This window comes from Hippopotamus amphibius, chromosome 7, assembly GCF_030028045.1.
Source record: "Hippopotamus amphibius kiboko isolate mHipAmp2 chromosome 7, mHipAmp2.hap2, whole genome shotgun sequence".
NCBI lineage: Eukaryota > Metazoa > Chordata > Mammalia > Artiodactyla > Hippopotamidae > Hippopotamus > Hippopotamus amphibius.
Window position 1 is genome coordinate 94,900,706 of NC_080192.1, and position 264,267 is coordinate 95,164,972.

The 264,267-nt window shown below is 42.4% G+C and overlaps 3 protein-coding genes across 4 annotated transcripts; 1 reads left to right on the forward strand and 2 right to left on the reverse strand.

The window, feature by feature from the left end:
- Positions 1–12,811: 12,811 nt before the first annotated feature.
- Positions 12,812–18,261, reverse strand: LGALSL (galectin like). Its single transcript, XM_057740838.1, has 5 exons — positions 17,800–18,261; positions 16,922–16,993; positions 16,686–16,774; positions 15,834–16,011; positions 12,812–13,914 (listed from the first exon to the last, which is right to left on the reverse strand). The coding sequence occupies exons 1-5, from the start codon at positions 17,833–17,835 to the stop codon at positions 13,771–13,773; spliced, it is 519 nt and encodes a 172-aa protein (XP_057596821.1). The 5' UTR covers positions 17,836–18,261; the 3' UTR covers positions 12,812–13,770.
- LOC130856475 (basic salivary proline-rich protein 3-like) lies at positions 17,011–140,084 on the forward strand. 2 transcript variants are annotated; one of them, XM_057740837.1, is made up of 6 exons: positions 17,011–17,680; positions 39,183–39,299; positions 68,991–69,132; positions 99,721–99,799; positions 109,948–109,999; positions 139,986–140,084. In XM_057740837.1, exons 3-6 carry the CDS (start codon positions 68,994–68,996, stop codon positions 140,007–140,009), a joined length of 294 nt encoding a protein of 97 aa, XP_057596820.1. In that variant the 5' UTR covers positions 17,011–17,680; positions 39,183–39,299; positions 68,991–68,993; the 3' UTR covers positions 140,010–140,084. The 2 variants fall into 2 exon arrangements, with proteins under 2 accessions (XP_057596820.1, XP_057596819.1); XM_057740836.1 differs by lacking the exons at positions 39,183–39,299; positions 68,991–69,132; positions 109,948–109,999; positions 139,986–140,084 and adding an exon at positions 100,316–100,593.
- LOC130856474 (GTP-binding nuclear protein Ran-like) lies at positions 130,016–130,719 on the reverse strand. The gene has a single exon (XM_057740835.1). It carries the CDS (start codon positions 130,682–130,684, stop codon positions 130,031–130,033), a length of 654 nt encoding a protein of 217 aa, XP_057596818.1. The 5' UTR covers positions 130,685–130,719; the 3' UTR covers positions 130,016–130,030.
- Positions 140,085–264,267: the final 124,183 nt, after the last annotated feature.

The following is a 264,267-nucleotide window of genomic DNA, read 5'->3' on the forward strand; positions in this document are numbered from 1 at the left end:
TTGGCTTTCCTGCTACCCTGTGCTGAATACGCTCATCCTCTCCATCCCTGGTTACACCTCTCCAACAGAACCAACTCCAGAATGAAAACACCAGCTCCATTTCCTGAGTGCTTACTGCCAGGGTGACTGGTGCCTTCCTACACAATGGAGTCTCCAGTAGCCTGGATCTTTGAGTGAAGGTGATGCAGAGCCCAGCACTCTCCATCGACTCAAGGTAGACTCGCAGTGATGAGCACGATGTAAACTGTTGTCTGTTCAGTCACTAAAACTCAAGGGCTGTTTATGGCTGCAGGGAAGTCACTAGTCCTCTAGTGAAGAGGACTGGGGCGTTTGGAGGGGTGCAATGGAGAGAAAGTTCCCTAGCAGCAGAGCCAAGCCAGGTTATACTTGGCCTCGGTGTCTACTGCTACTCACATTAAATTATTGGTCTGTTATTGGAAGGAAAATTGAAAAGCTCATCCTCTTGGGCGTGTGGTGGTGAAGAGAAGTCCAGAAACGGGAGGCACTGGCTGTGAGGACAAGCCTCTACCTTGCAGAACCATGCAAGCCCCAATAGCAGGTGTGTGGCACTGCAGAACCCAGTGCCCTTTTTCTGTCCTCCTTGGCCTTAGAGATGCTCGCAGATGCCGCAGGCTTGACTCTGCAGCATAGCCTCAGTTCAGCCTCCTGCCCACCGGGGAGACCAATACATGCACTGTCCCCCCCCGCCACATGGACTGTTCAGGGGCCTGCTTCAGGGTATGAGTGAGACCCCAATACATGTAGGCGATTTGGGGTCCAGCATTCTCCTCCTCCTCATTGTCCCCATCCCATTCCTCTCAGGGTCCATATTCCCATTTGCCAATCTAACATAGAGGCCCCTTAGGGACCCTTGCCCTTCCCCATTTCATAGGAATGAGCAGTCCTCTGCAAGGTAGAGAATCCCAGGACCCATGGGTGAGCCATCCCTGCAAGCTGATTGCTGTTGGGAGTATGAGTGGTGGGCATGCCTGGCAAAGTTGGCCTTTGGCACCCATCTTTGGACAACTATGTCATTCTTATGTACCACAGATGATCAATTTATCTGTATTCTCTTTCAACAGACTTTCTGCTAGAAGCATCTCTATAGATCTGAACTGCCTAAGTGATCAAGACAGTATGGTACTGGCACAAAAACAGAAAGGAAGATCAATGGAACAGAATAGAAAACCCAGAGGTAAACTCAAGCACATATGGGCACCTTATCTTTGACAAAGGAGGCGAGAATATACAATGGAAAAAAGCCTCTTCAATAAGTGAACTGCCTTCAATGCTTCCGGCAGGCTACTGTATTTGCATACAGCCTCTCAAGGTCACCCAAGAGGGCTTCATCTCAGCCCTTCTCTTTTTGGGCATCTAACTAAATTGAATAGGCCCTTCTCTATTTCTGCATCTTTTTGCCTTACCCTTGAAGCAAAATTCAATTTCTTGGAGGGTCTCCTTCATTACTCTCTAAGCTGGGACAATCCCTGGAAAACACGTGGAGTGTCTGGAGTACCCAGCTCCCTGCCTTTCAGTGCCTCTCCAGCAGCCTTGGAAACTCCCATCTCACCTCTGCTTCTTAAACTGCCTCCTCCTGCTCCTGGCTTTTCTCCTGCAAAGAGTCCTGTTCTAGGAAGCAGGATTATGGCAAACTGTGATTTTAAGCAGTTGACTGTATAGCCCTGGGAGTTAGTTTTCTAAAATGGCAATATCAGATCACTTTAAGAATGATCTATGCCTCCTGTCAGTTCCCTCTGTCACCTTAGAACTAGCCTTCCAAGTCCCAGTCCTGCAGGGCCAGACAGTTTCTTTGAATTCTTCCCAGGTGCCCTCTAGAGGCAGGGCTGCACCTCCAGAGTGTGACTCCCCTGCTGGGAAAAGCACGCCCTGCGTCAGGTGGGTGAGTGGTGTTCTGGAGCCTGATTTTGTGGTGGCCACCACTCATGGCAAACAAGCGGCCGCTCAGAACTTGCTAGTCTCGGTGGTGCTCTCCTGGTATAGACACTCGTACAACTTCTTACGTAAGTAGGAGTTTTCCCTCTTTTAGGTCATGGGTGGGGTGGGGCAGGGTGTACTTTGAGCCTATTGCAGTGTGAACACAGATCAACTTTCCCTTTAACTTTCATGGTGGTATCTTATATACAGAGTTGTTCATAAAGCCGGTGCCAGGGCATGCCATCCTACCCTCCTGACCTAAAAAAGGGGTCTAGTGCTTTGTTCCTTGCTTAACTAGGGAGTTACTTTTTTTGGAAAAGAGAAAATCTCGCCTCTTTCTCCTCTACAGCCCTGGGTGGGTTATCATAGGTTCTAGAATGGATTCAAAAAAATTTGTGTGCTCTTTGGGTTAAAGATGGAAGCCGTTCAGGTGAATTGAAGGCAGTTTGAAACCTGGCAAATGCAAGCACAATCTCATAATTTCGCATTTGCAAATGGCTGAAAATCTACCCAGAAAGTAGGATATGACAGCCTGAATGACTAATCAAAGCAGGAGCCTACCTGGGGAGGAAAACCTTGAAAAAATACAAATAAACAAACAACCCCTCTGCCCCCAAAATCCTATAACAAACAAAACAAAACCTAGAAAACCCAAACAGCAACAACAAGATGGGATGATTAGTAAGGCTCTCAGGACTCCCCAGAATTATAGCCGAGTAAGCTCATTAAGGCCCAAGTGGTTGTTTTCCATCTGGCTGTAGCTGCTGGAGGCACTCGGGTGGCTCAGTGGGATAAGGATGCCCTGTCATTGCTGTTTTACCAGCTGCTTATTAATCCCTTTGACCCATTGCTGGGAGGTGGGTCAGGAACGTGAGCCTCCCCTGAAGACTCACCAAGACAATAACCAGAGTCCCGGCTCCCCCCGCCCCCGCCAGAATGGCCTGGGGGAGCCCAGACAGGACAGCGCTGTCTCTGGCCACTCATCACCCTTCCTGAGCTGGTTCCCACTGGGTCTCCTCAGAGAGCTCTGCCCAGGATCCCAACAAGCAGTGAAGAGCAAAGCCGCATCATAGACAAGCCACCTAAGCACTCTGGACTTGTTTTTCTCACTGGCAACAAGAGAACCTTGCCAGCTCTACTCCTCAGGTAGCCTCAAAACTTCTCAGTTGAGGTCTAGAATATAAACTGCCAGGTGAAGGACTCGTCACTCTGATGTAGTTCTAACAGCAACCATTTATTGAGCTCATTACATACCGGGCACTATGCTCGGTGCCTTATGAAGTTTCTTTTGCTTAATCCTTGCAATTGTCTTGCAAAGAAGATTTGTGCAACCCATGTTACAGAAGAGAAAAATGCGGCTCAGACTTGTCAAAACTTATACAAAGAGGTCATGGAGCTGGTAAGTGGTGGGACTTGAATGCCAGTCTGTCTGTCCTAATGCTCTTTTCCTTTGCACAGTACCTCTGAGTAAAGAGAACTTGATTCCCCTCAAAACTGTTTCCAGATATAAAGAAGGCACTCATTATAGAGCCCCACCCAAGCCTTCAGATGACTGCAGTGCTGGCAGGTAGTTTAACTGTCACATTGTGAGAGAACCTGAGTTAGAAACACCCAGTAAAGCTGCTCCTAGATTCCTGACCAGCAGAAACTGTATGAGATAATAATTGTTCATTGTTGATTTAAGCCTGTAAATTTTGGGATAATTTGTTGCCCAGCAGTAGATAACTAATACCGTGTTTGTCTACCATTCATTCATCTGACAGACATCCATTCATTATTTCTTGTGATAAGCCCCAAGCTACCTGCTTGGGATGCAGTAGTGAACACCAACAGTATGGTACCTGCCCAGACACAAATGATCATTTGCCAGGAGAGATGAACATTAAGCAAGCAGACAAACAGGTAAAAGAACACTGAGCGGGAGGAGGCACCATCATTAAAATTAAGTTGTTGGGGAAGTTGAAGAGGAGACATTAAACCTGAGTCTTGAAGATAGGAAGAATCAGAAGGTTCTGGCATTTTCCTCCCCACCCATCTTGATGTCCTCACGTTTGGCTGCCCTGAGTTCTTCTGGAAAATGACACAGGGTGTTAAAGAAACTAGAAAATGAAATGATAGAGAATTCTTTTTTTTTTTTTTTAGGGGCAGAATCTCCCCTATGGAGAAAATGACCTTTGCCAGATGAATGTTTTAAAAAGCCTGCCTGGGAGAGCTGGTACAGGTCAAATAGCTCTACATAAGGAAGGGAACTAGGGAGATTTAAAAAGTAGTCAAGGATAGGGTTGGAGAGGGCTAGAAGCTAAAGAGGGACTTGGAGAGGAAAAATATCTAATAGGAATTTTAATTCCTTTGTTTCTTGCGTAATGTGTGGTCAAATGCTCTTCCTCCCAGTAAAATCTCTTCCTCCCTAATGCAGTCCGGAGTAGGTTGGCTTTTTGAAGATATGAGAAAGGAGAGTATACCTTCCTTCAAGACTGGCTTCAGAAGGTGAACCCAATGCTGTTCACAGGAGACCAGCCACTTACGGGTTAAACAAACACAGAAACACAGTGGTGTTAATCACAAAAAAATAAATGCTTCTCATCATCACTGCAGTTCCAAAATGGACAGCTGTGCGCCCGAGGCTCATCAGTGGCATCAGTGTCACTGCTGACAACTGCATAGAGGTAGCTGAAGGCCGAGGCCCAGGCAGGTGCTGCAGCAGCTGTCAACGCTGCCGGCATCTGACACCAGCCTGGCACTTAGGAGACGCTCGGGAGGCGCTGGCCGGATGCACGACTGACTGTGCCTGTGCTGCCACTACCTTGTCCTTAATGCTCCAGGGAGAGGGGTTCACGGGGGAGCGCGGTGTTTACTGAAGCCCCTTGTTCTGAGACTCAGGAATGGCTCTATCGAGCTGGGCCTGGGACAACGTGAGTGACAACACAGAACTGACCGCAGAGTTGCCACTTTCTTTCGAAGCTTGCCTGTCTTCCTGAAACAAACCACCTCGTGGATTCTTTTTTCCCCTGGGGTTAGTTCTTTCCCAGGGGCATCTTGGTCTCTTCTATGAATAGGCCTCCACTACTCCACTAGCCTTCAGAACGTGCCTAGACTTTCCTGAATTTGAGGGTGAACGTGGCTTAGGTTCAAACAGGAACTTCTGCTGCCTACAATATTCTCCGAGGATCTAGACCAAACATAAGCCCAGCAGGGTCTGATGTTCTAGACCTGCACTGTCCCATATGGTACCCACGAGCTACATGTGGCTATTTAACGCTAATGAAAATGAAATAAAATGTAAAATTCAGCTCCTCAGTGGCACTAGCCCCATGTGCAGTGCTCAATAGCCCATATTGGACAGTGCAGATTTATAGACAGAACCTCTCCAACACCACAGTTTTATTCAACAGCCCTGTGTCTAGAGCCAGAGTTCATAAAATGGATTCTGCTGTCAAAGGACTGGCCATTATGTATAAACAAGAAAACTATTCACTCAGGATAAACAGAAGTCTGTCTCACACATGGGTTAGGCGCAAAAGTCAGCTTATAAGGGAAAAATAGCTTCATGTCAATTTTTCCCTTAAAATATCCCTTAGGAAAGTGTCACTTTGGAGACAAGCTCTCAGTAAATTCAAGACTGCAGTATTTCATCCAGCATTGGAGCAGATCTTTGTTTCTTTGGCTGAGCACCAAAAGAAGGCTCTGATTTGCAGTTAGGACCAATGCACAAGAAAGATCAACGCTGTCTCTGAACACTGGTGTGACACTGCAGTGAGCCAGAGTTCAGCTGTGAGAGACCCAGGAGGCAGAGGCATCTGAAGGTGCATCTGAATCAAGTCCTCTTTCTCAGGCTCTCTGCTCCTTCGATGGGATGACAGGTGAACTTGCCCACAGTATTTCAAGGTTCTTTATATATATATATATATATATATATATACGTACATATATATATGTGTGTGTGTGTGTGTGTATGGTGTTTTTTGTTTTGTTTTGTGCTTTGGTGCCAAATGTGTGGAGGTGAAGTTGAGTACCTTAAAAGCATGTACAGTACGATTTCCCCACACACATTCCATGAGGCCCTCCTTTCTTTGCTGGGGGCTTCTTTAAAGGAAGGGTCTCCTCTCCACCAGAGACCCATGTGTGTTGTCATTAAAGAACACCAGGTTTCTCCTTGAACTCTTTCTTTGGGCGGCCAGAATTTCAACCCCATCACTGACCTTTGGAAAACGCAACACTGGCCCTTCAGATCAAACCTGAGGTTGGTCTATATACTGGGGTGTTTGGGTGCAACACAGAGGGCAAGGGGCATTCAGGAAGCCCAGCTAAAGTCCTTTAGACCCAGATGTCCTCCTGGGTCACCTCAGTGGGCGGCAAGCTGTGTCCCTGGGAACTCTTGTAACGTGCAATGTTCTGGCTACTCAGTCTGGCCGTATATATTGACAGTCATCTTTATGTATATTTTATATGTACATGACCTGTCTCTCCAGTTAGATCATGAATTCTTCAAGGGCAGATGGCATAGGTCTTTTATCTCTTTTTATAACCCACAGTGTCTAACACGGTGCCTTCGTATAAAAATGCCCCATTCCTATGCAGCTTCACTAGCATCGGTTATGAGTGATTCTCTCAGGACATGAACTAACTCTACAGACATGCTTTAAGAGCACCAGCTACATGAAAAGGTCAGTATTCGCCCTTTCAACTTAGCAAGCTGAATTTTAAAAATCATTTACTTAATTTTGAAGTTGAGGATTGCAAGGAGTTTCCCAAGTCAGGAATTTACATCATTTGCAAAAGTGAAGAGAGTGTTAGTTGCCTTAAGAACCCCAAACGGTGAGGTGACCACAATGCTTGACATTAATCAAAGCCTTACCAAAAAAGAGCAGATCTATTTCTAACCTCCTCAAACAAAGAGACTGTGGTCTTGTGCTCCATATGTATATAGGTTGTTTGTTTTTAATTTGAGGATTTAAAATATGCGGGATAAATGAATGGTTAATTTGAATCTTAGAGTAACAGACCACACAACTCCAGGAAGATTCTCATTTTAAAAAATTATTTCTTTTCAGTAGTTTCTCGTCATATTATGCATGTCTTCCGTGTTCACCTTTTAACAACATTAAAAATCATTTTATGCTGAACTAAAGATCATTTTATTGTATTAGGAGAAACCCATGCTTTCCAATGTTGGAACAGCTGTAATAATTCAGAGTAAAAAAATCCCTGATTACATTTTACAAACATCATTCTAAATATTGCCTAATACACTGCTAATTTTGGCTGGATTTTAAATAAAATAGGCTTCAATGAGATGATATGAAAAGCATGCTCTAATGGATTAGACACAGTCTTGAGGATTAGCACTTTTACTACTGTTTCTTTACAAAATCATGGGGGATTATTGTAGAAATTGGTACCATGATTATTTTAACTCTGGCCTTGTCAGCTGTAAGAAATGTTTTACTCCTGTACAACCTGTTGTCACCTCTGGCTTTCCAAACAGAATGTCACAAGTGTCATTATTTCCATTTCTCAAGGGAGGCAAATTAAGGCTGGAGATTTAAAGTGCCCGCCTGAACACACACAACAAATCCCTGAGGCCCAGGTGCCTCTTCCTTCTCACCCTCATCACAGCCTCACTGCTTCTCTTGTTGCCATTCCCAGACCAACTGTTCAGGTAAGCTTTGATTACTTGCATCAGCTTTTTTTTTTAGAATTAATGACAGAATACTGACAGAAAGGGAGGTGCTGAGGTTATTGGCAAATGTTTGCTATTGTTCTTACTCAGGAAAGCTTGGAAGGCCCCCAAAACCTCACATAACCCTCAAGGCCTGTGGCTGGCTTGCCACTTCCCAGGGCCTATTATTTTGGAACTGTCTGCCTTGTCCTATCAAACAATGATGCCTCCTTACCTTCTGTGTTTGCTCACCTAGTCACCATCTTTCCCTGAGAAGTGGAAGGGTGTATCAAAGCAAGAGAAAGCGTCAGTGGCTGTTTCTTCCCCTTTTCTCTCTCGGTTGAGTATTGCTTCAGCACCTTGTATATATCCATTTAAATTTATTATGAAATATATGCCTTACAAGGCAGTTCTTTGCCTTTTGCAGGAGACTTTTTTTTTCTTAAGCTCTTTATTGGAAAATAATTGCTTTACACTCTTGTACCAGTTTTTGAGGTACACCAAAGTGAATCAGCTGTATTTAAACATATATCCCCATATCCCCTCCCTCCCGCAACTCCCTCCCACCCTCCCTGTCCTGGCCCCCTAAGGCATCACCCATCATCGAGTTGAACTTCCTTTGTTATACAGCAACTTCCCACTAGCTATCTATTTTACAGTTGGTAGTGTATCTATGTCTATGCTACTCTCTCACTTTGTCCCAGCTTCCCCTTTGCCCCTTCCCCCAACTCTGTGTCCTCAAGTCCATTCTCTGCATCTGCATCCTTATTCTTGCCCTGTCACTGGGTTCATCAGTACCATTTTTTTAGATTCCATGTATATGAGTTGGCATACAGTATTTGTTTTTCTCTTTCTGGCTTACTTCGCTCTGTATGACAGACTCTAGGTCTATCCACCTCATTACATTTAGCTCAGTTTCATTCCTTTTTATGGCTGAGTAATATTCCATTGTATATATGTGCAACATCTTCTTTATGCATTCATCTGTTGATAGGCATTTAGGTTGCTTCCATGTCCTGGCTATTGTAAATAGTGCTGCAATGAACATTATGGTACATGTTTCTTTTTGGATTATGGTTTTCTCAGGGTATATGCCCAGTAGTGGGATTACTGGATCATATGGTAGTTCTATTTTTAGTTTTTTAAGCAACCTCCAAAGTGTTTTCCATAGTGGCTGTACCAACTTACATTCCCAAGACTTTTTTTTTTTTTAAGGAAAAAATCATTGTGAAATTAACATGGTGATTAGAAAGCAAGTTAGGCATGCGGCGCCTTGTCCAAACTCAGCTGCATTTTGTAAAAGGAAGACTTGAAATTCATTTCCAAAATGCTGTGAACAGCTCATTTGGGCCATTACAACTTGCCCTTTGCACTCTTCACAAATTATGAGCCACCTTATATATTTGCCTTATAGAACAATTGGGCCCCACCCTGGTGATTCTGCAAATGAATAACTAATTGAAATGCTTACCAAGAAGTAAGGTAGGCTTCCTCCAGAAACGTTATCTTTCTCAGAGCATCCACTGCTTAAAATAGGTGTCAGGGTTCTACTGAGGTCCTAAACCAACCCCAATAAAGAGGATTTTTACAACACTGGACTGAAAGGCACTTCCTTTTACTACAGTCTTTATATTGAGGTAGGGGTGGGAATGAGGGGAGGTTAAATTAGGGATGGAGACACTTAGTTGTAACATTATAATCAAAGTTGCATGATTGTTTTTTGGCAGAGCAGAGTGCCCCAGTGTTGAATGAAGTTTCCACAGAAAGATATCCACAGATCAGAATCCCACAGCCTGGCACAATTCAACAGTTTGATTCAGTCAATGTTTATGGAATTTCCAAAGGCAGAGCTGCTTAATTTGGGATTTGGGACCACCAACACCATACAGGGTGTTTCTTAAAAATACAAACTCCTGAGACCTTCTCTGTACCTACTGAAACATAATTTCCCAGAGTGAGGCTGGACTTCTACTCCTGAGTGATTCTAAGCGCTCTAAAGTTTAAAAGCACCAGAGTCTGTTTTTGATGTATCCAAGTACCTAGAACTTGACAGAGCTCAATAAATACTGCTGAATGAATGAAGGTCCTAAAAGTTTGTGGCACGTGGAGGCTCCAGTTATAAATATCTTCCAGAGCATCTAATTCAAAATGCTGTCATAGAACAAGTATGTTATATCCCACAGGGGCCGGGGAAGCTCTGCTATCTCTGCCCAACAGTCTCAGGAAATTGTCCCCACTTTGACAGGACTTTCCCTGCCTACACTTCACTGCAAAAGCTGTGACAAAGACCAGATTCACAGCTTTGTATCCTTAAAAAATAAAAATGAAAAAAAAAAAATACAAGAAAGGATGAATAAAACCAACTAAGGTATAAGTAGGTACCCTAAATCCAGCACATTGAGTAAATTATCCCTGCTAAACCACCCATAACTGAAGTTAGGCAAACTTCTATAAGCCAGTTTTATTTGTAGTCAGAACAGCAAGGGATTAGGTTTCCTTCCTAATCATTCAAACCACAGGAAAGAGAAAGCAAGAGAAATACAATCTTGCTTTTGTATATACACTGTGCTAATAAGACTACATTAATGATTTATTAAGAACCCACTGCATCCTTAACAGGTGAATGAATAAAGAAGCTAGTACGTCCATGCAATGGAATACTACTCAGCAATAAAAAGGAAAAACTTGATCCACACAATATGAATCTCAAATGCCTTATGCAAGAAGCCAATCTCAAAGGATTACATAATGCATGATTCTCTTTATATGACATTCGGGAAAAGGCAAAGCTATAGGCAGGTGGAATGGGCGAGTTGTTGCCTGATTAGGGCTAGGAGATGGGGGGCAAGTTTAAGTACAAAGGAGTAGCACAAGGGAATTTTGGGGGGTGATGGAAGGTTTCTATATCCTGATTGAGGTGATTGCTCTGTGAATCTATGCATGTGTCCTCATAAAACTGCATTTATGAAGAAAAACATGAATTTACTGTATGCAAATTATATTTTAAAAGAACCCATTGCACACCCAACATGAACTCATTAGGTCTCCGAGGGCCCTCAGACACTTTCCTTCCCTTGATCAGTTTATTACTGTGGACAACACACAAACAAGTGGTCTTGGAGTGTGTGTGTGAAAGTGAGGGAGGACTGCTCCACCACATGGTCCATGATAAGTACATCACACCTGGTGCCAAATTTAGCACCTTATAAACTGGAAATCATTTTGTAGAAAATTCCTTTATTATAGTGCAAATAACTTTCAGCAGTGACATCATAATGTAAGAACACATTTAGCAACATTTTACATCACGCAGTAAATAAGAAAGTGTTTCTTTGAAAATATGTCATCATAGAAACATTATTTCTACGTTAATAATGTAGTTGGAAAATGCAAAGCCTGTTTCTCTCAAGGCAACAGGGCTCCCTCCCTCTTTTCGGATATTTGCTTTTTAATACAAATGAAAGGATGTGCCATTTTAACAAGTCACCAATTCTAAGAGTCATCTCTTAGAAGGTTTTCAATTGAGGTTGGCAAGATTTGAAATGGGGTTTCAAATTAAAAAAAAAAATTTAAGACAGTTCTGGGGTAGCCCAGAAAGTAGGATTCACTTCTATTAACTTTTATGTAGATATATACATTCACTTCAGTTTTGATGCAGAAATGAACAGATTGTCTAAAGCCTGCCTGTTATTCCACCAGAGCCTGATTGTTATTTATGTTCCTTGGTTTTGGTAATATTGCAAAATTAGGGCTCTGGTTAGAAATAACACCTTACATACCCAAATGCTTTCCTGTGAAGATTAAAATTGCACTTTCTATCCTGAATTCCTACCTTAGACCTCACATGCCTATGAGAGGATGTGAACATTCTTTCCAGTTTATAGCCAATGATTAGTACAGCTGGATTAGCCCCCTTCTAATTTAACTATACCTGAATCAAACCATCACATCATTTAGATTAACTCCAACAGGCTTAACCAAGAGGTTTCCACTGACCTCACAGAGAAACGAAGGGTTAACAGTGTATCTTTACACTAAGCTGCCTAAGGGCTTGGCTGCTAACCAGTTAGCTGATAGGTAGAGAGAACAGTGTCAGTTCCAAACAGTTACACTCCCAGCTCCTCTAGTTTCTGCTGAATTATGCAGTGGGTGGGAATGGATGGCCACTCAAAGGAAACCTCCTGTGTGGGTCTTCCACCATAAGAAGAATCAAAACCCTTAAGTCTCTCTACAAACACTTGTCAAAATCTAGTGGCTCTACAAGTTAATCACAGGCTCAAAAATACCTGGAGCCACAGAACAGCCCTCCTGGCTGAACATGGCTGGTTAAGTCAGCTGGTACACAAAGCTTTTCAACGCTCAGCCAGTATTGTTGGATAAAGCATCTTCTTACATAACACAATGGAACTGTGTTAAACAGTTTCAAAGCTGAGAAGAATCCAAATATATCACCTATAAAAAATTCACGATTTTAGTTTGCTTTTTCTTAGACTTTGGTACTGAAACACTGTCTACATTCTCGACACATGAAGATGACGTGGCCACTTCAGTGCCTCTGCATGTTGTGTAAAAAAACTCAAAAGCAAAGCAGGACAAGGACGTGTCATAACAAGAAAGACGCAGTATGCTGTACAAACAAAACCTAAATTATATATAAATACACCCCCATCCCAGCACCCCATCTTTCCCCCACTAGCTGACCAAAGCAATGCAAAGGGTCCTTCTCTCCAGGGCCAATGCAGTTTGTGAAATCCAGCACCCAGGACTCCAACCATCCCTTGCCTTGCAGTGACATCTGTATCACTGCAGGCTTCTCCTGGAGACTCCCTGCTGTCTAATGAGTTCCACAAGTACAGGGAAATGCCTAAAGCTTAATTGGAAGCATTCACACTATTGGCTGGACTCAAAGATCTAGAGTCCTGGGAGTTAACTTTTCAGATAAACTAACTGGATCATCTCCTAATTTGGATTCTGTCTTATCCTAATATCTCAGTAGAGCCAACACAGTAGGAAGCATCCTCTACTCTGAAGCTCCAAAGGCAGTGCTTAGGGATATCGGTGAGGGTCACATAATAAGTGATACAATGAGCTAACAGCTTAAGTTGATATAAATTATTTCCAAGTAAGTTATTTGGGGCCTATTTGCTTCTGCTTTCCGTTGCATTCCAGAATCATTTTCATACTATACTTTAAAAGTTTATATAATAGTCATTTAAAAATTGTCTATGCAATCACCTCTTACGTGTTTTCAGGTAGCTTAATAACAACTAAATGAGCTATTACGTAGATCTAGGGAAAAATAGTTAATTAGTCTTAAGGAAGCCAATACTGTGCTAATTCACAGTAAGAAGAAAAAGCAATGTAAATCACCATCAATAACTTGAAAAGCAGTCTTATCGAAATGTTGCAAAATTTTCCCAAAAGCACTTACAGCAATTTATATCGAGATCCTACGTTTAGGGGTATGGAGGATAAGACTCAACTCTTTCAGGTACAAATTCACCTTCTTCATGATTGTAATAGGTAATTGCCCCCCTTAGACTTAAGATAATTATACATTCAAAAGTTCATAACTTGCTGTTCTTGAGACATTAATCATTCTCTAACACATACACTGAGTAGAAATAAATAACTACAAGAAAGCTTTAAAAATCTGAATTAACATTATGCTGTGCAAAAAAGAAAAAAAAACAAAAACAAAAACAAAACCTCGAACAACCTACATTCTATGTTAAATACCCTGACTAAAATGTCGGTTGTGCTACACGATTCCACTTCAGTGCAGAAATGAGTGGATTTCTGTGTACCGTCTTTGTTGTTGTTGTTTTAAGTCTTTAGCACTTTTGTTCTAAACATCACTTTGCTTTGAAAAGATGAATAACTTACTACCAAATCACAAATCCATTTCAGTTTAGTCTGAATAAAATCCAGCTAAGTGTATTACTTTGTTCTGGGAAAAATGGCTCGGTGTCTTTGTTCCGACAGCTTCCTAAGGGCAAACCACCGTTGAAGACATTTTGGATTTAAACTGCACAGAAGGAAGATACGGTGAAGTCTGCCTTTTCGTTTTTGTTTTCTTTTTAAGTCTCAGATCTTGCTAGGACACTTCTTCCAGACCAATAGTCAGATAGTTGTGGCACCTGATGCTATGTGAAACAGACGTGGTTTAAACAACATCAGCCAAGCTTGGTGATCTGGAGGTCCCCGTTTATCTTTATGGTGTCGATTGCAGATAACGTTTGAATGCGGTGATAAAAATCAAAAAGTTGGTGTCCATCCACAAACACTCTGAAACGTGGGTGCTCACAAAGGATTTCCACCTGGAAGAAACAAAATAATAACCTCAGTTCATAATTTCAGTGAACCCTGCTGGGGAAAATGAACAAACAACACTTCATTTTAGAGAAAGGCAACATCTTCAGTGGTTCTCAAACATTAGAGGGCACTGAGATCATATATAAGGTGTGTCAGAACACAGACTGCTGGGCTCCATCCCCCAGTTTTTCCACTGAGTAGGTCTAGGAAGGTCTAAGAATGTGCTTTTCCACCAAGTTCCAAGATGATGCTGGTTGCTGGAATAAGGCACACACTTTGTGAAGCACTGCTCTACACTATTCAATATCCTTAAAAGATTTAAAATTGCTTTCCTATTTCTCCCTTCTCCTTGCATGCCAGAAAGTGTAAAATGGCAGCGATTTATTTATATGGCACTTAATGCCTCCATCCTCATCCCCTGAACAATTCTATCCCCCCTTCAGAGAAGCCTCTCACAAGGCAGAACTGGTACCCATTAGTAACATGTAATAATAGTCTAGATACCCAAACAGGGTAAACACTAAGCAGAGAGAAGGTTACACAGTAATTACCATTGGACCAAGGATGTGTAATTAACAAGGCTTTGTAAAGCCAAACAGAAATACTGATTCTATATGGTAAAAGCCTTTTCTTCCTCTTTTTTTTAACATAAGTAATTCACCATAGAGTTTAATCACTGGTTCTGTGCTATGTATTTATTAAAAGCATTGGTATTCATCATGCAAGGAGAGACTCCATATGTGATATTAGTCACATTTAATTCATATTATTACTAAAATTATATCACCAAGAAGGGCTGATTTCATTTCAGTTTTGTTGTTGGGGAGCATGATTCCTCTTGGCAGAAGCTTTGGTTACTCACACTCCTGAGCTCTGCATTAACATTCACCATCAGGAAACTGTCACAGTTCAGGGGAGTCTCAGGGTCATTACCATTCTAGAGAAGGGTAGGGATGCCTTCCTAGGCTCTATTCTATCAATGATGTGAGAATCATGGATTCTTGTTTTCCCCTCAGACTGTAAGATGGGAAGAAAAATTATGACTTATTCACATGGCCCTTGTAAATTTCTAGATGAGGAGCAACAGGTTAAGAGTAGTTCTGCTTTGTTAGGTGTATATGCAACAGGGAGCTTTTCACTGGGTTGTCACTGTTGTGATGTATGTTAACAAGGTGTAATGCAGACACTTCATCACTAGGTCTGACATGTCGGTAAATTCTTTCCTAACACATTACTGACTTGCATCTCTTACTTGACATTGCCCTTCATAGAGGAAGGTGCTGCTAATGCTGTTTGATTGGAATGGAAGTTTGGGCTATACTTCCTGCCCAATAGATAGTGGGGAGCAAACCTATACTCATCCAGGCCCAAGGGAAGGAATCTGTCAGCCACACAGCCTGTGCAATGAAACAGACTGAGGCTACTTAATCCAGAGAGGGAAACAAGGACATGACTAGCCCTTATTAGCAAAGGGAACAAGAGAAAATAAAATGATAATCACTATACTCTTAAAAAACGACATACTGATATGGTTTGGTGCTACTTAAAGGTTGAGAAAAAAATGAGGAAAGCTCTAGATACTTATTATTATTTATTAAACAAACAGATACTTTGGGACAGGTGTCTATTATATGCCTGGTACTATGTTAAATATTACGTAGAGAAGTATTTATTTTTAACAAGCTAGATATGTAAATATGGGTTTACTTACATGTACTGGCTAAATAGAGCCAAGAGCTACTAATAATTATTAATTCATATTGGCAAACAGAGCTCTTTTGATTGTTTCTCTTTTTTTCACCATCAGGTGACAAATTTCCTGGACATGCAAAAATTCTGGCTAGTTGAAGTGTTCTTGGCACATCCTAGATGAGAACATCACCATCCTGCCAGCGGTTGGAGCTGAAGCACTCGAGGTACTCACCCTGAATGGCTGGTCTGGGATGAATGGGAAGTAAGGGATCGCTGACTGTTCTTCACCTCTTTCCCCAGATATACAAGAATTTCTGAGTAGCTGCCGATCTGTGAACACAGCTTTGAGTTCAATTGCCACATCGGCAGGAGGATCTTCCGAATCACCACAGGTCAAGCTGATGGCAAAGCTGAAAAGAAAATCATCTTTTATTCACAGTTGAGCAAAACAAGCTTTAACAACGACCCAGACTCCCATTTCCTCCTTCTCTGGATTTGATAGCTTTTAACCTGCCACTATTCTTCAATGGGGGGAGGGGGGCAGTTAGACTATGGAGAAGCAGGATTACAATCAAACCAGTTTATTTTGTTACCCAGAGGAGGCCCTGGTGAAAACTTCAGTGAAGATGAAAATAACTAACTGTAGACATTTCAGATACCCCAAACTACCCACACATCTGTGTCTTAATCGACACATGTCAGAAGACTCAAAAACAGCCCCATAAATTGATCAGGGGAAACAATATCTTGTCAAGTTTGGTTCTCATTGATATTGATAGTTTTTATTCCAAACACCATGTTTGAAAAACATAAAAAAAAAAAAAAAAATCCTTCAGCCTCCCTAAGGGTCAAAGAGAAAATGATGTGGGTCTATATTTATAATCTCTGATATAAATAGCTGTCTAGAGAAATGATGGCTGGGATTCATACACATTCCTTTCATGGGAACCTAGTACTTTCTTGGCACTTCAAACTAGCAACACTGGCCACAAGGGTCGGAAGCGGAGAAGCAGTAAACCACAACAGGAGTGGGCAGGACCTGGTAACTGCCTGACAGGTCTCGGTGGCAAGGGCTCTGCCTTACCTCTCGGGGTTGAGGTCTACGATGCCCATGACTAACACCTTCTTGCCTGGTCTCATGCCACCTTTAATGTGCCCACAAAATGGCACGATCTGCAAAGGATGAGAGGAGAAACAGAAAGTTCACAGCCTGTTAGGGAAGAGCCAAGCCCTCAGATCCTTAAGACCTGACCCATTAGAAAATGCAGTTAGAAAGAAGAGGGTAAAGGCAGACACAGAGCATGGAACAAAATCATTTACCAGTCGTGGGAAGTACACGTCGGCTTGAACTGGAGAGCCCAAGGAGTTGTTTAAATGCCCATCATCTAGTTTCTAAAAGTAGAAGCACACAGATTGGCTTTCCAGAAGCTTTTGGAGGGGGTGTTAGGGGGAGCGGGGAAGAACCTACACAAATTTGGAGGCATCCAGCAGCCCTCCATAGAGCACAGGCAGCCTCTGCAAAGGCTGCCACCTCCCAGTCCACTGAATAGTCGCATAACCCCCGGGAACAAAAACCGTCCTTTCTACCAGGTAGCTAAGCCTCTGATGATCCCCAGATCCTTCAGATCTAGATCAAAATGAAGGTCAAGCCACAATGGGGATCCAGACCCCGCGCCGGTGGAGGGCGGGCCCCTCTACAACCGCAAACGCCCACGGAACCGCGGTCGCCCAGGCCTGTCCTCGGGGACGTGGCTGGAGCGCAGCGGCCGCGCTCAACTACTCTCTGGAGCCCCCAGCGCGGACCCATTTCCAAGGGGGAATCCCCGGGACATCTTGGGGAGGCTGGGGGGGGAGGGCGGCAGACGCGGGCGCGCGCGCCGGACACACACGCGCGCACACTCACACGTGCAACGTGCACACACCTGGCCAGCGGCTGCACGGCGCGGAGGGGGCTGCCGGTCACCGCCGCCCCCCTGCCAAGGGCCGCCCCCAACACCCCCCCTCAGCCAGCGGCCCTCCCGCCAGGGCACCCCTCCGGGCCCCCCACGCCGGCCGCGCACCGCGGGCTCCCGCTACCAGGTACCGGGGCGCCTTCTCACGCCGGGGGCGCGCGGCTGGGCCTCGGCCGAGCCGGAGCCGGCGGAGGACCCGCGCGGGCCGCGGGAAGGGGGCGCCCCGCGTGCGCCCGCCGCACTCACCACCGCTGCGTCGCTGTCGGCCACCGACCCCGCCATCTTCTCGCGCGGCGCGGTGGGGCGCGCGGCTGGCGGTCGGGCGGCGGGGGACGAGGGACACGGCGCGCGGGCGGGGATCCCGGGGCGGTCCTGCGCCGGGCGGGGGCGCGGGTCCGAGGCTAGTGCGGGCGCGCGCACACACGCGGGCGCGCGCGCGCGCACTCCCGGGAGCCCGGCGCCGACCCGGCCGGCGGGGCAGGGGGGAGGGGGAGGCGGCGCGCGCCCCGAGGTCGGAGGTGGCCGCCGCGGCCCGGACCGCGCTGCCGAGCGGAGGCTGCTTCCTTCCTCGGGGTGCCGCTGCAGCAGCCCGGGGAAAAAGGTGGCGAGGGCCGCGCCGTGCTGGCCCTGGGCGGCATTTAAAGGCCGCCGGAGCCCGGCTCGGGAACCGGGAGCAGGGCGGGGGCCCGGCGGGACTGCCGCGGCTTGCTCAGCTTGCCCTGCCCCTCGGCCATTGGACGGCGGCAGGAGGCCGGGGCAGGAGAGGCTGGCCTGCCAGGGTCGGGGCGTGCGCGAGGGCGGGCGCCCGGTCGCCTCTGGCGGCAGGGGGTGGGGCTGGGGGGCCTGCCAGGTGACAGGTGCTTGTGACATCCCCGCCCTTCCCCTCCAGCCACCCCACTCCTCTGCTTGCGTCTTAAGGCAGGTGGGGCAGTGGAGGCCGAGGTCAAGGGAAGATTGGAGGTGGAGGTAGTATTCCAGAGCTCGAGATTTCTTGCAGAGGATTCCAACAAAGTGCGAGGAGAGATTCATTCGGCTTTCTAGGGTAGAAAAATAACGAAAGGTCTCTAGGCTTGCATAAATGAATATTTAACCTGAAAGCAAGAGGCAGAGAGGACTCACAGTAGGGACTTTTATATTCCAAGAGATTAGGTACAGGACAGACCTCCCTCTCCTGTGGAAAGATGGGCAAGTCTGGGGGTCCCTGGAGGCTCTCTCAGGCAGGGATTTGGTTAAGTCTTACCAAATTGAATTGGGCACAGTGACTGCTCTCAGAAAGCCTTCACTGGGCCGTTTTTTTTACAAGTCACCTGTCTAGGTTAGTGAATTTCTCACTGAAAATCTCCTGATATCCATTGCGGAGTAATTCCAAGGGGGTACACCTCTCTTTATTCCAAGGCACAAATTCCTTTATGGCGTTTCCCCATTAGGACGATTATGTAACTTCTCAGATAAAGCTGTATCAACATACCCTTTATTAGGTGACATCTTGGCTTAAACATTCCATTGTGTGAATCACCCCGGTGTTTTATACTAATAAGCAGGGAGCATGTGTGACCTGCTGCAGTCCCAGAGGGCCTTCAGAGGCTCCCTTCCTGCCACTGTTGCTGGCTCCGTGGCCTGGAACATCACTGAGGCTTTTGTGTCTTAGCTTTCCTTTTATGGACCAGAGCTAATCATGATAATCTCAGTCGAGTAGGGAGAATTACCTGCACACGCCTGTAAGCCAAAGTCATATCCTTTGTGTGCTCTGAACTTGAGGCTGATGTGCAGCACAATTGTGGCTCACATTTTTGCTCTTGTTTACCAGTCTTAGCTCAAAATCATACCTTGTTGATTATTTTAAAATGTTAGGCAGTCATAGGAAACAACTGAGAGTTCGAAAGCACACTTTGATATATCTCAATTTCTGAGAGTTTGGTATAGGGAAAACTCATTGAAGTATTTTTTTTGTCATTAGCTAAGCTAAGAGTGACACAATACATCATGGTGGTTAAAGAGCTTGTGCCATAGGTTCAAATCCTGGCTCTACAATTGACTTGCTGGGCGATCTTGGACAAGTTACTAAACTTCTCTGTGCCTCAGTTTCTTCATCTGTGAACCAGAGGTGACAGTGAGGATGATGATAGCACCTAACTTGTGTTACTGGGAAGATTAGGTACATTGGTTCCTGTACCTTCCTTAGAATAGTACCTGGCACATAGTAAGCACTTAACTCTTCAAATCTACGAACATCCCGAGGGCCTGCCGTGTGCCAGGCACTGGGGAATCCAGTGGGGGCTTTGTTTTGTGGTTCTACTTTATTATTAGTTTAAAATTGTTTTTTTAAATTGAAATATAGTTGACTTACAATGTTGTGTTAGTATCAGGTGTACGGCAAAGTGATTCAGCCATTCTTTTTCAGATTCTTTTCCATTTTAGGTTATTACAAGTTATTGAATATCGTTCCCTCTGCCAGGAACTATTCTAAGGAAGGTACAGGAACCAATGTACCTAATCTTCCCAGTAACACAAGTTAGGCGCTATTGTCATCCTCTGGTTCACAGATGAAGAAACTGAGGCACAGAGAAGTTTAGTAACTTGTCCAAGATCACCCAGCAAGTCAGTTGTAGAGCCAGGATTTGAACCTATGGCACAAGCTCTTTAACCACCATGATGTATTGTGTCACTCTTAGCTTAGCTAATGACAAAAAATACTTCAATGAGTTTTCCCTATACCAAACTCTCAGAAGGACCTTGTTGTTCTCTATTTTATATATAGTATTGTGTATCTGTTAATCCAAAACTCCTAATTTACCCCTCCCCACCCCTTTCCCCTTTGGTAACCATAAATTTGTTTTCTATTTCTGTATTGTAAATAAGTTCATTTGTATCTTTTTCTTAGATTCTGCAGATAAGTGATATTGTGATATTTGTCTTTGTCTGACTTACTTCACTTAGTATGATCATCTCTAGGTCCATCCATGTTACTGCAAGTGGCTTATTTCATTCCTTTTTTATGGTTGAGTAATATTCCATTGTATGTACATAACACATCTTCTTTATTCATTTATCGGTTGATAGACATTTAGGTTGCTTCTGTGTATTGGCTATTGTAAATAGTGCTACTATGAACATTGGGGTGCACATATCTTTTCAAATTAGAGTTTTCATCTTTTCCAGGTATGTGCTCAGGAGTGGGATTGCTGGATCATATGGAAACTCTATTTTTAGTTTTTTAAGGAACCTCAGTGGGGATTTTTTTGTTGATCTTACACTCTAATGTTGAAAGGCAGTTAATAAACAAGTAAATATATAACATGTCAGGTGGTAAAAGTATTAGAAAAAAATAGTAAAGCAAGTAAGGTGAAAGAGAGAGGTAGGAGGTGGGACGATGCTGTTTACAGTGTAATCAGTGAAGCCACCTATGGCAGAGTAAGTTCGAGGACTCCTAAAGGGAGAGAAGGAGGCGGGAGGCATTTGAAAGTCTGGAAGAAGAGGTTGCTGGCAGAGGGAACTGCAAGGGCAAAGTCCCCAGGGTGGAGTAAAGGAAGAAAGCGTTGGGTGCAGCTGGGGTGCATCGGTGGAGTAGATAAGTACTTAGAAATGGAATAGGTCATGTAGACCGTGTGAAGATTGGTTTTTCCTTGGGAGAGGGGGGAGGTTCCTGAGCAAAGGAATGACATAGCTTGCCTACTGTTGTGGATACATCCCTCTGGCTGCTGTGTGGAGTGGTCTCTGTGAGGAGGGCAGTGTGTAAGAGGGTAGAAGCAAGACTTAGGAGGCTCCTGCGGCAATCCAAGCAAGATATAATGGTGGCTTAGACAACGGTGAGAAAGATGAAGCTATGAGAAGCTGTGGGCCCTTGATAAGTCCTAGCCGTTGTCATTATTTATCTCTGAGAGTTCAAATCAACTTCTAAGCCTCAGTTTCCTCACCACAAAATTAAGAGGTTGGGCTCATTCATCATTTCTTCTTAGCTCTTAGTTCTTCTGGTTCCTGAAAAGCTGTGAAAATACCATCTAAATTTAAATGGTTTGAGAGTGGGTGCTGCTAAATGAAAATAATCTTGGTTTGAATCTTTCAATAAGTGGTTTTGTAGGGTGAAGAATAACCCTTTGACTTACATTGTAAGTGGAGTTGAAGATATTTGGATTGCTTGAGATGAGGTCTTACATTTCTTACATTTTAGGAATATAAAGAACAGGAAGGTACTGAGCCTGCCCAGAACATTTTAACCTGGAAAATTGCCTTTTATTCCAAAAATGCTTGGTGCTTTCTCAGTCATTCTATAGAATAGTTCATTTTGAATGTGGAGAGCAGGGAGAAAGCCTAAACGAATTTTTTGTTATAATTAAAGCTGAGCAGAGTCAAACTACCCCTTACAGGGAAACTCATTAGCAAATAAATTAATTATAGAGCTTGAATTTTTTTTAAAATAAATTTATTTATTTTACTGGCTGTGTTGGGTCTTTTTTGCTGTGCGCGGGCTTTCTTTTTTTTCAGTTGCGGTGAGTGGGGGCTACTCTTCGTTGTGGTGTGCGGGCTCCTCACTGCCATGGCTTCTCTTGTTGTGGAGCACGGGCTCTAGGCGCATGGACTTCAGTAGTTGCAGCACATGGGCTCAATAGTTGTGGCTCATGGGCTCTAAAGCACAGGCCCAATAGCTGTGGCGTACGGGCTTAGTTGCTCCGCGGCATGTGGGATCTTCCTGGAGCAGGGATCGAACCCCTGTCCCCTGCATTGGCAGGCGGATTCTCAACCACTGTGCCACCTGGGAAGCCCTAGAGCTTGAATTTTTAAAAAAGTTGTATAGAGAAGGACAGGCAAACTTTGCTCTGGGCTCTGATTATGGGCATTTTTGTCTAAAAAACATTAATCAAGATTGTGACCCTTTTATGAACTGCAACGGTGAAATGCATTATTGCTAGAAACTACTAAAAAGGCTAAAGAAGGTGGGGGAGGTAGTCAAACAGATGATTAGCATTGAAAAAATATATGCAGGTCTTTGAAGACAGACTTTGTTAAATGATCTTCCCAAATGAAAATGGTAGATCACGTCCTTCTTTCTTTCCCATTTAATGTGTTTTATTCAAATGTAGGCATGCAGAATTTCTAATACTGGGGGGAGAACATAGCATTGACGTCAATTCAGCAACCATTTTATGAGCATTGCTAGGCGCTGTGATACTGTGGACCAAGAAGAGATATTTGAAAATGCACAGGCCTTGTCCTACAGGGGCTCACAGCTCACTCTGGGGACCAGTGTAGAATGTAGCTGGTAAGATAATAAAGGCCTCAGAGCTACAGCCTGAGTACTGAGTGGGGAGAGTCACTCCCATTGGGGGGATTAAGGCAGCTTTCTGGAGGACCTGGTATATCTCTGACCTTATGCATGGCAGCTCCTTCTACAGTCCCACCAAAGCAAGTCTGCAAAGACTGCACAGCAGCTCTGTTCATGGCCCAAATTCTAAACGCACTCCTCTACCTGGTCTGGTCACCAGCTGAATCTCTGATCCCAAAGGCTGGTTTTGTCTCCTGCCCTGGTCTGAGTACATATGTACCTTCTTCCTTTACACTGTGACTGGGGACCCTGATCCCCTAGGCCTGACTTTGACCTTCAGACCACTTGTTTTCTGTGTATATATACACATTGGCGGCAGCAGGGTTTCTCACCCTCAGCGCTATTGACAGTTTAGGCTGAGGAATTCTTTGTAGTGGGGGGGGCTGTCCTGTGCATTACAGAATGTTGAGCACTACATGCCGGTGGCACCCCCCCCCCCAACCAAGTGGTGACAACCAAAAATTCCTCAGACATTGACAAATGTCAAATGTCCCTGAGTGGGGTGGGGCAAACTTGCCCCTGGTTGAGAACCAGTTATCTAAAAGGCGCTTTAAGATTCCTATTATATATAGGATATGAAATTTAACCTGGAGTAGACGCTTGCACATCAGAAACATTTCCCTTTTTATTTGGCAAGTCATTGCTTCCTGCTATTGTGGGAGCACTTTACAAATGGTTCCGCAAAGAACCCCTACAATGAAGGAGGACCCGTGAGGACCCCTGTGGATGTAACTGCCATCTCAAAATGTCTGTAATATTGAGAAATTTGTGTGACTTCTATACTCTGTTCCACAATATCACCATGTTTATTTTTGATATAAACATAATGTTCTCCCCACACCCATAAATACAGCAAAACTGAAGCATCTAAATGTTCACCCTGTTCATCGTATGGCTTGATTCCCTCCCTGCCCCAGATCCCTAAGGGTGGCTGCAGCCCACTCTGAGGAATTTTGCAGGCTGGTCAGGCTTTCAACCCTCCATAATTGTTTTAGTCAGGCCAGTCTCTGCTCAGGATAAATATTCACGTAGGCAGAAAATACACAAACTCAGCATTCTTTTGTTTACCTAGTAAGATAGGAGCAAACATTTATCAAGCTATTTTTCTGTATTTCAATACATGATTAAAGTTCTTAATTATTCTAGGAACTGTGGTCACAGTTAACAAATAATTATTTTAGACACACACAAAAATTTGTATTGTACCCATGTAATTAGGGGACAGCCATAAAACTTGGCAGTCAATGCCACTGGCTAACATTTCATTATTTTCAGTTTATTTATGAGGAAACTAGAACCAGCCTCCTGCTTGTGTTTTAATTACTTAGCGCAGGAAGGATTGATTTCAGAAAACCTCCAGACTGAAAAGGGTAATAATGAGCCCATTTCCCAGGAGGGGTTCAGGGCTGCAAAAGTATGCACTGCTTCCTACCCTGGGGATGTCACTGTGGGCCCTTTATCATGTCTGGGATGTCGCAGGAATGCACCTTGAGCAGGCTTACTCCTGTGAAAAGTAACAAGAGCCCTCACCCAGAAAGAAACAGAGAACGCTGCTTCCAACCTTTGGAACTGGCAGCATGAATGAAAGATATTTTAAGATACAGAGCTTTGCGCCGGGACTGAGAGCCAAGGATGTGCTTCTGTGCCTCCTCTCCAGCCTTACCTTTCAGCAACTCCAAGAGGCTGATCTGTGCTCAGTCAGCCTTGTACCAGTAAGGAATGTGACAGGCCTGCGGGGCGGAGCCCAGGGCCTCATTTCACTCCTCTCATCATGCTGGATGTTTCTGTTTTCATCTGCTGGTTTATAGTCCTCCTTTTTATTGCCTCTGTGATTTTATTTTCTTGTTGTCAAGCGGCATGAAGGGTTTCTTAGTTTGGTAGTTTCACGGAAACTTGTGTGGCTTGGCTGCGTGGAAGGAGACGAAGATTCAGATTTAACAGTCGGCTGGAAATCTTGACTAATGGGCAGGAAAACTCAGGAGGCAGGCTGCCAGGTGGTCATTTGATTTTTAGAGGAAATGTGTTTGGGTGACACAGATGTCTAGATTTCTTACAAGGTGAACCACACAGAGGAGGGATTAACACAGACAGCTTCTGAACGAACCGCCAGCCAGAAGGGACCTGGGAATTTAAACTTGGCATCCAAATTGGACTAACCAAAGAGATTCAGAGAAAACAGACTTCGTTTATTTATTTAACAATTCTCTATTGAGCTGGGCTCTGTTTTAGTTGTCATCATGGTCATTTTTTACCTTCTTAAAAAAGCCCCAAACAGCCATACACGTACTTGTACTTAAAATACTTGCCCTCCTTTTCCATATGAGTTTCTTCAGGGAGTCTCTACTTCCTCATATTGTAGATTCCTCCCTGCACACTGCCTGTTCCATCCGACAATATTCAGAATGGGTCTAAGAGCTCCCCTGCCAACATGGCAACATAGCCCAGAAAATAAAGTGTTTTGAATTCAGAAGCTGGTTTCATTCTACCTCCAATCAGATAGCACATTTTCTATCTAAATTTAGTTATTGGTACATGTTGATTTTTAGGCCTGAATTGTTCAAATGATTAATTAATCCCTTAGAGAAAGATTAATTGAAGAGTTGAAGAAAATGTTTTAAATTGCAGAAGTTCAAATTGGTGATATACACTGATTAAACTTATCACATTTTATTCATTCACAACCTTGGCCTTGGTTGGCTCAGTGTTGCTCTGAAACTTAAGAAGTAATTGGAACTCTGTAAATTCTGGGGGGGGTTGGTAGTAGGCATGACTTTTCAGGATTTCCTGGTGTATGTGCATGCATGTGTGTGCATGTGTGTGTGTGTGTGTGTGTGTGTGTGTGTGTAAGGCCAGGTGGAGTGGAGAAGGAGGGAGAATTTCAGTTTTTCTTAAAAGCCAATCCTCATTTTAATACCAGGAATAGATAAAAGTAACTTCAGGAGAGGAAGCAAAGGAGCTGTCTGTGCTTATTTTTTATTCCATTTATTTTAATGCCAATGAAAACTCCATCAAGAGAATAGAAGAACCTCATACTTTTTTTTAGATAACTAAGGCAGAGATACAAGTATTAAATGTCTATCCTTTGACACTTTCTCTGCTAACAGATGTTCTCCTTGACACTGGTCTGGAACCTTCCCTCACACAAACTGATTCCCAGCCAGTTACGCCCACTTCACACGTCAGCATCATGGGCACTTTCCCGAGTAATCTCAGCTCTTCCCCTGGACAGGCTCCCCCACTTCATTGCTGGCCCCAGACACCTCCCCACTCCTTCCATTGGCTCTGGGCTCTCCTCCTGGGTACACTTCTCCTCCGCAGCCTGTCTTCAGTGAGTAGACTCTCACTTAGCCTGCAAAAGAAGGTTAAAAACGGACAAACACATTGCATTTACATGTGGTCCTTCTCTGGAAGGCAGGAGTTGCTGTCTTCCAGGAGGCCAGTATGCATCCTTTTCTCTTTTAGTCACTGTTAACAGACTAATGCCATAGCCAGGACAGGCTAGAAAGTGTGTCATCCCATTTCAATCCAAAGTGATACAGCTAACAGTTATTCTAGAGAAGCTACAACTAAAGGTTGGCTTTAGATGATTTATATAGATTATCCAATGTCAGGTGATACTCTATAATTAGAAATAAGAAGGAATGAGCTTAGTGAGAAGACAGGATGGGTGGAATTTCTAAGTATGGGCAGGATGAGTGTTTCTTCAGGTCTAGTGATGGTTTTTAATCTACAATGTGGTTTATTCTCAATGCCCTGATAGCAGGTCATAAAACAGCCACAGTTCACCCAAAAGCCCTTAGAAATTACTAGAGTACTAAAATAGGACATCAGCCAGGAATCTGAAAGTAACCACATCTTTTGTAAACTGTAATTCAACTCCCTTCTTCCATGTTGAGTTTATGTTACGTCAGCATGGTTTTCTAAAAACATAAATGGTATACCATCAACCCTTCTTAAAATCACCTGGGGGGTTCTCATGGTATTTAGGATGAAACCCCAATTCCTTTCCTTGGCTTTTAAGGCCCTGTGGCGTTTGGCCCTCTCTCTCCACCTTCACTTGAGGACTGTACTCCTCTCCCTTGCTCACTACTGTTCAGCCAAAACTGGCCTCCCTGGGGTTCTCCCAACAGCTGAGTGTACTTATTGCTCAGGGTCTTTTCACTTGCTGTTCCTCCTGCCTGGAGCGCGCTTCTCCAGGCACTTTTTTGGTTTCTCATTCTTAAATTCTTTACTCAAAAGCCACCTTTTGTGAGAGACCTTCCCTAATATAGGCCCCTGCCAGGGTTCTTTTACTGCATCCTCATCTTCTCCACATCTTACCTCCATCTTTAATTGTCTTGTTTATTACTTGGTGTGGTCTTTCCACATTAGAGGGTAAGAGCCTCGAGAGCAGACTCTTGTCTTTCTTTTTCATGAAGTGAGGTGAAACTGGGAGCAAAGATTCTTGATTGATTGAATGAATGAGCAAATGAATGAATTAATGAATAATGCACAGATATGCAGGTGAAATAAAACCTCAGAGCCGCTGAGGCCTCCAGGGTCCCCAGGCCAGAGTCCACTCATTTCCCTCTGTTACACAGCCTGAGAACAATCCTCTTTGGGTTGACAGATAAAGACTGTGCCTTGAGATGTCCTTCCCACCGCTGAGAAGTCTTGATTCTAGATGCCATATATGGGTTACATATACATCTATCCTAGACATTAGGCGAGGTTATTGAACCTAAATTTTAAATGTCACTTATAAGCAGTTGAATTGGTAAGGTCTAGTACAGGCAAGATAATAGTGAAAAAAAAAAATCCCAAAGCACAAGCATAGCAGTGTCAGTAGCTTTGTTAGCAGTGTTGTTGCTTCCTCATCCTGATTAGACTCTTAGGCTCCTTAAAATAACCTGACATTGAACATTAACATCTTCTCCAAGAGGGGTGAGCAACGAAGGTGCTGCCTTTCCCGATTACTTATTTAATTTTATTTAACCAGCACTTACAGAATGTTCACCAAGCTCCAGGTACCTCTCAGATACTTGACAAATGCTGTTTCAGATTGAGTTCTTTGGAAGCAATGATGGAGACAGAGTTTGGGGTGTAAGATGCTTATTAGGGATTAACACCTTGGAAGAGGAGGCAGAGAAAGTAGCAAGAAGTCAAACTGCACTACAGGCTCAGGGAGCCTGGGAACCAGGTGGGGCTTGAGGTGTGTGTTGCCTGTCAGTGTCCTGCATGGGACTGAAATGGCCTGCCTTTCTACGCTCAGGGACCAAATGTGGGCTCCCCCAGGAAGGGCATGGCCTTAGGCAAGGCTGCTGTGTAGCTGAGGCACACTGGGGTTGCTGAGAGCTGGAGTTTGCCTGCTTCCCATCCTCTCTGCTTCTGGGCAGCAAGTTCTCTGTTGAAGTGCACCTCTGGGTCTGCTCAAATATTAACTCTTAATCCTTGTGACAACCTTAGGAGGTAGCCCCTTTTGTTAGCCCCATTTTACAGATGACAAAACTGAGGCATGGAGAAATTAGTTCACTTGCCAGACTAGGTCAGGTAGCAGAGCTGAGCTTTGACCCAGGCAGTGTGGCTTCAGCATCAGAGTTCTTAACTGCTCAGCTATGCTGTCTTAGCTATTACTTCCTAGAAACTGTTGACAATAGCCTAATAATAATAACAATGACAGTACTGGTTGTTATTTAGTTCTTTCTAATATGTTGTGTACGTGTGTGTGTATGTGTGTGTGTGTGTGTGTTTGCCTGGTATTGGTGCATTTCTAAAAAACAACATCAAAAGAATGATAATTTTGGGTTGCCTACTGCATTTGAATATTAAATCCTGCCTGTAAAAATTTAAGAATCTGGACTAGATGCTGAGGGTTAATGACTGGGTTTGAATTTCAGTACAAGGTAGCCTGTGCTGAAATTCTCATGTTGGCCTGAAAAAGGAAGGGCCTCTTTGGAGTTTAGGGCAAGAGAGTTGAGTAGGTGGAAGAAAGGCTATAAAATACAGGGCAGGGCCAACCAGTTCTGCACTCTGCAGTCATAGGAGTGAGGTGTTAGATAAGGGCCTGAAGGAAAAGCAGGTGACATCTTGGGAAGAAGGTAAAGAAGGAGAGGAGAGTTTAACAGGTGTGAGCAGGGCGGGCCCCGAGCACTCTTCAGAGGGTCTGGAAGACAGTCCAACACTAAAGAATGTGAGGGCAGAGGAGGGGGTAAAAGGGGTCCAGGCAGCTCCTAGAGGGGAAATGTGTGGACTTGGACAGAAGAAAGGAGGAAAGAGAAAACCCAGTGGCAGCAGAGCATTTTTTCCATCACTGTTTTTGGAATTATACATACACATAATCATTTTTTTAAAATAAATTCATTCTTTTTTTTAAAAAAAATGTATTTATATTTTTGGCTGTGTTGGGTCTTATCTGCAGCACGTGTGCTCTTAGCTGCGGCACATGGGCTTCTCTAGTTGTGGTGTGTGGACTTCTCTCTAGTGGTGTGCGGTTTTTCTCTTCTCTAGTTATGGAGTGGGCTATGTAGTTGTGATGGGTGAGAGCACATGGGCTCTGTAGTTTGTGACATGCGGGCTCTCTAGTTGAGGCACGCAAGCTTTAGTAGTTGTGGTGAGCCAGGCTTAGTGGTCCCGCGGCATGTGGGATCTTAGTTCCCTGACCAGGAATCGAACCTGTGTCCCCTGCATTTCAGGAAGGATTCTTTACCACTGGACCACCAGGGAAGTCCCACATAATCTTTTAAAGATATTTAAAATCATTTCCCACATTACGTAATTAAATTTCTTAATGCTAAAGACCAGGCTTAGGTGAGGAAGGAATCCTAGGATGACAAGTTTTATTTTGGATGATGTAGAATACATATTTCTCCCTATCTGCAATTCTCTTTTTGCCTGCAACAATTCAGGCAATAGAAGCCATTATCCTTAAGACTTTTCACTCCAGTGGGATTAACTGGTTTCACATTCTTTTTCTGAAGTTTGATGAAATCCCCTCTTTAAACACAATAAATTCTGTTTTAACCTCTCACCATCTTTATTTGTGTATAAAAACATGTTCCAAAAGGCTGGAACAACATCTGGGTAGTAAGGGCTCTTTGCAAAAATAGTCAGCAGGGATAAAATTCAGCAACAGGACATGTAAACTTCCCAGCAGACCAAATGCGTCCTCTGAGCCAGAAGGATTAAAGGATTCTGCTTGGGATCTGAGTAAAGGTCATTCTTGCTGCTGAACTGATTACGTCGCTATTGTTGACCCTTAATGTTAACAAGTTCTTCCCCATATCACATACTCTATTGCATTCTGTTGTGGATATTTCAACACAATTTGCCCATTTTCATAATACATACAGCCGTCTTAGAAACTTACTCTACAGCCCACAGAATAACAATGCTTTAAATAATTCACAAAGCAAAGCAAATTCACAATTCATTACTTTTTAACATCTACAAAAACATCTTATTGTAGATGTTAAAAAGTAATTTACAACTGCAAGAGAATTCCCTGGCGGTCCAGTAGGTAGGACTCTGTGCTTTCACTGTCATGGGCCCAGGTTCAATCCCTGGTCAGGGAACTAAGATCCCGCAAGCTGTGGGTCAACCAAAGGGGAAAAAAAAAGTGATTTACAACTGCGGGGGAACTCATGATGCCAAGTACAGTTCTTGCTTAGAGTAGATAGTCAAACTCATCTATTACACTGAGTCACATTGGGAGGATGTGTATCTGGAGCACAGTGTATTTCTTTTCTTTTTTTAAGATTTATTTTATTATTTATTTATTTATTTATTTATTTATTTATTTATTTAGGTATGTATGTATGTATGTTACTTTTGGCTGCATTGGGTCTTCATTGCTGCACGTGGGCTTTCTCTAGTTGTGGCAAGTGGGGGCTACTTACTGTTTGTTGCAGTGCATGGGTTTCTCATTGCGGTGGCTTCTCTTGTTGTGGAGCACGGGCTGTAGGTAAGCTCGCTTTAGTAGCAGAGATTTAGTTGCTCTGAGGCGTGTGGGATCTTCCCGGACCAGGGATTGAACCCATATCTCCTGCGTTAGCAGGTGGATTCTTAACGACTGTGCCACCAGGGAACACAAGCATAGTATATTTCTAATGCCATCCTCTTGAAAATGAGCATGGTTTCAGAGAAACTCAGTTGTTTTCTGGAGTAAATGGTTTGTATTTGGGCCAGGGGGACAAATAAATTCTTTCTGAACTTCAGGATTTTAATTGAAGAATGTTTTCCCCAAAAGTGATAGGCTTTATGAATGCAGAAGCAGAAATAAGTGTGGAATGTCACTGTTGAGTGGTAGGCATTGGAGTGATGGAAGGGAGAAGAGATATTTTGGAATTCTTCATGCTCCCTACTGACCCTTTGACAATTCTGACTTGCCTTTCTGCGGTCACTTCTCAGCTGGGCATCGTGCATGGGACCCCATGAAAATAAACCCTATTTTAGGGAACACTCAAAAGGTGGGTTGTTTTAGGACATCGAGGTGCCTATATTCAATCTTTGGACACTGCATTCAGAATCCACTTCTAGGACATTTGTCTCTTCCAAGAGCTGAATTCAGTATCAAAAAGTGATCTGTTTCATAGAATGCTATGCTCACCAGAAAAATCAGGACGCGGTCTTGTGAAAGATCAAAGTATTTAACTACTTAGAGGTAAAATTGCTTGATTACAGTGTACATGCATCTGATAGTTTTATAGATGCTACTGGACCAACTAAATACATTTTCTGCTCTCGTTTGTGATGTGTCTCCACTCAGCTGAACCAACCTAGGATAAATTTATTTTCTTCTTCTAAAAAACAAAGACGAAATGCAACATCCAGGTCACCAAAATTCAATCTCTGAAAGATATTTGGTCACAGATAGATCTAAAATAAATTGATGGTCATCTGATATTGACCCTTGGCCCCGTGCCTCTCCCCTGTGATGCAAGCCACACACACACACTCTTCAGCCTTGTGTTCTAGAATTAACTGTGCACCTCTTTCATGAGATGACATTCAAGCCACACAAAGCAAGGTCAGTGAGGGCTGGAAGGGAAAGTGAGCATGGTTCATAAAACCAAGAGGCACTTACGATTTAACAAGATTAACAAGTGCTGCTGAAAAGAGCTACCTGGCCTGAATCACAGAGGGAGAAGGATGCCAGCTCAATTCTCTTGGCTTGGCTGTCACACCACACAAGTGCAAAGCTCCTGAAAGCCTTGCATGAAACTGCAATAAAGCAATTTGGAAAATGATTGTATCTTTAATGGTTATTTCTTTTGGATCTTTACAGAAAGAATGAGTTGTTCCTTTTCACTAGGCCAGTTATTTGCTGTTAACATTTCTTTTGTCTGCCTTGTTGGGAAGTTATGTCTGAAGCTTGCCCAAATTCTTAAATCCAAGTCATTTTATACATGATCAGCTCATACTGGACTCTTTTAAAACATTTTCTACTAAAAACCTATAGTGAATTCAGTAGCAGCAAGATAAGGAAGACAGTGCTTCCCCTCTTCATGCTGTGTGTAAATGCATGGTTTAGTGGAATTCACTAAAAAACTTGTCACTCAAATGTCTATCAATCTTTTTGTCCCTGGGCAAAAGTTCTTCCAGATCAACTTTTATAACAACTTCAATTTTCAGAACATACTATGCTTTATGTTTCATTTGCTGAAAGTTTATTTTAAGTGCTTAGTGGCTAGAAGATCTCAGGAATGTTCAGTAATTCCCGTGTAAGCAATTTGCTAAACGTTGCGTAGAGAGACAGAACTCCCGAAGATAAACTGGGTGTGTATGCACATTGCAATACAAGCAGGTAAACAGAGCCAGGCATTTATTTAGATGCTTTTGAGATGCCTGATTTTTGGGGTTACATCCATATAGAAATTACAAGGACTCTGCTAGTGGTGCAGGTAGCTTGGTGCTTCCTTTACATCAGATACTTCCTGCTGATTACCTAATATCTAATCCCCCCTTTTCCTTTCCTTACAAAAAGAACCTAATTGAGGTGAGCGGCTAACTTGCCAGCTAGAAAGATCTATTACCCAGAATTCCTTGCTGTCACGGTAGTCATGTAATATCAGTGTGATTTCAATGGAAGCCTAATTGATGGGGCTTTCAAAAAAGCCACTGTTTTCCCCATAAAGAGCAGGCCTGTGCCTTTAATTCTCTGTTCTTCCTCCTTCTTTCTTACTGGAGCATGGACCTAATGAGGGCAGAAGCTACACGCTAATCATGGTAGACCAAAAAGTTAGGAGGAATCTGGTCCTTGATGATATCAGGGACCCTTTGATGGCTAACCTGGAGTGCCATCTCCGCAATTCTTATGCAAGGGAAATAAGCTGCTTGTTTTAGGCACTTTAATTTGCTTTCTGTTTCACACAATGGAAGCACTGATACATGTTGCCTAATTTTCTTATCATGGAGACTTGTGTAAGGGGCCTGCTTCTAAGTAAGAGGGGCTCAGTTGTCCCAAGAAGTCACTGCACTTAGGGTTTGAGGAAGATCAAATTTCAAATATCCTGAGGATTTGATTAAACACAAGAAAGAAAGAAAATTCTGAAATTCCTCTTTTAATCCTTGAGTTGCTTTCAGTGATCACTGTAACCCAAAAGTCAAAGAGCTATGTGTCTGATGGTCTCAACTTTGCAGAGATTGAGTAGAAGAAGAAAACTTTATGGAGTCTGTCTGGGTAGTGCCTGGTCATATTTATGTCATTATTTCCCAATAATCCAATAAGTTTCTCTAGTAAACAAATAAGAATATCAAGGACAACAATCAGTTTCATACCCTGCAGCACCAAATAATCAAGACTTCCTTAGTGTGTACACATCTGTAAACATGCATGTGAGTGTGTGTACACGTGCATTGTGGATACCATTCTTTGATGTCAAAGGGAAACCTGGACTTTTTTTTCTAGCTGAAGGTCAGTTTAAATTGTGCAAGTGTATATTTAGTTTGGTATATAGAAATGGGCCTGTGGACTGAGAGGACAAGAATTCGGAGTGGTGGACTCCTGTTTGACTGTCTTGATAAAATCCTTTCTACCTCAAGAGAGAAAGAACAAGATGTGTTGATAGAAGAGTGGATGGTTCAGTCTGGGTGGGGTATTTGGAAGCTGTGCGTGGCAAGGCTGGAAAGGCAGGCTAGGGTTTGACCACAGACTGACTTGGGCCAGGTTCAGGAGTTTGGAATTCATCCCGTGCTAGCCTTTCCCAAAAGCTGTCTTAGAACCCTAGAGCAATGAGATGTTTCACAAAAGAAAGGTTCCATGGTGAGATAAATTTGGAAACTATACATATATCCTTTCTTCTTGAAAGTTCACACTGTATAATTGCTTATTAAAGGCTGAGAAATTCTGCTTTAAAGGAACTGGTTAAACTTAATCCAGAATTCCTCCCACCCTCCTTCAGTCATAACACCTGATAGCAGGAAAGTGCTGCAGGGCCAGTGGGGAGCCATTGGAGCTCTTTGAAAAGAATGATGTTAGCGGACGCTTTGGGAACATTTCTGAAAGCAACGTATGACCTGGATCAATATTTGGGGAAGAGGGTGCTTCAAGAAAAAACTAGAGGCCAGGAATCAATAAGTCAGGGTCTCTTCAACCTGTCTACATATCAGAATCATTTGGAGATTAAAAAGAAATTCCCAACTCTATTGCACTTCTAAAGGTTCTGATCCAGTAGGTGTGCCTTGGGCCTGGCAATGTATGTGTGTGTGTTTGTACTTCTGATGCAAAAACTAGTGGTAAGAATTTATGAGTCCAAAAGAATTGTAAGTATTATGACAGTCCAGTTGAAAGTTTATGAGACCAGTACTTGGGGAGAGGCAGCAGGAGTGGAAAAGGTGGAGAAGGATGCAATAAACAAAGTGAGGCAAGAATCTACATGCCTTGGCAAGTGATGGAATGTGAAGGTGGTATAGAATGGAGGAATTCAAAGAGTTTTTATGCCTGGATCACTAGGGAGAAGGATGGTATCATAATGAAGGTTGAAGATTAGGGGGCAAGAAAGTACTTTGAAGGAAGAGGGTGCTCTGGTCTTGGGTGTGTTTAAGTTGAGATGCCAACATATGTGCAGGCCAACCAGGCAGTTGGAAATGCAGGTTTCAAATGCAAGAGAATGAAGGGGTCTGGATCTATGGAGAGATGGAGTTACAGCTCTGGGGATAGCTCAGTGTTCTAAGGGATGAAATCTGAAGAGGAGGAAAGCCAAGATTAGAGCTGTGGAAATGCCTTCATTCCAGGCTCATGCTCTTGGGATTCAGCAGGGATGATCAGAGGAGCAGAACAGTCAAGAACTGTGTTATGAAAGTAGGGGAGGAAAGCCTGTAGCAGGGTGCATTGGGTCAGGGGCCAGATCTTATAGCATTCAGTGCTACTGCAGGCTTTATGCCTGACTCTCTGCTCCACTTTTGATTTACATGGTGTTCTTGAGCCAGTTTACTTAACCTCTCAGAGCCTCAGTTTCCTTGTGTATGAAATGATGATTACATTGCCTCCATGCTATAGGTAAGTGCGAAATGTAATACCATGTAGTATGGTATATAATGGTGTATAATAGAGTATATTATATTACTGTAATACATACTATAGTGTACATATATTATTATCTTAGTGAGGTATCCTTTGACCCCTTAAAAAATTAGTTATGTAGACAAAATTAATGAAACAGAGAAATACTCAACCATAATTCTCTCATCTTAAAAATAAATTCCTGAAAAACTGAAAGAATTCCCTCTAAGAACAGGAACAAGACAAGGGTGTCCACTCTCACCATTATTATTCAACATAGTTTTGGAAGTTTTAGCCACAGCAATCAGAGAAGAAAAAGAAATAAAAGGAATACAAATTGGAAAAGAAGAAGTCAAATTGTCACTCTTTGCAGATGACATGATATTATATATAAAAAACCCTAAAGACTCTACCAGAAAACTGCTAGCACTAATTGATGAGTTTAGTAAAGTAACAGGATACAAAATTAATGCACAGAAATCTCTTGCATTCCTATACACTAACAATGGAAGAGCAGAAAGAGAAATTAAGGAAACTCTCCCATTCACCACTGCAACCAAAAGAATAAAATACCTAGGAATAAACCTGCCTAAGGAGGCAAAAGATCTGTATGCAGAAAACTTTAAGACATTGATGAAAGAAATCAAAGACGACACAAACAGATGGAGGGACATACCATGTTCCTGGATTGGAAGAATCAACATCGTGAAAATGACTGTACTACCCAAAGCAATTTACAGATTCAATGCAATCCCTATCAAATTACCAATGGCATTTTTCACAGAACTAGAGCAAGAAATCTTACGATTTGTATGGAAACGCAAAAGACCCCGAATAGCCAAAGCAATCTTGAGAAGGAAAAATGGAGTTGGTGGAATCAGGCTTCCTGACTTCAAACTCTACTACAAGGCCATAGTGATCAAGACAGTATGGTACTGGCACAAAAATAGAAAGAAAGATCAATGGAAGAGAATAGAGAACTCAGAAGTAAGCCCAAACACATATGGGCACCTTATCTTTGACAAAGGAGGCACGAATATACAATGGAAAAAAGACAGCCTCTTCAATAAGTGGTGCTGGGAAAATTGGACAGCAACATGTAAAAGAATGAAATTAGAACACTTCCTAACACCATACACAAAAATAAACTCCAAATGGATTAAAGACCTACATGGAAGGCCAGACACTATCAAACTCCTAGAGGAAAACATAGGCAGAACACTCTATGACATACATCAAAGCAAGATCGTTTTTGACCCACCTCCTAGAATCATGGAAATAAAATCAAGAATAAACAAATGGGACCTCATGAAACTTAAAAGCTTTTGCACAGCGAAAGAAACCATAAACAAGACTAGAAGGCAGCCCTCAGAATGGGAAAAAATAGTTGCCTATGAAACAACGGACAAAGGATTAACCTCCCAAATATACAAGCAGCTCATGCAGCTTAATACCAAAAAAGCAAATAACCTAATCCACAAATGAGCGGAAGATCTAAATAGACATTTCTCCAAAGAAGACATACAGATAGCCAACAAACACATGAAAAGATGCTCAGCATCACTAATCATCAGAGAAATGCAAGTCAAAGCCACAATGAGGTATCACCTCACACCAGTCAGAATGGCCATCATCAAAACATCTAGAAACAACAAATGTTGGAGAGGGTGTGGAGAAAAGGGAACTCTCCTGCGCTGTTGGTGGGAATGTAAGTTGGTACAGCCACTATGGAAAACAATTTGGAGGTTCCTTAAAAAACTAAAAATAGAACTACCATATGATCCAGTAATCCCACTACTGGGCATATACCCAGAGAAAACCATAATCCCAAAAGAAACATGTACCATAATGTTTATTGCAGCACTATTTACAATAGCCAGGACATGGAAGCAACCTAAATGCCCATCAACAAACGAATGGATAAAGAAGATGTGGCATATATATACAATGGAATATTACTCAGCTATAAAAAGGGATGAGATGGAGCTATATGTAATGAGGTGGATAGACCTACAGTCTGTCATACAGAGTGAAGTAAGTCAGAAAGAGAAGGACAAATATTGTATGCTAACTCACATATACGGAATCTAAAAATGGTACTGATGAACTCAATGACAAGAACAAGGACGCAGGTGCAGAGAATGGACTGGAGAACTCGAGGTATGGGAGGGGGCGGGGGGTGAAGGGGAAGCTGGGACGAAGCGAGAGAGTAGCACAGACATATATATACTACTAACTGTAAAATAGATAGCCAGTGGGAAGTTGTATAACAAAGGGAGTTCAACTCGAGGATGGAAGATGCCTTAGAGGACTGGGACGGGGAGGGTGGGGGGGGAGTCAAGGGAGGGAGGGAATACGGGAATATGTGTATAAAAACAGATGATTGAACTTGGTGTACCCCCCTAAAAAGAATAAATAAATAAATAAAATTAAAAAAAATAAATTAAAAAAATAAAAAAATAAGTTCCTTTTATTTTAGTGGTTCCATTTTAGTCCTTGACACATGCATTTATCATTACAATTTCGAAGTGTGGTTTTGAACTTAGCATTATACCCTAAGAATTTCCGCTCGTTGTTAATTTTCTTAATTTTCATTTTCTTTACTCAACAGTTTTCCAATCAGTGGACATCTAAGCATTTCCAATCTTTTTTTCTGCTTTACTTTAAATAATTATCTAATTAACTTAAACATTAATGTAGCCCTTTAATTTTTATAAATTATCTCCTCTTAGATGAACTATCAGTGGCAGAATTATTGTGTCAAAGGGTATGAACAGTGAATGATTTTCAAAATATGCTGCTGAGTGGCTTTTGAAGAGTTGTGTCAATTAACATCGTTTCCAGGGGTTATACCTGCTAACAAAGTATGAGTGTAGCGGTCACTGTATCCTCACCAGAGCTAGTGATCTCATTATTTCTTATATTTTTGCCAGCAAAATGGGAACTGACTGGCAGAAAAGAAAGTTCATTGTTGCTTAATTTGTGTTTTGATAACAATTGAGGCTAAATATTGACTTTTTTTTTTTTTTTTTACTAATTGTTCCTTCTCTCGTAGCGAAGTCCTGTTGATACTTGTATAAATGTAAACTTGTTGATCACACATTTTTTCACTTTTTAAAATGAAAGGCTTATGGAAGTTGCCCTTGGAATGTTGAAAGAAAACACAGAATTAGGTAGGATATTCTGTCAGTCAAGGTCTTAATCTTCAGCATGGTGAGGAGTGCTTAATAAAGGGGCTATTTACAAAGGTGTGATGTGTCAAGGTTAGTTAACAGGGCATGGTGTAGTACCAAGGGCTAGCAACAATGGTACCATTTTGGGGGGGGGGGGGCAGATCATGGAACCCAGAGGGACAGTTATAGGAAATTGCTGCCTGACATTTGTAGGGCTATGACCTTTGAAAGGGAGACACAGTCAATCCATGGTGACCCAGCAGAAAGGGAACAGGAAATGAATGTCCTGACAGTGACCTTGACGATTTCTCCTCACCCTCTGATTTCCTGGGGTGCTTCCCTCTGACCCAGCCCAACTGCCAGAGGGTAGTTAATGCAGTCTATAAAGGTCAGTCTCCTGAAGCCCTCAGCAGGATGAAAAAGACAGGTAAGTGGATATGGAAGGACACATGGAAAATATTCAGCATAGATATTCTGGCATTAAGATATTTTAGAGTGGCCAGTAATATGAGCCCTCACGAATAGATGCAAGATGATAGATCTGAGGTCTCTCTGAATTCAACTTTTGAATGTTATGAAAAACTATGTAATTTACATAATTTAGCTTTCAAATGGAAACAAAACAGAATATTAATGCCATTACTTGATTTGTTTTTAGGGAATCTGGATAGGAGAACGTATTCTTTACTCGGAGGAAATTTTATTAAACTGGAATTTCAGAGAGAAGTAAGAAAGAAGCATTCCAAATCACAGAAGTCAGCAAGAAAGCAAAAGGGTAAGCAAAGGGGAAACAGTCCAGGAATGTTAAGAATGAAAGGGATTGTATTGAGTCTACCAGGAATTTTGTGATTCAGTAGGTTGGTGGGTCCTGGAAGTTTGTGTTTGTAACGAGGGCTCCAGATCATTCTGGTGGAGCCAGTGGACTGTCATTTAGAGCAGCTGAACACCATAAGCTTTAGAAAAAAGCTGCAAAATCTACTGCCTCACAGATGTTAGTGGAATCAACCCAAATGGAAATGGCAAACTTGAAAATGATAAAGCAGCTCACGGGGAACAGGGATTTCCTTGCATTAAAAGTGCTTGGCCCATAACTGTATATGACAGCTAATAGCAGTGGTGGTTCTAACGTGAAGCACTTCCTACAGGCCAACCCCTGTGACAAGTATTTAACATTAGTTTTCTCCCTGAATCCTCTTAACCTCGTGAGGTACTATTCGTATCTCCATTTCATGTGTGAGGAATACAGGCTTATGAAGGTTAAGCATAAACCAGAGAACACACTGCTGTCACTCCTCAGGCCCTGAGGTGCCCAGCCTGCCTGCCTTCTTCTCTCTACCTTTCAGAGTTTTCTTACGTTTGGTTTATATATAATATCCAGAGTTTTCAGAAGTACCTAGTGGGAGGAATAGAAAACAGTATGTCTGCTCCATTTCCCTGGAGGCAAAAGTACTTTAAAATATTTTTTAAATCAAGAGGGTCATTTATTATATTTCTCTCCAGCAGAATTACTGTTTTCATGCATCCATAACTCCCCAGTCTTTGGCCATATATAAAATAATTTGTATGAAGTTATAATCACAGTTTCTAGCATTATAATGGAGCAGTTAAGATGTTGGACTTTGCAGACTAAGATACTTGGACTTGAGTCTCATCTCAACAACTTACAAACTATGGGTTCTTGGGTAAAGACCACATAGGTAGCCTGGACTTCTACTTCCATCTAGTAGTAACTAGGTACCTATCTCCTTCCTTGCTGGGGAAGGTGTCAGAGGAGGCCTAGAGAAGAGTCAGGACTTTCATCACACAGCTGTGATGAGGCCATCCCCACCACAATGTCAGTGACGACCATGTGAGGACCTGGAACTCCTACCCCTGCCCAGCAGTCACAAAGAACATCCCCCTCCCTTTTCACTGGCTGAGTGGGGGAACCTGGACTTCTCCCTCCACCTGGGAGTCATGAGATAGCATTCCTCTCTTTCACCTGCCAGAGCTGTGTCAGAAAAAGCCAGCTAAAACAGGTTTAAATAAGATCCAGTCTCGTAACATAATATGAACACGTCTAAGATTCAATCAGAAACCACTCATCATACCAAGAACCAGGGAGATCTCACACTGAATGAAAAAAGGCAACCCATAGATGCCAACAGCAGGATGACAGTGATTTCTAGAATTATCTGACCAGGATTTTAAGCAGCTGTGATAAAATATGTTTCAACAGCAATTATGAACATACTTGAAAAAAGTAAAATAAAAAAAAAAAGAAAAGAAAAAGAAAACCTCAGCAAAGGAACAGAAAATCTCAGAAAAGAAATACAAAAAATAGAAGCATACAAAGAAGAACCAAATGAACTGAAAAATACAAAAAGAAAACAAAAAACTCAGTGAGTGGACTCAACAGCTGAATGGAGGAGACAGAGGAAAGAATCAGTGAATTGGAAGAGAGAACAATAGACATTACCCAGTCTGAATGATAGAGAGAAATAGACTGGAAGAAAAAAAATTAATGCAATAATGTAAGAAAAGGAAATAAAAGGCATATGGGTAAGTAAAGAAGTAATAAAACTATCCCTATTTGCAGATAACATGATTGACTATGTAGAACATTCCAAGGAATTCACACCAAAAAAACCCGCCCAGAAGCAGTAAGTTCAGCAAGGTCACAGAATACAGGGTGTACAGGGTACAAGATGCAAAATAGATGCAAAAGAACATGCAAAAATAGGTCATATTTCTATATGAAATATAGAACCATGGTCACTGAAATTAAAAATACAATATCATTTATAATTCCTTAAAAAAAGAGAAATGCTTAAGTGTAAACCTAATATTATACATTCAGGACTTTATAGTGAAAACTGCGTAGCACTGATGAAAAATACCACAGAATATCTAAATTAATGGAAAACATACCATCTTCCATGGGTGAGAAGACTCAACAAAGTAAAGATGTAAATTCTTCCCAAACTGGTATAGAGGCTTGACACAACTCCTATCAAAATTTCAGAAGCTTTTGTAGATATAACAAGAGTATTCTAAATTTTATATCAGAAGGCAAAGGAACTAGGATAGCTAAAATAATTTTGGAAAAGAAGAATTAAGTAGGAAGACTCAGTCTACCTGATTTCAAGATGTATTATACAGCTACAGTAATCAAGATGATGTGATAATGGTGAAGGAGCAGAACAGAGAACCCAGAAACAAGCCCACCCTAGTATGTCCAACTGATTTTGGAGAAATGTACAAAAGCAGTTCAATGATGGAAAGATAGACTTTTCAATAAATTGTGCTGTATTGGACATCCATAGGCTAAAAAACTGAACCTTGACTTAAGTTGCACACCTTATACAAAAATAAACTTTAAATGGATCATAGATTTTAAAAGTAAAATATAAAACCATAAAACTTTTAGAAAGAAACATAGTGCAAGGATCTTGGGCTAGGTAGAGAGTTCTTAGACTTGTCACTAAAGCATAATTCATAAGAGTGAAAATTGATAAATTGGACTTCATCAGAATTAATTTTTCTTTTGCAAAAGGCCCTGGGACGAGGATGAAAAGAATTACAGTGGGAGAAAAAATTTGCAAACTGTATATCTGACAAAGGACTAATATCTAGAATACATAATAGGCTCCTGAAACTTAGCAGTAAAAAAAACAGAGAATCCAATTAGAAAATGGGTAAAAGACATGAAGAGACATTTCACCGAAGAAGTCATACAGATGGCAAATAAACATCTGAAAATATGTTTAATATCACTAGCCATTAGGGAAAGGCAAATTAAACCCACAGTGAGATATCACTACACATCTATCAGACTGGCTAAAATAAAAAGTCGTGACAACACTACCAAATGCTGGCAAGGATGTGAAAAAACTGGATCCCTTACTCATTGCTGGTGGGAATTCTGAGTGGCTCAGGAACTCTGGAGAACAGTTTGGTGGTTTCTTTAAAAAATGACATGCAGCTACCATACTACCCAGCAACTATACTCCTGGACATTTATCCCAGAGAAATCAAGACATGTTCACATAAAAATCTGCATGTGAATGTATAAAACAGCTATATTTTATGTAAATGCCTCCTCAAGTCCCCTGGACTACTTTTCTTTTTACTCCAGTTGATACCTCCTATATAGAAATTCTGGAGTCACTACTTCTGTCTTTGTAGGCTGAAAGAGAAAAATATATATATATAAAATAAAACCAAGTAGTACTTGATTCGAAGACTTGATATGAAGGCCTCCAGGGAAAGGAGAAATTATACACTATATAAACCCCAAGGAATTACAATGCTGCTCTTGTAATCATTGCTCTAAATCTGGACACTACTGGATATAATTCAGAGTCCTGAAAAAATAGAAGCTTTTAAAAGTTTAATGAATATTTATTGAGCATCTACTATGTGAAGCATGAGGTTTCTGCATTAAAATAACCTGTGTACCTAATAATTATCCCCATTTCATAGATGAGCAAATCGAGGTACAGAGAGGTTTAGATTTAGGTTCTGCTCTGTGCCAGCCACTTTGATACTCAGCCATTATCTGATTTCATCCTCACAGTTAGTCTTGGTCAAAGTTTCCAACCTCCTGTTTCTCGAGTCTTTGGTCATCATTAAGAAAAGTATAATGGGAGTGCTCTGAAATTAGACCCCCAGATTAGGACTATGAATCTTGAAGAGCTCTATATTAAAAAGTACAAAGGAAGGAGGTCTTGGAATATTAATCTTTGTGCTGTTCTTCCTCCCCTTGCATTCTGGGTTCTTCCTTTAGTTGGCTTGTTATAGTAAGAATACAAAAAGAAGAAAATACTGATATTGAGGTTATTGTAAACTTCCAAACCAGGTTTTTGCAAATCAAAAGACAGGGCTCCAAGGGCCCAGGTGCACAGAGTTTATGGCCATGGCACAGACAGCAAAGGTGAGAAAGGGAACGCCATCCTTTGCCCAGCCCCCTACTCTCCAGGGAAACTACTCAGGGTCTCCTGCCCTGGACAGGGAGAGAGCTGGGGGGGCCTTGCTACAAGGGCCATCCTGCACCATTTGACTGGGAATATCACTTGTGTGCCAGGCAGAGGAGCCACGTGGAGGGTCTTCTTCTGTTACTATGGGCTGAATTGTGTCCCCTCCCCTCATTCCTATGTTGAATCCCCCTACTTGAAGATGGGGCCTTTAAAGAGGTGATTAAGTTAAAATGAGGCCATTAGGGTGGGCCCTAATCCAATCTGCCTGGCATCCTTATAAAAAGAGAAAATGTAGGCACAAAAAGATATACCAGGGTTGTGTGTGTACAGAGGAAGGACCATATGAGGACATAGCAAAGATGCAGACATCCCAGACATCTGCAAGCTAAGGATAGAGGCCCCAGGAGAAACAAGATCTGCTGACACCTTGATCTTGGACTTCTAGCCTCTAGAACTGTGAGAAAATTAATTTCTGTTGTGTAAGCCACCCAGTTGGGGTATTCTGTTATGGCGGCCCTAGCAGACTAATGCACCTGCCATTTGGCGAGGGTCTCCCATCAACATGGAAAAGAAGATTTCCCACGGCCAGGACCTTTGCTGAGCTCCATCCACAGCCCTGCAGACTCCTTCAACAACAGCCTGGGACACTTGTAAGCCCCTCCACAACAGAAGGTCCTTGGCCCTGAAAGGGCTGAGGGTGGTGTGGAGAGGAAGACCCATCAGAGGAACTAAGGTGAGGCTGGACCGGGGTGGGGCGAGGGGGCGGGAGCCTTTCTGGTTCCAGGTGCAGAAGTTCCTCTTGGTGTGCAGAGCTGTGTCTCTGTAGAAAATGATTAACCTGATTGTGAAGCAGCCCGAGCTCCTGGAAGACAGGGTTGAGGGGAAATTGGTTTCTTTCTCTCTCTGGGCCCCGGATTCAAAAGTTGACTTGATGCGGAAGTGCCTTGTCTAAGCAGACTCAGGGCGGCCGGGAGGAACCGGTGATGAAATAGCCAGTGACCAGCAGGGCTCCTGGGTGGCACCATCCATGCAAAGATCCATGGGTCTGCCTTCTTGAGGCATCCCAGGACGCCTTGGGTAGAGGATCCAGTGAGAGGCCGGCCCCCTGAGTATGTGGTTCAGGGGCTCAGACACTGTCTCTTGGGCCCCAAAGTGAAGGGTAACCTCTGAGTGTGAGGACTGAGGGCATCTGGGTGACAAGAGAGATTTCCTTGTGGCCTACATTGTTTCACTTTGCTCTGAGCCTCAGCTGCCACAGCAACTTCATCCTTGGGGTTTTAGGATCTGGATTTGGTGCTCAAATTGAAAAATAAACGATGAGATTGCATATGTTGGGAGCACAAGGAAGCCCATGGTTTTCTGCATGGGTAATGAGAGGAAGTCACAAATTCCTTCCTTTCTTTTTCTTTAAACTCAAGTCAAAACAGCAGTCGCACAGATGAGTGTGTCAGCATGACTGCGGCTGCAGTCTCAGTCAGTGTGGGTCTTCCTAAAACTCTAGGAGAGACACAGCGAGGGCTTCCCTAGCACTGAGATGGGAGGAAAGCGCACCAGCCTCTGACTTCTGGCTAAACCCCAACTTCATTGCCTGCAATATAGAGAGGTTGGCTTAAATAATTGCAAAATATTATAATTCTAGGATTTGTAATTTTACTTAGGTTCTTAGAAGTGTTTAAGGCAGATCCTACCTATTACTGTGTTTCTCTTTCTGAAGGTTAAATGGCACTGTGTGTGTGGGGGTGTGTGTGGGGGGGGGGTGTGTGTGTACGTACCGTGTGTGTAGTGTGTGTGTGGTATGGGTATATATGAGCATCGGGTATGTGTGTGGTGTGTAGAGCATGTGTGTGTGTGGTGTGTCATGCACTATTTACTCGATGTCCAGAGCGACCCCCCACATTGCCCCATCTATGCTAGATTTCCGGATCCTTCAGAAACCCTGTCTCCCACACCCAGCCAAATAAGCAAGAACACATGTGAAAAGCCTTTCTTATTCCAGTGCCTCTTGAAATGCAGCCAAACAGCTGGACTTAAATGCTTTGTAGAGAACCAGGGACGTGGCATGGCAATAAAAAGTTCAGTTTGTATTTGGAAACCAAATTCCTTTTCCCAAACCTGAGAGGGCAAGAGAGGGTAGAGGCTGCGCTGCCTCTTGCCGGCAGCCATCAAAGGGCGTGTGTGTGTGTGTGTGTGTGTGTGTGTGTGTGTGTGTGTGTGTAGGGGGTGTCTTTTATTAAAATCTCTCTCTTTTCTAGTGTTCCCCCATTTACACGTGCATTTGTATTTCAGGCTCCAGTTTAAAAATCAGCCTCTTCTTTCCTCTGCATCTCTTTCTCTAGTTCTATTGTTCTTCATTCATCTCTCTAGCCCCCTTGCTTCCTCTTTGGCCTTGGAACAGCGTGTCAAGCTCCTTGTGACAGTAGCTCAGTGTTCTTAGTATGCTGCGTGGATGGGGGCTGCAGGTTAAAGCAGGGAAGATTAGAGTGCCATATAATTGCTAGGATGCTGGGCGTCAGAACACGTCCACCTTCCTGGCCATGAGGGGGACTTACAGAGCTGCCAGGGTCCAGCTTGCGATTCCACGTCTGTTCCCGTCCTGTATTGCTGCTGAGCAAGTCACCCCAAATTAAGTGGCTTGAAACAACAATCATTTGTTTTGCTCATGAGTCTGTGATTTCAGCATGGCAGTTGCCGGGGTGGCTTACAGGTGAGGGGTAACTCCACAGTTGGGGGTTGGAGTCATCTGAAATTCATTCATTCACGTCTGCTGTTTACTGCTGGCTGCTGGCTGGGACCTTAGCTGGGACTGTCAGCAGGAACACCTTCATGTGGCTTTCCTTTGAGACTGGTGTTCTCACAGCTTGGTGCCTGGATTCCAAGAGAGAATGTCTCAAGAGACAAGGTGGACGTGTATATTATTTTTGTGACCTAGGCTCAGAAGTCATTTAGTGTCACTCTGTCATAATCTGGCCGAGGCAGTTACAAAATTCTGTCCAAGTCTGGGGGGTGGTGGTGACATAGACTATAATACACATATACAATAGGAGGAGGGTTCAATGTCTTATTGTAAAAACAGCCTGTGTGTGTGTGTGTGTGTGTGTGTGTGTGTGTGTGTGTACTATGTACTCTATTATAGTAATGTCGTGTATATGTATTAAGTGTGGTGAACATGCACTGTGTTGTGGCAGCTCTGTTTGAAAGTTCAATCTGCTACCTCTCTTTCCACATTCACCATCCCTTTCTTTGCCTCTTACAGTCTTGGTGGTTTAAATTTCTAGACAGAGATGGAATTTGTAGTAAGGTTTGTATAACACATGGATGTTAAAACTTACACTTTTGCTTGAATCATGTAGTGGGAAGAATGGCCTCAAAGGATTCTGCCTCCTGGTGTAAACGCCCCTCCCCTTAGGAGTGTGGGGGACCTGTGCACATGATGGAATTTTACTGGGGTGATTAGGTTACATGTGATGGTAAAGGTGAAGGGATTTTGTAGGTGTAATTAAGGTCCCTAATCAGTTACTTTGGGTTACTAAAAAGGAAATTGCCCTGGTGGGCCTGACATAATCAGGTGAGTCCTTTAAAGGATGGTCAGGTCTTCCCTAAATTAGAGAGAGAGTCTCCTGCTGGCTTTGAAAAAGTAAGCTGCCATGTTGTGAGAAGGCCATGTGGCTACAATATGAGGGTAGCCTCTAAGAGTTGAGAGCATCCCCAAATGACAGCCAGCAAGAAAACAGGGACCTCAGGCCTACAATGGGAAGAAAATTCTGCCAACAACCTGAGAGAACTCGGAAGAAATCCAGATGAGAACACAGCCCAGCTGACATCTTGAGACCTTGAGCAGAGAACCTAGCTACTCCACGTCCAGGCTCCTGACCAACAGAAGCTATGAGATGACAAATGTGTTATTTCAAGCCACCGAATTTGTGGTACGCATTGTACAGCGATAGAAAACTCACACAACTCATAACCATGAGCTCCACCGGCAAGAAAACGTTATCGAATGGATAACTGGAGAAACACTCGGCAGATCTAGCAGCGAGACTGTGCACACCCTGCAAGACACAGCTCAGATGTCACCTCCTTTAAGATCTTCATGGAGTCTCTTCAGCTAGAAGTAATCTCTTGCATCTGAAATCCTATAGCATGTTTGTCCCTCTTTTGTGGTACTTCTCATCTTCTGTTTGTATTCACCAGTGTACATGTTTTGACTCCCGGACTGGATTGTAGGGTCCTCCCCATGGAAATCGTGTCCTATTTTTTTGGTACCAAGGTACTTAGCGTAGTTTTTTTGTGTATCAACAAATGTTCCTGATAGTTTATTAGGTAATTTTCTCAATGACAGAACTTGAACTTTTTTTTTGATAAGGCAGTTTAAGAGTACATTTTGAAATAAGGAAATTCAAGAGATGGTATTCACTATTGTTTTAAGGCTGTTCGTTTAAAATATCAAAACTAGCCAAGCATTCTGGCCCTCCTTTGCAGTCAGTGAGAATGTTTCTGTCATTTGAGATTCTGAAATTAAGCCTCTGATTGTTCCTCCCATAGACTCTGGTTCTCAGACTCTGAAACTCCCTGCCAAGACAGAATCACAGATCTATCTGAGTAGTCTTTATTTTTATCCTGAAAATGGAGAAAAGAACTTCCTCAACCATTGGGACAAGCTGCTATGTAGCTATTACCCCTAGAATCAGCACCACTGTGTTCATGAAGGCAGGGATGACATTTCGTCTCAGAGCACTAACTACAAGTTTATTTAGAGAAACACTTAGACTTTAGCTCCTCTTTTGAGTTTAGTTTTGGAGCACTGAATGTAGAGGAAGCAGAAAGGCCACAGGACATAAAAAAGTCATGGTTTTCGTATGGCAAAATTTTGTAGCAAAAGAAGCCAACACTTGCTAGGGGCTAGTTGGTTTGAGGCGTGCAGGTCTCTCGTGTCTCAGGGGAGTGAGGACCTGAACACCACAAAGTACTGTTTTTGACGGGTTTGATTATTAATAATGAAATCAGTGCCATTAACAGTCTTCCTTGTAGCACTTATAAAAACAGAATGGTATTACTGTGAGGGTTTCTTTTTGGGCCAAGTTATTAGTCAGGTCCGTACTTATGTGCTTTAGGGGAGTGACAGCTGATTACGCTGGGCTCAGGAACACCTTTCGAGGACTTCCAGATCTGGGCCTTATAAAAATAGTGAGTAGAAACACTGCATTTATATCGTTCCTGAGAACTGGCAAAGAGTTTCGTATACATTATTCCACTAGGCAAAGCTGTCCTCTCCTAACTTGGTCCACCAGGAGCCGGTGAAGTTCAGGGACCATGATTGTTAAGGCCTCTAATGGCATCCACTTTGTTTAGAAACTGAGTGTATGTCCTATTCTGGTTGCCAATCTCATGAGGCCCCAGATGCCTGGGGCTGACAAATCAGATCACTACTAGTTAGCATCAAGATGGTGTTAACGGCCTGAGTCAGAAATTAATCACACCAGCTATTCTCTGGTTCACCCTGTGGTTATCCCCATGGTCAGTAATGAAACTGGATATGACAGGTCCAGCTTTTACATTTCATATGGAGGACAAATAAGCATTTGTGAAATCTACCGGGAATTATCTTCCAAAAATCCTGGTGTGGGATCTGTGGTCTGTTTGCTGTTTAGACTCTAGATAATCCTTGGGCCTCACTGGGTATTTATCCTTACAAATGGCTTGTAAGCTAAATGTGTTAGGGAAGAAGACCACAGTATCATGGCTGTGCGTGTGTGTGTGTGTGTGTGTGTATGTATCTGGAGGGAGGTGGGACAGTAAGAAACTAAGAAGAGACCTGGCAGCTGCCGCTCCTTTCCCGGTTGTATTGGGAGGTAGGGGGGACTAAGAGGAAGGAGAAAGTGTGGGATTTGAGAAATGAGAAGGTTGGGATAAGTCAGCTAGGCCCACCTACCTCTGCCTTAGCTTCACTTAGAGAGGTGTTTTTAAAACATGGATATCTACAGCTCGATAATGGATGATGCTTTAGAGGGCCAGGACAGGGAAGGTGGGAGGGAGACGCGGGTGGGAGGGGGTAAGGGGATATATGTATAAATACAGCTGATTCACTTTGGTGTACCTCAAAAACTGGTACAAGAGTGTAAAGCAATTATATTCCAATAAAGAGCTTTAAAAAAATAAATAAAACATGGATATCTAGACCCAGCTTTAATGAATCACAATCTCTAGGGGTAGGGCCCAGAAACCTGTACTTCAAACAAACAGATAATTTTGATGTACTGGCTGGTTTGCAAACCACTGGAATAACAAATAGATTTCAAGTAACAGTGCAAAGAGCATTGGACCAGGAGTGAGGGCCCTGTGTTTAAGTTCTGCCACCAGCTTGCTGTGTGACCTTGTGAAATTCACTTTGCCTCTTTGGGTCTCAGTTTCCTCATCTGTAAAATGGGTGGTGGACCAAGTAAGTGGTAACATTCCATCCAGCACACACACTATAAATCAAAAACTGTCTATGACACAAATATCTGAAGCCACTTGGGGGTTCTATGAAGATCCCCGTGCAGGAGCAGGGAAGCAAGGCAGTGAGAAAGAGGCACGGGTGTGAGAGACAAGTGGGGAGAGAGCCTCATGCAAGGGGCCTCTCTGCTGGGGGGATCCTGGTTTTGTGGGGCTTGACACGTATAATTTGAAGGGTCCTCTTTAAGAAAAAGAATGTAAAATTACCATTAAAATTAAGTATAAAAGTGAATATTTACTTATCCAGAAGAAAACATAATATCTTTATTAGTTTGTCACCTGACACAGCTTTATAACATTTTTTTCCTATAGCTTTGGCCTTCATACATTTTGATTTTCCCTTCATGTGACAATAATTTTGCACTATCACTTTATTTAGAGAAAATAGAAAGACAGTTATCTTTAATGCATTTGAACTTTTTTTGTAAGCTGTTGATAGTTTAGTAAAGCTTCTTTCAGCTTCACAACTCATTGTTGGTCATGTTGTGTGCATTTTTAGGATTATAGTCAAGTCTGGGAAAACTTTAATCAAGCTTCTTTCATGTTAGAGCTGTAAGAGTTGGAAGAATTTTTACATGTACTGGCTCTGGCTTCTACCTTTTAACCCTTGTTTTTTCTCCTTTACCTTGATAGTTCTGGTGCTGGGTGCCGCAGGCCATGTTCATAGCACAAAGTCCCCTCTGCACCTCCAGGTCAGGACACGGGGGGAGCTGGCAGAGAGGGCTGTCGAGGCCATTCCTGCCGTGGGTCGGCTTGCTTTCACTGAACTGCACATGGAAATGACCACAGACATTCCCCTAAATGTGCACCATGTGTGTCTCCAACTTGAATTCTTCTCAGCCAGACCCCCCAAATGCCCGTGAGCACTGCCTGACCTGGGGGGATGCCTGACAGAGGGGGAGGGAGAGTGGAAAGAGGCTGTGATCTTAAATTATTGTTGTTAGAAAGAGATATATATAAAATATTTATACATGTGTATTTTATTATTAATTGTGTATATAGTATAATATATATTTCAGGTGGACCCTGTGACTTGTATATAATATACATGTTATATATGTCAATGTTGTATGATAGATATTTATATATACCCTATATATATACACAACTGTTATACATTACATAATATTATATATTATATATTATATATATACACACCATATAAATTGATATACACACATATATATTGCCAATTTTATAGAAATATATGGCCATATGATCCCATTGCTAGGGCCCTTCAAATGCCATGGAGGAGCCAGTGCAAGAGGAGTCCCTGGATCTTAGACCTTCGTTGGCTTTACAGTAGATCCACCTCTGCTTTGATACTGGGACAGAGACCAGTGGGAATATACTTTACACTTGATTGTGGGAATCACGGGACTGAGATTTTTCCCTTGAGGGTGCTGAGTATTTTGAAAGGTTTGGGCACATATCTCTAGGGTGAAGTGCTGTGATCCTGCCTGTGTTGTTGGTGCGGGGTCCATCTGTATTCCTTCCCTCTTCTCCTCTCATCCCTCACGTAGGAATCAGGAAGATTAGAGTCACATCTGTGCAGGTAGCTGAGCTGATGTTCCCCAGTTACTTATCCTTGCTGTCCCCTGCCCCATGAAAAGGTGGGGGTTAATCTTTCACAGGAGTGGGGAGGAAGATTCTGAGATGAATATGTATTTTGGAAGAGGGGTGAGAAACAGAAGCACTTCCTTGGAGCCCACTTAAAGAGAGCATGGGCAAAGCTAAATTGTCAGCAGAGGATCCAGCAGAGAATATGGCTGTCTTTAGCAAAGACATAAGGGAGAACTCTGCTGGGGATGCAGGGGTGGGATGGGGCAGTGAAGGTGCCTGTCTGGGTGACTGATGTTAAGAGGTCTCCCAGAATCCTCAACATGTGAATACCCGACAGTACAGACTATACCCAGTAGAATGTGGACACAAAGACAGTAGAGAACAATAAAGTCCCCTTGCGATGCAGCTGCTGCACGGTTGGACAGGCTCACTCACACCAGCTAAGTGACATTCTGGAGCACCAAGCTTCCGGAGGGAAATAGTCACAAGTGAGCCTCATCCAAAATACACCTGCATCGCAGGCATTCTGGGTAACGAAGGACTAGTCAAACCCTCATTGTTAATACCATGATCTTACTTTAAAATTCTGCTCAGAATTCTGCGAGTGGCTTCCTTTTGTAACTAGAGAAGGAGCAGTGTGGGGTAGGGAAGTGTGCCACAGCTGAGGGAAGGCTGAGGAAATATACTAGGACCCAAATCCTGGAAACTGCTCTTTGCTGGAGGCTCAACTGAATGAGAGACTGGTGAACAGATGGACACCTTCGTCAGAAGGGATCCTTCTTCAGAATTCCTGCTCTCCTTTGGTTTTATTCTTATTTTTAAAAATTTCAAGTCAAAGAATACAATAAGACTGTAAAGAGTTTAAAGTGCATTAATCTTATGTGTACGATTCAATGAATTTTTTCGTACATGTATATCCATGTGACCACTACTCAGATCAATATGTAGACATCGTCAGCATCCTAGAAAGTAACCCTCGTTCCTTCCTAGTTAATTTTCCTTCCTTCACTCTGGAGATAACCAGTATTCTGATTTCTATCACCACTGACTAGCTTTTCCTTTTCTTGAACTTCATATAAATGGAATCATTCCATATATTTTCTGTATTAGTTTTCTATTGTGGTATAACAGATTACCATGTACTAAGTGGCCTAAAACAACACACCTTTATCACCTTACATTTTCTGTGTGTTAGGAGTCAGGGCACTGCTTAGCTGCATCCTCTGCTCAGGATCTTATAAGGCTGCAATCAAGGTGTTGGCTGAGCTGTGTTCTCATCTGATAGCTTGATGAGGAAGAAACTGCTTGCAGACTCATTCAGGTTGTTGGCAGAATTCATGTCCTTGTGGTTGTATGACTAAAGGCTACTCTTGGTTCTTAGGTAATACCTGTAGTTCCTTGCCACGTGACCCTCTCACAGGCTATCTCACAATATGACAGCTTACTTTATGGAAGTAATGGAGAAACCCTCTGTAGTTTACAAAGACAGAGTTTTGTATAAAGTAACGTAATTATGGGAGAGATGGTGTCCCATCACTTTGACATTTATCTGATCAAAGAAGCAACATCCTATCAGCTTTGCCATATTGTATTTGTTAGAAACAAGTCACCTGCTCTGGCAGCAGTCAAAAGCAGAGGATTATATAAGGATGTGACTCATTTGGGGTCACTGTAGAGTGTGTCTGCCACATTCTGTTTTGTGTTTGACTTCCCTGGTTCAATCTTTGGTTCAACCTAACGTCTGTGAGATTCGTCCATGCTGATGAGTGTATCCATTGTTCGTTCTTTCCCATTGTTGTGTAGTATTTCTCTGCATGAATAGACCACTATTTCTTTATCATTTTTACTACTGATGGATATTTGGCGTGTTTCTACTTTTTGGTTATTATGAATATAGCTGTTGTAAATATTCTTATACATGTCTCTAGGTGAACATGTGCGTTCGTTTCTCTGGGATTTGTATTTAACCATGTTTAGGCTTTTTTCTCTGTAATTTAATTCATTCAACACTTATTTACACCAGGCCCTTCCGGTTGCAGTTTTAAAAATCATGACTTGGGATTGGGCTGGAGGATTAAAGAGGGGTTGACTTTTGATGTGACAATTATGATTCACCTCCTTCCCCCTTGCCAAAGGAGGCAGTGATTTGATCCCTATTTTATGAAAGCTTTCCTGATGATTCCTCTCCCTTCCACCTTTTCTTTTAGCAACCAATAAAACAAAACAGCAACCACCCACCCTAACCTTGAGAGACTGCATTGTAGTTGCTAATCTGATTCCAGTGGGATACAGGTTTCCAATACTCAGGGGAGGGACACCACTTTCTGTGCTTTCTTTGTGCATGGTTTCAGCCTTAGAGTCTTGGACAATGGAGGACCCCCATAGAAGCATGTGGCATCCTCCAAGGTGCTACAGCCTAACTCTGTAACCGTGGGAGAACTGCCAGAGTCAGGCCCCACTCTCTGAGGAGCCTTTCCTTTTATAGTGCAAGGGAAATGGAAAGATTCAGTCATATATGAAAGGAAAGTCCAGGTAATGAATAGAACTTAGAAATACACAAAAAAGAGAAACACACCTGCCTTTCCTTACAGTCTGGAGTTGAAGAGGAAGGAATTAAGGGTCGCTTCTAGATCTCTGACTAATACAACCAGGGTGAATGGTAGTGTCATTTACTGAGAAGAGGAGGGCCAGGGAGGTTCATACCTGGAGAGAGAAATCAAAAGCTCTTGATCTGTTAAATTTGGGATGGGCATTAGACATCTGACTGGAGAGGTGGAATAGGCAGATGGCTATAACAAGTCCGAAGTTCGAGGGAAATGTAATAGCTGGAGATATAAACTTGAGTCATATGCATATAGGTGTATCTGAAAGCCAGGGTGTGAATGAACTCACTTAGGGAGATAGGGCAGAGAAAAGAGTTGCAAACCTTGGAAGACACCACATTCGGATATCTGGCAAAAGAGGAAGAGTCAGGAAAAGAGACTGAGATGGAGTAGCCAGCAGGGTAGAAGGAAAACCAGGAGTCTATTGTGCAGTCAAAAGAGAAGACGGCTTAAAGGATGAAGAAATGGTCAACTGTACCAAATGCTGCTGAACAGTTGAGTGGGATGATGATAAGAGAGTGTTCCATGGCTTTGCCTATGTGGAGGTCCTGTTGCCCTTGGCAAGAGCACTAGAGCAGTAGTTGCTGAGACTAAAATGAAGTGGATTAAGAGTGAATGGGAAATGAATGAGTGGAGATAAGATGTGTAAATATTGCCTCCTAAAAATTTGGTTTTGGGGAGGAGTAAAGTGTGAGGCAATAGCTGGAAGGGTTGGACAGCAGATAGTGAGGAAGAGACTGGTGTTGTAGGAGAAGGAGACCTAAAGGAGTGAAGATCTTCTTGGGTGAGATCCTGGGTGCCCCTGGAAAGACTGGGCTTGGGCAGGAGGAGGGATACTTCCTCCCCACATACTGAGTTGGAAGGAGATGCTGGTGGATTTAGACTCTGATGCCTTCCATTGTCTCAGTGAAGCAGGAGTCAGGACATCAGCTGTTAGCAGGAAGAGAAGGGAGCTGCTGAGAAGAGAGGAGAAGGGAGAAAAGAGCCAGTTTAGAGAGTGGTGTATTGGTCTAGGTCTTGCAAGAAGCAGATGCCAAGGTGGGGATAAACATGCAAGGGTTTTATTAGTAGAACCATGTGTGAGAAAAAATGGGGAGGGAGCCAGAAGAGGATGGGAGAGCTGTCAGACAGTGGTACAGCTCTGACACCAAATGAAGAGAGGGGAAAGGAAGGGTGGGTAGAAGCGTGCTAGACTGCCATGAAATCTAGAGAAGTTTCAAAAGGCCAATGAGGAGCCAAAATTTGCTGACAGAGGAGTCCCGTTTCCTTGCTGTCCCTGCTGAGCTCAGCCATTGGGAAGCAGCACCTGGGAAGGTGGTCTTAGCATCAACACGGTGATGGATTTCTGAGCTCAGCCGCTGGGGCCTGAGGCTAACTATGTTCCCTGAGGCATTCTCATGACTGCAGCCACGTGGATGATGAACTTACTAGACCAGATGCCGTCATGCTGCCAGACAGTGTTGGGCACCTATTTAAAGTTCGTGATTATGAATTTAAAGTGAAAGCCCTCTTTCCTTGGCAACTCAAATTTAAACACTTCATGAATGCATGATGGAGCTCTGTGGCTCTAGTGGACAGTTGGTAACTCCCAACGTGAACACATTTCAGCCCAACACCAGGGTGGTGAGTATTCCACAGGTCACAGTTTGAGATCTTGACCTCTCATTGGTTTGTGTTCTGGGTTGGTCCCAAAATACTTGTTGAGACAAACTTCATTCCTTCAATTGTGCTACCCAGCCCACCTTCAGACAGAGGTGGAACTGTCATTGTTCAGGAGAGCCATGGTCAGCTATTTAATTCTTGTAACAGGTGCCAACAGATATCTTCTGACAAATTGATTTTTATAAATGTTTTCTCAATAGCAAAAGTAATATGCATACAAAATTTGGAAGCTGCAGTGCTGTCATCTGTCCATATGCCCCAGTCTGTCCTGGAGGTCCCCTACAGTTGATGGATGGTTCCCTTATCTGTCGGTGACTTCCTCTCTTCAGCATCTCTGTCCCCTTTGTGAGGATTTTATCGTCTTGAGGCCACAGGGGCTTGTTTGGCCTCCACACAGGGCAGGTCGGAAGGACTGGGGAGTTAAGGCCCCAAGAGCAGTCCTCAACAATGGGGGTGAGAGTGGGTGGGTAGGTAAATCCCAACTGAATATTAACTGTGTTTTTCCTCTTTATATTTCTGCTAAGAGAATTGTAATTCTCCTGGGCAATCTGCAGGACTCTGACTGACTGACTAGGAGAGAGTGAATAGAGGAAGAACACATAGTAACTGATTTATTGAGATTGATACGGGTGAAATATATGCATATATATGTATTTCAAGTGTGTATACATTTAGAATAGTTTATTTTATAGATATGTGTATGTGTATGTGTGTGTGTGTAATATATAAATATATGTATGTATGTGTGTGAGTGTCTCTCTCAGATCTGATCATGTCATGCATTAAAAACCTTCCATTGTTCCTTCTTATAATAGGACAGAGTCCAAAGTCTCCTTGGAATCTCCTCCATACACACCTTCCGGCCTCTCCACCTTTCTCCTCATCAGGCCACCTCCCCACCCCCACACTCAGGCTCCAACATGGGAGATACTCTTTGGCCTGCTGTGAACCTTGCCCTTTCCCCATCTCAGCCTTTGCACAAGCTATGCACTCTGACTACCCAGTTCCCGGATCCCGCCCTGTCGGATGCCTGCCTTGGAAAGTTCTCTTCATTCATCTGGAATGAGCTCACTGTCCGTCCTGGGCCTGTTGAGATCCCAGTGCCTAGCACAGTGCAGCCAACACTGGATGAACTCTCAGCTCTCAGATCGCCCCCACCCCCAGGGAGTCAGGAGTGCCTTCCTGTCTGCCCCGGACACTCAGCTCACTGGTCCCTCCGGGAGAGCATTTCTTAGGTGCCTGCATCTCCCATTACAACCCTCAGAGCCGGACCCATGCTTCTCCTCCAAAAGAGCATTCTCAGTGTCCTGCACAGGGCCTGGCACATTGTTGGTGCCCAGTGTGTGCTCCGTGAATGAATGCATGTGTATTTATAGATCACTACCCGTGTGACAGATAAGCTGGAAACTGAAGGCAAAATGTTGAAGGCCTTGCTCAAGAAACAATGATCAAGAACAGTGATAAAGGCTCCCACATACATGATGAGTTCACTATGGAAAACCGAATTCGATTTGCAAAGACATAGGCATCACCACAGCTCTTGAGGAAGGCAGTGGCTGTTTCTTTTTGGGTCCCCCACCCCCACCCCTCCGTCGTCATGGGTGACCTGTGGGTATAATGGATTCATAGCTCCTGTAGCAACCAGAAAAGCAGCACCAGGGAAGGCGGCCAAGGGCCCCTCCCCCAGCCTGGGGGAGACCCTCTAACTGCCAGCTTTTCCCCAGACATGAGCGGAGGGTTCTGCTGCTGCTGGTTCGGGGCCCACCCCTCTAAGCTCCAGATGACTCACTTCCTTCCATACGAGTGTTAGGGGAAATTCAAAGTTACATTTCCAATTTCCCACTCCCATTAGTCATTACACTCTTGGCGGGTTTTTCAGCCTTCCTGGTTGCTGCATCTGAGTTTTAGGCCTGGTGAGCCGTGGATGCACCTATAAGATTGCACCTGGGACTAAGCAGACTTCTGACTTTTCTCTTTATGATCTTATTTCCAGCGTCTTCCTCTTCCTTCCTTCCTTGTATTAAATTTCTAACATCTACCAGTACATAAGATCCACCTCGGCACAGTACTGTGAATGGCAGTTGTTCGTGGTACATACCTTGTTGGATAGAAAATGAATGAATGAGTGGCTGTGTATTGGAACAAAATGAATGAAGGCTGTAGACACTCCTTTGGTTGTTTTTTCAATTAGACTATCTCCCTGTAATCCATGCTGGCTTAAGTCTTGGGCTGGTCTGATTTTTCTGGCCTCAGGATTCTAGGGCAGGGAGGTGGGGGAGAAGGAAATGAGGGGCCTGAGAGAAGAGGTGGCTGGAAGGTCTTTCGGGAGCCTCACTACCCAGTGAGATTTCCTTTGGCAGCTTCCCCCTTCTGTGGAGGCCCCGCGCCTGCCAGCTCCACAGAAGGAGCTTGGCTGTGGTTACACTGTCGGGCTCCAAAAGCAAAAACAGTGACGGGAGGAGGCGCCCGCTCTGTGGGGCCAGGGATTAGGGAGGTGGGGGTCGAAGGGCAAGGAGCCCGGACTCCATGTGGCATCCGGTTTTAAACAACTCTACTTAGAAATAGAAGAAAATCTCTCCGGAAAATGGGAGGGCTCTGGCAGCCCTCCCAGGCCTGAGGAACAGCAAGTTCCTGCCAACTTGTGACGGAAGTGGGGGATCTGTGGGAAGGGCGGAGGGAAATGGGCATTGAAAGGAGTGGACACAACCCAGCAGCATTTTTCCTGGTTAAAAACCCTGTTCAGAGGTAAACACGTTACTGAAAATGAAAAGGGTTTTTATTCTTCCAGGCCAGCCTACTTCCCATGAATTCAGTCATTCCCAGGTGTGTGTGTTTGTTTTCAAAGAAGGAATATTATAAACTCTTCAGGGTCCCCGCCTGAGAATGCTTCGGAATAATGGAGTGCAAAAATCAGCCCCACCTCTTCGTGTTTCTGAGGCACGAGCATGCCTTCTAGATTCTCTCTTCCAGGACAAGGCTGGGAAGCTCTCTTGGGAAGCTCCTTTCCAGCCCATTAGAGCCAGAGCCAATCATGGCCTCTTCAGACAATCTGCCTTGGCTGACTGCTCTGGCAAGGTCAACTCAGGGAAGGAAAGCTCTGAGGCCTTGATGAGGAGGGGGAAAGGAGTTACACATTTATAATTGCAGAGAGGTCTAAAATCAGCATGGTTCCAATGAGACCTAAAGTGGATAAACAGACCTTCGGTCTGCAATAATTCATTCTCCTGTCCAGAACCTCAACCCACAGCTGTCCCTGGTGGGGTTGGGGCATTTCATAATCTCTTTGACTTCAGAGCCTCGACGTGGCCCCCGGAGCCAAGGGAGGCTCCGCTTCTCAGGAAGTGGACTGTTAATCTGGTTCACCTGGGAAGCCCACCTGGAAAACCTGTGTGGGGGCAGGGGAAGGTAGAGGGAAGAAGCGGATGCTTTTTAAACCCACCCCCTTCACCAAGCTTTCTGAGAAGGTGGATCGTCTATGCTGCTATAGGAACTCTCAGGTGTTGCTGGAGGGAAGGTGACTTGGTACAACCATTTGGGAGAACTTTAGTCACATGATACAGGGAACTCAAAGATGTGCAAAACCAACCCAGCAATTCCATTCCTAGTTACTTGTCCTAGAGCAACAGTTCTCAAACTTCTTGGTCTTGGGACCCCTTTTCGCTTGGAAATATTATTGAGGACCCCAAATAACTTTTGCTTGGATTACTTATATCGACCAATATTTACCATATTAGAAATTAAACCTAGGAATTGAAAAACTTATTCATCCATTTAAAAGTAACAGTAAAAACTCATTACACACTAACATAACATTTATGAAAAATAACTATATTTTCTAAAACAAAACAACTTAGTGGGAAGAGTGGCATTGTTTTATAGTCTTACAAAGAAGACAGCTGGCATTCTCATATCTGCTTCTGCACCTGTGTGTTGTGATAGCTCATGTAGCTGGTGGAAAATTCCACCATTCACTTATGAGAGATTGAGAGTAAAAAAGCCGAGAAAACACCCTTATATTATTATGAAAATAGTTTTGACTTAACAGACCTTCCCCCCACCCGCCAAGATCATCTCAGGGGCTCCCAGAGGTCCTCTGCTACTCCAGAGAACATTTCTTACTTCTCTCCCAGCAGATACATATGAGCATGTTCAGAGTGGTGTTGTTTATAACAGCAAAAAGAAACTCAACTTAAATGTTTATAAATAGAATTGATAAATAGTAATATATTCATAGTACTGCTGAATCTCACAAACAATACTTTACAAAAAACAATAAAATATGACTTCATATTTATGGAGTTCAGAAACATAAAATATATTATTTAGTGATATAAATGTATGGCAAAACCTTAAAGGAAAGCAAGGATAGTGGTTATTCCTGGGGAAGAGAGAAAGGGATACCAGTGCTGAGGGATATTTGTGAAGTTTCAGAGATATTTCTGTTTCAGTTATGATGGGCTAGTTATGCTTCAGTAACAAACAGCCCCTGGAATCTCAATGCCTTAGATACAACAAAGGTTCATTATGGGCCAGCTAATAGGGCCTCCAGCAATTGGTGTGTCTCTAGTAAGTGTGGTGGCAGAGGCAACATGACAAGGCATGCATTGGCTCTTAAAGGCCATCCAGAAGAGGCACTTGTTGCTTCTGCTTACATCCTATTGGCCAGAGCAAGTCACATGGCCATGTATAACTTCAAGGGAGTGGGGAAGTGCCATCTGATCATGTGCCCAGAAGGAGGGAAACTGAGACATTCGGGTCATTTGCTATTGTTCTACTTCCTTAGGATCATTTGGCTTTAAGTTGAGTGATGGGTTCATAGGTATTTGCTTAATTGTTTTATATATATATATAAATTTATAGATAAATACATGTTTATTATTATGTACTATATATGTATATATGTCTTATTTAAATATATATGTATCTTTATATATATCTTTTTTAGGTATGAAATATTAGAAACAAACAGAAAAAAAGAGAAAAAAGAATAGGACTTTAATTGTGGTGTACAAATTCGTATATTTGGATTAAAAAAGTGGAGGCCAAGAGGGGAGAGGGTGAGAGCTAAATTGAGAAACATTTGGAATTCCTGGAGCAGTGGTCTTTAAACTGGAGTAAGCATATTCCCAGGGTCCATGAAGACATTCTAAAAGGTTGCAATACAGATTCTATTAAAGAATCAATTTTTAGATGCTTACTTCCAGATGTCCTCTTTACTGAAACTGGTCTCCCTGAGAATACTCCTGTGTTTGAACTATTCTCCTTTCCCCTTTTCCCTTTTCTAAGTGTTTTTTCAGAAGAAAGATGTGGTCCATCCTGTCATTTTGTCATTGGTAAAAATCTCTAGACTCCAACCAAAGAGACAATTCAAAGTATTGGTTCTAGCCGAGAAAGTGAATTATTCTAAGATAGGATTACAAATCCGTGTGCAAATCAGATATTATCCCATCATTTTAACAAAGGTGGAGGAGAAACTAATGAACATTTAATAATATCACATGATAAATGATTAATAATAATCTTGTCACTATGCATGAACTCAGAAAGAGTTCAAAGAATCAAATAATACCACTGCAATAAAACCGTTCCATTCTGAACAAGTTTTCTTGGCACTTATATTTTTAAAAGTAAAAAATTAAAGCTAGAATTGATGCTGAACCCACTCATCCCAGAGAGATTCATATTCTTCCATGGATATATGGGAAAAAAGCACCAACCATCTCATTAAGAAAAAGCATTTCCAATAAAATTCTTTGGGATAATAATATTTTATCAAAATATTTAATAAATGTGTAATATATTTATGTTATTTTGATGAATTGTGTGTTACTACTAATTGTAATGATAGCTCATTCTGGAAGAAAATCTTCATGCTGTAGACCAGCGCTATCCAACAGAACTTCCTGTGACGATGGAAATGTTTTCTATTTACTCCATGCAGTACAGTTCCATACGCCACATGTGGCTATTAAATGCGTGAAATGTGGCTAGTGTGAATGAGGAACTGAATTTCAAATTTTATTTAATTAAAAAAATTTTAATAGTCACGTGGCTAGTGGCTACAGTATTGGACAGCACAGCTTTGGAGCTTTATAGCCACAGAAAAGGAAAAAAATTAAACTTGAATTTGTGTACATTTTAAGAGAAATATGATGAAGTAATTAATAAAATATTTTAATCATAAATTTATGTTACATTAGGATAAATTTCTATGGGGAAGGGAAATGGAAATACAAATTCAGGGAGAAAAAGGAATAATGTAAAATTTCTGACTGTTGGAGTGAGCATTCATGATATTTTTAAAGGATGATGGAGAGTATCAATTGCTTTAATTATTTAAACTCTACTTGGATATATTTAAATGAGTGACGGTAGTGATTTTAAAATGTTTAAACTGTTAAAATAGTTCAGATTTACAGTGGACTTTAATCTTTTGCAGCTATTTAAACTTGAGATGAAAAACTTTAGATACCAACATAGAAATGTTTGAGGGGAGTGCCTAATGTCTCAGGATTCTTTTGAGGGATATGAAAGCAAAATGCTGGAAGACCCCTGAACTAGATGGTGTTCATGGTTCCTTTCAGTTTTTTGGATTTTGTGGATGTGGTCTAAGAGGTCACTCTAGGGAAGGGGCGCTGTAAACAACATAGGAAAACAGCCCCAAATGTAAAAGTTCCCTTACAAACAGGAGTCCTAACAAAAAAACAAAACCCAAACAAACAAGCCAGAAATACAGACTCCCCTGCCTCTCTCTTACGCACACTCATGTACACACACGCGCTCCCCCAGCAGACCCCCGCTTCCACCCTGGGAATTCTGGGGCAGGTGGCTCGCGAGCCACACTTTTGAGAAACATGGGCTTGGTTAGCAACACGGGGTGGTCTGGCCAGGGAAAAATCTCCGGAGGTGGGGCAGCCTCAAAGAGGATCATTAAAGATCAAACATTCCTTTTGAACTTGTTTGAGTTGCTGCAGCCTAACCCCGCCTTGTCCTGAACAGAACCTCAGCAGACACACACGAAGGCCTCCCATGGGCGTTTGCTTTGGTTTTGTCGGAAATTGAAGCAAGGGCCTGAGTTCCACATCGGGGTGCAGACCCAGGACAGGGCACACAGGTCACAAAGTGGCTCCAAGTGAAGGAATCCAGCAGCAGCAGAAACCGAGAGGCAGGGGAGATCCGGAGAACACACGTCTACTCTCCCTTCCCAGCAGGGCACGAGCCTTCCCGCGGAAGCGGGCCTGAGGGTGGGTTCACATGCTTTGCGTTCTGCGCAGCGTGACGAGCCCAGCTTGGTTATCCTCATCCTCCCATGGCCTCCCCACAGCGGTGCTCAACTCCAGGTGTCAGGAATGGTTCGGCCCATTCCCAGTGGCAGCAGGAGGGCAGGAGGCACAGAGGAGACGGAGCAGGCAGCGCCCTGAGTGACTCAAGTCACTGCAGCCACCAACCAACCCTCCGGAGCGCTGAAGGGAATGGGAAAACATTCCTGACCCAGTGAGTGCTTCCTACGCGGGTGAGCGCTGACGGCCAGGAGGGGTGGGGGTGGGGCGCGGGGTCATCCCGGCAAGTGCGTGGTGAGGAGAGTGTCCTCATGCTGTTGTGAGAGCTGGGATTCCGGACTGGCAACTCTGACTCAGCGATTGGCAAAGGTCAGGCCTCCCTTTCCCAAGGGCTTCCACCCTCAGCTGGGCCTGCCTGGGTCAGGGGGGCGGAGGCCTGGAGCTCAGCACTGGCCCTGGGACCAGCTCCCAGGAAGCAGCGAGGGATCCAGGCGGCCTTGGCACCATTTCAAAGGCTGGCTTCAGACGCTTATCAGCGGGCTTTTGTTCAAGGCCCAGGCTGAGGTTGCATAAGAATGTAGGAAATGCCAGGGAAGTCAGAACAGCTTTTTAAAAATAAGGCTTAGACCATAGGCAGCGTGCTTCCACACCACTTGGGTTTTAGTGAAGGAAAATGCAAACATTAGTCCAGAGGTGGAGAAAGAAACAGATACCACCTTGTAGGAAGATGGGGGAATGACTCCAAGAGACAGGGGATGCAAAGAAAGGCAGAGTGTGCACTTTTTTCTTTGGTGTACCATTTGTCATCTCTGAATGCCTCAGAGCTTGGTGTCATATCACATGGTGAATGCCTAGGACAAGCTGAAGAGAGCCAAAAGCCAGCAGCAGTGCTGATGGCCACTGTGGAGAATTCTGGCGATTTTAAGCTATAATGACAGGGACGGGGAGGCATTCATACATTTAACAAACATTGAAAAAAAATCTAGAAAACCCAATCATTCTCAACCTTTATTTTAATGCAACTCACATGACCTTTACCTGCATGGCTCACCCCTATAGACAGTGCCAGATTTTGACACAACTTTCAAATTCGTATGCAATTCCTGGCTCTCTAGCCCTCATTCCATCTCTTCCTCTACAGTTTAGGAGCTCAGGGAGAATGCATGTAAGAGTATTGTCATTATAGGGTAACCTTGAATTGCTCTAATTCATTAAAACAGTAAATTCTTTACAAAACTGAGAATGAAATGAGGTTGCACCTCTTATCAGTTCCTTTACTTTGGCTCCAGCTCCAGCCCCTCTGTTGTAAGGATGGCCCTCTCTCTTTCCCCAGGTCACTTGTCCTGCGATGAGCCCAAGAAGTGCAGGTTCCCAGGAAGATTATCTGAAACCCAGCAGTCACTTCTGGTCTCTTGGGCCACTGGAGCCACCTCAGATACTTGCCTTCAGGCTGGGGGCTCCTCAGTCACTGCCAAACCCAGGGCTCTTTGGTGGCCGCCAAAGCCAGAGGGGCCAAAGCCTGGACAGCAGCTTGAATGGTTGCCACCGTTGCTGCCAGTTTGTAATTCCATGACCTCCTTTGAGCCCCAAAGCCTCTCCTGGTTGTCCCCACTTCCTCTAACCCTGAGGCTGGGACTTCTCTTGGTGCTGACCCTGGCGTTTGTGGCACAGCCAGCAGCCCTGGTGCAGGTCCCACTGGCGATTGTCCTTTGAGCCCAAGACAGGGCAATCCCTGGCTCCTTGAACGCTATGCTCAGCTAAAGCTACTGCCCAGCTGGAGGCACAGGGAGCCACGTCCCCCGGGCAGGCTGGGCCAGGGCAGCCTGTGCAGACAGGTTCCATGTCTGCCCCTGGCTGACTGCGGACCACAGTTCCCTTCTCCTCTGCATTCCTACAGCCCAAGCCCACACCCAGTTCCTACCACTGAATGAGTTACGTGTCTTTCAAGGAGACAAACCCCTCTGGGTTTCCTCGGTAAGAAAGTCCTTGGAATCCATCTCACAGCCAAGGGGTGTGATTCAGTCTTTGAGAACTGCTGAACTTGGAGATGAGCCCTCAACACAAAGGTCTGCTCATCACCAAACCAAGCCAAGCTCTGAAGGCATCCTCTGTCTTGTTCTCAGAGCACCGTGTTGTGGTGGTATCATGCTGTGACGTCAGTGATGAGTATCGGCTGCAGGTCATGTTAGTCAGGGTTCCATTAGCTGCTGTAACAATTAAACCCCAATTTCAGTGGTTTAACGCATTAGAAGTCTACTTATCATTCACATAAGAGTTCAGCACCAGATTCCTAGTCAGCAAGTGGCCTTTTTGTCATGTGGCTATTTCCATCGTGTGACTCTTCCCATCCTAGGGCCTGAAAGTCGTCTGCATCTAACTGGAGGATGTAGAGAAATCACATCCTCTTCTTTTTTTTATTGTGATAAAATATACTTTAAATTTACCATTTTAACCATTTTTCAGTGTACAGTTCAGTGGCGTTAAGCACATCTACATTGTTGTGCAACCACCATCACCATCCATCTCCAGAACTTTTTCATCTTCCCAAACTGAAACTCTCTACCCATTAACACTAACTCCGCATTCTCCACTCTTCTCCAGCCCCTGGCAGCTATCATTCTACTTTCTGTCTCTATGAATCTGGCTACTCTAAGTGCCTCGTATAAGTGGACACATACACTATCTGTCCCTTTGTGAATGGATATTTTATTTAGCATAATGTCTTCAAGTTTCACCCAAGCAGCACCTGTTAGAATTTCCTTCCGTTTTAAGGCTGTATAATAACACCACAATTTGTTTATCCATTCATCCATTAATGGACACTTGGGTTGTTTTTAGCTTTGGTTCTTCACACCCTCTTCTTAACTATCTTAACCTACAAGTGACACCTGTCATTTGATCACATTCCTTAGGAGAACCTCTTACATGGCCTCACCTGCATACAAGGGAAGGCAGGAAATGTAGTCCCTGGCTGGGCAGCCACTTCCCAGACATAATTAAGCCTGTGGAAGGTAGGCACAATTTGTTGGTGGACAAACTAGCTGTCCCTCCCATCCTCTCACCTTTGTACTTCTTACAACAAGTATTTAGCGTGGCCCAGGAAAAATATCTTTTTTCCAGTTTTAGTTGCTAACAGGACGAAGGTTTTGAAGTCTAAATGCGCTTACAGTAAATAGCTGTAGTAACATTTGTGTAGTCTTTTGCATTTTTCCATGTCCTTTTCATATGATATAGTGGTTCTGATTCTGTCTGTATTGCTTTCTCACTAGCTGATGTTTGTAGAGCCCGTGGTGCTACAATAAATCCAGTAAATAGTAATTATTAATCTTCACAGCAAGGGTTGGGGGGGGAGTCGAGGGAGGGAGGGAACATAGGGATATGTGTATAAAAACAGATGATTGAACTTGGTGTACCCCCAAAAAAATAATAAATAAATAAATAAAATTAAAAAAAAAAATCTTCCCAGCAACATGAGGTATGATTATCTCCCCATCTGTGCAGATGAAGATATCAAGGCTCAGAGAGATTAAATAACTTGTTCCAAGTTAGCCAGATCATAAATGGCAACTCCATCTGTACCTCTTGCTTAGGCAGCCATCCTCATGAATTTGAGAAGTAACCTTGACATCCTTCAAAGGACACTTTGAGCCCCCAAACCAAACTCTGCACTAGAACTGATGGGCTCTCTCCTCCAAGACCCAAGCTGAGCCCCCCTGGAGAATGTGGTAAGAGAGGGAGGAGCGATCCTGTCACTCAGGAGCCAGCCCTGTGTTCCTGGTCCCCAGGAGCTTCCCAAGACCCTTGGAGCACAAAAAATATCTTCTGATCCTGCTGCTCTCACCACTTTCCAACAACATTCCTGGAGCCCCTCCTGTGTTCCAGGCCCTGCGGATGTGCGTAGGAATATGAAATGATCCCTCCCCTCCAAAGACTGCATTGTCCAACCAGTGAGACAGACATGGGAACAAATGCTCTCATGTCATATGACAAGCAATATAGACGGACAAAGTGCTATGGGAATTTCGATGATGGAGTAATTAATTTTGCTTTGTTGTGGCAAGCTACAGCAAGTAGGTGACATCAGAGCTGGGTGTAGGCAGCTGAGAGAGGATTGGGGAGAGCTGTTTTAGATAGAAGGGACAATAAAGTCTCGATGGTGTCAAGGAGCATGGTGTGTTTGAGGATAAAGAAAGGGTACTCTGAAGGTAAAGCATGAGTGGAGACAGGGTAGGGGAAGAGACTTGAGGAGATTGGGTGGGGCCAGGGGTAAAGGGCCACGATTCTGCAGATGAGGCAAGGAGATTATTAGCTGGGGGCTAATACCACCACAGCCCGTCTCATACAAAGCTTCCTCTGGCTGGGATGAGCAATGGGAAATGGAACTGATCACCCATTTCATTCCAACCCCACTCGTTCCCAGAGGGAAGGTTCAACCCAGCCAACCTGGGGTGATCCAGTTGCCACGTGACAGGGTCATTCTGGGCAAAGGCCAGAAAAGAGAGCACCTGAGGACACCCATAGTCCCATAATGACCCTTCTCCCTTAGCCTATAGGCGAAGAACTTATGATAGATTTTCTCTCCCTAGTTGGCTTATAGGGCCAGACTAAGCTGAATTCTAAGTTGGTCATCTCAAAGCCAGGGTCTCTGATACCTGCAAAGACAGGATTGCAGGCTGGGGGTGCCAGGACCACTGTGGCTTCTCTCCTGTCCCATGGACTGAGTGTGAGGAAGGAGGCAGAGGGAGACGGGAAAGAAGGTGGGGGAGGTGGTAGGAAAATAGTGTCAGAACCCAGTACACCATCCACAGCAGGTACTCCCCAGCACCCCAGCACATGAAGCCTGGCTTCCCCACCCCCCTTTCATCAGAATGGAATTCCCAGACACATTTTTCTAAGTAATTTACAACTAGAGGTGGAAAGCAAAGGGATTCTGGTTTGGCAGTGAACCTGTGGTGAGAAATCAAAATCTGAAAGCAGCAGCTGCCCCATCCAAGAAGCCAAAGCCTTTCCCTCATGGAGGCTATGGGCCAGAGACGCTCTACTGAGAACCCACCTGTGCCAACCCTGAGAGTACAGTGATGAAGGGGACATGCTTGCTGCCTCCAAGGACTTTACAGTCAGGTGGCAGAGACAGCTCCCGGCATCCCAGGCGCCATGCATTGTGTAAACTGTGAAGAATTCTGACCTCTTCAAACGGAACATCTAATCAAGATACGGGGTTATCTGGCTTCCCCTTCCACAAACCGGCCCTCAGTGGGATCCATGTCTAATACTATGAAAGACACACTATATCGTCATTAACTAATCATAAATGACACTGTCAAACTGATACGAAAATCTATTCAGAAAAACAATTCAGATTCTCTCGTCAACGTATGTCATTCTATTGGCAAAGGCTCTAAAAAATTATTTTATTTCCTCTCCAATTATGTTCTAGTCTTCAAATGACTTTGTACAGCAAAGTTCTGGATTCCTTAATTCCTCTGAGCCCCGCCAGGTCGGGGGCCGTGGTAGTGTTCAATTTTGAATGAAACATTCAAAATTCAAGGCAGGCCCATGATTGGGTTTTATAAGAAACCATTAGTCTAAGCTGCTGATACCTTAGCAGAGCAAGTTTTTTAAGATCTATTTTAAACAAGTGGAATTGAGGAAGTTAAGAAATGACATTGATAAGGGTAAAAGAACCTTTGGAGGAAAGTTATAGGAATGTAGGTTTGGGCTCAAAACAAGGAAGAGTTTATCATAGTTGGAACCATCCAAGACTGGTGGAGGTCGTGGGCTTTCTGTTGTTGACAAAGGCCAAGCAGAGATGTGATGACTGTCAGAGTTTCTTATACTGGGTGGGAGGTTTAGTGAGATAAACTCTACAGCCCTTTGTGCTGAACTTAAGTTTTCACCCTGCTTTCAGCTGATGGAACAAACCTGGCCTGGCAACATCACCTCTCCTGGGCTCCATTTTCTCATTGCTGAGTTGGAAACAGGGAGCAATTGTCAGAGCCCTCGCTGGTCGCTGTGGGTGAACCCCAGACCATTAGCCCCGGACCTCAAAGGTGAGTGAGCATAGTCTTGGGATCTCTAGATCCTCAGCTCTATCTGATGACTTGGAAGTTCCTTCAGTTCTCAACACTGGGGACCAGCAAGGCTGGTTTGTCATGTTCTAATTATTATTTAGATGACTATTTGGTTCATTCCTGAGCAAGGCTTAAATCAAGTCAGACCTGTTAATTGAATCAAGGTTATATAATCATATTTGGGCATTTAAATGCAAACGAATTATGTTGGAGCCCAAGCATCTTATGTACAAGGAAGGAGTTCTATTAAGTGTCGAGAATGTGTGCTAATACACAGCGTCTAACCCCTAAAGTGGAGGGCGGAGCACTCAAGGGCACTCCTCTTTCGATGAGGTTGTTGTAATAGTTATTGCTCTGGACACATTCTGGGAAGATACTGGAAACCTCTCAAACAAGTATGACACTGACGTTACCCCAACTTGTCAAACCCATTAAATTTGGAACATGTCTTTCTGCAGCGTTTGGCTTGGCTTGTAAATGCGCTATCAAAACTTGTAGGAGGCATTACAAGGAGCCCCCTCTTGGCCTTTCTGGTCATCAGCATTCACTCCCCCTCTCCCTTGACAAACATATGCCAGAGGGCCCAAGCAGGCATTTCTTTTTTTTCTCTTGGGCCTCTTTCTAGGTTCCAGGCTTAGTCCGCAAGCCTCCAAATATTGCAGTCCTCAAATATTGGCCCCCCTCTGCAAAGAGAGAGGGAAACAGGGAGGAGTAAGGAAGGAAGTCATTGACGAGTTGATGGGGGGACTAGTGACATAAAGCTACACATCAGGAAGAAGGCACCAGACTTGAAAATGAAGTTTTTGCCCCTAAACGCTCTAAGACTCATCCGGTCATAACAGCCTCCGGGGCGGCGGGGTGGGGGCGAGTGGTGCGCTAGCCTAGAGGCGCTCCGTATTTTCTGCACTCTGCACTTGGAGGGTGAGGTACCAGATGCCCGTTTTCTGTCCCGTGTTAAGAACTGAGCTGGCAGGCTTTGTCAAGATCACTCAGCCTGAAAATCAACCAGATGCCATCGCTGGAGATGGGGCACTCCCAGAGGAAGAGGCGTTTTCTGCCCTCACATTTTGTCTCTGTCTCTGGTACAACAGCATCAGGTGCGTCTGAAGAGAAACATTCTGGGGAGAGTTTCATCTTCACCACCATCCTGGTTAGGGAGCCCTTACAGCCTTGGAATTGCAAAAGTCAGGGAGGGGCCACTCACTAGAGGTGGGGACCTTGCTGCAGGTTTCATTGTAAGCACATGGCTGAAGTGTGTCACACATGGGCAGGCATTCTAGTGTGTCCAGAATCAGCCTCTGGCCCGAGGACACTGACTTCAGAGAGACCAAATGAAACAGCAAGCTGATTTTTTTCAGATAGGCTTCATTAGACCCACAGAGGACTAACCCTAAACCTGACTTCTGATTACCCTTTTTTTTTTTGCCAGGAATTATATTAAATGATTCTATCTGGGAACTGAAAGTCTTGATAGACTTTGGTGTGGCTTCTCGGTCTTTTGAGAGTCAGCTATCAGGGACTCAGCTCTTCACACCCTCCACCCCCTACCCCTGCCACCTCCCCAGGGCATCTGTGACACAGGCAAGCCCATGACATCTGGCAAGGCTGGCAGGACTATTAACTTTAGGCAAGAATGTAGGTGTTAGCATGTCAGAATAGATCTGAGAAAACATTCGAAACCAACCCTTCCACACTGGGAACTCAATCCCTAAGAAAGAATCAAGATAAGGGCAACCGTCTCACCTCTGAGAGGGCAGGGCAGGGTAAAGGCCACACCTGCTATGTGCAGAGCTCACGGAAGAGGAGGCTCAGCTGGGCCCTGCTCAGTCACTTGATGGACTTCCACAAATGCTACTCTGGAGAGCAGGGCGTGTGAAGCAGGAAAGAACACCCTCCCTGCCCTGAGCTCTGGGATGGTGGCTGTAAGCCCCCAAGATACCTGCCGAGCTGAAAGGTGGCCTATGTGTTGCTTGATTGAAGGATACTGAACTCAGGCCTAAACTTATTTGCATCATTCGCCCAGAGGGCTCTGAACAGGACCTATTTTCAGATGACATAGATCCTCACGAGGCACTTGCCTCCTGCCTGTGACACTTCAAAGAGTGACTGACTCTTGCCACATGACTAGTGACAAGTAGAGCTTTCCTCCAATGATGTCATTGAGAATTCCAAACTTCCTAAAAAGGAAGAGGCTGGGACTGGGAATACAGACTTCCCAGTGTATCCTACTACTTATACTCCCAGATCTGTGGGTATAAAAGAAAACCTTAGAGTGATGAGTATCCTCAAAATGAAAAGAAAAAGGGAGAAGAAGGGTAAGTTTTTGAATTCATTTTATGAAGTCAGCATAACCCTGATATCAAGACCTGACAAAACATCTAAGAAAATGAAATGATAGACCAATATACCTGTGAACATAGACACAGAAATCCTTAACAAAATGTAAGCAAATGGAGTTGAGAAATACATAAAAATAATTATGCATTTTGACCAAGTGGAATTTGTCCCAGGAATATACATAAAATGCATAAAACCCCCGCTTTAGTAAATTTTCTTTGAGCTTTTAAATGTTATGGACATATTTTTTAATATGGGTTTCTGGCATCTGTAAAGAACCAATCTCAGAAGTACATAAAACCTCTTTTACTATTTTTGTGATTCCCTGTGTCTATAATTATTTCAAAACAAAGAGTAAAAAACAAACTAATGAAAAACAACAACCAAGTTCAAGAACACCATAACAAACCTTTATTGCAAAATTTTACTTGAATTAAATATTACATTTCATGCTGAATCAACTCTATTACAAAATTTAGAAACCATTTAAATATGGGTTTGAAATATCTGCATACTGAGCAATACTTATACACATATGAAATAACATTATTTTCCCCAAACGTATTCTTTTTCTTTATTTCCAGCATTTAATTCTAGTTCTTTAAAAAAAAATTTTATTTATTTATTTATTTGGTTGTGCCAGGTCTTAGTTGCGGCTGGTGGCCTCCTTCGTTGTGGCATGCGAACTCTTAGTTGTGGCATGCATGTGGGGTCTGGTTCCCTGACCAGGGACCAAACCTGGGGCCCCTGCATTGGGAGTGCAGAGTCTTATCCACTGTGCCACCAGGGAAGTCCCTAATCCTAGTTTTAAATGCCTTTTGATTTCAGAATTGTTCTATCTTTGTAAGATAAAATCTGAAAATTTAATATTTTGTTTCTTGTTGAAAAATAATTTTCAAGCCATAACTCAGGGAGGGGTGAAGCTCTGAATGCAGGTCCAGCTTGCTGACTTCTATAAAAGAGGCTCCAGTACAGCATCCCCCCATGTTGCCCTCTGAACTAGCCCCCTGCAGTGGTGACAGTAGTTTGTTGGGTCATCGCTGTGATCTGGTGTCAGTCAGTGGAACTGGGGGAGAGAGTGGGAAGATGGGAAGCCCTGTATTTGTGGCTAAGGTCAGTTGGACTTCATACTCCAGGCAAAAGAGAATCACTAAGGCTTTTAACAGTGAGAAACACCATTAATCTCTGTTTAGGAAGGTACCACATTTCATCTAATCTAAGATAGCTGATTGTGTAACCTACCATTATAATAAGTACCTCTAAGAAAGAGGAAAGTGCAGCTCAGAGAGATTAAGTCACTTGCCCAAGTTCACACAGGTAGAAGCTAGACTTTGAATTCAGATATTCTGTCTCCTGAACCAGCACTCTTTACTGCCACACTATTATTCACGCTCACAAAAGGCAAAGGAGGCTGCCAACGCTGTAAGGATGTCAAATAAGATTAGGTCATCCATGCCCGGCACAGGAGCAATTTGTAAAGGGAACAGTGTGGTGGGCAGAAACCAGGTTGCAGTGGGTTACGGAGGAACTGGGTTTGAGGAAGTAGAAATACCACTGCGGACCTCTTTCACCAGGTGCGGCAATTGAAAGGAGTTGGTGGTTGCATTTTTTTTTTTTTTTTTTTTAGGTTGGGAGGGACTTCAGCAGTCTTCTTGGTTGAGGAGAAGGAGCCAGGGCAGAGAGAGAATAACCAGGGCCGGGAAATCTGCAGAGGTAATAGGAATGGGATCAGGGGTGAAAGCAAAGCCTGGAGAAGACAGAGGACACGTCCTCTTAGGCTGAATGCACGGACCCAGGGCTGATTGGAGATACCGGTACGTTTACAGGAGCAGGAGGCTGAGAGGCTCATATGCTGTTTTCTTGGTGGAGCAAGTGGTGAGGCCATTAGCTGAGAGTGAGGGGAATAGGGCCTTGAGGATGGGGTGCTTTGGTATGGTGACTATGGAAAACGAGAAAGAAAGGGAGAAGGAAAGGAGCTGGACCCCACATTCCCCCAGGAATGTCCTCCAAGACTTCAGCCATATTGTGCATTTCTAACTAATTCCACAAAGCAACCACTGCCCCCAAATGCCTGACTACTTCTGGCTCATCTCATCCTGAGAGGAACAGTCTGCACCTCACCTGCGGGTATAGCTTGGGGATGTGCTTGACTGGTCGGTCCCATGGTGTTAGTGGAAAGCAGATTTGGTTCCTTTCTTTAGGAGGAGTGATTAGGTTCTAGATTCCTAGATTGAATCCTGGCTCCAATATGTCCCAGCTGTGTGACTTTGAGTAAGCGACAAACTCTCTGTGCTTCAACTCCTAATATGTAAAATGAGGATAAAAATAGTGCCTATCTCATAGGATTGTTGTGAAGATGAAGTGAGGTTATATATATGAAACATTTTAGAACTATGCCAAACACATAACAAGTGCTCAAAAATGTTAGCTATTGTAACAAGCTCTTATTCTGATCTCTTATCCTAGTTGGCCTTGAAGGAGTCAGAGGAAGGTCTGGCTGAGGCTACAATGGATCAGTAACTCATGGGAAGGCTCTAGAAGTCACTTATGTTTTCAGCCAGCCAGTGTAGATTTTTCTTTAGCAAGTGTCCTATCAATTATCTGTCAGATTCCAACACAGGATGCCTGGCTTGCCCTGATGGCTCCGGCCCCACCCCGTCTCTGCCATCTCCTCTCTGGTGTCCAAACACATTTCTCCTTTTCTCAGGCAGAACAGTTTTCCAACCCTAATAGACCCAGGAGAAGCTCAGAGTCTGCTCTTATGTGTCATGTCAATGAATTTCTTCCCCCAGATTCTTTTCTCATTCATATATATCGTGATTAACTCCTCTATGTGTGCGTAGTTTTTCTTTTGAGTGAACTTTCAAAGAGTGAGATCACACCTCTATGACCTTTTATTCCTGTGGCCACTTTGCTTTCTTAAGATGGCTGTACTCAGTCACAACATCCAAAGGATTTTCATACACAACAATTAGTTCTCGTTCTTGTGTAGACCAGGAAAAAAGACCACTCCTGAGGGCACCAGCCCGGCCACCCTTAGGCCATTTCCCTGAATGTGATGATACTTCTCTGGACCCAAGGTAATTGTCCATCTCAAATGTGTCGTTATGCACATTCATGCATTCTGCAAACACTAAAGGTCCACCCGGGGCCTGGAACTGTACTGTGTGCTAGGATGAGTGTTACAATGGTGTGCAGCCAGCATGGCGATCTCTGCTTCCTGACAATGTGACCCATGCATCTTCCCCTTAAAGTAACCACTACCATGACATCTGTCACCATAGCTTAGTTTTGCCTGTTTTGGAACTTTGTGTAAGGGAATCATAGAGTATGTGTCATTTTGTGTCTAACATCTTCCACCCAACATTACGACCGTGAGCTGCACTGCATTGCTGCCTGTAGCAGTGGTCTGTTCTTTTTTATTGCTGTCTAGTATTCCATCAGCCAACTATACCATAATTGATTTATGTACCCAAGCTTTTATTTGTTACTCCTTTACTGGTTTGATGTGAACAGATGAGAAATAGCTTATAAGCAAGGAGGCAGAGAGAAGCTTGAGGAAGTTCATTGTTACCAACTCACAGAATTGAAGGGGATTTTTTGAACTCTCAGAGGCCTTGAACTGGATTTGGGGGGAAACTTTAACTCTCTAGGGAGAAGGGATGCTTCTGGATTACACTGACTGTGTGTCAGGCCCTCTGCTAAGTGTTTGATCCTCTTTACTTCAGTTAATCCTTAGTAACAACCACTCTAGGTATTATTAGCCCCGTTTGAAAGATGAGGAAACTGAGGCTCTTTGAGTTAAGTGACTTTCCCAACAACTGCAATAGGTTTGTAGAAATACGGGGAAGTATAATTAGAAATTTAAGAAGTTGAATAAATTTGTATGTAAGATTGATAATTATGGGTACAAAGACTGGAAGAGATGGATAGATAGAAGATTCTTTTTAAAGTTCTATTAAAAATTAGTAAAATCACAGAAGCTTAAAAAATTCTCTCACTATTATATTGATTTTTCAATGAAAAAAGTGATTTGAAAAAACGCATTGAATCCTTCGCACCTCCCAAACACCATGCTCACACCTTGTGACTCAGCTTAGGCTCCTTCATCTCACTCTCCCTATTTTTCCCAGCCTTCAGATCAGATAAGATTGCCTATCTAATTTCTCCTGTGATCTTACATTCTCCAAATATACACACATGCTGTTTTGTGAAATGAGGCCCCTTTTTGGGGTGTCAGTTCTTTGCTTAGAAAGCCTTGCTCTGGTTTGATAATTTTCTGCTTAACGCTCATAAAAACTACTAGAACATTTATGGTTCCACATAAATAAAAACATCAGCACCTTGTTGTGGAGATGGGACCCTCCCCACCTCTAGCCTTTGAGTCTGGCTTGTGCAGCCTGGTGCAGTGGTCTTCAGAAATCTCCAACCTCACACAGAGACCGAATTGGCCCCTTGGCACGTCACAGCTTCTGAGATGTGGACAGGTGGCTGTGCCACTGGCAAACCTGTTTTCCAGGTTGACTTTGCCCGCTTATCATTACAGATATTGATTCAGCTGTTGTAATGAAGACCTGACATAATAGAGGCTTAAACCAGGCAGAAGTTGATTTCTTTCTGCTCTAAGCAATCCAGGATGGATAGAAGGGCCCCATCCTGTCAGGGACCCAGGTTCTTCTATTTTGTTGCTTTGTTAAACTTCAGTTATTGCCTTCATCTGCTTTCCCCAAGATGGCTTACCACCATATCTGCATCCCAGTCAGAGAGACAGGGGAAAGGGGTAAGGAGGCCACGATCCTGCCTTTAACATCCTGACCAGGTACTGCACCCATCAACCTTGCATAGGAGGTAGAGCTGCACTGCAGGAACGTGGCCACAGAGAGCAGTGGTTAAGCATTTGGACTCCAGGGCCACGCTACTTGGGTTTGAATCCTGGCTATACCACTTGATAGCTAGTTCACCATGGACAAATTATCCATTCATTCAATGCCTTGGTTTCCATAAAAGTGAGCTATTATGTGAAAATGGGAGGCTTTACATTTATATGTAAGTTAAATTTATATAAATTATATATAAATTTATACATTAAATGTGATGCTTAAATGAGCTGTTATGTGGAAAGTGCTAAGAACAGTGTCTGCCATACAATAGGAGCTTCATATATGTGTATTATACTAGTTCATGTATACATGAACATGTATACATGAACTAGTATAATTACTATGGAGACTTTTTTTTGGTGTAGCATGAAGTGGTGGTGGTGGTGGTGATTGTGGTATTGATGGTGGTGATGATGGTGTGATGGTGGTGGTGGTGTTGATGGTGGTTGTAGTAGCAGTGGTAGGAGATGAGGAACCAGGTCATGTAGGTCCTCATATGCTGTGGCAAAGAGTTTGGAATTTATTTTGAGTATAATGGGAAACTGTTGAAACCTTTTGAGCAAGAGTGTGGGGTGAACTGATTTATAATGTCAAAAGATCTCTCTGGCTGCTGTGTGCTGAGAGGAGCAAGAGTAGAAGCAGGAGAATTAGTCAGGAGGCCCCTGCAGTGGTGTGGGGTGGCTTAGACCAGAATGCTAGTGAAGGAGATGGTGACAGCATCAAGATTTCACCTGGAATGGTTCAAGCTCATTGGGGTCATCACACAGACTTTGCACACTGTTCCCAAAGCCTGGAAAATTCTTCCCCCAGAACATCCTCTGGCTCACCTCCATCCCTTTATTCATGTCTTTGTTCAAATAACAACCCCTCCCAGAGGCCTTCCCTGACCATCCTAGCTAGAACGATAATGTACCTGATGTATTATTCTTTATAGCACTTATCTAAAGTCATGTGGTTTATTTTTTGCTCACTTGTTTATCTCTTTGTCCCACACTATAACATAGATTCCGTAAGAGCAGGGACGTGCTTATTTCCCCCGGCACCTGACATATATTAGGTGCTCAATAGATACTTGTTGAATGAATAAATAAGTGAAAATTCAAAGTTCTGGTGAGAAGGTTGGAAAACATCACCTCCAGGGGCAGCTGCACTCGCAGGAAGAAGGAGCCATTGTATCAGCCACCCTTGCTGGGTGGGGGTACAGAAGAGATGTAGGTGGTTTCAATTTAGCTCCAAGATCAGGCTTTATGACCTATTCGTTTATTCATACCCCACCTCACTCCACAAAGGATTAAACATGGTTTATAGGAAGTACACAGTGCATTAGTGAAATTATAAATGAAGAATAAAATTAGGATGAAGGAAAGGACCAATAAGAATAGGTTGTCTGGATGACAAGGTCTTATACACCTGAGATATCTGGGTAGCAAAAGTATCTCTAAGTTTTCTTGTGGCCAAAAGCAGAAGGCACAAAACTTCCTATGAAACTAGGTAAGGATGCAGAAATGAAAGTAGGACTGTGGTTGGTGGAAGATTGTTGGTGGTTCACTGTGAATCTCATTAAAGTAGCTGGGTTGATGGACCCAGTCTTGCATTTCCTCTTGCTCCAGTTGGCGGTGGAGAGGAAAAGAGGGCTGGGAAGGAGGAATTGCTTTGAAAATCCAGCTCTCTGAATGGCCACACCTCCTGTTTTGTCCAATTCTCCAAGTTGGGGCTCAGCTAAGCCAATTGAAGGACCCACTTTGAGAACCCAGGCCTCATCAGCCACCTCACTGTCCTCTGTGAGAGATACATCACCCATATTCTGCTTTCTGGATGAATGATAGGTTGGAGACACTCCAGACTGTTACGTTTTGTTTTATCCCCTTGTATTTACATGTCTGACCTAAACTCCAGCACAAGCTGAGGTTCCCATTAGCCTTTAGCTGGTTCATTGTTTTGGAATGTGGCAGATGGTATGAGTCCCATTCATTTTGCGAACTTTGTTCATAACAGGAGGGCCATTGTTCCAGGAGCAGAGTTACTCACCAGAGTGAGCTGAAGTGATGTATCTGGACAGGTCTATTTGGCAGTCAGTCATCAGGCAGCTATGACTGCCCCTGGTTTACTGGTTTCTGACTTAACCTTGGTTGCCCCGACCCTTAACACTGATGCTGCACCAAAGGGCAAACAAGCCAAGGGAATCCCAGCCTCTAGGAAGCTAATTAACTCTTTCCCACTGAGGTGTAACACGATGGTTTTGACCTCTGCTTTAGCGGCTAATCCTGAGTGGACCCTGCATGCCTCTGAGGTGCCTCAGAACACAGTTCTAAATCACAGGTAGTGGAAACAGCCCTAAGTCCATCAGCAGGAGTATAAGCTGTGCTCACCTGTACAGCGGAACACAAAAGAATGAACGCAGCAATGAAGAAGAATGAACTACTGAAATACAAGCGTATCTCATTTTACTGTGCTTTGCAGATATTATGTTTTTTTACAAATTGAAGATTTGTGACAACTTTGTCAAGCAAGTCTACCAGTGCCATTTTTACAACAATGTTTGCTCCTTTTCTCTGTGTCACATTTTGGTAATTCTCGCCATATTTCAAAGTATTTATTGTTATTATGTTTTATTATTATTATTATTATGATCAGTGATCCTTTGTTTTTTTCAAAATCTGGTGTTCATTTTGTTATTTTTTAAGCTCGTTATTGAAGTATACTTGTTTTACACTGTTGTGCCAGTTTCTGCTGTACAACAAAGTGAATCAGCTATATATATCCCCATATCCCCTCCCTCCCATGACTCCTTCCCACACTCCCTATCCCAGCCCTCTAAGTCATCACCCATCGTAGAGCTGATCTCCTCGTGTTATGTGGCAGCTTCCCACAAGCTATCTATTTTACAGTTGGTAGTGTATATATGCCAGTGCTACTCTCTCACTTCGTCCCATCTTCCCCTTCGCCCTGTGTCCTCTAGTCTGTTCTCTACATCTGCATCTTTATTCTTGCCCTGTCACTGGGTTCATTAATACCATTTTTTTAGATTCCATATATAGTAGTTAGCATACGGTATTTGTTTTTCTCTTTCTGGCTTACTTCACTCTGTGTGACAGACTCTAGGATCAGTGATCTTTGATGTTACTGTTGTAATGGTTTGGGGGTGCCAAAAGCTGTACCTACATAAGAGAGAAAACTCAACAAATGTTGTGTGTGTTCTGACTGCTCCACCGACCAGCTGTGTCCCCCAAGTCGCTCACTCTCCTCGGGCCTCCCTATTCCCGAGACAGAACAATATTGAAACTAGGCCAGTTAATAACCCTACTGTGGCCTGTACGTGTTCAGGTGAAAGGAGTCACACATCTCTCACTTTAAATCAAAAAGCTACAAGTGATTTAGCATCGTGAGGAAGGCACATCAAAAGCTGAGGTAGGCCAAAATCTAGGCCTCTTGCAGCAGACAGCCAGTTTGCGAATACAAAGGAAACGTTCTTAAAGGGAATTAAAAGTGCTGCTCCAGCAGAACCCGTGGACATCCCCTGCCTTCCGGCTAACCCTGGCTCTGGTCCCTGCCCTCAGCCAGATGCCCCAGTGCTCTGAGCCCGGAGCACCTCCTGCAGATGCTCTCAATGCTCCCTCTTCCCAGAGGTGCCTCGTTCCGGGCAGAGGCAGGGAGACAGTGTTTTCCTACCACCCTTAGGCCCAGGCAAGTGAGGCCCTGCCCCTCACACACCCCTACTCCACCTGCTTTGGAGTCCCTTTCCCTAAATTTGGGATGGTTCCCAGGACTGGTGAGCGGATCGTTTTTGCACTGCGTATTGTTTTCAGGATGTCACAAAACATTGGGCCAGCAGAATGACGTGAACACGCTGGTTTGGGGAGCGTCTCACTCATGTAGGACTAAGGGCAAGGTCAGGGCTTTGGGGTACCATCGTCCACACCGACGTGGGCTTGAGTCGCGTGTATCGACCGTGATCCGACTCTCACCTACGTGTGTTCCCTCAGTGGAGTCACTCCCAGTGTAAGCACCCAAGGGTGGCAGGGCGGCATTGGCACTCCACTTCTGCCACGGGCTCTGGGCCATGTGTCAGGCCATCCCCCGGGGTGGCCTTGCCTGTCTCCTCCAGGGGGTTAGAGGCCATTGCTCGGCAATGCTAAGGAGCCTTTCTGACTGACCTCCGGTGAGTCTTAAGCCTTGCTGGACCAGGACCAGGGACTGACTGCTTTGCACAAATGGGACCCATCTTCTGGCTCCATCCCTCGGTCCCTCACTGATTCCCCCCCCCCGCCCCCCCACTGGTGGAGTGTTTGAAAGGCAGGGATGCCTTCTTTTTTTTAATTAAAAAACTATTTTTTCTTTTCCATTATGGTTTATTATAGGATATTGAATATAGTTCCCTGTGCTATACAATGGGACCTTGTTGTGTATCCATTCTATATATAATAGTTTGCATCTGCTAGTCCCAAACGCCCAATCTGGCCCTTCTCAGGCCCCCCTCCCTCTTGTCAACCACGTCTGTTCTCTATGTTTGTGAGTCTTTCTGTTTTGTAAATAAGTTCATTTGTGTCATATTTTAGATTCCACATGTAAGTGATATCATATGGTATTTGTTTTTCTCTTTCTTACTTCACTTAGTATGATAATCTCTAGGTCCATCCATGTTGCTGCAAATGGCATTATTTCATTCTTTTTTGAATAGTATTCCATTATGTATATGTACCACGTCTTCTTTATCCATTCATCTGTTGATGGATGTTTAGGTTGTTTCCATGTCTTGGCTATTGTGAATAGTGCTGCTATGAACACAGGATACATGTATCTTTTCAAATTATAGTTTTGTCAGAGTATATGCCCAGGAGTGGATTTGCTGGATCATATGGCAACACTATTTTTAGTTTTTTGAGGAACCTCCGTACTGTTTTCCATACTGGCTGCACCAATTTACACTCCCAACCACAGTGTGTGTGTGTGTGTGTGTGTGCGTGCGTGCGTGTATCACTGTGATATATATTACAGTGTAGGAGCGTTCTCTTTTCTCTGTACCCTCTCCAGTCATTTCTATACTTCTTAATGGTGGCCATTTTGACTGGTGTGAGATGGTACCTCGTAATTTTGATTTGAATTCCTCTAATAATTTGCGATGTTGAGTATCTTTTCATGTGCCTATTGACCATCTGTGTGTTTTCTTTGGAGAAATGTCTGTTTAGGTCTTCTGCCCATGTTTTGATTTGGGTGTTTGCTTTTTTGTTATTGAGTTGTGTGAGCTGTTTGTATATTTTGAAAATTAAGCCCTCGTCAGTTACATGATTTGCAAATATTTTTTCCCAGTCTGTAGGTTATCTTTTTGTTTTGTTTATGGTTTCCTTTTCTGTGAAAAAGCTTATGAGTTTGATTAGGCCTCATTTGTTTATTTTTGCTTTTGTTTCTATTTTCCTGATAGACTGATCCAAGAAAGCATTGTTACGGTTTATGTCAGAGAATATTTTGCCTATGTTCTGTTCTAGGAGTTTTATGATGTCATGCCTTGTATTTACATCTTTAAGCTATTTTGAGTTCATTTTTGTGTATGGTGTGAGGGTATGTTCTAACTTGATGATTTACAACTTTCCCAACACCACTTACTGAAGAGGCTGTCTTTAAGGATGCATTCTCTTGAAAGACATCACATTCTAGGAATGTGGTGATTTAGACTGAGTTTAAGAGAAGATAAGATCAGAAGAGCTGTTTCTATGCTTTCACTATAAAATTCCTATCAATAATTTAACATGACTAGAAAACAAATTGCTGTTTACATTTATCTGCATACTCTGAATAAAACTCCCAGTTGTGACCATCATCAAGGAAGTACAGAACAGGCTTTGAGAGAGTGATTGGCAGCTGGTGGCATGATGCATGACACAGAATCATGAGTAATGATATAACCGGTATTAAATAACAGTGTTAGGGAACTGCAGAGGTAAGAAACCTATACTGTTTAATTACAGAGGGTTCCAAAGCGCCATGGAACTGTGAGAAACAATGGCGTTGCTACCCTTTTGGGTGCTTGGACTTTACAAAGACTCTTTGGGTAAACAGCTTTACTGATTGAACAATAAACACAAACAGAAGTATTTCTTTCCTACTCATTATTCTAAATCTTTATGGATAAATAGCTATACCTAATATGGACCTGTGACTTTAGTAATACTTTTTTTGTTTGGTTTTTGTTTTGTATATTGGCTGCGTTGGGTCTTTGTTGGGCTTTCTCTAGTTGTAGCAAGTGGGGGCCACTCTTCATCGTGGTGCATGGGCTCCTCATTGCGGTGGCTTCTCTTGTTGCGGAGCACGGGCTCTAGGCGTGTGGGCTTCAGTAGTTGTGGCACACAAGCTCAATAGTTGTGGCTCACAGGCTCTAGAGCGCAGGCTCAATAGTTGTGGCACATGGGCTTAGTTGCTCCGTGGCATGTGGATCTTCCCTGAGCAGAGTTCAAACCCATGTCCCCTGCATTGGCAGGTGGATTCTTAACCACTGCCACCTAGGAAGTCCCAGTAATACGTTCTTAAACCATATGGTTTCTATAGATAGAGACCCCTAAGGGTGGCCCTGGTATCTCCTCTTATCTGTGCCAAGCTTGTTTCCTTGGTTTAAGAAGCAGCTGCCCACAGCTGGGTCCCCAAGTCTCTCATGAAACCATTCTCCTCAATTCCTGCAAGTGCTTCTCAGCACCAAAAAGCCCATTCTCGTGATGATAGTCCCCAAACCAAGGAGTGCTCTTCACCAAAGGTGAAAAGAAGTATTCACCTCGAGAGGCTAAGAAACCCCTGGCACCTTTAAGATAATGGTTATTTTCCAGGCTCTTAGCTCCACCACCTACCCACCCTGCTTCCTTTCCTGTCATGCCAGTTTTAAAATCTTGACGGTCAAGGCTCAGCCTCGGCACTCTGTATGTGATGAGTGTGTTATCGACAACCTTTGAAGTCAAAAACATTTGTCTCAAAAACTAATCACCATCTTGCAGGTGTGTAACCTCAGGATATCTACTTAACTGAAGCATCACTTTCCTTTTATATATAATATAAGGATACTTCTCTTTATTTTGGTTTGAGAATTAAATGTGTTAACATTGAAGTACCTAGTACAGTGCCTGGCACAGAAGGCTAGATGTGCGATTAACCTCAGCCCCCTTATCTTTCTTCTCTTTAGCAACAGCAACTTAAATTGTTTCTCAGCAGGTGAAGTTTGCCTATTTGTATTGTGAAAAACACACTCTCCCAAGGGTGTCATACATCCTCGGGCTCCACTGGGTCACGTTCTAGAGCAAGTGCTGGGTGGCAGGATCAGGGCTGTAGTCACAAGGGCAGAGGGAGAACAAACCTAGACTGATCGTGAGACAGAAGCAGAAAAATCACTGCTAATTTAGAAAGTTCAAAGCCAAGCTCATGAAACATTCCCATAACTGCTAATTAAGGTCTAATGAGGAAGAAAACAATCATGTTTTGGGAGACAGATTTTTCCACCAGTGTAGAGGTTCTTCAGGTTCAGTATTCTCTCTGTGACAGGACAGGATGGAGGGCAGAAGGATTAAAGCTACGGTAATAACCACTCTCATTAGTTCAGCACTTGAGGGCTTAACAAAGCGTTTTAACCACACTTGGTCCTACAACTGTGTGAATCAAACAGGCCATGTATTATCTTCATCCCCAAAGAAGACTTGAGCCATGGTGTCAAAATGCCACTCTTCCTGCTCTACCATCTCCCCAGCATAAAGTTCTTGCATTCATTTGTTAGGGGAAACTGGTCTCTTTTCACTATTACACCAAGCTCAAGAAAACAAATAGATAAAACATCCCTGAAGCTCTCAGCAGAGAGAAGAGGTCTAATAGGACCTGACTAAAGAGAGAAATAAGTGCTTTGACTTCTTCAGAAGCACAATGCTTTCTTTCACGAAGACACTATTGAAAACAACGTTACACTGTGGTGACAAGGCACAGTGAGAAATCAGCCCACTTCTTCGTGGACCTGGCTTCTAGCTGGGCCTGAGACATGTGTGCCTCCACTGCATCAGACAGACTGAAGCTGGTGAGGGCAGTGTACCTAGCAGGCACTCTCTATAATTTTGTTTGAACTGTCGGTGCTGGGCACTGCCCCCAGCTGCAATGCTTAGTTCCAGTTCACAGCCTAGCAGGGGAAGACTCTACAAGGGGAAATGAATATTACATAGGAGAGCAAAAGGGAATTGGAGCCAGGCTGGTCACAAACTCCGCCTGCCATTTCTTAAGGTTGCAGCAGGGTCAGAGGGATCTTTTCAGGTTCGTCTTTGTTCACCTTCCCAGGAGAAAGTTTCATAAGAAATGATCTTGCTGGACACTGTGGGAGGGAAAAAAGAAAGACCAGACCGAGTGGATGGGCTAACCAGTATTGACAATTGTGTCGTGTCTGGCTGGGGCTGCTGTTCATTAAGGAGGGAGAATCTGAGAAGGCACGTGGGCATTACTTTCTCAATGACAGGGATAGACTGTTGGTCTCTGATTCTATTAGAACATCCTCAGACAGAAAGGGAAGAGATGAAAAGGGAAAGATGTTGTCTTTTGAGACTGCAAAGATGAGAACATTTCTAGGCAGAGCATGAGGGAAGCAAGAGTGCCAGGTCAGAAGCTAGATTATAGGGAGACTTTGTATGCATTAGGAAAAGGTGCCCTTTTAGGTATACAGCCTAGTGAGCAAAGAGTGCTTTTGTGCAAAGAAAAAAAAAAAAAAAAAGATGCAGTCTCATACCAGAGTACATGGCTTGGCAAATAAAGCTCTGGCTGACTTTCAGCCTCCACTCATCCCTTCAGCCAGGCAAATTTGTGCAGTATGCCACCTATACAACAGTCCACAATAGCCCTATGGGTCAACTGAGTTATTACTGAGAGAATCTGAAGTTGCTGCTTTTCCTGAATGGAGAGGAATATAACTCTAGGAACTCTACCTTTCCTGGTGAAGATTTTCTCAGCATATTCTGAGGCCTGAGTTTGGCTGTGGGAGGTATCAGTGGAAGCTCTGATGAAGAAGGAGGAAATGTACACTACCTTAGGACCTTCGCAGATTGAGAGGAGGAAGCACATTCCTGGTTCATGGTGGATAAATATCCACAAGTGGAGGATAAACTTCAAGGAAGACCACACCTAGCATCACCCAGGGAGAATTGCTATAACTTCAGGAATGAGGAAGAAGGCAGGAGACAGCATCCCTTTGGGGCCAAGGGAGAGACTCCTCCCCAGAGGTGAAACAGCTGTTCCTCTCCTGTGCAAGGCTGTGGAGGAAGGCACCTGCATTCCACAGGCAGCAGGTCACACTCTCTGAGCAGGTGTGGAGGGAGGGAGTGTAGGTGACTTGAGCAGGGAGGGGCCCATCACTGTCAGCCAGGTCTCAAGGCTCTGCGGTGCTTCACTTATTTTCTCCCAACCCCACCACTTTTCCTGTGACCTGAGTTGGTGGTTATCTGGGTCAGGCTGCCAGGTAGAGCCTACTCAAGCAGTGAAACGCAGGCACCCCAGAGTCTGGCTTTACAGCAGGCCTCAAGGCCGGGTCACCTGCCTCGACCCAACTGGCCTTGACCGAGGTCAATGCGCGGATGAGAGAATACAGGACGGCTGTCAGTGCACGCATGCGTGTGCGCGCGCGTGTGTATGTGCGTGCGCGCCCGCGTGCGGGGCACGACGCGGAATCTCCAGAGAGGGAGTCCTCATCACTGTGTGTCTTCCCATCAGAGTACGTGTACCTGAAACTCAGGGGACACGGCTCCTCAGGTGAGGTAACCCCGTGGGAATCACCACCTACTCTCCCCTCAGTGTGCCGTGGTTGGAGGGAGTAGGAGTTACGGACGGAAGGAAAGGCGCATATTCAGTGGCTGATCCCAGTTGTGGGCTGAGGACCCTGCAGGTGGCCTGGAGGGGTCCGACCTTCAGTGAGCGGGCTGCAGGGCGGTGGCCCCAGGTCTAGCTCCACTGAAGAATGGGAGACCCCAGGGGACTTCCTCCTCAGCGTTCATCTTGTTTCTCCCACAAGAATATTCTCCCTCGCCTTGTGCCTATCCTTCAGGAGCCACCTCATTTCGCCTCCTCTGTTCCTGGTAACTGGAGCCCCTCACGTGCTTGGGACGTGGGGATGCACAGGGCAGGAGAGCGGCCGGAGTCCCGCCTCGGAAAGGAAGGCCCATGACCACCCCTGAAGTCCCCTCGTGCCGTAGGCGCTCCTGGGGGAGGGGTGAATGTCGGCCCATGTCCCTGCCCTGCTTTCTGGAAGCTCTCCCTCTTCCTTTAGGGGCTCTTTGGCCCACAGATGTCCCCAGAGCCTCAGGTTTGGCGTGGTGTCCTGTCAGCTCAAGTCAGCTCGGCCTCCCCAGAGATGTTGCTGGAACTTCACAGCCACACTGTCTTAAGTCTGGTTCCCGGGAGCAGACGCTGAGGTGAGGTTTGTTCACACGTGACGATGTGTCTGTGCAGGAGAAACGCTGTGTCTCATGCGGTTCTCCCACACGACATCACAGGGAGTGGGGAAGCAGGCAGGGGGAGGATATGGATGTGACCTCAGCTGAAGCCCAGCTCCAGCCCGGCCCTGGAGGCGCTCTGGAGTGGGAATCATACATGAGCATCTGAACCACCTTGAGGGAGGTTTGCTGAGCTTTCATCTTACAGTCATCCTTGGCGACAGGTGACCCTGGGGGTGGGGGGAGGGGTTTACACATTCCCAGGGCTTCCTGCTCCTGAAGGAGAAAGTGTCTCCATTAGCCCAAGGGCAGGCCTTTAAGGAAGCCACAGGTGTGGGTTGTTCAAAGCAAAGCCCACACAGCCGGAAGGAGGGATCTGGGAGGGTGGGGTGGAGTACTGGAATGTCTGTCAGAATACTCAGAGCCCCTGGGGATCAGCCGCAATGGGTGAGGCCTGGGAGCAGACAAGGGGCTCCCACACTGGTGGCCGGGATGGCCTGTCGGAGTGGAGAGATTGGGCACAGCTTTTGAGATCACCACAGGCATCCTTTCAATACTAAGCTTTTAGTGGAACTAATGGATTTTCATGGCAGAGTCCAAGGCTTTCTTTTCCAGAATTATCATTCTCCTTCCCACTCTACTCTGTCCCCTTCCTCTTATCACCTGGGATTTTTATTCTTCTGAATTCCCATATCACATACTGTTTGTACCACTCCTTGGGCTGCTCAGATTGCCTGTCATCCCTATAGAGGTAGCTCATAGTAGTGGTTCAGTCACAGGCTTTGGAGATAGACCTGGGCTTGGACTTGGACTTGATGCTCGGCTTAGCCACTTACCTTCTGTGTGACCTAGAGCAAGTTACTTAACCTCTCTGAGCTTTACTTTCCTCTGTAAACTTTCACACAGCAGAACCTACTTCAGGTGTACTGTGAGGATTAAAACGGGTCATCCCTGTGATGTGCTAAGCACATGTATCTGGCATGGTCCGCACTTCATAAATGCCAGCCACTGTTTTGAAATGATAGTTGTTATTCTTGTGTGCAAATATGGGTTCCACATTACACTTCAGTCTCCTGGAGGGCAGGCGCCAGCTACGGTACCTCATGTACCTAAGCAGGTGCTCATACATGCCTGGGGTTTAAACAGAAAATTGGGGGCAAGGAGAGAAGACAGTGGGTTCAGGCCCCCACCATCAGTTGAATAACAAAGCCCAGGATTTCCGTGTTCCTCACACAGGACCTACTTCGCGAATTCAGGGCCCGGCATCTGCTGAGAAAAGCGCCCCCTGGCACCATGCTGCCTTTTTGCTACCCCGGCACCCGGGACCTGAGGAGGCAGGGCTGCTAGCCCTCTGGGAGGGATACAAGACTGTGCGAGAAGGGGCCACGGGAGAGGCTGGTGTCGCCCCCCCCCCTCCAGGGCAGGGCGGGGGGCCTCAGGCCTTGCGCTCTCCCCAGGACAGCTGTGGGCCCAGAGCAGAGAGCGCAGGCCTGGCGCTGGGTGCGGTCCCCCCAGCTTCCCTGAGGCGGGCGCTGCCTTCCCGGTTAGTCCTCACTTGTCGCTGTTTCCACTTCGGAGGAGACGGGGCCGAGCACTGGGGACGCGGCCCCCGGGTGGGAACAAGGCTTTCCTTCCTCCGCAGCCCCTGCCCAGGGAGGGGGAAGGGAAGGCGAGGGGAGGGGTAGCGGGTGCGCGTCTTGCAGAAAATAAAGCCAACCCGCCGTGGAGAACAGGATGGTGGCGTGGGGGGGGTGTTGTGTGAGGAGTTCAGGGTGGGCAGGGGTGGGGGTGTTGGTGGCAGGAGGTTCGTCTCGGAGGAGATTCCAGTCGTTGAGTGTCACAGCGCCCGGGAAACCTGGGGCTGTGAACAGGGAAAGGCAGGGACGTGAAATTCGGCGCCTGTGGGCTGTGACAGCACACTTGCCGTGGGGAGGACTGCAGCACTCTCTCTCTCTCACACACTCACACACACTCACATCCTCTCACACACTCTCTCACACACATATTCTCTCTCACACACACACACTGCCTCACACACGCACTCCCGTCTCACACACTCTCTTGCACATACATTCACACACACTTTCTTGTACACACTCACACCCTCCCTCACACATTCTCTTTCACACACTCTCACATGCACACACTCTCACACAGTCTCTCACATGCACTCTAATACTCACATGCTCTCTCTCTTACACGCATACATTCACACTTTCACACACGCTCACACACACTCACATACTCTCACACTCTCTCACACTCTCATACATGCTCACATTCTCACACACACTCTCACACCCTCTCTTTCTCTCTCTCTAACACACACACACACACACACACACACACACACACATCAGTGTTCAAGATGGAGGATGACAGATGGCCACTAATACACTCCTCTACCTACCAAGTTCTCAGAAAACAAAGTAACCCATAGTCTCTTTCTACGTCCACAGAACCTGGTCTAACCCAGACAACCTCATTCCATGTCTTGTGCCAGAATGATGTTAGAGCTCATTCTCTCAAGGCCTTCTAGGAACAGCGGAAGTTAAAACTGTGGGGAAGACAGTGGGACGTCAATGGGCCAAAACTTTTGCAGTTTCATTGACAATTTAAAATATTTGAAGAAAATTAGGGGGCTCTCTCTTTAGAGAAATGTGCTTAAAGCATACAGATGCAATACTCCATATACAATTTCAGAGAGTCATGGGCCCTGCTCCCCAAAACCCATCTATCAGCCCTGGATTAAGACACCCCATTCTGAAGGATTCAATCCCAAGGAATAGAGCTGCCTAAAACCAAACACAAACAACGCCAGCACCACCACCCACCACACCCAGAATCCCAGGCTAGATGATGTCATCCTGAGACTCAGAATGACAGGTGACAGCATCAAACCAGTGACACATCCCAAAGAGAAACCACTCCTCATGGAACACTTGCTTCCACGGCCTCTAGGAGCTTTCTCAGAACCACCCATTTGGTTCCAGACCTTCCAGCGTTCAGGGAACCACATTCCTGGGCCAGTGGGAGCAGTCTTGGAATGGCTGATGGAACATTCTGGGCTGACGGTCCCCAGCCGTACCAACCAACAATAGGGAACTAACCTATTGTGGCCCGTTTTCCCGCCCTGTGGAGGAGGCAGCATGAGAACAGTTCCACACAGCGTGCCCTGCTTGGGAACCTGGGGACCCAAGTTTGGAATGTACTGTAATGCACCGTACACACCCAATGTGCAGCAGATGGTGTGGGGTCTCTGAAGGTGAACGTGAACACCAGGGCATGGGATTCGGGGGCAGCCATCCACTTCACCTTGCTTGGGACGTGCATCTATGCATTACGCTAACATTTATTGAGCTCTGTGGTGTACTGCACATAGAGAAGCAGATGCAATGACACAGCCCCAGTCCTCCAAGTCCTCCCAGTCTATTGGGAAAGAGAAATCTACACTAAACATCACAGGAGGGCGCCATGTGATAGATGCAAGCCCGAGGCTCTCTGGAGCTGAAATGCTGCTGTTAGAACTCATCTGTGGGGAAGAAAAGCCTTGTGAAGCTGGTGCAGCATGGTCCAGAGTTGAGCTCTCAACCTTGGCTGTGCATCTGAATCACCTGGGAAACTCTGAAAACCAGGCCACACCCAGACCATGTAAATCAGAGTCTCTGGGGAAGGGCTCAGCCCTCATCACTTTTTAAAGCTCCCCCTGTAACTCCAGTGTAGCAGGATGGAGAGCCACGGGCCAGAGCTTCATGGCTCCTCTTGTGTGGTCTTACTCCAGAGAATCTCCCTTGTTGGAAGCTTCATGATTGATGAGTTTGGACCTTAGGGGACAGCCAGGCTGGGAGATGGACTAGTAAGTAAGTTGACACACAGAAAAGCTTTCAAATGTTGTTTTATGTTCGTGTAACTCAGGAACCTGCCCACTAGTATTTTCAGTGTCCCCAGGCCTTGAACCCACAGAGATTATGGTTTCCCTTACTTACATCTAAGGCTCAGAACTAACTCTTCTGTGATTGAATGGTGGTGAGAACATCTGTTTCCTTCAGGGGAAACCCTCTCTCCAGTCCCACCTGAAAGGGTGTGGCCTGGCCCTGTGGCCCCAGCAAGGCAATCATCATAGTTTATAGAACATTTCCCAACATTCCACGAAATATGTGGGATGTGGACTTTTGTTGGTGTTGAAGCATGGGGGTCACGATTCAAAATATCATGGAATTATTAGGAAAAGGCCAAATAGTCCAATAGAAATAAACCCAGGGAAAATGACACATGGCTTACTATCAGGATACTGTACACATGGAGAGTGAGGAAAGAGCTCTAGGTCACACACACACACACACACACACACTCACACACACCTAAACCATACTTCACACACACAGACACACACACAGACACACAGATTTTAGCAGCAGATATCATCACCCAGGATGAAGACTAGAATAAATTTCTTTAATTCTCAAATGCTCAGAAATGCAGCTCAGCCCTTGTTTTGGATTGGCTGGCTGTGGGACATCCATGAGACACTGACCAAGGAGAAGCCACCTCGGCAGGTATTTCTGTGAGCCAGTTTTGGACTGGAGAGGTCTGGGTTGGTGAGAGAAATTTGGGAATCAACAGCATAAAGAGGGAATTTCAGTCCCTGGGCAGTGATAAGATGACCCAGGGAGGGTGTAGGTAGAGAAGGACAGACGCTGAGACAAAACCCTCCAGTTGCCCCAACACTTGAAGTTGGATGGAACAGGCTAAGCAGAGGAGGGGCAGGGAGGGAGGAAGGAAACCAGCAGATAGGTTGACCCGGAAGCCAAGCTAGGGTCCAGGAGGAGGGAATGGTCCAATCCAGAAAAGATTAGGACCAAAACACAACCATGAAGGCAGAGATTTCGGCAGTGGGCAGAGAAGTATTTTAGAAATTTGGGAATAATGGGGACAGGGAGGTGGGGCTGCAGCCAGGGGACATGAGAGAATGGGAAGTTTTCATGTGTATTTTCTTTGCGAATGAGAATGATTCAGGAGAGAGAGAGAGAGAGGTATCAAAGCAGCAGAGAAAGAGGGGCCACCCCAAGGAGTGACCGTTGGGAAGATGAGGGGGATCATCCCATAGGAGGGAGAAGTTGACATTTGGTAAGATGAGGGCTAACGATTCACGTGCAAAGGAAGGAAGTTAAAGTTTATTCAACTTTGCTGTGAGAGAAAATATTTCTTGATTCTTTTCCCCCCAGATGGTTTGCATTTATGGGGTGAACCTGGGAGAAATCTCTAACAGCAAGTGGAATGTAAGGTAACTGATTCAAACTCCCCTGCCCCGAGCTAATCAGAATTTCAAAAGGTGTATTTGGATGTCCTGTGTTATATCAGAATGGTATGCGTGGAGCACTAGCTGTTCAGCACTATCTAGGTCACACTCATTAAACTATAGAAATCTGAGCTGTCTTTAATCCATAAGATGAAAACAGATATTTCCAGACAGCAGCAGGAGTACAAAGGCACATTCCATCCGTGTGACCGCAAAATCATAGAGTTTTAGAAAAAATGCAGCAAGTGTCATAGTCAAACCGTCAAGAGAGCCAAAGCAACACCCAGATACTCTGTTTTTGTCTAACTTTATGAGAGAATGCTCTACTCTTTACCCCACTCACTGACAGAAGGATAGCCAGTAACCCTTGAGGATGCACGTGACGATTATTTGTGAAAATGTGTTAAAGTGTTCCTGGAACAATAGAACACGAGATGTGTGCTGAGATATGGTATACCTCTGGAAATGGACTATTGGTGATGAAATAAGTCTTCTAGAGAAAAAGCTGCTTCTTTATGTTTCTTCTCAAAAATGGAGGAAGAGATACCCAAGGAGACAGAAAAAATACGCAGAGAAATACATTGTTTGTGTCGGTTCTTGAGTGCCCAGAGTGAAGTAGCTGCACATATGCATTGCACAAGCGGAAGAAGGGAGAGGCTTGCATGGTTTTGAAGGACACAGGGACGGTGCTTGGGATCTTGCTTCATCTAGGAACCTCCCTTCAGAACCCACCCTGCAGCTTCTCTTTCCTTCACGTGGATTTCCTTCAGCAGTTAGGCATCTGATCCTTGTCACGATTCCACAGCCTCTCTTTCCAGAGACATTTCTTGTTCTTTGAACCCTGGCTGCTACTCGTTGCCCCTCCTCCTCAACACAGGATTCTTACCCTTAAATTTGCCTCCACAGCAATCGTCACTTTCTTGGACACCCTGATTAACACTAGTTGAACTGAACCAAAAAACTGTGTCTGCTCTAGGCTAGGTAATGCTGCCCTAGGGTGGAACTACAAACTCTGTTGGCTTTTTCTTTACCCTGTAGTCTTCATGTCCTCCTAAATTCGAATTAGACCGAGGGTCCAGAGAGAGCAAAGGGGTTTCACTCTACTCAGGACTTACTGTGGCCCCTGGGAGTTCACACACCACCCGAATTTTCAAGAAAGTTTCCAAGGCCTTGTGGAGGATGGGAATGAGTGGAGAAGTCTGGGAGGGACCCCTCGCTGAAAGCCAGAAGGATTTGAAAGTTTGCCAGCAAACCCTAGAGGGTGACTCAGTGGGAAACAACTTTATAGAGGAGAGTGGTGAGTAGGAAAGGCATGAGGAGAAGCTGCCTTTCGCACATTATAAAGCTATCGTGGCTTGGTGGTTCAGTCAGCATTTCTCCCTAGTTGGTACTGAGATCTCTCCCAGCCTGGCTTCTGCTTATCCTTCAACTCTGGGCCCTGGGGGACCCTGGCCCAGCGGGGGTTCCTTCTTCCCACTCTCCCAGTGACCTCCTCAACCATAATCAAGAGAGCAGAGGAAATCACTCGCCTTGGGAGCAATGATATCTTGAGGGTACATGGTGACCACAAAAACAAAGAGTTGTGTTTGTGGTTTGGAATGTCATTGCGATTGCGAGGATGTGTGTAATCCCGAGTATGCAGAAGCTTGCTTGTGGTTCAAGGCGGACAGATTACAAACTCTGTCATGTGTTTCTAGGAAACACTGATACCCTTTTCTCTGGGGATTATTATTAGACCAAGATGCCAACCATGCTGATGGCCTAAGACCCGTTCCCCGCTGGCCTGGCTCTGCGGTATCCATTAGCACGGACACGAGATGCCATGCCAGTCTGCAAGAGAGGCCTGGATGCCTGTGGCTCCTTGTTGCCAGTGTCAACCACAGACACAAAATGTGACAGCTCAGCTCAGCAGTCTGCACCAGCGACATAGTCTCGCCCAGAAGGAGTTGGGTGGGTCTCAGTCTAACTCATAAAGCCTATTTGAATACTATTTTTAAAGAAGCCACAATTGCCAAAAAATGACTAAAAGTTATTACCTATCTGTACGTGAGGAGGAGGAGAGTGTGGAACAAGGGTGGGAGACAGGCTTCTCAACGTTTACCTTTTCACATCTTCTTGAATTCTGAACCATGTGAGCATAGTATATTTTTTAAAGTGAAAAAATAAGAAAAACCTCATTCTCTCCTCAAGTTTCTTCTAGCGAAGAACCTCCAAATGGTGTTTCTGAAAGCTGCTTGGCATACAGAAGTACTAGTCGTAGGTTCTATATCGAGGGTGTGCTGTGTGCCCTTGGACTCAAGCTGACCCCTCCTCAAAGGTCAGAGACTCCCACACATCAAGTAGTGAGGGTGAGATAATGTTGTCCCCAGTTCCCAATAGTCTCTTGGCTTCTAGAAACGTGTGAAATGGGTTGAGATGACTTCCTGAATGCCCAATCCTAAAGGGCATCCCCAGAGAGGCAAAGGATCTTTTGTAGACTGAGGGGAGGAGTAATCAGCCAGATTCCCCAGGCTTGACACAGACGCACCCCATTTCCAACTGGAGACCCTCGAATGTGGCTTATTCACCCACCCGAGCCATGGGGGCTGTGTTGGAGTCCAAGGCAGAAGGAAAGCTGTGTGCCCCCATGTGCACTTGCTAATGATGACTTTTTCCCGGATCATTAAAGTAGTTGAAAAAGTATTGAAAGATCGAAAAGTAGGTACATTAAAACTCACATTATTTTAAGTTTGAATATTTGATTTATACCCCAACAGAATTTACCCTGATTTTAGTTCTGCTTAATTAATTAAAAATTATTTAAGACTGTCACGTAGTCAAGAGAAACTGTCAAACATGACAATTCTCTCAGGTAAAAATGAGAGAAGCAGAGAAGCAGATTTGCAAAATACAGTTGATGAGTTTGCTTCCACTAAAGCCAGAGGCTCACATTTTTCCTTTTGCTTCAGGCTCCAATATGGTTTGGCCCCATAATAGTCTTTATTTGAAGTTGTGATACTTTGTTCATCTTGGATTTTTTGCATTAATTCTTATTTTAAAAAAATATGGCATTAAAATATTATTTTTTTGATGACTGAGTTTTTTAGTGTCCCCTTTATTTTGCATTGGAGGTGAGAGCTTCACCCTAGCCCTGACCCAGTTAACCATGGTGGCCCAAAGGCGGCCCTATGGATTGCTTCCTAGATCAATGCTGTCAGACTTGTATCTTCATTCACATCCTACCCAACCATCAACAGTCCTCTCAGTGTCCATGACTGAGGAGCCACTTGCCCTCAGAGAACTTGTCTCTGCATTACATCCTCATGATTCAAAGCACTGAGCCCTGCAACCAGCTTCAGTTATTCTTATTTTTCACATATAAAGCTATTCAGAGGCTCGCCTGCAGTTGTGCTTCAGTCTTTGGCTAGACGGAGCATGCAAATGTAATTCCCTTAATCTCTTGCAAGGCCCTTACTCGTTCATAATGCACGTGGACGTGGCCCCATCCACTGTGCTAGTAGAACCGCATCCTGACGAAGTAGATAATGGGAAGAAAGAGGGATACCAGTAATGCAAGAGACTCCTTTTCATTTTCCCAGCTGACGCCCTACCCGCACCAAGCCCCCACCAGCCAGATGTTTTACAGCTGTAAAAGAGGGTGCGCAGTAGTTTCCTTTGTAAAGAGCTGTGGCATGAATACATTGTCCACATACTGAATCATGAGGCTGTTGATGCCCTTGACCCCAGCACATGGTTCCAACTCCTTGGCTGACTTAGGGGGTGGGGATGGAGAAGTGACTTTGGTCTAGTAATTTAAGTTACTCCTTGCCTTGGTTTTCCCGGCAGGGGATGGACTCAGTGACCTCTCGCAGTCTCTTCCAACCACAGGATTCCGCCAGGCTATTATTAGAATCGTCTGGACAGAGCTGCAGTGTGACACGAGGCTTCTGGGGTGTGCAGAACCAAATGAAAATGTTTACGGGTGTTTGGGGGCACCAAACTGTCTCTCTCTTTTGGAGGTTATTCAACTTTGCTAGGGTTATTTCTCTGAGCATTTCTTTCTGCTAAATGTCTCTATTTTCCTCAGTCTGTTCATTTCTTTAGCCTTTCTCTCATGTTTTCCATCTCAACTAGGCCTCACTTACATAAAGGCAGGGAAGCCTCATTCCTGCTGGTACCCACCACCATGACCCACATCCAATCAAGCAGAGCTGGTTGGATCTTAGCCTGCTCTTTGCTAGATAGATGGACCATTGGGCAGATGACCTAATCAGTCTTTGGGCTCCAAATTCCTCTTTTATAAAATGGGATGATAGTATGTCACTCATGGAATATTGTGCAGATTACAGCAAATCACGTACAGAGCACAGCGTTCCACATCGAGTAAAGAGTAAAAAATATTAGCTGTTGAGTGAATAAGTGAGCCTTTGCATGATAAGAAATAGCTACACAAGAAATACATGTGTGTCCCTGTTGCATAAAGTCAAATAATGCAGGAGTATACGGAGTCAAAAATGAAAGAGTCCTTTCATTGACTGCCCCTCCTCACTTCCCTCCCTTCCTCAGCATTAATATAGTTCTTTCTTTCTTTGTCTCTCTTCTTTTGGGAAGAAGGAGTTAATTATCTGATATGTAAATATAGTCTTACTGTAAAGATCCAAATGTTCAGAAGCATACCACCTCCCAAAGTTTGAGGAAGTTCCCCTTTATCATCTCTTTCACTCTCACCTCTGCCTCTGGATGTAACCACTCTTTTTTTTTTTTTATAAATTTATTTTATTTCTTTATTTTAATTACTTAATTAATTTATTTATTTTTGGCTGTGTTGGGTCTTCGTTGCTGCACCTGGGCTTTCTCTAGTTGTGGTGAGTGGGGGCTGCTCTTCATTGCGGTGCGCGGGCTTCTCATTGCAGTGGCTTCTCTTGTTGCGGAGCATGGGCTCTAGGCATGTGGGCTTCAGTAGTTGTGGCACATGGGCTCAGTAGTTGTGGCTCACGGGCTCTAGAGCACAGGCTCAGTAGTTGTGGCACACGGGCTTAGTTGCTGCTTGGCACGTGGGATCTTCCTGGAGCAGGGCTCAAACCCGTGTCCCCTGCATTGGCAGGCGGATTCTAAACCGCTGCGCCACCAGGGTAGCCCTGGAGGTAACCACTCTTGACAGAGATTATCCCCATCTCTAGTCTATTAATTTGCATGTATAAAATATATATACTATATATATATATATATATATATACTCATATATACACGTACACGTTTATACACTTTTTAACAAAGTACATCTTTTAAAAAATACTTTACCAGGGATGGTAGGCCACTTCCAGTTCCATCTAGAAAAGTGAAAATGTGCCGGTCACCCAAGAAAGCCCTAGATTCATGTCCCTGGTACTTTCCTGCAAGGGGGTGAGGGTGATTTTTGCAAAGTACCAAGGAACCAGGAACACAGTTGTAAAGAAATCAAAACCTCTGATACAAGCTTGGCCTTGTCCTTTGAGGTGGACCACTGCACATGTCAGAGAGGGGGTATTTGGGGCATTAGGGATAGAAGGAGACCTTGCTTCTCCTCAGGATCAAAGGTTTGCTGAGTAGAAAGATGAAGCATGCCACCAAGTCCAGGAAGACATATTTTTCACAGGGGAATGGTGATCAGAGTTTTATCTATAATCCATAAAAGAGAATGGGATGAATAAGTATACTAAAGACTTATCATCAGCCAGTAGACTAGTGGTTCTCAACCCATGTACTGTGACGTCCATTCATAGGTTTACCACCCAATCTTTTATTAATACATTCAATTTATTTTTGCTAAAACACAGGATGCATACTACTACAGTGCTATTTGGCAGATAAAACACTTTGTAAAGGAAATTTTCTAATGTCACATCAAGTGGAGTACGATTCATTACAAGTAAGAGGTACAAGGCATGATATAATAACAACATAGAACCAAATGAAATCTGTGGATTTACTAAAACATGGGAGAACAACACAGGCTAGAATAACATAGTGGTTAAAGGTTCAGGCTCTAGAGCCAGCTGCATGGATTCAAATCCTGCCTCTTCTCGTTATGGGATGATGAGTGAATTTTCTCATGTGTAAAGTAGGGGTAATACTACCCAGCCCATAGATTGTCAGGAAGATCATAGTATTTCTAACATGCTCAGAACTTTCCTGGCACATAAATACTAGCATTATCTACTAGATTATACTCCCTGTTATTCACTACTTACTCAATAAATACCTAGTATCTATTATGTTTCAGGCCTTATATTAAGCTCTGAGGATAAGTGGCAAGAGAAAAAGATACCACTTGCCCTCATGGACTAGGAGAGAAAGCATTAATTAATAATTACACAAACAATATAAAATTGCAGCTGTGATGCATGGTGGTACTTGGAGCCATGAGAGCTGGTAGTGACTACCTGGGGGCAGGCCTTCTTGAGGAGGTGACATTGATGTGCTCTTTGGTGCATTCACCAAGTAAAGTTTCACTAAGGAAGCATCGGAGATCAAAGACCAAATATATGTTTCTTATTATAAATCACAGTATCACAGGCAGGTAAAGGCTAGGGTCAGAGACATCCTTGAAAGGGCTGTAGATTCTGGGGGAAAAGGTGACAGACAGCCTGGATAAAGATTGTGGTGGGAACAAAATAAATGCGGGCCTTCTTAGAAGAATCTCTGAAGGGAGAAGTCCTTGGCACCCCACTGTCTCTAAGGGCCGCGTCCGTAGAAATGCAGCTAAGTCCAGGGCAGACCCATCAGCAGCATCTTCTCAGCACCCGTGGGTCCTGAGCAGGCACCAGAGGAGATGCAGGAGAGAAGCACGTGCTCTCTGGGTGATTTCTGTCTGCTCTCTAGGAGCGTTTCACCAGGAGCAGGCATGCTCTCGACAGTGCTGTAGGCAGCAGGTGTGAGGGTGCAGGCAGAGCCGTGCCGCACAGCCCTCCCTCCTCCGGTCACGAGCAGCTGTCAGTTAAAAGCCTCTGACATCAAGACTAGAGCCTGTACTCACATCTGATTCACTCAGTGTGCTTCTCGCTCCAGCTAAGCCTACACAGAGCGGGGTGTGGCAGCCAGGAGAGAGCTCTCAGGTTGGAGATAAACAGGGCTAGAATTAATAAGGAAATTAGTCATGGGGGAGGAGGGATGTGTATAGCAATTCCACCCCACCCTGTCACCAGGTGAAGACCTGCTCTGAGAGAGGAAGGTGTGTGGGGGTTGGTCATGTAACGGTATGTAAGCCAGTGAATATAGTGTCCAGCAGTTAATCTATTTAATTTAATAGATGCTACTTATTGTCTTCTCCTATGCATAGAACTGAATCATTTCACCTCATTTAAGATCTTGGGCTTTGCTGTACACCTGAAACTATCACAACATTGTGAATCAACTATTCTCCAATATGAAATAAAAAGTTAAAAAAAAAGATCTTGGGTAAATGCTTGTGGTGTCAACTTTTGCAGGGGTCGCTTCTAACCTAGTGTCTAGTTCTTTCCTGGCCCCCGAGGGCCACATCAGTGCTAGGGTCTCCTTGCCTTAGAGAAAAGTCAGACAGAGGCCCCCAAGCACCATCATTCTTTCCCACACAGTCTGGCCTGTACCTCGGAGTAATCATTTCGTCTCTCTCTCCTCTCTCCAGGGTGCTCAGGGCGAGAAAACTGGGAGGACTCATTGGACTATAAACAGTCAGCCAAAGGGGGGCATTTCTCACCTCTGAGGTGAGTACTATTATTACCCCCATTTTACTAATGAAGAAACTGAAGCTTAAAGAGGTTAAGTACCTGGTAAGTGAATAGAGTAGGAATCTGACATAGGCTGTCAGACTGTAGGGCTCATGCTGTCAACACTGTTTATCCAGCTTTTCCAAGAAACCGCCGAGGCCAGCTGTCCCCAGCTCTCCTTTTCCTGTTCCTGAGCAGCTGAGTGCAGCTTAGTAGCTGGGGACTGCAGGGGGATAAACAGGAGATTGTATACATCTCATCAATTAGTGTGCCTGGACACACACAAGCTCTCCCCACTCTGGGCTGCTTCTCAGCACCAGGGCTGCACTCTGGGTAACAGATCTCGTTCTTCACCCGTTTGCTTTGACTGCACTTGTGGCTCTTGGTGGAAGGTGGGTAAAAGAAGTATCCACTTATCCATTCATCCAACAATAGTGATAGAGCACCTACCCTGTGCCAGGCTCAGTGCCAGAGGCTGGAGATAAAGACAGGAACAAAGCCCTTCTCTTCTAGGAGCTGACAGCCTGGTCAAGGGGGAGAGACAAGCAAACTTCATGGAAATTCTCATGGTGGTCACACCTGGCAGGGTGTCCAAGAAGGCTTCCTGAGGGCCTGAGCTGAATGCTGATGGGAAAGTAAGTGGAGGACATTCCAAGTAGAGGAATCAGCATGTATAAACACACGGTAATGAAATAAACAAGAAGAAACGGGAAGCTATGGAAAAAAAAGGGCATCAATGAATGGCTAGAGCAGTGGTTCTCAACAGGCATGATTTTGTCCCCCAGGGGACATTTGGCAACATCTGGAAAACTTTTCTTCTTTTCTTTTTTTTTTTTTGCTTATCACAACTCTGTGTGTGTGTGTGTGTGTGTGTGCCTGCTACTGGCATCTGGTGGGTAGAGGCCAGGGATGCTGCTCAGTATCTTACAACGCACAGGACAGCCTCCACAACAAAGAATGAGATCTGGCCCAAGATGTCAATAGTGCTGAGGCTGAGAAATCCTGGACTAGATCAACAAACATAAAAACATACTATAGCACTTCGATAGCTAAAAACTTCGTAGGGAATTCCCTGGCAGTCCAGTGATTAGGGCTCTGTGCTCTCACTGTCAGGGGCCCTGGTGGAAAAACTAAGCTCCCATAAGCCATGCAGAGTGGCCAAAAAAAGAAAAAGAGAAATCTGTAAAACAAAACAAAAAAACATCAAAGCACATGAATAGGTAGACCAATGTGTGTGTGTGTATATATATATACGCACACATATATACATATGTACATATACATACATATACATAAAATATATATATATATATTTTAGGAAGAATATAAATACACTTAGCATATGGTAAAAGTGGCCTTCCAAACCCAGTGACTATTCAATAAATGGTGTTGAGATTCCTGGGTAGCCATCTAGAAAAAAATTAAGTTGCAGCCATACTTCATACCATATACCAGAATCAATTCCAAATGGATTCAACGTTTAAATGTTGACAATAAAACCACGCAAGTACCAGGAGAAAACGTGGGAGAATTCTTTTATAATCTTAGAGTAGGAAAATTATTTCTAATTATGACTGAAAAACCATAAGCTATAAAATAACAAGTTGATAAACTCAGCTAATAAAAGTTTTAAAAAATTAGAGCTTGTGCACACCAAACAAACAAGGAAAGCTGTATAAGCAAAGTAACAAACAAATGAAAATCTGCAAAGAATGTATACAACTCGGCAGATAGAAGGATAATCTCCTTAAATTATGAAAATATAAACGAACTTCTAAAGAAAAGATTTTTGAAAATATGAGCAAAGGATATGAAAAGACAACTCACGGGAAAAAAAAATGCAAATGGCTGTGTGCTGAGATGCCTCTTGTTTTTTTTAACCTATTAGCTTGGCAAAAACCCAAGTTTGAAAATATGCGGTTGGCTGTGAGGACACGACATTCCCATCCATTGCTGGTGAGCATGTCCACTAGTACAGCCCTAAAAGGGTAATTTAGCAATCTTTATCAAAATAAATGCATATACCTTCCAACCCAGCAACCCTACTTGTTAGAGCTGACCCTACAGGGAGATCTATTTCATGCATATAAAGTGACATATGTACATGATTATAAATTGCAAAAGATTAGAAATGACTTAAATGCTCATTAATTGAGAACTGGTTAACTAAGTTAGGGGTCAGCAAACTGTCATTAAACTGGTCCCCTGCCTGCTTTTGTAGGGCCTGCAGCTATGAATCATTTTTACATTTTTTAATGGTTGAAAAAAATCAAAAGAAGAATTCTGTTTTGTAACACGTGAACATCATATAAAATTCTAATATCAGCATCTATAAGTAAAGGTATATGGAACATAGCCTGGCCCCTTTGTCTACACACCATCCGGGGCTTCCTTTATACTAGAGCAGAGAGGGCAGTGGTTTCTCAGAGACCAAATGGGCCACAAAACCTCAAATTTTGACTGTCTGGTCCTCTACAAAAAAATTTGCCAGATTAGAGTATATCCAAGCAATTGAATACCACAGAGCTGTGAAAAACAATGAGAAAGCTCTTTATGAATCGCTATGGAAAGGTTTCTAGGATATTATTACTAAAAATTTTAAAACACAGATGTAGAAAGTGTGAATTACATGTTATCCTTTGAGTAAAAAAGAGAGGAATATGCATAAAAAATATCTGGAAGGAAATCCAAGAAATTAGTAAATAGTGGTGATTAGGGGAGTAGGATATTATATGTGTGTGTGTTAGTGTTATCAACTCAAAAAAGTAAATTAAAAATTATTTTTAAATATGCACTGTGCCAGATGAGAACATGGATTTAGGCCACTGCAAGCACCTGGGCCTCGCTGGAACAGAGCTTGTGAGTGGGGCTGGGCTTGAGGAGAAGGTTGGAGAAGTCTGTGGGGCCTGATGGGAAAGGGCTTGTAGGTTGGGCCGAGGAGTTTGCATTTTCACAAGTGCAAAGACAAGGAAAAACAGGATCAGTTTGTGCTCTAAGAAACAATATTCTAGAAAGCAGAAAAGGATGGTTGGACAAGGCTTGGGCCTGGAGGGAGAGAAGGGGGTGGACTGGAGGTGGGGGGTCAGTGGCTGCTACTGGGGGAGGACCTGGGAGGCTGAGGACCAGGGGTGGAAAGGAGGCTTGCTTTTACTATAAATGTTTTGTCAGATTTATGCATGTGCCTTCCTCTCCATGTGCATTTATTTCCTATAGATATCGTTTTGTTAATTTTTAAAAGAAAAGCCCTTCGGACCAGGTGTGATAAGGCCTAAACTGTGTCAGTGATGTTGGGGGCTGGGTGGGGGAGGGAGGAGCAGGGAGGAAGGGGAAAGTCAGGAGCAGAGTTGCCAGGACTCTGGAAGTGGGGGTGATAGGCCTGGAACTGCACCCACACCTTCGAGGACCTGAGGAACAGAACCTTGTAGGGAAGAGAGCTGCAGGGTGGAAAGCTCACCTGCCCCGGGTGACTTGCCTCTGACTTCCTGGGCCACAACACAGGCATCCCGTATGTATAAAATATCACCCATGCACTCTGGGCCTGATTCCACTTTGATCCCTGCAGGATATTTGCAGTCTGGACATGACCTGGGGGCAAGACCCAGCTTATGCAGATGATAAGATCCAGCCTAGGCCACCAGGAATCCCAACTGATTCCTTCCTCCCATCTCCTTCCAGCCCCACCAACCCCTTCCCTCCTCATTGCTCCAAAGGGAAGCTCTACCCAACCAAGCTAGGACGTTCTCGAGGACTTCTCTGAGTCATTAGTTTTCTTTTTATCTGTACATGCTATACTTGCCCCAGTGACAGTGTACCACAAGCTCTTTGGAGGCAAGAACTTTAAGGTCTCTGTGACCTCACAGAGGCACACCATTTCTTTCCCGTATGGTAGGTACCCACAAATGTGCTGAATGGCTGGTTGATGGGGACTCCCCAGTTGTCTTCTTAACAGCACTGCCAACACACCTGCCCACCCAACACATCTGCCCTCCAACTCTGCAGAGCCCAGCCTCCACCGAAGGAAACTCTTGCTTGGCCAAGAAGCCAAGGGTCTGCCCAGTGTTCACTCCCCTTCGTTGGTTCTCCACATTCAGCACTCCTTTGCCCAGGTAGTATCAGCCAAACAGAAACCCAGTAGCCAAAAGCTGTCTTTAAGCATGTTGTCTGTTTGGCCTCTTGCACATGGAAAGGAACATAACAGAAAAATGATAAAAAGCAGCAAGGATCATCACTGTTTCAAAGAGACAACAGCAGTGCCAGCAGCTCCAGTGAGACCCTAGGGTGTCAATCACTTTATCTGCAAGCAGAAAATGAAACTCACCTGCCTCTGTAGGTATACAGAGTGCTCATAATGCTTAGACAATTGGAAATTGCTTTGTAACTGCCTCTTTTATTGTTCATAAGAGCTTTGTGACCCCAGCAATCAGGAACCCAATATGCTCTTGATACATGTGAGGGTCAGTGCCATGAAATTAAGCGGGTCCTTAATGGCAACCTCAGCTCAGATCCCTGGACAGAAAATAAACCCACAACTCAGCTCCTGGGGGCACAGAGGATGGATGGTCTCACCCTGAGAGGGACGTGTTCTGGAATGTAATGGCCTGGGGTCAGGATTGGAAGTCCCTTAGCTCCCCTCCCAGAGGGAAGAGCAGATGCTGGGTAGCTCACAAAGGAGCCTCATGGATGGGCCTCTTTCCCCGCCCCTCCCGCCCCCCCCCCCCCCCCCAAGTGAGAAAGTTCTTTTCCTTCCTGCCCCTCTGGGCAGAGCAGAAATTGAAAAGACGTACTTGTTCCTAACAAGTTATATATAGCTCAGCAAATACGTAACCTCAGGTCTGGAAACTGCCTTCCACGGCCACACCCTGACAGTTGTCCCAATTAACAGAAAAGTCAGGGGTGATCTTCTGGTGGCCCTCTATGCTTGTGGCATAAACCCCCAGGTCTCTGGAAAGGAGAGGACCTCACTGAAGAAAGTTTTCCGGAAAGGGATGAGGTGTTAGTTGCCTGAATAACATGGGGTCCAGCGCCACCTAGTGTCTGCTGTGGGGCTTGACGTGCGTCCTGCTCCCTTGATAGGGTGTTTTGGGAACCGTCTCTAACCACCAGAGGGACTGAACTGAGGAATCAGTACCAGAGCACAGGGCAGTCCTCAAGCCCACGATGAGGGTCGATGATTTTGGTGGGAGAAGATGAGAAGTTACAATTCTAATGCGTCATAGATGGGGGTGTGGGGTGAAGGAATGGGGGTGTCTTTCTCTTGGAAGGAAGCTGAAGTGACTCACAAGTAATATTTAGAGTCTTATTCCCAGAAGGTTGGCTTGGGTTTGTCTGCTTGAATATTTTTGTTCACACTAAGGAAAAAAAATACTGGTGCTATTTTATGACTTTTATGCTTTTCAAACTCGTTTCTCAGTGTTCCTCCAGAAGCAGCATATGGGCTATTTACAAAAGTCCTTGCAAGCTGTCTCATCACTGAACCCACTCCTGCTCCTTGCTAATGTCTTTGTAGGACAAGCAGTCTCCTTTTATTATCCTCCCACTTCCTGGCTGCCTCAAACCCTCTACTAATCAAAGCCAGCATTTGCGCTTGGCTTTACATTGTTCACTTAAACCTCAGAACAGCCAGAGAGTGGATATTAGTATTCTTATTCTATACCTAAGAAAGCTGACCCTTGGGAAGGTTAAGTGACTTACCCAGGATCTGTCAGCTAATAAGCAGAAGTGGGATTTGAACCCAGTTATTTAGCTTCAAAACTTTTGTTCATTTCACCAGAGTATTCCATCTGCACCCTGAGGAGGTAGCCAGCTAGTGCAGAGGAAGCTATAGTATCCAGGAGGTTCTGGAGGAGACAAACACCCCTCCAGCTCAGAGGACACATCCTACTTTGGACCAGTCCCTGTGACCCCAAAGCTTGGCTGGACTCTTGGTGTAGACACCCTCCTTCCTCACAGCATCAGTCCTGCTGCCCCCCAACCCCAACCCCAGTGCTTCCGCAGACGACAGGCCTCCACACTTGGAGCCAGCCCACAGGGATAACGAGAGCAAAGAGCAGGGATCTGGCAGACGTGCAGAATGCCAGGAGAACTGTGGGTCTGTCTGACTCCCTGGGCCTTGGCGTCATCCAGTGGAAAACTGGGAAGGTTCCCCGCTGACTCCTCCCTTCCCCTCCTCCCAACCCCCTTCACTGTTCTCCACCGAACGGACACACCTCCAGAGGAAGGTTAAGTAAGGCCACTCTCTGGAGTCCTCTGAAACAAAATCGTTCCTTAAATATACAGATTCAGAAATAAAGTTTAAATGAGTAACACAGACACCAACCTCCCCAAATGGGGTAAATGTTCAGGCTGCCGGCAGCCCCTGAGAGGTGGTTTGGGGTATTGGAAGGAGCACAGGATTAAGTGACCTGGACTTAAATCCTCAGTCTGTCACCCCCAGCTAAGTGACTTTGGGTGAGTTGCTTAACCTCTTTGAGCCTGTTTCCTCACTTGTAGAATGAGGGCAATTTTTAAATTACCTACAAGGTGACAGAGGAACAAGTGCTTTGTAAAGGCCTGCAGGGTGGGAGGTAGCGTATGAAGGAATGAACAGTGGGCATTAGCAAGATTTAGTTAAGAGATTTTTATTCACTTTGCCCTTTCCTTACTCCCCCCACCCCTTGCCTCCAAAAAAAAGAGACTGTCTTTTACAAAGTGGATCTTAGCACCCGCGTGCGCGCGCACACACACACACAGAGTCTCACAGTCCCTGAGGGCTCATCACTTTTTTTTAGAGCTAAATGATCTTGGAAAACAGCTTTTCCAATAAAGACCCACTGGCCAGGGACTGCTGGATGCACTTTCTTTAGAGGAGGCAAGAAAAGCAGAAGCAGGAAAATCTATGGCAGCATATCCATTATTTGCAAGAGGAAGGCCCAGAAAGGCTATTTTCTCTGTTGCCGGCTAATAAAGATGGACGTTTGTGGCAGGCATGGGAGCAGACGCGTCCACAGCAGCACAGCAGTCCAGCAGAGCTGATGCATTCAAGGGGAGAGGCATAAAACCTGATGAGGGGCTGTTAGAGAGCTGGCAGTGGAGTGTGGCACCCTCTCTCCTCGTGGTGAAGCCAGCTTGAAAACCTCTAGATTTCTTCACATGCTCCGTCTCTAATTTAAGGCGTCTCCACCCAGTTTGGAAAACTCTGTGCCTCTCCACAGTGGAAGGAAAGAGCTTCATAAGAGGGACTCAGAAAGAACAAAGACCTCATTAGAATCCATCATGTATTCTGACTACGCATTCCCAAGAATCTCTATTGATGATATCAGGTACAAATGAAGTGGTAATTAAGGATATAATGCAAATGATCTTCAGCTTAGTAACTCTCCTTGTAATTGAAATTTACTAAATTAAGCCTGACATTTTTTTAAAACGGAGTCTTTAAAAAAAATTCCCCCAATTATAATTCCCGCCACCCACCCCTCTGTAATGTAATTAGTTTAAAATAAGATCCACTGTGCAGGGGGACGGTGCGCTGCCTACGGATATGTTAAAGTCGGCACTTGCTCTCTGAAATGCTGGTCTCCAATAAACAATCCCCAGGAAGCAAATGAGGCAGTCTCGTGTCAGGCCTTTGCTGTATTATTACAGACAGGACAAGGAAATTGGACACCGGGCTGGCAGCATTGGTGATGCAGGACTCAGGTTTCTCGGCTTCTCTCTCCTGGTCCTTTCTTCTGATCGGGAATGAACTGAGGACCACTCAGAGGAAGGAGTGAACTATTATTGCTCTGTTGTGGTAGGAGAGGAATTGGAATCTTTCCAAGGTCCTGACAAGGGTGCTGACTCGGGAGACAGAGGGTTTAGGGAAGATCAGAAACCCGTCTCTGTTTTCTTAGAGGCCAGAGAACCCAAGCTCAAGCTGGAATAACCCCGGGACACCTCCAAATCCTGTCCTCTGCCACCTGGTACAATCACCACTCACCTTAGCTGGTTTCTCCCCAGCGGAGGGCCACACCCACCAAGCTCAGCCTTTCAGGTGGGAAGCAGGAGCCTCGTGGCCTGAGACTGGGACCCCAGAGGTGCTCCAACCTCCCCATCCCCAGTTTGGCCCTTGGCCAAACAGTAAAGAGGGCTGAAAGTTGTCCTGAGGACGTCTGACCTTCCAGAAGAGCACATTATAGGTTTCATTGAACTCGGATGAAAAGACCTGTTTGCCTTTGAAATCAAGCTGCAGTTTCCTCAAGCAAGCTGCAGAATTGATATTTGATAACAGGAGCGAGCCTCCCACAGCTGCCTCCTTCCTTCTCTTCCCCTCCCCTTGCCGCCCCACCCGCTGGGCACACAGCTTCCTGAAACTCTTAGGTAAACACAGATACACCTGGAGCTATTCGGCCCTCACCTTCCAAAGTCCAAGGCTGCATGCCCGTCTGAGAACTCAGTAGAATGCAGCTCTCTGGCAGGAAGCACAGACTGAAGGAAAATGCTTCCTCCACTGACCCCACCCCTTTATTTAAAAAAAAATTTTTAATGAGATATAATTGATATATAATAGTGTATTCGTTTTAAGTGTGCAACACAGTGATTCGATATATGTACATATGGTGAAATGATGACCACAAGTCTAGGTAACTTCCTTCACCTCACATGGTTACAGTTTTTTTCTTGTGATGAGAACTTTTAAGATGTATTCTCTTAGCAACTTTCAAATATACAACACAGCATTACTAACTATGGTCACCGCATTGTACATGACATCCCCAGGACTTATTTATTTTATATCTGGAAGTTTGTTCCTTTGACCCCACCCCCACCCCTTTCCATTGTGTGTGTGTGTGTGTGTGTGCCTGCATGCATGCCCCTGTTTTCACTCCATCAGTTCTCATCACTCGTGTTTGAAACTTTAGTAGATGTTTACTGAACAACTTCTGTTGTCAGAGACAAGCACCAGAGTTGTTTCTGGAGAGCATAATAAATGCTTGTTCCATTAGTAAATCAGATTTTTTAAAAAGACAGACAATAGCAATCTTGTCCCCAGATAAGCTCATACTTAAAACACTGGCCTGAGCTAACGTGGGCGTGTTTTCTGTTGGGTCCCAGTGCCCAGTGTGGGGCCTGGCACATGGTAGGTGCACAATAAATGTTGGCTGAAGGAATGAGTGAGTATATGAGTCACGTTTGAAAACTTTTAGTAGCTTCTCAATGGTACAGGGAAAATGCCCTCATTCTAGAATCAGGTCTTTAGGATCCTGCAATCAGATGTCAGCCCCCCTTGCCTGCCTGGCCCTGTCAGACAGTCTCTGCATTCTGCCTGCACTAGGCCAGACATTAGAATCACCTGGAGAGCTTGTTAAAACACACCCAGCAGGGTTGCACCCCTAGAGTTTCTGAATCAGTAGATCTGGGGTGGGGTGGAGGATTCGCCTTAATAACAAGTTCCTGGATGCTGCCAATGCTGCTGGTCAGGAACCACACTTTGCCCACACCTCTCCATTGCCACCAAGGGCACCCCTCCCCCTGCATCCCTTCAGCTGGTCAAGCTCAAATGCTGTGGTGTCATTCGTTTTATTAACCTCGTCCACAAAATTGAAGAGGCAAGCAGAAACTGCTCCATGACCCTCCCACGCCTCCTAAGCTACAGCCCCCTGTGCCCACAAGGACATTTCTTATTTTATCTGTTCAGCTGCATCTCCCTGACCTTGCAGGTCTATAGCTCCTGTTTCCCTTGACCCACAGCTGCCCAATCTTCCCCTTCACTCTCCACGTTTCAGAATTCCACTCACCCTCTGATGCCAGTGGAAACCCTACTCTCCCGGCCTTCCCAACCTCTCAGTAGAGAGCGCCTTTGGACTTGGAACCGTATCTTCCATGATACTCTGACTTCCCCCAGTGCCTCAATTTTCTCACCTCCCTCACTCCATCTCAAGCCTTTTCAACTCGTCCCTTAAGGGCTTTGTCCAGCGTGGCCTTATCACCAGAGTGAATAAAGACATGCTCCTTGCCTGCTCAGATTTCTCCCACTCACTGAGACCTTGATAGGGAACTTAATAAAGTCCCTGATGCTGCATTCACCCCAGGGATCCAAAGGTGACTAAAACAGAAAGTGCCCTGGGATTCATGTCTCTTTTCCAGTTTAAATTCCACTGCTCATCATGCCCACTTTGCTTGCCTTCCAGCCCCTGGCCTGGGCCTACAGAGACCACTGGATGTCCTTCCTCACCTCAGCAGGTGAGGGGTCCCCATCACGAAGACACAGTTCCACGTACTCAGCTTTCTTGCCATCTGTGAGACTCGGAAGGGAAGGGTGATGTTCGGTGGTGAGTCACATGATATAACTCATCCAGAACAGGCGAGAGGCAGATGAAAGGAGACGTTCTGCAGCCTGTTGAAACATCAGTGACTAAGACCCAGGGAATGTACCGAGAACCTTCTCACTTCTCACTTGTGGGCAGCTGAAAGGTCACTGCCTCACCCCATCCTCCTGCTGTGTAGGCTTACAGCTGATGCCCTCCAGCCTCGTGATCCTAACAGTATGTTATAGAAACCCAACTTGGGCTACTTAAGCAAAAGGGGAATTTTTGCTCACCTTTGTGTCTTAGCTCAGGGAAGCTCAAGGAATTGAATAAGGAGCTACTGTATAGGAACCCAGATTTAGGGACCAAAGCTGGTCCCAAGTATGCCAGGAACCTCTCTCTGTCCACCCAGCTTTCATTTCTGCACATTTTTGCATGTTGGCTTAATTTTCCTGCCACAGGTGGGAGAAAAGGGTACCACAATCAGTCCAGTCTAGGTTCCATGCCTACCAAGGCCATGTGAAATGGGAGGGGGACTGTTCCCCAAAGGAGAGATGGGTGCCAGGCAGACCAACCCCAGACATCTACTACTAATAGTCATGTCTTATGCCAGGCACTGTGTTTTACATACATGATCTCATTTGATTCCCAAGCTGATTCTATGAGGGAGGTCCTATATAAGACATTTGCCTTTCATCCAAACGAAAAGGCACAACACAAATTGTAGCTAGGTCACAAGAAGAAAATGGTCACCCCCATTTTACAGATGATAAAATTGAGATTCATGAGGTGAAGACATTTGTTTGAGGTCACACTGTTAGGAGTGGTGGAATTGAACTAAAGCCAAGTGCTCAGTTCAGGATTCAACACTGTCTTCCCAAGCAAATCTTTGTGAAGAAAACAGAAAAAATGTGGATGTACATCTGAGTCATCTGGAGAAGCTTTAAAACTCTGGATTCCCTGCCCTCCTGAGACCTACTAAATAAGAATCGATATGTACAGGAACTCAGGAAACTCCCTCAGGGGAGCTGATGCAATTGGTCTGGCAGGGTGGACTGGCATCTGGAAGCCAGTCACAGGAGCTGTAAGAGGGTTTGGAGGCACATGCCAGCCCCAGGCAAGCCTCTGGCTGCTTCGGCCAGGGCAACTGCAATAGCCCACCAGCTGGGGTTACACCCGTCAACAGTGCTGCCACTACTGCCCTGCCCCTTCCACCCTCCAGCTGCGACCAGCGTGAGCATGCCTCCACCCGCCTCTGACCCACAAGTGTGCAAATCCTGCTTAAACCCTCCTGAGTTTTCCCAGACCCCTAGCCTGACTGGCAAATGCTGCCTGATTTCACTGCATTATCCACTACTCTCTGTTCCCCACAAGCCTTCCTAGAACTGCAGAGATCCCCTCCTACCACAGGGCTTTTGCACATGCTATCCCTGCCATCTGCAACGCCCAGCGTTCTCCATCCCACTGCCCCACCCCTTCCTCTAACTAGCGCCGCCTCCTTCTGATTGCAGCATTATTTCATCAGGGAAGTCTTCCTTAACCGCCATCTAGGGCAGAGGCCTCTGTTACGTGTTCTCTTAGAAGTGAGTTCCTTTCCTCAGCAGTTCTCATCACAGATTACGATTGTGCATGAAGAGTATGGCTATTTTATTTAGGTCTGTCTCCCTTCACCACCAGCCGTGGAGAGGAGAGATCTTGGAGACATCTGGCTCCTGTCTGCCCTGCTCATCAGCGTCTTCTCAGTGCTGGGCACTTAGTGACCACGGGCGGAACTGCGTTACATGATTTGCATAATAGCACAGGCCAGGAGCCTGCTGCCTCCACCTCGCCATCCCCAGGAGGCAGGACATTTGAAAGAGGCCCGTGTGAAGCCATTTTGACATTAGTGCTCCATCAAAGTGCAAAGTCACAAGGTTTTATTGCCAAGTCACATGCACAGCAGACACTCCCAGCTTTGTGCTGCTCCTCACCCTGGCCCTGACCCTGAGGGACTCCCGCAGTCTTCTTGATCTCTGTTTGGTTTGAATGTTTATAAGGTGAATTATTTTTATAATCAGAAAAGGCCGTAAAGAGGATTTTTAAAGTCTGCCAGAACTGGGCAAGACTCTAGGGTTGCATTAGTTTTGTCTCTAAAAATCATAATTTGGGAGGAATCATAATATGTAGTTCTGTATGTTAATGTATGTCTTTCATTGAAAGTATTTAAAGAAGCCCTAGAAATTTAATTGACGTTTCTCTGGGCATCCTGAAGTAAGAAAAAGAGAAAATGTTATGGTTCAAAGGTCCTCATTGCCCCCCCCACAGCAGTGTGTTGTTAACTTTAAGGGATGGAGCAGAGAATTTGAGAGGCCGACCGTAAAGATACGAACTCTCAGAGAAGGGGCAGTTGCTGTCTATCTGACTGATGGCACCTCCTGAGGCGAGCAAATGGAGCAAACACAGGAGCCTGGTTCTCTGTGCCAGGTGGTGCCAGCCCTTCCCCCCATAAGCACCCCATTCTTGGCCCCCACTTTCCTTCACTGCATCCTTCCCTGGCCCCTGCCTCAACCCAAACCCTGCCCTGCAAAAAGGAAGGCCAGGGATGGAGTGAGATTATTCATTGTTGCAAAGCATTGGTTACTTTTTAAAGCCTGAAGATTTAGTAGGTGTTTCTGTTTGGCTCTGTTAAAGGGTAAAATGACTGTATTTGAATTTCATTCACCTAAGACGGTTCCTCCCCTCTCCCTGCAATGACCTTAGGTTCCGGCTCACTTCTGGCTTCTTACTGGTAAGAATCTCTTTGATTACTCGGTTAATAGAGAGAAATATCAGACAGCTGTTACAGAATCCATGCTTTTGGTTGGGTCTGGAGGTCATAGCAAAAGGCTGCTTGGACAGAAGCAGAGCAGTTAATAATGGCAAGAAGGTCAGGAGACCCAGCCCCAGCTCGGTCGGGCCATTCTCATCTCCTTTGTTGTCGGTGACTCTTACCAAGTGACTTTCTCCCTTTATCTCTGATGGGCCAGATCCAGTGGTAACCCACCTGTTAACCTGTCATTGCCCATTGGAATGGGAGTGGGCAATGGAAGGAAGAAGTTTTAAGCACAACAGATTTTTGGAGAGTCAGAGGAAACAATACTTCCTGGATTTAATGATTGGGTTGGCTAGGAGACTGGCAGGCAGATAAAAAGAAATGTGGTAGACTGGTGTACCCTCCTGGTTCTTCTCTGCAAAACTGCTGTACAGAAATCTGTAAGAGTTTACGTGATGGGCTGTTACTCTGAATTGTGTATGTCTGCCACTTGATCATGATTCTGTTGGATGGGTGGATGGATGAATGGATCAACAGCAGCTTTCCTCTCAGTATTCATCCACTGAGGCAGACACTATCAGTGCCTTGCCCACTTTATCTCTACACACCAAAGGCTGCTTATTTCACATACCTGCCCATCTGTCTCTGAGAGCCTTTACCTGGCCAGGGGAGCACATTAGGCCTGGGAGCCAGAAGAAGGGAGTTAATGTCCTAGAAGTAGCCCTCCACCCATGGTGGATGGGGACTTGGTGAATAACGAGCCCAGCTTCCTTGCATCTCAATTGCGGTGACCAAGGCATGTCTGCATGGTTGCATGGCAACGCAGTTGCCCTCAGTGGTAACTACTTGATAACATACCCTTTGTAGCCTTTTTTCCTTCCCTGTCTCCCTTCTCCGTTACCCTTCCAGTGTTTCCTATGATCACCTTCCAAATGAATTACTTTTCCTGGAATCCTTGTTTTAGAGCATACTTCTGTGGGAACCCAAACTAAAACCTCCAACTTACTGATTATTCTGACATATGACTGAACAGTCCCCAGGGGTCACCCTTAACCTTCCATCTGCTTCCTAAAACAAGAATAATCTCGTTGGAAGAAAAATGACATTTAACCTTCTTGAAATAGTATCAAACCCTGTCACAGTGCAAAATCACTAGATTTTATTGCCAAGTAATGTGCATGGCCAACCTTCCCCACCTTCAAGCTGTCAGTACCCACCCACCCCCATCCCACCCCCATCAGAGGGACTCCCACAGCCTACCTGATCTTTGTTTGGTTTGAATTTTTATGCAGTGCATTATTTAACCCATACCTAATTGGAATAGTATTAAACTCATTCTTGATTAATTATCTCTGGAAGCTCTGATCTTATTAAGTATTTGACGGAACTTCAGTTTCATTACCAAAGCTGATGGGAATCTGTTATTTAAGGACTGAAAGGAGGATGAACGTCAGACCCGCAAGCCCATTTTCCTGGTCAGCCTTCTTTGACAACGTGGTTTTCCTGTCCCTAAGGCAGTCATGTTTGTTAAAGGAACAATGCTTTTCGCTTTCCTCTGATCATTAAGTTTCTAGATTCTCTACAGCTTCTCAGAAGATCTGTGATAGTTTGGAGCAACACTTGGAAGTGATGGTTCTCTGCCCCAGGTGTGCATTGGAATCACCTGGGGAGCTTTTATTTCTAGGGACTCTTGGGACCTACTCCAGACCCGTCAAATGGCAGAGTCCAGGCAGCAGTAGTTCTCCAGGGGGGTCTTAATATGCAGGGCTGAGAACCACTGATTTAAGGAGGCAGAGCTTCCAGGCAACAAACACCAGCTGCCCCAGGAGCTGCAGCTCTGGGCGAAGCAGAAAGGGCTAGAAGTGTCATAGATGGCAGCCCCAGGTGACGGCACACATCCTAATAATCCAGTCTCTGCATGTGTGGCCCCTCCGTGCTTCACTCCACCCTCCACTCACGATGCACTCCCTGCACTTGAGCCAAGAGGCCTCAGGAAGCCTCGCATCAAGCCGCCCACGCTCTAATGAGAAAACATCCACTGTGCAAGGCAATAACCTTTTGTTCCCATCACAGAGCAGAGAACTCTGCTCCCCAAGGAGATTTCAAATCAGGGATTTTATTTTCTCGTTTGAAAGTTCGTGCAGTTGAGCCCCATGCATTTTCATTTCTCATGCATTTTCATTTCCCTGTCTCCCAATCTGGGTAATTTGTGCTCCTGGCTGAACTTGTGGGTGTTTTCTCAGCCTTGGTGGATGTGGCTGCATTTATCCCTGGGGTGTCATTCTAGAGAAGGAGTTCCTCATATTCCCAGAAACAAAGAAGACCCAAAAAGGGGGAAAAAAAGAAAGAAAGAAAATGGAGCCTACAAGCTGTGACATCAGTCTATGGCTGATCTCTATTAAGCCTGGCCCTTAATGAGCTTAGGGCCTTGAAGGACTTCTTTAAGCTTGATAATGCTCTCTCATAAAACTTTAAGAAACTACAGTGACCATTTGGGACTCCAAGCCAAATGGTAACACAATTTAATTAAGTAGGTCCATGAACTTTCTAAGATGTTTGTAGATTTTGGCGTGTACATGCATTTTTCTCATATGGGTATGTGACCCCACAAAGTTTAAGAATTAGCGATTTCATGCTTCCTCCCTCTTTCCCAAGGGCTGAAATGCAGATGTTTGACTTGAGGGACTAATGCTGAAACTTTTACACATCCTTGGCCTCCTTCCTCAACCCTTTACCATCCAGGGGCTCTGGAATGTCATAGCATGTAGATTCCTGGTCTAGAGAAAGGGGATCTAAGGTCACAGAGCACCCAGAAGCAAAGAGTCAAGGGGACAAAGTGACCTAGCTCTGAGGTCCCACCCGTCCTTCAAGTAAAGATCTGGCATGAGTTCTTAGGTGGCCCAGAGGCTCCCAGCAAACCTTGTACAAGACAAATGTACCTGCAGGCTGAGGTCTGGGTTAGTTAGAATAACCTCCCTGTCTTCTGCAAGTATATGTGATTATTTTCTTTCCATGAATTATTAAAAAGGCTTGAGAATGTGGTCATCTGTCATTGTCAGGCTTTCCCCTGAATCAAAGGGGACACTAATTGAGCGGAGGGAGGGAGAGCTGGAGACCCCACCCTGGCAGACACTTCACTCCCTCACCTTGGCCAAGTCTCCTCATCTCCTCTTCTGTAATGTGGGAGCGATGAATGATGTCTCCCCATTAGGGAGGTAGCACAGGACTCTGTAACTAAGTTCTGTAAAGGGTAGGGGGACTGTGAGTGTGGATGAGGACCTGGCAGGTGGGGGGCACACAGGGAGAGGGAACCAACATCTAGTGACTGCCTACCATGTGCCAGGCCTGTGTTAGATCCTTGACCCATGATATTGCCTGGTGAACAGCTCACTCCAGGGCAGCCTCAAAAGAGAGAGCAGCCACAGCACAAGAGCTGCACTGGACGAAGTCCCCAACCCCAAGGGACTTACCTTGAAAGGGGCAGAGTAAATCTTTGTATTGCTAGTGACAATGGTTGCCAATCATGCCCCAGTGTTTCACTCTTTCTTCTCCAGCAGCACTGTCCAGTGGAACCTTCTGTGATGATGGAAATGTTACATATCCACACTGAGCAATGCCATCTCCATGAGCCACGTGTGGCTGGAGCACTTGAAGTGTGGCTAGGCTGACTCAAGAACTGAATTTGAAATTTTATTTAATCATTTAGATTTGAATAGCCACACGGGGCTAGTGGCTACCAGTGTTGAACAGTGAAGTTCTGGAGTAGCCCCAATTTTTAGCTGGACACATGGTCACCTGAAATAAAGACTGTTTCACAGCCTCTCTTGCAGGCATGTGGTTATGTTTCAGCCAATAGATGTGAGGGGACGTGGTGTAAGCGACTTCCAGGTTATGCCTTAGAGGGAAGCGGCTTCCCCTGGCTTTCTACTCCTTCCTGCTGGGTGGACTGGAATGAGGCTGTGTGCCATCTGGAACCTGCATCCCTGACAATGACTTCAGGTAGCAGTGTCCCAAGTCCAGCTCAGATATCTATATGTGGAGAAGCTAAAATTCCATTTCTTTAAGCCACTTGTCTTGTGGGTCTCTGACATAGAGCCACACCAGTATCCTATGCTAACCAATACACTGTCCTCCTCTCTCTTACAGAGTTTGTGGGGAACACATGTCCTAGTTATAACTTTGGTCATGTGATTGCAAAACTTCTGTCAGATCTTCATGCAGCTTAAGGGCAGAACCCCAAAGTCAGAGGCCTCCGCTTAGCAAAGCGCCTTACTGAGCTGGTAGATCTGCAAAGGTAGACGTGAGTTTAGTGGGGATCAAGGGATGGAGAGCTAGATGCTATGCATGAGAAAGAAATTAGAATCTGGAGACTGGTCCCTACAAAGGGAAGAAAGGCCTGGAGAGGGAAGAAGGAGGGACCTGAGAAACGGCATCAAGCTTGGGCTTAAGGGATGGAATGGCCAGCAGGAAATTTCCCCAGGCTTTCACATCAATGAGGTCTCTTACTATAACCTCTCCATTGCTCCAAATACCATTATACACCACAGCCTCATGTTGTGCTTTGGAGAAAATGAAAAATTTAGGACAGTGTCCAGCCTGAGATGAAACAGTGGGGAGAATGGAGCAGTTCTAGGAGGCAAGACACTCAGTAGCTCAAGAGTACAGTGGAAGCAAGAAATCTGAAAAAAGAGGTGACTAGAAGACAAGTAAGCTCCTTGAGAGTCCCCTGAGACGTGGGGAGTGGCACGTTGGCTTCCACCACATGTGGGATGGGGGTCCTTGCCACTCTGCTTGAATGCTGGAGAAAAGGATCACCCCAGAAGTCAGTATAACCTGTGATATCCAGGCAGCTGACACTGGTTTTGCAGTTCCCTGTGGCACTATATTTCCTTCTGGCCAGCTCCCAAAGACCTGACAGCCAAGCAGAGAAGAGAAACAGATGTTTCCTTCATGCTTGCTCTGCATTGGCCTGGATGAAAGGAGATCTACTCCTCTTAAATCTAGAGCACACAATCATTAGGAAGAGTGAGAAAATCTGTAGTTGGTCAGAAGGCCAAGATGGAATGGTGAGTCTGGTGTTTGAAGACATAGGGAGCAGGAGCTTGGGGATTCTGGGTTTGAGATGGGCCAGAGCCCCATATCTCAACTGGCTTCTGAGACAGAGCATGTAACACTTGCAGAAAAGTGTTTGCAGTTGTTACTGCAATAGTAACACTTGTGTTCAACATCCAAATATACTCTGTTGACACTTGCTCAAGTGATAGAATTTTAGGAGCTGTACCTGGGGCAATAGAAAGGTGACAGGCGTTTCTATGGTAACCCTCCTATCATTAAATTTAGTCAGGTCAAGGCTTAGACTGAAGGTTGGGATCCATTGGGAGAAAAACATTTGAAGGTAATAATCATTGATGTTTATTGCTTTCTATGTGCCACTATTATGCTAAACACGCTATAGTCTAGATAGTCTTCACAAGTCTGTGATGCATTTTAACAGATAAGGAAACTGAGGCTAAAGCAGATTAGTAACTGGTGCAAAGTCATCCAGCAAGTAAGAGGTCTGGCAGGGATCTGAACCCAGGTCAGCTGCCATTGGAGTCCACACACTTGCCACTACCATTTTCTGCCTCTTTGCTCTGTGGGTGTTGTACTTGGGCCTTGGGTGCTCACAACCCTTCAGGACCATTCAGGGCCCTCCCATGAGCACTAGAGCAGAGGACTGTAACCTCAGATGGCAGATATCCTGGGGTGAAACCACATGGCTATTAACCTGCAGCCTAGGTTTTATTTTCGTTAGTTACATACACCCATTTATCAGCTTAGTTACTAGTCACATCATAAAACCCATAAAAACAGAATGTTTCCAAAGCATTTCTTTTATTTGACATTTCAAGTAGTTTGGATTCCAAGAAAACAAGAATTTATTGTAATTTGAACAATAAATGGTCATTTTCAACCTCAACTTTAACTTTACTGAACCTGTACCTCCCTCGTCTTGTTATTCGTTGCCTGCCAAAATGACGACACACATTTTTATTAAATTTTCCATTTAGTGGGAAAATTATATTTCGTTTAAATGTATGTGGATAGTAGTTCTATTGAGAACAAACCTTAATGAAGCTCGTTTTGAAGCATAGCAGAGTATCTGATTGAAGATTGTATACATGGTATATTTCTTATGTCCTTTCTGAGGTTAATAAATACCTAGAGAACAGCTTAACTGTCAGCTTACCTCTTTTATTGCAAACCTATCCAAGTATCTAATGATTCTGGAAGAAGCCAATTTCTTCCATTTTGAGGTAGCATCTCTTACCCTAGAAGTAGAGTTTAAGGTTTATCTGATACTGACTTTGCATGGCCAAAAAATACTTTGGAGATGATGACATTAATTTTTAAAGAAGGAGGTCCAGGATGGTCATCCTGTTATATAAAAATCTGTATTTTAAATTTGTAATGCATTTTCAGTTCTGTGTTTTTATGTATATTGCACCCAGATTACTCCATTGGTAGAAAACAAGGAGAAGGTTTTCAGATTTTATGTGATATTAGCCATTACATCAGATATTGTAAAGGAGAAGATGGACTTGAGCATCTTGTAAAAGTAATGCATTTGGTTTTCATTTCTGTCAGATTTGTAAAGTGATTTGAGGATTTAACCTCATCCTAAAAAGACTCCTAAGTGAGAAGCATGTCAGTTGTATTGAAAAGGGTCTCAAAAGAGTGTCTTCCTGCAGGATTCAGAACTTGCATGGCATTATCAGCTAGTGTCAGTGCCGCTGGTGAAATCTGGTTTCTCAGATAAAACAGGATCCTGAGAAGTGACATTTACAAAGTGTGGGTCTAGCCAGTTTGGAGCAAGAATTTGCACGTTCACACTGCCATCCTCACTGCTGGCACAGACCAAATTGTGAACATTTTTAGCACGAAGAGCTGGCACTTGGCTCTGACCCCCGTGGCTAGAGCCTGTGAAGAAACGGATAAGGGGTTGTACAGTTTGCTGCTAATAACCATATTCTCTTGACACTGTGGATTTTTGCACAAAATTATCCAGAAGGCATACAAAATGCTGCTTACTTCAGTAACACCCCCTGTGAGTGAAAAATACATAGTGATCATTGGAGAGAGTGGAGTTTCCTTTTCTAAAGTTTTTGGAGCAGACTCTTGTTTCTTCCCACCCAGGGAAAAACTGCTACAACACTTAGGGGGAAAAAGTGAAATTTGTTTGTTTTCAGTGTGAGTCATGACAAACCTAGGGATTAGAAACTTAGGAAGAGGAAAACTTATCTGCATGAGGATAGTAGCCAAAGAACTCAGAGCAGTGTTGGATGAAAGATCCTTTTCAGACGTGTGTGTCTGGTGCTGTTGGGATACCCTGCAGCCAGCTACCCACCTTTTGTCGGGCTACACGATGCCTCAGAGACTCACACCAGCCTCCTTTTAGGTGAAGGTGCATCTCCACAAAGTCAGGTACAATATCATCTGGAAGAAGGGATATGTTAATTCAACATTGCTTCAAGATTTTCAAACTCTGAGTCCCTAAGGGAGAGACTGAGGATGGGAAGTTTGGAATGTGGTACTGAGTGGAGAAGGGAAAGGGCATCCAGAAATAGGTTCAGAGTATGAGATGGGCAGTGCCAGGCGTGAAGGGGGCCCTGGGTAGCCCAGGAAGCCTGGGTGCCTATGTTTTGGGAATAGGAGGCGAATAGAAGCAGATCATACCTGGCTGCGTCTCCATTAAGTCCTCATTGACTATGACACAAGTACACAGATACTTTAAAACCAGTTTTTCATAAACTGTCGTTATGCAACACTTGTCTTCACCAGTCACAAAGCCTCAAATCTCACTGCACCACACAGTGGTATGACTCTTTCTGTCATGTCTACGTAGTTCCGGTTTCAGCATCTCTGCCAATCGCAGGCATTCTGGATTGTTCACGTCCAGAGTGCTCTGAGCACAGGGGCAGCGGGGGTGCCTGAAATCCACAGAGGTAGAGACTCATTGCAACCATCAGCCATAACCTGCTTACATGGATGTTCCTACCAGAGCTGCCCTTCATACCTAAATAAGCAGGTAGCCTTTCCTCCTCTGGCCCCACTCCACCACCTCCTGCCCTCTAAGGGAGGTGAGAGGAAAGAGGTCAGGGAGCCCGAATTATCCTCAGCCAGGACAATAAGGCCTGTAATAATCAGGAACTGCTGGGGTTTCCCTAGGTATTTGTTCATGCTCTGCTTTGCAGATGCATCACTCATCAGGCCCTGAGTCACGGGTAATTTACCAGCTCTTTTACCAGCTGCGTTACTTCACAGTGGGTAGACGCTTCCAATTGGCCCATAGCCCTCCAAGGCTGAAAAACAAGCCTATTTCCTACCATGTTTGGCTCTTAGGCTTTAGCAGTTAATATACCTGGGCCCCAAAGGGCATCCTTAAAATAGGGGCGCTCCAGATAGTAGCCCTGACCCATGGACCAATCTGTTTCTTGCCTAAATTTTAAAAGTCCAAGTCTATTTTCCCCTCTTTCTGGGAAGCTGACCTAAACATGTAAGGATGTGCTATAAAAGTCTTTCAAGACTCGACTTGTAGGTTCTAATTATAGTGAAGGCGAGAATAATATTACTTTGTGTTTTCGTTGTGCCTTTCTTCCAAAGTGCTCTGAACACTCTCAGCTGCATGAGGGCAGGTATGACCCATCCATTTGGGCCTACTTAGAGATTCAAATTACACCTTCTTTGGATTCTGGTTCTAAACTCATTTTCCTTCCCAGAGCCTGGGGCACAACGGCGCATCACCCAGGCTAACTTTTCTGGGTGTTTGGCTTGCCCTCCACCCGTGTTATCAGATGGAGGAGCTTTTCACCTGGCCGGGGCCCAGGTTGCTGGACCTGACCCTGGGGGTGGGATTCAGAAGTGTGCAACTCCGCCCCAGTCCCTCTCCACCAGAATCTGGGCGTCTCTCCACCGGAGCCCTCACCTCCCAGACTCCCCAGTGCCAGAGGCTGGGCCTCCTGCCTCTGCCACCAGGGACGGCAGGCTTCTCCTCTGAACGGGCTGGAATCCTGAGCCTGCCCTCGGTGGCCTCTGCACCCTCATTGTCCCAGCTCCAGGGCAGGGATGGGCTTGGGCCTGCGTATGTCCCCGCTCCTCTTTGCCAGTGTGACCGGGGGCAGGCATCACTCAGAAGCTTGGTTTCGTCTTCCAGGATCCCTTAAAACTTACACTGTGAGCTCTTCCCCGGGTCCTGGAAGGAAACCCAGGCAGACTCTCTGACTTTCCTGGTCCCTCTTAGCTGAAAAAAAGAGGCCTGTGGTCATTGAAGTCACACAATAGAGTCTCAATCCAGGAATAAAAATGTCCAGTCCCATGCAATAATAAAAACTCTGAACAAGATTTAAAGTTGAGGCCTCTCTTGGCTTCCAGCTCAGGCCTATCATGGGAGGGAGGGAGGGCGGCTGCGGTTGACTTTCCTTCCCTACCTCTCTTCCCTTAAACTGCTGACTGCAGTTTCTGACCCCTACCTCACACACACACACACACACACACACACACACACACACACACACACACACACACACACACACACAGTGCTGGAGGAAAAGGGAGATCTGGAGAAGAGAGCAGGAAAGTTCTAGGAAGGGCCTTCTGAAGACTTGGCTAGTACTAAAGTTGTCTTCTTCGGAGGTTCCCTCCCCTGCTCCACCTCCCAGCAGCATCCCTGGGAGGCCCAGGGCAACAAGGGTCAATGCATCTAGATCCCAGTGATTGCTTATGCTCCCCTGGTTCCTGGAAATGCAGTGATGCCTCTGCTTCTCCCAGCTGAAGTCCCTTTACCCCACCCCGAGATGACTTGGGGGGGCAGCATCCAAGTCCCCATGCTGGTTGTCTCAGCATACGTGGTCCACTGCCTGCATTCTTTGCCCCACACCCACTTGCCCTGTCCTCTCTGCTCACTTTGCCATCAAGGCCACTAGCCAGTCCATGTAGGTGTTCCAGCCTTGTCCAATCCACCGTGTCCCCTAAACTGAAGGTGACACACATTAAATTCTCTGTAAGCCCCTCTATTGTGAGGGGAAGGGATGCATCTCTTCCCCTTGTGTGCAAGGATGATGGAGGCCCTCAGCATACCATCTTTTTTTTTTTTTTTTCTAAAATTCTCACTGAAAATCTTGCCTCTTAACTCCCATTCTCAACTCTTCTTTTAAGTTGGATGTTGAGAGGGCATTAAGAATAATCTGGTTTTTTTCCTACGCCTTTGTACCTAATTTTTGTTGTTGTATTTTTTGATATATTTTAACAGTGTAAACCACCTCCAATCCTTTTCTTGAAGTCATCAGGACATAAATCCTAAATAAATATGAGCAAAACTTATATTTGTTCATTCCTTCAAAAATATTTATTGATCACCTTCTATGTGCCTAGCATTTTGCAAGTCTCTCCCCAGAGGTAGAGAGGAGGTGGCACCACTAGCTGCCCTCCCTCCTTTAGGGACTTCAGCCAAACTGTAGAGAGAGAAACAACGGTGAGCAAGCAGATCTTCCCTCCCCTCACAGAGCTCACAGGTACCACGTTCACACGCAGGGGGACGGGCACTAGAAAATCAGGGTCCGGGGCAAGAACCTGAGGAGGGAAGTCAGGAGACGATGGAATTATGGATGGAGTTATGGAAAACCAAGGGTAGTGGATTTCCAAAGAAAGGATAATCCCTGTTGCAAAGAGATCAAGGAAGACAAGAGATATACCCATTTAGCAACAAGAAGGTCATTAACTATTCTGCCCAGAGCAGTTTCACTAAATATTGGGTGGAAAGTAAAGAAGTAGAGACAGCAAGTGTAGACAATTCCTTCAAGAAGTTTGACTGTGGCAGAGAGAGATAGAGTGGCTGCTGGAGGAGGGTGTGATGGCTGCTCTCAGAGTTGACTCAGCCCCAACAGGGAAGATCATCTTGGTGCCTAAAAATGATTATTTGAACTTCTGTGAGTTCCAACTCTTCTTGTGCTTAGGGTCAATACCAATTCCCCAGAAAAGAGAGATGCTTGGGCTGTCAGGTCAGGGAGACAAGGAAGGGTGTAGGCACTTGAACTGCTGGTTGGTTGGCTAAGACGCTTCTCTTAAATATCACAGTGGCTGTGGCTAGTATCTTCCCTGAGGATTCCAGGAGCCCCCAAGGACTCTATTCTCAACTCCGACGTCATGTGCACTTGGCTACCAGTCCGCAGCTGGCCTCCATCCCAGCCTTCCATAATCTGCACGATCAATTCCTCCACATAGCAGAGCTCCAACACACCCCCTGAACACAGGAAATACATTATTGCACTTTTTAGCCCTGGGTTCAAGTCCCACCTGGCTCTGGCTGGTTGTTTTCTTTATTTAGCTTGATTGCATTAGCTTGATTTATCTTAAGGATGGCTCTATTGACTTAGGGAAGCAGTCTGCATTGTGGTTTTAATGTTGTGAGCCTAAGAAAGGAGCCAGATGTCTTCAAGGCAGACAGGAGCCACCTGAAGCTTTTCCAAGTTTATTAATACTTTCCCAATTGCTGAAAGACAAGTGGTAGCTTTCTCCAAAATCACAGTGACTCCATATGTAATGACATGACATTTCACCTACCCTTCCTTTTCTTTTTTTATAAATTTACTTATTTATTTTTTTATTGGCTATGTTGGGTCTTTGTTGTTGCAAATGGGCTTTCTCTAGTTGCAGTGAGCGGGGTGCGGGGGGAGCTACTCTTCATTGCAGTGTGCAGGCTCCTCTGTGGTGGCTTGTTGCAGAGCATGGGCTCTAGGCATGTGGGCTTCAGTAGTTGCAGCACATGAGCTCAATAGTTGTGGCTCACGGGTTCTAGAGCATAGGCTCAATAGTTGTGGCTCACGGACTTAGTTGCTCCACAGCATGTGGGATCTTCCTGGAGCAGGGATCGAACCCGTGTGCTCTGTATTGGCAGGCGGATTCTTAACCACTGTGCCACCTAGGAAGTCCTACCCTTCTTTTTCTATCATGCACTTAACTTATATATCATATCAACATTCCGTCAACTCTCTCCTATTTTATAATGAGATTTTTGCAATTACTTGCATTTCTTTCTCTGTCTTGACTGCCAGGAGGATCATATTTTGGTTTTATTTTCAGAGACAGCAACCTTCTTAATTTTCTTTTTTCTTTTTTTTTTTTTTTTGGTCGGCGTATTCATTTATCCACTTTCTTTGGCTCTTGTTTTTACTTTGCTCATATTTTATTTTGTTCCCATATATGACATTTTTGGAAGTTGCTATATATCTTTTTTGAAAATGAGGTAAAGAATAAATAAAAATCAGTAAATGATTATGCATCCTTTTGTTTTGTGAGTTCATTCTGCTTTCAGCTTATTCTCATTTGTGGTATAGGAGTGATCCTTAACCTGTTGTCAGAGATAAACTTGCTATTTCAGTGAAGACTTCAGACAGGGGTGTGTGTGTGTGTGTGTGTGTGTGTGTGTGTGTGTGTGTGTGTGTGTGTTATAGCATAATAGTTGAGAAAGTGAGCTTTGAAGATAGACTGCCTGGGTTCAAATCCCAAATCTACCACTTACCAGTTGAGTGGCTTTAAGCGAGTTCCTTCATTCTGTGCCCCTCAGTTTTAATTATGAGAGTAATAATATTTACCTCATAATGTGATTGTGAGAATGATATGCTAATACATTAATATATGTAAAGTGCTTAGAACAGGTGCTCAGTTAATATTAATGGTTATTTTTAATGTGGGACAGGTAGGGAGGTGATGCTGAAAATCCAGGTCTTTCCTCCTGGGACCTTAGCCAAATTGTAGAGAAGAAAGAAAGGGCTGGGCAGTGGTAAATGGCTTAGAGATCACCCAGCTTTGCCCAGCAGGCCTCAGTTTCCTGGTGGAGACCCTTGCTCTACACACTCTCATCCTAATTTCCCTGCTTTACTGGTGAGACCAAAAAACTCCAGAGGGAGCTCTGTCTATTTCTCAGTCTAATCCATCTCCTCAACTTTTAATTCCAATGGTTTAATTTTTTTTATTCTTAGACTTTCAATTTGGTTTTTTGTTATTATTTATCAATCAGAGTCAGTTTTTATTGTAATAAAGTTATATGTGCTCATTGTTAAAAGAGGCAAATAGTCCTAAAAGGGATCCTGTGTTCTTCTCCCCAGAGAAGTCACATTCAGCTCTTTCAGCCGATTGTTTGGGATTTACTGCTCCATTTCTAAATAAGGCATTTGTGTTGTTGTTTCTTGTCTGCTTGTTAGTTTGTTTCGGTGGTCTGCCTCACACTGCAATCCCACTATGGAAAATAAGGGCTTAGTTCTCTTTCACTCTCCTGCCCCACCAGTCACCCCTCCTGCCTCATACTCCATCCTTCCAATAGTTATCTCATTTAATTAGATTGATTCAGTGTTTAGATTGTTGTGATTATGTAAACACCTTTGATTGCTGGGCCATGTAATATACTAAGAACACTTTTCCTTTCCTGTAACAGTTTTTGATTTCCATGGAGTCAATACTTGCTTTTCTCAGTTGTGTAGTTTTCTATGAATTTATCATTCATTTAATCCCAACCCTGTGACAGTTGCCTAAACCTCCACTTAGCCTGTTCAGACACATCTGGTATCCTGCCAACTTTGTCTTTTTCTTATTAACTCAGAGAGGTTCCTTATATATTCACAATACAAATCTTTTTCTAGTTACATTTCTTTCAAATATATTCTCTCATTTTACATTTTGTTTTTCACTTTTAGTGACATGTTATGATAAATACATTTTATGTATTCAAATTATGAATGTTTTCTATTTTTACACATTTTGTGATTTATGAAAATATTCCTTACTCTGTTCATAAGAATATTCTACATTTAAAAAAATGTTTGTTTTGCATTTTCAATCTACTTAGAATTGATTTCTGTGTGGCATGAGGTAGGAACTCGATTTCTCCTTTTTTTTTTTTTTTTTGGTATGTTAATTGTCCTAGCCCCATTAAAAAATTTTTTTTCTTCTAGTGCTAGTGAGATATAATTGTCATACAGCACTATATAAGTTTAAGGTATACAGCATAATAACTTGACTCACGTACATCATGAGATGATTACCACAATAAGTTTAGTGAACATACATCATTTCTTATAAATATAAAATTAAAGAAATAGAAAAAATAATTTTTCCCTTATAATGAGAACTCAGCATTTATTCTCTTAACAACTTTCATATGTAACATACATCAGTGTTAATTATATTTATCATATTGTGCATCACACCCCCTGTCTCCATTAACCACAAATCTGATCTCTTTTTCTATGAGTTTGTCTGTTTGTTTGTTTTAGAAGTATAATTGACCTATAACTCTGTGTTAATTTCTGGTACACAACATAGTGATTCAAAATTTCTATACATTTCAAAATGATCACCACAATAAGTCTAGTTACCATATGTCACCATACAAAGATATTACATAACAATTGACCATATTCTCCACATTGTATATTTCATACCTGTGACTCATTTATTTTGCAGCTGGAAGTTTGTACCTCTTAATCTTGCTCACTTATTTCTCTCCTCTCCCTACGTCCTTCTCCTTTGGCAACCAGCTGTTTATTTTCTGTATCTGTGACTCTATGTTTTGTTATGTCTGCTTGTTTTACTTTTTAGATTCCACAAATAAGTGAAATCATACAGTATTTGTCTTTCTTTAACTTATTTCACTTACATAATACCCTCTAGGTCTATCCATGTGGTTGCATATGGCAAAATCTCATTCTTTTTTTCTGGTTGAGTGATATTCCGTTGTATATATACCACATTTTCTTTATCCATTCATCTATTGATGGGCACTTAGATTGCTTCAATATCTTGGCTATTGTATTAATAAATAATGCAGCAATGAACATAGGGGTGCATATACCTTTTCTTTTTTTTTAATAAATTTATTTATTTATTTATTTTATTGGCTGTGTTGGGTCTTTGTTGCTGCACACAGGCTCTCTCTAGTTGATGCGAGCGGGGGCTACTCTTCATTGTGGTGCACGGGCTCCTCATTGTAGTGGCTTCTCTTGTTGCAGAGCATAGGCTCTAGGCGCATGGGCTTCAGTAGTTGTGGCACATGGGCTCAATAGTTGTGGCTCATGGGCTCTAGAGCACAGGCTCAGTAGTTGTGGTGCATGGGCTTAGTTGCTCCATGGCATGTGGTATCGTCCTGGGGCAGGGATGGAACCCGTGTCCCCTGCATTGGCAGGTGGATTCTTAACCACTGCATCATCTAGGAAGTCCTATTTTTTCTAATTAGTGTTTTCATTTTCTTTGGGTAAATACTCAGGAGTGGAATTGCTGGATCATATGGTGGTTCTATTTTTAATTTTTTGAGGAATCTCCATACTGTTTTCCGTAATGGCTGCACCAATTTACATTCCCACCAACAGTGCATGAGGGTTCCCTTTCCTCTACATCTTCACCAATACTTGTTATTTGTTGTCTTTTTGACAATAACCATTCTGATGGTTGTTAGGTGATACCTCATTGTGGTTTTGATTTGCATTTCCCTTATGATTAGTATTATTGACCATCTTCTCATATACCTATTGGCCACCTGTGTGTCTTCTTTAGAAAAATGTCTGTTCAGGTCCTCTACCCATTTTTTAATTGGGTTGTTTAACTGATGTTGTGTTGTATTGAGTTCTTTGTGTATTTCGGATATTAACCCCTTGTCGGATATATTGGTTGCAAATATTTTCTACCATTCAGTAGCCTGTCTTTTTGTTTTGTTGATAGTTTCCTTCCATGTGCAAAAGCTTTTTAATTTGATGTAGTCCCATTTGTTTCTTTTTGCTTTTGTTTCCCTTGCCTGAGGAGATAGATCCAAAAAAGTTTTGCTAAGACCGATGTCAAAGAACATAGTCTATGTTTTCTTCTAGAAGTTTTATGGTTTCATGTCTCACATTTGTTTTCAACCCATTTTGAATTTATTTGTCCCAGCTCCTTTTTTGATCATCCCATTCCTTTCTTTACTTATCTGTAATGTTTGTTCTGTTATGAATCATGTTGTTGTCATACAGTGAGTTTATTTCTTTTTTTTTAGGACTTTTATTGAGATATAATTGACATACAATAAACTGCACATATTTAAAGAGTACAATTTGATTTTTTTTTCTCATTGGTAATGTATATAATGGCAATCTCAATCTCCCAAATCATCCCACCCCAACACCCCCCCCCCCCATACACACACACATACACAGTGAGTTTATTTCTAAGCTCTCTTCCATCCCATTGGAATGGTCTCTTTGCCTGTCCCGTTCCCATCAATTCTCTCCTCCTCCAAGTCTTCATTGCTAGAGTTTTACAGTCAGTATTTGCCATCTGGTAGTGCAAGTCCTCACCCTCCTTCTTCTACTTCTCCCTCTTCAGGATTACCTCTCCTCTTGCCCTTTGCCCTTCCATACACATTTTATAAGCAGCTGGGCTTTTTTTGCAGAATATCCACAAAATATTCCCAAGTTTACAGATAAACTTGGGCAAATTGATCTTCATGATAGTGAATCTTCTCATTCTTGAACCTGATTTATTTTTAATCTTGGGGCCTTTACACCTATCTTTTAATGAATTCGTATTTTTACATCAAGGTCAAGACAAGTTTTTAACATTAGTGTCACAGCTTGTGTTTCCACATTCTGTAGATAATATGAGATTAGATCTCACCTTATACACTGTACAACTCCCATTCACCTCTGACTTTGAGTTCTTTTTTTGCTTCTGCAACTTGGTGATTTTCCTTTCTTGACTTCATGCCCACTTATATATTAAAAACGCTTTGATTATATTTTATTCGGAAGTTTTTTGTTTTTTTTTTTAGATATTCGAAATACAACTTTATTCTGATTCTAAATGAAAAGGAATGGGAATGACAGTAACAAACTGAACGTTGTGATGTGACCGCAGCAGTCTTCTATTTGAAACTCAAGGAGGAAACAACTGGGTTCCAAAACACCTAAATATTCAGGTCCAAAAAATGAAGGTTTTTTTTTTTTTTTTAACTGCCACATTCACTCCGAAACACATTCATCTCCTTCAGTATCCCAAAGATTAAGCACACGTTCTGCTCAGCTATATAATAAAGTGGCAAACACGCTGCACCACTGACATCACAGGACAGTTGCCTATAAAACTAGACTTCTGACACTGGGCTCCAGCTTCGCTTTCTCACAGGTCATCATCTTCATCTGGGAGGGCAGTTGTCTGAGCAACTTCTAGATTGTGCTCGTACTGTGCTGCCAAGGCTGGGTCCATGACCACCTCTGGCGGGGCGAGAGCAGGCATGGCGACAAACTCCAGGTTAGGGTCTCCGGTCAGTTTTCTAGCAAGCCAGAGGAAGGGCTTTTCAAAGTTGTAGTTACTTTTGGCAGAAATGTCATAGTACTGAAGATTCTTCTTTCGGTGGAAGACAATTGACTTTGCCTTAACCTTTCTGTCCTTAATATCCACTTTGTTGCCACACAACACGATGGGGATGTTCTCACACACTCGTACCAGATCTCTATGCCAGTTGGGCACATTCTTGTAAGTAACTCTCGATGTGACATCAAACATTATAATGGCACACTGAGCTTGGATGTAATAGCCATCTCTCAGTCCGCCAAACTTCTCCTGACCAGCTGTATCCCACACGTTGAACTTAATAGGTCCTCTGTTGGTATGGAACACGAGGGGGTGGACCTCAACACCCAAGGTAGCTACATACTTCTTCTCAAATTCACCAGTCAGATGACGCTTCACAAACGTAGTTTTTCCAGTACCACCATCACCGACCAATACACGTTTTAACTGAACTTGGGGTTCTCCTTGGGCAGCCATCATGATGTTACTTCCAGAAGGGTCTCCGTGCCCGTCTGACTGAGCTTATTCGGAAGTTTTTAAGTGTTTGGAGTGAGTCAAGGGCTTCCACTTGTGTGTTTAACATCTTTAGCTGAAGTCCTCCTTAACTGTCTCCCAGTTTCACAGACAAACCAGAGCTTTGGAAAGTCTGTGATGAGATGTTATGACTTTCTATCATTGGCCAGGTCTCTCTGGGCTAATTCTCATCCCTCTCCTTTGGGGCTTCCTTACTTGTATAAATTGTCAACAAGGGCACATCTACTTCTTCAACATTCTGATGAATGTTAAGAAGCATTTAATAGTAGTAGAAATAACCTATTAAGAGCTGACTGTTAAGTCTGCACATATTTTGTTAATCATTTCCTTCATGGATGGAAAAAATTCAGAAACATCTATGGTAACAGCCAAATAGTAGAACTTTTCTGGACTGCAGACCACAGGTCTTCATCCTCTCCTCTCTTTTCCCTCCTCGAAGTAAACAAAAATGTTCATTAACCCCAGAGGCTATCAGACAAATACCCATTGTGCTGACCTTGCTTGACTTCTTTTAGAAACACTGCATACTATTAGAAATAATTTGCAGAGCTGTGGTCCCAGCCAGCAACTACAATATCAGTTTTCAGCAAGCTCTTGCTGAGTAAGAAAACAGAAGATTTAACCACACTGGTAAGAACGTCAGATGTTTTACTTATAGGCCATGGGGTTGTGTTGCTGGCAGCCTTCTGCAGAAAAATCCCAAACAAACATACTTCCTTTCTTGATATGATCACACTTTACAGACCACACTTTCTCCCCAGTACACAGCACAGTCAAGTGAAATAACTCGTAGATGACTTGGGAAAGTTCTCTAACAGAGAAGGGGAAGCAGAGGATATTTCACAGAGAATTTAAAGCACTGTGCTATCTTAAGGGGAACAGAAAACAAAAAAATTAGAAGATAAATCTCTGTTTCTCAGTGGACCTGAGCGAATTTCTGCTCCATGGGTCTAGATCTTCATTTGGTATCAGAATAAATAGTGTTCTGAGAGTGTTCATAATTCTCAAAATAAAAATATGACAATATGTATACCTATGGCTGATTCACTGTGTGGTACAGCATAAACTAACACAACATTGTAAAGCAACTATACCCCAATTAAAAAAAAATAACCTGGGGAAAAAATGAAATAAAAAAATGTATGACAAAATAGTCCTATATGCCTGTGAAAAGATGATAAATCCTGTTCAAAACTAATAATGACAATGGAGTAAAAAGGTGAATTAAGAGGGAAATGGCCCTGTTGGAGAGAGATTACCTGGTGTTTGGAGGAGGAGAGGTTGAAGCAGCCCTGTCTGTTCCCCTCTTCCCTTCCAGGAAAAGAAGATAGTCCCTGAGCCCGAGGAGAGAATGATGGTTTGGGCTCCAGGAGTCTTAGGGACATTCAGGTAATAGAGTCCCTGCTTCTTTACAGGCACCCGGAGAGATGTCTCAGTCTCAGAGAATAGCTAGGAGGTAAACAGGAGGGCTGGGGAGGAGGGCGTACGTGGGTGCTAGGTGCTGGGGCTTCCAGCCCCTGCAAACACTGTGAACGCAACCAAGGAGTGGAGACAGCCAAGCAGCCCCCTCTGCGTGCTTGGACCATGAGCACAGCAGCGTGTGACCAGTGTGGGCTAAAGGCCAGAGAGCCTCTTGGGCAGTTCTGCTCTGTGTGAGGTTCCTCAGACCTTCTCATGACTTGAGGGGAATATTCCAGCCCCAATAACAAATAGGATGTAGAAAGTAGAGGCTCAGGGTAAGATGTTTGATTTAGAAAATAATCAGGTAATTTTTTACCCAAGTGTGGTGTTTGAAAACACATACTTGCCACCAAAGCCACTTTTTTGTCTTCACACTTAGATGCCAAGCATGGAGCTAAATATTCTTAAATATGCTTAATTCTTACAAAAATCATTTCAATGTACATAGTACTATCAATGTAGACATGGCTTTGAGGGGGAGCAATGTCTGACACCCTACATCCTAGAGGGCAAAAATATTTAAACTGTTGAAAACAAGGCAGTGTGTGGATTTTGTTCTGTAAGTAACAGAACATATGTAATGTAAATCACACTTCTACCTGGCCTTTGTGCAAAAATTGCCAGCTTTCCATTAAGATAAAGTATAAACATGAAGAAAAACAATGAGTACTTTCTTAGGAGAGGATGAACAAGATTCAGCAGGATCCTTGGTTTCGGAATGACTGACCTGCTCAAAAAAACGAGTATTTAGGGACTTCCCTGGTGGCGCAGTGGTTGGGAGTCCACCTGCCAGTGCAGGGGACACGGGTTCAATCCCTGGTCCGATCCCTGGTCTGGGAAGATCCTACATGCCACAGAGCAACTAAGCCCGTGGCCACAACTACTGAGCCTGCACTCTAGAGCCCGTGAGCCACAACTACTGAGCCCATGTGCTACAACTCCTGAAGCCCGAGCGCCTAGAGCCCGTGCTCTGCAACAAGTCACCGCAGTGAGAAGCCTGCACACCACAACAAAGAGTAGCCCCCCCTCTCTGCAACTAGAAAAAGCCTGCATGCAGCAACAAAGACCCAACGCAGCCAATAAATAAATAAATAAATATATTTTTTGAAAACCCGAGTATTTAGAACCATGACCATGCATAGGCTGCCCCCCATCAAAATAAAACACTTCAGTCATGGATCCTCCCCCCTTTACAGCTGAGGGAAATGAGTTGCAGAGAGGTTATGCCTCTGCTTAAGGTCACACTGCTGATAATGAAAGAGACAGGAATTGAACCCAAAGTCATCTGATTTCAAAGTCTATGAAACCTTACAGTTGAAGTCAATCCTTCCCTTTCCCCACCTCCCAGTAATGTTTTGACGAAATTCCTTAAGATTTTTTTAAATTAATTAATTTATTTATTTTATTGGCTGTATTGGATCTTTTTTGCTGTACGTGGGCTTTCTTTTTAGTTGCAGTGAGCGGGGGCTACTCTTTGTTGTGGTGCACAGGCTCCTCATTGCCGTGGCTTCTCTTGTTGCGGAGCACGGGTTCTAGGCACATGGGCTTTAGGAGTTGCAGCACATGGGCTCAGTAGTTGTGGCTCACGGGCTCTAAAGCTCAGGCTCAGTAGTTGTGGCACACGGGCTTAGTTGCTCTGCGGCATGTGGGATCTTCCTGGAGCAGGGATCAAACCCGTGTCCCCTGCATTGGCAGGTGGATTCTCAACCACTGCGCCACCTAGGAAGCCCCGAAAAAATTCCTTAAGATTTGACCACTTTAAGATTATTCATTCTGCATCAGGGAAAAGAATTGCATCTTGGCCTTTTGCAATGACATTCCAGATTGGAAACAAGAGAAACAATCACAGAAGCTGCACTGATATCCCTAGAGTTTTCATTCCTTCTTTCTGGAAGGAAGGTGGTGTTGGAGGCACATAGAACTACAATGTCTTCAGCATACTGCTCCCAAAATGCAGTTTCAGAGCTGCTTGCATCCCCGCCTCCCCCCAGAAGCAGCCAGACGTCCTCCCGCCCACCCACCATGTGCTGGCCATGTGCAGTTAAGCTGCCTGTCCCTAGCACCTCTGCGGGGTGGTAACAGCTTGGGCCTATCAGTAGTCAGCTGCAGAAACCTCACTGCTCATCAGCACCCCTGCATGTCAAGCTAGAAATAGCCCTGGAGCTTCCATGTATCTTAAAGAGCAGAATAAGGGTGGATGTGGGTAATTTTTTTTTTTTTTAAAAAGCTATTTGGTACTAAACCGTTTTTCTTTTAGGCTGTGTACATGAGTTCTTTCCCGTGTCGATAGAGCCTATCCATGTTTGGAGAAAGGAGGCCTTATGCTTCCAGCCAGGACACAGACCTGGGCCGGCAGCCTAGCAGCCCCACTGTCGGCCATCCCGTCCCCCTTCCCCTGCAGGGAAATGGGGTGGCTCCTTTCTTCTTACTGACGGTTTTGGTTTTAGATGTCCTCTTACAAATCTCGCTGCTCTTACTAGGAGACAGCCCTTACCAATCTGAGAACTGGAGGTGCTGGAGTGACTATAAGGGGGTGGGTGCGTGGGAGGCAACCAGTGGGTCACAGCGTGAGGCCGTCAGCGTGGGCAGCACTCCACCTCTCTGCTTTCTGATTGAACGCTCAGTGCGGGTTCCTTCCACACCCTCCTTCGTTCGGGTCAGTCTTCCTAAGAACGTGAGGATTCCTCACTGGCCTACCTCCTCCTTGGGGCCCCTTTGACACAAGCTTTTGCCAGCGTTCATCATCAGGGAGAAGAGCTTGGTTAGATTTCAGCCCCTACTTACCTCCTGGCTGGGTACCTTGTGGAGGGGGCCACCTGCACAGCTGTGCAAGCAATCCCTTGTCCTCTCTGCTCCCTCCTCCTGCCAGTTTAGAGACGGGTATTTCTCACATCCACTTCTGCTTTCCACAGTCCATTTCCCCAAGGTCAAAGGATTAGCTGCATTCTACGAACCCTCTCTCCTGAGCAGTTTTCATCTGAGAGCTACCAAGAAAAGAAGAGCCCCTAGATGCCAAGGATCCTCATTACAAGGGAGGATTATTACCAGGTTGTTAGCTCAGGCACCTGTCACAGAGCTTGCAATTTTCACACACTGTGGGACATTAGTCACCTAGCTCTCAAAATGTATTATTCCCTGATTCTCCTATAAATTCTCCTTTTAGGTAGTAGGATATAATAAGTGTCGGATAAAAACAGAAGAAAGACAATTCTAAGTCTTGAATAGACTGAAAGCCCTTTATTCATTATTTGTTCATCAAATATGCATCAAGTGCCCATTGTGTGCCAGGAACTCTGCCAGATGCTAGATTACAAGCATGAACAAAAAAAGACATGATTCCTGCCCTTATAAAACTGACATAGTGGGGAAGAGAGAGGTTAAACAAAGAACCTACAAATACATATAATTACACGTGTAAAAGTTCTATGAATGAACAGTACTCACTGCCCTTGAGGACAGAGAGTATGTCTTATTTGTCTTGGCATTTCCAATGCCTGTTACTTAGTAGGTGCTACATGAATGGCTGTAGAATCAATGGATGGATGGGTAACTACAGAAAAGAAAGAATGATTGCATAGCAGAAGAACCATTGAAAAGTACATCATTACATCATTAATAAGAGGTTGTGAGGATTGAGAGCCGTTACTACTGGGCAGTTTTCTCACCTTGGTTATTAAACTTCCATTGTAATCTGAGATGATCAAATCTCTCTGCAGGTCAGCTGTAAATTGGAGTGGTACACAGGGTCCCAGGCATGCAGTATCTCCTCAGACTTTGTTTGTTACTCTCTGAAATTCTTTGACTAAATGTACATTTCTGGAAACCGAGTAATTTAAACAGTCCTTCAGTAAGGACAGGCAAAACCTGCTGCAAGTGCTGTGTGATTTCTTTTACCTTTAGTCTTCATAGCCTTCTTTAGGTTTTCCTCTGGGCTTATGTTATTGCGGTCATTTCTGAAGCTCTGATTTCTATTTGTTTTGACTGAAAACTCTGGTTACAAGATACTGAAACACACTTAAAGGAACTAAAAAAACTGGCATTATAAAGAAAGAGGGGAAATCTCCTAGGAGTGTCAGTTTAGAAAGTAGACATATTGATACTCTCTCTCTCTCTCTCTCTGAAGTCATGATTCTCCTAATCTCTTCTTTACTCTGCTTATCTTCTCCATTCTCTCTGTAGGCTGCCTTTCTCTGCAAGGCTCTTGTTAGGATTACACTGAGTCTATAGATCGAATTGGGAAGGACTGACGTAGTGACAATATTGAGTCTTCTATCCATGAGCATAGAATATTTCTCCATTTATTTAGTTGTTTGATTTCATTCATCGAGTTTTGTGTATAGATCTTGTGTGCATTTCATGAGGTTTATACGTAAGTATATCTTTTGGGGGGTACTAATGTAAATGGTATTGTTTGTAACTTCAAATTCTACTTGCTCATTGTTCATATATAGGAAAACAATTGAATTTTATATATTAGCTTTGTATCCTGCAAACTTGCTATAATTACTTGTTAGGTCCAGGAATTTTGGGGTCCATTCTTTGGATTTTCTACATGGGTGCTCTTGTCACCTGTGAACAAAGACAGTTTTATATCTTCCTCCCCAATCTGTATACCTTTTCTTTTCTTACATTATTGCATTTACAGGGACTTCCAGTATGATGTTGAAAAGCAGTGGTAAGAGAGGCCATCCTTGCCTTGTAGCTGATCGTAGTGGAAGGTGTCTACTTCTCACCGTTAAGCCTGATGTTAGCTGTAGGGTTTTGTAGGTAGTCTTTATCAAGTTGAGCTTTCTTTTAACACATCATTTTTTTCTGCCTTTAATTACAGTTATTTCTGTTAGCGTCTTCCTTCCCTTGACTTCAGCTATTCTCATTGGGTCTAGTGTAAGGGCTGGTTCCTATCTATTCTTGGCACTCAAGGACCTGCCTCTGTTCTTTGGGAATATACCCCATAGGTAAGAAGCTCTGGAGTTCCTTGCTGAATCATAGAGTCCTTTGGGACAATCGCTTCTTCACTGTGATTAGTCACCTCTTCCTAGAACACTCTATTGTAAATGAGGATCCAAAGGGAAGTCTGTTGTTGTTGTTGTTCTCCAGGGGCTGAAGGAGATGGGGCTGGCCTCCAAAAGCTAAGATGTTTGGGAGCACTCCAGTGGCTGAGGATGTGGGGGAAAACTGAATGGGATAGAGGAGTTCCTCCCAGACATCCAACCCCTGTGGACAGCATATGAATTAGAAGATGTACAACTTGAATCTAAAATAAAGGACTGTTTTGAATATTCTGGTTGTCGAGCCTGTGCCTGGCCAATTAAAGTAAACCATGGTACCTATCTCTTCCTGCTCTAGTCAGTAGATTTGTCCCATTTCCCTAGAAAAGGGGAAAAAGCCCCAGGGAAAGGAGATAGGAAGAGGGAAAAGAAACATTCTGTTTTACTCTGCACATAACCAGGGCATATAACATGCACAGCTGTGCAGAGCGTGGCCCACCAGAGCCAGTTACCAAATGACTGCCACATCAGGGTTGGTGGCTGCTGTGTGCTGAACCTTGGCCAGAGAGTGGGTGCCACACAGGTTATAGAATGTCTAACACCACTTCACACCCCCTCTCCCTCTGCAACAGCCACGTAGGCCTTTCGTCCCCAATATGCCACGTTCCTTCCCACAGCCCAGACTTTGCTCATGCCGCCCCTTCGTCCTCCGTCTTCCTCTCCTCTTCACCTAGGTGATTCCCGCTGCTCCCTTATTTTTAGCTTAAATATTGCTCCTCAGACAAGGCTTCTCTGTAATAGACATCCATGGCACTGTGCCCTCTCCTCCCCAGCACGTCGTACTGTAGCAATTTTACATGTGTCCGATCACTGTCTCCCACACCGGAATGTGAAGTTCCCCAAAGGCAGTGACTGGGTCTGCTCTGGTTCATAAGGCAGCTCCTGCCCAGCACAGTGCCTGGCACCTTGGAGGCCTGTGGTCAATATTTGCAGAAAGTCTGCATGCTTGACCTTGAGGCTAGGAGGCTAAGCAGGCAGCCAGTATTGGGGGATGGAGGGGAAGCTGATGCCAAGAAGGGAGTGTGCAGAACCAAAATCCAAGTCAAGATGTGGGAGATTGTGGAGCAAGGTCAGAACCCAGAGAGGAGAGGCCTATGTTTAGGAAAACATGGAGGGGCCGCAAAGCAGCTCTAGGGAGGCAAAGAACAAATGCAGAGGGTCAAACTGAGAGCGATCAAAGTGGGGAATCGCAGGCTACGCAGGCAAGTGGGAGAGGTCAGCAAGCAGAGGCTGCTGCCCAGGGCAGCTTTCTGCGTGCCCGGGTGGGCAAAGGTTAAAGACCAGGGAGAATGTGATTAGAGACTGTCTAGAGCAGCTCTCAATCCTGGCTGCACATGTGAATCACTGGGGGTATTTTTTAATATGAAGACCCCAGTTCCCATGTCCAGAAATTCTGACTCTCTGACTTTTGTTTTTAGCCTAAAGAGAAGGAGAAGCTATTGAAGATTTTAAAGGGGTGTGTGTGTGTGTGTGTGTTGATGTTTATTTGGATAACAGATTGGGGAGAACAGTTGGAAAGTTATTAGGCATGTGACTCAAGAATAGGTATTTTGCAAAATAAAGAAAAGAAATACAAATATAATGTGGTGCCCCAGATGGGATTCTAGAATAGAAAAATGATATTAGGTTAAAACTAAGTAAATCTGAAAAATGTATGGACTTCAGTTAGTAATAACGTATCAGTATTAGTTGTGACACCTGTTGTGACAAATGTTCCACACTAATATAAGATCTTAACAACAGAGGAAACTGAGTGCTGTGTACATGAGAACTTTCTGTACTATCTTTGCAACTTTTTTGTAAATCAAAGACTAGCTTAAAATAAAAAGCTTATTTTAAAAACAAAACAAAAAACCAAAAATCAAACAAAAAAAATAAAGCATCAGGAAAAAAAAAAGAACAGGTATTTTGCAAAAGTTTCCCATACATTTAAAATATGCAGTAGTGTTGGGAACCACTGTTCTAAAACAATGGTCTTTAATCTTGGCTGCACATTGCATTCATCTGTGGAGCTTTTAAAACTGTTGATACCTGGACCTCACTCCCGGGAATTCTGACTTCATTGGTTGTGTTGCCTGTGCATGGGGATTTTTCAAGACCCCTCCAGATGTTTCTAATATGCCAGGGTTGAGAACCACTGCCTTAAAAACTTGCCTCTCAAAGTGTGGTCTGAAGACCAGCAGTATAGACATCATCTGGGAACTTGCTAGAAAGGCAGAAACTCATCCCAGACTTACTGACTCAGAATCTGCCTTTGAAGGAGATTTTCTGGAGGATTCTTGTATATATTAAAGTTTGAGAAGCATTGGTCTAGAGAAGTGATTCTCAAAGTGCGTTCCTTGGAGCAGAAGCAGCACCAGCACCTGAGAATTTGTTAAAAATGCAAGTTCATGGGTCACTGAATGGGAAACTCTGAGGGGGGCGTTCAGGATTCTGTTTTAAGAAGCCATCCAGGTGATTGTGGTGCATGCTAACATTTCAGAAGCATAAATCTAGAGGGATAAAGCAGTATTTCAGAGTGAAAATCCACTAGGGAATCTGGCCAGCTAAGTATTTTAGAGGTTTAGGGTTTAACTCACTTCCCTAAACTCTGTGTGTAAATTTGGCTTCCAAATCCAAAAGACTGAGCTGAATAACAGTTTGTCTTATGTGAGACCCACCTTCCTCCCATCTTGGGACACATCCGGTCAGAGCCGTGCTTGACATTTTTCTCACGGTCTCTCTGATCTCCCACTCAGGATCCCTGCCAGAGGCTGCACTGACTCCTGCTCTAAGACTGACTTGCTGACGAGTTGCATATGAAACAAAGAAAAGATGGGGCAGAGCAAGAAGGGAAGGGGAACAGCACAGCTGTGGAGACTCAAAGGCTCAACCCAAGAACTAAGGAGGCAAACACTTGTCTGCTCACAGGAAGTGGGTCTTCTTTGTGGCCCAAATGCACAAAGTGAGACCTGGGGAATTGGGAGAGACCATTGCAGTTGAATTAAGGAAGGAGAGTTCTCCCTACAGGTGCATTTCTCTGGTTGCTCCCCTCTGTGTAACACTGTGCAGCCACAGGGGTGATTTGTCACAATGTATCCAACTCTCTTCTTGTGCCTTAGGGAAACTTTGGGCAGACAGCCAGCTGTGGTAAGAGTGCAGATTTTGACAGTGGAACAGGGGGCTAACATCTCACATTAATGAGATCAGGATTTTCCCTCTGTTCTCTGTTTTTGTGGATTTTCAAGCAATGTTCAGAAGGATCTGTGAATGTGCTTCAGGGACAGGATAGAGGGTTGAATCTCCACTGGAATGTTTAATATGGTACAGGAAGAGGTTTTGTGTCCTTCTCATCCTTACCCCCTTATAGGAAGTGGGGGGCTCCTTTGGTGAGACCCTGTAAAGATATAGATACTTTGTTAGCATAAGAAAGGGGTCATATTAATGGAGGTCATATGTTTCTGTGATGGGATCATTGAGATATTATTTTGAGGTTTGTTCTTGCTATTTTTTTCCTCCCAAATTCCAAGGAGGTAGCTTGAGTTTCCTTCTGGCAGAAAAATTTTCCAAAACTTGGAAATAGGCAAGAGAGAGTAGTACTAGATGTTAAATGCAGTGCTGGACTTGACTTTCTAATTACTAAGGCAATTTTGCAACTCTGTAGGGGTGAGGTTAACTTATAGATTTTTATTTTATTTTATTTTATTTTTTAGATTTTTATTGGGTAGAGACACAATTTCTGTCCAGCAGAACAGATAGCCCCCCAAATCATGGCTTTTGGCCCCATTGAACATTAATCAGTTTCGTATCTAACCCAGCAATTTACTAAGTTGTATTGGATTGGCCAAAAAGTGCCTTCAGCTTTTTAAGTAAAAATAAAGGACACATTTTTCATTTTCACCAAAAACTTTATTGAACAGCATATACACCCTTTTGTTCTGCTACCTTCTGCCGTTTTTCAGGCAACTTCATAATTCCATCTTCCCAAAACTTTTTATCTTTTTGAGTAAAGAACTGCTCCAGATGCCTCTTACAGTCTTTCAGGGAATTGAAATTTTTTCCATTAAGAGAATTTTGTAAAAATGGAAATAAATGGAAGTTCAAAGGTGCAATGACTGGTGAATATGGCTGATGAATCAGAACTTCCCAGCCAAGCTGGAACAGTTTTTGCCTGGTGTTTAAAGAACATGAGGTCTTGTGTTACCCCAATGGAAGATTATGCGTTTTCTGTTGACTAATTCCGGACACTTTTCGTCTAGTGCAGCTTTCAGTTGGCCTAATTGGGAGCAGTACTCATTGGAATTAATTGTTTGGTTTTCCAGAAGGAGCTCATAATAGAGGACTACCTTCCAATCCCACCATATACACAACATCACCTTCTTTGGGTGAAGACTGGCCTTTGGTGTGGTTGGTGGTGGTCTATTTTGCTTGACCCATGATCTCTTCCATTCCACATTGTTGTATAGTATTCACTTTTCATCACCTGTCACAATTTGTTTTAAAAATGGAACATTTTCATTACATTTCAGTAGAGAATCACATGGGGAAATATGATCAAGAATGTTTTTTCACTTAACTTATGTGGAACCCAAACATCAAAGCGATTCACATAACCAAGCTGGTGCAAATACTTTTCAATGCTTGATTTGGATATGTTGAGTATGTCGGCTGTCTCCCGTGTGGTATAACGTTGATTGTTCTGAATTATTGTTTCGATCTGATCACTCTCAACTTCAACTGCCCTGCCCAACCATGGAGCATCGTCCAGTGAGAAGTCTCCAGCATGAAACGTCTCAAACCACTTTTGACATGTTTGACCAGTCGCAGCACCTTCTCCATACACTTCACAAATCTTTTGGTTCATTTCAGTTGTGTTTTTACCTTTCTTGAAATAATAAAGCATAATATGCTGAAAATGTTGCTTTTTTCTTCCATCTTCAATATTAAAATGGCTACACAAAAATTCACCAATTTTGGTGTCTTTTTTTAAATGCACACTGATATGACAGCTGTCACATACAGTCTAACAAAACTGTTTTGAATGAAGTTAAAGACAACTAAATGCTACTAGAGCCATCTTATGGAAAAAACTGAATGAAGCTTTTGGCCCACCCCCTATACAGATACGAGATTCTCAAGTGCTCTTTGGACCAGATTTAATGTCTTACCAGTTCTGTCATAAATTGGAGTTGAATGCAGTCTTTGACATGTGTTCATTTCATATTTACATGAGAGTCATGCTTTTAATATTTTGAAAATTTTACACTCATTCAAAAATGGCTTATATTACAGACAACCTCTTTTTCTGGTTTTTGTTTTTCAAAAGACTGAGCTTCTCTGAGTTTATGCAAAGTAGGGAGGAAAACAAGGCAGAAGCAGGGAGACAGAGTTGGGAGATTCCCCAAGACTGGGAAGGTGATGGGCCAAGAGGGCCTAAAGGTTATGTTGACCCCAGGCCTACTGTCTCACAGAGTCCAGGAAAAGTAGCAGGATTTCCAGAGGGAAATGCTGAACAGGGCACCTAGGAGGCTAGGACCTAAGCGTGGCGTTCCCAGCCTCCACAAAGATCCAAGTACAGAGCAACAGTTCTGATTAAAGTCATTGCTTTGAAGGCACCTTGAAAGGGGACCAGCATGAGCTAAACATCTGAGGGTTGTTTTTGGATTTTCACACCACCCTAAAGGTATTAAGATCTCCAATAATGACTGAGCTCAAATTTCCTGCCAGCCCAAGGGACCAGAGACTTAGAATCAGATGTAAATAAAGCAAATTAATGTGACAGTTCTCAGGTCCCTAGATAATGGAATAAGATTCCCGCCTGCTCCATTAGCAGGAGAAAGATTTGTCCTATGACTTGAAAGTGTTTGAAAGACCCGGAACCCTCTCACCAAGGGGAGAACAGAACGACTGGTAAGGACGTGTCCCTGGTCCCCTGGGGAACCTGATCAGCCACTGCAAATCCATCACCAATGCTTGAAAAATAGCTCTAACCTTCCTGCGGGGCAGCAACTGGTCCACTGAAAGGCAGGATCAGTCGAGCTTGCGGTCACGGTAATCACTCTAGGGTGATTTGAGAGAAGGCTTGCAAGGGTCCCCTGAGCAAAAATACCAACCTCAGCACCTGACCTTCCTCAGTTCATATCTTTATTCCTTCAAGTCTTCAGATTTTCAGACTTCAGTACACGTATTTCTGGGAAACCATGAACCTGAATGTTTGTATTTAGTGTTTCTAGGTATGTTCAATGAAAATACCTGGATCAGAAACATCTGGGGAACTTGATAAAAATGTGTATTCCTGCACCCTGCCCCATGCCTATTGAAGCTGGTCCTCTGGAGTTGAGAAAGGGGGCAGGGTGTCTGTATTTTTAGCAGGTGTCCCAGGTGATTCTGATGGGCTCTCAATTCTGAGACCTTCTGGGGTGGAGTTAGGGGAAGGGCAACAATTTGAAAATAACCATGTCACTATCCCAGGGGGGTCAAACCGCAAGGAATAGCCTCCAGCATCTATGTGACTTCCACCTGGTGTGAAGGGTCTGTGCGAGCGTGTGAGCTGATTTGATTTCAGTGGAAGAGGAGGTCCTAATCATCAGGCCTCTCAAGCCTTGCTATTCAGAGTGCGGTCAGAGCAGCCGCAGGGTCAGCCTCACCCTGGAACTTGTTAGAAGCGCTGACTCTCAGGCCCCGCCCCAGCTCTGTGGACTCAGAATTTGCATTTTAACACAATCCCCTGGTAATTCTCTTGCATATTAATGTTTGAAAAGCACCGGCTAAGGCGAGTGAGGACACTGAATGGTTTTGTGTGTTGTAGCAGATGCCCTCTCCAGGCTCGGCCAGGAGCCCAGGTCTGCTCCTCTGTGTGGTTCTGGGGCTCAGCCAGGGCCTCCCACCGGGCATCCAGGACCACCCCTGTCTCTGTGCTTCGGACTCTCCACCAGGAAGGTGAGGTCAGCATGGGGCTGCCGCAGCTCCCTGGCTCGTCTTCCCGGGCAGCCGGGAGCGGTGCCCATCTGCTCTTGTGGCTGCAGGGCCAGACTCCCTGGAGCGGCAGAACTGAGAGGTGGTAAGAGCAGTGAGAACTTGCACCCTCATCCCTTTGGTTGCAGCTGTGTAGGCGAGAAAAACAAAGGAGGTGCGGGGGCGGCATCTCTTAGCCCTTCCCCTGCAGGCTCCCGCCGAGTTTGCTCCTTCTGAAGCCGGTCCTGGCTGCCCTCCCGCTTGCTCAGCGCTCACTCACACCGTCCTTCCTCTTCAACGACGCCTGCCAGAAGACTCGTTACTCTGCTCCTAATATGTGGCTGGCCAGGGGCCAGGGTCTGGCTGCCGACAGACTGACTAATCGCTTAGCCAGCGATGGCATCCCCCTCCACGAGCAGCAGCTGGCATCACCTCGCTGCCCCGTGGGCGTGGCTGGGGCTGCTCTGGCCGTGGCCTTCAAAGGCTTCTCGGCTCCATTCTCTGTGAGTCACCACTTTCCTACCTCCTCTCTCCCTTCCTCTTTCTTTATTCATCTCTAATTTCTTCTGTTGTTATTTCTTCCCATCCCCCCTCAACCCATTGTCTGCATCTACACATGGATGTACTTCAGCATCGCCGAAAGCTACCCTCCTTTAACCCCCCATACCCTTCTAGCCACTGCCCTAGTTTTCTCCCCCCCAACAGTAAGACTTCTTGGAACAACAGTCTTTGTGTATTATTTATCATTCCTCCTTTCCATGTGTTCCTTTACTCACTGCAACTTGCCTTCTGTCCACACCCAAACTGCTGTTACAAAGCACCCCGTGCCCACCATGGTGTAAATCCAACCATCACTTCAGCCTTTCCATCATACTTGACTTATCAGAATTTGATACAGTGACACACCCTGATTCCTTGTCTCCCTCTGCATCCCAGACTCTGTTTCTTCCTAGCTCCTTGGCTGCTTTTGTCAGCTTCCTCTTCTGTGCGACCCATAAATGTGTCAGTCTATCTGCACTCAGCTCTGGGCCCTCTGTTCTTTTTTCCCTGCCTTTTTTTTTTTCCCCCTAAAATTTAGGGCCTAAATGACTTCATTATAGAAAAATAAACTCATTTTTTTTTCTAGAGCAGCTCAATGTGGGCTGAGATTCATCCCTAAAGAACAAGCAAACATAAATCTTAATTTCTAACCGCAATAAGTACTTTGAAGGAAATATTTAAATATCGAGCCTGGTAGAGCACCTAATTCATGCTGATGTCTACTGGGGGAGGGGGAGGCCTCTCCAAGGAAGCCACATTTAGGCTGACACCTGAAAGATGAATGCGAGCTGGGCAGGTGCGAGACAAAACAAAACAAAAACCAGCAAAGGCTAGTGCTGATGACATCCACGTTCCTACCTCCAACCCAGACTTCTTCTCTGCACTCTGTTTATACCTTCTGGACATTTCCATGGGATTGTCTCTCAGGTATCTCAAACTTATGACATCCACAACAGAAATTCGGATTTCCTCACATGTACTTGTTTTCCTTCCGACTTCCCCTCCTTCAGTACATGGCTTCATTTTCCACTCGTTGCTTAAACAGAAACCTGACCGTTCTTACTATCCCCTCACTTTCCCTCATTCCCCAAATACATCCCAATGACAAGAGCTGTTATTTCTACCACTAAAACATATCAATAATCCATCCCCTTCTTCCATTGCCACCAACCTGATTTGAGCCACCATCTTCTGTCACCTGGATGACTGCAGTAGCATCTCAAACTGCTCTCCTAACCTACCTGCAGGCCATGCCCCATCCGTTCTCCATGCGACAGCCAATGTGACCTTTAAAAGTTGAGACGTGCTTCCCATGTCACTTACAATACATGCTCTGTGCACGCATGTGTGATCTGACCCCTGCTCATCTTCCCAACCTCAGCTTGGGCTCCCGTCCCCTCACTCACTGCACTGCACCATCATGGCCATCTTTCAGTTCCCCAAAGCCATTCCACTCTCATGTGCTGCTTGTCACAATTGAGGTGACGAAGACATATCTTTTTCTCTAAGCCATTGAGTTCCCATTCTCTGGAGTCCTAGAAGCTTATCTAAGCCAAGTTGGAGTTTCTCTGGTGGTATCTAACTTCCTTGACGTTTAAGTTGTATCAGGTCACTGGGTTGGTGAAGGCCTGTTGGTCTTGAGCCACCCGACCATGAGGGTGTCCACTGAGATATCCTTTGTTCTCCTAATTGTAGGCCATGGAAATATGTTGGTCATCACTGAGGTGAGTTCCTGGTCACTTTGCCTCTTCGTGAGTGGTCCGGGCTCTCCTTGTGGCTTTCAGAACTGTTTGTCCAGACTCGCTGCACAGCTGTTTCTTAGCTAGGGTCTCGCTTCCTCTTCCCACAGCCCCCTCTCCCATCAGATCTTCAGGACTGACAACATCTCTGGCCTCTTCATGTCCCTCCACTGCCCCTTCCAAGGCCTGGGGTAACTTTTCTAGTCCAGAGGAAACACTGATCTTCTGAAACCCTATACCTCTCAAATATTTTGGCTCTGAATGGAGTCCGTACAGTCCCCTAAGGGCCATAGGGCTATTGGAAACCAAAACAAGAAGACTTCTTTCTTTCTGTTACATCTGCTGTAAAGCAGTGAGTACCAAGAACCTTGGCTTGAGGGATGGGCAAAGGGGTGAAGTAATAGCAACAAAAAACACCAGTAAAATTTCAGGAATATTATTCTACCCCATTTCTTCAGTGTCCGCCTCTGTCACTGTATTAGTTAAAAACAGCACCAGTAGTGAATGGGTAGGTGGTAGATGATAGATGGAATGATAGATGGAGAGAGGGGGAGAGAGAGAGAGAGAGATAGTTTCAGGAATTGGCTTACACAGTTGTGGGGATAGCAAGTCCAAAATCTGCATGGCAGACTGGAGACCCAGAGAAGAGTTGATGTTGCAGTCTTGAGTCCAAAGGCAGAATTTCTTACTTCTTAGGGGATCTCAATCTTTTAAGGCCTTCAGCTGATTAGGTAGATGGGCAGAGAGAAGGAAGGATTGGCATGTGCTTTGCTGGTGTCCGAAGCACAGGCTTATTCTGCTTTGTAGGTGATCCTATATATCTCAGTCCGTAATGGTGTGGAGTTAATGGAAAATCAGGTAGACCCCTAGCCCACCTGATTATGACAGCTGTCATAGCTGTGGAATTCCTGGGCCAGTCAGTTACCAAGTCCCAGCCATGCTCCTGAACCTCCCAGATGTCCAATTGTACAGGGATACAACCTGCATCTTCTAGCTATGTCTTTCGAACTACATCTGTGTAAGCATAACACATTCTCAGATACCTTCTATGCAAAGAGGAGTATTATTTGTATAGCAGTCAATATATAGTCAAGAGATGCAAGTAGGAGCTGGGGGCCAGTACTTTAATAATCTCTGGAAGCAAAAATGGGAATTGAAGTAGTTAATAAGAGCACAGGCAATAGCTACTGGGATTCGTTTACAACCACATGACTCTCTTCAAGGTCCACTCTGCTTCCAGTGCTTTACCTTAAATCCTAAGGGGCTACACTCATTCTGTTTATGTTACACATTATGTAACCAAATAACAAGAATCAGGCAATTGTGGTTTCAGATTTCACTCAGCCTCTTTCATACCCTGCTCAGCTGGTAGTGATATGTACAGACAAGACTAATCTAACACCCTGATGTCTAGAACACAAGCAAGTGTGGTAGGGATGGGAAGGTCATAAGTGTTCTGTGAGTTCTTGAGGAAACAGACGGTCTGATCAGATGATTATCAGCTCTTTCACTCCTCCTCCAAGAACTGAGTTGAAACATTTTTTAGAGTGTGTATGTGGCTTTTTTTATTATTATTAATTTTACATTCTAAATGTTCCAGGCGTTGGAAAGAATTGTACTAGACAGATTTAAACATTCACAGGTTGATGGATGAATGTGGTTTCCCCTTTGACCATGTAGGGGCAGCGGGTATATTTGTGTTCTGTCCCACTAAAAACTGTCAGTCTTTATTCCCCTTCCACTTTCTTCCCCCAAAACTCTGAAGACTAAATCTAGGTTCTATGAAATAGTGTAGCTCTAATACTGAGATTAAAAAGTCAGTCAGTTTTCATTTCCTGGGTGTAGGTTAGATACTGAACTATTGAATGGTTCAGTTTTTAAGGTAGTTTTTACGATCTAGAGAACATTTTAATCATCAAGTACATTTCAAGTTACAAGAACAGCAATAATAACAAAAGATGCAAAATAACTGAAATCTGTTGGTTAAGATAATTATAAAACTAGTCTAGAAAATAAAATATGACAAAACTATCTGATTTTTATAAATGGCATTTTTTTTTACTTGTTCAAGTGCTGAGGCAAATAGCTGATAAATTAATTAGGTCTTTAATGTAGAATGGGGATTTCAATTTGTTTCCCTAAGTTTATAGCAAACAGGTTCTTACCTGATGTCTTTATATTCACAACTGGAGTAGTAGGGTAATGCATCACATCACGTACATTCTGGGTCTGCTTTTAATAGTAGGTATGATTCATTCTTTAAATCATTCCTTTTGGAAGTTCTAGAGTTGGAAAGAACTGTTTTCTGTCTCAAACCACTGAACAAGAGTTAATGAGAAAAGTAAGCGTGCTGTGGGATATTTGTCACAACAGGTACCTGTTTGGTGGTGATACCCACAAGGGTCCCCATAACCTGTTAGGCAATAAAAGAAATGTAGAACTGAGACATAGTTTACTATTTGAAAATATTTTATTTTATTTGGGACATCGATGGCTTTCCCTACACTCCTACATCAACATGAAAAGTTGGGGCAAAAGAATCTTTTGCATGCCAGCAAGTTGAGTTTTCTAAAACACATCAGTTAAATTCCTAATTGTTAGAATAGCACCAGCCCCAGTTAAAATGTAATGCCCACAGTTTTCAGTTTCCATCCACTTAGGGAAACAGTGGATAATGAGAACCAATTTCAAAGGGAAAAAGAACGAGGAGAAGAAGAAAGTCCCATTCAAAATGGAGCCAAGTCATCTGGAATTGGGTCGGGTTCATTTCGGGTGGGCAGCTCTCCCAAATGCTTTCCTGCCATCTCCTTCTGCATTCCATAACTTCTGGGGGCTGGAAAGTGAGGGAAAGTAGGGATTCCACCCACAGGCTAAACACTGGGATAATCTGTGCTACCAAGTTAGAAGAAGGAAACCCCTCAGTTTTATTTATGCTGAGGAAACTCCATAGGAGGTGAGCTACTACTGCTGATCTTCTAGCAAAGCAGTCGAAGTCTTATTTCCCAAGGCTATTTCTCTTAAATTCATATGAATGAATATATATATATATGTCATCTACTCACTGTGTCCTCACATGGCAGAAGCGGCAGGGGAGCTCTTTGGCATCTCTTTTTATAAGCATGTAATCCCATTCATGAGGGCTCCACTCTCATGACCTAATCATCTCCCAAAGCCCATCACCTCCAAATACCATCACACTGGGGTTTTGGTTTCAACCCATGAATTTTGCGGGGACGCAAACAGCCCATACGTGTGGCAGGCAGGCACCTACTGCCCATGTGTTAATGTTCCTTCCTAACCAGTCTGTAAACTAAGATATGTAAACTTACTATGGTCAGCTTGTCATAATCCATGTATCCTTCCTATTCATCAATAGGTGCTCAATTAATGCTTCTTTAAGGAGGAAAGGACATCTCACAGCCCAGCCTCATTGGTTCACAGACCCCTGAGAGAGCCAAGGGTTGCTCTAGGGATGACCCCAGAACTCAATTCTGGGGACACCCTCAGGCCAGTTTGTACTGAAGCCCCAGAGTTCACCTGGACTGCCCCTTACCATCCCAGATGGAAATCTCAGGTGGGTGAGCCGTGGCTGGCTTCCAGAGCTGCAGAATGAGGCAAACCACCCTACAGATCTCATGACTCAGTGATCTTCCATGTCGGGGACAGATGAGTGTTTCTGGCCCTGGCTTGGTAGGAGCTCGTGGGAGGATGCAGTTAATTCCCTTTAGTCACTCTGGGTTATAATGTCCTAAAAGATAGACCCAGCCTGAGGCTACAAGAAAACAGAAGCAGCTTTGGGCCTATCTCTGAGGAACACCTTTCACCTTATCTGATCCTTTTTCCCTTTAGGTGAGCAGCTTCAGCTGACAGGAAGCCTCATTTCCTTCCTCTCTGCTGGCACTCCTTGATTTTAGGCCTTTGTCTTAAGAAAGCCATTGCAAAACTGATCTCTGATTGCACAATATGACTGAGACTACTGAATCCTGGTAAGCCCAGTGGTGGTAAAAGATTAGATATCCACATAAAGAGTTAATCGCTGACTTGTCACCACAACTTCCTTTGGACTGTTATTAATATTAAAAAAAACAAGTCATCTACATGCCATCCTGGTCTGCACTTATTTAGGACTTTTAAAATTGTTGTTACATAATGAGATGGCTTCAATGTGAAGCCTTCTGGGACTGTTTTTCGCCATTTGTCTCTTTGTTCATGTTCCTTTCCCCTTTGGCACTTATCAGAAGAGCCAAGAACTGGAGAGAGAGGAAAAGCCCTGCAAGTTCGATGATCCAAAAAGGACTAGGATTTAACCAATATATACAGATCTATAGAACCAAAGGCTTACTGAAAGAGTTACAAATGAAAGCACAACACTGAGATTGTGTGTGTGTGTATGTGTGTGTGTGTGTGTGTGTGAGAGAGAGAGAGAGAGAGAGACGTATAACACAAGGTCAGAAGGAGAGAGGATGAGAGAGTTTTAAAATGGCCTTGTGTGGGCAGGTGGAGGTGTGACATGATATATCCGTGACCAGACACACACCAGGCAGATCTGAAGCCTGAGAGTAACATACATGCTCCCTGTTACCCATCACCTAGTATTTCCTCAAGGCTGAGCTGTATTAGCGTCCAGGCTCCCACGCTTCTTTCTGCGTCCTCTCCTAACCTAATTAGTAAACAATTAAGTTCTCCTGGGTAAGTGGCAGAATTTTTTTTTTTTAATTTATTATTTTTTGGGGGGTACACCAAGTTCAATCATCTGTTTTTATACACATATTCCCGTATTCCCTCCCTCCTTCGACTCCCCCCCACCCCCCCTCGAGTCCCCCCCACCCTCCCCGTCCCAGTCCTCTAAGGCATCTTCCATCCTCGAGTTGAACTCCCTTTGTTACACAACAACTTCCCACTGGCTATCTATTTTACAGTTGGTAGTATATATGTCTGTGCTACTCTCTCGCTTTGTCTCAGCTTCCCCTTCACCTCCCGCCCCCTCAAACCTCGAGTTCTCCAGTCCATTCTCTGCATCTGCGTCCTTGTTCTTGTATTGTCACTGAGTTCATCAGTACCATTTTTAGATTCCGTATATGTGAGTTAGCATACAATATTTGTCTTTCTCTTCCTGACTTACTTCACTCTGTATGAATCTCTTTATGTGTAGTCTCTTTTGGCTAGGACCAAATATGTAACAGATTATGTATGTTACAGATATCGGTAGGAATCCAGTAATTAATTTAAAAACAAGTCAACATTCAAGATATATGCAAAAGTCCCTAAAGCTGTAGGCCACATTCCAAACAGGGCTTTAATGGCTACAGGTGAGCTTCGGGTCCTACTCCCTCCCAGTTTAGCAGAAGGGTTTTCCTTAGCTAATAAGCATTAATTGAGCACCTACTGATGAATAGAAAGGATTATGATGAGCTGACCTTAATTTATCAACCTTAGTTTACATGTTGCTAACGCTTCATCCCTGCTGCTAAAAACCTGGCCCAGTCTTATTACCTTTCATCTGGACCAGAACTGAAAGCAGTTTCCATTCACAGGCCAATTCCAACTAATTGGTAGTGGCTACTGGAGCCCTATGTTGAAAAGGATTTTGAGTTCAGCAGGAAAGAGGTGGTTGACCATGACTGGTGATCACCATGGGCACAAGAGGGAAACTGAAGCATGCACTCTGATCGAGACTGTTACATTAGCTTCTAAGGGGTATGCTTACCTCTGCTTTTTTCCAGAAAAAGGTTAACCTTCTAGAAGATTATTTGACAACATGTTACCAAAAAACTTCAACCCTGCTCCACTTTAGCAACTCAGACCTGTTCTACCTGCCACCTATCTATCTATATCTCTTTATCATATCTATTTATCACCTCTCTCTCTCTCTCATCACACCCTTCCCTTGTTCTTTCAGCTGCATCACCCCCTTTTCTCCCAGTCCGTCTGCTGCTCATCTCTACTCTTTTCTCCTAGCCCATCACTGACAACATGGCTGCGTCCCAGGACATAACTCTTCTGTCACTCTCTTGCAACCAGCCTCAACCTCTTTGCCCCCCTCCTTTTTCTGTGTCAGTCTCACAAACCCTTTCCTGTGGATCACCCCAGCCGTTTTCCTACTTACTTCCTACGTGAGGGCCGCTGAGGGTGGCATAGGAATTCACAGTCTTGTGGTTTGGGTTTGACAGCCCATGTCCTCTGACCTCAGCTGGGTTCTCAGCACAGCCACCCTTTCACAGGCCTTTGATCAGCATCCTTTCCTCCCCTGGTTCTCTGAGCTGCTCTCTAAACCTTCACCACTACACCCCAGTTCTATTTCATGAACTCCTTCAACTCCTATGCTTGGAACTTCAGACACTTCTGCAGTCACACCCACTTTCCAGCTTTTGCAAAGGAAAAGCTGGATTCTCTCCTGCCCAGAGACTGCACTGGGACTCTGGATCCAGTCTCTCCTAGGCCTTTGCTCTCTCCTTTTTACTTCTTCTCCCCACTTCTGGTCCCTTCCTTGTAGCCTAGAAACATGATCAGGTCTCTCCCTTCTTAAAACCTCTCTCCCCCACCTGCCTGCCACTGTCCCTCTCCCTCACAGCCAAATTACTGGAAAAGTCCATTCCATCATGACCCTGTCCACATACCTGTCTTAGCTGTCCACCTTGCAACAGACTCTGTCCCTTTTCTTGGCTTTCCAGATACCAGACCTTCATAGTTCTCCTTTTCTCCCTTGATTAGTCCTCCTCAAGCCCTATCCTTTAAATGATGGGGTAGCCTGGAGATTTGAAAGGTGGTCTAACACCAAAGTTTGATCCTGTAAGCACCATGCCATGCTCTAGTCTTTTCAGAGCTGTCACCAGATGAAAAGTGAGCATTGTCACACTGGAGGATAAAGAAGATGGAAAAGTACCATTGTTTCCAACAGAGGGAGAAGTGTGAAGAACATTCACATTCCATAAATTCTTCATCTGCACTGCTGCTTCTGTAGCATCCTCTTTAACTCTGGCTAAAGAATGTGGAAAATGTGAATTTCCTGTTTGAATAAGATGCCTGTGTTTACCTGCACGTATTGTTACAAAAAGGGTACCTAAATACTTGTCTACAGTGAGGGCAGCAGTTGGAACTTAACTGCCTACCTGGTTTAGGGAACTGGAACATTCAAGTGATCCTCCAAAGAGGATCTGAAGGAGAAGGAAGACCTTTCTCTAAGTCCTGGACTTTGGGATTAGGCCCCTCATGTAAAGGATAAGAGGAAAGAAAAGACCCCCTAAACTCCTTTATGAGGTGTAGAACTTGCCGTGAGAGGGAGGGGTTGGGCTCAGGGTCCCAGAAAAGGTGTGAGAATCAACCCTGTCCCCTTTCCAACTGGTATGGTTGGGACTGGTCTCTGGTTCATCAGACAGACATCTGATGAACTAGCAGGCCTATGCTTTCTGAGGCCCACGGAGAGGCCTGCCTCTCTATGGGGCCACAGAGTTCAGACCTGGGGCAGGAACAGCCCAAGCAGCTTCTCTGAGCTCTGGTGAATGTTGACATCCTGGGAAACTAGATGATACCTAAAATCAAATACCTCTTTGTAACTCAGACCCTTGATTTCTTTCCCTGTGGCTAGTGAGGCCTAGGAAATAAGCTCCCCTTGGAAGTGACGCCCAGAGGTAAACAACTGAGAAGCTCACCAACCGGCTGGAGAAGTTCCACTTCCTCTACAGAGAGTGGGTTTTGGAATAATAAGGCTCTATTTCATAAGCCACATTCCAGTTTCGAGAGCCCAGTGACTGTAACCATTCATCTCCATAGACAATGAGTCTCTCAAAGTTCTTTTCAAGCCCCAGAGCCTCTTGTGTCTGCCCCACACCCTCTCTGGGGAGATTTTGGATGAGGCTGTGCCATGGTGAAGCGGGTCCCAAGATGTGAAAATATAATCAAACCCAGCATTTGAGAAACCAGAATGCTAATTTCCTAAAGTGCTTAGTCACCTTTAACCACTGATTGCCTCCTCTGTGAGCGGGCCCAGGGTGCATCTGAGTGAGTCGTCTATTGGGACAGGGCACATGCAAGAGAGAACAGCAAAACTTTTTACCAGTCTCAGATGCACTGGCAAATGAATTTGGCTCCTGGGCAGTGTTCCTTGTACGTCATCATTTCATTCATTCATGTATACTGGGTTGGCCAAATAGTTCAGAAAAACCCAATCTTTTTGTTTGGTTGGTTGGTTGGTTGGTTTTTGGGTTTTTTTTTGTGTGTGTGTGTGTATTTTTAAGAACTTTTATTGAGATACAGTTAACAGACAATAAACAGCATATATTTAGAGTGTACAATTTGGTATCCCAATCTCCCAATTCATTTCCCCCAACCCTCCCTGCTTTCCCCACTTGGTCTCCATATGAATCTTCTCTACATCTGTGTCTCTATTTCTGCCTTGCAAACTGGTTGATTTGTACCATTTTTCTATAGTCCACCTATATGTGTTAATATACAATATTTGTTTCTCTCTTTCTGATTCATTTCACTCTGTATGACAGTCTCTAGGTCCCTCCATGTCTCTACAAATGTCCCAGTTTGTCTGCTAACTTTGGGTTTTGTTTGCTCTTCTTTCTCTGGTTTCTTTAGGTGTAAGGTTAGATTGTTTATTTGGGATTTTTCTTGTTTCTTGAGGTAGGATTGTATTGCTATAAACTTCCCTCTTAGAACTGCCTTTGCTGCATCCCATAGGTTTTGGATCATTGTGTTTTCATGGTCATTTGTCTCTAGGTATTTTTTGATTTCCTCTTTGATTTCTTCAGTGATCTGTTGGTTATTTAATAGCGTATTGTTTAGCCTCCATGCATTTGTGTTTTTTACAGTTTTATTCCAGTAACTGATTTCTAATCTCATAGCATTGTGATCAGAAAAGATGCTTGATACGATTTCAATTTTCTTGAATTTACCAAGGCTTGATTTATGACCCAAAATGTGATCTATCCTGGAGAATGTTCCATGTGCACTGGAGAAGAACGTGTAATCTGCAGGTTTTGGATGTAATGTCCTATAGATATCTATTAAATCCAGCTGATTTATTGTGTCATTTAAAGCTTGTGTTTCCTTATTAATTTTCTATCTGGATGATCTGTCCATTGGTGTCAGTGGGGTGTTAAAGTCCCCCACTATGATTGTGTTACTGTCGATTTCCTCTTTCATAGTTGTTAGCATTTGCCTTAGGTATTGAGGTGCTCCTATATTGGGTGCATATATATTTATAATTATCTCTTCTTCCTGGATGGATCCCTTGATCTTTATGTAGTGTCCTTTCTTGTCTCTTGTCACATTTTTTATTTTAAAGTCTATTTTATCTGATATGACTATTGCTACTCCAGCTTTCTTTTGATTTCCATTTGCATGGAATATCTTTTTCCATCCCCTCACTTTCAGTATGTATGTGTCCCTAGGTCTGAAGTGGGTCTCTTGTAGATGGCACATATATGGATCTTGTTTTTGTATCCATTCAGCCAGTCTGTGTCTTTTGGTTGGTGCATTTAGTCCATTTACATTCAAGGTAATTATCGATATGGATGTTCCTATGACCATTTTCTTAACTGTTTTGTTTTTGTTTTTGTAGGTCCTTTTCTTCTCTTATGTTTCCTGCTTAGAGAAGTTCCTTTAGCATTTGCTGTAGGGCTGGTTTGGTGGTGCTGAATTCTCTAAGCTGTTGCTTGTCTGTAAAGCTTTTGATTTCTCCATCGAATCTGAATCCTTGCTGGGTAGAGTATTCTTGGTTGTAGGTTCTTCCCTTTCACCACTTTAAATATATCATGCCACTGCCTTCTGGCTTGCAGAGTTTCTGCTGAGAAATCAGCTGTTACCCTTATGGGAGTTCCCTTGTATATTATTTGTCATTTTTCCCTTGTTGCTTTGAATAACTTTTCTCTGTCTTTAATTTTTGTCAATTTGACTACTATATGTCTTGGCATGTTTCTCCTTGGGTTTATCCTGCCTGAGACTCTCTGCACTTCCTGCACTTGGGTAGTTGTTTCCTTTCCCATGTTAGGGAAGTTTTCAACTATAATCTCTTCCAATATTTCCTCGGGTCCTTCCTCTCTCTCGTCTCCTTCTGGGACCCCTATAATGTGAATGTTGGTGCATTTAACATTGTCCCAGAGGTCTGTTAGGCTGTCTTCAGTTCTTTTCATTTTTTTTTTTCTTTATTCTTTTCCGCATCAGTGATTATCACCATTCTGTCTACCAGGTCACTTATTCGTCCTTCTGCCTCAGTGAATCTGCTATTGGTTCCTTCTAGTGTATTTTTCATTTCCATTATTGTGTTGCATATGTCTGTTTGTTTGCTCTTTCATTCTTCTAGGTCTTTGGTAAACTTTTCAATCTTTGCATCCAGTCTTTTTTCAAAGTTCTGGATCATCTTCACCATCATTATTCTGAATTCTTTTTCTGGAAGGGTGCCTATCTCCTCTTCATGTAGTTGTTTTTCTGGGGTTTTATCCTGTCCCTTCATCTGGTACAAAGTCCTCTGCCTTTTCATTTTCTCTGTCTTTCTGTGGCTGTGGTTTTCAGTTCCACAAGATGAAATACTGCTGATACTACTTGATTCTGCTGTCTGCCCTCTTGTGGAGGAAGCTATCTAGGAGGCTCGTGGGTGCTTCCTAATGGGAGTGACTGATGGTGAGTTGGGCTGGGTGGGCGGAGCTCAGTAAAACTTTAATCTGTTTGCCTGCCAATGGGTGGGGCTGTGTTCCCACCCTGGTGGTCATTTGGCCTGAGGCCACCTAGCAGTGGAGCCCACAGGCTCTTTGGTGGGGCTAATGGCAGACTCTGGGAGGGCTCACACCAATGAGCACTTCCCAGAACCCCTGCTGCCAGTGCCCCCGTCTCCTTGGTGAGCCACAGCTGCCCCCCACCTCTGCAGGCAACCCCCCACACCAGCAGGTAGGTCTGGTTCAGTCTCCTATGGGGTCACTGCTCCTTCCCCCTGGGTCCTGGTGAGCACATTTTTGTGTGTGCCCTGAAAGAGTGGAGTCTCTGTTTCCCCCAGTCCTGTGGAGGTCCTGCAATCAAATCCCGCTGGCTTTCAAAGTCTGATTCTCTGGGGATCCCTTCTCCTGTTGCCAGACTCCCAGGTTGGGAAGCCTGATGTGGGGCTCAGAAGCCTCACTTTAGTGGGTAGACTTCTGTGGTAAAACTGTTCTCCAGTTTGTGAGTCACCCACCCAGCATTTATGGGATTTGGCTTTAATGCGATTGTGCCACTCCTACTGTCTCATTGCGGCTTCTCCTTTGTCTCTGGATGTGGGGTGTCTTTTTTGGTGAGTTCCAGTGTCTTTCTGTCAATGATTGTTCAGCAGTTAGCTGTAATTCCAGTGCTCTTGCAAGAGGGAGTGAGCACACGTCCTCCTACTCTGCCATCTTGATCCTATCTAAACCCAAACAAGCTTAGGGAAAAACCCAAACGAACTTTTTGACTAACCCAATATACAGTAAGCAGGCTCTCGCCAGGCACCAAATATGTTGGTGCCTTGATCTTGGACTTTCCAGCCTCCAAAACAGTGAGAAATAAGTTTCTGTTGCTTATAAGCCACCCAGTCTATGGTATTCTGTTATAGGAGCCTGAATGGACCAAAAGAGCACCTCTGTGAAACTATCCACAAGTTCCAAAGAATGTGCAAGATATGTATAGGTATATAGAGAAGATATATATAGGTATATAGAGAAGATATATAGAGATATATATAGAAGGAAATGCGTGAGGCTCAGAGGAAGAAGGAAAGTTTCTTGAGGACGTGAGCTATGAACTGATTGTAAATACAAAGCAATGAATTGTTTTAGTTTTTAAAATAACTTTGGAATTTTTCACTATAAAACTAGTAACTGTTTATATTAGGAAATACAGGTTAGAAAAAAAAGTTTAAGCTCCCAAAATACCCCACCACCAAGAAGCAACTGTTGGGCATCTCCCTGTAGCCCAGGCCCCATCTTTTTCCACCCTTCCCTTCCCCTTCTACCATTCTGGTCTGATCCACTTCACACCTACAAAGTGCCCTCATTATATTTCATTTCACAAAATATTTTCAATGCTAAAGCAAGTTTGAAAACTACTGCTAACCACCAGGGTCAGGTAAGTCTCGCTGAATCCTGATTCCCTTGCATCACTGTCCTTCTGATCAGCCTCCAATGGCAACCTCCTTAGCTTGGTCATTCAGGACCTCTGCTTCTGGCTACCATCTATCTTTGCTCCCTGGTTTCCCATCAACCCCCTACAAGCCCCTGTTTCTAGAATATGATGTGCACGGTCCTACTCCCAACATTTTGCTCACATCTTTCTGCCACATTATGGGCCCAACTCTTCAAATATTTGCATGCAAACTCTATAACCTGAGTTTGTCTAGCTTTATTGGCCTATGAGTCACAGCAATAGCAGCTTCCTCCACTGCGCCACCTGAGTGATGCGAGATCGCTGAAGCCCCTCAGAGTCACACCCAGAAATTTCACCCCACGCATTGTTTGACATGTACTCACAACATGCCGCAAATACATGGCCTCTGCCATGTTCTTCCTTTCCCATGCCAGCTACTCTTATGCTCACGTTTATGCTTCCAGCCAAGGCCACCACTCCTGTATGTGCCCTCCATGAATACTATAATGTCTTTTCTCCTGATGAGCCCAAGATTCAACCCTCAAGGTGCCAGCACTGTGTCCCCTGGAGTTCTCAAGGCACAGGTGCTAGGCCAGCCCCCACCCCCCAGACTCCAGGGGACACTACTCACAGATCTGTGATTCAGATGCTTCCCGATGGCAGCTCTTTGGGCATCTGCCCTCTTTCCATAGGCTCAGACCAGAGGCTTTCCTGGTCTCCTGTTCCTGACCCCCCCAGAGAGCACCCTTGACAATCACTCGTGCAAACGCACATCCGAGAGCCATTTGCCTGACTGTACTTGGATGTACTCAGGTACTTGGATATATTCTAGTCTTGCTAGTGGAAAGAGTTTAAGTTCAAACCAGAAATCCCACTAAATTCCCTTTAAGACCCTCAGACTTAGCACCAACCTTCATCAAATCTTCTCTGACTGTCTCAGGCTAAATAAACTCACAAGCGTCCATAGCGATCATGGTTGTACAGTTAATTTGGTAATTAATCATGTTTTTGCTTGTGACAACTCTTCTGTTCTTTCCTCAAATTGGTGTTAAAATTTTTATTGTACTAGAAAAGAATTTTAAAGGCATATCTTTCTAATTCTGAGACTATTGAGCAAAGAAAGATATTCACCTTCTCTATGAGTCCTTAAGAATGAAGGCATAGCTTGAATGATTAAAAAGCACCAACATTTCATCATTGACATAAGGACCATGGTTTTGTAACCATGCGTGGTATTCAGCGGGCACTTGTATACCAGGTGGTTCTTTCATTTTAGAGAGGTTTAAGGTTATTATTTATACCTCTGCAGAGGATAAAAGACAAGATGAAGTAAAACAGGACAGAAAAAGTTATACAAAACAAAAAATTCCAGAAAGAATAACCATGGAAGAAAGTTTACTTTAGCATTTTGGTGACAGGATAAAAGATTCTTGAAGTAATCTCCCTTCTTGTAGGTATTGCTTTAAATGCACATATTGAGTATCTCATGCACCCATCCCACAAATACATATTAAGCACCTACTATGTATCACACAGACAATTCCCCTGCCCTCCAGAAACTTCCAGTTTAGTATAGAGAGGCAGAGACTAAACCAGATCCTTTCAGACTGTGGCAAGTACAATGAAGGAAATAAACAGAATGGGGAGTAAGGATGCAACTCCTTTGGATTAAATGGTCAAGGAAGCTTTTCTGAGAAGGTGATACTTAGGCTGAAACAGATGGATGACAAGCCACCAACTACAGGCAGAGCCAGGAAAGGAATGTTCCCAGAGCCACCTCATGCAGTCCCACAGTTTGTGTACTGCCCGTGCACTCTGTTTACGTGGACAGCAATGGCACCCCTGAGAGCTGTGCACTCAGCAGCTAAAAGTGTTTTAGACACGTGTAAGTCAGTTCACTTGTGTAGTTAATTTCCTTGCTCAAGTCGACTTGCACATCTATTGACATGCACTTAGTCCATCTGGACACAATGGCAATCAAATTAACCATGTGGTGGGTTCAGACAAGTTAAGAAAATGACCCTTTGCAAATTGCAGGCTGGAGTTGATTGATCACCTTATGTGACTATATGTTCTCCACTTCTGGAGACACGGGAGATGAGCCTAGAAATGAACACAGTTTAAGTGGGAAAAGCTTGAGATCATTTTGGGAATTAATCCATTGTCTACTCCTATAGTCATAATATCAGCAAAAGGAAAGATGAGTAATTGCTATCCAAGCCTAAAGCTGGTTTTCATGGTGAGAAATCCTCCCTCTTCAGGAATGATCAAATGTGAGGTTTGGAAAATAGCCTTTATAATTACAGACTGTACTATTAAATGCATGGCAAATTAATCATTTGACTCCATGGCATGGTGGTATCCCATAATGACAGGTTAATAGGTTCCATGCTTAATAAAAAAAAAGGGGGACTTCTAATAAAGTCAGTATTGCAGCTCTTTGCTGGCCACAGATCCCCTGTTAAGCTGGCCTCAAAGGCAAATGTATAGAGAAACTTTGAGGTTCCAAACTGGTTTAGTGAGTTTCACAGAAGGGGTTCAAAGGTAGCTTTCTTGTCAATTTACAGTTAGGCAATGGAGACTTAAATAGAGCTCATATGTTGACCTCAGGCAGATCTGGAAATGAGACATCTAGAAACTGTTCCCTGTGTCTCTCAGCTGATTCTACTTCCTCTCCGAACTGTGCTGATCGGTGTTTGTCCAAGTCAGCTCTGAAGAGGAAGTTCCAGTCTCTCCTCCCCCCACCCGTCTGCATGTAGAACCCAACAGGAGTTCCCCGGGGGCAGTGAGCTGGCAGGATCACAGGGCAGGATGGGGGCAGAAGCAGTGCTCCTGGGCAGGTGCTGAGAATAGAGTCATGCGCAAACAGGGGAAGAAAAAAATGCAGGCCACCTTTGGCAGGGGCATTATTCAAGGGTTTCCAGTTGTGGAAAGCAGGATGGAGGTGTCCATCTACCAGTGCCAGGTGGGGCAAGGTTGTTCTGGAATATCTGATTCAAAATAGGTGGAAAGATGGATCAGGATCCAAGACCTAAACAGTGAGGGTTGAAGGACCATAGGCTCCACGTAGCTACCTAGAGCATGCTTGCAGTCTTTACTGTACATATGAATCACCTGGAACCTGGCTAAAAATGCAGATGCTGATTCAGTAAGCCTGGGGCTCTGCAGTTCTAACAAGCTCTCAGGTGATGCCAGTGCTGCTGGTTTATGCATCACTCTTGGTTTTTTTGTTTTGGTATTTTTGGTTTGGTTTTTTTAAGCTCTTTATTGGAATATAATTGCTTTATACTGTTGTGCGAGTTTTTCTGTACAACAAAGTGAATCAGCTGTTTTTATACATATATCCCCATATCCCCTCCCTCCCGCCACTCCCTCCCACCCTCCCTATCCCACCCTCCCTATCCCACCCTCCCTATCCCACCCTCCCTATCAAGTCCTCACCCATCCTCAAGTTGATCTCCCCATGTTCTGCAGCAGCTTCCCACTAGCTATCTATTTTACATTTGGTAGTGTATACACATCAATGCTACTCTCTCACTTCGTGCCAGCTTCCCCTTCACCCCCCCACGCCGTGTCCTCAAGTCCGTTCTCTACATCTACATCTTTATTCTTGCCCTGTCACTGGGTTCCTCAGTACCATTTTTTTAGATTCCGTATATATGAGTTAGCATACGGTATTTAAAAAACAAATGCATCACACTTTGAATACAGGGGTTACAGCACAGGGCAAGGCCCCGCCCCCTTTAATAATCATGGGCCCAAGAGGAATGGAGAAGCCTGGAGACTGGGCAAGGGTAACACCACTCTTGCCCAACAACACTGCTGACAGGACACAGCAGCCCAGGGGCCAGGAGCAGTCAGAGCCCTCTCATTAATTCCAGGGCAGGGGCTGAGCAACTGGCTGCTAGCTGAGGCTCAGAGCAGAAAGAGCCTGAATCCATGGACATAAGAAAATTATCAAATTAGAAACAAAGATGGTTTGTATTTGGTGAATCAAAGGGAAAGTCTTAAAAATCTCTGTCCCCTTTTAACACCTCAAATACAAGATCCTCATCACTCCCACTCACTGTGGTCCGTGCTCTGATTGAGTGAGGCCCTTCTGCAGAGTGAAAGTCATCTAAGTATATTAAACAAATGCTGACCCAGGCAGAGGGTGGAGTTTATGAGTTGTGCTCTCTCATAGTAGCCTTCTAGGAAAATGCAAAGGGAAGATTTTCTCCAGGGCCACTTTCCAGGGCTCTAAATTGGGTACCGTGATAGTTTAATGTGTGAAATTGGTTAGACGATAGTATGCTGTTTTTCAATTAAACACTAGTTTGGGTGTTGTTGTGAAGGTATTTTGTAGATGTGTTGACATCTACAGTCAGCTGACGTTAAGTAAAGGAAATTATTCTTGACAGTCCGGGTGCCTCATCCAATCACTTGAAAGGCCTTAAGAGCAAAACTGAGGTTTCTGTGAAGAAGAAATCCCACCTGTTAAGTGCAGCTTCAGCTCCTACCAGAGTTTCCAGCCTGCCGCTCTGCCCTACAGATTACAGACTTGCCAGTCCCCACAATCATGGAAGCTAACTACTTTAAATAAATATTATTCTATAGACATTTGATCCTTATTATTCACAGATTCTGTATTCGTGAATTTGCCAACTTGCTAAAATTTATTATAACCCCCAAATTAACACTCATGATGATTCCATAGTCATTCCTGGGCACACGTAGAGTGATGAAAAATTTGTTGCCTAAAGCATGAGTTTCCAGCGGAGGTCAAACGAGATGACTCTCTGATTTTTTGTTCAGCTCCCAGACTAAACAAGTGTCCTTCACACGGTCTATGTAGTGCCATGATTTTCATATTTTTGTGCTTTTTGTTGGTGATTTTGCCATTTACAATGGCTCCTAAGCATCGTGCTGAAGTGCTGTCTAGTGTTCCTAAGGCCAGAAGGCTGTGATTTGCCTTGTGAGGAAGTAAGCTTCATTCAGGCATGAGTTACAGTGCTGTTGGCTGTGAGTTCAGTGTTAATGAACCAACAGTGTATAGTAAGTAAGGTGTCTTTAAACAGAAATACAGATAAAACAAGGTTATATTTTGATCAGTTGATGAGAATGTGACCAGAGGCTCACAGGAACCTAACCCTGTATTTCCCCTAGGAACAATGGCTCAGTATTTCCTAATTCAGTGTTTGTGGGGACTTTATGGAACATAACTACTATGAATAATGAGAATTGACTCGTGTGTGTGTGTGTGTGTGTGTGTGTGTGTATGTGTGTGCTATCTCTGGTTCTCTGGAGGCACCCTGACTGATGCAGGTACAGGACCACCCTTTTCTCCAAGGCTGGCTGTGCACAGCAGAGATGATGAGGGTCTTTTTTCCTTTCTGGATTCAGGTCTCTGGCAATATTCTGCAGAAGAAGGAAAGGGGTCCATCTATAAACCATCTAGTGAATGTTAACAGTCCTCTTTTTTTAAAATTAATTAATTAATTAATTAAATTGGCTGTGTTGGGTCTTTTTTGCTGTGCATGAGCTTTATTTTTTTTTATTTTTATTATTATTATTATTTTTTTGGGGGGGTACACCAGGTTCAATCATCTGCTTTTATACACATATCCCCGTATTCCCTCCCTTCCTTGACTCCCCCCCCCGAGTCCCCCCCACCCTCCCCACCCCAGTCCTCTAAGGCATCTTCCATCCTCGAGTTGGACTCCCTTTGTTATACAACAACTTCCCACTGACTATTTTACAGTTGGTAGTATATATATGTCTGTGCTACTCTCTCGCTTCGTCTCAGTTTCCCCTTCACCCCCCGCCCCCTCCCATACCTCGAGTTCTCCAGTCCATTCTCTGCATCTGCGTCCTTGTTCTTGTCACTGAGTTCATCAGTACCATTTTTAGATTCCGTATATGTGAGTTAGCATACAATATTTGTCTTTCTCTTTCTGACTTACTTCACTCTGTATGACAGATTGTAGTTCTATCCACCTCATTACATATAGCTCCATCTCATCCCTTTTTATAGCTGAGTAATATTCCATTGTATATATATGCCACATCTTCTGTATCCATTCATTTGTTGCTGGGCATTTAGGTGGCTTCCATGTGCTGGCTATTGTAAATAGTGCTGCAATAAACATTATGGTACAAGTTTCTTTTGGGATTATGGTTTTCTTTGGGTATATGCCCAGGAGTGGGATTACTGGATCATATGGTAGTTCTATTTGTAGTTTTTTAAGGAACCTCCAAATTGTTTTCCATAGTGGCTGTACCAACTTACATTCCCACCAACAGTGCAGGAGAGTTCCCTTTTCTCCACACCCTCTCCAACATTTGTGGTTTCCAGATTTTGTGATGATGGCCATTCTGACTGGTGTGAGGTGATACCTCATTGTGGCTTTGACTTGCATTTCTCTGATGATGAGTGATGTTGAGCATCTTTTCATGTGTTTGTTGGCCATCTGTATGTCTTCTTTGGAGAAATGTCTATTTAGATCTTCCGCTCATTTGTGGATTAGGTTATTTGCTTTTTTGGTATTCAGCTTCATGAGCTGCTTGTATATTTGGGAGGTTAATCCTTTGTCCGTTGTTTCATAGGCAACTATTTTTTCCCATTCTGAGGGTTGCCTTCTAGTCTTGTTTATGGTTTCTTTCGCTGTGCAAAAGCTTTTAAGTTTTATGAGGTCCCATTTGTTTATTCTTGATTTGATTTCCATGATTCTAGGAGGTGGGTCAAAAAGGATCTTGCTTTGATGGATGTCATAGAGTGTTCTGCCTATGTTTTCCTCTAGGAGTTTTATAGTGTCTGGCCTTACATGTAGGTCTTTAATCCATTTGGAGTTTATTTTTGTGTATGGTGTTAGGAAGTGTTCTAATTTCATTCTTTTACATGCTGCTGTCCAATTTTCCCAGCACCACTTATTGAAGAGGCTGTCTTTTTTCCATTGTATACTCGTGCCTCCTTTGTCAAAGATAAGGTGCCCATATGTGTTTGGGCTTACTTCTGAGTTCTCTATTCTATTCCATTGACCTTGCTTTCTATTTTTGTGCCAGTACCATACTGTCTTGATCACTATGGCCTTGTAGTATAGTTTGAAGTCAGGAAGCCTGATTCCACCAACCCCATTTTTCCTTCTCAAGATTGCTTTGGCTATTCGGGGTCTTTTGCGTTTCCATACAGATCGTAAGATTTCTTGCTCTAGTTCTGTGAAAAATGCCATTGGTAGTTTGATAGGGATTGCATTGAATCTGTAAATTGCTTTGGGTAGTACAGACATTTTCACGATGTTGATTCTTCCAATCCAGGAACATGGTATGTCCCTCCATCTGTTTGTGTCGTCTTTGATTTCTTTCATCAATGTCTTAAAGTTTTCTGCGTACAGATCTTTTGCCTCCTTAGGCAGGTTTATTCCTAGGTATTTTATTCTTTTGGTTGCAGTGGTGAATGGGAGAGTTTCCTTAATTTCTCTTTCTGCTCTTCCATTGTTAGTGTATAGGAATGCAAGAGATTTCTGTGCATTAATTTTGTATCCTGCTACTTTACTAAACTCATCAATTAGTGCTAGCAGTTTTCTGGTAGAATCTTTAGGGTTTTCTATATATAATATCATGTCATCTGCAAAGAGTGACAATTTTACTTCTTCTTTTCCAATTTGGATTCCTTTTATTTCTTTTTCTTCTCTGATTGCTGTGGCTAAAACTTCCAAAACTATGTTGAATAATAATGGTGAGAGTGGACACCCTTGTCTTGTTCCTGTTCTTAGAGGGAATTCTCCCAGTTTTTCCCCCATTGAGAACGATGTTGGCTTTTGGTTTTTCATATATGGCTTTTATTATGTTGAGGTAATTTCCTTCTATGCCCATTTTCTGGAGAGCTTTTATCATAAATGGATGTTGAACTTTGTCAAAAGCTTTTTCTGCATCTATTGAAATGATCATATGGTTTTTATCCTTCAGTTTGTTGATATGATGTATCACATTGATTGATTTGCGTATATTGAAGAATCCTTTCATCCCAGGGATAAACCCCACTTGATCATGGTGTATGATTTTTTTAATGTGCTGTTGGAGTCTGTTAGCTAGTATTTTGTTGAGGATTTTTGCATCTATATTCATCAGTGATATTGGTCTGTAGTTTTCTTTTTTTGTGATATCTTTGCCTGGTTTTTGTATCAGGGTGATGGTAGCCTCGTAGAATGAGTTTGGGAGTGTTCCGCCTTCTGCAATATTTTATGAGCTTTCTTTAGTTGTGGCGAGTGGGGGCCACTCTTCTTTGTGGTGCGCGGGCTCCTTGCTGCCGTGGCTTCTCCTGTTGCAGAGCTTGGGCTCTAGGCACGTGGGCCTCAGTAGTTGCAGCACACGGGCTCAATAGTTGTGGCTCACAGGCTCTAAAGCGCAGGCTCAATAGTTGTGGTGCACGGGCTTAGTTGCTCCGCGGCATGCAGGATCCTCCTGGAACAGGGATGAAACCCGTGTCCCCTGAATTGGCAGGCGGACTCTTAACCACTGTGCCACCTAGGAAGCCCAACAGTCCTCTTTTAAAAGCAGTTTTTCTCTTAATAGTTCATACTTCGGGACACAAAATATACACAAGCCCTGTAATTTGGATGTTATTGCGTCTCCCTGATAGAGAAAGTAGACTAGATTAGGTAATAACTGGAATGCATTTTTAATGTAATTTGGATGATGAGCCCCAAATTACTTTTCCAATATAAACCAATCAAGTCTATTCCAGTTTGAGTGACTTTACCAAAAATAAACTTCTTTATGAATGTATGAAAAGATAATTAGACTGTCTCCAAGGCACTGGGCCTATTCCCAACAGTGGAGAGAAGCCAGCACGTCTCAGAGTGACATGAAGGCACCAATTTTACAGCCCACTGCCCTTCCGCTCCCCACCCCAATGGTAAGTTGTAGTCTTCTCAGAGGCTGAGGTTACGATTCTAGCTCACGCAGTCCACAGCTGCAAGCTCCATTGCTAATTCTAAATCTGTCATCTCCCATGTTGCACTGTCTGACACAGGAGGAACTGGCAGAGAGGAGTCATGTCTTAGTCACATCCCACCCTGCTCCTGGAACACCACCCAAGCTCACACCCTCTGTGGTGTGGGTCAGCTATGCCAGCTCTGTGGCTATCATCCACTTGCCCCCACGTGCCCACTGACTTCTGAATGAGGCTTGAAAAGGCTTACAAATAATTCTCCTTCCCCGTCAAGAACATGTCACAGCTAAGACTAAGCATCATGCATCCGCTTCCATTGATCCTGAAATAAAATACTGTTTGGAAAAAGCTTCTTTTGTGCACAGCTTCAAGAAAATCAGAACACTATTCACTTCTCAGACCATCCATAACGTAATTCAAGTGTCAGAAAGTCTTCAACACAAAGAGAGGAAGGGGAGAGAGAGCATAATACAATCTGAACTTTTTTTTGTATTCAAAAGTGTTCCCTTTTAATGTTTAACAATTTCCATGATGAGTGAATAGTATTCTAAGCTGTTATATGGTAGAATGGGAGCTGCCTTGTCCTGGGACTATTAAATTGATACACTAAATAAGAATAATATACTAAATGCCGTTAAAATGAGTGTCACCCTTCCACCAACTAAAAATTTGTAGAAATATATGTAGTAAACAAACTGATTGAATCAAATTATTTCAACTGGAAAAATGTCTAAATGGCTAAACAGGACTCTTTTTTTTTTTTAAGAACTTTTATTGAAATATAATTGACCTATAATAAATTACATATATTTAAAGTTAAACAGGACTAACTCTTAAGAAATTTGGCGTATAGGGCCCATCTCTCCCTGTGGCTCTTTGTCCCACATTTTCACACCCTTCTGGTCACCTCCCTTCCCCCACACCAGGTGTCAGGTGCTCCTTCCCCCGATCTCAGCTGATTGCTCCTTTCAAAAGGATTCAGTTAAGTCAGGAGTTGGAAACAAGAGCCCACCCGGCCAAACGGAGCCCACCTCCTGTTTTTGTAAATGAAATTTTATAGAAACCAGCCATGCTTATTCCTTATGTACCCCCAATGGCTGCCTATACCCTACAGTGACAGAGTTGAGTAGCTCCAACAGAGACCTTATGACCCACAAAGCTTAAAATATTTACTACATGATCCTTTGCAGAAATAGTCTGCTGGCCCCTGAATCAAGTCCCTCACACTAAAGTTTACAATTTTAATATGTTACTTCTCCAGGAGAAGAAATGTGATACTTGGATTTTAATAAGAGGTAACTTCTTAATTTAAAGAAAGTAATGGCTAATAGTAGAATTTCTGTCAGCAATGGGATGCTCGGGAGATGTTTTGGGGTGGGGGAATTTCTTAAGTTCAATGACTACCTATTCCACTTGCCCATCAACCCAGTTATGGGGCCACCTACTGAGGATTTTGATGGAGGGTTACAATGGTTTGGAGAAAAACTTGAAAGAGAGGTGGGTCTGCTAGCAGTTTGGGACTGCTGCAGCTGGCATTCTGGAGTGGAAATCACACAGCCCAAGAGGTTATAATTTGTCTTGTCTGACTCAAATGTTTATTCTTATCACTTACAAACTAACAAAAACATTTTGAGATCCATTTAAAGAGAGTCAGATTCCTGACTTCAGTTGTCCCCTCATCTTTTGCCTTTTTACTTTTCACAGATATCTAACTTCACAAAAATAAATCTTTTTTATGGCACATTGAAGATTTTCTCTCTGAAGTTCCCATGAGCAATGCTATTTATCTATAAAGAAGTTTCCTCCAAGAAAGCAACAACAGCGAGCTCATGGTGCAGCCTTGCTTCCAGAACACAGGGGCTCGATTCTCACTGGCATTATTAGGCAGACTTCACAACACTTTGAAGTGGCCGCTGTACAAAATGGAAACAGAACATCTGGTTTCCCATCCTGAGGTGATGCACAGGAGTGATGATCACTCCTAATATTACTTTCATTTGTTCAGGATATTACATCCCAAAATGTTCTCCAAAACATTCTCTCGTTTAATCCCCAGGACAATCCTTTGACGTGAAAATTGTCATCCCCTTTTTATAGGTAAGGAAACGAAAGATCTGAAGGGTTAAATGACTCACTTTAGATCAAAGAGCTGTTGGAGGTGGATTCAGATGAAAAATTCAGGTCTTCAGAGTCCTCTCAGGGTAGGGGTTTATTCTCTGAGCTCATGCTAGAAGGAACCTGGGGCCTCATCTAGAGCAGTTAGGCTAGTGCAGTCATTTGTGGAAGTCTTGAAGGTCAAGGTTGTGTCATTCTTCAGGTACAAGAGTGATAAGTGGCAACCTAAAGAGGTATAGGCTTCATTCAGGTGTGCCTATGAGCTACCCAAGGTGAGTACCAGGATGTCATCCCACATGGCTCCTGGACCTTCCTGGGATGGTTCTCACATAGCACTAACACTTTAGGGGGGCTTTGTGCAAACTAGAAAAATGCAGGCCAATTATACAAAGGTGTTCCTTCCCTCAGCTGACTCAGCCCTAGGCCAGGGCTCAGCTCAATAAGCTAAGCAGGCTAGATCCAGCCCCAGCTCAGGACTTTCACCCAGAAAAGGCATCATTGTCCAGGCACAGCTGGTACAGCCGTCCTGGGCCCACCCAGTTCAGAGAGCTCCCTTCACCAAGAGGGGATGTTTCTCAAAGGAAGATAACCTTGTTGAGAAAAACTGAATCTATATAAGACCAGAAACACTACACAGTTTACCAGGAAGGTGACAGTTACACTCTAAACTCAGTATGGTTTGGGTAGTGATGACAGTCTTTCTGAGCTGGAGAACTAGAGCTGGTCACAGTCCAGCTCATCTCCTTTCATCTGGTCCTCCCTCTCAGCTAAGCCCCTCTCTGCATCCCACTCAAGCCCACTTCTCCCATTAATTCAAGTGCTGTCGCACTGAAGGGAAACATCCTTGAACTGGAGGGAACACACAGCTAGCAGAAGGTGGAATTATTCTTCATGAGCGGATGGGTGGTCACCCCCTTCAGCTTGTCTCTGTCACTCCATGACAAGCAACCCTGCTGGGCTAGGATGTCTCCTCCAAGAATACACATTTCCAAGAGACCAACTGCCATCAGAACGTGCTGGGTTTCTTCCTGTTCCTCCTCTAAATGTTCTTGGGAGCCCATATCATCCTCTAGGCCACTGGGCGAAGTCCAGCTGAGCTCATGAATCATATATAGTCACCTTTCCTTGCTCAGAGATCAGAGGCAGCAAGAGCTCACAATCCTCTTTTGAATTGTGTTTTCATAGGATTTGAAGGAAGAATGGATCCAAGAGCAAAAGGCCAGCTCCAACTAACCCTGGGAAGGACCTGTAAGCAACTTGGGGTGCAGCTACTAAGAAAGCAGGAGGAGAGTTAGCTGGGAGCTACTCTTCTCCATATAGAAATGCATCCTCAAACTAAAAGGTTCAATTTACACTGAACACATTCAATTTTTTTAAATTAATTTTTATTGGCATATAGTTGCTTTACAATGTTGTGTTAGTTTCTTGATGTACAGCAAAGTGAATCAGTCATGTGTATACAAATATCCACTCTTTTTTTTTTTATATTTTTCCTTCCTTCCCACAGAGCATTGAATAGAGTTCCCTGTGCTATACAGCAGGTTCTCATTAGTTATCTATTTTATACATAGTTGTGTACATATGTCAGTCCCAATCTCCCAATTCATCCTACCTCTCTCTTCCCCGCTTGGTAACCACAAATTTGTTCTCTCCATCTATGACTCTATTTCTGTTTTGCGAATAAGTTCATCTCTACCATTTTTCCTAGATTCCACATATAAGCAATATCATACGATATTTGTTTTTCTCTTTCTTACTTCACTCTGTATGACAGTCTCTAGGTCCATCCACATCTCTGCAAATGGCACAATTCCGTTCCTTTTTCTGGCCGAGTAATATTCCATTGTATGTAAGTCTGTACCACATGAACACGTTCATACAGTGTGCCAAAAGGGGTGCTGAAATCATTCCCAGTCTCGCTCTGGTAACACCACAATCCATGTAAAAATAGTCTAGCAAGTGAGTATGTTTTGACAACTTCCTATCACCTTTTCCACACCCCTCCCTTTAATTCTCTATTTTCTTCCATATTCAGATTTGAGTTTTTTGCTCTAGGGTTTGGGGTGTAGCTATCGTTTTTATGACATAATATTGTGTGGTGCAGATAGTGGCCCTGGCTCGCTTACCATCAACTTTTGACAAGAATGAGGTGTCTAGAGAACTTTGACATTTTACTGTGATTTTGGGAGTATATCCTACTCCAAGTTAGATTGCCTTTATGGCATTTACCTGCATGCATTCAGCCAAGGTTATGTAGGTAAAATATAACCAAAGTATGTTTTCTGATAACATAAGAGTTTGTTAAAACAATTTATAAGAGGGTTATGGTTTTTGAAAATGATTTTACCATAAAACCAGCCTTTTGATATTATGTATAAACAGAGTAGAGTCACCAATGGGAGAGTAAACTCTACTCCCCTTTCTGTGGTGACAGCAGCTGCCATAATAACTGTGCAAAGCTATAGGATAGACAAGCCAGCAGTGTTCAACTGATCCAGCAGCGTACTATGAACTGAAGACTACGTGAGAAAACAACCATTACTAGAAAACCACTGACGGGCATAGGGTCAAAATGCAGAACAGGGAGTTTTGTCAAGACTGCTGCTTTACAACCAACCGAAGATAAACTAGAATGTGTTGATGTGCTATTGCACACCACAAAACCCTAGACAGGAAAAATAGATAAATATGTGGTTCTGGAAAATACGGACAGAGGGTGTCTCAGTTCAGGCTGCTGTAACAGAGTACATAGATTGGGGTGCTCATAAACAGTAGACATTTATTTCTCACAGTTCTGAAGTCTGAGATCAGGATGCTGGCATGGTTGGGTCCTGGTAAGTGTCCTCTTCTGGGTTGCAGACTGTCATCGTTTCCTTGTAACCTCACGTGGTGGTGATCAAAGAGAGGAGGCAAGCTCTCTCATGATTGTTATAAAGCCACTAATCCCATTCATGCACGCTCCATCCATATGACCTCATCTGATCCTAATTACCCCCCAAATGTCCCACCTTCTAATACTATCACATTATAGGGGTAGGGTTTCAACATATGAATTATGGGGGACATAAACATTCTGTCCATAGGTGGAGGGCATCCAGGAATATTAAATACAGCAGACAAGGTGACCACTTCATCCCTAGCACACTACTGGACACAAAGAATAGGTGCTCAGAGAATGGCTGTTAAGTTCTAAATCAAGTTATTCTTTTCTGTAAATGGTGTGGTTATGCATATACAAATTGAGTCATTTGTGTGATCTAGAAGCAAATCATATTTTGCTATTAATTTTCTTCAAAATATGTTAATAAATATTCTTAGCCATTTCCAGAAGAATGGATTTATATCACCAAAAAAGCAAGCAATGGTGCAAAATTACTGAATTTTTACTATCACCAAGGAAGAAGCTTTTAATTTCCCACAGTGGAAATACGAAGGAAAAAAACCTCTTTCAAGGCTTTGGGGAGACGTAAGGGGAGAATTTTTGGTATGGGGAGAATTTCAAGAAATTGTCAAACAGGGTAAAGGTCGGGGAGTCCTGCCTAAGACTCACTTCCTGTAATTCATACAGTTTCCAGACGTTTCTCTCCTGCAGACACCTGCAGGGCAGCTGCTTGCATTCGAGGCCTGCCGGCTTCCAGGAAACGCTCCTGGCTGTGCTCTGTGGCCAGTTGTCCCATGCTGACAGGTCAGTGTACAAAAGCTGTGAGCAAACAACGGGGCCTCTGCTTTTGCTTTCAAGCTGTCTGGGGAAAAATGCTGACGTTTCTCCCTACCCCTCTTCCTGTCTCTGTCTTCCTGTTGATCTGTGTGTGCTTTTAGAACCTCCTCACTTATGACCCGTTCTACTGCATCCCAAAAGAATAATGGAAAGGAAAAACGAATTCAGATAACCTGTTAATACCAATTCAGGTGAACCCTTCTTAAGTTATGCAGCCCAGAGTCAAAATTCCGGATTTAAAAAGATGATGAACAAATTATGAGGTGATTATTTACACCAGAAACAGTTTTGGAACACAGAAGGATAAACCTGGGGTGGAGTCTTAGAAATCATTTGTTGCACTCACCCTCTGACTTTGTAGATGAGAAAACTGAGCCCACAGAGGGAAAATGACCAGACCAATGACCTTCTCATTCCTAACTCATACTTTTCAGAAAGAAAAGTTTTGTCCTAAGAATTTTCATTTTTTTAGAGCAATCAAAATATGATTTTATTTGAAAATGTTTATCTTGTACACACATTCATGGGAAAATACCTATGTATAGTGAAGGCCAATGGCTCATGACAAAGGGTGTGAATTTTTGTGGTACCACATTCATATATGTGATTCTAAACTGTAGAATAATGGACCCTATTCCAACTTGTGTTTGGGATAAATACATACTATGAACAGAACCACCAAATAGGCAATTAATAAACAATCTTGAGTTGTATATTGACATACATATATTTTTAAACCTTGAGAGGAGACAAAGTATTAACAAAGTTAAGGTCACCTCATTTGTTCTTGAAAACCTTGATAAGCATCCTCTCAGCAGCCTTCTTAACACTTTCTTTCTAGCATCATCTCTGCAACTTGTCTGTGTGATTTTTCAGGGAGCAGCTGTGTGAGCAACTAGTTGTGTGTATGTCCACAGGCACGTGTGCACGTGTGTGCACATGCGTGCACGTGTGTGCACACATGATGCTTCTAGGAACAAAAGCTGGCACAGGATATTAACTCAGTAGAAAGGAAAATGCTTTGCTTGCTTGCTTGCTTGCTTGCTTGCTTGCTTGCTTGCTTGCTTAAACCTTGGTGCAGGCATCCTTCTTAGGGGCACGCTGTCAGTCTGGGCTTTTGTCCTGGCTGGCATGCTGAAAGTGCCACTCCTACAAACGCACTCCATGGAGGCCACTTTGGCTTGCTGCCACCTGCCCTCACTGAATTAAGAAGCACGAATCCATTGCTATTGTGGAGCCTGAAGCAGAGCCAAGAAGAAATCTCGAAGGGCCCTCTCCCCAGACATATGCGAGTAGAATAAAAATGAGACACAAATGATGGCACAAAGCCTCCAGCACTCTTGGGGCAAGATGGGGGGCTATGTTGTAGGCTAGGAGGATGTTCTGGTTCTTGGGGGAGAAACGAAATTAAAACATGTTTCTTTACATATGAAGTTCCTTCAGACCTCATCAACAGGGTGGGCCTTTTTCTGTTGTTTGCCTTCAAAAAGGGAATTCGAATCCCTTAAAGCAAAAGTACACATTCGAGGCTGGGCAGGGCTGAGTTGAGAAGTCTCTCCATGACTTTCTAGTTACCCGTGGTCCGCATCCTGCTGATCAGGTAACAGAAGAAGCAATCAAATACACTCATTTATGCTAAAGTGTTAAAGACTTGATGTGTACCCAGAGGTACCTACACTCCAGAGGTAGCTGCTTTCCAGGGACCTGTGGGGAGCAAACAATATTGAACCTAAAGGAACATACAGAACTAATGGTAGAAGTTCAGGTGCTAGCGCTTTTCAATTGCCCTACCCAGGAAACCATCTATTAATTTAAGGGTGGATCTAAATATATCTGTCTGATGTGGTGACGGGAAAAAAAAGGAGTGTCATTCATAGCAAACCTAGAGGGGTAAGTCATGACTTCTGCTATTTTTTTCTTCCCCCTTCCCTTCCCAATCATTCTAGCCCTCCTAATGGTTCCTGCAACTTCATGCGTCTTAATGCCTTTGCCCCGTGACTAAGCCAGTTCTGAAGACTCAGCAAAGCATGTCACATGTTTTGTTAGTAAAGATAAACTCAGTGCTGAGTTCAGTGCAGAATGAAATTAGGGGTCAAAAACAATGCCCCAAAATAGAATAAAATAGCAAAAAGTTCAGGGGAAGATGTCAGGCCACACAAGAGCTATACGAATAACATGCAAAGCTGCAAGAATCACTACTGTTTTGATGAGAAAGAAGGATACTTAAGCTAATGATGCTTGGTTGTTTTTTCCTTTTATTATGAGAGTAAAAAGAGAAAAAAAAAATCCATTTGGTTGCATCAGGGTCAGAGGATTTACCAGATATTTGCTGACCAACAGCCTCTCAGCGTCTGTCATTCCTTCAGTCCCCTGTATCATCACCTTTTACTATGCTTTGGCTCCAGCAAGACACAATCAGAGCGGTTCTACTTCAGCAGGGTGCCGGGGGCGGGAGGAGTGGTCCACCCCAGAGGCCCATCTAGGGGTGCATGGCCTGGAGAAGACTTAAAAAACAATAATAAAACCAGCGAAAAAGCCAGTCTGCTTTCTATTATCACCATGGCAAGCAAGTCTAAATAATGTCAGTAATAAACTGCTCTCCCCTCACCAAAAAAAAATCTTTTGTTGGTCTAGTTTCCAAACAATTGCTGCAATTGCTCTTGAGTTTTAACAACATAAATGTAAGCTTCAGTTTAGCACATTTTTTATTGCTTCTCCTTTTGTAAACATATTTTACATGGAAGTTGATTCAGATCATTAACTCTGTGCATTTATTTTGAGAGTAAGTACATAAGAAAGCTTGCTTTGGACACAAGTGTCCAGCCTCTCTGGTCCTTCAAATTCCTGTGTTCAAACAATTGATTCAAAATAAACAACAATAGCACAGTGATTGTAAAGACAAGCAGAACTTGAATTACTTCAATTCAGTCATTCTATGTGACCATTTGGAGTTTTTATTGTGTTTAAAGTTTCTGGAGTTTATTGTGAAATGGGATTTTTATGCATCTCTGCCAAATGTAGCCGTATGTTGAAGACTTTCTATCTATTTAAACTGTTGCTTCATGTGAAAGAAAGCTTCCAAAATTAAAATTAATGAAAAGTATTCTTTGATCAAAGGTGGATCGACACATGAATATGGGAAGAAAAACAAGTTTGACAAAGTCATTGACAAATTTGCAGAAGTTAATTGCAAAAACAGAAACTGTAAAGTTACTATTCATTACTGTAAAAGACCAATAGGTAGGTCTAAGTTTTCATCTCTTTCTTCAAAAATACGTTAATGAAATTTAAAATATTACTTCATGACTCTTTTCCTTTTTTAGATTGTGATGTTTATTTTATTTTATTTTTTTATTGATATGGTAAAAGTTTCATAAAAGAACATTTTTTTTCTGACTATCATAATTGGTTTCATTGTGTGATTATTACTAAAAATAATTTTGTCGTATAGGAAGGAGGTGTTAGGAATTATCGGCTCTGGGTGTCAAATATTAGCCTTAGAACCCTAATCTGTTACGTATTCTGTTAGGGGGCTCCCTAACTCTCTCCCTCCCACGCAGCCTCATTCCCATCCCCACCCCCACTCCCCTACCCATCACTCCAAACAGGACCTGTTAGTCAAGTGTTGGAAAAAGGTAGGTCAGATGTACTTAAAATAATTCATCATTCCTTCCAGGTTCTTCCAGCTTTCTCCCACTTTTTCTTGTAGAGAGGAAGTTAGGTTACAAAATCAGAAAGGTTAAAACTCATTCCTCTATCCTCTTTTCCCATTTGTTGAGAGCAGACGCCTGACCCACTTGAGTGCAGCTGGGGAGGGAATGGGATTCAGGAGGATTCAGCTAGCATAAGCCCTGCTTGGACTCTCGGACCCCTGTGTCAAGTCACGTCCAGCAAGGAGCACTCAGTGGCTTTTCTCTCTGGAGGTGAGTCTGATGGACCCAGTCCTAGCATCCTCCTGAGACCACGAGAACACTTGGTCCTGAGATGCAGCATTAATCAGCACTGCCTGGAGCCCACATCCCTCCTGCCCTCCACACTCAGGCCCCCAGCATCACCTTTAATCCCACAGAGAGAAGGGAGTTTACATTTCAATCCACACACATCTCCCCAGCCCCACCCCAACTCTGATCAGCCTGATGTCCCTAACTCTGAATAATCAACTCAAAGCAAGAAGGAAAATATTTCCCACCAAAATTCAGCATAGGATCATCATCACTCTTCAGTTCTCAAAAGATTCCTAAGTCACCCAACCGCAATTCATTATGTCATTAAGTGTCACATTTCCTTCATGTTGGAGACAGGGAAAAGTTATGATACTTATTTTTCATTTTTGCTTACTAAATGTAATGAACTCCACTGATGACCTATTTCTGAAATCCACCAATCAGAGGAAATTTTAAAGTTCACCATAGTAACAGCTCAGTGTCAGTCACCCAAGTGAGAACCACACCGCTTAGGAGGGCTTGGCCAATCCTGGGGCAGAGCATTGTTACCATCTCATAGCAACCAAGAGATCTGCATGGCAACATCAGTTGCTATATAAAAGAAAAATTAGAAACAGTATTCTGCTAGGGAGAAATAGAGGTATCAACTGTTAAGTCATACTTGAGTCACGGTTGTGAGGACCCATCCTAAAATATCCACCTAAATATAGCTCAGATAATACCTATCAGATCCAAGAGACCATGTGCTAGGAACCCTTCACCCACCACCACCTGCAATCACCTGAAAGTGAAAGAGAGGTGAGTCTCTGTAGAACAGACGGCCTCTGAATAGGAAGGGAGAGAGTCTCTGAATACCGGGAACTGTAAGGCATATTGGGAGGGTAAATTACACATGAATCATCACATTTAATCCCGTGAGGGAGGCAGGGCAGATACTATTATTATCACTAAATTCTCCATCTCCCCTCGACCCCAAATCTGTTCCTTCCCCAGCTTTCCCACGTCCATTAATGGCAACACAATTCTTCCAATTTTTTATACCAAAACCCTCAGAGGTCTCCTTAACTATTTTCTTTCTCTCATGCTCAGTCCAATACATCAGCAAACTCTTTTTGTTCTGCTTTCAAGATATGTCCAGAATCCAACACACTCCACAGCTACACCTTGGTCCAAACCACCATCCTCTCTCACCTGAGGCAACAGCTTCCTAACCTGTGTCCCTGCTTCACCCCCCTGCCCACCTACAGTCTATTCTCAACACAGCAGCTGGAGTGACCCTTCCAAAACATAAGTCGTTGGCTCATGGCTCTCCAGGGACTTCCCATCCTCTCACACAGTGGAAGCCCAAGTCCTCACCATGACCTACAGGACTGCACACAACTTAGCTCCCTCTTGTTTCCTTCTGACCCCATCTGCACCTGTTGTCTGCTTTCCTCACCAGCTTCAGTCACACTGGTCTCCTCACTGTTCTTCCAGCACAACAGGCTCCCTTCTACCTCAGGGCCTTTGCACTAGCTACTTCTCTGCTTGGAACATTCTCCCCCCAGAGAGCCTCAAGGCTCACTCCCTCACTTCCTTCAAATGTTCACTCACAAGTCACTTTCTCAGTGAGCCTTTGTCTGACCTATTTTAAAAATGGACTCTGTACCCATACCCTTTACCCACATCCTCTAACCCTCTTCTCTGGCACAGTGGGTACCTAGAACAATGTCTGGCACTTACTAAGTCCTCAGTGTATATCTGATTATGAGTAAAGGAAGCACTGTTTTACAGATAAAGTAACTGGGCTCAAGAAGCTAAATGATTTACTCAGAGGCTCACAGCCAGAACATATTAGAGCCCAGACTTGAAGCTAGATTTGCCAATGACCCCCCAAACTGTGTTCTGCCCACTCTACCACAGTTTGGTTTCCTTTTCCAGATCTACCGTCTCCTCTAATAAGTGCCATGAATGCACTAGTTCCCCGGGAAGGGAAGAAGGAATTCTGGGCTGAGGGCATGGCCAAGGCAGGAGTGTAGGGTGGAGGTGTGCTGGCCCAGAGCCTGAGTGATGCCCAAGAGACACTTGCAGGTGAGTCAGGAAGTGTGGCTGAGGCCATGTCAGCTGCCAATGACACCCCACTGGTGGTGACCTCCCCGGCTTCAGGCCCGCTTTTGGGGGGGGTAAACGATTCAATATTCTTATCCCTTCATTCACTCAGGTCAAAACCAAGGATTTAAATGGAATTTTTAGTCTGTAAAATGTTTCATCAATTTCTGCTAGTTTGTTCTCAAAGAGTCTCAGAGTTGTATTAAGTGTATGTTGCATGACTGGTTGAAAAATTTTTTTTAAATCTGCTCACCACATATGTTTTTTGGTTTATACAATAATTTTGTATTTTGTTTTGTTTTTTAAACAGAAACCACCTCGTGTTATGGGGTTATATGGAATGTTTTTTGATTAGAACTATGCTAAAAACTGGTAGTGGTTTGCCCGCATTTTCTACCCTGATTCTGATAGTGGATGATAAAGGGGTGGAGGATGAGAAGAGCGTGGAGAGGGGAGAGACCACCCTCAGGCAGGGCATGGAGAGGAATAAACCTGAAGCAAGAACATTTGCTTCCATGGCTTATATTGGTGATTAGATAATGCTGGTATAGACACAAACACCATCAACGATCTCACTGAGCACCTACTGAAGAAAAAACAATACTCATGACTCTCCCACCAAGAAACTAGAAACATGAAAGACAAAATCAAGAATAATAGTAGCTACCTCTTTTTGAGCATTGACATTGTGACAGGCATTTTGTGAAGTATGTTTATACAGTTTTACCTTTAAACCTCTCAGCAACCCTGGATGGAAGAAGTTATCTCCCTGTTTTGCAGAGTCAGCTTAGAGGAAAGGAAATGACTTGTCCAAGGTCATGCAACTGGAATGTGACAGAGCTGACCCACTTGCCTCCAAAGTCCTTGTTCTTAACTGTTACATCATATCTCCTCTCTTCAATAAGATGAATTCATGTGATATATATAAACATGGAAGAAATATAAACCCAGAGGTGACATAAGGAAACATTTTTTAAAAGCCTCAGCAAAATTACTGATTCATTTAAAGCATCCATGTAGGGAAAGTAGGCAGGTATATAGAAGCTGTGAAAAACCCATGCCCACAGTCCTGTTTCTCATCTCAGTGGCAATGCTGTCATCCCCTCCATTTAATGCCACAAAGTTAGCTCAATACTGACAGACAAGGAAATGCCAACGCCTTGCTCACAAAGGTTCAGGTGGCCAAAAGTTACAGAACACAGGTTGTTCTGTAATCACTTCCCTGTGCAATGTAAAACTCACAAGTAAGATGTTTCATACACTGAGAACTTGGGATGGTTAGCCCTCTCCACATAGTGGGGGAACCAAGGACGGACACCAAAATCAAATGGAATTTGGGGAGCTGGAATGTTCCACTGAAATTGGTGGGGAGGAAGGAGTGAACTCATGTTAAAGTGACCACTACCTCTGCATCACATTCTTTCTAGTATTTTGCCTCAAAAGCAAATCTAAACCGTAACAGACAAAATAAAAGACCTGTTATGGATTCCTAATTTTTAAAAAATCTAGCCTAAATTTATAGCTGAATGTGAAGTCAACATGCTGCAGGATCTGGCATTTTGACATCGTCCAGGGCAGTTTCTACCCAGACTAAACTTTCTGGCTATTTAGCCTGAGAAGCAGATGTTCCTCTATTCGGAGGCAGTTGTAGCTGCATTACCTAATATCAGGATCACCTTTTAGTTCATTTCTATATTTTTCAAGCAGCAACAGCTCTTACCTTTGTGATGAAGCTGCCCTCGACCACCTGGACCTGAATGTCCTTAGCACTTGTTGTTTGGACCAAGCATTAGGCATTCATGTATTTGCAAATATTGTAGAAGGCAGTGTGACCTAGTGGGAAGGGACTCCCAGCAGTGGGAAGGAACTGGCCCTTGCCACATGGAGACAGGTTGAGTGCCTCCAGTCTCATGAGGCTAGATTTGGGATTCATAAACACAACCTAACATAGCAGCAATCATTGAAATGTTAACCAGGTTAAAAAGAGACAACAGGTCCAAAATGGAGTCACCTGTGCTAAGACCCACATCAGCAAACCAAGACTTAATACCTAACCTAATTGCAGTGTCAACCCCTCCCAGGAATGTAATCTTAAACCGGTCAATCTGGAATTTCCAGGTCAGTACTAGTGAGGTAATTCACATGATAGACTCCTTCTGTCCCCTAAAGAAAGATGAGGTAATCTGCTCTTTCCTTGTCCCTGCCCCCTTCTACCTATAAAACCCTCTTATTTTGTATGGCTCCTGAGAGTACCTTTCTATTTGCTTGATGGGATGCTGCCCAATTCATGAACTGTTGAATAAAGCCAATTAGATCTTCAGATTTATTCCACTGAATTTTGCTTTTAACACCCTGTGCTAAACTTCCAATCAAGTCTTACCCTAAATTGCAGCCCGGTTTCAGCTATGCTATGGGGAATTAAGGAAAGCATTTGTGTCAGGCTTTGGATGGAGGAGCAAAGAGGAAAGCAGTGACCTCTCTCCCAGTGCTACAGTTGGTGCCTGGTTGGGGCATGATGGCTCAGCCACATGGCTGGAGAAGAAGCTATTGGTTCTATTTCTAAACACACATGATCCCTCACATTCAGGGCCTCTAAGAAATACCTGGGGCTATTTGATGGGAGTTAGCTTCCCATAGAGCCAGGCAGAGATGGCGTCCCTTAAAGCCATCATAAAGTGGGTAACAAATGTGACTCAATTCTGTGGTCCCAAACTGCTAAGGTCTATACGTATAGGTTATATGAGTGTTTCTGTTCTGATTTACTTTAATTGCTTAAATACATTCATTTATTCATTCATGTTTATGAAGCACCTACTCTGGGCCAAGCACTGTTCTAGGCACTGGGGATGAAAGAGTAAAGAAAAAAAGAAAGAAGACAAACCTGATTTCGTGAAAAAATCCCTGCCCACATAGGGGAAAAATACACTGCAAGGTACATAGCGTACCTTTGAAATCCTAATCAGAAGTAGAGAGGATTACTGATATTTTAATATTTAAAGCTATGATTTAATTTAAATATGGATTTGCTATATTATAAGGAAACCTGATTCAGTCTTTTAAATTAGGAGGATTTAGTAGATGTGGCACATCAGGAAGATTTGGGAACACATCTTCACCCTAGAATAACTTTCTGAAAAGAGAAAGGGCCCTCTTAAGAGTCTTAGCTCTTCTGTATCCCTACCCCAGTGGTAACCACTGAGATTTCCTCTTGGCTCATGGCCAAAATCTAAATGCTATCTTGGCCACTCACATCTGAAAAAACAGAACAGTAAAGTCCTTAGAAACAGACAGGCTTTAGATATTTCCTTTGAAAAGAGCACTAGAATAGAGCTTCTAAATCTTCTAATTGCCATTGCTGACGTAGTCTGTTGTAAAAATACAACAGTGAATAGGCAAGGACCGAAAAGTTCCAAAATGTCAAACATCATTGAGATACTACGAATCATCTCTCTTAAAAAATATGGCTGTCAGAGCCTGTGATCCTGATTATCAAGGCATCAGTAACTAAATAATGCGGATTATGGAAATTGTTGAAAAGTTACAAATAAATGTTAAGTAATACCGTACAGCTAATTCCCCAGATGTTGTTTCTCTTCTAAAGTAAGGATCTCCATGAACCAAGTGACAGCATGCAGTTCTCCTGTGGGTGTAAATCTCTAGAGATATTGTTCACTCACATTTGCTTATGTACTTTTACTCTATCAGTCTCAATAACATCATTATTTCTTACTTTGTTATTTCTTCTCTCTAATCTGCATCAGTAGTCTGTTCTTATAAATAATTCAGCATCTGTCTGGGCATTTGTTTGCAACATTATCTTACATGATATTATGCAGGAAGAGGGAGGCTAGTAATGCTTAAATATGGGGAAGTAATGTTTCTTTCAATCTTTCATATTTGCAAAGTGGTTCTGTCACATCCTTTGCCTGTGAACTTACACTGAACTTTCTCTTCCATAAAGTCTGGTTTCATGGACTCAAGACTGCTGCAAAATTTGATATAACTGACACTTGATAAGAGGGTCCAGTCTAATTAAATATGCCTACATAGTGATCTACCATATTTTTAATTCCTGGTGAACTTGCATCTATTTATATATTCAAACAGGCTTCGAAGGAAGAAAGTCAGATCATCTGTAGACACTATGGGGCAAGCAGAACCCTTTTTCCCCCCAGAAAAATAATGGTAATCAAATGCTGTCTTTGATCAATCTTTGTCTTTGAACAATCTTGCTGGCTTACTTCCCACAATACATCCTACATATATTTGAAGCTGTTGGGAAGTTCACCATAATTGCAACAGACATCCAACCTAAATAGAGTAAAGGAAGACAAACTTTGAAAACAGAAAGAGGTCTATTTTGAAGGAGTAATACTTACACTTCTCTTGACTGCCAATGACTAAGAGTATACCTTTTCTAAATTATGAAAATCTACTGGAATCCAGGTCAAGTGTTGACTCAGAGCCCTTTGGACATGCTGTTTCCTCTGCTTGGAATGCTGCTTCCTTCCCATCCACTCTACCCCAACTTCCAATCTAATCTCAATTCACCCTTAGGATCTTAGCTTCCCTGACATCTCAGCAGAGGCCGAGCGCCTGCATCTATGCTCGCATAGTACTCTCTGTCTCCACTTTGTAGCACTATCCCCCTTTTTCTTTAGTGGTTGATCGATGTCTGCTTCCCCCAATAAACATAAAGAAGCTATAGGAGAGCAGAACCATATCAATCTTATTCGCCACTGGCTAGCCATTTCAAGGTAGTTGTTCAATAAGGACTTGAGTGGATAAATCAATGCAAGTGAAAATAACAGTATCATTTGTATGTTTGTTTACTACGTCAGGCTCTCTGCTGAGTATTTCACATGTGAGAATGAATGAATGAAAGACCTTCAAAAATGAGCAGTAAGAACATTAAAATCATCTGAATGAGTAGTAGATCTCTTCTTAAACAAGTTATGCATGAAGTTTTTTTGTTTACATAAAATTTAGGGGAAAGTTTCAAAATCAGCGTTACATGACTTATCTAACTTACAAAGCAAGGAGAAACTCAAGTTTTATGGGTAAACCACCAAGAGCAAAGCTTGAGAAATACCATAATGTACACTTTACTCAGATTTTCAAAGAAGTATGTGGACCCCAAAAAGGTTAAAAACGAATGCTGTGTATACTATTTTGTGAACTGCATTTTTCACTCAGTACATCTTGATCATCTTATTACATCATCAAATTTCCTCTGCAACATCTTTTCAAGTGGCTACAAGAATTCCACTGCATGCATGTGCTATTGTTTATTTAAATCCTCCTCTAAAATTGGGCAACCTAACTGTTAGGTTACCTCTAATTTTTTGCTATTATCAACTTGTAGCTAAATATTTGCATATGTCCTTAATTATCTGCTTGGAGTAAATTTAATATTTTGAAGGGATCAAATTATAGGGGCCAATATTTCCAATTGTATTTGAGAAGGACATGGATTCACACATATTTTACCCAGGGCTGAGATCATATCCTTCCTTTAATTCACAGAGCACAAACCTAACAACTTCAACACATTTAACAGCATTAACAACACTTGGCATTTTAATTTACTCTCATTGAGTTGCTTTATTATTTCTTCATCTTGCCTCAATCAAAGCAACAAATGTTAGCAATGTTAAATTAAAAGAAATTCTAAAGAAGTCACCTGGGAATGGCAGGACCTTGGTCTATGATACATTCCTGACAGTGAATATTTAAAATACTTGTCATGATATTTCTTCTAATTCTGGAGAGTTTTTAAATGTTTGCAATTGATAATCTTACAAAGCAATTATGAACCCCTTCACTATGTTTCCAAGAATTTTAAAAGGTCAAAACTGAATACTTTTGACTTCTTACCTCCTAAAAGGCAAACCAGGCCACTTGATAGCTTGTGTGGTCCAAAGAGAAAAGAGCTTCTAAAATCAGAAGCCCATCCTATTGTGACATAATAATGAATAGAATCGCTTATTTCATAAATAGGACTCAGGGTCTATGGGAAAATCAGCTTGGTTGACATTCCTAGAAGAGTGAAAATTCCTCCAACGTTAATGATAGAAACAAAAGATGAGGAGTCACAATGTTCCTGCCTAGAGGAAGCCTTATTGTACAGGAGGCATTTCAGCAGTGGCCATTCTTAAATGCATCTCAGATACTGAAATGTGACACAGTAAAAAACAGTATACCTAATGAACTTCACTGAACAACTCTGCCTATGATATCTATGACGTTGGGCCTTCTGGCATGTCAGTCATTACCTTGAAAAGCTTTTTTAAAAAAGTGATCCCAATCTCAGAAAACTCTAATATATCCCAAATCTGGAAAACCCTCCCTGCTATCTTTAATCTTTCAAACCTAAATGTTGTCAGATGAATAAATTTCATGGATAAGACAAAGCCCTTAAGATGTACTGGATCCCTTATTGTAGAGATCTGATAATTAAGGGACCTGGGAAGAAAAATCCCAACAGACAAGAAATTTCTCAAAAGTTTTATCCCGTTTTCATATATCTAATAAAATTTGGTTTCCAGAGATGATACCAGAAGAAGTAGAGAAGTGGCTTTAACAAGTATTCTTGTGAGTTTGGGGTTTTTTGTTTGTTTGTTGTAGTTGTTTCGAGTTTGGGGTGTTTGTTTTGTTTTGCAAGTTCAGGTATTTAACTGTTGTTATTCTTCTGAAATTGTAGTTTTTCTCCCTTTAGTCCACTGCTTCAAGTCACTGGACATCGTGTTTTAAACAACATCTAGTACAGGCCAAAAGCTTCGTGAAATGAACACTGCTCAAACTTGATGAAATGGGGCATTAAGACCCACTAGGGAGCTAATGATCCTCCACCAATGCCTTTCAGCAGTTTTGCTCTTGGTCTGCAGGGCTGCTCATTTTTCTTAGGATATATTCTTTTTGCATCTTTAACTATGGTACAAATTCTGTGAAGACCTTCCCCTGGTATCCCTAAGATAACTAAGTTTCTGAGACATCTGCTACATTAATTAATGCCACCCAAAGAGCAGAGATTAAATCATCCCAGGCTGCCAGCCAAATGGAGACTCTTCCCTCTTCTAGGTCACCAAAAAAAGGAATAGAAGCAAATATACACACATGTAAAAATACCCATCAATTTCAGAACTGCTCACAACAGACACCCAGAAGGCTATCTTGTTACTAAAAGATCCCAAATGAAAATATAAGAAAACAGGTTCCCCTCCAAAATAGGGTAAAGTTGCAACCTTTGGAGGGCCAGTTCCAGACAGGGGAAACACGATACTGGATGTGTTCACAGCATGCTGTTGTCTCATGGGTTGGCACAGAGACCAAAGAAGATCTGACCTGGGAATCTCAGAAATGCTGTATCTCAGGCTTATGGATGCACTTGGCAGAGAGCCCAAAACACATGAAATTTCTTTTGTCACTATCATGATCTCACTGTGGGAAGACTCAATGTTAGGTCAAGTGCCATGTTTGAAATAAAAAATAAAAAGTATGGTCCTCTGAGCTAACATTGTAGACCTCTACGGACCATGCCACACTCCAACCCAGAGAATCAAGACCAGTTTAGAGCAGGAAGAAGTCATTTTCCAAATGGGTTGAATTCTAGCAGAATTTCCTGAAGAACATGAAGGAACTATGCTATGTTTTCCTTCAAACAAAGTAGAGTGAGCAAGGATGAAAAAGCACTGAAGAGTGAATCTTAGCACACAGAGAAATTAAAGAAACTTGCAGGTGGAGATAAAGGCATTCTTAGAGGTGGGATGGTGTCTCAAAGGGGTGCAAGTGAAGGAAATGTTTAGACTAGTGCATCCACAGGCCAGGCACATCATGCCTCCACCTACTCTGCAACTCAGTAAATGTTTACTGACTTGAATTAATACGCTTCTTAGTTCTACAACATAGTCCAGGGCCTAATTAGCTAGAACATGCAAGCCTTCAGGAAAAAAGATCACTCTTTTTTTAAAAAATTAATTAATTCATTAATTGTCTGCGTTGGATCTTGTGGCTGCGCACGGACTTTCTTAGTTGCAGTGAGGCTACTCTTCATTGCAGTGCATGGGCTTCTCATTGTGGTGGCTTCTCTTGCTGTGGCACATGGCCTCTAGGCATGATGGCTTCAGTAGTTGTAGCACACTGGCTCAGCAGTTGTGGCTCTTGGGCTCTAGAGTGCAGGCTCACTTGTTGTGGCGCACTGGCTTAGTTGCTCCGTGGCATGTGGGATCTTCTCGGACCAGGGACTGAACCCGTGTCCCCTGCATTGGCAGGCGGATTCTTACCACTGTGCCGCTAAGGAAGCCCCAAGATCATTCTTAATATGCCTCCATTTTATATTTGGAGAACCAGAGACATGAAATGGTTAAGTGACATCCTCATGTCGCCCTGTGAGTTAGAGGCAGAGTCAAGATGAGAACCAGATGCACAAACACCCACCAGCCACCACTGAGCTGGTCAGCCACTGATGAGGCCACTTGCTGAGGAGGTAGGAATCCAAGATAAATGGAATTTGAGGTCTAGACTCAGAATTCTTAGTTCCCACAACAGATGAAGAAGCTTGCAATTAACTCATCAAACTCTCCCAGGGACTGGCTCAGGAAGTTGGAACTTCCAAGGTCAAGTGATAAGTTATGGAGGAAAAGCTCTAAGATGGCACAAGGAAGACTAACTGAGGAGTGGAAAGGTCCCTCAGAAAGGACATGAGTTCTGGAGGCTCTGAATCCAACTTTACCACTCACCAGCTGTGACCCGAAGCAATTTACTAACCTCTCCAAGACTCAGTTTCCTCATCTATACAAGGAAATTTGTCATGGCCAGCTTGTAGAGTTGATGTGGATACTGAAGATGTATATAAGCCCCTAATGTGAAGACTAGTCCTTAATAGGCACTCAGAGACAAACCAACAAACAAAATGCTAGTTACAGCCATGATTCCACAAAGAATAACAGAGCTTCTAAATGTAGAGGACATGTGAAGGTTTCCACTGACTTGATGAAAGGAAATATAAAATCATTAATAAACACACACACAGGACATTCAATCTGCAGATCACAAGGATAATTTTTTCAGTATGAGAGAAATGTCATCCAGCAGCTTACAAGCAGATGTCACCCTGGAGTGGTGCCCTTGACACAGGGCAGGCTGCCTTTCATTGTCTGTTCTCCTCCCTCTCACTCTCTCAGTTATGGCTTTTAATATAGGATGTTCGTCAAATACACCACATACTGCATGGTGGTGTATTCATATGCCACACGGACTGCATTTTTACTACAGACTTCCGAGATTGAGGACAGATGTAATAGGCGCTTAAATTTGCCCAAAGACTTAAGAAAGGGTTATATTACTTAATGCTGCATCTAATGGTAGGGTGTGTGACAGAATTAGCTACTGAAAATGCTTTTAGGGTTCTCACCTTCCAAACCCAAACTGCATTAAACCAGCATGGTGAGCTACATTTGGAATTTTATTTGACAATATAATGCCTGATATTATCTATATCTCTGTATCAAAGGGAAACCACCCCCTTTTCACGTGGAACTGATTTCAAAGGGAGTTATACTTCTGAGGGAGAGATACTCCAGAAATCTGGACCTGGGAGCCTCTGGAACTGCAGATGTTAAAGAGTATCTGTGTTGAAAGAACCTCAGCGGTCTGCTGATAGCCTTGAAATATGCACCAGTTACACGTCTCTTGACTTATGAAGGTAGTCCAGGTGCCATTTAAAGATCTGCAGTAATGGGGTGACCATTTAGAATAATTTAAGAATTACCTGCAAAGAGCAATCACATGAAGAAAATCAAAACAAAACAGGATAGTGAAAACAGTTGACTCCTATAGCAAGTTTAAAATCTTTGTAGCTTTCTCACTCCTTTAGGTTGATCTAAGCCAGAAGACTTCAGGTTGAGGAAAGCCAGGAATGTAAAGGCCAGGGTAGGCTTTTAAATTAAATTTACCGATTTATGGTTTCCTTTAATATGATCAAAACTAAACTTTCCAAGGGAAGTTTTCTCAATAATAAAGGCAAGCTATTCCACCTTCAAAGACATTTTCATGTCTATTCACAGCTTTGATTGCACAATACCTTGTTTTCTTCAGAATTAAATTTCACATTTGTAAATTTTGATCAACCAACTAGTGCTAGTTTCCAAGATTCATGCTCAATCCCAAATGGCCTGGGGGAACACTGGGAAGTTAGGGAAGTTTGTAAGGGCTCTGCCTTCTCTGCCTTCCCCTAAATGTTGGGGTTTCACTCAGCTCCCAGCTCCATCTTCCCATCTTCCACCCTCCTCTTATCTTACTTTTCATATATCCAAATACCTACTGGACATCTCTGTTTGAGAATAGGGAGCTCTTTTTCTCTACCAGATGTATTCCTCTTCATCCTTTTCATTTTCTTTTACTGGTGCCAAGATTCATCCAATCACTCAGGCCAGAAACCAAAGCACAATATAAGAGCACAGAGGAGACTCCAAAGACATTAGCACTTTACCGCACAGTAGGAAATCTGGGAGGCATTCCAAGTGGCAAAATGTTATTATAGAGACAACAAAATGAGGAAGAGCATAGAATACGTATTATTAGTCAGGATAGGATGGGCTCTGCTGAGATGATAAACAAACCCCATAATCTCAATGGCTTTTCTTCTTATTTAAAAAAAATCCAATTCCAGTTGGTCAGCTTTTCTGCAACAGAAACTCAGGATCCAGTCTGCTTCCATCTTGCAAACCACTATCTTAGACTCCTGCACTTTCTGAATTATAGACAAGAGAAAATGGCCACAAAGAATTCAGCCTGCCCTTTCAGCTTCCTTGAACCAGAAGTATCATATCCCTTCTGCTCACTTCTCTGTTGTCAAGAATTTGATCATTGTCCCAAACTAACTGGGATATATCTTCTTAGCTGCCTAGGAAAATGAAGTGAAGTAGTTTTGCATTGTTTCCAAAACCACACGTTTAGGAAACCATGGGAAGGCTGAAATACCTGAAAATCCATGGGCGTGGTGGGGGTAATATGTCTTGTGGGGAAAGGGTGGGTGGACAATGCCAAAGAGATAGGAAGGTAGGTAAAGTCAAAGCCAGCGTAACTAGAAGGACCGGGTGGCGTTCAGAGCCTGAGTGCTGTGCTATGGTTAATTGGGATCTTAAAGATGGAAACAGTGCAGAGACAGGGAGTGAGGTCGATGGAGAGTCCTAGAGCTAAAACTTCCCAACCTGAAGCTTCTCAGCCCAAGGAAGGGGCCAGTTCCTGCTCCCAGGGCCTGCCTGAGGTTCCTATTGCTTTAAGAGTCAGTGGCAGGCAGACTAGTGTCTGGGATACAGCCTAAAATCAAATAAATGAAAAAGCAAGTTGTGGTACTGTGAGCATTATCTCTGCACACTGTGTGATCCTTCCTCGAGCCACTTAGTTCCCACATTCGGCACTGGCACCCCCTGCCCCCTCTTAGCTGAATCCCAGCTTCCACTGCAGGCTGACCTTCCTGTTCTCTGGGTTCAGCCTGACTTTCTTCTTGACTTGGGTGGATATGGTTTCTTGCCTCCTTTGCTTCTGATGGAACTCCGCCTGCAGCAGCATGTACTCCAACTGACTTCCACTCTGTTTTACACTTAGCTGTCTTCTGCCAGTCTTGTCCAGTCAAAAAACAGAACAACAATAACTAACACTTACTAAGTGTTAAATACATGCCTGGCATTGTACAAGCATTTTATATTTATGATCATATATAGTGGATAATATATGCAACCATCATATATTAATATATAAATGTATATTATACCTGATTAATATATTACAATATCATATTTTATGTGTGAATAAATAAATAAATAAAATTTCATCCTCAGACCGCCATCTGTATTATTATACAGATGAAGAAAAGCAGCCTGCTTGCCATGTTCATACAGATTGTAAGTGGTCAAACTGGAATTTTAATTCAGGATGTCTGTTTTTTAACCGCTACTGCTATACTGCTACTAAATAAAGATGATGGAGAGGAGGGGAAACAGAGACAAGACGGCTTAATAATCTTAAAAAAAAAAAAATTGTGAGGAGCAGTTATGATTAGCCCTGAGAAAGCAGAAGAGTCTCCACCCGAGAGAACTGCAAAGGAGGAGGTGCCACCAGAGGATTAAAAGCCTCCAATTATTCACACAAGGAGTATTTGTTTTCGTAAAAAGGGACAAACTCCTGGAGAGGATAATGCCTGAATTTTTATCAATGGAATTTCACAGGCTCTGGCAGGTGTGTGGCAGGGAGATGTGAGGCCCTCGAATACAGCTCCTAGGCCCCGCCTCAGAAAAGTCCATTCGTCTTGGCAAAGTCCCTCCCACGCACGCACAACGTGCGGTCTCGAGCCGGCTTGAGGATGGACATCTCGTCAGCCCAGCACACAAAACGAGAACTGTTTCCCCAGCACGCAGCTGGCGCGCCCTTTCAGCGGGTCGCAGCTGCCTGGAGTCGCGCGCGCCGCGGGGCCACGCCCCTAGATGAATATTCATGACGCCTTGTTCTCCGAGACCCGGATTTCAAAACCTCTAAACGGATTAGAGGGACCAATGGAGCTTCCAGATAGGGAGTCAGAAGGAAGGAGGGAGCTGGGCTTAGTCAGGGCTTGCTTTTGAGGACTACAAAGAGGAGAGCGCACATGGAAACTGAAGTGCACGATTGCTAATCTAGGCGAGGTAAGGTTTATAAAGGGAGCTTGCTGCTCCTGGTAGTTTATCAAGTCTTTCAATGCCCCTCCGCACCAACAACGTGCAATTATTAGTGTTTCGCAGACAAACTCTCTTTGTTGCACTGGGAAGTGTGAAAACAACAGAGAGAGTAAGCTTTTCGCTGTGTATTTTCTTTCTTCCTAATTCATATCCAGGTACAACCTCTGTGTCAACAACGGACTCCTCTCACACAGGGTCCTGGCAGGTGTGTTAATTTGTATGGTCTAATGATCTACTGACGGTTGTATGGGGTGACAGGCTATGTCACAGGCTAGAAACTTTTCAATAAACTTTTAAAATACAGATACTCTTAGATCTAGTTGGGACATAATCAGGGGATTAACCACACCAGTTACCGAACCCAGGTTTGGCCGCTCACTGTTCATAAGCCACTAATTCAAGAGGCAGGTGTTAATAGAAAAGAAAGGTACTTTACTCAGAAAAGTCAGTAATCTGGGAGATGATGGCATGGTGTCCAGAGGCCAACTCTGAAGATGCTGCTCAGCCATGACAGTTTTTAAAGGGAAAAATGGGAGTGGTGGTGAAGAATCTCAGTGAATCATTGAGGCAGGAGGTTGGGTTCTGCATCTTTCTCCCTTTAGTGTAGACTGGCTGACTCTCTCTTCAGATGTTGTCTTGCCTGAATGATCTGCCTGCAGGATTGCTTTAGGGGAGGCTGTTGGGGTAGAGAGCTAGTCATTTTTTTAAACTGCTTCATTCTTCATTCTTCTTTTTAATCTGGGGAAAGAATCGACAGGTTAGGTAAGGAATGGTGTGGGTTCAGGAGAGCCTAAGTCAGGAGTTAGGTTAAATTGCCTAGTGATCTCATTCCTATAATTAGGTTCTTTTAAGGTTAGAGGGGGAAAGGAATGGGCAAACAGGAAAGGGGGGAAAGAGCTGCTTTCAATTCCCTACGGTCAAACGTCCTCCATTTCTATGGGATTAGGGCCAAAGATCCATCTTTTGGAACTTCTTTGTGCTGACACAGGGCCCTGCATTCTGAGTGGAAGATGTCAACATGGGTCTGTAGCATCTCTTTGCTGACAATTTCAGTTGCCTGCTTACATAGACGGGCAGAGCAAGCTGCAATTATTTTGATACCCTTAAAGATATAGATTGTTATGAGTAATAATGCTAATCCCACTCTCTTAAGGCCAGTTCTTGGTATTGTGCTAGCCATAGGTTCACTACTGCTTAAATTGGAGCAGCTTATGTCATGACTTCAGTCTGGTCTTCATACAGTTATCAATAGTTTCTTTTTTTGTCCTCTCATGGCAGTTACAGTATCTGTAAAACGACTTAGGAACATGCATCAGACACTGAGTCTGTGACTCTATTGTCCTAATCATTAACTGTTCAGTTTCATACTTGATGGGGGGGGAGCCTTCAGGGTTCTGCTCGGGGGTTCCATATCTATTAATACTCATATCTGGCTCTGTTATTTTTATTGACAGAGAAATTTCCCAGCACAAATCATCTGAAAGGGTAGATAGCCAAATGCATTTCATCGACTTTTAATACAAGGTGGGCTTTTGGGAAAGGGCATTCACTGTCTTTTGTTGTTGTTGGGGCTATAAGAGTTCACTTTAGAATTCATTTAACAGAAATTGCTGGAAACTTTGTTGAGTGCAACTATTCCATTAATCCCTCCATTAAGAGAGAGGCTCTGCTTTTTACCTACAAATTGGAAATGGAAGAAATAACATTATTAGGAGGAAATAAAAGACAAGAGAATATGATGTGAAAGTACTGAGATACTTGAGGGCAGACACCCCCCCTACCCCCAATCCCAGAGAACTGAACACATATGCAGACGTAAGGGTAGAACCACTGTAAGCAGCCGTGAGATCTTATGGGAAGTAGGACAGGGACCAGACAAAGGACACAAACAAATGTCCCAGTAATCGTGGATTCCGGAAATTATAGACTGATAATCTTGCCATTAATCCCCATCAAAGTTCCAGATTGGAGAGTTAGGCAAGCCACTAGTGAGTACTTTAAACCAGATGATCACTGGGAACCAACAAGAGTTCACCAGGAACTGGTCAGGAAAAAGTTTATTTCCTTCTTATTTATGTATTTAAATGAAGTGCTTGAGTAGTACATCAGAATGCCACAAATAAAGAACATCTTGACAAAAGGACAGCCTATTTATCTCCTCCCACCTTTTTTTTTTTTTCCTGTGATGGATTCAGGTTTCAAAATTATCAAATTGAGCATTTGGCAGCCAAAAGAAAATAGACTCTAGAACTAGAAAGAACTGAGTTTGGGTCCAAGCTCTGCAACTTGCTAGCTCTGTAACATTGCGCATCTCTGAGTCTCAGTTTTCACAGCCACTAAATTGAAATGAATATCTGCTTCATAGATAGGAAAGAAAATACAAATAGAGCATGTAGCACAAGTGCTCAAGAAAGGGCAGTTATTATTAAGATACAATTTAAAAGGTAAAAATTCAAATATGAACACAGGAAAGAGAAGAACTGAATGAAGTAACTCATATAAAAAGAATTTTTTTATATTTACTGTAAGCTCAGTGTGAAATAACTAAGTAACATGTTTCAGGTGCAAACTAAAACTTATTAATATAAGTATGTATAAGTCAATAAGAAAGAGTCCCAATTAATTCCAGTTGGTCAGATCCTGTCTAAAATTCTTTGTCTCTTTCAAGCATACTTGAAAGGTAGCAAGGAAAAATTAAACAACATTCAGGATGGTGGGGACCCAGAAACCACAATATCTGAAAAATAGTTGAATGAAATGGTGGTGTTTATCTAGGAGAAGAGATCACATAATAGCTGTCTTCTCATATTTGAAGAGCTGTGTTGGAGATTGGTTATTAACTTGGTCTGTACAGTTCCAAATAGTAGAATTAGGACAAATGATTGAAAGTTGCAGTGATAGATTTTAGACTCAACATGTAAGCTGTTCAACAATGCAATCAGCATTCTTGAAAAACAGCAAGCTGACAATTACTGAAAGTATTCCTGTAGTAGGTAGAAGCCAGCACTCAAAGATAGTGTAGAAGAGATTATTGCACTGGAAAACAGAGTGGCCTAGTCTTAGATTAGAGTTAGCAATATACTATATATGTGCCACCACCCCAAACTGTGGCAGGCATGACTAATCAATGAAATCTCTTTTTCCCCACTGAGCTAAACTCAGCCTGGCAATCCTTTTCAATGCAGTGCTCCAAAGCCATCACCACCATTTCATCAGAGTTGACAGCCCACCTAACCCAGATGATCCCTTAAAGTCTCTAAAATCCAGTAACTTAGAAATTTCCCCTATAGTATAACTATTAAATATTTTTGCACTTAACTGTGGCTTCCCTTGAAGGGAGATCTGTGTATGTGTGTGTGTTAATGTTTGTATATGTACCTTTGTGTGTACATGTATGTAGGGTAGTACATAGATGCCTTGGCCCTACCCTAAACAGAAATCACATGAGGGAAATAACTCATTATGTACAAGCGTTCTTTAATAGTGAATCCCAATTGGAACATGCCAATAGTTAATGACACTTCTTTATGAATAGCCACCCATTTCTTCTGTACAAAATTCAAAACTTTTTTTTACCCTATTCCACCCCTTAAAGAATTTCAGATTCATTTTGTATGTTGTAACTTTCAGGACATCAAGGGTAAGTTGATATTTAAAAAAGAAAAGAGAGAGAGAGAATTTGAAGGGTTGGCAGAGATAGGGCTGGGGTACTTAGTAAACCCTGAAGAAAAGGGAGGGTTATATTATTAAGCAGAAGTAACCAAAGAAAGGTCAATAAGAGACTAAATTACAATGTCCAAAGATACAGCAAACTTAGAGTCCAGGCTAATGAATGGGTAGCAGGAACCTCCCAGAAAGGGCAGCAGTTGAAGCCAGGTGGTTGGTAGCTCAAATTTTGGTTCCCAAGCTAGAAATCAAGAGGAACAAAGAACCCATTCTAACTCACAAGGAAAGGGACAAAGATGCAAAGACAATCATTTGGTGAAAAGGTAATCTTTTCAATAAATAGTGCTGCTATAATTGGATGTCTATATGCAAAAAATAAAATCCCCCAATCCATACCTCTAACCATATTTCAAAAATTAACTCAAAATAATTCATAGACCTAAATATAAAACTTAAAACCCTAAACCTCTTCGAAGTTTTCACTCTCAAAAAGATTAAGCTATTTAAATTTTCAAAGTGTCTGTTTAAAAAAAAAGTTTTCTTTATTATATATGTATTTACATACGTATATATAAGTAAATAAGAATATATACAGGCAGGATGCAAATGTGCAAGAATGATGAAGGTGGCATCTACCACTGCCCTTTGTCACAGCTCCTCCAAGGGCTGGGGAGGGTAGCCTAGCCCCATCCAGGTAGTGTTTAATGCAGAATTCTGGTCTTAGGAGGAAAGTCAGCATGCAAACTAGGAAACTCTACTGGAACCCTGTCGTGTGGGTGTGGGAAATTCTGTTGTAAAAGAGTGAGAGGAAGCTGCTGTCTGCAGCCTAGAACTTCCCAATTTCCAGGATCTCGAGTCTAGGAGACCAGAACACGAATCCTAGATGCCACCAGTCAATGCTCATGTGGCTACTTGTCAGCAGCCTGGCCTGACAAAGTGAGCTCAGCTGGGCAGGCCAGAACCTGAGAAGTAAAGCTATCAATACCTGCAGTTAAGTGAGCTGAGGAAGGCAGGAACTGAGGAAGGTGTACGCTGCTCATCTCACATCTTAAATTCCTGGACATTAGATTATGACACCAGTTACAACATCTTTATCAGGATCAAACTCCAGTATGTCAAGAATTATAAAACAGGTATGTAACAAATATTGTATGGGACCTCTCTACCCCACCAATTGATTTTCTAAGAAAGTAACAAAATATTCCTTCCTTCTTTACTCATAAAATTCTTTTAAAGTCAACACATTGTAAAGCTTAAAAGCATTAGCTGTGGTGTCAAGTTGCCTAAGTTTGAATCCCAGCTCTGTCTCTGATTAGATGTGTAAACTTGGCCTGATTCCTTAAACTCTCTAAACCTAGTTTCTTCTGCAAAATGAGGATGATAAAAAAAAAAAAAACCCTCCCAGAGATAGATGATGGTGAAGATGTTTGTTTTATGGTGCATTTAACACAGAGTAAGCACTCAGAGTTATATAGCTGGGAGGGTACTTAAAGATCATCTAAAACCTCTTCTCTGCTGTACTCATAGAGCAAAGCCCAGAGACACTGGTGACCTACCCAACATCCCATAGCTAAATTAGGGTGCAGACCTGCTTTTCAAAAATTGAAGTACTGTCATTTTTCATTTTTGTTTCCTTTCCTTTCTTGGTGGTTGGGATCATTTTCCTGGTACCTCCTCTTCTTATGCCAGCCTTAGAACAACTTGCACCGTATTTTACTCTGATTTGGTATGGCTTTGCTGTGACCCTACATTCTTTTAGCACTCCTACATTGTGAAAACTGAACACCATCTGTCATTTGATCAGTGCACAACAGTCCCATAAGAGCTTAGTAAATGCCTTTTCTATGAAGCATCCTTTCCTTTTAAGAATAATGCAGTGTTATAATTTAACTTTCAAGATCCAGTCAGGAGAGAAGGGATGATAAAACAGGTCCATATATAAACATTCTCCCCCTGGGCAGCATGACTATAAATACCCCAGGATGTGCCCTTCTTGAGCTAACAACAAATTGCCTAATGATCTTCCACTTCCAGGCTTTTAGGGCCCTTGTCTTAGAAAGAAAAGATGGTGTGCTGGTTTCTACATCATCTCTTCATATTATGGGCATAAGCTATAATTCCAAAAGGGTCACCTAGTCACACAAACTAATCCAGGTGGAAATCTCCTTTGCCCTTTGTTTTTCTCATTGTCTATAGGGCAGAGTCATATACTACAGCAGGTTTTACTAATAACAGCTCACCAGAAGGACATGCTATTTGGAAATTGGGTCACATCTTAGGGCTTTCTGCCAGACTCACACACAGGAATAGTAACATCATTGCCAGAAGTATCTTTGAACACAAAGCACAATGACAGATAATGTTCTCCTGGGAAATGCTGAACGGCTAGATTCTTTATAGGGTCTCTTGGAGTAGAAGTTTCCTGACAAAAATAAGGGGGTTGGGGGTATGCTTTCAATGTCTGCCTTTCCAAAATAGTCTGTTCCTCTGTCCATTTTCTTATTACATTTATATCCCGTGTCTAAAATGCCTGTCACGAAGCAGGGGATTAAAACGTGTGGAATAGAGGAATGAACCATCTATTTTCTTGCTCTTCCTCTGTTATCCCATCACCATATTGCCTCAGAGAAACGCATAGATAAAGACAAGCTTTCCCAGTGAAAAGCTCAGACTCTCCCTCTGGGTTCTGTTCCTGATTTTTGTGGGACATTTGGTTGGGGTGTCATGTTATCACGTAACCTTTGAGTGCTCAGCACACTGTCCTTGTCACACCACATGTCCTTCCTACCTTGGAAAGGGATGAGTTTAACATCCCGCTCCAGGTAACACCTAGGAGTGTGCCAGAACTGGAGAATCACAGGTCTCACCCCAGAATCAGAATCTGTGCTTTAATGGGGTCCCCGGGAGACTCATGCACACATTCCAAGTTTGAAAAACACGTGTATAAAGCCTGCGTGAATGATGGGTCCTCCAAATACTAACTGCCTGCTGATCTCTTGAGATGTATAGCCTCAGAGTGCATTTCGAGTAGATAGTTGTTTCCAGAAAGGAAAGAAAAACAAGGAGTTCACCAGACTTCCAGTGCTTGCAGACTGACAGCAGTCGTTAGATACATGGCAAGGGACAGAACACCTGCTTCAGGGGACCAAGGCTGACAGCACAGGCAAGCGAGCGATATTCACTTCTGTGCATCTCAGCAAGACTTCAAAACTGTCCAGGGCCTCTTGCTATTTTTCTTCTGTGTGTTTCATAAAAACTGTTGCCAAAGCATTTCAAAACTTAAAATTACAACTGATCGCCTAGTTGTCTATTAAAAGAATAAAGCTCCTTGGGGGACACAAATTTCTATTCCAGAAGAAATCAATAGAAAATTTTAATCTGTCAGTGATAAATCATTGTATGTATTGATTTCCATGGCTTTTAGGACTGTTAGCAGCAACAGGGGAAAGGCTAATCTTTCTGGAATGTGTGTGCACTTGGAGCATAGCCCCAGGGAACAGAGAGCTTGCCTGTTAGTCAGGAGTGTGTTATAAACAAATTATAGGCAAAAATTCCTTTCACGTGATAGAATCCTCCATTTCAGCTACTCTTTAGTATTTATAAGGCAGACAGTATACCAGGGACGGAACAAATGTTTAACAGCCATCTGCTTTGCATGCACAATTGGACAGACCAATTCACATGCAGCGTGGTACTTTAGTCTTTGTTTTAAAATACTGCCAGCAGCATTGTTCATTTAACCCTCTCCTTCAATGCAAACTCGAAGGAAAAAAAAAAAAAACCAACAACAAAAAAATGTGCCACACCACTATGCTACCGATTCTGCTTTAAGAGACATACACAACTAATAAAGAATGGGAGAAAATACTGGAAACATCTATGATACACATTCCTTTGTATTTTGAATTTCACCTCCATATATTTGCTCATGGAGTTCCCACTGCCCACTTGCTTCCCCCACCCATCTCTACGGATTAAAATCCTACTTATTCTTCATAGGGTTCCTCTGTGTACCCTTCTCAGAGCTTACAAATTAGAGTTCTCTTTGCTTCCTTTGTGTTCCCATAGCAAGTTATGTGATCTTCTAGTATACCATGGAGCTCTTTCTACCTTACATTAGAGTCATTTGACATGCTTTATCTCTACTGCTACATTGTATGCTTCTTTTTTCTTTTCTTTTTCTTTTTTTTTTTTTTTGAGGCAAGGAATACAACTTTATTCAGAAAGCCAGCAAACTGAGAAGATGGCAGACTAATGTCTCCTCAAAAAACCATCTTCCATTGTATGCTTCTTTAGAGCTACATGTTACTCATCTTTGTGGCTTTCCATCTAGCACAATGCTTAACACATTGTATATGGTCCTTAAGTAGATTTTGATTTGAACAAAGGAGGGTTTATTGAGTTCTCATTATCCAGTGTCTCATAGACCAGTGTGACCACGGAGCAATCAATATGGAAAAGCAAATATTAGGGGAAAAGCAATGGGACTCCACTAAGGTCTTAATTCTCTTTGCCAACCAGTCAGCAAATATTTAACTAACACCTATTGCATACTTGGAAAGAGGAAATTATAAAACAAGGAGGAGGAAGGAAGTTACAATCACGTTATGAAAACAACATTTTCAGGGCAAGTAAAAGGCAAAACTATGAAGCAGGTGAAGTTTTATCCATCATCTCTTCTACACCTCCTCTCCCCCTCCCTATGATTTCCTGCTGTCTTCAGTTTCTTGTCTCCTTTGCTATGTCCGTGTGTGTGCATCTAGTGTAATTCTTATCACTCCATGTTAACTTTAAGTCAGGAAAGTAAATTTGAGCCTGGGCCATAGTTGGGGTTCAAGTATGTTTGTTTCCCACCAATGAGCTGAGGACAAGGCCTGAGTTCTTAAAGAAAGGAGCTGAAAGAGAATTTGAAAAAAGGCTGTGATCACCAAGGACTTTGAAAGAGAAAAGGCATTAGGACCCAGAAAACAAAATGTAGCACCCAGTGAGGGGCAGAGCATTCTTCCCATTTCTGCATGCAAGACAGCTGGGTAGCAGTGAAATGTAACATGAAGGACTAGCTCTGTTTTGGCTTCATTCATTCATTTTATGTTCATGTGTGTCTTGAGCTGCTAGTAAGTGTCTGATACTGTTCCAAAGAATACAACACCGAAGAAAATGGACAAAGCCTCTGCCTTCTTGGAGATCATTGTTGCTGTGATGACCAGGAAGCACCATCTGCAGAAATTTATGTTCTTTCAAAATCTACCCCCCAAAAAGGAGGACAACTGGCTGAACTTGAGAAGAAAATATGGTCTCAGCCATTCTCCTGGCCCATTTTCCTCCTGTCTTTTAGCTCTGCATTTGCTTACTGGGTTCAACTTGCCTCTTCCTTTTTGAAGCAGGTCAATCTGGAAAACTATAAGAATTCTCTACTCTGAACTGTTCTACAGGCTGCCTACTACAGACATTTATCCCCTGTTAAACAGTTTTCTAGAATTTTTTTGAAAACAATGTGCAAAGCTTTAAACTAGTATAAGATAGTATCATTTTCCTTCATCATTAAAGTTTTGCAAGCCAAAAACAAAAACAAAAAGCTCCAGGCACCTGGCATCTCTGAGGCTTGAAAGCAGCGGAGAGCAACAGCGGAGACCTGAAATGGAAACGCATAAGTGGTCAGTGTGGGAACCCATGTCAAAAGCCTGGCAGGAGGCTAGTTCCCACATATGTAAGTGGGGAAAGCTTGTGAAACTTGGGTTCTTTGTCTTAGGAAGACCGTATTTGTACTCATGGACTGGTGAAGCCTGAAAAAATTTGGGTTACGTAGTAACTTATTTATTTACTCTCTCCCCTTTTAAATTATGAACACATTGGTAATAGAGACTTTATCTCACCAGCACCTAGAAGAGTTAAAGGTGCATATTGGGCGTAGCTTTGTGCCTAATAATTATGTGAGAAAGAAAAGGGGAAAAGAAAATACTCAATGGTTGCAAATATTTAAGATGGATCTTTTTTTTTTTTTGCAAATGGCAGGAATTCTTTCAAAGCCAAACCTGATAACAATGTGATCTCCATTAACATCAGATATTAAAATAAAGTAGAGAGATTGGAGGAATTCCAAAGATGCTTTGAGGGATGGCAGCATGATTGGAATATAACTTGTAGCTGCAACTGCATTTAACAAACTATATTGGATGTCTGAGCAGTGTCATGGGTGCTAAAATCTTTTTGATGCTTTATAGTCACATCTCGTGTGTCAAGTGCTAGTTTGTATGTTGTTGGTCATGAAGGAATTCAAAAAAAGAGCTCGTTATCAGGGAAAGTTTTCATCTGCCCAATTTTTAAAAGAAAAAAATTACAATCCTGTCACTGGAATACTGAAATTAAAGGAAGAATCAAAAAGAAGAAATAATATAAAACCAATCAGCATCTTAGCCAAAAAAAAAAAAAAGAGTAAAATGATTAAAGGAATACTCAAAATGAAAATCTAAAAAGAATAGTGAAGATACTTTTGTTTATAAATAACAGAAATAAACTCTGGTTGGTTTAAGTAACAAAGAAGACTTCATAGAGTGATAATAGCAGAGTAATATTCAGCCAGTTCACCCCCAAGATAACTTGTACGTGTTTGTGGTTGGATGGTGTTTATGCTGTACCCTTTGTTAAATACACGTATTTTGGCCATCTGCTCAGGACACTGGAGATTCTCAGACTCCAAAGGCAAGATGCAGCTGACCGTCAGAAATGAACTAGAAGCTGTGTATCATATACAATAGTTTGAGCAACAAGTAACAGAAAACCGACTCAAACTGGCTTGTAACAGGGGTTGGGAAATGACAGCCTGCAGGTTGGTCACGAGGTGTTTTACTGGAACACATTCATAGCCATTCATATATGTATTTCATAAGGCTGCTTTAGAGCTGCAATGGCAGAGTCGATTCGGCGTGACAAAGACTTTATAGCCTGAAATCTTAAACTTTTTACCATCTGGACCTTTAAAAAAAACTTTGATGACCCCTGACTTCTATAACAGGTCATTTATTATCTAATATATTTGATTCAGTCCAGGGTGGGCTCAAAAATGCCATCAAAGTCTCAGACTTTTTAGAATTCCTGCTGCCATCTTCATGTTGCCCTCATCCCAGGATGGTCACCTTCATAGTGGCGAGAGAGCTGACAATGGCACTCAGGACTGTGTGCTTCCTTGTTCATGTCCAGCAGGAAAAAGAGTACCCCCCCCCCCCCACCTGACATGGAATATAAATTTTCAATCAGATTAGGCCAATATAAGAGGCATGCCCATCGCTGGATCAATACAGTTGCCAGGAGATTGCCAGGCACGTACTTTTTTCAGCCAATCTACAGCCCCCTCTAAGGATGGGGGTGGATCCAGAACCTCAGCGTTGCTTAGAAAGGAGAAAGTAGAGAGGGGATGTTGAGTAAGCAAGCAGCAGTGCTGAGACAACCAGGCATGAGAGGACTTTGGGGAACCCGGGAATCTTCTCTGCCTCCATGCCTAAGTCTCTGCTTCTCTCTTTGACTCTGATTCATTGTTCTTTCTCATCGTAGCCTGTTTTCTTCTACTTCCCCCAACACCTGGTGGAAAACAAAGCTGCCAGTAGCTCCTGTATTTACTATTATAGTCTTACAATCTAAAGATCTCTTTTTCTCTTTTTTTACTTTCAAGTTCCTGGGGAAATCTTTTGACTGGCCCAGGCTGCGTCAGGGACTCATCCTTCAGTAAGTTGAGGTCATGTTCTAGAGCTTGGAAACTCTCACTGTAACCAAGTAGATGGTGGCAGAGAGAGGGTCATTTCTGGAAAATGGTGTTGGGCAGATGAGCCAATAGGTGTCTGCTATAGTATGTTTATTTCTTCATGTCAGATTAAGTAGTCCAGTATTTTCCATTATAGGTGATTGTGTACATGAGGATTCGTTTTCATTTTGAAAAACATAGATCCAAAAGAGCAGTCATTTAAACAGGATAGTTTCTTTCTCTCACATGGAGCTGCATAGGTAGGCAAGCTGGTATGCCGTCTCTGCCCACTCATCTGCTGTGCTGCACTTGTCTTCATGATCCAAGGTGTCAGTGAGAGCTCCTGCTAGTGTGTCCGAAATTGTAGCAGCAGGATAGAGAAGGGACAAGGAAGGGGCAAGAGGTACATACCAACTGTCAAGGAAAGTTCCAGAAGTTGCCATATAAAACTTCCACCCAGTCTTTTGCAAAGGAAACTGGGAAAGAGCCTTTTTTCCCCTCTGAACAACTACACGCCCAGCTTAAAAATCAGGGGTTCTATTACTATGGAAGAAAGGAGAGCATATATTAAGAGACAAATAGCATAGTGATCACAGTGTCTGTGTAGTGATTATTCATGTTTAGAATACACAGGCTTTTAAGCTACAAGGGTGTGTGTTCACCTCAGAAAGAAAAAAAAAAATGGTCCTCATTAAGAAGCATAAGGGAGAGTTTAATAATACAACTCATGCCTTGTACACCCGTAATTGAAATTTAAATGCATTAAAATAGAAAAATATACAAAACACAGCCATTGTTTGCTTGTGTATGTATGGCCTTTGACTAAAGGCAATGCTGTATCCTAGTAAAGAACTATCTCCCAGACTATGACAACCAGTTCATGTCATTTTAAACAAAATTCTGTGGAATTCCGTAACTGTTGTTACAGATTAGCATTCCTTAAATTTCAGACTCAAACTTAGAAACATGAAATGCTGAAAAGCTATTATTTAAGCCCAGGAAGCTTCTCCCGCTGGCTAAGCTATCAAGATGGAAATATCCAAAGTGACCAGGTGTATTTCCTCAACTGAAAAACAGGCTTCCAGTTCTACTTGCTGCAACGATAGCTTGAGAAGGCTTCATCAGAGGATTTGTAACTTGCCTTTCAAATTATGATTGATGGACCTGCCCTTTTCATAGCCAGTTTCCATGGAAAAGAGATTCAAATCATATTTTCCATGCTGCCATGGTCTGTCCTTAATGGTGACTATACAAGCCTGACTCAGTCCATTTAAATTTAGAAAAAGAAATTAACAAAGCCTAGGTCTCTTGCCTGTGAATGAATGGAGAATAGAAAAAGGGATTTTTTTTAGTACCTGAAAAGTTCCAGCCAAACCAAGCTTCACTGCAGAGGGTGTGCCAGCATTCAGGGCAACACCTTTCCTGCAGTCAGGGAGTACAAGAACATGTACTCAAGTGGTATTTGGTGACAAGAAAAGAACATTATTCTGAGCAATGAAGTGTTATTCAAATTCTACCAAAGTACACAGATGCTGTAACATGGTAATTATTCTAAGAAAGAGTGTTTAATTTAGAAGTTACCTAACCTTTTCGGTTTCTATTTTTGATGACATTTGTAATCTAAATTAACAACAAACCTGTGTCTCTCAGACTTTTACATCAAATACCAAACCTGATTCGCAATTTTATTTTAGGATCAGCAACCCATTTATTAGGGTTCAGTCTGTCTCAGAGATTTAGGGCCAGTCTAGGCCCAGGTAATCTGCAGATGAAGGGTGGAGAATCAAAGGAATTAGGGCACTTATCTTCAAGCAAAGCCAAAGAGTGACCATGTCACCATTGGACTGGCATCCCCACCCCGCCCCGTGCTGCTCCTAGAGCTCTGGGCAAAAGAGGAAGTCACAGAAAGGCTGATGTTTGCCAAGTGTTGAGACTTCGGCCTCTCCCTGTGAACCAACAAAATACCCATAGTGTAGTACAGGGCCTGATACAGACAGATGCCTGAAAAATTATTGCCAAAAGAATAAATTAATAAGTGGGTTTGCAGAGGATCTAAAACAAGTACAACCAACATCAGACTGATTAGTTTATTGGTTCACAAATGATCATAACAGTTAGATGGAATTACAGGTAATTTTCTTAATTGTCCAAACTTCCTATAATGTTATCATATTCCTTTAACTATAATATATTCCTCCAATGCTTTTAATAAAAAAAACCCAGTAATTTCAAGCCCCAGTGTTAAAAACTGAGTGATGAATTTTGACCTATTGAAACAGTTACTTTAAGTAATAGGATTGCCATTATAAATAACAGACAATTGCTTTTGTAAAATATAAATCAATTATTTAATCATAGTAACAGATTCTATCTATCATATGCATAACACAGTTATAGCAAATCCACTTAAGGCTTCCCTGGAGTAAGGAAAATGGCATGGGTGAAAACTAGAGAATAAAATAGCTTATGCTATTTTGAGCCTTCCATTGAGAAAGACCCTATTTTAACCTCTATACCCACCATGTTGTCATTTACTAAGCACCCGTCATGTTGTGGTTAGGCTTACCAGAAAACACTGAAGAGCAATCTCAGAAATTTTGGCATTAGTACGTGTAGTCTACTTCATACTACTGAGAAAAGTACTTCTTGAAATGTCTCAAAAAGGGAAGTATTAATATAAACATGTAACAGCTATGGTGGCCATCAGACATGGACAAATGGTGCCAAAACTTCTACCCACAAGCCAACTTGCTGTCAGAATCCCCCCCACTTTCAGCTGAGAAAACAGGTCACATGAATTTTAAGGCCCCAACAGTGCTATGAACACTGAGGCCTGTCCAGATGGGAACTATGAATATTATCTTTCAAAGACTATAGAATAAATATTGAGGAGTTGTTTGACCATGAGCCCTGACAAATTCTACCATTCAGCTAAATGCCTTTCTGATGTCTTCCCAGCAGAAACACCCAGGTTATTTGAGTATTTAAAAGGAGGCTTACCAAAAAAGAAGGGATAGGAAGACAAGATATTTGATCAGGTTCTTCAAAAGCAACAGTTGAAGTGAACAAACTTGTGGGTGCTTTTAATATGTGATTTTGTGACACTATATGCTCATTTCTGTCATCAGAAGTAAGAGATAAAAATCCCTTTTAAAATCACTGAACCAACACAGATGGGATCTTTACAGACTTTCCTCGTGCCTGTCATTTCTGTCTCTGAGGATTTGAATTTTCATTCTTTTAAAAATATTTACTGATTTCCTACCAGGTAGCTGACACTGATCTGGTGCTTAGAATACATCAGTGAACAAAATAAACAGATCCCTGTCCTTATGGAGACTACATTATAGGTGGGAACCAGAAAATAAATCATAAACACAGTAAGTAAGTAATTTCAATAGACATCAGAAGGGGTAAATGTTATGGGAAATGGAAATAGTAAACCAGGATAAGATGATCAAGAGTGCCGGGTGTGAAAAGGGAAGGCAATTTCAGTTTAGATAGGTGGCAGGGTGGCCCCATTGAGAAGGTGAAAACCTAGGGAACATGAGAAGAAGGTGAGGGGGCAGGCCATATGGCTATCTGGGGAAAGCTTTTGAGGCCAAAGGTTTGGGATGTTTGAGGAATGGCAAGGAGACCAGCATGGCTGGAGGGGAATGAATGAAGGTGAAGTTAGCAGGAGTTGAGGCCAGAAAGGTGATGGGGAAGCAGGTCATCTGGGTTGCGTAGGCCTTTGAGAGGACTTGTATTACTCTGAGTGAAACAGCATACCATTATGAGGTTTCTGAGCAGAAGAGTAGCATAAGCTGACTTTATTGTTGAAGTATCTCTCTGACTGAATTCTCGAGACTAGCCAGTAGTAGAAGTGAGGGGCAAGGATTTGAAGCAGGGCGACTTGTTAAGAAATGATGGCAGTTATCCAAGAGAGATGATGGTGGCTCAGCCCAGGCTAGGAGAGGTGGAAGTGGTTGGATTCGAAATATATTTTGAAGGGGGAACCAACAAGACTTGGATGTGAGAAAAAAGACAAAAGAGGAGTCAGGGATGACTCTAAGGTTTTTGTTCAGAACTAATGAAGGATAGAGTCGCCATGCACTGAGGAGGTGTAGGGTGGATCAGGCTTCAAAAGGAAGAATGGGAGTTCGAGTCTGGACTTGTTAAGTCTGACATGTCAAGTCAGCAGCTGGATAAAGGTCTGGAGTTCAGAAGAGGAGTCTGGGCTGCAGATGCACTTTTGGCAGCATGTAGATAATATTTAAGGCCATGACTGGTTGAGATCACCAAGGAAGGGAGTAAGGAAGAGAAGAGGGCTAAGAAGAAGACGGTGTGGCTCTCCAGGGTTACAAGGTCAGGGACAGGAGGAGGGACCAGCACAGGAGACTGAGAAGGAATGCCCAGTGAGGAGGAGGAAACCCAAGAGAGGATGTGTCCTGGAAGCAAAGTGAAGAAACTGTTCGAGAGTAGAGGGAGGAACCAGCAGTGTCACGTGCTACTGACACACTCCTAAGCTGAGGCCTGAGAACTAACAGATGGACTTAGAAAAGTACAGTCATTGGCATCTCTGGAAAGAGTAGTTTCAATGAAGCATTCATGGGAGACATGTTCGGTGCAAGTTTTAAGAAGTGATAAGAAGAGAGAAATTAGAGGCAGCAAATATAGATAACTGGTTAAAAAACTTTTGCTTAAAAGAGTGCAAAGAAATGGAGCTGTGGCCCCCATTTTTCTTAAATGTTTTATTTATGTATCATTATGAAAAATTAATAACTTCAAAATTAGTGCCCTGTTTTCTTTCAAGCAGGCAAACATGTCCTAAACATGGTTATTTACTACGGAGTTATTTAAAAAACTATTAATATTAAGGTCATTTCTGTATAAGGTCATTTCAGAGATTATAAAGTCATTTCTGCTATAAAAGACCCTTGATGCATATGATCCAGCAATCCCACTCCTGGGACTCCCACTCCCACTATGTCTGGAAAAGGTGAAAACTCTAGTTTGAAAGGATACATGCATCCCAATGTTCAGAGTGACACTATTTACAATAGCCAAGACATGGAAGCAACTTAAATGTCCATCAACAGATGAATAAAGAAAATGTGGTACATATATACAATGGAACATTACTCAGCCATAAAAATAATGAAATAATGCCATTTGCAGCAACATGCATGGACCTAGAGGTTATCACACTAGGTAAAGTAAGTCAGACAAAGACAAATATCATATGATGTCACTTATATATGGAATCTAAAATAATGATACAAATGAACTAATTTACAAAACAGATTCACAGACATGGAAATAAACTTATGGTTTATCAGAGCTGAAGAATACAATAACTGAAATAAAAAATATACTAAAGAGAATCAACAGCAGATAGATACAGAAAAACGAATAAGTGATCTGGAAGTTAGAATAATGGAAATCACCCAACCAGAACAGCAAAGAGAAAAAAAATTTTTTAATTGAGAAGCATTTAAGGAACCTCTGGGACAGCATTTAATGCTAACATTTGCATTATAGGGATCCCAGAAAGAGAAGAGAGAGAAAATGGGCTAGAAGACTTATTGAAGAAATAATGGCTGAAAACTTCCCTAAACTGGGGAAGGAAACAAACACCCAAGTACAGGAAGTACAGAGAGTTCCAAACAAGATGAACTGAAAGAGATGCACACCAAGACATTCTAATGAAAATGCAAAAGGTAAAGATAAAAAGAGAATCTTAAAGGCAGCAAGAAAAAAACAACTAATCACGTGCAAGGGAAACCCCCTAAGACTATCAGCTGATTTTTCAGCAGAAACTTTACAGGCCAGAAGGGAGAGGCAGGATATATTTAAAGTGCTAAAAGGAAAAAACCTTACAACCTAGAATACTCTATTTGGCAAGGTTATGATTCAGAATTGAAGGCGAGATAAAGAGTTTCCCAGATAAGTAAAAACTAAAGGGGTTCATCACGCCTAGACCAGCCTTACAAGAAATGTTAAAGGTTTTCTCTAAGCAGAAAAGACCACAACTAGAAATAAGAAAATATATGAAAGAAAATCACACTCATAAAAGCAAATATATAGTAAAGGCAGTGGATCAGCCACTAAAAAGCTACTGTGACAGTTAAGAGACAAATATAGTACAATCAACTATAACTACAATATGTAGTTAAGGGATACACAAAAAGATGTAAAATATGGCATCAGAAACATTGAAACAGGGGAATGAAAATGTAGTGCTTTTAGAATGTCTTCAAACTTGAGTGACTATCCACTTAAAATAGACAGCTGTAGATATGAGTTGATATGTATGAACCTCATGGTAATCACAAACAAAAAACCTACAATGGATACACACATACAAAGAAGGGAATCCAAACATAACAAAAAAGGAATCCATCAGACCGTAAGGGAAGAAATCAATATCAAAACACATAGCAACATGGCTAAAAAATTAGGCAGAGGATCTGAACAGACATTTTTCCAAAGAAGACAAACAGATAGCCAATAAGAACATGAAAAAGTGCTCGACATCACTGATCATCAGGGAAATGCAAATCAAAACCACAATGAGATACTACCTCCCACCTGTCAAGATGGCTATTATCAAAAAGACAAGACGCCGTAAGTGTTGGTGAGCTTGTGGTAAAATGGGAGCCTTCATTTTTGGTGGAAATGTAAACTGGTGCAGCCACTATGGAAACCAGTATGGAGGTTCCTCAAAAAACTAAAAATAGAACTGCATACCATCCAGCAATTTCACTTCTTGGGTATTTATCTGAAGAAAATTAATTCAAAAAGAACTCATGGCCTTATGTTCATTAAAGCAGTATTTACAGTAGCCAAGATATGAAAGCAACGTAAGTATCCATCAATAGGTGTATAGATTAAAAAAATGTGATGTGTATATATATATATATATATATATAAAAATTACATATATATGTAATCTAAAAAACAAAACCAGCAAGCAAATTAAACAAAACAGAAACAGACTCATAGATACAGAGAACAAATTGATGGTTGCCAGAGGGGAGAAGGGTGGGGGAATGGACAAAGTAGGTGAAGGGGATTAAGAAGTACAGGTTTCTATTTATAAGTCACAAGGATGTAACATACACATAGAAAATATAATCAATAATATTGTAACAACTTTGCATGGTGACAGATGGTAACTGGACTTATTTTGGTGATCATTTCATAATATGTAAAAATACTGAATTATATTGTACACCTGAAATGAATATCTCAATATAAATAAATAAAAAATAGACACATAAATAAGGTTTACTCCCCTCTCCCCCAACAAAGCCGTAGCTAGGAATCAGACAGAGCAATATTTGAGTCTCAGTCCCTCAGATTACTTGCTAGGTGTTTTTAGGTCAATTATTAACCTGCCAGGGTTTCCTCATTGGTAGAATAAATGGGAATCATTTTGTCTACCTTCATGTGTGTGGATCAAGTCAGTTAAGGCAGGTAAATCACTTGGCAACTAGTAAACTCTCAACAGTTGGTGGCTATCAGAGTTCACTATTTGGATGAAGAGGATATGGTCGGGAGCACTCCTAGGCAGACCCTGGAGAGGAGAGGCTGCAGCAGAGTGTGCAGTGAGAAAGGGGTGTCCACACAGCAGGTGTATCCCTACCACTGGGAACTTCTAGGATCTGCTGTATCAGTCCTGGTACTGGCCCCAGCACCCTCACCTGTGCTCATAACTCCTCTGGTGGAACTGAAAATATATGGAGAACTTTGCAAATGTCAACTGTGGCTAATAATCTATCCCACTGAGAAACTCATACAAGATAACAGACACACCCATGCACACACAGACATGATCTAGCTTCAGAGCAATCAGGAATATTATTTACCCTGGGGGCTTCCTAGGTGGTGCAGTGGTTAAGAATCCACCTGCCAATGCAGAGGACATGGGTTCGATCCCTGCTCCAGGAAGATCCCACATGTCACAGAGCAACTAAGCCCATGAGCCACAACTATTGAGCCCATGTGCTGCAAATACTGACGCCCACGTGCCTAGAGCTCGTGCTCCGCAACAAGAGAAGCCACGGCAATGAGGAGCCCTCGCACTCAATGAAGAGTAGCCCCCACTCACCGCAACTAAAAGAAAGCCCGTGCACAGCAAAAAAGGACCCAACACAGCCAATAAAATAATTAATTAATTAATTATTTTAAAAAAGAATATTATTTACCCTGGGCCAGAGCAGGATCAGAGATATTCTGGGACCTGTCCTCACGGGAATTATTTCCCCACCCCTTTCTGCGTGTGTGTGTGTGTGTGTGTGTGTGTGTGTGTGTGTGTGTATGTATTTCTTTAGCTTTTTATTTTAACAATTTCAAACTTAGCCAAAAAAATTAAGTATTATAAACCACTAAGTTATAGTTATGAACTGTCATATAGTTTCAACAGTTTTTAATATTTTGACAGTCTTGTTTAAAACAGTTCGATTATTACCTCCATAGATACTTATGTATGTATCTCTAACAGCTAATGACTTACAGGACAATAATAACAACCATCTAACAAAATTAATGATAATTTAAAAATATTTTTAATATCTAATCTAGTTGATTTTTTCAAGTCAGGTGGTTATGTATTTTATTCTTCTGTATTCTTAGTATTTTTATATAGTCATTTTTTAGATTTATTGAAATTATTTACTTTTTTCCTGATACTTTGTCCTGGATCATTTTTCTGCCCTTGAAACATCTTTTAACATGCTATAATGTGGATTTTCTGGTGATGAATTCTCAAGTTTTGTTAGTCTGATCATATCTTTATTTAAAAAACTTTTTATTATGGACACTTTCAAACATTTATACAACTTACTCAAAAGTTAGGAACTTAATATAATGAACTTCCATGTTGCAATCATTGAGCTTCAACATTGTCAAATCATGGCCACGCTTGTTCCATCTATTCCATACCACTACTCTTTTTCTTTAAGAACTTTTATTGAGATATAATTGACATTCAATAAACTGCTTATATTTAAAGTGTACAATTTGATTTTTTTTCTTACTTGTAATGTATATATGGCAATCCCAATCCCCCAATTCATCCCCCCCACCCCAGCCCCGCTTTCCCCCCTTGGTGTCCATATGTTTGTTCTCTACATCTGTGTCTCTAATTCTGCCTTGCAAACCAGTTGATCTGTACTATTTTTCTATATTCTGCATATATGCATTAATATACAATAGTTGCTTTTCTCTTTCTGACTTACTTCACTCTGTATGACAGTCTCTAGGTCCATCCATGTCTCTACAAATGTCCCAATTTCATTCCTTTTTATGGCTGAGTAATATTCCATTGTACATATGTACCACATCTTCTTTACCCATTCATCTGCTGATGGACATTTAAGTTGCTTCCATGATCTGGCTACTGTAAAGGGGGGAATTATTTCTAAGAACCTTGATAAAATGTACAAAGCTAGGGTAGAAAATAGCAAGGTGAAAAGCAGTTGTTAGGTTGAGGGTTCTCTAAGAGAAAGGACTAATTGAAATTGGTTTGCTTGGAGCTTCTTTTATGTATTGATTCGTACTCACAGGTCGGCAGCATCACATTCCAGGTGATGTGAAAATAATGAACATACAGTAAAAGGGCCTGGCAGATGTACAGAGCTAAGCTAGCAACTGTCAATACTGCCCCTAAAATACTTTCACTCCTGGTTTTGGGGGGCTGCTTCCACTCAGGATCCTTTCCACTACTTTGCTGATAATAGCTCCTAAAAGATCTATGAAACAAATCTCAAATTGGGGACGAATTTATATCTGAATGAATATAGACTTTGGGATCCCACAAAATTGGAGCTCTCCTAATACCAGCCAGGAAAATGTGGCTAAATTACCTAACGTCTCAGAGCCTTGGTTTGCTCATCTGTTAAATGGGCCTTAATAAAGCCTACTTCTCCAGGTTGTTGCCAGGATCAAATGAGAAATGTACGCAAAACTCCCAGCACCATGCATGATACACAGAAAGCACTCTAGAAGTGGTAGAGTATTATCAGTAAGTAAAAGAAGTAATGATTCTTCAGTGGTTTCTTTTAACATATCCATCCCCAATACAGGAGAGCTATTCTAATAAACCAGTCGTTTATGTGATTCGTGATTTCCCTGTACAACCCAAGTTCCTGTAGAATGTTTAGTGTAATCAAGCAGAAGCCCACAGCAAGGTCCCTGGACCTGATCTTCAAATCCAGTATCACTATGGCAAAGAACCAGAAGAGGGGAGAAGAGTAGCACTGTATCAAACACACCCTCTTTCCTTTTTCCTAAAGCCTGTTTGTCCCCTTCTCTTGATAGCTCTTCGGTTCCCAGAGAGCAGAGATTCCTGGGAAACAGGAAGCAGCAAAGGCCTGTGAGAAAATCCCCAGATGGAGACCAGCAATAAGTCTCTCCCAGCAACAGTTTGGTCAGAAGAGGGAAATTCCCCACCAGCCCTCAAAAACAGTCCCTCAAGAAAGCTTAGAGAAGGTTAATTTGGGAAATCCCCTCAGAGGCAGCAGCCGAGAACCGGAAATCTGCTTCTTAAGAGAAATCTGAAAGGAGTAAGCCAGTTAGCGGCTGCCTGGGGAGCGCTCTGTGTTAAGCCACACCGCTGCTGCTCCCCGCTCCCCCCGTTTCATCCTGATGCTGAGGGCAACCCTAAAGGCATCCGGTCGTCAGAGCTGCTTGACACCCACTCTGCCCAGATTCCCTTCCCGTTAGGCCCTCCTGTAAACCTGCTCCATACCCATCGTAGAATATCCAGCTACTGTTGTCATTCTGTGAGTTTCCTTTAGAGCCATGAAGTGACGAACCCTCAGGGTTTGCTGAGTTCTAATCTGAATGTGACCTTGGGGTCACATTTCATAGCTGCTGCTAAGCTCCAAGAGGCGGGGAGGAATCCTTCCCACAAAGAAGAAAAACAAAATCACATAAACCTTGTCCCTTTGAAGGGCTTAGAATGGAATATCCGCTGACGAGTGGTAGCAGAGAAAGTGTGTAAACACTGCTGGAAAGGGGCCTGGCCGGGGTGGCAGGGCAGGGGGAGGGGACTGTTAGCTTATAGCTCACTAACCTCTGCATGCAGTCGAGGCCCAGGTCAACCAGCTGTCCACGAATCATGGCCATTCCCGCAGGACTTCTGCTGGGGTTTTCTGTCTTTTGTTTTAATTTTTATTTTATATTGGAGTATAGCTGTTAACTATACTCCATTGGGTGTTTTGTTTTTGTTTTTTGATGTGTGATTTTAAATGACCATTTCAGGAAGATGACAAAAATGAAATTTTAGTAGAAGACAGAGGAAAGCAGACACCATGACAGCTAAAACGTTCTTTACTGTATACTTACCCAAAATAGATATCAAATTTTGGAAAAGAGAAGTTTTTAAAGGAGTAAATATTCTGCACTTAAAATCCTATACAATATTATGCTCTGCTAGAGTATGTGCCCTTTTTTGTAGTCTGGACCCACCATTGTATGATTCACAATTACAGATTCCACTTTAAAATATTTTTTGACTCCTGGAAAACTACCCTGCCAAAAATCACTTTCCTGGTACTTTCAAACAACCATGTTTCTTATTCACTTCAATTCATGTGGCTTTGTTAAGATTCTTTTTCCAGAAATTGTAAAGATTCTTAGCCACCTACTTTTCTCCATGCTTGGAATAAGCCAGAAAACTCCTTTTTGGGTTTGCATGTTTCCTAGCAATTAGACTAGCCTTTAAATTCATTCTGTACACACAAGTAATAATTACAGTAGTTACATTTAAATGACTATCCTACACTTGCAAATTCTAAATAGTCAACATACCCTCAAGAGGTATTATTCCATTTTTTTTCATTTGGGAGCCTAGCAGGTATTTAATTCTCAGTTTCTAGCAAGACCAAAGAATATTTCTGATTTCAGGGTAAACTGCTCATCTGCTCTCAGCGCTACTGTAGTTACAAATGTGAAATCAATTAAATGATGGTGCACATGAGCAAAAAACAGCCCTTTAATGCAGGCACAGATGAAACAGATTCCAACATGGGTCTGAGAGTAATAAATAAACTAATAAAAAAGGAAACCAGGGAGCAACTTTGGTGGAAGTAAGCTGTTTGCCTTTGCCCTGGAAAGTTTATAGTGTTTTAAACAATTGTAAACATGTCATTATACATGGATACTGTTTCCATAGCAGCATAGCAACAGTTAAGAGTTTCTCCAAACATACCCAAAAGGAAACTAAAAATAGCTTGTCTTCAATATCAAAATAGGTACATATACATATTCAGACAACAGTACACAAAATGATTGTAATTAGAAGTTCTGCAGACACCAACCTTTCACCAAAGCACATTGCAGATGGCTTTAAAAACCAATGAGTTAAGTACCTATAGGAATGGCATAGAGACCAAAGAGTCCAAGAGAGGAAAAGGCACACACCACCTTGAAATCTAAGATTAGAGGCTAGTGACCCCAGATGCCTCCAACCATTGCTTTGTCTGCTCCACCTGACACTTCCCTGGCCTCCAAGGGCCCCTGTGTCCTGTGCACCTTTGGCTCCTACAAAACTTGGGTTGGGTGTATGAAGCATACTGTTATCTCTGTTTATTGCAGTAGTCTCTCATCTTCTTAAGTTTTCTAGCCAATATTTTTCATCCTCTCAATAGAGATTAAATAATAGTTGCATTTTAAAGAATAATATAAAACCAAATGCCACACTTTCCTAATGAACTTACTTCAACTGACTTACAGAGACAGGAATAGTGATTCCAAAATGAAGACAGTGTGTCAGTATACTTTTGGCACTTTTGTTCTTTGTACTTTTTATTTATAGTATATCCAAGAATTACAAGTATTTTAAAAACATCATCTAGTGGGAAATATTATTGCTAGGGTATATGCAATTTGTCATCTAAACTGGGACATTTTTGAGACTGAAAGAGACTATTATTTATAATTACATTAGGGAAACAGATGTAAACCAAGACTGCCCCAGGCAGGCCCAGACAAATGGTCACACAATATTATACACAAGAGTATAAGCATCTTGAGGGCAGGGATGAGGTTTATTTATTCATTTATTTTTAAAGATTTATTTATTTATTCACTTTTGGCTGTATTGGCTCTTCATTGCTGCACACAGGCTTTCTCTAGTTGTGGCGAGCGGGGGCTACTCTTCATTGTGGTGCATGGGATTCTCACTGCTGTGGCTTCTCTTGTTTCAGAGCACGGGCTCTAGGTGCATGGGCTTCAGTAGTTGTAAGCACACGGGCTCAGCAGTTACGGGCTCTGTAGTGCAGGCTCAGTAGTTGTGGCGCACGGGCTTAGTTGCTCCGTGGCATGTGGGATCTTCCCAGACCAGGGATCAAACCCGTGTTCCCTGCATTGGCAGGCAGATTTTTAACTACTGCACCATCTGGGAAGCCCCTGTTTATTTTTGTACTTCAGCACTTTTGTATTGAAGTGCTTTATACCTAGAAAGAACTCAATAAATGCTTGTTAAGTGAATGAATTTTATCGTGGGATTATATTATATAAAACTTTAAAAAGTATTTTTATACATAATACTAAGCTGGGCTTTTTTTTTTTTTTCAGTCCACAGTCTATGTGTTAGGGTTAAATAAAATTCAACATAGCTCTGCAAGTGAATCTTTCTTCTCCATCATTCCATCTTCTTGAAAGTAACGGGGATAACGCTGGAAAAGTAGGATATATCTATGAGTCATAAAAAAATAATTCTATAGGTATGGGACGCATTGAAGGAGATTTAGAGTATGGTTGCAGATAAGAAGCAATTTCATAATCTCTACAATGGTTATTATCCTCATTTCATTCTCCCTGCCAGGAATGATGGCCCCTATGGAGAAATACAGAACAAGTATCAAATGAGTACACTCTGACTAAGAAGGGTGCTATTTGTCTTTCACTAGGAGTTGGGAAGAGTACTAGCCATTGGTGAATTCCCAGGAGTAATGGTAAGAGCCTCTTCATTTTCTGCCAGGAGCTCCCAGGGAATCCTGTGTAAGACAGGGAATGTCTTACACAAGTCACTTTCCATTTGATGGACCCCCCAGTTCTTGGTTTAAGCTACAAGAAAGGATTGCTGTGGAAAATAATCATAATTTTCAAGAGAAGCACTTAGCATTCCTCCTGTGAAAAACCCTATAAATCTCCCTACCCCTCCAAGGAGAGGCAGCAGAATTTGGGAGGTGATAGTGCCTATCTTCGTGGCCTCAGGGTCTCAAACTCATGTTGTTTGTTTGGGTTTGGAAGCCAGATTACCCTACAGGATGTTGCCTAAACTTTTGGGGCTCCAGTTTCTTCATCTTTCAAAGGAGGAAAATAATAATTGTACCTTCTTAAAGGGTTGTTTATGAGGGTTAAATGATATTCATGTAAAATACCTAGAACATGAATGTCAGTTATTGTTCCTGTTCAGCTCTATGTTTCTTTGGGCATTTGGCAAGAATTCTACTGGGAAAAAAAGTTTAATTAAAGGCAAAAATTATGCTTTTATGTTTCCAATCCAAAGAAACCCAAGTGTATGTACCTAATGCGAGAAGGAATCTTCTAGGCCTAGGCCACTTACAGATTTGATCCATGCATTAGTCTCATCTCTCTCCCCAGAAACTGCCTGTTACCCTAACACCAAGGGGTCTTTGTATTTTTTGTTGCTATTATTATTATTATTTATTAAATTCCATCAAACCCAAGTCAGTTTGTGTGCTGGACCATAACCAGCCACTCCGTTTCAGGGAAAACGAAAAGCCTGCACCTAAAGAATGTTTCCTCTTCTTTAATATCTAATTTAGAAGCTAAGAAAACTGCAGAGAAGTGAGTTTCTTTACAGAATTATATAAGGCTTTATATTTAATGAATTTCTGGTGCTTGAGTGGAGGGGTTGGGAAATGAGCCCTTTATAAATATCAAACCATGTTGTTATCTACAGAGAGTGTGCCAGTTGGTTAAATAGAACCAAATTCTGTTCTGTCTGATAATTACTGAATTTGACATTCATAGAGGTTCTTTTTTAATCCTGGGAATAAGAAATCTACAAACTCATTAAATTATGAAATATTTCAACCCTATTATCCTAATACAATTACCCCATGGACTGCACTGCCACAGGAAGTCTTTGGGACAGCTTCTGATGTTTAGAAAGACTCAACAATAGGAATTCAATTCATATAAAAGCCACCACAATGTGGTTTAAGAAATGAAATTGAACATTAATCCATCTGATTTAGACTTATAGTTAATGATTCTAAGGAAAGATACTGGTCCTCACACTCAGCACAGAGTCATTTGTCCAACAAATCTACACTGATATTCAAAGTTCAGAAGGGCAGGGAATTCCCTGGCGGTCCAGTGGTTAGGACCCTGTACTTTCTGCCGCGGCTGGGTTTGATCCCTGGTCAGGCATCTAAGATCCTGCAAGCCAAGTGGCATGGCCAGAAAATGAACAAACAAACAAACAAACAAAAACAAAATTCTAAGTGAAGAAGGGCAGAGGAAAGAAGATCCAAACCTGCTTAAGAATATTTGGGGGCAGGAGAATTGGCCACAGCCATCTGTCTCTTTCTTTTGAGTAATAATAGCAACAATTCATCTATCTAGCAGCGTTACCATTTACTGCTTCCTGAGCTCCATCAAGGGAAATCTAATTATTTCCCACAAAATAGGAGTTTCTAATGAAACTTTTATTTTTCAGTGCATTCAATAAACTATGAAGGTCTAAATAGCACCTAGATTTTCTTAGAGTCTTTAGAAACCCTGACTTCTTCATATCCTACCTGAAATGTTTCATGTACTAATGAATGGAACCAGCGTAGCGGAGTGAGAGTTGTCAAGGTTGGGAGTTGGAGAAATAGAACTTCTGTCACAGTTCTGTGACTTACTAGCTATGAACCTGGGCAAGTAATTTGACAGTGAAATATTATTGGAGAACAGGGAATTAACATAATCTCAAAATGCTACCCCACAGAGTACTTCTTAATACTCTTAAGGGAGAAAGATGTCTGTACAATGGAGATATCTGTCAGACACCAGCTTAACCTAGTGATCAAACTTAACATTGCCAATAAAGGGCAAACTGACATTAGTGACCCCATTCCAAGCCCGTAGCAGACATCATTAATGGTTCTTTCCCATGAAGCCAGGGCACAGCCTCAGAATCTCTTTCAAGATTATTGGCATCATCCAGAGAAGGAGTTTGAGAACCTAAACATGGAGCTGATGCTGTCCTGCAAGTTTTGGAGGACCTCCAGGACATCTCCCAGGTGGCTCTGCGAGCCTCTGTAGATGAAGGATTAAAGATCCTGGGGCCTTGCAATGGGTCAGTTAAGATGGTTCTACTGTCTGGGGAGAAAATTGTGTGTGTGTGTTACCAATTGATCAGGGCTGTCAAGTGAGATACACCTTATTTGCTATCGGATTATTTGTGGTAACTGAGGTATCACATTTGAGGCCACTTTGTTGATTAGGGTCACACTTTCATTTCCTACAGAAAGAAAATTTGCTGTGGGGAAAGTGGGCTCTGCCCAGTCCACTCAGACTTCATAATTGTCCTCCGAAATTAAAACATATTCATCTGAATACTCCCAATGGTGGCAAGTGGACATCTATAGAGGCTGAATTTGTGCTTAAATGTCACCTTTCCCATCTAACAAACTGTCTTCTTCTTGTTATTCCTCTAGCTCAGCCCCTTATCTGTTTTCTTTATACCACTTATCTCAACTGGCAAGGATTTTTAAAATTTATTTCTTAGCATGGTGCTGTGGGGATGGTTTTAGTCTGTCTTTCCTGTTATAACATCAGATCCAACAGAGCAGGGACCATTTCTGTCTTGTGCATCACTGAATCCTCAACTTCTAACATACAGCCTGGCTATGGGACACTGAGTGGATATTTACTGATTAAATGAATCAATGGATAAATGAGTAAATGAATCGTTTTGATTTTTTTTAAAATATCCTGTTATTTGGGGTTAAGTCTACAGGAGAGAAAAACAAATAATCAGCCTTCTGTGTCATGGCTAAAAATTGAGGTGACATGCTAAGTATTTAGTCCTAAGTGGTTCACAAATCCTAACCCTGGTTGTAAAGGCAGCTTTAAAACAAAAAGTTCCAAAATGCTTTGAGCAGTGCTTTGGGAGGATAAGTATATGTCTTCCAATATGATTCTTTGGAGGATAAACACTAATTTGAATGTGTAAGTTGTGTCATTTTTTTTAGTTGTGTCATTGTTTAAAACAAGTTTTATTCATTGCCTCAGAGTCCTACATACCTTGAATATCTTACATAACACAAGGAAAGGAATGTTCTCTCTATAACCCTTGCTTTAGAGAACTCTGGTTGTCAGCTGAAGCGTATGAACAAAGTGTTCTTTCAGTGCTGAGCAAGACCACAGCTGAATAGCAGATCAGATTAACCAATGCCACCATAGCTGTAATGACATCCTTAGAAACTTGAGAGTCCTCACTGAAAGAACAAAGATCAATATTTAGTTTCTTATATCCTTTCTGGGCGTTCCGTCACTTTTATGGCCTCCTGCTCTGCCAGTTCCCTCATCTCTAACCCCACTTTGCTCTTCTAGGAAAATAAACTAGAAATAATAGTAATACAAATGTAAGAGCACTTTCAACAAAATATAAAGTTTGAATCACAGTACTTGTGCTTCGTTAATACCAAGATTTGGCTTTTTTAAAAAATAAATCTTTTCCTGCTGTATTTTTCAAACACTTCAATGTATTTTTTGGTATGAGCCACATGGACTTTACTAACTACCTTTCAGGTGAAAGAAAGAAGCAAAAGTTTCCTACTTATTTCGTATTCCTTTACCTCACTGAAGCCTGTAATACTAAGCATTGCACAGTCTAATTCTTGGTTTCAGCTATTCCCAGATATAGATTTTACACACTGTTGCCAAGGCTTCAACTCACACAATACACCTACTTCCTAATTTTCACACATTTATTTTCATTTTTTAATAAAACAAAGAAGAAATTAAGACTAGTTTTGGAATAATAAGACTAGTTTTGCCTCCCAAAATATTTTAGAATTGGAACTGATGGTGTAGTGTGGGAGTGTTGCTGGTGGCCAGGGTAACATGATATAATACCCTGTGCAGTAAGGAGCTAAGCCCAGTCCTGGTCACCAACCACCTTTCCTGATTACAATTCATCCATTAACATCACCAAGAGGCTACCAAGTTAAGAAATAGAAAAGAAAAGGTAAAAATGGAAGTTATCTGCCAAATGGAATATGTTAAATGAATGACCTATGACTCGAACCAGACCACGGCTAGAGGATGGTGTGAGAGAGCCAACCAGACTTTTAAAAGAGCTGGGTAGCACATAGCACCAAGTCGGACAAACTTCCCATCCCGTGTTCCTATGATGGATGTGGTGGAGAGCATGGAGAATGGCAGATTTAATGGTTGCAAGCTACTGCCTCTGCAACTTAGACATCACCGAGGACCTTTATTCTCTAGTTTATGAATAATCATTTTTATGTCTTTACTTTTTTATATAAACTTATTGTTTGTGATCATAAAGTCCCTGGTTATAATAATGAGAAACACACACACACAAAACACCTGACAGATTTTTTTCAACCTACTGGAGCACATTTTCCATTTTCTCTTATGACAAAATTCACTTTTATTTTTTTTAATTACTCACATCTCGAGAGCCTATCCATCATGCTGAGCAAGAGAGTTGAGAGTGCCCTGCCCAAGGTGCCTGGGGATTAGTTAGCTGGAGCCTCTGGGCATTTGTATCACTTTGGCTCCATCACAAGCTTTCCTTTCTACGCCTTCCCACACCCCATCCCACACCCCATCCCACACACCCACCCAATATGCCTATCTCTGGGGGGCCCTGGAGCTCCAAAACGACCCTACCTCTTTCTTTCAGTGCTTCCAAAAGAGTTTAGCCACCATGAAGGGTACAGACTCATACAAACGTGGAAATGTTTCTTTGTTTCTACTCTGTCTGCATCCTTCTGGCCTCCCTCTCCTCTGGCGTTCAATCAGGGAGGAGGAGGTGGGCAGAGGCAGGTGGTTTTGGGGTTGCAGGAACATAGGAATCTTTGTGAGATCATCTCTTTCTTTAGGCCTCAATCCACCTCCTAGCAACAGTTCCATTACGGAAGGGGCATGATGAATTTTGGGTGATCTTGTAGCCATTTCATCCACACAAAATTCTAAACTTCCTACCCTGGATGGAAGTTTTATTTCTAGACCCACTTAAACTGAAATTGGAATGGCCTCAAAATATTCAGGATCTCATGCTTTGGTTTTATTTTGTTGTTGTTGTTAATATAGATTCTACTGACTCAAATAAGGCATCTGCTACTTAGAAGATTGCTGTGTTGCTTGTCTAAGTTAGATGTCTGCCTCATCTATCATGTTTCAAAGACCAAGTGTGTAATTTTATTTCTTGATAGTTTTGAAGGAAAACATTAGTAATGATTTTCACAGGTTGCCTATTAATTTTCCCTTTCCTCCTTGGGGTTATGCAACCACTAACACAGTTGTGTTTGCGTCCAAACCCCTGAATTTGCACATGCTATCATGGTTACTTAAGTACTCAAGTAAATAGAACAACAAGCACAGATCTGTGAGTAGGAAGAGGGACCTCACCAAAATCAGGGATGCAAAAATATAGATTAAAATTGAAAATTGGCCTCAATGATCACAAAGAGCTAGTTAGAAGAATGTAGTTGGTTCTGCAGTCAACTCATAACCTCTTTATCACCAAACCCCCTAACTCAATGCCACCAACTCCCTAGCACAGGCCTCTACTTTAGCCATCGCTAACCTTCTGATAGTGGCCCAGATGCAGGGGATATTGGCCAGTAGCCCATTTGCAGCCATAGCCCAGGGCTCCCAGAGAGTCACATTCTGTCTTGCACCTTAGTGGTCTGTGCACAGTTCTTCTCTCCCCTTCTAGATGATTGATTCCCTGAAAGCAGGATCTATGCCATGCTTTTCTTTCTATTTCCCATAACCCTTCCCTGACACATAATCGATGCTTAATATTTACTTGTTGATTTGAATTAGGTCAAGTCACAGATGAATCTGGGCCCAAACCTACAACTGAGGCCACATGCAGATGGTGCTTGCACTAATTAAGCTGCTGGACACCCACGTTGGATTTGCTAGGTCGGGTGCCTCCAGACTACTAATTCCCTCCTTGTATACCCTCTACTTCTGTCTTCCTTTTCACCAAAGATGCTGATGTCATTGGATCTTGCTTCTACAGTGTTACATAATAGAAGAAGAACTTGAGAAGGAAAGGGAAATCTTTGTCCAGACCTCACCCTTAACTTCCTTTTTTTCCTTTCTTGGTTTCCATGCTGGTCATGTGGCAACCATAGGAAAATGTTTTGGAGCTCACCATGAGGTTCCTGAAAATGTGGGGAAGTGCTCATAAACCTATAGGTCTCCTCTGTAATCTCTCTTTAATCTCTTATTTGGAAGCCGAAAAGGTCACTTTGTTTCCTTCAATTCTTCAGAAAATTGGAGCCTAAACCCAGACAGACCTATAAGATTTCTCTACTGTGAGACTTTTCAGATCCCAGCAGTATGTGGGAGGAAACCAGAATCTTGAACTTACAGCAGAGGAAGAGAAAGGAAGCTTAGACAAGCCAGGGCACCCATCTGGATCTCAGTCCTCAGTACATAATAAGCAGGCTCAATTAGGGTACTTCTAATATCTTTTCCAGGCCAGGAAGTAGGAGTCACTAATACTGTGCACAGTAGCCATCATAATGGAGCCACCGTTGCCAGTCTGCCAGAGATGGGGTTTTCAACCCAAGCTTCTGTGTACTCCTGCAGTCACATTTAACTTCAGTTTCACATTATCCGCTTCTGCTTATAATTCCCTCTAGTTATTTCTATCCTTTCATTTAAAAAATCAGGAGTCATGCATTAGAGGGGGTGTAGGGAAGTAAGCCTCCTTCACATCAGCTCCCAGCAGTGGCCACCCAGAGGGAGCAGCTAGGGGACAGGAATCCCACTGGTTACTCCCACTGGAAGCGAGGAGGAGATAAAGGCTTGGGGGCGAGGTGGGGGGAGGGGAAGGTGTTATGGGGACATTTAAGTAGCTGACAGGAGGCCAGTTCCCTTTGTGGTTCTCAAAATGTGGTCCCAAGAACAGCAGCACCAGCATCACTGGGAACTTGCTAGAAAGGCAAATTCTCAGGTCCTACTCTAGACCCGGTGAATCCGAAACTCTGGGGGTGGGGCCAAGCCATCTGTTTTAACAAGCCCTGGTGGTGAGTCTGAAGCTAGTCAAGTTTGAGAGCCGCTAGATGTAGAAAACAAACTTACGGTTACCACAGGGGAAAAGCGGGGGGAGGCATAAATTGGGAGATTGGGATTAACATATACACACTACTATATATAAAATAGATAACTGATAAGAACCTGCTGTATAGCACAGGGAACTCTACTCAGTACTCTGTAATGACCGATATGGGAAAAGAATCTAAAAAAGATTCTTTTTTATATGTATAACTGATACGTCTATATATAACTGATTTACTTTGTTGTACAGCAGAAACTAATACAACATTGTAAATCAACTATACTCCAATAAAAATTAATTTAAAAAAAAAGTTTGAGAGCCACTGAGCTAGAGGCAGGTGACCCAAGGGAGTGAGGAGCCACCCTTTGGGTGACACAAGAAAGTAGAGAGGGGAGGCTCAGTAAATGAAAATTTCCCACTCTCTAGTTTTCAGTCATCTTTAAAATTTTTCTTTTAGATCTTAGTAATGTAAACATTGCTCATTTTCACAGGTGAGGTAAACAACTCTGCAGTCAAATTTGCTAAGTACAAAGTAAAGGGAAGTCTGCACCAAGCTGGCTAATTAAGGCCATGTAAGTAACAAAGGCAGGCAAGTCAAGGGCAGTAAATCTCAGGCTTGTCTTGACTGGTTCTGCTGCCTTCACTGATCACCTAAACCAAGCAGTCAGCAATCACTTCTTTACTTTTTGCCATGAAGACATGTATGAAACGGTTCATAAAGTATTCCCAATCTATACCAGAAAGATTAAGTTATTTACTCAAGTCCATACTTAGGGAAACTAAGTTACCTATTCAGGATTACACCCTCACAAGCAGGAAGATCCAGACTCCAAGGTTCTGACACTAACCTTGAAAGTATCAACTTCAACTTTTTTTTTCTCTTTTAATGCTTTCCCTCCTAATAAACTATGGCAATTTAACTGATGACTTTAATTTTTTTCTACTTATGAAGTATTCACAATATTTGTCCTGAAAACATATTCTGTTTAATAAGATAAGGGGAAAACTAAGGTCGGATGCAAACAATTTGGTGGCAACTCACTTCAGTTAACCCATTTTGCTCCTTGGGCCACTGCCAGTTGTGTGAGCTTGTAAAACCCTAGATTAAAATTGAGTTTCCCTATGATGCTTTTCTCAGAGTTAATTTCCGTCAGGGACCTATTAATCATAAACTAATTATAGAAGCCACCATACAATAATGACTTTCCAGTAACTCCAGTACTAGTCCCTCCCTGTACTATGAAGGTAGACTCCAGTGAAAATACTGGAGATATATATGTTATACTATGGAGGTGGACTTCAGTGAAAATACACCAAGGATTTTTTCCTCACCAAAACTAGCCAAGTCTCTATGGAAAATTGTTTGCTGTGATTAAAAAATTATTTTAATTGAATTATAGTTCATTTACAATATTATATTAGTTTCAGATGTACAACATAGTGATTCGGTGTTTTTATTATAAATTATACTCCATATAAAGTTATTGTAAAATACTGGCTATGTTCCCTGTGCTGTACATTACATCCTTAATCTTATTTATTTTATACCTAGTAGTTTATACCTCTTAATCCCCATCACCTATCTTGCCCACCCCTCTCCCCACTGTTTGCTGTGATTTATGTTTTGTATGTAATAATTTTGCTTCCATGTTATTCTTGTTTTACATCTATAATGACCTTGTATCAAGTGTTTTGACTCCCTTGGTAAGTTAGGTAGCAAAGATTAATCTAAAAGGTTGTTGAGTTCCCCCTCATCACAGGATTTAAATAATAAAATAAAATAAAATAAATTTTGCACTGTTGTCTCCCTTCTCCTACTGGGCCAGCTAACATATCACATTTACAATAATTTCTCCTCTGTGTTTCTCAGAAGCACATTCTGGCCTAGATCAGATGTTGAATTTCAAGTCCTATGAATTCTTGACCATGTAGTTATTTGCAAGCTCACAGCTTCTTTCTTCTTCTCATGGGCTTTTTCATCAGATCCCGTTGTAAATTGGTAAGAGGTCTGCCTCAAGCCAGCATGCCCTCTCCCAAAGCCCAGATGCAGGCTGACCTAAGACTTAGTGAGAATGTATTCCTGCAGAAGAAAGGAACTGCTCTTGAGTTATACACCCTCTTCAGGCTTTGCAACCAAATGTTTTGTGAAGTTCTTTAATTGCCTTTTTTTGAACAAGTGAGAGAGTGAGCCTTTAAATGTCCTATTATATTACCAAGTGAAGACAAACGTAAGGAAAGCCTTTTTTTTTTTTTTTTTTTTTTTGCATTCCTTTTGTTAGTTGTAACACTAAATTAGCCAAATAATTCACACCTAGTGGCAGGTGTAATCCTTCTTCAGAACATTTCTTAAGAATCTCCAACCTTTCCCAGCACAGACGTATGTGATTTCATTCAAACTTTGAAGCGATACCAAGTAGAACCTCTATGTTCCAAAATAACCCTGTCTTGGTACAAACTGTAGATAAACTAATCAAATCAAATCATAAAAGCACGCGTAAGCGACAGATAATAAGAGCTAATGTTTATTGAGCACTTGGGGGGCAGCAGGTGCAGACCTCCATGTTTTCCATGTATTCATGTGGACTCCTTAACAACCTGATGACATTTTACAAATGGGGACAGTGAGATCCAGAAAAGTTAACTTGCCCAAGGTCACACAGCTGGTGAGTTGCCAGGCCAGTTAACAAGAGCTCTAATATATGGCTTGCAAAATCTTCTCTCCCTCTTTTATTCTACTGCCTCCCACTCACCCTCCATCCCACTCCTCACTCCGTGAATTTTACACTGTGGGGTTAGCCTGGAACTCTGGTTGCCTTCAAGCTCCTTTATCTCCCCAAACCCTATTTTCCCCATAGCCACATCCCTTGCCCCTGGCTGAAGTCACACAGAAAGCCTGAACATCTGACAGGCGTTGGTCACGCCTCCTTCCTTTGGGGGCTAATTTCACGCTGAGCTTAGTAATGCGTTCAAGAGTATTATCTCCTTCTGCAAGCAGCAGCCCCGAGGGTAGAAGGGTATTCTCTGCCCATGGCTAAACTGGGGAAGAGCAAAACTTAGGGAAACTGAGGCACCCTAACATACAGGAGCAACTTAATTCCTCAAGTGCTTACATTAAAGATGAGACAAGGACAAGATGAATATATCTAGACTTGTGTTTCAATCTGGTGATTCATCTATCATGCTGCCCACCTCCCCTCAAGCCTTTCTCCCCTTTCTCCCCTTGCTACCTCTTAGTAGCAAGTTGCCCAACCCACACTCAAGCCAAGGCAGACTGGTGGAGCCCTACCAGGGCACCAAGCACCATTTTTAATAAAGGCAGGTGGCTACTTCTTCGTCTTTCCCCTTATCTGAGTGGATCGAAGTCCAGTTGCCCCATGGGATACAGGGTGTCTGACCTTGAGGACCCTGCAGTATTAATTTATTATCACTAACTTCTAAAACCTGCAGAAGAAAAAAGAAAGAGCCTGTCCATGAATAGCAAACATACTGTCCTCCTCTGCTCTCCACCCCACCAAATACTTGTGTCAAAAGGAACTGGGGGCAGCAATTGTTCTAGTCAACATTTGTCCAGCTGAGACCATCTTGGGGTCTGCTGTATCTCTGCCAGCGTCCAAATCCATGGGGAGTTTTAGGATGCAACAGTACTGGGGCAGGTTTATCTTTGCCACATATGACTTGGACCATATCGAGGTTTTTATCTAGAACTTATTTGAAGAGTGTTAACTGTAACATCTGGGAGTTTTGGAGCTCCCTTAGGGAAAGCTTTAACCATAGGTATAAGCACAAAGCCAGGCTCCTGATATAGCTGAACTGCGGCATAAATGATTTCCCTTTATTCTGAAGTCAGCACAGAACTAAGGCAACTGCCAGGTGCCAGGCCCTGGGCATGCAGAGGTGAGTGCCGTAGACAGAGGTTCCTGTCCCGGGGAGACTTTACAATGGCTTTTCCTGGGAGATTCTTGGACATCAACTATTTACTTTCAGAAGATTGAGTGGGAATTAATTTAAGAAATACTCATGACAGCCGGTTCGGGGGCAACTTTTCCAAACATGCTGTAACAAAATTGGCAATTTTAGCTAAATCACACCCTGTTCCCCAGACATTTGACTCAGATTTTTCTTTACTACAGTAAATCTGTGTTCAGAATGTGGAAACTTGTAGGGACCAGCCACCCCAGCTCAATCTTAGGGACAGATTTTCAAGCATTTTCTAGAAGAACAAACCCTTTAAATATTTTTATTCAAAGAGGACAGTGATTACAACCTGAACATTTTAGTAGAAGCCTTTCTAGGCTTTTGTGTTGGGATAGCCAGTGGAATCAATAGCCTCAGGAAATGCCAGAATTTCTAATAAGGAGAAGGGGGAAAAGAAAATATATACTCTTAGAGGTTTTTGTGAGACTTAATTAGGCACTGGATACTGTCTCAGATTCTGAGTGACAATATAGTAGGTGTTTTATGACTCATATTTCATGTTATCCAACAAATATCTGTTCCATGTTCATTATATATCATGCACTAAACACTTTACTAGCTTTTTCCACTTAAAATCTTCCAAATTTTGTAAATTTTATACATTTTTGATGCCACTTTTTTTAATGCCTCATGAAAGTTCTGCCTTTAGGTATAAGGCAGATTCATGAAATACTGCACTGGGGGAAATGCTAGATGCACTTTTTACACTCTTTTGAGGATGATAGAATGTATTTCTCTTAGATATTCTGCCTGGATATTTTTTTTTTTACCAAGACCAGAATGTTTTGAAGAGGCATTGCCATCCTGACTCTGAACCCCAAATTAAAATTACAGCAGGTAAAATGAGAGAGTGTCACATGCTACTTTAATTCTGTGCTGCTGTGCTTTAGTGGCTTCTCATTTAAGAGTACATAATTATTTTCAAATTATCATATATCATTTCATGGTTAAATTAGATTACCAGCTAGAACTTCCAGGGAGATTGGAATTCTACATGCAAACTAGATTCCGATGACTATTTATGCTCCTTTGGATAGTTTTGTTTCTTGAAACTTCCAATCATCTATTTCACAGATGACCATCCTAGGGCACTGGGAAATATTTAGATGGAAGAGATCAGCGCTGTTTCATATGGCATGTTTACAAGAGACATAGTTTGTCCATATCAGAGACTTACCTAGTATTCAGTAGGAGTATAGGTTCCCAAGAACATCAAAATATTTCTTTAAGGAAATGTAATTTACCTAACATCTTACTTCTTAATTATACCCAGGTTGTCTGTGTGTGTGTACATGTGTGTGTGTGTGTGTGTGTGTGTGTGTGTATTTTCTACACCTTTATTTCAATAAAAGTAAAAGAAGCGCTTGAGAGGGTCTGTGCCTTTATAGACTATGAGACGGAATGACTTGGAAACTCCCTGGATATCCTGTGATCAACTGCTCTGCTTTCAGTTTTGACAGTTTTTACGCTTCTAAGCCACCAGGCCCCTGATATTCTTCTTTCTAAAAAGAAATAGTGATTTTGTTTACATGTGTAGTCAGTCTGCTAATTATCTAAATTTGTTCCTACCAACCCTGCTTGATCTCTGCAGTGTCAACTGATAAGATCTATCCTTTTCAAAGGGCCAAACATCTTTCAGGCCCCAGGTCAGAGGTCACCCCCTTGAGGGAAATCAGAAGACTTTAAAGAGGTTGAAAATTCTGGATTTGCTGGCAGAAATCAGCCACATGGGATAATCTTACAACCATCACATTCTCCTAGTTCCTACAACCATCACATTCTCCTAGTTCCCACCAGCCGTGTGGCTATTTGACTGGTTTTCATCTGCTCCGTGAGACAATAGAAGCTCTGTGAGGGTGGGGCCCCGCTCAGCTTCTCTTGCCACATTCTCAGTGCCGGAAACAAGCAAGGTGCTCATAAAATATTTGTTGGATTAAGGAATGTAAAAACATTCATCACGAATAGATGAGTGAACTGAAGAATTTGCTCAAAGAGGCCTCATTAATAACATTTTGGAACTCCTGTCCAATACAATAGCCACTAGACACATGTGCCCAGCTAAATTTAGCCTTAATTAGTTAAAATTAATAAAATTTAAAATCCAGTTACTTAGTTGCCTTAGCCACACTTCCAGTGCTTAATAGTTACACGTGGCTAATGGCTACCATATCTGATGGTGCGGATTATAGATAGAGCATTTCCATCATTGTAGAAAGTTCTATTGGACAGCACAGTTCAAGTAATCCTAAAATTCTAGCCAAGGAAAATATTATTTTTCTAGGCTCAATCAACTCATTATTATTGCTGCTATTGTTGATATTAACCACGTGACTTAAACCCTTCTTATAAAGCTGTTCTCCACTCAATCATGAAACATAATCTGAATATTTCACCTCTTTTTCTTCCAAAACATCAACAAATCATTTGGCTGCTTTGATCAGTAAGGGTCCAAGGACCTATTGTTCTGTATACTTTCCTGAGCACTCAAAAAGAGTCCTTGAAATTGAGAAAATCCACTATTCTAAAAGTGCATTTATTACACAGACCAGGCTTCTATGTGCTGTGCTGAGAATAAAAATGGGAAAGATATAATGTGTTCTAGGAGTCATTAGTGTATGAGGAATTTGGATTTGTATTAATTTACTTAATTATGTTAAATGCATGATTGCACACATTCTGAAATTGTAATTATGTGTTAAACTGGTATAGTGTTCCAAATAAATATGTAATACTCGATATGTTTACTGAGATCCTTTTATTTCAACAATTAAGCATCTTTTAAAAACCTAAGACTAGTTACAATCATCGTATTCTATACAGTATAAGCAAATATTTTGCTTTTGAGAACAGAGATTAGAAAGTTGCCAGGAGTTAGGAGAGCAAAACTATAACATTTATACTTAATTAAAAGTAATAATTTGATTCAAATACCCATTTAGGCAAAAGCATCTTTAGTGATGTAAGTGTTAGAGGATAAGAGAATGGTAAAGATGATATGATGCTCAGATTCAGGTACACAGCCCAGGAAGCCAAGGATGCCAAGAGAAATTTGCAAATGCAAATCCCTAGGAGGCTTTGTCTCTTGTAATAAAAAGCAAGGTTCTGTGTCTCTTTTTAACAAGCTAGACTCTATCTAATCCTATTTTTGTCCATATCTCTATAAAAAAACAAAAGATTCTATCCAGTAAATACTATGGTTACCTTAACTGCAGCCACATGTTTTAAGTTACATATCACAAACTTTTGTCAATCTGTATCATAAAATACCAAAACCAGCTTTTGAACCAGAGACATTTTATGGAACCATCATTTTCATGTCCCAGGGTTCAGTGACTGTTAATAAAAGTGATGGCTACCAGTGCTGTTTTTGACAGGTAAACATGCTTGTCAACATAGCTGAAACATTATCATTTATCGTATTCTAGTATCTTCAAGTTTTCATATCACAGGTGTTCCAAACCATAGGAAATCAAATATTTCCCTAATAGCACACTTTAAAACTTCAAGCCATACAAACTAAAAAGTACACTATTAACCCTTTTTCAAGTGCATTTGCAGGGATTGCACCTGTGTCTACTTATGATGTTCTGCTTCACTCTTTCAGTACTTACCCCTTATTACAGGGTTTTTCTTTTACAGAATGCGTGTCACATTTAGCAAAGGTGAAATTGTATGATTTCTCCACTTGGCTTTTGAGCAATCAGATCTTGCTTCTTAAAAGGTAAACCTAGGGGTTGTCAGACTGTCACACAGCAAATTTATCCATAAAGAACTTTAAAGAATTTGTTGGGCGGTGAGGGGCCAAGTGAGTAGAAAATAGGACTGGGAGGGTCCATGCACCTCATCTGTGCTGACTTTTGTGTAGAAATCCAAGACCAGACCATCCCTTTGATATCTGTGCTCCTAGAGACCATTACTTTACAAGTTGTGGAAGCTCAGATGCCTTGTAGGTCAAGGCATATAACATTGATGAGTGACGTAAGTAAGGCTGAATGACAGAAGATAGAGATGAGCGGGAACTGGGATAAGCCCCATCCAAAAACATTTGAGTTTTGGGGGAAAAAAATATTTTAAAGACTGCTGAAGCCCATTGGGTACAGTCAGTGGAGCTGCATATTTGGAGTTTCTCCTTTAGGAGACAGCCTGAGCTTGGGGCAGTTGGGGGAGAGAGTTACTGGCTGGAATAACTTGACAAACTTTTCATTCCAGTAAAAGTCACAAGGCCATGCTTTAAAAAGGGCCAGGCACTCCATTTGGAGCAAGTTCTTCAGGTTTTAGGTTGCGAAATTATATCTAATTATGAACTAGCCTTAACCTTTCTTCAACTTTTCTCCAACTCCCTCCCCAAGTGCCTCAACACATGTTAGCTTGATCAAGGCTGTCTTATGCAACATTGCCACATACCGAGTTCTTTCTGACACTGGCTTTATAGCCCAAACCATGGAGAACAGATTTATAATTAGTCCAAATTTTGTGTGAAACAGTAACAACAGAAAAGGAGTTCTGAGGTGCTTCGTTAGTTTTGAAGGTGCTGTGTTTCTGAAGATGATCTTCCTGGAGGTGGTACTCCCACCCTTAATGAAAACAGAATATTTAAAATGGGCTTACGTGACTCTCAACCAGTACTGTGTCTAAATCATGTGCAGTTTGGGGCAAGTAAATAATCTCTACTTCAATGTCCTCATCGTTTGCTGTGAATGATGATGATAGCCAGCTCGTAGGGCTGTGATTAGCATCATATGTGTTGAGGCATACAAAGGTCACCTCGTAAGTATTCAATAAATAACATCTATTTTGTTGTGACACTTCCCACATCATTTGCTAGTTAACCTGAACACTGATGATGCAATGTCAATGACATTGAGAAATTTGATCATAGTGCTTAAGCAGAAGTGTGCAACATATGAGGAAGTGGGTTGAAAACAAAGAAGAAATGATGTTAATTAACATTTAATGGGTGCTTGCAATGTGTCAGACACTGTGATAAGTGCTTTCTTTACATGTTTTAAGTCTCACTTACTTTTCACATCTCCATGAGTTATGAACTCAATAACTGCATTTTGAAAATGACTCACATGGTGGTTTGTACCTAAAAAACCTGGTTAAATTAGACCTAAATTTCCCAGAATCCTCTTCCCTGTATGGTTCAGAGTTTGATTTGGCCAAAAGTGGAATCTGCATGAGATTTGGAAGGCAGAATAAAGCAGCAGCCACTGCTCTCCGAAGGTCATCATAGTTAGATGCAGTAATGGACAGACATGGAGGTACCAGCAGGTTCCAGCTGTCCCCTCTCCTCCACTCCACATCCTGCTCTTTGGGGGGGACTTCTGGCCCTTCTGATCAGACTCAACATCACCAGATGCTTGAATGCAAACCTTTCGAGGCAACAGCTCCCCATAGATTTCTCCACCAGCTCTCTACTCAGAGACCCATTCGGACAGTTGGACGTGCCTGCCTTCTCAGATGAACTGATGGGTGACCCCCCTGGTCTTTCAACTCCCCCTTCAGACATCCACTTCCCCAGTGCCTCCCACACTAGTGGTTCTGCTACCTTAGTTGAATCTTGACTGATACAATATAGCAGTGACATGGCAAGATGAAGCAACTTACCCAAGGTCACTCAGTGCACAATGGAGGCAGAATTGGATGGTTTGATCTGCTCCCAGAGCATATGGTCTTAATAACCACTGTGCAGCATTGCCTTGAAGAGGGAGACAAGGAAGAAGGAGATAGGGAAGAAAGAAAAGAGGCAAGTCTTGAAGGTTATAAATAAGGAGAGAGGAAACGATGAGAACTAGATGAGGAGAAGGGGAGAAAAGTGAAGAGGAATCAAAGATAAAGGGGGACGAGATAGCGGGGGTGTTTTGTTTTGTTTTGTTTTGGGCCACACTGCACCACACAGCTTGCAGAATCTTAGTTCCCTGAACAGGGATCAAATCTGGTCCCCCAGCAGTGAAAGTGCCAAGTCCTAACCACTGGACAGCCAAGGAATTCCTAATACTTCCTTTTTAGCACAAAGGGGGAATTTTAAGCATTGCTAATATATGCCAGAGGACTGCTGAGTTTCAGTGTTCAATTATTGAGGAAGCAAATGCCATTTCGGTTTTACCCTTCTATTAGAAACTGAATCTAAAGTTTCATAAAAGGTTTGTTTTGTTTTTTTTTCAACAGAGAACCTAATGATTTCTCAAATGCTTCACTTTTTTTTTCAACCTTTGTTAATCTTTTAGAACGTTGCATAAATCAGTGGTAAATATCAACTTGTAAGCCAGAAACCTTTTTTACAGATTTTGTCCATGAGTTGAGAAATCAAATATTTTTATGCAGCAGAACAATGGCTAATAATTTAATTTCAGATTATCATGTTCAACTGGGGTAATTATCAATTTAACTATGTGATATTCAACATGAGGGATGTGGCAAACTTTGCACATGATTCCAAAATAGAGGTGTGAAATATCATTTTCCCATGTGACTACTTAGTTTAGCCTAGATATTTACTATGTATAATATTACAGTTGCCAGGGAGGCATAGAAATTAGTTAAAAATCTTACTGGGTTTTTTTTTCCACTTTGAAGCAGCTAAGACTCTGAGTACAGAAAGTGCTCTTCAAATGTCCTGACGTTCATGCAGGCGAGAGGACATTGTGCTTGACTCTAACGACAAATCATCTCATCCCCACCATCATCCCGCATGACTGCCCATGCACTGCTCCTGACCTGCATTTTAGCATTGGTCAGTATGCTTTGGGCAAGACTGTGCCAGGAGTACGGGTTTTATGAGAGAGCGGGAACAGAAGAGGTCCTCTTGCCCCAAACCATCCCTTCTCTCCCTTAGGCCTTGTCCTCCCTCTAAGCTCCATGATGCCACAGTCCATAGTCAAGAGGTCAGGCTACAAAGGGATAAGGGGACACTGAACTTGCTGTGACAACCCATTGCTCTCTTCCTGTCCCAGATGAGGTTGAGAAGGGCAGGCTCAACTCAATGTACTGTTTAAAATGCAGTTATTTTAAAAGACTACCTCACTTCTGGATTTGTTTCACTAGACTTTGGTAAGTTCTGCCTCTTAAGAGATTACCACAGGCCTCAGAATGGCATCAGAAGGCAAATTTTTGATTTATTATATATGTATGTATGATTATAAATAGTTAATATGGTTGCTAATTATAACTAATTATCATTATATTATAATACATAATTGTTCATTATTTACTATCACTGTGAAAAGAAGGGGCGATGTCAGTCTCTTGGAGTTTCTGGGGTGGGGCCTGGAAAAGCACCTTTAGCCCATGAAGCCCAACCCCTTAAGCCCACCCCTCAGCATCCATCAGCACAGATAACTGGGCGCTTGGAGCCCTTAACCTTCAGCCTCTGTCCTGCACCTCTCATTATGCTCCTTCTCTTACTTCCTTTGCCTACCAGTTCTCAGCCCGCCCAGATTCTGGCCTCTGGGTTATTTTCTTCTCTGTAGCCCCAGGCAGAACTCTGCTTACTACCCACCCGGTGCTGACCTCTGCCTCTCCCTCTGTTCACAATTCCTAGTGAGACCCTGGGCTCCCCACTCCTCAGCACAGACCCTCCCAGGTAGCAACTTCCCAGTTTGTCGAGCACAAAAGAGGACCTGAACACAAAGGCAGAGAGCTGAGAGACATAGTGTTCCCTAAATAAGCCTCAGTTCTGGGAGCAGCTATTAACAGCTTCTTCTCCAGTCCCTGCATCGTGATTCTGGGTGACAGTATGGTCATCGTGGTGTCAACATTTTGCTTGCACTAAGAGTTCCTCCAGGTGACCATGGGCTTTTAGCTGAACTCTGAAATGCATGGCAGGACAGCTGGGAACCTGACAGGAGATGTGAGGGAGGATGCAAAACAGAGATAGACATTCTAAGATCAAGTGTGTTTGCCTTGCCTGGGTTTATAAGCAGGTAAAGTGCTCCTATACCATGGAGGCAGCACTCAAAAAAGACCCAGCTCCACTACCTCATTCATGACCTTCACTTGGGACCTTTCATACTTGATTCAGCTTGTACTCTGCTCCCACACTTGGTCTTGATCACCTGAAATTCTGAGCTTTTGACTCATCTCCTTAATAGTGCGACTTGTATCCCTTGGGTTAAGGTTAGACACTGATCCTCTATTACAGGCTTTGATTTGCCTTCTCAGGAACACTGCAAACATGCTTTGTGCAACACAGGTGCCATGTAGCCTGGCACCAGCAATGATTCCTAACCCACTCCTATATGGGACTCCAGCCCACAGCATAGCCCAGTTTGCCCCAATCCCCAAGAAAGGGATTTGAACAACTGTAGAGTGAGTATAGTGAGGGAGAGGGGGAAGAGTTACTAACATTTTTTGAGCACTTTTTATAAGCCAAGTGTTCTTCTGGACACTTTGTTCATAGTATCCTTTAATTTTCATGATCCATTAGAATGTAAATTCCTTGAGGTCAGAGACTTTTACTAAACTTACTCTGATTTCTACACCTGTGTTTTCCCCACTGTGCTGTACTGCCTCACCAAAAACACTGTCCTATAGATACAGTATTCCATATGTAAAGCACTATGAAAACAGGTAGAGCTAAAATTATGCCTACCAATCTTGTTTCAGATTCTAGATGTGTGCTGTGCTTATTGTTTCTTGCCTGATGATTTACTTTCTATACTTGCCTGACAGAGAAGGTAACAGATGCAGAATGTGAGAGCAGAAGGAAAACAAAATGTGTCCTGATGCCCAAGTCAAAATTAACTCTAACAAGAGAGAAAAGATGAAGAAGGCAATTTTCTTTGTGATAAAGTTTAGTTTAGATCGCTCATGCTTCTACAACATTTTACAAATCATAGAAGATATTGGGACTCTACCTTGGTTTGGGTTTTTTTTTTAATTGTTTCTTTAATGGAAAGTGTTGCATATTTTTAAAGAATAGATTGTTTAATATTTCTCGCTTATTTGCTTACATGACTTTATTTCCCTGTTGGGTTCAGTGATCCATGGAGATCACCATGTCTTATTTATCATTTTATCCCAACACCTGACAAAAAAGTAGAGGCCCCAAAAATAATGATTGAGTTAAGGAACACATGAAGGAAGAGACAAGTAAATTATTATCTAATCAACAATGGTACAAAGGAGATGGAGTATCCAAGGCTGAGGTCTTTTCTCTCCCAACCAAAGAGTTCACTCCAGTCTTCTGTCAGTCCTCTTGATAGGACGAACCTCTTTGCTGAAGTTTACATGGTGCTTAAAAGGCAGATTCAAATTCAGCTCACACTCACTGAGAACATGCTATGTGTCAGGATCTTTGTAAAACATCTAATAACCCTGTGCCTATTTTTACCCCCATTTTTCAGAAGAGGATGCTTAGGCTCAAAGAAGTTAAATGCTTTGCCTAGAGCCACACAGCTAACAAGAGGGAGGGTTGGACGCTGAACCTGGTCTCAATTAAAGATCAGCACACACTCCGCTCCCTCTCTGCAGCTTCCCCACAGGGTACCAACCTGATGTCTAGCATTTACCGTATTGCGGTAGAATTTATGGCACATCTTTTTCACAACTTAACATTCCTGAAATAGGGATGCATTTTATAAATGCTAGCCTCTTCAGTTACTTGAAATGTAGTCATGGGTTCTCAAAAAATATCCCTGTCCTGTGTCATTACCTCTGGCCAAGAGCTGGTGTTGTAGCCTCTATTCTGTTTGTAGTGTCAAAAGGAAGCTGAAAGAACCTAACTGCAATAATTTAAAGAATAGTAGGAAGGCATCTCTGATCACAACACTTTTCTGCGTTGTTTTTATTTTGTCGCTTAACTACCAGAAAGCCTTAACCTATAGCAGTTCCATTGGCTTATTTCCTTTGAATTCCAGCTGAGATCACCTCAGAGGCAATGAGGATTTTGATTGGGAAGGGACTGAGGGCACTTAGGGAGTTGAAGCCATTTGAGGGGGCAGTGGAGTACTCCGGGATGGATAAGAAGGTGCCTCATGGGAAAGTTAAACAATAGGGACTGGCTTCAGCAGTGGAGTTTAAAACGGAATAAACATTTTAAGAAGGTAAACATAGTCCAAACAAAGATGACCATACATTAAAAAGAATATGTGTAAGAGGGAGGGAGAGAATATGGGGATATGTGTATAAAAACAGATGATTGAACTTGGTGTACCCCCCAAAAAAATAATAAACAAAATAAATAAATAAATAAAAGGGAAAAAAAGAATATCTGTAAGAGACTGTGGCAGAAGGGTGATGTTAAGAACAGAGGGAAGCTCTTATTTCACATATACGAATGAGTTAACCAAACGCCCAGGGTGAAGTGAAATGGTCCTTAACTTATATTCTGACACTAAAACCATTTTAAAATCACTGACTATTACACTACCCTAAAACAACTATCACCTTTTGTGTCTATTATCAACAACAACAACATTCTCAAAATTAAATATCTAGTTCTTGATCAATGAGTATCTAGGAGGCCAGAAATCTGCATTTGACCCAGGGTCATTGGATCCACTTTTCCTGTCTCATCTAGGAAGTCTCATCAGCTTAACAAAAATTCTGTCCTGACCCATAAGTCACAGGTCAATTTCCAGGTCAAGGCCAGGGCACTTGTGCAACCATTTCTATGCCCAGTGGGCACAGCAGTGGAGTAATATTCTCTCTCTGGCTGACCTGAAAGGTCTGTATCCCAGTTTACTGGGCAAGCCAACATGGTGTCTACCATATCTACAGCACCAGCTAACAGCACTCCAACCTACAGTTCCTGATGAGGGGATGGTAGAGGATGTGAAGGTCAGGGTAGGTTCCAAGCTTTTCCTTAAGCATGTTAAGCTTTTCCCTAACATGGCCGTGTTTTGTATCTCATGACTTAATCCCGTGGTTTTGCTAATTGGACCAGGGGAGGGCATCTGATTCAGGGAAAATCAATTTGTAGACTACCCAGCAGCCTACAAAGTAATCTAGTTCAAGAGTACTTTCTGATGATTGTCCAAATTGGACCAAGTTCTATCTCTTTGAAAGACAAATGATACAGAGATGCAGAGACGCGATGACACAAAGAAAGACAACTGGCAGTTGGAAGTGGGAGAAGGAGACAGACACAGAAAGGAGCAGATTCAAAGGGAGAAGCTAAGTTACTTTAGTGGTGGAACAGTAACGATTGACAAAGATCCTGAATACCCTTCCAGTTCTATTTTCTGAGGCAGCTGGCCATGGTGCCTATTTTTCCCGAGATGTTTTGTTTATTCAGATTTATCCTGAGTTTTTCTGAGCTCCAGTGCACTGGTCAGAACGGGCTAAGTTTTGTGGTGGTAGCAAGGAACATAAACATCTCAGTAGCTTAACACCACAGATTATTTCACTCTTCGCAGTATGGGCTCCAAGTCTAGGAGACTCTAGAGCATATGTCCTTCAACATTCCAGACTTCTGACTGAAAACTAATCATTGGCTTTTAAATTTCTTCTCCCTACATGTAATCTATTACTTCTACTAATACCATTGGCCAGAGCTTATCACATGGTCCACTCAACCGCAAGGAAGCTGAGAAATGGGATATTCTAAGTACTGAGAAGAGAACTGGAAATACGGATAAATCAGGTACTTAAATATGGGATACCTTGCTGCCATACCTTTAACCTTTTCTTGGTGCCTTATTTTAATAATTTTAGCCCCTCCTACCCTTCACTGAAACCCATCAGGTAGTGTTACATTCATGTCATTTACTCACCTTTGATTCACTCTGACACACCTAGCCACACCTCTTGCCACTAGCAAATTTGATGCCTCATGATAAACAGCAAAACTTATAGCAAGCAGGGACTTGTGCTGGTGAGTAGATGCTTTCAGCAGCCCTTTTTTTCCTTCAAGATACGAATAGTAGCAGAAGATAATGGATTTTTGCCATGTGGTAAGGAGGAGGGAGAAGATAATGAGAACTTATGGGATTACTTCAGTAGGGCCAAACTACTGTAATTTATTTCTTTGCAAATTACTATAGAAAGAGTAAGTTCAATCTAGAAAGAAAAAAGGAGTTAAAATTTACTGAGTATCTACTATGTGCCATCACTTCACACAGACATCATCTCATTTATTTACCACCAAGCAATATCTATGGGCTGAATATTACTGTTTTCCAGCTGGTAAAACCGAGACATGAAGAGGTTATATGATTTTCCCAAAGTCACACAGCTACGATGACTGAGAATTCAGTCCAGGCTTCTAAATCCAGATCTCCAAATTCATGCTTTCACAATTTCATGAAGCAGAAGCAGCAGCAAACCTAAAATACATTCTGGGAGAGACATTCCAGATTTTCTGGGGCTATTCCTAGAAGAAATAAGATTCAAGAAGGATTGAATTGATTTTAGGATAGCCTCCAAGGCTTTTGAAGATGGTGACCTCATGCATTCATTTATGCATTCACTTATGCATTCACTTATTCAAAAAGATGTAATGAGTGAGGATAAAAATGAAGTGAAGATGAAAAGACAAGATTGAAAATCCCTGTTCTCAAGCTGCTCCCTATGTTTCGGCACAGCCCCACAAGTAAACAGACGATGGTGATATTGTGGGATAAGAGTTACCATAGGGGTAAGCAAGTGGTGTGAGAGTCCTGACCCAATGTTACATTTAGTTCCCTATGAAACAGACTCTAAGATGGAGATTTATGTGTGGAAGGCTTGTTCGCATGAGCAACACCTGTAGGAAAAAGTGAAAGAAGGTGAACTGGGCAGAAGAATAAGTTGGGCTGTGATGAAGTTGCGACAAAGTCTTCAGCCTTTCCAAGAGAGAACTATGGGGCTAGAATGGCCTGTAGCCTTGTCCCAATTGGGGCAACAGGACCAGCCTTTATACTTCTGTATACTTCTGTGACTAGTCATTGAGTATGGAAGGAAGACATGACCTTAAATAAGTGGCTCTTCAACCCAGGGTAATCTCCAAAATGAAATTTAACAGAGATCTAAACTACTGCCAACACTCTGAGCGGTTAGAAGGATGAGTGTTTTAGACCTGAAGAGGTAGAGGAATCCAAGCAGTACACCATCTCATCCACTACGCCCACCTCCAGGGAAGGTTTCCTGGAGAAGGTGACCCTGGAGCTGAGTCCTAAAGGACAAGCAGGAGTTATCCAGGGGAAGCGCACATACGAAGACATGGCATCCTGAGGAGAGTGCATTCAGGGTGGCTTTTCACGCCTGTAGGAATGAATAATGCCTAAGGGAAAGCAGTAAGTGCTGCGGTTTAGACGCACAGCATGACGCACTATGCTAAGGAGTTTGGACTTCTTCCTGAAAGGCAGTGGGAAGGCATTCAAAACTTGTATTCAGAGAGTGATATAATCAGATTTGCTTTGTAGAAAGATCATTCTGACAACAGGTAGAGAATATATTAGATCAGGATGAAACTGAGGAAGGGAAGCAGACTCATTAGGACACTGTGGCAGTGATCCCAGAGAGAAGAATAATACTTGAATTGACAAATAGCAGTAGCAGTGAGAATGGATATTCCAGGAATTTTCAGTGGGCAAAACTGAGAAACATTAAGACATCAATTAAATGTTACGGGTGGGGAAAATTAAAAAGTCAAGAATGACTCAGAGGATGGCTCCATCCATTTGTTTACATAAATCTGGAGGGAAATATGCTAAGTTCAGTTCATTATTGTCCCTGGTGCCTTCAGGAAGAGACCTGCAGCTACAGATGTTTGCCCTCCTCGGGAGCTCAGAAAAGAAATCTAGGTTGGAGATAGAGTTGGAATCCACACGTGGATGGTAGTAGAAGTCATGGGAATGGGCAAGATGACCCAAGGAGGATGCTCTAAAATTGACATAGACCCAAGGGAAAAAGTATTTAAAGTGGGGAGGAACCCACAAAGAAATGCTAGAAATATATCAGGAGAGAGGGATGTCTTAGCAGTGAAAAGGGAGGAGAATATTAAGAAGTGCAAGTGCAGTTGAAAGCCACTGAAAAATAAAGATGATTTTCCAGAGGAGTAAATAAGGGAACAATGGTGACCTTGGCAGGGAACATTTCAGTGACGTGGAGAAGACAGCGTCAGAAAAAAAGAGAGAAAAGGAAACAGGGCTGGACCTTGACGACATTATGCCAAGTAAAATGGCAGCCACCAAAGGACAAATACTGCATGATTCCCCTTAAATGAGGTTCCCAGAGCTGTCAACCTCAGAGACAGCAGGCGCAATGGTGTTTGCCAGGGGCTCGTGGTGGGGGGAGGAGGAATAGAGAGTTATTGTTTAGTGGGTATAGAGTTTTAGTTTGGGAAGATGGAAAAGTTCTGGAAACAGATAGCGGTGATGGTGGCGTAATAATGTGAATGTACTTAATGCCACGGAGCTCTATGCTTGGCAATGGTTAAAATGGCAAATTTTATGTTATGCATATTTTTATAAAAGGAAAAAAGGGAGATAATAAAGGAGTGAACGAGAGATGAGAAAATGGAGTGACTGAATGTTGCCCTCTCTCAGGAAGCTTGAATGGGAAGAGGAAAGAGAGAGGGTGAGAGCTAAAGGAGAGTGTAGGGTCACGGGGGTGGAGGTTGGGGGGGAGCCAGTAGAGAGGCTCTCTGGAGATATCAAAGGTACAGCAAAGAGAAACAGTGCTCTGAGCTGAGTGAGATAGAATGATGATAAGAATAGGGGCCTTGCAAGCTGCTGCTGCCTCTCATTCTGGTGAACACTGAAAAAGGTTGAATGACATAATTAGAGAATGAATTTTGACCCTGTAGAATGGCAAAAGCTCTTGCTCTGCCCAGATAATTAACTTACATTAAGAAAATTTAGTAAATCACTAATGCTCTCTTTAAGTTTAAAAACCAACACCTAGTTCATTGTGACTGAATTTTTTAATTTATTTTTTATTGAAGTATAGTTGCCTTACAATATTGTATTAATTACTGCTGTACAGCAAAGTTATTCATTCTTTTTCATATACATTCCTTTTCATATTATTTTCCATTATGGTTTATCACAGGATATTGAATATAGTTTCCTGTGCTATACAGTAGGACCTTGCTGTTTATCCATTCTATATATACCAGTTTGCTTCTGCTAATCCCAAACTCTCAACCCAAGTCTCTCCCACTCCCCTCCCCCTGGGCCACCACAAGTCTGTTTCCTATGTCCCTGATTCTGTTTCTCTTTCGTGGATAGGTTCATTTGTGTCGTATTTTAGATTCCACCTATAAGTGATATCATATGGTATTTGTCTTTCTCTTTCTGACTTACTTCACTTAGTATGATCATCTCTAGTTGCATCCATGTTGCTGCTCATTGTGACTGTCTTAAGCAGCTAATAGTGGCCACATGTCACTTCCAGATTAAACTGGTCAATCACATAAAGTAGTGCATCATGTATGATGATAGACACAATGATAATACTGTGATATGTTAAGTTTTCATTTTTCAGCTACATGTTGGATGCTGTTTTATTCAAGAAAGGGAAAAACATTTATACACTTTGAAGCTCATTAAAATTTCAAGGAAGAGTATTGTCTACATTTCAAGAGTGTAGTCTAAAGGTTGCATTCTTAAATATTTCCCTATTAAATTTGAATGTACTATATGTTATTTTTATAGTATATTATTTAAAATACCTACAAGAAAAATATATTCAAGTCATGGGTTCCCTTGAGTCATGGGGGAAAAAATAGTTCAGTAAAAGAGCAAATTATTTTCTCCAGAGTAAAAAAGAGAGGCCTTCTGTTTAGAAGCACCACATTTAATTCACATATTTTTAGTCAGCCTAAATGGTCTCTGCAAATTATTATCACACACATCAGAAATAATGCCCAAACATTGCACTGTATTTGTTTCTGTCTAGACATAAAAGTTTATGAATCACAAAGACAGGAATCTTTAATATATCTCTTCATGAACGTACACATACGCTCACAAGTGCTGGTGGAAGATTTGGCTGTTGGCCATGATTCTGTGAATTCACATCATTTCTTAGTTATATAAAGACACAGCACCAGGAAATCAAATATAAACAGAAATGCTCTCTCATTTCCAGTCCCCTGACTTGAATTGAGTCTTGAGCTTTCTGTGGCAGCTTTTAGATGCAATCTATATAAATATGTAGATGGTTTAAGAACTTGCCTCTTTGGTACATGTGTATGATCTTGTCATTAAAAAATACCTTCAGGGTCATACTATGAGTCAGCAATAATGACACTAATATATACATTACTGTTTATATATCCATGTATATATGTATAATATATATGTATAATTTTGGGGGGGACATCTATATGCATTATCTCAAAAAAGAATTAAGTTTAAATTCTTTGAGATGTAAGAAGTATGTCATAACTGTCACACAAGATATATAATACAGGTTTGACACAAAGACAAGTATGTCTTAGAAGCCACCAATGTCACACCCCCTGTGTGTGCATGGGCGTTAGGAAATTGAGGACATGCCACGTTAAAAATGAAAGATGAGATTGTCCCCTGAGGTCTGGAACATGTGAACCAATTAAAAGTTGTAAGGAGAAAAAGGAAAGGAAATTAAAAGATTAGTCTTTTCTGAGAAGATGTCAAGCAGGTGGAGATAAGGTTCCCTTTCAACATTTTCTTTAATAAGCAAGAAATAGGTATGTCCTGTCTTTATACTTCTGTTAAAATGCTTCCTTTCCTTTAAAGGGGAAGAAAACAGGACATTATGTTCTTTTAATGAGTCTACTATCTGAGCCTCTTCTAGGTGTGCAAAGTACCATTCTAGGCCAATTACTCAGTTGTTGCTTTGACAAGGTCTATCATACTGATTCAATATTTAAATGATTCCTTAGAAAATATAATTATAGTAAATGCTTTTTAAAAGGAGAAATATATTCTCTTACAAGGTCGAAATGCTGTCCTAATAATAGGTGATAGGCTCTTTCTAACTTGCAGATTTATCAGTGTATATGCACTATATGAAAACCACGGCTGGAAGAAAGAACTTTCAGAGTATCTTTGGCATAAGAAATTTCATAAGTAGATCTCTCTGTGTTGTTATAAACTCATATCATATTTCATAAAATTTCTGAAGTCCATCAGGAGAAAGACCTACTCAAAATCAGTTACTTTTTATTAATTAAATGTTTAAGTTTAGGACTTTCTAGGTGGCACAGTGGTAAAGAATCTGCCTGCCAATGCAGGGGACACCAATTCGAGCCCTGCCCTGGGAAGATTCCACATGCCACGGAGTAACTAAGCCCGTGCGTCACAACTATTGAGCCTGTGCTTTAGAGCCCGTGAGCCACAACTACTGAGCCCATGTGCCCCAACTATTGAAGCCCATGTACCTAGGGCCTGTGCTCCACAACAAGAGAAGCCACTACAGTGAGGAGCCTGCGCACCATAGTGAAGAGTAGCTCGCAGCAGCTGGAGAATGCCCGTGTGCAGCAACGAAGACCCAGTGCAGCCTATAAATAAATAAATTTATTTTAAAAAATGTTTAAGTGTCTAAATGAGTGTAGGACCTACTTTACAAACTCTCTGATGTTCCTAAATATCGTTAGGAATCAAAGTAAAAGTAAGACTTTCCTAAAAATATCAATATTAGACTATTACCCTCTATGGTGTCCAAACATTCTGAAGCAAAAATCAGAGTGAATGGCTTAACATAGTTTAAAAAGGAAATATTAACATTGGAACTGTCGTGGAAATTTTAGAAAAAGTAATTGTAGCTACATATCTTCCTTCCACCTTCCTTCCACTGTGTGAAAGCTCAGGAAGAAAATGTTTTCCTTCCATTTCTTTGATTTTTTTAAAAATCCCCAACAATTAGCAAAAGGGCTTGAAGAAAACTTGACCTTTATTTGTGATTATGTATTTGTCATTGACATAAAGCACCACTTTTGAGTGCACAAGTATATAGGTCTAAATTACATGATTATCTCACACACATAGTTTTCTCGCAATGCAGTAAAATGTTAAAGCTATTCAGTAACAAATAGTATTTTTGTTTGTTTGAATGTTGTCTATGATCATTAACCAACTGAAAAATTCTTAGTACCTATTTTTAAATTATTAAACTTTTTCATTAAAAATACATCAAACACCTAAGCAGGACATGGGACTTTAAAGGAGTGTTCAGGTCGGCACAACTAATGTGCGATAGATGAAAACATGATTTTCTTATATTTCTAGGATTACTTTCCATAATTTTTTTTTCAAATGCTTCCTTGAAAAGGCTGGAGAATGAAGTCTTCTAACTAATATTTGAGTTATCTGAAAGCTATTAGTTAAGCAATAGTTGGCTAACTTTTTAAAAGACAGAAACAAATATATTACTCCCAAATTACACTGATTGTCATTTTTAGCCTTTTTGCCTCATTATAGCTCAGAGGGTACATTTTGCATTGTGATTATCATTATGAGACAGTCATCAATACAGCACCACACATGGGAAAGTGTAGGAAACATAGTTAAACGTTACATGTAAGACATGACATGTATATTGTTCTTTAATGTAAAGCCTTTGTTTACTTGGCACTGAATACCTGAATTTTAAGTTCAGAAGTCTTTGAAGAACACCTGGTGTCCTTTTTTTTCTCACACAAGTCTAGTATGGGGGGAAATCCAATTATTTTACCTTTGTAATAGCTTGAATTCCTGATAAATTATAATCTCTCATAACTTGCAGAAACACTTTTTAGATGCTGCATGATTCAGTATCAACACATAATCCAACTTGGTATTAAAGTGTTGAGACTATTTTTGTTGGGCCCCATGGCACAAAATTGTGTTAGCCTTTATTTAATATGTCTATTTGTATTATTTCCCAATATAGAAAACTTTATTCATCTGGTTTCATTAGAAAAGAAATATTCCAAAAATTTTCCAGATGCTCGAAGCTCATTTCTTTAAATCCACAAATTAGTTTTATTTTTATCAGGTCTATTTTTAGACGTTTTGAAATATGCTATACATTTTCTTAAACAGAGTAATCAACATAATGTAACTGGTTCTTGATTATTCAGGTCTCAGTTTTACACATTCATTATTGTACCATTTTTACATTTAACCATCTTATGCATCACACAAGGCCCTCCACAGCCTGATGTACTGTGTTCAGGGCTGTTTCCTTTCATACAGAGTAGTCTAGACTGAAATGCTGTCTGTGATCCTGTGTTTGCAGGGTTTTGTTAAGAGTAGTGACGTGTAGGAGAAAGAAATTAACCTTCCAACCACAGGTCTACTATTGACTAGTTACGCAATTTGGGGAAATTTATTTAACACTTTACAGCTTCAGTTTCTTCATCTGCAAAGTGCTTATGCTAACTTGCAGAATGGTTGCAATGAGAGAGTTAAATAATAACTGTAAAGGGTCTGGTGCTCCCCAACCCTCAGCCTCCTTCCTTGTTCTGCTGTGTGTCAACTCTTGTTCCTGCCAGCTCTCTTCTCTTACATTTCCTTGTCCCTTGTAGACTGTGACAGCAGGAACCTCCTCAGGCCTGTTCGTCACCGTATGTCTGCCACAAACACTTGACAGTGTGGTCTCTGGTAAAACACTTGTGTTTGAATCCTGACCCTATCCACTTCTTCTGTGTGATCTTGGGCAAATTTATCAACCTCTTTCCACCTCGGTTTCCTTGTCTGTGAAGTGAGGGGACACCTCATAGGATCGAATTAGCTATTTCTGTAACTATACCTCACATATAGTAAACACACAATAAATATTAGGGCCTATAATGACTGGGGAAAGGCAATTTATTGTTTCTAAACTTCTGTGTCCCCAGAAATGAAATAAGTTTATTGAAATGAGCTTATGCATTGGGCAAATTTCTGCTAATAAAGTTTGTGAGCTTTAGTATAGCTTTTTAAACCTTTCCCCCCCCCCCCTTTCTTTTTTATTCTAGCAGCTCAGAAGTTTTACTTTTACTTCTGGGTTAGTGGGTCCTATTTTGATTGCTAGACAAATGATCTCAAGATAATTGGAATTTTTACTATATAGGACTGTGAGATAATCTTTTTTTCTTACTCTGTTATTTTAATCCATTTTCTCTGTTTTATTTATAGAGATAGATTTGAAGTTTCTTATAAGTTAACCAGTTGGCCTGTGTTCTCACATATAAATGTTTGCCTTTTATTCACGTGTGGCCAACTGTGTCAATAGCCAAGGCCACAATTCAGCATATCATCAGTAAAAATTCACAGCAGTTGTATTTCTAAATCTTAACACCAAACTCGTTTCATAATCAAATAGAACTGTCAAATATTTACATTACGTATTCCATTTCTTTGTGTTTAAGTATCACCTATTTGTCTTCAGCTCTTGACTCCATCTAATCCTCTAGTTGAATAATCTGTTGGAATTTGGAAATGGAGAGTAAAAAATGAGGGTAGATGGCAATTGCTGAGGAATGAATAGTAACAAGTTGTTTAGGAGAGCAAAACAATTGCTTAAGTTGTATACACTCGTGGGTCAATTAAATCTAGAAATTGAATAAACAAAGGTTTTAACTGAACCTCAAGTTATGAAAGGGATTATTTCTTATTTTGTAGCAATCTCACTATTCTATACCTATAAAACAAGGTTTCTACTGTGTTCCTTATTATGCTTATCAATCAAGTAATAATTTGACTATTGATCATAATATCAGTAGAATTCTAATGGCAATTTCTTCCCTCTGTTTTAAGAGTTACACATAAGCTCTAAACAGGCACAAGTTATCACCAATGTGATAATTCTCTTCCGTGCCCTGGGTTACCCATGCGATTGATGGGACCACTTGAACCACACACTGGTTAGGTTTGGTTGGCCAGGATCTAGGTGCGGCAGGCTAGAGACTGGAAATTCAAAACCTTTCCCATGGAGCAGATGAGAGCTTGAGGGAGGGGGTATTCCTGGCAGGATCAGAACATCCCAGAAGGCATTTGGCATTTGCTCAGTGATTGCAGCATAGCAGATATTTTTCCAAGGGGGAAGGTGAGAGGCAACAATGACTGCCTGTGAAGACCATTCCCAAATCTCAGATCTGACTCCAAATTTAACATTACACAGAGTCACTAATCAGGCCCTTTCTGACTCTCACAGCTTTGCATGAGGATCTGTCTTCAGAGTAATTTGACCTGTTCTGATTTTCTTATTACATATCACCTAGTTGTCTGCAACCCCTAGCCCAGTCTAGCCCTCCAGTGTATTATCTGTTGGAATTCGCAATTGGAGAGTAAGAGACGAGGGTAGAGAGCTATGACTGAGGAATGCATAGCAACAAATTGCTCTGGATAGCAAAATAATCTCATAAGTGTTATTATAGGGTCCTAACTGAACAATGAAATTTAGAAATGGAGTAAACAAAAGTTCAAACTGAACCTGCAATTACAAAAGGGCTTATTTTCTTATTTTACATCAGTCCTACTACTTTATGTGTACAGACGAGGTTTTTACTGAATTCTTTTGCTGAATTTATTCTCAATCAGTAAAACTACTTCTGAGTGACGGAGCTTTCTTGAATCCTAGTCTTCTGGGAGATAAGAATTACTTTTCACAATTTTCCTAAATATTGTGAAATCTGGCCAGTCAGAAACCAAAATGTAGGTGTCTATCATAGTAACGATAATCTTATTAGCCAAGTTGCTTTCTTTAAAAATATATACTACTGGTGGGCCTTTTCGGCACCATTTCCCCCTCTATATCAAGGGATTATTTTTTTCATTTCCTAGATATAGTCTCTGAAATTCTTAAATTCAGGGAGAAACCAGTGAGTGCAAGTAAGATGTCCAATAAACAAAGGGAGACCCAGGCTAGCAAACCATGACTTAAGATGGCTACCGTGAGAGTGTGTAGAAGAGGGAATTATAGGAGAGTTTTATGGGAATCCTGGTTGAGGTTGGGAAGGAGACTGGAGTCTCTCACATAGGGATATGAGTCTTATGGTCAACTGTAGAAAGACAGCACTAGAAATATCTCTGGGACTTGATTCCAAGAAATCCCTTAGTCTGGATATCTGACCTGGAGAGAAATTTTAAGGATGAGTCCAAAGCAAAAGTCTAGTGGGGTATTTTCCGGGGAGTGTTGTCACCTCCCCCAAAATGGTACTAGTGGGTAGAGGTGGGAAAGGGTAATTGTTATGGTAATGGTTGGAGAATATGGCCTTTATCTTCTGTATCCCCTCTAGTATCCCTGAAAATGTTCTTCACTCTAGCATTAATATGTGAAGTAGAAAACAAAACATATGACTACAATTTATAGAGGTCTTGGGAGGAATAAAATATATCTCAACATGTAAATCACAGGCATTCAGTTTTATTTTATTGTACTAATCTAATGCCACTAAGTTAATCAATCAGATTTATAACAAATTGTTCTCTAAGGGTCATGCCCAGGTTGAGACACTTTCGTTTACCCGTATGTATTCTGCAATCACTTGGTCTATTCTTACTAAAGTTTCCCATACATATACCCTCAAGTCCAAGTCAGAATTGTTTTCCTTTTCATTGGCAAGGCAAAGTCTTTTCTGTTTGTGCCCCACCTCTACTTCTTAGCTCCCAGGTAAATTGATTCTTCCAGTCACCAGACATCCTCATTAGGTAGCATGTCTCTCATTTCCCATTCGTTAAAATATCTTAGAACTGGATTTTTTGCCTTAATTAAGTACTCAATTCTCAGTCTTCTCTTTGTTTCAAGTCATATATTTAGCTAGTTTTTTAAGACATTTTTATATTTATCTTTCTAGACCTTATGCCATTTCTACCTCTGCATATGATATTTTTTTGTCACCCAGGCAGGATTCTTTTTTAGTAAAAATATTAGCATATCTAAAACCCAATTTACTTACATCTTCTCCTATCACAGTGAGTCATGATAACTCTTAAATCTACACATATTTGGGGATAGGACACCAAATCAAGCTCAGGGCTCATGGGAATATAGTCCCATCAAGTTTGCTGAAAATAGGAAATTTACTCTTTTTATTTGCCCAAATTCTGGAAGTTGGGAAGAGATGAGAACCCTTTCTTACATATACAGTCGATGTTTATTATTCATGGAGTACATATTTGTGAATTTGCCTACTCACTAAAATTTACTTGTAACCCCCAATTCAATACTCGTAGTGATTTGCAGATCATTTATGAACATATGAACAACAGCCAAAATTTGAGTCCCCTGGTGCTCATGTTACTACCTGAGACCAAGCAAGGCAATGCTCTGCCTTCTTGTTTCAACTCTCACACTGTCAACAAGTGTCTTTTTTTGTGGCCCATTTAATGCCAAGTTTTTCACATTTTTGTGCTTTGTATTGGAGATTTCCTTGTTTAAAATAGCCCACAAATGTAGTGCTGAGGTGCTGTCTAGTGTTCCTAAGTGCAAGAAAACTGTGATGTTGCCTTTGGAGAAAATATATGTTAGACAGTCTTCATTCAGCATGAGTTATAGTGTTGTTGACTGTGAGTTCAATGTTAATGAATCAACAGTACATGTTACATAAAGTGTCTTTAAACAGAAGTACACATAAAACATGGCTATGTACTGATCAGTTGACTAAAATTTTGGGACCAGACACTTGTAGGAACTTAACCTTATATTTCCTCTAAGAGCAATCATTCAGTATTTGCTAGTTCAGTGTTCACAGAGACTTTATAAACCATAACTACTACCAATAATGAGATTCAAGGGTGTATGTGTGTGTGTGTGTGTGTGTTTCCATGTAGAAAAATTACTGCAACTGGCTAATACCTCACTAAACAGCATATTATAGTGTATAAGCCCCTGAAAGTCTTGAGAGTTAAATCTAGCAAAGTTATATATATATTTATTTTTTGATCCAACAATTGTATTTCTAGAAACCTATTCCAAAGTTACAGTGGCAAATAAAAGAACATCAATCACTACAAATCTTCTAATGGAAGTGCACAACACCCTTTGATAGTCTCAACAAAATTGAACCTAAATCCCATTATGCCTCTAGATCTAACTACCAATGGATACAATCCACAGAATCCAGATGAGAAATTCTACTGGACAAACGACCTGCATTCTTCAACAACTAACAACCTCTATACACACACACACACACACACACACACACACACACACACACACACACACACAAGACTTGGAGCTTAAAACAGACTTAATAACCACTGGTAGTTTTATATAACAATGTTCTGAGCAGCTATATTCTCAATAGTCAAAACCTTGCATTAACCAAACATCCATCAACAAGAGAAAAGATAAACATATGTAATAGTGACAGCAATTATAAGAAACAAATTAATCCAACAACATGATGAATTTCACAGGCATTATACTGAGAAGAAGCTGAACATAAAATAGTATAAAGCTCTAGAACAGGCACTAATCTAAGGGTTAAAAAAAATCAAAGTTGTGGTTGCCAGTGAGGAGGTAAGAGGCACAAGGGAACCTTCCAGGGAGCGGGAAATGTCCTGTGTGATGACAGAGGTTTAGGTTACATTAGTATATCCATTTGTCAAAATTGTACCACTAGGATTCGTATATTTAAATACATGCACATTTTACCTCAAAAGACTGTAAAAAATAATTGAATGGAAATTGGAGAGTGGGTGGAGGTATAGATGATACAAGAATGACAAACTGTTGATCATTGTTGAAGCTGCGTGTTGAGTATGTATATTATTCTGCTTACTTTGTATGTGTTTGGAAATTTCCATAACACAAAGGTGTTTTTTGTTTTTTTATAAAGAGAGAGAGACTTAAGAGATATAACAACTAATTGCACGTATATTCCTTTTTGGATCTCAACTCATAAAAACTATCTGGATATTTGAGGATATTAAGAAAATATTCAAAGAGGGGTATTTTTAGATGTGATAATTGTATTATAGTTATGTTCTTAAAATAAAGATACCCACTTTTTAAGAGACACATATGGAAATACAGATGAAATTATATGGCATCTGGGATTTGTTTTGAAATAAACCAGTGGGTGTGGTAGACATAGAGATAAAATAAAATTGACCAGGAGTTGAAAACTGTTGAAGCCGGATGATGGGTACATGGGGTTCATTAGACTATTCTCTTTCATTCTGTATATTTGAAATTTTCTGTAATAACAAGATTTTCAAATAATACATTTTTTAAAAAGCACTCTCATAGAGAGTAGCATAGACATATTTACACTACCAAGTGTAAAATAGATAGCTAGCGGGAAGTTGCTGTATAACAAAGGGAGATCAACTCGATGATGGGTGATGCCTTAGAGGGCCAGGACAGGGAGAGCGGGAGGGAGTCACAGGAGGGAGGAGATATGGGGATATATGTATAAATACAGCTGATTCACTTTGATGTACCTCAAAAGCTGGTACAATAGTGTAAAGCAATTATATTCCAATAAAGAGCTTAAAAAAAAAAGTACTCTTATAAATTGAAAAACTCCAGGCTGGCTAAGTCTAGTAAAATGGATGAAACTGTATCTCTACTAATATGCAATGTTGATTCTATCTGAGAAGAGACCAGGTAGGTTGGGGACAGGAGCCTGGGCTGGTAACACTAGAAGTGGTGTGTGGTGACTCAGGTTGTGAGGCTGGGAGTTTTGCACAGTGACACAGTGGGGTGGGGTTGTGAAGAAACTGATCTCTGAGAGGTAACTGTGGAGGCAGGACAAGCAGGAGGAAACACAGGTGATTAAGGCAGGATGTAAAACTCCATGGGGGAATTATTTGAGAAAATATTATAGCAATACCAGTTCAAGAGAAGTAGTTATGAAGAATCAACCCTCAGAGAGGCAGAACTCAAATAGGAAATTTCTACTGGCAAAATCCAGGATTCCTGTTCTTAGGTCTACAAAGAGATTAAAACAAACAAACAGAAAACAAAAAACTGAGGAGTTTAGGGCGTAACTTGCTACTTTACTTACTAAAGTAACTCAGGGAACTAGAGGAACCAACAAGTAATATTGGGTCATGGGGCACCTCCCTAGCTGGGAGGATGAAATAGGGAGGATTAAACTGAGTATCGTGAGCTTATAGTCCTATAACTTACCAAATTTAAATATGGTTCTTTACCGAAAACCCTCTTGCCACCCTACCTTGGCTTCCCAGTACTCCCTAACCACGTAACCAGAGTTTCTATACTACCATTCCAGACTGTAATGCTTAACAGTCAACATCTTTCTTTTTGACTTGAACACTAATGAAGTAGTATTTTAGAAAGTTGGATGTGTTCTTTAAAGTAATGGTGTATGGCTAAGTGTTTGAAGTAATTTTCAAAAAGAATGAAAAATAGGTTCCTATATCATGGCAGACAGCTAATTGGAGCCACCTTTTCTGATACAATTACATAGACATGCTGGGTAAATATAACAACAGGAACAAAACGAAGCTTGAGAGAAAGAAAGAGAAATCCCTGCTGCCAGAAAAAAGAAAAAAAAAAGTTGTGTCAGAGGGAGGGGACTCAAAGTTAGAAACCTGAATCTGGGCCTGAGGGGCTGGGGCCAGTGTTTCAATGCCCACATGGGGACAGGAGATGTACCCTCCCATTTGCAGTGCAAAGGTTAGAACTGCGATTCCTGCTAATGCCAGGACTTTTAAATAGCTGCACAATTAGTGAAAAGGAGCTAGGAAAGGTTTGTCTACCAGACTAGACAAATAGCAAGCAGTTTGTTTTCTACTCTGGGCTCTGAGTAGAGAAAAAAAATTCTCCTTGGAGAAATCTAAACCCAAAGCTCCATGATTGGTGACTATAGGGTCTGGATTTACACTACCTTTGTGGTAAGAGACTCTCACGTTAAGAAACTTTCATAAAAACTAGTCCAGGTAGTAAAAATATTATATACATATATATGTATACTATATACATATACATATATATGATAAAGGACTTATAACTAGAATATATAAAGAACTTCTATTAATAAAAAGACAGTATAATAGGCAAATGGGCAAGATATTAACTTAAACTCTTCAAGGAAAGGATTCCCAAATGGCCAATATTCTCATAAAAAGTTGCTCATTTCATTAACCATCAGGGAAATAGAAATAAAAACCACAGTGGGATACTACATACTCATCAGAATAGCTAAAAGGAAAGTGACAGAAAATAGATGTTGGTGAGAATGTATATACATAAATATAATAAACATTTATTGTAAAAAACATAAAATAACGACAACTGATTTTGAGGGAGTTAAGAACAAGGTAATACTAACAACAATAATATGGAAGGTGGGACAGACAGGGTATGATCAGAATCTTTCTGAATTCCTTGTATTGTCTGGGAGCTGCTTTAAAATGTTGATTAAATAAGTACACCTTATTAAAAATCTAAGAGTAACTATTGGAATGATGGATATGGAATGTATAACCACCTAACCACTCAATGCAATTGGCATTTTGAGTAAGACAGTTCTCCTTTATGCAGTAATCCTAGTCCTGCCTATGAAATGCCAATAGCAGTGCTCAGTCATTGTGAAAAACAAAAAATGCCCACACACGTTTCTAAATGTCCCCTAAGAAGTTGGTGACACTACTAATTGGGAACCATATTATGAGAATAACAAAAGGGGGGAAAATTAGGAAAATGTGAGCAGATCAATGAAAGCTAGGAAAGGGGTAGTGGAGGAAAACCAAGGAAGAATCAATTAAGGACATTGTCACATCCATTGGTTTTGTTTCATAGACTCTTAGATTTAGAAAATATCTGAATTTGTTTTAAAGAACACTCATTTACTATCTGTATTTTTGTGAGAATATTTTGTTTTGCAAAAAGATTCCCATTTCCTCTATCACAGTCAGAGGTACTATCCTTTTCCATGAAGCCTTATCTGAAAAACTAGGCTAACTACAAACTTATAGACATATTTTCCTCAGTAATGTATCTGTTAAAGTCATTAATTAATAATGGAATAACTCAAAGATTTAGAATCATATATTAATGATAATCCTTAACTAGTCTGAATACATAAATAGTGGTTTTCCAACATTATAAATTACTTATAAATTACTTTTATTGGTTAGACCCAGATCTAATTTTTTATTATTTTTTCTTTTATGAGATTTTTAAAATCCTAAGTAAGAAAATTAAAATTTTTGATAAAATATTTTTAAATTTCTTATGTCCTTTAATTGTGAATATTGAAATACACCAAAAGGTACTGCTTTAGAAAAAGACACTAGGGACCTCTTAGCTGCCAAATGCAATGGATTTTTTCAAACCTTATCTTACCCAACCCCCTCCCATTCTAAAACACTTTCTTCCTGTGGATTCCATAATGCATAGTGGGTTTCTTCCTACTTCTCTGCTATTCTTTCCTTCTGTTTCCTTCATGAATGTCTATTTCTTCCTCTTGACAGCCCTTAATGTTGGTATTCCTCAAGATTTTTTCCCTGGTTCTAAAGGATCAAGCTCTGAGCTCAGACAACCTGGATTTGAACTCTAGATCCATAATTTTGTATAGTTGAGTAACCTCAGGCCTATAAGCCTCCGTTTCTTGAACTGTTAAAGTGCTGTATTAGTCAGGGTTCTCCAGAGAAACAGAACCAACAATGTATACACACACACACACACACACACACACAAAGAGATTTGGCTTACACAATTACGGAAGCTGACAAGTCCTAAGATGTGCAGTCAGCAAGCTGGAGACCCAGGAGAGCTTATGGTGTAGTTCGTCTGAAAGCTGAAAGGTTCAAGACCCAGGAAGAGCCAATGTTTCAGTCTGAGTTTGAAGGCAGGGAAAGGTCAATGTCCATGCTCAAGGCAATCAAGCAGGAGGAAAAAGCCTCCTTATTTGCAGAAGGGTCAGCCTTTTTTATTCTATTCAAATAGGCCTTCAGCTGATCGGATAGGGCCCACTCACATTAGGGAGTGCAATCTGCTTTACTCAGTCTTCCAATTCAAATGTTAATCTCATGCAAATACACCCTCATAGACACACCCAGAATAATGTTTAACCAAATATCTGGGCACTCCATTAGCCCAGTGAAGTTGACACATAAAATTAACCATCACAAGTACTTATCTCATAGGGTGGTAGCAAAGATTAAATGAAATATTATATAGCAGTTGCTTGGCACAAATAAGATCTTAATAATATGATAAATGTCAAATACTGTCATCATTATTACTCTGCACACTCTTCCTGGGTGATCTGATCTGCATTCTTGGATTCAGTAATGGGATGAGTCCTAAATTTTTATCTCATGTTTACTGGTTATCATAGAATTCACTTCAAGCTTAACTGTCCAAAATGATACTCATTATTATCCTTCCCGACAAAGTTGCTTCTCCTCTGGGGTTCACTATACTAGTGAACACATATTACCAATATGTAACACCCAGTTACACAATCAGAAACCTCCACATTATCCTTCCCTCCTTACCCCTTCACCTCCCACATCCAATCAGCAATCAAGTCCTGTTTATTCTACCTCTTAAATGTCTTTGGCTTCCGTTCTCATCTTTTCATGCTCCACAGCTATTCAGTTTGTCCATCATTTCTCACCTGAATTATTGCATATTCTCTCAACTGATCACCATGCTCAAACATGCATATGATTTATGTCACTCCTCTGTTTAAAATCTTTCAACAGTTCCTCAGTGCCAAACTTCTTGGCATGGTATGGTATGGCATACAATGACTTCCATGATCTGATCCCAGAAAATTCCACCAACCTCATCATTCAGGGTGCCCATGTCACACCCTATGATCTGGCCATACTGAACTGCTTGTAGTTCTCTAAATAGGCCCTGCTATTTCATTTTTCTGTGTCTTTTCTTAGAGTGCTAGTTATACTAAAATGTCCTTGCTTACCTGATGAGCACCTACTCAGTTTTCAGGACTCAGCTCAACCACCAACTCTCTGTGAAGTGTTTTCTGACTGCATTCTCATGAAAAATTGATTATTCCCCTGTCTACATTCTCACTATTCCCTAAACATCCTTCTAGAAAAGTGCCTATAAAATTTTATTGCATTTATCTATTCACTTGATTATAAGCTTTTTGAAGGTTGGGAACATGGCTAATTAATCTTTGTGTCCATAGCCTGGCACCATAGTAGATGCTCAATAAATATTTGGTGAAAGAATGAATGCATGAAATTTTAGGTACAAAAATACAAGTAATTATTCCACAAGTAAATACATCAATAGGGATGGAAACACAATCTAAATCTTCTCTTCATGAATTTTCCACTTCTCTCATTATTCAGTATTTTTTCAAGTTCCAAAATAACCGCTGGCACACATGTTGGCAGACTACTACTGAGAATATATAGGCTGCATTCTTTGGTGTACAAGCATACTCCTTTAAAACATTAAAAGCTTAACTAGCTTGTCTTTGACATTTTCCAAATATATCTAAAATGTCAGAGCCAGCATTTGGGGCCTACAAATCTTTTGAGTGAAAGCCCAGGCCTTCAAATTTTGTGCCATTCACGAGTTTAAAATAGGAACATGTTCCGTGTTGGCTATGAGCTATTTGGAGACTTTGAGGACATTAGGAGAGAATAATTTTATTTGCGGGAGGAATGTTGGAAGGTAGGAGTTTTGAGAGAGAACCTATTTATTATCTGAATATTGAAATGAACACACATATATGTGCATACACGCACATACACACACACACACAAACTTTATTACTCTCAAATCCAAGAATCTCAGCAAGAGTTCAAGATGCAGTCTAGGGTCTTCCTGATCCCAAAGGGAAGTCTGCCTGAATTTTTAGCAACAAAAATTAACTTCTAGCATACATGAACTAACAGCATATAATCATTTGTCAGTATAAGATAAGAGGAACTTAGACTAAACATAAAAAGATATGTTCATTTGCAGAAAGTAAAAATTTTCCAATAAAAGGAAAAAAACAGGTTTGCAACAGTTTTTTCAAGTCATAAGAAAAGTTTGGTGTGTCCAATTTCCTCTGCATCATTTATTAGTAAATTAGATGTATTGCATGATGTTTTTGAGAAAAGTACCAATATTGTGATTTTTCCTTATGTTCATATCCTAAATACCATTTTTATATTTGCTTGGGGAAGAGGAGAAACATAGTGTTAGATGATTTTTATATAGTTATACAGTAGAGGAAATGTTGAAATTTACTGAGCAACTTCCCAAGATGAAAAACTTCTTAGAATTTAAGGGATCGAAATAATCCAATTTATTAGTAGTCTCTTAGAATTCACTTTCTAACTGAAATGACTAGATATCTGAATATACCAGATTTGAAATTGCAGATAAGCAACAAAAGATTAGCTACTTTCGTTAAGGAAATGAAAGTATTAAACTAGATATGTGGACTGAGTAGATGGTAATCAGAGGCGCACTCATTTTCCATGACTGAAGTATCCTCTATTTAAAGGACTGCAGATTTTGAAGAACTACACGTAACTGTGTGATGGGTCAAGTTCAAAAAGAGATTCTCAGATTTTGATATATAAGTGAAGGCCACCTTCATTTTCTACACCTGACTTTGGAGCACAAACCTCATCATATGTCTAAATGGTGGTACATCTACCTTATTATTATGGGTCTGTTTCAAAATAACATATTGACTGACCATTTACTATATTTCAAAGACTGCTAAACAATTTACGTGTATCTTCTTCAAGAAAAATTGATTGCATTAATAGTAAGTGATATTCATACAAAAGATGAACTATCCCTGGAATTCTAGCGACAGTTATGAACTCCAGAATGTATGTTGAAGTTATTGGCCGTGTAGCCAAATTTTGAACATGTATGGGTCTGCCTGATTCTGGGAAATACACTTTACCTGATGAAATTACTTTAGGCCTGTGGCTGCTCTGATTGGGTTCAGTGGTACATAGCACAGACAAAGTAACTATGCCTTGAAACAAGACAGAAGTTTATTTCTCTTTCACTTAAGTCCGGGAGTGGAAAGTCCAGAGCTGTGTGTCAGTTCCATGGTCATTAGGGACACAGATTTCATCTATATTTCTGATTTAATTAGCTATAGCTGTTATTAGCTATACCTGTTTATTAGCTTCTTAGCTCTATACCTGTTTTATTTTTGGTGGCTGTACTAAGGTTTATAATATGCATTTTTAATTTATCACAATTTACCTCCAAATCATAGTATAACACTTTACATATAATGTAAATTCTAACAATATAATTCCATTTGCTGCTTCCAACCTTTGAGTTCAAATAGTTATTGTGGTCAAACATTTTACTTCTACATATGTTATATGCTTTAAATAGTCAATTATCTTCTTAAATTTTTTTAAATGAGGAGAAAATTCTTTGATATATTAACTCATATAGTTACCATTTATGGCACTTTTCATTCTTTAGTATAAATCCAAGAGCTTTTGTTTTCTTTTGCCAAAGAAGTGGCTTTAACATTTCTTGTAATGCAGTACTGCTGGCAACATTCTTTCAGCTTTTGTTTTCTATAGCCTTCATTTTTGAAAGATATCTTCTCTAAATATAGGATTCTATGTGACAGACTTTCTTTTCTTTCAGCACTTTAAAAATGCCCTTGCATTGTCTTCTGACTTGCATAGTTTCTAATTAGAAGTTTACTGAATTTTTGTCTTTGTTTCTCTATATGCAAGCTACCTTTTTCCACCAGCTGCTTTTAATCTTCTCTTCTTATCACTAGTTTTCAACAATTTAATGACGTCTTTTGCAGTGGTTTTTGTGAGTGTGTGGGAATGTGTGTATCCTGCTGAGGGCTCACTGAGCTTCTTGAGTCTCTGGGTTTATAATTTTCATCAAATATGAAAATATTTTCAGCTATATTATTAATATTTTTTCTATCACCCCTCTCACCCTCCTCTCATCTGGAACTCCAGTTACACATATATCAGAATACTTGGTATTATGCCACAGATCACCGAGGCTCTCTGTTTTTTTTTTTGTTTTTGTTGTTTTAGTTTTTGATCTTCGTGTGTTTTATCTTGGCTAGATTCTACTGTTATGTCTTCAACTTTACTCTTTTCTTATGAGTGTCTAATCTGCTTTTGAGTGTTAATCCAATTCAGTGAACATTTTATTTCAGAGGTTGCAATTTTAATATCTAGAAATTTCATGTTTATGTCTTCAATTTCTCTCAGCATATAGTACATATTTATAATAATTTGTTTTAATATTTTAACTGCTAATTCTACCATCTCTGTCATTTCTGGCTTTGTTTATTATTGACTGATGTTTTTCCTGGTTATAGATTACATTTTCCTGCTTTGTACTATGTCCTAGTTCTCTTGCTAGTTCCCAGGCATCTTCATGCTCTTCCTGCCTACTCTTTAAGTGCTCATGTTCCCAGCACTTAAAAAGTAGGCAGGGAAGAGCATGAAGATGCCTGGATGCTGTTATTAATTCTTGGATGCTATTATTGACTCCTCCTTTTCTGCTGTGCATTCTCTCCCTGGCTGGTCTCATCCATTCCCAAAATTTCAATTATCATCTATAGGATGGTATACTCTGATTATATCTTCTGTCCAGATCTCTCTTCAGAGCACTAGAGTCATATATATAACTGCCCACTCAGCTTCACCTAGACTCAGAGCCATCTCAAACTCAGCATATCCAAAACAAACTCATCAAATTCCCCCTCAGAAGCTGCTCAATGTCTTGTATTCCCTAACTCAGTGAATAGCATCACTAGCTCAAAATCATACAAGCCAAACATCTGTGAGTCATCACCCTTCTCCTTCCTTGTAGTAGGTATTGTGGTTCTCCCTTTCTCAGCCTCCATTCTTCTTTTTCTAGGTAATCACCTCAGTTTTCATTAGAATATCTACACCTTATCATCACTGCTTTGGACTTAGAGTGAGGGCATATGTCTTTAAGATAACTAGCCTCATGCCATCCACTGGCCACCATGAATCAACTCTTGAGGCTTCTGAAAAAGGAGTTTTCTCTCCTTTCTAAAAGAGTTTTCAAAAATATTCCCTCTTCTTCTCTTCTTGTACCTAGATGGTGAAACTCACAGCCACAAGAATTGTTGGCAACTGCAAAGCCAATACTAAGGAAAGAAAAGCAATGTAACAAGAAAGAAACGTGTCCTAATAACATCACTGAGCTGTTGAATCATTCAGCCCTGTTGCCCGTCTTTTCACTGGACTCTCTGTCTAGACAGGTCAATATTGGTTTATTGGTTAAGTCAGTTAGAGTTGGGTTTCTTGCTGCTTGCAACCCAAAGCATCATAATTGATAACTTTCCTTCACCCTTACCCCCAACACAGGCAATTTACTCACTAGGTTCTGGTAATTCTATTCCTTAAATAGTGTCTGGTTTCCCTCAGTTTGGTCTCTTGCCACTGCCAGTGCCAGTTCAGGCTCTCATCTTTTTTTAAATGCATAAAATGCATTTCTAAAATGTATATCTTATCAAAATTTCATCTGCTTCCAATCCTGGCATGTCTTTCCATTGCTTCTAGAAAAGACTCTACATTCTTTGCATATTGTACAAGATTCTTCATGATCTGTCTCCTTTACCTTTTCGTGTCTTCTTTTACCACTCCCTTCAACCCCATCCTACCACCAGCAATGCTGAACTCTTTTCTGAACCAAAATACTCTTTGGTCTCATGCCTCTAGCACTTCATTCTTGCTGCCCTAAAGGTAACCCTAACCCCTGCCCTCAATGCTCTCACTCACTTCACCCTTCTCCTTCCTCCACCGAAGCACACAAATGCACTAAAATCCTAGTCATCCTCAAGTTTAAATGTTCTTTGAAGCATTTCCTGATCCTGCCTGAATCTGGGGTAGCTGTGGTCAAAGCACCTAGTGTACTTTCCTGCTAAGGTATTTATCACACTGAGTCTGTTTACTTACCTGGCTCCTCCTCTGCACAGTAGGCACTTTGAAAACAATAAGTGTTTCTTTTACATTCCTGTATCTCTATTTCTGGGGTCTAATATAGTGCCTGAGACATAGCGTACTCAATAAATGTTTTTTGAGTGAATAATTATGTGATGTGCAAACATAAGGATACTTAATCTGGAAAATCTATATCTGAAAACCTCAACTTTTCCCGTGTTTCTGATTTCTAAATATTAATCTTTTTCTCCCAGAGTATGGGGTTCTAGATAGGCAGAGAAGGAAGACAAAAGAGCTTGAGACAGGTTGCCTATAGTCCTCTGGAGATCCAGTAACATGTCCTGCCTTTCACCACCCTCCTCCGCTACCTATTCACACCTGTGTGCCCCGTGTGAGTTGTAGACTTAGCGGACCAGCCCAACAGCATACTCAGACCTTGGTTCAAACTTCTCTGATTGCCAAATGAAAGTTGGCCAATGTATACACAGTAAACAATTTCAACTTTCCACTTATCTTTTGAGTGCATACTTTATGAAATTTGTATTTCTTAAAGATTGTAGGCCTTAAAATTTTAGAAATCTGAATTATTTTACACTGATCAAGCAAGAGACAGCGATCTTAATCCCGAGCTTTACCTTTGCTGGCCTTAAGGTTATATGTGACTAATTGAGTGAAGAAATGAACTATGGGAACCTGACAGTGGTGATGTTCCTAACCGTTTTATAACTTAATTAACTGTTAAGTTATTGGAAGCAACTACGTTTCTACAAGTCTTAGGTTAAAAAAAACAAAAACAAGCAAAAAGACCCCTTGACTTTAAGGCGGAGAGGGTTCGCCTGAGGGAAGGGA

What these genes read in the sequence shown, in the direction of transcription:
- LOC130856475 (XM_057740836.1), top strand. Translation starts at nt 17,239, where the DNA reads ATGAAGGTCAAGCCACAATGGGGATCCAGACCCCGCGCCGGTGGAGGG. An exon ending in CCGCGGGCTCCCGCTACCAG is followed by an intron (nt 17,681 to 99,720) that starts GTACCGGGGCGC and finishes TCCTCTCTCCAG; the next exon opens with GGTGCTCAGGGCGAGAAAAC.
- LGALSL (XM_057740838.1), bottom strand. Translation starts at nt 17,835, where the DNA reads ATGGCGGGGTCGGTGGCCGACAGCGACGCAGCGGTG. An exon ending in ACGTGTACTTCCCACGACTG is followed by an intron (nt 16,775 to 16,921) that starts GTAAATGATTTT and finishes CATCCTTTGCAG; the next exon opens with ATCGTGCCATTTTGTGGGCA. An exon ending in TCCCAGACCAGCCATTCAGG is followed by an intron (nt 13,915 to 15,833) that starts GTGAGTACCTCG and finishes TGTTTCTTCCAG; the next exon opens with GTGGAAATCCTTTGTGAGCA.
- LOC130856474 (XM_057740835.1), bottom strand. Translation starts at nt 130,684, where the DNA reads ATGATGGCTGCCCAAGGAGAACCCCAAGTTCAGTTAAAACGTGTATTG.